The 243,793-nt window shown below is 36.6% G+C and overlaps 12 protein-coding genes and 1 pseudogene across 38 annotated transcripts; 8 read left to right on the top strand and 5 right to left on the bottom strand.

Annotated features, from left to right (window-relative positions):
- Positions 1-1,325: 1,325 nt before the first annotated feature.
- gmds (GDP-mannose 4,6-dehydratase) lies at positions 1,326-79,821 on the bottom strand. 2 transcript variants are annotated; one of them, XM_051875278.1, is made up of 12 exons: positions 79,557-79,821; positions 72,893-72,937; positions 72,419-72,506; positions 72,301-72,321; positions 69,618-69,727; positions 57,015-57,207; positions 56,518-56,622; positions 48,874-49,001; positions 15,495-15,613; positions 15,183-15,279; positions 1,935-2,003; positions 1,326-1,844 (listed from the first exon to the last, which is right to left on the bottom strand). In XM_051875278.1, exons 1-12 carry the CDS (start codon positions 79,650-79,652, stop codon positions 1,782-1,784), a joined length of 1,134 nt encoding a protein of 377 aa, XP_051731238.1. In that variant the 5' UTR covers positions 79,653-79,821; the 3' UTR covers positions 1,326-1,781. The 2 variants fall into 2 exon arrangements, with proteins under 2 accessions (XP_051731238.1, XP_051731239.1); XM_051875279.1 differs by lacking the exon at positions 72,301-72,321 and having other exon boundaries at positions 79,557-79,819.
- An 845-nt stretch (positions 79,822-80,666) lies between these two features.
- On the bottom strand, positions 80,667-105,045 carry mylk4b (myosin light chain kinase family, member 4b). 3 transcript variants are annotated; one of them, XM_051876314.1, is made up of 14 exons: positions 104,642-105,045; positions 87,009-87,096; positions 86,412-86,769; positions 85,331-85,566; positions 85,146-85,251; positions 84,663-84,756; positions 83,334-83,443; positions 83,070-83,211; positions 82,909-82,979; positions 82,675-82,803; positions 82,435-82,587; positions 82,249-82,327; positions 82,116-82,164; positions 80,667-81,622 (listed from the first exon to the last, which is right to left on the bottom strand). In XM_051876314.1, the coding sequence occupies exons 1-13, from the start codon at positions 104,786-104,788 to the stop codon at positions 82,120-82,122; spliced, it is 1,758 nt and encodes a 585-aa protein (XP_051732274.1). In that variant the 5' UTR covers positions 104,789-105,045; the 3' UTR covers positions 80,667-81,622; positions 82,116-82,119. The 3 variants fall into 3 exon arrangements, with proteins under 3 accessions (XP_051732274.1, XP_051732275.1, XP_051732273.1); XM_051876315.1 differs by lacking the exon at positions 104,642-105,045 and adding an exon at positions 91,069-91,221; XM_051876313.1 differs by lacking the exon at positions 104,642-105,045 and adding an exon at positions 89,292-89,930.
- Positions 105,046-118,448: 13,403 nt separating this feature from the next.
- Positions 118,449-123,122, top strand: LOC127502604 (leukocyte elastase inhibitor). The gene is given in 9 exon segments (XM_051875628.1): positions 118,449-118,626; positions 118,764-118,813; positions 119,216-119,394; positions 121,564-121,701; positions 121,851-121,968; positions 122,093-122,164; positions 122,167-122,234; positions 122,391-122,558; positions 122,651-123,122. Coding segments are annotated over 9 exon segments (1,209 nt in total). The 5' UTR covers positions 118,449-118,618; the 3' UTR covers positions 123,059-123,122.
- A 5,811-nt stretch (positions 123,123-128,933) lies between these two features.
- On the top strand, positions 128,934-133,794 carry LOC127502605 (leukocyte elastase inhibitor-like; annotated as a pseudogene).
- On the top strand, positions 128,934-146,536 carry LOC127502606 (leukocyte elastase inhibitor-like). 4 transcript variants are annotated; one of them, XM_051875630.1, is made up of 7 exons: positions 128,934-129,081; positions 140,947-141,128; positions 142,892-143,029; positions 143,645-143,762; positions 143,915-144,057; positions 145,764-145,928; positions 146,034-146,536. In XM_051875630.1, exons 2-7 carry the CDS (start codon positions 140,961-140,963, stop codon positions 146,445-146,447), a joined length of 1,146 nt encoding a protein of 381 aa, XP_051731590.1. In that variant the 5' UTR covers positions 128,934-129,081; positions 140,947-140,960; the 3' UTR covers positions 146,448-146,536. The 4 variants fall into 4 exon arrangements, with proteins under 4 accessions (XP_051731590.1, XP_051731592.1, XP_051731591.1 ...); XM_051875632.1 differs by lacking the exon at positions 128,934-129,081 and adding an exon at positions 136,843-136,956; XM_051875631.1 differs by lacking the exon at positions 128,934-129,081 and adding an exon at positions 140,637-140,862.
- Positions 146,537-149,768: 3,232 nt separating this feature from the next.
- LOC127502618 (uncharacterized) lies at positions 149,769-165,801 on the bottom strand. Its single transcript, XM_051875645.1, has 10 exons — positions 165,694-165,801; positions 154,622-154,855; positions 153,384-153,543; positions 153,204-153,293; positions 152,636-152,755; positions 152,416-152,511; positions 151,944-152,060; positions 151,706-151,801; positions 150,871-150,978; positions 149,769-150,690 (listed from the first exon to the last, which is right to left on the bottom strand). Exons 1-10 carry the CDS (start codon positions 165,799-165,801, stop codon positions 150,605-150,607), a joined length of 1,215 nt encoding a protein of 404 aa, XP_051731605.1. The 3' UTR covers positions 149,769-150,604.
- LOC127502926 (uncharacterized) lies at positions 156,450-160,910 on the bottom strand. 3 transcript variants are annotated; one of them, XM_051876391.1, is made up of 11 exons: positions 160,704-160,910; positions 160,061-160,339; positions 158,617-158,736; positions 158,344-158,439; positions 158,148-158,249; positions 157,893-157,988; positions 157,697-157,798; positions 157,442-157,537; positions 157,246-157,347; positions 157,012-157,092; positions 156,450-156,916 (listed from the first exon to the last, which is right to left on the bottom strand). In XM_051876391.1, the coding sequence occupies exons 1-11, from the start codon at positions 160,810-160,812 to the stop codon at positions 156,912-156,914; spliced, it is 1,188 nt and encodes a 395-aa protein (XP_051732351.1). In that variant the 5' UTR covers positions 160,813-160,910; the 3' UTR covers positions 156,450-156,911. The 3 variants fall into 3 exon arrangements, with proteins under 3 accessions (XP_051732351.1, XP_051732352.1, XP_051732353.1); XM_051876392.1 differs by lacking the exons at positions 157,893-157,988; positions 158,148-158,249; XM_051876393.1 differs by lacking the exons at positions 157,442-157,537; positions 157,697-157,798; positions 157,893-157,988; positions 158,148-158,249.
- Positions 165,802-168,412: 2,611 nt separating the features above from the next.
- LOC127502925 (uncharacterized) lies at positions 168,413-195,337 on the bottom strand. 9 transcript variants are annotated; one of them, XM_051876382.1, is made up of 18 exons: positions 194,968-195,337; positions 194,142-194,830; positions 193,934-194,029; positions 193,615-193,848; positions 193,303-193,462; positions 193,076-193,207; positions 192,805-192,900; positions 192,565-192,693; positions 192,367-192,468; positions 192,044-192,163; positions 191,795-191,890; positions 189,255-189,374; positions 173,945-174,040; positions 173,747-173,848; positions 170,347-170,442; positions 170,137-170,238; positions 169,901-169,981; positions 168,413-169,805 (listed from the first exon to the last, which is right to left on the bottom strand). In XM_051876382.1, exons 2-18 carry the CDS (start codon positions 194,715-194,717, stop codon positions 169,801-169,803), a joined length of 2,343 nt encoding a protein of 780 aa, XP_051732342.1. In that variant the 5' UTR covers positions 194,718-194,830; positions 194,968-195,337; the 3' UTR covers positions 168,413-169,800. The 9 variants fall into 9 exon arrangements, with proteins under 9 accessions (XP_051732342.1, XP_051732343.1, XP_051732347.1 ...); XM_051876383.1 differs by lacking the exon at positions 173,747-173,848 and having other exon boundaries at positions 194,968-195,333; XM_051876385.1 differs by lacking the exons at positions 168,413-169,805; positions 169,901-169,981; positions 170,137-170,238; ... (1 more) ...; positions 173,747-173,848; positions 173,945-174,040 and adding exons at positions 187,514-188,456; positions 188,551-188,640; positions 188,796-188,897; positions 189,010-189,105 and having other exon boundaries at positions 194,968-195,315.
- Positions 195,338-196,579: 1,242 nt separating this feature from the next.
- Positions 196,580-201,858, top strand: cdca4 (cell division cycle associated 4). 11 transcript variants are annotated; one of them, XM_051876395.1, is made up of 5 exons: positions 196,582-197,234; positions 197,344-197,453; positions 198,377-198,401; positions 198,885-198,971; positions 199,623-201,858. In XM_051876395.1, exon 5 carries the CDS (start codon positions 199,631-199,633, stop codon positions 200,495-200,497), a length of 867 nt encoding a protein of 288 aa, XP_051732355.1. In that variant the 5' UTR covers positions 196,582-197,234; positions 197,344-197,453; positions 198,377-198,401; positions 198,885-198,971; positions 199,623-199,630; the 3' UTR covers positions 200,498-201,858. The 11 variants fall into 11 exon arrangements, with proteins under 11 accessions (XP_051732363.1, XP_051732365.1, XP_051732364.1 ...); XM_051876397.1 differs by having other exon boundaries at positions 197,347-197,453; XM_051876399.1 differs by having other exon boundaries at positions 196,582-196,839; positions 197,089-197,234; positions 197,344-198,401.
- An 894-nt stretch (positions 201,859-202,752) lies between these two features.
- On the top strand, positions 202,753-215,399 carry si:dkey-177p2.6 (uncharacterized protein LOC568712 homolog). Its single transcript, XM_051876406.1, has 2 exons — positions 202,753-203,294; positions 211,291-215,399. Exons 1-2 carry the CDS (start codon positions 203,146-203,148, stop codon positions 211,994-211,996), a joined length of 855 nt encoding a protein of 284 aa, XP_051732366.1. The 5' UTR covers positions 202,753-203,145; the 3' UTR covers positions 211,997-215,399.
- Positions 215,400-218,811: 3,412 nt separating this feature from the next.
- On the top strand, positions 218,812-223,554 carry ahsa1a (AHA1, activator of heat shock protein ATPase homolog 1a). Its single transcript, XM_051874560.1, is given in 9 exon segments — positions 218,812-219,304; positions 220,435-220,625; positions 220,724-220,806; positions 220,874-220,991; positions 221,084-221,175; positions 221,442-221,567; positions 221,697-221,798; positions 221,917-221,968; positions 222,964-223,554. Coding segments are annotated over 9 exon segments (1,017 nt in total). The 5' UTR covers positions 218,812-219,224; the 3' UTR covers positions 223,137-223,554.
- Positions 223,555-223,864: 310 nt separating this feature from the next.
- Positions 223,865-235,904, top strand: sel1l (SEL1L adaptor subunit of ERAD E3 ubiquitin ligase). The gene is made up of 21 exons (XM_051874559.1): positions 223,865-224,465; positions 224,642-224,688; positions 224,917-225,088; positions 225,436-225,603; positions 225,914-226,019; positions 226,825-226,987; positions 227,205-227,258; positions 227,342-227,401; positions 227,735-227,816; positions 228,245-228,399; positions 228,894-228,950; positions 229,044-229,112; positions 229,243-229,320; positions 229,411-229,473; positions 229,557-229,644; positions 230,561-230,709; positions 230,795-230,960; positions 232,320-232,394; positions 232,842-233,014; positions 233,884-234,012; positions 234,104-235,904. The coding sequence occupies exons 1-21, from the start codon at positions 224,393-224,395 to the stop codon at positions 234,308-234,310; spliced, it is 2,334 nt and encodes a 777-aa protein (XP_051730519.1). The 5' UTR covers positions 223,865-224,392; the 3' UTR covers positions 234,311-235,904.
- A 2,230-nt stretch (positions 235,905-238,134) lies between these two features.
- si:dkey-177p2.18 (phospholipase B1, membrane-associated) lies at positions 238,135-242,243 on the top strand. Its single transcript, XM_051874561.1, has 7 exons — positions 238,135-238,739; positions 239,282-239,373; positions 239,624-239,705; positions 240,635-240,736; positions 240,887-240,982; positions 241,248-241,319; positions 241,452-242,243. Exons 1-7 carry the CDS (start codon positions 238,707-238,709, stop codon positions 241,587-241,589), a joined length of 615 nt encoding a protein of 204 aa, XP_051730521.1. The 5' UTR covers positions 238,135-238,706; the 3' UTR covers positions 241,590-242,243.
- Positions 242,244-243,793: the final 1,550 nt, after the last annotated feature.

The following is a 243,793-nucleotide window of genomic DNA, read 5'->3' on the forward strand; positions in this document are numbered from 1 at the left end:
AAGCGTAAAAAATAAATTCGCCGGGATATGTAACGTAGTTAGTGGCCTGTGCACCTGTATGTGGTAGAGCTCGCGACCCTAGCCAGTGGAAAGTGCTTTTTACGCTCGCGGACCTGCGAGGCACCGTCTGGTTCCAATCAGGCCGCTCACACTGGTGCGCTGTTGAAGGCGCTTAAATGGCACTCTACTGGCTCGAGATGCCGTCTCAAAAAACACAAATACACATACATCAACAGCCCCCACAGTCGCCTGTCTTGTGAGGGTCTCAAATACCCCACTTTCTTTAGACATCGGTGTCAAATGACCTTCATTTGGCACTTTGAATAGACTAGAATATCTGTGGCCTCTTGAGTCAGATTTTACCGGGTCTCTCTCTCCTCGCTTCGGGACACTTCAGCTGACAGAGGTCTCTTGAATCTGTTGTTACTTTGATGAGGACAGCCGTGTCACCATTACAAATAAACACGACGGAGGATTTTCGCACACAGTGAAATGTCTTCTCTGTCAGGGTTCAGTGGCCCAGCTGCGCCCGACGTCAGAGGTGATTAAACATGAGCTGCTTTACAAGGCCGAGTTACTGCTCCCTAAGCTGCGCGCGGTGGGCCGTGCTCGAGCATCTGGAATGAAGGCCTCGTGGACGCCCGTTTCCCTCTGAATACAAGAGAGCAGTTGTGTTCGGCGCGAGGGGCTCGATGACCGCCAGGCAACCCGCGAAAGCTGGCACAAGCAGCTTTCTGACGCATTTTACAGTATATTTAACTTCTGAGGTGAGAGAGAATGAAACTGAAAAGTTGACCGTTATTCTCAAAATGTTGTTTACTGACTGTAACCAAGTAATCTCGAGCTAAGACTGCAATATTAGTCTATAAGCCTAAGTGTTGTTCTGTTTAATAATGTAAATTATACAAAAAATGAATCAGTTATCGCGCTAAATAAATGTAGATTAAAATTACAAATCTACCGAACCTTTCAACATTTAAACCAGTTCTCAACCAGGAGGCCTCAGGGAATGACTGCAAAATACATAAATACATAAAATAAAACACCAAAAACCAAGATGAACATGTAAACCTACATATTTGTGTTAATTTGTACCCCATAACAACATTTTTATTGAAAAAAATTAGGTTAATCATTTTCATCTATTCATTTATAGTGTCTTTTGATAATATGAAGTTTGAAAACAAGCAGATCATACCAGTACCAGAGAAAATATCTTGAAAATCGTCAATAAGGGAACATTGGAGTCAAAAAGGTTAAGAACCACAAACAGACTCAAATGACACTTTGAGAATTTGATTGAATTAATACACATCACAACTGAATTTTAAAACCATATTTTGTATTTTTATTTTAAATAATCAAGAAACAATTATTAATGTTCCAACCAATTATTGATGTCATTATTTCAATTTAAGGAATCATGAATAAAACAGCAACAGACACCTTTAAAAAGCTCTACAAACCCTTTAATCCCTTATACATTTTTTCATGATTATGAATAAAAACTGCTTTATAAAAATGGATAAAAGTCATTTAGTCAGAAAACAACCCAAAAATCCATACACATGACCATACATATGACAATATTAAGAAATGGAAAAAGGCAACACCAGGGACCCTTCAAAACACAGTGAAAGTGAAATCAGAAAGGTGAAGCAGGAGAGAAAACGACAGACAGAGGAACAGAAATGCAGTTGAATGCTTCTTCCAGTGATCACACACACACAAACACAAGACAACCGCCTCTTTGGCATGCATGGAGATGAAGGCGTGTAGGATCAGGCATTCGGGTTGTTCCGCATGAGCTCGATGTCCGCGTCCACCATTTCTTTAACAAGCTCCTGTTCAAATACACATACACACACCGGTTATTTCTCAAACTCGAGAGCACTGGAAGTGAACCACATTGTTTTTTTTACAGGAACGCTCACCTCAAACGTCACACGTGGTTTCCAGCCCAGGATGTTAAAGGCTTTGGAGCTGTCTCCCTGCAAGTAGTCCTAGAAAAAGACCAAAAGAGAGTGAAATGAGGACAAAAAAACAAAGACTAAAAAAAAAAAAAAAAAAAGGCAAAGGCAAAGGGGTGGTTTAGTCCTCCTTTATTAACTGGACCTCCCAACCTGTATAAACCCCCCCCCCCCCCACCCCCCAACACACACACACACACACACACACACACACTCTTCTTCACTCTCACACACCCACATACACTCGCCAGCACCACACACACAGGTGTCAAGCTCCATGTCTCTGGGGGAAGGTGAGGGCCGAGGCAGGCCATCCATCCAGCACCCCCTCTTTTCCAGCCCTCTCCCAGTGCCAGAGCATGATGGATTATGTGACTCTTGTGGCCTAACCCCTTCTGTTCTCCTGCTGGGATGGCAAGACACACACAGACACACACACACAGACACACACACACACACACACACACACACACACACACACACACAGGGGTGCTCCTCAGGGTGGCAGTAAAGGGTTTAAGGGTGTCCTTGCTGCTGATCTGATTACACAAGAAGCCAGAACTCACTCACACACACACACATTCACAACGCCACTTTTGTGCTTTGACAAATGAGAGCTCTTGTTCCAAAGCCCATATTTTAATGTTGAACCCTGAGAAGTTACAGTCGCTAACTCATGGTTCCATTTTAGCTCCAATTAAATCATTTAAATGACATAACCATACTTTAAAGACTAATTAGCGAAATAGCATTCATTCATCAACATATGAAACAGCATGCAACCATCATAATCAAAGACATGTATTAATGCGGCATATTAATCATAATTAGTCTTCACTTTTCTGAAAGCTAAATTAACATCAGCTGCTTTTGTCGCCCATCCAAGTCTTCACATGCAAACTACTACAGTATACTGTGTCCTGACAATGTAAGTTTACAAAGAATGTGCAAGGAAGGAAAACAAGTACAGTATTAATTCAATGAAACCGAAGCGTTGCGTGTGCATGTGAATCATTCGTTGTGTGCAATAGCTGTTGCTATTAAATAGAAAGTCAGCAAGTCAAGACATATCAAAGGCACAGGACGTTTACAGGCAGATTTTAGTTTCAAACACTGGGCGTTTTTGCTTGTTTAAAGAAGTTCTATATGTGTCAGGGATTGAAACAGAAGCCGCACCTGCATATATGGCAAATAAAATGCAAATAAACAATAAATAATAGTGATAATCATCATCTGGGCGCATTTTTATTGTGTGTGACAACACTTAACGTAAAGGAATTCAGGTTAATGGAGAGACAGACCTTGACACACATCAAGAAACTTTTAGCTTGTGGCATGACTACACATGACATTTGAGACACATATTTGCATGCATATTTCATTGTCTTTCTGATGGAGTTTTAATGTTTTTGAGACATGCTTCATGACAAAACAGCATGCTCAAACAATTTGTTTCACACACAAATTTGAGCAACGGTCAATGAGACAAAGGTCAAATCCACAAAATCAGTATGACCAGTTTCGACAAAGCACTCAAAAAAAAAGTGTCAAACTTCTATTGATGAACAAATTTGTTCTGTTTGTAAACATCTTAACAGCTTTTATAATGTATTTAAAAAAAAAAAAAAAAATCTAGATTCCAATTTGTTATCATCTCTACAGATAAATGAAAACATCAGATGACATCCCATTTTCTAAATATATATATCATGGCATTAATGTTAAAATGTTAAAGTTTTAAAAGAAATAAATTACATTTACTACATATGTATATGTACAGTCAAACCAAAATTTATTCAGACACCTTGAACATTTCATTAATTAATACAGTTTATTCACTATAACTTAAAAAATGGTAATAAAATATGACAAGATCTCAGAGTTAAACTGTGTCAGAAAAAAATTAATCTTAATTATGTCAGATAACACTTAAGCAAAACATGGTCAGGCCAAAGTGTCTGAATAATTTTTGCTTCCAAATTTTTATCAATTTTACTGGTAGTCCACTGTATGAAGAATTTTTAGGTATAATATGTCACAGTTTACTTTATTTTGCTATCCTCACTTACGTAAATGAACTATAGTGTCCTGCACTCACTAGTAAAAATATATCAAAAATGTCTGAATTTTTGGTTTGACTGTATACTTTTATATAAACACACTCAATACTTTTATTCAGCAAGGATGCATTAATTTGATCAAAAGTAAAAGTAAAGACTTTTACATTGTTAAAACAAATTTCCATTTCAAATAAATGAAGTTCTTTTGGACTTTCTATTCTTCAAAGGATCCAATCAAAAAGTACATATATTTTAGTTTCCACAAAAGTATTAAGCAGCACAAATGTTTTCAAAATCGATAATAAAAATGTTTCTTAAGCACCATATCAGCATATTAGAATGATTTCTGAAGGATCATGTGACACTGAAGACTGGATTAATGATGCTGAAAATTCAGCTTTTCCATCACATGAATTACATTTTAAACTAGAAAACAATAATATTTCACAATATTACTGTTTTTACTGTATTTTTAACTAAATAAATAGTCTCGGTAAACATAAGAGACTTCTTTTAAAAACATTAATCTTACAGACTTCAATTTTTTGAAGGGTATTGTATATAAAACTGTGATATCAGAACGTGTAAAAGAGACAAAAGACAATGCAGAAAAATCTGAATTAACACAAGGGAGAACGTGTCTATCTCAGATTCTTGCTTCAAGAGTTTAATAAATATTTATATGATCATGTAAACCCTCTCCAGCAAAGAGACCCTAAGTGTCTGACACTTTAAATGAATGCGTATGTGAGAGACACGAGCAAGATGAATCCAACTGCACCCGCAAAAGTACACGGTGAAACAAAACAAGAAATCCACGGCTGTTCGACAGACTTTGCTCTGTGCTGTGCAGTTTTGTGTGAGCGAGTTGTGTTATTTGATGCAGGATGTTTAGGAGGGATCAAAGACTCCAATGATTTCCCTTTTCAAACAACAGCCAATCACAGAGCAGAAAAACTACAGAGTCAAACTAAATGATTAAGTGCAAAAGTACATCTGAATCTAAATAACTTCAGTGTCAATGTGTAAACAATGACAAGATCGCAGCATGAAAGCATCTGTAAGAGTTACACATACTCAATGGTGTGTTTGTTACTGATGATCTGTATGTGCTTACATGTGGTATTGGCAGTGTGTTTGTGTGTTTACAAGCCTCACAGAGCTGTATCTTCTCGAGCAGAGTCTACATGTTTTCGTAGAGTGACCGCAGCGGAGCTGAGCATTCAAGAGTCCTGCCTGCCAGCATGTACATGATTCACCTCATTCAAATGACCCAGATATTTTTCGTTTTTCATCTCACCTGTTATTATGCTTTTCATATGGGTGGGGAGAGAAAGCGAAGAGCTACGACAACTGAAAGGCACGACACACATATTTACCTCAGTTAAAGGTACAGTTCACCCGAAAATTAAAGTCCAGTCATCATCTGACTTTTCCTCTTTTGCAGAACACAAAAGATATCTGGACTGTTTTTGTCCATACAATGAAAGTCAATGGGGTCCAAAACAACATTGGACTGGTATTGACTTAAAGGATTAGTTCATTTCAGAATTAAAATGTCCTGATAATTTACTCACCCCCATGTTATCCAAGATGTTCATGTCTTTCTTTCTTCACTCGAAAAGAAACTAAGGTTTTTGAGGAAAACATTCCAGGATTTTTCTTCATATAGTGGACTACCAACAGGTTGAAGGTCCAAATTTTAGTTTAAATGCAGCTTCAAAGGGCTCTACATAATCCCAGATCATGTATAAGGGTCTTATCTAGCGAAACGATGTGTCATTTTCTAAAAAAAAAAACAAAAAAAACTTTTTAACCACAAATGCTCTTCTTGCACTAGCTCTGCGATGCGCCACGCATTATGTAATCATGTTGGAAAGGCGGAAGTACTGAGCAAGTGTTTACAAAGCAAACGTGCAAAGACTGTCAAAGTGTCAAACGGCCTTTACAAAAAAAAAGGTAAAACAACGATGTCTGACAATTTTGAAGTTGGAGGAGAAAATGAGAAAGAGTTATTCGCCCTACTGCGATACTTCTGCCTACGTCACGCGTGACCTGTCCAACATGATTACGTAATGCGTAGCGCATCGCAGAGCAGTGCAAGACGAGCATTTGTGGTTAAAAAGTATATACATTTTTTTTTTTCTTTTTGTCAGAATTTTTATTGAACTATCACTTTAACACTACTAGAATTATTATCACGAGCTCCTTCACATTTCTAACTCATGTGTATAATAAAAAAACGTTCTTGTCTGGAGTGATCGAGAGTGAGAGAAGAGGAGGAAAAAAAGGACAGAGACAGGAATGACATGGAGAGAAAGGAAAATGATGATAAATTGAAAGCTCGGGGAGACGAGCTGTGTGAAAGTTAAAGAGCGAGAGAGGAGAAAGCATGAGGGAGAGGGAGTGAGGAATGCGAGGTGTCAGGAGTTCAGCAGTCTGACAGTGTGAGTAAGAGTGCCGAGAGCCAGAGTTAATTACTCAATCAAGATAACGAGCCTGGGACATGCCATTTACAGAGGGCAGCCTACAATTAACCTCCCCTCTCCCACTACACACGGCCGTGAAAGTGCGAACACGCGCACACACACACGAGGTAATTATGACACATGGCACAAACAAACCTAACACTGGTACACAAGTTAACACATTTTCACAGTTAAAAACACCTGCCAGGGAAAGAAAAGATAATTTTTTTTTGATCTACTACAGTGCATGACCATTTTATTTAATGCTAAAACTATATTGATATAGTGTAATGCAAATTTTACTATCATTTACGTAACTTTTACTGATTTAGAACTACACTGAAAAATAATTGGTGTAGGATTTACTTTGAAACAATTTTCATTCAGAAATTGCTAATAAATTTCACTACTAATTACAAAGAAACAGCAAGTAACACTGAATTAAAACATTATAAAACAATATAAAACATATCACGATCAAGTCTACAGCACTTGTGGTATAATGTTGATTATCACAAAAATTAATTATGACTTGGGCTCCCATAAAAAAAATAAAAAAATAAAAACAGTGGGTTACAGTTAGGCTAAGGCCAATCTACAAATGCTAACCTGTTTCAATAGTATAACCGCAAGACATACACAATAAGTGTGTTAACATGATTTTAGTGTAAAAAAAAAAAAAAAAAATCACAACCTTTTCGGCGTAGTTATTGACAATGACTTCGTTATCATGACAACATAACTCTTAAAACCCTGTAATGACTGTGAAAATGATTTAAACAGATTTACAGTTCAAATACACATTTTAATGAAAGAATTTGTGCTTTTATAAAATTATAAGCATGAAATTTCTGCTTTTAAATCCTCCAAAACTAGGCCTTATTTACTTTCAATGCATACGTCTCACGTAACCTTCTTAACTTTTGCTTCTCTTTAAAGAAAATGCGGGGACAAGTCGAAATTAGTGGTACCGAACCCTGAATAATTCTTTAATGTTGCACATTTTAGTTCAGTAATAGACATCTAGTGATGTAATATCTTCACTTTCTCTCTCAAAAGGGTGTGTCTTACACCTCTAAACATTTAAGTTACATATAAAAAAAATTCACCTGTTTATTGGGAAGCTTTACACTTGGCTGGGTTTTTAAGTGTTATATTCTCAACCCTCTTTCTTTTTTAAAAGCTCTTTCTCTCTCTTTCCCCTCCGTGGGGCCCAGGGTGGTTCCGCTCAGTCAAAGTCCTTCAGGAAATACCAGAGAGTAGGCCAGGGGAGAACGTACACCCCTCTCTCCCTCTTTATTTTTTTAGTTCTGTTCTCTCTCCCTCTCTTTTTCTCTCTCCCCAATGATCAACAAGAACAGAGTGTGAGACAGAGTAGCACGGTAAAAGAAAACGTCCCGGGGCACGAGGTAAAAGGACCCCACGCTTTAAAAAGTGCCATGTAATGTTATGAAAGAGAGTTAAGCTCTACCGTAAAGTGTGATGTAAATAAAAGTGGATGTATATACGGTCATCATGAGGAAAGGCTGTACGGTAAGAGCGCGGCTTTATTGCAGGTTTGAGTTCCACCTGGCAACCGGCCAGACTCTTTACAACATCATTCACACTCAACTTTAACAACTCTGACCTATTACACTGCATATCACCGTAAAACTGTCACACAGAGCCAGCCTCTCAACCACAGCAACTATAATACCCAGAAAACCCTAAAGACTGCACTACCCATAAAGCATCACGACAGACATCAGAGGCTAAAACTCCACTAAAGGTGGGGGACCTGCCTTCAACGCACACATAAATCGCACAACGCACACAAAAGCATGCAGATCGGTTGGCCGCTGATCTTAAAAGCCTGAAATAAAATGGATCTTGCATTCAAATTAAAAGCAAAGCTGCAGGTAAGTGATGATGCAGCTGTGTTTTGCATGCTGGTACTATGACGCTCAGCATGGGTCAGATAAGACCGACTCCTGCATTCACAGAGTGAGGGCCTCCATGTGTGTGTGTGTGCTGCTCACTACAGGATTCTTTTTATCTCGCTCCTGACCTCTGCCACAGAGCAGATAACATCACCCCATCCTGATCCTTGGAGTGAAAGGTCAAAGCCATCTTTCATTCCAACAGTAACCAAAAAATCAGCATGCGCGTACACGTTACGCAAACAAAGCGCACAGATACACTATATATAGACATCATAATAATGCACATGTGCCAATTATACTACCAACATATGATGTAATAAATATCATGCGGTTCAATTGAATGATATAGCAACATCACAGTCATAGGTTTGATTCGCAGAGAACACAAATACCCTAATATACCCAAGTTTATTATATCAAAGTATGTTCTATGATAGTATTAATAATAATATTATAGCAAATAAGTGAAAAATAATAACCAAAATAATCATAATAAAATTAATAAACATTTGCTATGATTTTGCTATTATTAAAAGCATAGTTCTCCCAAAAATTAAAATTCTGTCATCATTTACTCACCCTTAAATAGTTCCAAACCTGTATGAGTTTCTTTGTTCTGCTGAACACAAAGGAAGATATATGGAAGAATGTCAGTAACCAAACTGAACTCGGCCCCCATTGACTACCATAATAGGAAAAATAAATACTATGGTAGTCAATGGGGGGCGAGATCTGATTGGTTACTGACATTCTTTCAAATATCTTCCTTTGTGTTCAGCAGAAGAAAGAAATTCATACAGGTTTGGAACAACTTGAGGGTGAGTGAATGATGACAGAATTTTCATTTTTGGGTGAACTATCCCTTTAACATCATATTTTTACTGGAATATTTTGTATAAACCAGCAAAGCCTATAGTCACAGAGTAAAAACACTACTCAAAAAAATATTTAGCCTGTTTTTTTAAGATTTACGCATTTAAATTCATAGTAAAATTCCTTCAAATTGTATTGAATAATCCTTATATATTCAAATTATCAATTAAGAATTTTAAATGAGTAAAAAAAAATCTAGAGCTTAATAAAGCATTTTTGTATAAAACTTAATGGAACAAGGGAATGGACTATTTAATTTTTGTGATTCGTTTTCAAAAATGTAAAAAAAAAAAAAATAATATAAATGAAAATATGTAAATTTATGAATACGAATCATATGAACTAAATGGTCCATTCCCTTATTCCATTAAGATTTATACAAAATGTTTTAAGCTCTATTTTTTTTGTTACTCACTTAAAATTCTTAATTCATAATATGAATAATATGTAAGGATTATTCAATTCAATTTGATGGAATTTTACTATACAATAGAAATTTGTAAATCTTAAAAAAAGGCTTTATTTTTTTGGAGTAGCATCTTTACTCGTGAATAGAGACTTTCCTGGTCATTTTTTTTTTTAATGGCATGATATTCCAGTAAAATTATACAAAATATTCCAGTAAAAATATGATGATAATAATAGTACAATTATAGCAAATGTTTATTAATTTTATTATGGTTATTTTTTCTTATTTTCTGTAATATTATTATTATTATTATTAATACTATCATAGAACATACTTTGATATAATAAACTCCAAAGTGACTTACAATGCATTCAGGGTATATCAGTATGAGTGTTCCCTGCAAAAAAAAGTTTAATTAATATCATGTATTATATTAAAAATCAAGACAGGATGTATTTACCTTTCTAAAAATACACACTAGGCCCTAAAAGAACAACCATCTCAAATCCAAGTCTCTAAAGAGAGACGTGTGCACTATGTCTTTGAGTTGCCAGAGGAAACATGTTGATATATGTACCAAATATGTACTACTCTCTGATAATCCACATAATTCCATCATTATGTTGGGGCAATTCCTCAGGGTCGCCAAGTCTGTAAGTTGATTTGATGAAATACACACATGGTGAACTGCAGCCTGTGCAACTTGTATGTTTTGTCTATCATCAGCATGCATGCTCACACTTACACTTATTTACTGTACATTACATTTATATTCTTGGCAGACGCATCCTAAAAGCATTCATATGCATTCATACACACTTCAATACTTATTTTCAATAATCCCTGCAGTATATGCTGCCCCATAACCCCATGTTTCCTGAGACATTCTCAAATCTTCAAACCAATTCAAAACCAATTTTCAGCTGAAATTACATCATATAACAAAACGGTTCACGCACACACAAAAAGAAATCTTAATTCTGTCATTCTGAGATGTGCACACAAGTTCAGCAGGGCAAGATATTCATAAATGAGTCAGCGAGTTACTAAACCGAGCAACTCGCTGTCTGTGGAGTTTGTTGCATAAATCAAAGCTTTTTTGCTTTCATTATGCCCTCTCTCGTGCTCCTTTCTCTCTTTCAAAATGAAAAATGAAAAGAAAAAAACCATGAGGGTTTCCTGGGGACTGTCTGGAAAATAAAAAGTGAAAAAAAAAAAAAAAAAAAAGCCTTTGGCTAACTTTGGTCCTCCTTCCCCAAAGTGCCTCATAAAAATTGTTTAAATCAGCATCCGAAAGAATGAAATGGATGTGCAAAATCATATTCACTGAAAAGCAGAGCAGGGACCGCAGGGTTCACGCAGCGGTCTTCAGCGGCTGTCTGGGGGACGCATTCATCAGTTCGAGCTTTCACCATTAAACCCCCTCAATCAGCTAAAAGACAGACCGGTCGTTTTGATGTGTTCGTTATTGCACCCAATCCGCCGCGTCCTTGTGTATGTGCAAGAGGGAGAATAAAAGAGAGCGAGAGAGAGAAATAAAAGAATGGCCACTATTTACTTTACACCGCTCTCCTGCTGGAAATCGTAAAAAAGTTACCGAAATTCGCTCTAATATTTCAAGCTTCATTTAAATCGTGGTATTTCAGGCCTTAAAAGCAAGTTAGCATATTATTTCAACGCGCGCACACACAGTTTCTTTGTCTGTGAGTGAGTAGATGGCGTGTGATGGACAGACAAGGCCAAGAGCATTACCTGCTTTTCTCATTGTGAAGCTAAAACCTCTTTAAGGAATGTGAGCGAGTGTGTGTCGACTGAAAGAACACATCCAGTGAAAGCGAGATACAGGTTGCATTTGCAGCAAAGCCACGGATGAAATCCTGCCTTACGCACACGCTTCCATACAGATACGCTCGTTATGAGATCTGTAAAGGTTATGCAAATAAAGATGGCCGATTTGGGTTCCAGCATTCGCTCACAATTTACGCACACCCAACCACAAGTTACGTCTGACATGATAGCCATCACTCAGAGGCTTCACATGTTGATCTTGGGAATGATAATAATGCATAAAGCTATTCATCTAACAGCAGTTTTGGGTGTGACAGTTATTCTTAGCTCTAACGTGGGATCTTTCAGCCAGAAGATTTTTATCTGTCAGTAATTATGCTTTCATAAATCATGCAGGTGTAGTACAAATGAAAACAGATTAGGATGGCTCAAAAACAGCAGTCTGAGTGATGACTGACGAGGGTCTCTTTGGATAAACACGTCGTAGTGTATCAACCCACTGCTTTCCTATTAATAGGTGTGTGTATTTCAATTTTCAGCTACTCCCTTTAGGCGAAGCAAGTGTGGATCAAGTAACAATTACGTGTTTGAAATTAAAGTAAGATCCTTTTTCTATTCTGTTTCTGTCAGAATAAGTGATTTGATTAATTATAGGCTTCATTCAACATGTACACATGTAGCCTGTGGACAACATATTTGTGTATGTACTGCAAATACACACACGCGCCATCATTTATCCTTGTAAGTGACCTGCGTCCCGCACTGACACACATTCCCAGTTCGCCTCTGTGTTGATAGATGACCTGTTCAGCTTGTGTCTTTAAAGGGTTAGTTCACCCAAAAATGAAAATTCTGTCATTTATTACTCACCCAATCAGTAACCAATCTTGTTAGTTCACACATTAAATAGATATAAAACCATTCCAGCACTAGAAGAGGCAAAAGAGGATTTAATTCGGTATCGCACGCCACGCTGTGATCGGTGCACACAGACGCACATACTTACAAGTCACCTAGTGGTGAACCACTGAAATTTCGAAACACTTATGACGTAACGAAGCCTTGTTTACTGAAATCACGTGACTTTGGCAGTTTGATACGTGCTCTGAACCACTGATTCGAAACAAAAGATTCGTAAAGCTTCGAAGCTTCATGAAGCAGTGTTTTCAAATCGCCCATCACTTGATATTGTTGAATAAAGTCGTTATTTTGTTTTTTGGCGCACAAAAATTATTCTTGTGGCTTCATAACTTTAAGGTTGAACCACTGCAGTCACATGAACTGTTTTAAATATGTCTTCAGTAGTTTTCTGGGCATCTGAAAGTGTTAATTATCTTGCTGGCAATGGAGGCTTCACTGAGCCATCGGATTTTATGAAAAATATCTTAATTTGTGCTCCGAAGATGAACGAAGGGTGTAGAACGACATGAGGGTGAGTAATTAATGACAGAATTTTCATTTTTGGGTGAACTAACCCTTTAAGTATCTTGTACTGATATTATATAACACTGCCTGATGATGTATTTTGAGGTCATCAATAACCTGATACCACAAATATTTCATTGCTTTGTACTTGAATAACAGATTTGCACCAGTTCCTCTTAATCCTCTGATTTCACTCATCTTCAGACTGCATACACTCACACATGTTTTGGCCTCACCTTCACATGATTCTTTCTTCTCATTGAAAGAGCTCTTTGGAAACACCCTGCTGACCCATACAAAGCAAGCTTGTGTCTAAGAGAAAACCTCTGATCTGTCAACAATCATTTAGTGTGTATGTTTTCTTTAAAGATTTAGTGCCCTTTCTCATTCCTAAATGACCACCCACCACACACACATATACACAAACGGACATCTACATGTCATATGCATGTCAGAGTAAGAATGGACATTTTGATCATTTTGTCTACTTCAATAAAATTTGGGGTCAGTAACATTTTTTATGTTTTTGAAAGAAGTCTCTTGTGGTTATCAATGTTACATTTATTTGATCAAAAACAGTTAAAATAGTAATATAGTGAAATATTATTACAATTTAAAATAACTCTTTTCTATTTTAATACATTTTAAAATGTAATTTATTGCTGTGGTGGCAAAGTTGAATTTTCAGCAGTCACTACTCCACTACTCCTCTTCAGTGTCACATGATCCTTCAGAAATCATTCTAATGTGCTGATTTGATGCTCAAGAAACATTCCTTATTATTATGAATGTTGAAAACAGTTGTACTGCTTAATATTTTGGGGGAAACTGAATTTTTTAAGATTGAATGTATCCTTGCTTATAAGGGTACTGTATTTATCAAAATGGCCAATACATTGTGTCTCGCTGCTTATTCAGGGATCTGTATGTTAAGTGACACATTTTTAAGATGTTGTATGAAGTTAAAAACAAGTTCTTCCACAAAGCCTTAAGACCTCTTCCATTGAGTTGTGCAACATCCAGCTGTTTTTAAAATAAAGAACGCGTCCTGTGTGAACACCCTCAAATCCTCTCCAGAGATTTGAGAACTGCTGATTTAACTGAGTACAAGTCACCATGAACAATACTGACATAAACTGTTGTCTGTTGATGCCACACAATAAACAAAAATGGTCCTTTTTGACACGTTATTGTGTAGTTCCTATATTTCAATAAGTATAAAATGTTTTGAAGTTGAAATAGTTTCACAATTATTTTCATGATCAATCATTACTGTTACTTCCAGGTACTCATGTCCATGTCTATGTCAGAGTACAGCCTCCCTTGTTGTCAGAGTGTCAGTGTGTTATATTGGAAACATATATTCTCACTACACATCTAGGAGAAGTCAACACCTGTTGTATATTATAAAATATCAAAGACATTATAAATCTCTTCTAAAGGCACCTTGGATGTCCTTAAGGCTGGAATACACTACAAGACTTTTTAAAACTACACGGCAGATTTTAAAACACTAGGCATCATACACTAAAGGACTGAGGTTCACAAACTTTAAAGGGATAGTTCATAGGGATATTCTTTCAGATGAATACAATTGGACATATATTTAAAAATAGCCTGGCTCTTCCAAGCTGTAAAATGACAGTGAATGGGGGGCCTGATTTTGAAGCCAAAAAAAAGCCGATACGTACAGCCGTCTGCCGGAAGCTAGTTGTTATAGTTAATAATGTTTTAAATGTGTTTTTTTTTTTTTTTTACAAAAACACATCTCTTCGCTTCAGAAGGCCTTTATTACTACCCCTACCCCCAAATGCGTGGAGTACTTTTACAATGGATGGATGCATTTTTTTGGTTTCAAAATTGGGTCTTTTTAAAGCCAGGATATTTTTAAATATATCTCCGATTGTGTTTGTCTTAAAAAAGATAGTCATATATACATAGAATGGCTTGAGGGTTAGTAAATCATGGGATAATTTTCATTTTTGGGTGAACTAACCCTTTAAGATGATTCCAAACACAAATTCATGCAGGCTCTGACTGAATGGAATCATAGTGTGAAGCTAAAAAAGTGGAGTCTGTGCCCATCATCCACATCACATATGTGATTTTCTGTAAAATATGTCAACTCAAATCTGCAGACTGGCTCTGACTTTCGGCAACTAGATTGTGCAATCAGATTCTAAGTCGGGCTCTAAATCTTGGCAAGAGTCATGTAGTGTATTCCAGCCTTTGTCTACGTGTGAAGAAACAGTCTTGAAGCAACTCACCACTTCAGTTGGCCGGTAGTACTTCGAGTCAACCTTCACATGAATGACTCCTGTCTCCTGACAGCGCCCCACTTCCTTCTCATCCTTCCCCTCCCACCTGAGTGCAAGAACAATAGCTTTGAACACATTCCTTCATCTTATTTGTTTCCCAATTCAGCTGTTAACATATGTGTTACATATTTACAATATTTATGGTGTGTTTGCATGTTGTTTTGTGGTCTTGTACAGCCTGTCTGCGAATCAACACCAGATGTGCCAGATTAACCAGATGGGCTTAATCTGAGATAGATGAGTGTGTATGCGTGCTCTCACACAATAGTTTTGCCCACGTGTTTAAAGGCCCTCTCCACAAACTCCCGCACGCTGTGCACTTCCCCTGTCGCTATGACAAAATCGATAGGCTCCTCCTGCTGCAGCATCAGCCACATCGCCTAGAAGACAAACAGACACACAGAGATCAATATCATTATTATGAAGCATTTTCCATTTGAGATGATGAATATGATGTCACTATGCTGACTTTGTAAACATGGTAATTTTGGTGGGTAAATAAATTCACAAATTTAAATGGAAGAAATTTAAACCTTCCTTTACTTGTTTATTTCTTTATGATTTAATGAAAATTTTTTGAAAAGTTTCAATACTTCAAAAAACAATGCAGAAAGACTATGGAAACTTGTTTCTGCCATGAAATAAAAAATAAAAAAGGTAATTGCAACTTTTTATCTCACAATTCTGACTTTTTTTCTTGCAATTGCGAGTTTATCTCACAATTCTATATAAAGTCAGATATAAAGTCAGAATTGCGTGATATAAAGTCAGAACTGCGAGTTATAAAGTCAGAACTGTGTGATATAGTCAGAATTACGAGTTATCAAGTCAGAACTGCTTGATATAGTCAGAATTGCGAGTTACAAAGTCAGAATTGTGTGATATAAAGTCAGAACTGCGAGTTATAAAGTCAGAACTGCGTGATATAGTCAGAATTGCATGATATAAAGTCAGAACTGTGTGATATAGTCAGAATTGCGAATTATCAAGTCAGAATTGTGTGATATAAAGTCAGAACTGCAAGTTATAAATTCAGAACTGCGTGATATAGTCAGAATTGCGTGATATAAAGTCAGAATTGCGAGTTAGAAAGTCAGAATTGTGTGATATAAGGTCAGAACTGCGAGTTATAAATTCAGAACTGCGTTATATAATCAGAATTGCAAGTTATTAAAACAGAACTGCGTGATATAAAGTCAGAATTGTGTGATATAAAGTCAGAATTGCGATTTATAGTCAGAACTGTGTGATATAGTCAGAATTGCGAGTTATAAAGTCAGAATTGCATGATATAGTCTGAATTGCGAGTTTGAAAGTCAGAATTGTGTGATATAAAGTCAGAACTGCATTATATAATCAGAATTGCAAGTTATTAAGACAGAACTGTGATATAAAGTCAGAACTGCAAGTTATAAAGTCAGAACTGCGTGATATAAAGTCAGAATTGCGAGTTATAAAGTCAGAACTGCGAGTTATAAAGTCAGAACTGCGTGATATAAAGTCAGAATTGCGAGTTATAAAGTCAGAACTGCGTGATATAGTCAGAACTGCGAGTTATAAAGTCAGAATTGCGAGTTACAAAGTCAGAACTGCGCGATATAAAGTCAGAACTGCGTTATATAATCAGAATTGCAAGTTATTAAGACAGAACTGCGTGATATAAAGTCAGAATTACGAGTTATAAACAATTGCAAGAAAAAAAGTCAGAATTGCGACTTTATATCTCGCAATTCTGACTTTATAACTCGCAAATTCTGATTTTATATCATGCAATTCTGAGGAAAAAATGCCACAATTGTGAGATAAAAAGTCGCAATTATCTTTATTTTTTAATTTAGTGGCAGAAACAAGCTTCCATCGAAAAGACAGAGGTTATGGTCCTCTGTTAAAATATTTACTGTTTTAATGCATCTTTGTTAAACTAAATCTATTCCATTTTAAATCTTGCTTCTTTTTTTCTATGTCAAAAAATGTGCCTTACGAAGTTGGTATGTTCCCTGTCTGGCGCTGTAAACGTGCAAAACGTGTAATAATAATAATAAAAAAAAAACATTATGTCAGTGAAAAGTGATTGAAGAGATCATATCAAGATGCAAATTATATAATGACCTCATAGGACTAACAGTATCAAAACAGCTTTATTTTCTCAGGTTCATATTTGGGCTCAAGTATCAAGACTCCCCCACATACACACGACACACACTCAACGCAGACACATCTGCTCCCAGTAGGATGCGCTTTTATGTGGTTACGATCTTACACACACCCAACCACACAAACACACACGGCCATCCCCGTCCTGACGTCAACACTAGGCCTCATGGGATGTCAATTGTGGGAATAAAGCAAAGAGTTCCCAAGTCCATACAACCACTACACAACAACACAAATGCACAGACTAAATCTAAATGGTGATCTAGATGAAAGAGGCAGTGCTTTTGGAGAAATAAATGGTGAGATACTTAAAACAAGAACGCTTGCCAAGAGGTCAATGGGTGATACTCTTCTGTCTTCTTTCTCTGGCTTTAGCTCCCTCTCTCATTTTCTGACTGCAGGGCTTCAGCGTTCAGCCAGTTGGCCAGAAAATCGCCCCATTCCCTTGACAGGACTGCGCTCTTTTCTTCCCTTCAGCTTGATGGAGGGATAAAGACCCCATCAGCACGTTTTATACGCTGCAGTGGGAGCACAGCACTTGGCCGCCCAACTCATTCATATTTCACTCCTGCTGCACTCACTTAAAAAAAAACAAACTCTCAAACGAGATAACAGACAGACAGACAGACAGACAGACAGACAGAGAAAACCATAAAAAGAGACGCACTGAGAACTCACACAGAATTGTGACTAATGACTGATACAGCTTTGGATTTTAGAACAGCACAGAGTCTAAGCAATCAAACTGCATTTTGAATATCTGTAGGTTAATTAAAAATGAGTGTTCTACATCACACACCACTAAACACCCACTGTGTTCAGAGCTGCTGTTTGATTTTGTCTAGTCTATAATGTAGAAATTCCCTAAACACAAACATGCAGAGGATCCAAATTTGCCACAATTGAGAACATTTACCAGCCATAATTGTTTTGTTTTTTTACCAACTAATAAAGTGTTTTTTTTTAATTTTTTTATTATTTTATTAAGAGCAGTACATAAAGACTCATCACACACCTGAATAGTGTCAGGCAAGTGCATTGGACACATTTCAAAATGCTTAATGTTGCAGAAGTTTTGCTGTTTTAAAAATATTGTAGTCTGTGCAAGTTATTGAAGTGCTCAGTATTTTTTTTATTACAGTACCAAAAATACAGAAAAAGCAGTAATACTGTAAAATATTATTACAATTTTAAATAATGGTTTTCTATTTTAATATACTTTAAAATTTAATTTATTTCTGTGATGTAAAGCTGAATTGATACTTTTTTCAGGATCCATTGATGAATAAAAAGTTAAAAAGAACAGCATTTATTCAATAGAAATCGTTTCTAACAATATAAGTCTTTACAATCACTTTTTATCAATTTAACACATCCTTGCTGAATAAAAATATTAATTTCTTTAAAAAGAAAAAGAAAGAAGAAGAAGAAAAAAAAAAAAGACTGACCCCAAACTTTTGAGCGGTAATGTATATTGTTAAAAATATATCTATTTTAAATAAATGCTGTTCTTTTTTTTATTTTTTTTTTTAACTTTTTATTCATCAAAGAATCCTGAAAAAAGTATGACAAGTTAAAAATATTAAGATAAAAAAATATTAAGCAGCACAACTGTTTCCAACACAGATAATAAATCAGCATATTAGTATGATTTCTGAAGGATCATTGACTGGAGTAATGGCTGATTAAAATTCAGCTTTGCATCACAGAAATAAATTATATTTTAAAGTATATTAAAACAGAAATTCATCATCTTAAATTGTAATAATATTTCACAATATTACTGTTTTTTCTGTATTTTTGTTTAAATAAATGCAGGCTTGATGAGCATCTTCTTCTTTCAAAAACATTAAAAATGTGTCCAAACTTTTGACCGGTACTGTATGTATGTATGCATGTGTGTGTGTGTATATATATATATTTTTTTTTACATAACTTGTGGCAAACATGTCAAGTCACTATGTCACTCACAGCTCTCAGTGTCTGCCACAAAAACATGAAGACAACACATCGTAATGTTGTTCCTCATATTTTTGTTAAGGAATATTCTGCATGTCACACAGAGTTCTGGAGAAGATAAACGTCTGACAGTACATTTTCCCCTGAGGTGAAATTTGTTAGTTGCGACAGATGTTTTCTTTAGAAGACGCATGTCACTGACATCAAGCAGGGGTCAGATTTCTTAAAGCTTGACAAAAACCATATTATGTTGCAATTCCTAATAAAATTACCAGACAATCGGCAAGTAATTTTATTTACGCAAAGGTTTTACTGACAGCTGGGGCTAATTCTGGAGTATAAACACACATACACATAAAATATGTAATAAATTACCATGATGACACAACTGAGGCTAGTGTAAGGAATGTAAAAAATTGAAAAAGGTCAACATAATGCTTTCCATCTTCACCAATACAGCTTCTAAATGATGAAACCTACAGGTAACAGAGGTGAACGTGTGTGTGCGTGTGTGTGAGAGAAAACAAGAGAGACAAACATAGCATGAAACAGAGAGGTCAAGCGAAGGGAGGAAATGGCCTGCAACATTCTCTGATCTTATTTTAGTCATAACAAACAGCATTCTCCGCTTTTTCACTCTTTTTTCCCCCTCTATTTCTCACAAACATACACTCTGATGGCAAAGTGAAGCACTGTAACAGATTCATTGTTGCAATCTTCTCCACCGTGTTAGCTTTTTTAAAAGCCATTATTATCTGGCAACTTTTTGGATTTGTCAGCAAAGACTTTTGGGAAATGTGAGGTAGTTTAGCACTACTGTAAATGTATCCAACAGGAAAAATATTCTGAACTGAAACCCGGCTCGTGCTGTATCTGTCTTAACATCCTTTGCTTTCTGTCCTTTTCTCTCCATTCCTCCCTCACGCCTCTCTCCAAGGATCATTAGCGCTGTGAGAGACAGCTGAGAGGCCTGCAGCACAACTCCCTTCCCCTTCCTTCCTGTTCACACACACTCTCTCCTGGCGTTTTGGGAGGAGTTTGGACACTCTGAGGCTCTCTGGGTATTTCAGCAGCAAATGTGCAAACTTTGTGTATATGAAAGAAAAAGATGCTTTCATTATTTGTCTACACAGTTAAGCACCTCATTATATACTGTACTTTTGTCTCACAATATCATATTCCTAGGTCTCTAAAGTCTTCAAATAATTGTTTTGGTTGGTTCCTAGATTCTCTGTCGCGGCCCACTCCTCATAGCTTGCTGCCCCATATTAGATTCTCTCCAACTACTGATGCTTTAAATCCCATTTTAAAGGCACAGTTTACCCACTAATTAAAATAGTTAATATTTACTCATTCTATTAATGAAACAAACTGATTTGGTTGATCTGCTTGATCTTAAGGTATTTGGTGAATATAAATTGCTTTATAAATAAATGTGACTTGATCTGGCTAGAAAAATTAATTTAAAAAAATTCAACAAACGTATAAATAAAACAGAGAAAATGATGCAAAAAATAATAAGTCTGCCTAAAAGTCGTGTCACACCAAAATATTCTGTCATTATTTACTTCCCTCAAGTCGTTCTGAACCTGTATGACTTTTTTTTCTTATGTGGAAGACAATAAAAGACACTTTGAAGAATGTTTAAACAGTTTCTGCCCGTATGCTAAAAGTCAATGGGGTCCAAAACAAAATTGGCTTTTATTGTACAGAGACTTTTTCTTTTTCTTTTCAAAATATCTTTTTTGTGTGTTCCACACAAGAAGGTCATACTGGTTCGAACAGCTTTGCTCAATCCAACTCCATGCAGGTTTTAAGTCACTTGTGTGTCACTCTGATCCAGGACCTGTGCGTAGATCGGTAAACGTACACATGCATCTGTTTAACTGATTACTTTAAAGGGTCACAGAGGTAGAGCAGAATGTGAGGTTCAAGGGCAGTTTCCTTCTCCAATGGATCAGGCCGACTCGGAGCTTTCCAAAAATGACATGTACGGCAGTTTGTTTTGAATCTGTGTCAGTGTTCCTCCTGCCATCCGTCCATGCAAGCAAACATAAACTTGGAAGAGAGGGAGGTGAGTTTAAAATAAGGTGAAAGAAAACAAAGGATTAACTGTGATGACATCCTCTTCTCAGTTTCAATGCCTCTTTTGTTTTTATGCATCTGGGCGTGTGTGACTATATTCCCCCGCAGGCAATTTAGAATGAAGTATCTTGAAATATTCAAATCATCTTAAACTCTGGAATGGCAAATTATGAGAGATTATGCAATCCATGTTCATGTGCCAGTATGTGCACTGTAAATGATTTCTGTTGTTTTCACAGCATTATTACGGTATTCTTAACAGTTTCCAACTGTATAAGCTGTGTACGGTAGGTTACAGAGCCTACTGTAAATCTAAATACAGTACTCAAAGAGCGCGGAAAACAACCACGCAACGGCTCTGTGACAGACTCATCATGCCGATGAAAGCCCAGAGTATGGTAGGTTAACTTTTCATTTTTTTCACTTCATATGTTTTATTCTGATGTTATTTGTAAGATATAAAGCTACGTTATAGTTAATAAGTTTCCATAAAAATATCTGAGCAAGCATTCATTTTCTGGCCTTTTCCTCCCGCAGCGTTGGGAAGACGAAAGTCCTAGGAGTACGTTAAATTGGTAGGTATACTTTAAAACACATGTAGTCGCCTTATTTGTTTTGTACAAATGTTATTTGCAAGTTATAAATACGTTTGGGTTAATAAATATCTGTAAGAACACCAGAGTGGGTGCTTATTTCCCAGTTAAAGGTTCCCAGTTAAAGGTGCAATATGTATTATGTTCTGTCCGCTAGCGGTCGCTAGAGGCCTATTCAAAACAAAGGTGTAGCTTGATGACGGCAAGTTTGAGCGCGGAATCTTGGGACATGTGGTCTTCACCTCAACGTCCGGTGGAAAAGAATTGGGATAGGACTCGGGAAGAAATCATGTTCATGGATGGGATTATTAACGTTACTGTAGTATGAAACAGAGCAGGACCGAGTGTTGTGGGAGCTGAACGAGGCCGCTGGAGCGATTGCGCAACACACGCCTCACGAGCAGCGGAACTTTTATTATGCCACAGTCGCCGGCGCCGCTTCCGCTTTTCCGGTCATGAGTATAAGGTAACACAGCTCTGTTTATCATATTAGATACATTTGAGTGTGTTGAAAATGGTATAACGTTACTCTGTGCGTTCGCTCGGTGGCTGCTTTAAGACACTTGTTGCACACTGCAGTAAACTAGATCGATTTAAGAATATCATATTAAATGCTGGATGACTTGTGTTGAAAAATGGCATGCAATTAGTTTTAAAACGTACTGTATGATGGAGAAAATTCTGTATTACTGTTACTAAAAATAAAGCTGCTTCTGATTATGCTATGTTAGCTACTTAACAAAATAGTGTTTTTCTCTGAGGCATGGTAAAGAATGGTACTCGCAAAAAAAAAAAAAAAATCAAGAAAATTAGATTTAAACAATAAGACTAAACGTGTTGAGCTATATAACAATAATTAGTTTTCTGTCTATACATATATCAAAACAGTTGTTCCCGTGCCTATTAAACCATGTAAATATTAAAGCATCTTTGGTGTTTCCATGGTTTCTACAAAATAAAACCAGAAACCGAGGGTAACGTGGGTATGACGCAATTGACAGGCGACGGGTTAAAATTGCAATTTTCTCACGATTTACAAATAGTTGCAAACATTTGGGATATTGTAAGTACTCAAGTGAACAAAATATATAACACTGGCCTAGTGGTTTTTGGATATTTTACTGCAAAAATATTACATATTGCACCTTTAAGCCGTGCTAACTAGCATTTTCCTCCTGGAAGGGCGCTGGCAGACCAGCTGAACAATCGCGAGACTGGCGGGAAGAGTCGCCGCAATAAAGAAGACTTTTTTCTTTACAGCATGTGGTTGTAAACGTTTTAAGATGATATGTATTCGCTGGTTATTGTTGTATACTGCTACTAATTAAGTACTGTAGCTCTTCAAACTTTTATTTTTATATTTCCAACATTTATTTTTTTTAGTGGCACAATGTGTTACTGTGATTTTACTGGTATGGCTATAATTGTATTTTGTTCATTGATGAAATATGGTTAATATGCTGGTAAATCCGTATATTCTATTTAAGTTCAGCTATGAAATGTAAAAGATGAAACCTGTTGATGTGAAGCAATAACTTGTGTTATTGAATATATAACAGTAAAATTAAAAATAATAGTATAATGCTGTACTTTATTTTACAGTATGCTTACTGTAGTTATTTTTATGGTGAAATTACTGTGGTAATAAACATTTTACAGTGTGTCCAATCACGTGTGACTATATTCTCCTGCAGGAAATTTAGAATAAAGTATCTTGAAATATTCAAATCATCTTAAACTCTGGAATGGTAAATTATGACTTATGCAATCGATGGTCATGAGGCTGTATGTGTCCAATCATTAGAACTAAGACTTTAGATCAAATAATTAAGATCATGAGAAACAAATGTAGTCCAAAACTGCATAGAAGCATGTCCAAACTTTTGACTGGTATATAAAATTTACACATCCTCTTAATTCAAAATTGTACAGAAAAAATTAAACGTAAAAGGTAAAAGTTAAAAAGAAGTTATACAAAAAAAGGCAAATAAAAGTAGTGAAATACACAATACAAAGTTAAGTAAAAGGTAAAGAAAAAAGTGAAATACAAAGTACAAAGTTTAATAAAGTATAAACCGAAGTAAAATAAATAAATAAAATTGAGTATATAAAATGTAAACATTTTATTAACTTAACTAATAATTATTTATTTATAGGACGAAAATTAAAACCACCTTTTTAAAACACAAATTCCTTCCATTCACGATATAACCTTTTGGCTGTTTACATTTGTTTTTAGTTTGTTACTCTGCAATAAACAAACCTGCAGTTCTCTCTGCCACACTGAATCCGATTCAACCAAACACGATCGCAACACAAAAAAAAGTTTAAAATAAAGGGAAAAAAAGAAAAGAAAAAGTGCCCACACACTCCAGCTCGCTTTATGGCATGTAAAGAATTCCTCACTTAAGAACTGTATAAGTCTTTCAGGTAGATCTTGCACATAATAATACAACTATTCATAACTATCCACTGGGAAGGACACACACATACATACATACCCTGGAACTGACTCTATAGCTCCAAGAGTCATTGGTTTAAAAGGGTGCCTGTTTTTAAAAGCCTATTTTTATTTTTGGAGCTGCTGAAAGTTTAAATACTCCCCTCTACCCACCACAACACACACAGACACAGTCTTTTTTTGTATGGAGCACAGAAGTACTCTGTTTAAGGCAGGTGGTTTGAATTAGGCAGAGACAGGCTGTCATACGGTGACACTTGCTCACACACACATACACTGAACGAGAAAGAGAGAGAGTGTGAAAGAGCAGACAAAGAGAGAAAGTTAGCACTGACCACTAAATGACTGAGTGAGAGAGACGATGAGAGTTTTTGACTGCGGCTCACCTGGTTACTTCATTAACGTTATTTTAAATGGACTTTTCCACACAGCTCACATTACTCGTGCTGGCCAATACAAAACGCACAACATTATACACGTCAAAAACATGGCAAAGTTCCAGTCAGATCACCTGAGCTGATGCATTAGTGGATCTGTTCAATGATCCATGCACCTCCTTCAACCCAATTTTTATTAATTTGATTAATGCAAAATTGGAATATCAATGAAACAATTGAAGAATAAAGCAGTGTTTCCATCCCGTTTGTTCAAAAGAACAAAACTGCCATTTCTAGAAAAAAAAAAAAAAAGCTGTCGCCATTGGGAAAGCTACATGAAGTTTGAAGCATGACATATTTGATGTATATGTACACTGATAAAAATTTTTTTATGGTGAAGTAAATACTACAGAAAAAAAAAACAAATGTAATTTCTACATGAAAAAGTTAGTTCAGGCAAGAATGGAAGAAAAACTAAGTAAATTCTATAGTAGTACTCAATTCAAGCTTGTAGAAATTAAAGTGTAAATAATTAAATTAAGACTACTCAACTTTTCTGATACTGGTGTTCCCATCATGCACTGGGCCTTGAATTATTAGAGGTTTTTCTAATAATTTATAGAGGTTTTTTGATTTTTCGCTGTTTTCCAGCTGTATTTACACTGTTTTATCATTACTTTTGTGGTTAGGTTTAGTAACTTGCCATTTTGTGACATTTGGAGTTCATTTTCTACGCAAAATGGCAAAATGGCACACTCATACTCAAAAACGATCCATCGAATGTTACGGTCATTGTGTATTGTGTACCAAGTATTGAGGTCTCTGTGTTCAGATGCCGTGTTACTTCTATTATGTAGATATGGTGTCTACACAATATCTATTGTATTATTTACTTAGATGTTTCTAAGTAAAGCATACACTTTAAAAGCGTGGTTTAATTCAGTGTGATATTGAGTAAAATGTATTGCAAAGGAAACTTCAAACTAAGTAGAAATTACTCAAACTTTCAGCCTATTGGCCAAGTTAAAATGACTTATTTTCTTTGTTAATTTTACTTAACTTAGTTAAGTAGAGTTTACTTAATTCCATATGTGAAATTTATTTAAAAAGTATGCGTGTGAAAACTTGCAAAAGAAAAATGAATACATTTTACTTGTTTTTTTTTTTGTAGTGTAGGAATTTATTAAGCAAATGTTTTCCATTGTAATTTATAAGTATGTCTTACTGAATTAAAATAAATAAATAATCTTTTTTTTTTTTTTATTATTTTGGTATTGAGGTTTCCATTCAGGATGTTTTATGCAATACACCAAAATTTGGATGATAATTAGCATTTATTATTTTTTTAAATTAAACATTTTAATTTTATTTTATATTTGACATCCTTTCAAATACCTGCTTACTTTTTAATTCATTTAAATGAATTTAATTATTATATTTAGCATTTTTATTTTGTTTTATTTTTACATTTTTATTTTATATTAAAAATTATTTTTATAAATTATACTTTGTATTTGACATTCTTTCAAATACCTGCTTATGTGGTAGCATTTTTTATTCCATTTTTTTTACATTATTTTTATTTTATATTAATCAATATTTTTCTAAATTATATTTCATATTTAAGAACTTTCCAAATACCTGCTAAAGCACATCCTGAGATGCACTTTGGGAATGAATCACTGTCCTACAAATTTGAGTGATAACCTTTTTCACTACCACCGAGGCTAAAGAACCAGACTGTAGATCGACATATCGATCATGAAAATGACTGACCAGTAGAGACAGGAAGAAACTATAATTTAATCTGATGGAAGATAAAAAACGGTTACAGATGCAGTTTATTGACTGGAACTCATATGCATTCAGACAGTGAAACATGCGTTTGTGTGTGTGTGTGTTTGTGTGAGAGAGAAAGAGAAAGAAAGAGCAGTCAAGATGGTTATCAGGGCCGTTTAGCCCCTCGTTGAGAGCAGATTGGTTACAAATTGGAAAATGAGGAACAGGTGTGTGAGCGGGGACACACACTCCAATACACATCCATTAGCAGTGCACACAACTTCTGTGACCGCAGAAATTCTGCAAGCGGGAAAACAGAAGAGTTCAACATTGCCTTCTATAAATGTTCCCAATAAACACAGATACGACGGCACGCACACACTCACTCACACACGTCCTCTCTCTGTTCTGCTGTCTGTTTCACAGGTGGCTTCATTTTGTGTGGTCATATAAAAGTGAAAGGTCAAGCTGTAACACTGTCGGGAATTTTCTCACACATTAAGACCCTTTTAATTGTATTTGTGTGTGTGTGAGACAGATTGAATGAACATTTATGTGACCGAGACTTCTGCCCAATGAACAATGTGTGTGAGAATGTGTGTGAGACAGAGCGATGACAGTTGTATTTGTGGAGGCATGCTGTGCTGGCGAATCTTACTGCTGATGCTTTCCCCAGGTGAGTTTTTACTGCCTGGAGTACAATGAACAAAGAGAGGTGTGTGTATGTGAATCTGTCGTTTTCCTGCTTGTCTTAGTGCTGTCACAAAGACAGACAGACAGATATATGTGCATTCACTTGGTCAGAGGTGCAGAAATATCAGTCCTGTAGCATAAATGTTTCGGCAAATGCAGAATAAAAAAGTGGCGAGCAAAAGAACTGATTTGAGATTGATATGAACCATGAAAATACAACAAAACAGAAAGAACAAAAAATATAAAGTCAGAATTAGGGATAGGTCAGGATGGTCAATTAAGTCAATTAATGAGGAAGACTAGATTTCTTTAACTTTTTTTTTTTTCATTTTATTATTTTTTATGCTTTAAATGGGAATTTAGAGACACGTCTTATCAGAGAAAATTTTAGTGTGCTGAAACAATGTTGCACTTTAGTGTGAGCAATATAAGAAAACTCTTTTGCTCCGCTAAATTCAAATCATCCATTGAAATACAAATTTACCATACCAACATCAAATTTCAAGACAATTACTGTCAGAGTTATTTTATTTTGCACATATCTAGTCAGAATGCTCTATAACTTTTTATTTGATGCCTATATGTATGATGTATTACAAAAGGTACTTTTGTAATCCATTATGTTTTCCTAAAAAATGATTTAACCACAATTTTGATAGTACTACTTACTCATTCATACACCTTACATAGACTAAACAGTATAGTGCATTATAACATGACTAAACATCAAACGTGACTAAAACATCAAAAAGGTGCAAAAGGTAATTCTCTACAAAAACAAAAACATTTTTTGTTATACTGGTTCAAAGTCTCCTCATTTCCTGATAGCGATCACTATATTAAACGGTCTAAATGTATTTTTATAAATATGTATAGTCTGTGGAAGGCATAAGACCATACAATGTTCATCCAATCATTAGATTTGGTCTGAATGAAATAATACGATGTCCTACCTGGCTGTCAACGCATGTTTTTACATATCCTCGTGCACCCTGTTCGAGCCGACATTATATGTCATCAGCGAGTTTCATGCTATGCAGAGTTTATGTAGACAGATGTCAGTCACAGAGCACCACAAACAAACAGCAGCCACCTTTTACAGTTCCTACCGAATCAAAACAACAAGCTTATGCTGCGTTCATGTCATAACTACCGTAATTCAGAGATGGCAACCCGTGACGTTCTAACCAGCGCTGTTCACGCCCTCAGATTCGAAATTAGGCGTTTCCATGTCAACAGTATCAACACCGAAATGAATCTGCAGCAGTCAGACACAAGCTCTCTAAGTTGTTTACATTCATTATTATTGTAAGGTTATGTGCTTTGAGACATGAGGTAGTTTAATGGCGTCTCTTGTGACGTTTTGCCGATACCAGCTGTGTGTGTGTGTGTGTGCCTTCATGTGTTTTGGAGGGGGCGTGGCTTTGGAGACGCTCTGAAGTGAGGGTGGGATGTTATGATTTGAAAGTTAGCTCGCTATTGCTAGCCTCTCCGAAAATGTCCTATTGCACCTTTAAATTAATTAAAAGTATAACCAGGAAGTACTATAATATATTTTAACACTGGGTACAATTATTTATAACCACAGATATTACAAATGCATCATAACGCATGAGAATATTATCATGATACACTATCCCCCGGTTTCACAGACAAGGCTTAAGCTTAGTCCTAGACTAAACCGCATGTTTGAGCTGTTTTAACTGAAAGCAACTTGCACTAACTTATCTTAAAATATTTCAGCGCCATTGTTTTGTCTCAAGATGCACATCAGCAATGGGTTTTTTTTTAAGGCTTGTTTTATAAAGGCTACTTAAATGTCCTAATTGAACTAAGGCCTAATCCTGGCTTAATCTTAGCCCTGTCTATGAAACCAGGCCTTTACTTCACAGAATGAGTTGCCAGATTTTGATATGCTAAAATGATTAAGCTGATTGGAAGATATAGAAGATAAATTAAAATTTATCACAGACACAACTTTCACTGAAGGAAAAAAAGCAAACAACAATATAATAAGGAAAAATTGTAATGCATCTTCTATGTGCAAATTTTGCTACATTTTGGATAAATCCACCTCCTATCTAGTGCTATCAGTCAAGCTAGACCCAGCCCAACCAATATGATGACATTATGAATCCTGAAGATGAAATTTAATACTAAATATTAACCTTGATAACTGTGCAGGTGCTTAGTTTGTATAATGAATCATTGAATTCGCAAGCTGGCACATGTCTATATCAGGTTAAACGAATACACAGCAGTGAGTGTGTGGCTATTAAACTCTGTAATCTTTCTAAAAGGTGCAATAAACCTGTTCATCTAAACATTCATGCACAGAATATATAATCATCTCACTTTACCAACAATCAGGCTTAAACAAACATCGGCACACATCCACAAGACCAAACCTCTAATCTACAGATTAGCAGTGATATTCACAACACAAAGGAAGCCCTCTAAAGGAAGTGGGAGAAGGAAAGAATGAAAGGTGTTGGTTTCAGGTGTTTTACAGCAGCTCTATGCAGGTAGAGAGGGAGCCAGTTCCTGCCGAATGTTTGAAACAGACTCATAAAAGAGGCCAAACAACGTCACTAACCAATAAACTGCCAAATTCTTCACCTACGGTTTTGTCTGAAGAATAAGGAAGATAGGACAAAAGCCTCGTCAGTGTTTTGCGCTTGGCCCGAGGTGCTGGCAGCGGTGGAGGCATGTACAGAATGTGCTGTTTTGATAACTGTTAAAGATCAGCACTGGCCTGAACCTCGGATACCTGTTTGTTTAATTCGGCTTTAATATCTGCAGCGGTTCTTTAATAGATCTGATTTCATTCGAGGAGGTTGGGTGGAGTTAAGACACCTGATCTGGGATGGTTTAACCTCTTGTAAGTCTATTTCAAATACACAGCTTAAAACCTAATTAAAACCTTATTAGCCTGGAAAAAAAATGGGACAAGTAAAATAAAGTGTGCACACACACACATACACGTATGGCGCTTCTCTGGACTCCAGCAGACTCCAATGAAATCGGAGAACTAAAAAGAAACAAAACAAACCATAAGAAGGAGCTCTTCTCTGGAGGTGTTTTCGTAAAATATGCTGACAATTCCCAGGGTCACCCAGACCACCTCTGAGATGGTCACAAGTGTATTAAAATGCATTTAAGAGTGAAAGTGAGACATCAGGGAAATTTGTAGTGTGTTTATGTGAACGCAGCAGCTTTTAGTGTATGTGTGTTTGTGGATTACAAGAAACATATTTTACTCGAATTCATAATTTTGTCAGATTACGCATTTTTAAAAAGCATTTTCAAAAATTGCATGACAGACATTGATGAAACGGGTGTGTGGGTTTGATGGCATCTAACCATTTAAACAAAATGGACATCAAAGAGAATCAGCTGATACCACAGATAATGATCAGTGTCAAACATGCTGTTTCACAAAAACACCTTAAGGTTATTACTCAATTTGTGTGTGATGAGAATAAACTGAAAAAAATATATATTTGTATATTTTATAACGCGCTGATGACGCTGATTTGTTTTTATATTATATTATGGCCAAAAACAGAAATTTTGCCATTCACATTGTGAAATAAAACCAGGCATCAAAAAGCTTATAATGTGAAGTAGAAAAGATGGAAAATATGGACCTGTTTGTGTTTGGAAAGACAGTATTATCCGTTTCCAGTATCAATACAGTAATTACAAATAGAAATAATAATAGTACTAATGGTTAATTATTGTATTGATATTGTATACAGATACATTGTGCTTCCTTAATGAATACCCATTTGTGTGAATCTGAATGTATGTGAACTATGAGGTTGTGTGTCAGGAATGCTGGGTAAAATTTGAGACTCCACTTTTATATCGCTGTTGGTCATGGAAAGCTGGGATTCAGTTATTCTATATTCCCTGTGTGTGAGTATGTGGATGTGTATCTCAGAAGCTCATGTACGCCTAATAAAACTCAATATTCGTTTTTCTTTTTCCGATAGCAATGTAAAAAAATGATTTTATCTTCGCTTTCATTGAAAACATTTCTAAAGTCAACAGGTAATACCACAAGACACATGTTTATTTAAAAAGGCTGCCAAAAAAGAACAAATTGATTTTGCAAGAAACTTCTAGTTTGATTCATAATGATTTAAAAGTAGTTGTTTTAACGAAAAAAAACCAAAAAAAAAAAAAAAAAACCTCCTAAATTCCTAAAGCGAGGAAGTTTGGTCACAGCACTGAAAGTATGTTGCCGAAATATTCTGAGATTGCGGAGCTGTTTAAACTCACATTCCTGCCTTGGCAAACCTCCATCCCAACAATCTGAACACACAGAGAGGAAATGCCATGTCTACCAACACATACACAAACACACACAAATCCACCACTCTCTATTCACCTAGTGAGATGTAAACAAACACATTCAATGAAACATCCAAACTCATGAACGACCAGCGACATACATGTCTGCACAAACACACAGTCTTCAGTTATATAGTTTAGTCTTCAGAAATATATGAAGTTATAATGAAATACATTTTTTTCATATTGGATTTGAAGGCCCTGAAATCAGAATCATATGTTGCAATTTCAGCGAGACAGACCATGATATGTTCAACCTGTAGGGAGGTGTGTGTGAGTCAGGAGTCAGACAGTGTGTGTGTGTGGAGGGTAGGAGGAAAAATGCCAGACTATACACATAGTAGCTATAGATCACAAGTGTGATGGTGTGTGTGATTCTTCAACACCTGTACTGCATAAATTCTGAGCTACGGCAGCAGTACAAAACAATTCTAATAACAGAGAGCGAGAGTCAGCTACTGTAAAGATTATAACAAGATCCAGCTGTGTGTGCGTGTTTGTGTGTGTGTGTGTAGCATGTTCAGGCTTCCTGCACACCCCACATGGTTTGTGTGATCAGGTTTTGATTGTGTTTGGCTGTGTGAGCCTGAAATGAGGCAAATGACTTTTTGATTAAACATTGCAAAGAAAAAAGTCGTTATGGAGAAACTTATGATGATAATAATAACAAACATGAAGTTGAGACGCAATAAATCCACAAAACACATGGATTTTGTGCAATAAAAAAAGCCCAAATCGTATATTTGCAAACAATGATGACAATTATATATGTAAACTTTCTGAAAAAAAGATCACAAGACAAAACGGGTATGTAGGTGAGAGTGGGGTAAGATATGTCAAGGGCTATCACCCTCTTAATATAATAAACTGCATTTTGTGTCATGTGACCACAAAAGTGGCAATCATATACAGCTGTCTGTGACGGAAAACTGCTTTTTGCAAAGTAAATATTCTACATGACAAGTAAAAATTATTAATTACCGCAAATGTATTCAGGTCTAAAAATGTATATAACACATGTTGGGGAATGTAAAAAATCATGTAAATGTTTTCACTTAAGATTAGCAATGAAAAACAACCTTTTATTTCCAAAATGGTAGCTGTGGGGTAAAGTGTGTCAGATGCCAGTGGCTCAAGAAATGATTATATTGAGCTTTGACTCCAAATGCTGGAAATACTATTAAAAATACTATTATTAATCACAAATGATTTTACAAAGTATTAAAAATCGCAATATTCTCAATATTAAGTTCTTTACCTGGTTGTTTTATGAAAATATGAATAATATAAACATGCTTTCATATTTACACCATGACATGACTGCTTACCCCTAACAAGGGTAGGTTGTGTGACTGAAATTATATTTCTATGGCCCTATGTTATAAGCTTTCTTCAAATTTCAGTTGAGAGCGGATATCCTGAACTATAATTAGGTATGCAAGTTTTGCCTCTTCTTTCTTCTTGCCTAGAGGACAACTTAAGTAAAAGTAAAACTGAAGTAAAACGTGGCACAGCTTACCCCACTCCCCTATAGCTCATACACGCACACACACACACACACACACACACACACACACACACACACACAGAGAGAGAGAGAGAGAGAGAGAGAGAGGAGAGAGATATCTAGATAATACATTCACACAAACACTCACACTCTTGTTCTAAATTACCTCTCCTCCTCCTAAAAGCCAGCACTTCCTGTAGAGACAGGAAGCACTCACTCAGTTAAGCAGCCAGTCTCTACTGATTTCCTGAGATTTAAACAGAGGAACCATTCAGGCCCTTTACGCAAATGTTAGCATTCTCTCACTCCCTCTATCACACACACGCACATACACATTCACACAATAATGAAGTGTATTGGCGTGACAACACTCCTGTCAAACTTTATCTTTATCAAGAAAGGGACATATTAGCTAACGTCCCAACAAACCCACAGAAAAACAGCATGCTATTTCCTTCACATCATATCTGATAATGTCCAGACTATGTACGTGTATAAGAGAGTATTCATACTGCATGAACCTATTCTTTGGCAGCTCAAATATAATTTGATACGATGTTAAATCAGTACAGCAGAGATAATGAGAGAGAAATAGAGTGTGGTTGACTGTAAACCTATACAAAACACTATGAAAATGTTTAATTGTACAATAAAATAGGGGTTCTTAAACCTGCTCTGCGTGTGAATTTACAAGTAATCGAAGATCCCGCCACCCACCGAAGCGCACACACACGCCCCCACACCCACCGGTCAGGTTTAATGGGCAGAGCAGTGTTTGACCTTTCACCCCTAAACCCTAAAGCAGAAACTTTGACCATTAAACAGTCCCTCCAAGCCTATTATCCAATCAAACGCATCAGCGCGCACATCTGGATACTGCATGAGTGTGTGTGTGAGTGTGTAACGTAAGAGTGCAGAGATGATTAATGCTGGGGGTGCATGGCAGACTGCAGTGTCATTAAGATGTTTAAACGTGACATGAAAAAGTGCTCTAGTTTCACTGGCTCAACTAGACCAGTTTAGCAAACTACCGTTTAGCAAGGCCAGTGTGTGTGTGTGGATGAACTGTTTTTCATTCGAAATCTGTGTGTGAATGCACATGTGCACTGGTGAATGAAAAAAAATAAATAAATAAAAAACGAGTATGAATGTATAAAATTATACAAAGAGAAGACACAAAAAGCAAAGACATACAGACAGACAGAACAAAAGACAGACCGATAGAAAGACTGATAGAACGACAGATAGCGATAGACCAACCAATAGACCGACAAAACGACAGACAGACAGATAGATAGAACAAGAACAATAGATACAACAACAAACAGATAGATAGAACGATAGATAGGACAGACAGACAGACAGACAGACAGATAGATAGATAGACAGATAGATAGATAGATAGATAGATAGATAGAGAACAAGAACAATAGATAGAACAAGAAACAGACAGACAGACAGACAGATAGATAGTAGGGCTGCGACGGTGAGAAAATTTTCCCCACCGCTTAATCGACATGTGACAACACTGGTAATACCGGTGTCACCGGGGGCGGGGCGCGGGAGGCAGGGCCTCCACCTCTTTTTTTAAAATTATATTTATTTATTTATTTATTTTTACATTATTTTTGAATGCCGGTGTGGCTGTGTGGCCATCTGCATTTTACTTTCACTTTCAAATTAGTGCCAATTCCTTGAATGGAATGGTGGGTTATTATTCTTACTGAAAAACACAACAACAAAACAGTACAAAATGGACATTTTGGCATAATTTGTGTGTGTTATGATTTGTTCAAGCGCGGAAGAGAACTCAATTCTGGCATGCATTTTGTGTGTGTGTGTGTCACATAGGCAGGACATTCACAGACAGCGCAGTCTCTTTTGTCTTGTCGCTCTTGAATGGTTTAAAAACATTCGCATGAATAAGAGCTTGATCATTAACGATAATTTTTCTTAACACAGAAAAATGGATACTGCATTAATTGCGTTAAATATTTTTAACGCATTAAACTGAAAAAATTTGCCTCTGAGGGCAAGTGATGAAACCGGTGTTGTGACTGAACACCGGTAACACTGACTACCATATCAAGCCAGATAGATAGACAGACAGACAGACAGAACAAGAGATAGAACAAGAAACAGATAGATAGATAGATAGATAGATAGATAGATAGATAGATAGATAGATAGATAGATAGATAGATAGATAGATAGATAGATAGATAGATAGATAGATAGATAGACAGACAGAACAAGAACAATATATACAACAACAGACAGATAGAACAATAGATAGAACAACAAAGATAGATAGATAGATAGATAGATAGACAGACAGAACAAGAATAGATAGAACAAGAAACAGACAGAAAGATAGACAGATAGATAGACAGACAGGCAGATAGAACAAGAACAATATATACAACAACAACAGACAGATAGAACAATAGAACAACAAAGATAGATAGATAGATAGATAGATAGATAGATAGATAGATAGATAGACAGAACAAGAACAATAGATAGAACAAGAAAAAGACAGAAAGATAGACAGACAGACAGAACAAGAACAATAGATAGAACAAGAAACATAGACAGATAAATAGACAGATAAATAGATAGATAGAAAGAACAAGAACAATAGATAGAACAAGAAACAGACAGACAGACAGAACAAGAACAATATATATGACAGATAGATAGAATAATAGATAGAACAATATACAGACAAAGATAGATAGATAGATAGATAGATAGAACAATAGATAGAACAACAGACAGACAAAGATAGAAAGATAGATAGAGAAACAGATAGATAAACAGACAGATGTGCAGAAGTGTGTGTGTATGCATGACTGAACGTGGAGGTTCAGGACTGCGTGGAGCTCAGAGTGGGTCCTGTTTCTCTGGGTAGAGCCGTATTTGTTATTTCTATTATTTAAGACAAATGTAAAAGGCAAGAGACAAACAGTAGTGCACCTGTGAAATGTGGCCCCAGGGAAACACATGGCTCTTCAACTATTTCCTGGCCCTAAGGGAGGGGCAAAGCAGAACCAGATGAGGAGGTGACTGGATCAGCCAGGTCAAATCGGGTTGGATAAAGACGTATGTGTGTGAATGAGTGTTTGTATGTATGGACATATAGGAAAGGCTATTGTGTTCACTTCCCAAGCAACTCCACTCCACAAAGACTATTGAACCCAGACATGCAACAAACTGCTAACAATCTATAAGCACACGCAAAGGTGATGAAAGATGACGGGGACCTGAAAGCATAATTTAAAACATGTCAGTTAAGTGTGTGAGATGCTCCATTAGATGCAGCGGGTGAAAAGGTAAGAAAACTCATTAAGTCACTTATCACCTCCTTACATACACACACGGGCCGTCAAAGGATGGCCAGTTACATTAGCCTGTAGTCACCGAGGGATGCTTTTGAATTCTCGAGGCGGGCACACTGACAGACATATAGCAGGGCATGATATTACCCACATGTCTAAACACATTTGCGCACACAAACACGTTTACACACACACGTTTACACACATCACACAGAGGCTCCAGAAATCTCCCTCCTCCTACATGACACTATAGTTTGATGGCCGCCCGTGTCCGTCACACCATCAGATTTTTGGATAAATAGCTAACGTGGTCACGTATTGCTATGGAAACTCTATTCTTCGCTAAAGCCAGTGCCTGTCATCACAAAGATTACCACAGCTGACTGATGACCCAACAGCAGACTGTGTAAATGTGGACAGCACACACACACACACTCTCAAAGGAGAAAGTTGAGCTCTCCTGTTTCAGTGAGTGTGGGTTGATCGGCAGAAGCTACTACAGGATTTATTACATTCAACATTTGTTCACCAGATTATAGAAATCACACACACGCATACAGACACACAGCTATTGGTAATACACACACAAAAATTGTGGTTTTAGTATTTCTTTTGTTACTGTACAAGAGCCTCAAAAGTTGGGTAAAGAAAAAAATAGTAATATAATATAATATAATATAAATAAAATGAAAATTCTGTCATTTATTACTCACCCTCATGTCGTTCCACTCCTGTAAGACTTTCGTTCATCTTCAGAACACAAATTAAGATATTTCTGATAAAAGCTGATTGCTCAGTGAGGCCTCCATTGCCAGCAAGATAATTAACACTTTCAGATGCCCAGAAAGACATATTTAAAACAGTTCATGTGACTGCAGTGGTTCAACCTTAATATTATAAAGTGACGAGAATACTTTTTGTGTGCCAAAAAACAAAATAACGACTTTATTCAACAATATCTAGTGATGGGCGATTTCAAAACACTGCTTCATGAATCTTTGAAGCTTTACGAATCTTTTGTTTCGAATCAGTGGTTTGGATTGCGTATCAAACTGCCAAAGTCATGTGAACTATTGAAATTTCGAAACACTTGTGATGTAACAAAGCCTCGTTTACTGAAATCATGTGACTTTGGCAGTTTGATACGCGCTCCGAACCACTGATTCGAAACAAAAGATTCGTAAAGCTTCGAAGCTTCATGAAGCAGTGTTTTGAAATCGCCCATCACTAGATATTGTTGAATAAAGTCGTTATTTTGTTTATTTGGCGCACAAAAAGTATTCTCGTCGCTTTATAATATTAAGGTTGAACCAGTGTAGTCACATGAACTGTTTTAAATATGTCTTTAGTAACTTTCTGGGCATTTGAAAGTGTTAATTATCTTGCTGGCAATGGAGGCCTCACTGAGCCATCGGATTTTATCAAAAATATCTTATCTAATCTGTGTTCTGAAGATGAACGAAGGTCTTATGGGTGTGGAATGACATGAAGGTGAGTAATTAATTACATAATTTTCATTTTTGGGTGAACTAACCATTTAATGAATAGAAATTTCAAAAGAACAGCATTTATTTGAATAAGAAATCTTTTGTAACATTATAAAAGTCTGCCCCTTTTGTTCAACTTAATTAAATGAAAAAAAAAAAAAAGAAAGAAAAAAATCTTTAAAAAAAATATTTTTAAGGTTAGTGCATATTATTTACTATTTCTAAAAAAATTAGTATAAATAAATTCTCACCCTACTTTCAAAAAGTAGGATGCAGTATACAGTACTTTTAGGCAGTAAGCAGTACACTTATCTTCTCAACAGTTAGACAGGTCAAGAGCACAGGACACACACACACACTATGTTCCTTTAGTGTTTCCAGAATAATGTGTTACAGTGGTACTCTGTTCTCTGCATACACATGCCATTTGGCAAACAGTCTCTTTCTCTTGACCACAGACTCACACACACAGAATCTCTCTTCTGTGTCACTTGTTCCTCCAGTCTTTTTAAAGCAAAACTCAGTGAGAGTAACTTTGTGTGTATGTGTGTCCATGTGACATATGCTGCCCTAACAACTGTTATTTTTTCTGGCAAACCCCAACATTACAAAAGAAAAGTGCCTGTGTGCAGTTATATTTTTCCATCTAATAATGTACAGCATTAATGGTCTTTCCTGCTTATTAATAATTCATGACAGATATATAAAAAAAAATTGTGTGCAAGAGTGACTCTGGATAAATAAATGATGAAACAGGTGTGACAGATACAGAAACATCTGTCAGCTTTACAGGACAAAACCGAAGACAGAAGCAAAAAAAAAGAGAGAGTCAGAGAGAGAGAGTGAGACAGAAAGCAAATATGAATTATTTATGAGTGGAATAACGTGACAGATGTGGGATATTTTCATTTCCAGTAAGTAAATGCAACTCACAAACACACACATTTACACACCAAAACCTTGCATCACTTCAAACGGTGTGGTCTGGACTTCCTCTCATGCTCTAATGGACAAACAAGGCCTGTCTTCAGTCTTGAGTCTCGCACACAAACACACACACCTTCACTGCTGCGAGACTCAAATCTATTTACTTTTACACCGTTTCAATTCACTTTTTTGTTGCTTTAAAGTCCAATTCCCTTGACAATGATATAGCAACACAGTATAAACATGGCTGTCATTGACACTAACTAAAAATCTAAGAATTAAAGGGATAGTTCACCCCCCCCCAAAAAAAGAAAATTATCCCGGAATTTACTCACCCTCAAGCCATCCTAGGTGTATTTGACTTTCTTCTTTCAGCCAAACACAATCGGAGTTATATTAAAAAGTATCCTGGCTCTTCCAAGCTTTACAATGGGAGTGAATGGGTTTCTGAAGCCCCAAAAAGCACATCCATCCATCATAAACGTAATCCAGGGGGTTAAAGGATTAGTTCACTTTAAAATGAAAATTAACCCAGGATTTACTCACCCTCAAGCCATCCTAGGTTTATATGACTTTCTTCTTTCTGATGAACACAATCGGAGTTATATTAATAAATATCCTGACGTGTCCAAGCTTTATAATGGCAGTATACAGGGGCAACGAGTATGAAGCTCAAGAAAGTGCATCCATCCATCATAAACATACTCCACATGGCTCCGGGGGGTTAATAAAGGCCTTCTAAAGTGAAGCGATGCGTTTGTGGAAGAAAAATATCCATATTTAACTAGTAATAAAGTAAAGTATCTAGCTTCCCCCAGACGGAGGTTTTCTTCATAAGTTGAATACGGAAGGAATACGGAATGGGAAGAAATATGGAAGGAAGAAAGTCATGTACACCTAGGATGGCTTGAGGGTGAGTAAATCTTGGGGTAATTTTCGTTTTAAAATGAACTAATCCTTTAATAAAGGCCTTCTGAAGCGAAGTGATGTGTTTTTAGAAAAATATCCATATTTATAACTGTATAAACTATAATAACTTGCTTCCAGTAACGGCCTTAGGCATCGATTTGCGGCGGAAGTGTAACCTCTGACCCGACGCATGACGATTTGCAGCGGAAGAGCAGGATAGAGCAAAACAAAACACTGGTCACAAATTAGAAGTCTAAAACTAGAATTTTTAAAGAGAAATGTTGGAGGAGCTTGAGTTTGTTGCCCAGTTTGTTGTTTGTTTGAACTGTGAGAGGCGTCTACTCTCACCTAAGCTTACACTACGCCTACGTTCTCGACTCTCGAGGTTAATGTGTGGATGGCTGTTACCGGAAGCTAGTGATTACAGTTTATTAAAGTTATAATTACGGATATTTTTCTTACAAAAATGCATCACTTCGCTTCAGAAGGCCTTTATTAACTCCCTGGAGTCGTATGGATTACTTTTATGATGGATGGATGGATGCACTTTTCTGGGCTTCAAAAAAATGGCACCATTCACTCCATTATAAAGCCTGGAAGAGCCAGGATATTTTTAAATATAACTCTGATTGTGTTTAGCTGAAAGAAGACAGTCATATACACCTAGGATGGCTTGAGGGTGAGAAAATTATGGGATAATTTTCATTTTGAGGTGAACTATCCCTTTAATAGATAAGAATCTTACCTATTTTTGTACAGGCTTAAAGGGATAGTCCACCCAAAAATAAAAATTCTGTCATCATTTACTTAACCGTATGTCATTAGCACCTGTATGACTTTCTTTCAACAGTGTTTATTTCATCGTTTATATTCATACATTCCAAGTCAATGGGGTCAAAGACAAAAACAACACTGGACCCTACTGACTTTCGCATTATATGGTCAAAAACAGTAACATTCTTCAAAATATCTTCTTTTGTGTTCCATGGAAGAAAGACATTTGACATGGGGGTGACAGAGTTTTCATTCTATTATTAAAATATAAAAAAGTCTTTATGGTAAAATCTGTAACTTTGTTTAAAAGAAAACAAAAGAAAACACAGAAACTTTGACACAGGTTTTTAGTGAGGATTAACGTTGTGGTAACATCGTGTCACGGTTAGACCCGGCTGTGTGGAAAACTGGTGTGCTAACATGGAGGAAAGTGGGAAAATGTGGGCTGTTGCAAACCATGGTACACAGTCATGAATGGCACAACACACACACACACCCCTCGTTACTTTCTGTGGTGAGTCAACAGAGGGTTAGATTTACTTATTTGGTCTCGATGTTGCAAAAGACAAAAACCCGGGTGCTTAATATAGAAGCTGTCAGGGGAAATATGCGACTCCACTGAATGATGGAGTGTGAATAAATATGCATGTGTGTGTGTGTGTATGTGTGTGAGTGTCTCCACTGTAATGACAGACTTTGGCTGCTGAGTACGCAAGAGAAAAATGAAATGGACAGAAAATGGAGCGACATTGGAGGTCTGTAACTCAGTGAGAAAAGACAAGGTGAGAGGTGATGGAGAGGTCAGCCAGGTCTGGGATCGAGAGCATATGGGTGTGACTCCGCACTAAGAGAAAACAGACGTTAGCTGAGGGAGCCTGATATTACAGCGGCATTATAGACGGTGGTGAGTCTTCATATCTATTCCAGAGAATGAACAGACCACAGACCATTAGACTGGATATGTCCCTGGAGCCATTAATTCAAAAAGAAACGTGTGCGTGTGTGCAAGAGAAGAAAGAGACACACAAGTTCTGCTCCAAAACCTAGCGAGCTGTCTCTCTGCCTACTGCCTACGTAGGCAGCATTCTAACTGTAATGGAACCTCAGAAGTGACCGATTTGGAACGCTCTACATAGGCAGCAGCGCAGTACAAAAATAGAACTCCTCATAGGAAACTAGACTTATAATTAACAGAGTTTGATGTTAGCATACTGCTAAGCTAATGGTGAAATAAGCATAATACATAGCATATAAAAATGTTGGTTAAATAATCCATTTTAAACTTCACTTCAATAGTGTTGTATTGTACATACACTACTGTTCAAAAGTTTGGGGTCAGTAAGTTTTTTTTTTTTTTAAAGAAATTAATAGTTATATTCAGCAAGGATGCATTAAATTGATCAAAAGTGACAGTAAAGACACAAAAGATTTTTATTTCAAATAAATGTTGTTCTTTTGTACTTTTTCAACATTGATTCTTGAGCACCAAATCTGCATATTAGAATGATTTCTGAGGGATCATGTGACACTGAAGACTGGAGCAATGGCTGCTTTGCCATCGCAGGAATAAATAATTTTTTTTAAAAACATTAAAATAGAAAATTTTAATGTATAATAAATATATTAAGGTATTTATTAATGTAAAAAAGTTTTTACTGTATTGATATGAATGGAGACTTGGAAAAAAAAAAAAAGAAAAAAAAAAAATCTCTTACCAACCCCAAACTTTTGAACAATAGTGATTATTTAAATATTTAATTACACACTTTTTTAATAATAATATTAATAATAATTATTAAATAGAATGAATTATATTTAATAACATATTTAATATAAATTTGAATTACATTTAAATATATTTGTAATTGGCATTTCTCTCCCCTCTGTGGCATCTTGGATTTCATTTTTAACTGACCCTGTAGTAATGCATTCTGAGATTACCTCAGAAAAAAAATTATATTATATTATATTATATATACACACACACATTTTTCTCCCCTGGGAAAAAAGAAGTACTGATGAAGTCTAATACAGATAAAAATGGGAGTAAAAAAAAAAAAAAAAAAAAAAAAAAAAAAAAAAAAATTAATAATATAGTACTCAACATTTGAAGTTAATCAAGTTGTCCTAAGAACTAAGTTGTCCTAAGAAGAAGGTTTTAGGACAACTTTGATGAAAGGTTTTGATCCACTTCAAATGTTGACTACTGTATATCACAGTTTTACTGCACTATACACTATATATATTACACTATACTACAAACATTTTTGGTGACCTCATATTGATATAATATCAGTTCTAGTCGATCCACAGCCTTAAATGTGATACCACCATAGAATGTTACCAATATGAAGTATCTTGGAGGAATCATGATTAAGGTGCTGATCTTTTAGAACAGCCTTTAGGAACATGCCTAAGATGCATTAATATGCTGCTTCCATGGGCAGCTCACTAGATTTTGGAACAAAGCCACAAAAAAAGGAAGAAGATAAAAACACCCTTATAGACTGAATGCATACAAGCAACAGAAAGCCAAAGAGAGAAGAGCTTCTTAACTCACTGAGGCTGTATTGGCATGTTCATTTTCTGTGCTGCACTGCCAAAGCACAGGCATGATAACAGAACAATGTGATTAAATTCATCTCTTTCATCCACTTTCTAAGCCTCTCCTCCACTCAATAATTCTTTTCCTCCCTTTCTTATCTCCCCTCTCCCTCTCCCTCTCTCCCTCATATCTTCAGCTCGGTGAGAGGCTGAAAGTTGAGGATTCTGGTTACAGAGGGCATGTGAAGAGAGGGGAGAAAAAAGGGAGAGAACGAAACGAGAGCATCTGCTTTCATCCTCAGCACAGTGGGGAAGAGCTCAGTCATGTCAATCACACAGACAGCCAGCTGCCACACACACACAGATGCACAAACACATACACACACACACACACACACACACGTCTCACAGTGGAATAAACCCCCATTCTTCATATGCGAGCAGAAGCATACAAACCGAGGAATCTAATAGTCGCTCACAAACACCTCCTCTCAGCACAGAGAGCTTTACACAAGCTCAGGAATGCCCTGTGTTAAATGCTCTGCTAAATCAACCTTAAAATCAGCCCTTTCCCTAGATCACCTTACATATTGTGGGTGTGTGTACGTGTGTGTATCTGTACGTTAGCGGGTTTTAAAGCTTGTAGTCCAAGTTCTCCCACATGAAATGGGGGAATGCGCGCGCGCACACACACACACACACACACACACACACACACACACACACACACACACACACACACACACATTAAGGTGGTCTCAGCTTGCAGCTGTGTTTATTTATTCTGCTGGATGCTGGCCACTGGAGTTTAAGGCCCCCACCTCCTACCCCCACCCCAAAATAAAAAAAACACTCTCACACAAAACCACCCACTTCATACCAAAATACCCCTCAGAGCATCAAAATCCTACCAACCCCTACAGCCACCCGCCGCCTGTCACAAAACATACCCAACTCACATAGACCAGTGTTTGTTATGGGATTTTCATTTTACTACTATTAATAATTAAACAACACATATCGGACATTATTTTATATATATTATATATATATATATATATATATATATACGTATGTTCAGTACGTACCTCGGTATTGAAGTCACGGTTCGGTACAGGTTCGGTACAGCGGAGGGAGAAAACTAAACATAAAATTGCTTCTTTTTTTTTTTTATAAAACTGTGATTATTGAACAAATTGTGTCTCTCTCTTTAAATAAATAAAATTATAATTAACATTTTCTTAAGGATAAAAAAAATCTATCTCAGCTAATGCTGTAATCTATATACAGATTATATTACACTGTAAATTGCACATAAGACATAAGATTAACTTCTGAATCTAATTATAAAATTATTTTCAATAATTTTTCTACTTCAATTCATTTTTGAAATATAATAATTTACACCGTTACTGTCATAACTTGGTTTAACGACAAATTCATTTAAACATATATTAAATAATTAAGACATTACTAACAGGTGAAGTAAATATAATGAATATATAAGATAATACATTGCATATATTTAGTGAAATGCTCCCCTCTTAGGTTCATTTCTCTAGTGAACTAACATGCCGTGGACACTAAATGACTTGCCTGAGGTAAATGTAATGCTACGTGAGATATTATTCTTAAGCTATTAATGATTTTCTGCGGTTGAAACACTGGTTGAGAGATTACATGTAGACATATATATGTATAGATTGTCTGTTCTTCTTTCATGCTTTATTCCTGTTGAGGTGGTTAGCAAACAGCAGTACATTAGTGTGAATAGTAGTAGTGTGAATCACCTGTGACTGACTGTATTTGTCGTCTGACTGTATGCATCGAACCGTGACGTCCGTACCGTGATTGTTCGGGATGGAAACGTACCGGATACATGTACTATTACACCCCTATATATATATATATATATATATATATATATATATATAAAACACACACACACACACACACACACACACACATACACACATATATCTGCGTGTGTGTGATGCAGAGCTGTTACATTTTTAGGGTTCTCTAGACAGTTCAAAGGAACAGCGTTTACTTGAAATTTAATGCATTCTTTCTGAACAAAATATATATTAATTCAACTTCTTGTAAAAAAACAAAAAACAAAAACGTATTGATCCCAATCTTTTAAACCATAGTGTATATATGTATATTATACTGATTGATTATAAATATGATAATAATTTAAAAAAGTATTAATTATAATAAATACTTTTTCAACATTTTGTCAACATATTACAAAATTTGCATTACAGAATATCCCATTGGCAGAAAAGTTCCAGCTGGTTTCCCAGTCTCCTCTGAAAACAATCTCATCATCTTGCTGGAAAATCCAGTGCAGTGTTCTTACAAAGCATTACGACCATGAAAGAGGAGTCTCCCTGAGTGACGGTTCATTGCAGGTACAGTTGGTCGCTGAGGTAATGAGTGATTTGATTGGCCGCTGGGTTCTCATAAAGACCAGCGTGATTCATCTCCAAGCTCTCTTTAGTACGCGATTGGTCGGCGGTGTGGATAGATGCGAGAGGTGAGAACGAGGACAAAATCATTTTGTTGCTGGAGAAACAAAGTGGTCTGAGGTGAAATCATCTTAAAAATAACAAAAACATCAGCAACCTCTAAGACCCCGTCGAGAGTTTTATGCTATCAGCTCAGCCTGTGTGTTTTCACAGGAATCTTTGAACTTCACTTCATTTGCGCCCTGATTTTATGTATGTTTTTAGTGGAGGCCTGAAAGTCTGAATTCCATAAAACTATAAAGCTTCAAGTTTCAAACAGCTTATTAAGTCATACAAACAGCGAACCAATTAAAACTGTGCGCGGTTCAAGAGTTTACACAAACATACAGTGTTGATCTCCCACTGCCTTGACTACATAGTCATATCTGTACGATTATACTTAAAAACACACTCTTGGGCGCAGACGTGAATAGAAAAGGTTTTGATCTCACATACAGTACAGTTAAAAAGTTTTGGGTCATTATGATTTATTAATGTTTTTAAAGGAAATCTATTATTGCTACCAAGGCTAATTGAATTGATGCAGTAAACAGTAATGGTGACTGATGTTGCTTAACATGTTCAAAGACACGTCTCCACGTCTCCACTAAAGGTTTTGCACAGACTCGAATAGCATGTGGAGGAATTGTGGAGATGAGGCCTTCAAGAGGTGGAGGACAGGGATCTACAGTCTGAACAAAAGATGATTGACATACTGTCTGTTTGGAAAAATGTAAACCTATGGATCTGACAAAGGATTTTTATATTTTTGCCTGGAGGTAAAATACATGGAGTAGAATACATGGACTGTTTCTGTAGCAAACCGCACTGATCTACTCCATCTACACACACACAACTCTCACAAACATACACACGCTCACAGCTTTGGTCCGATTTCCCGAAATCTGCCCAGTTCTGAGCCACATAAACCTGGCTGCATGATTCAGCCGCCTGGAATACCAGCGTTCCCACAGGAAACCTGGAGCAGCTCACACATGCATGCGCGTACACACACAAACCTAAAGCTCCCACTCTGGCAAAAACCTAAAGGAACTAAAGGTCTCTCTAATCCAGGATAAACACGACAGCATGGCTGTGCACTCAGAGGGTAATTACAAGCAAATTGAAAAGAAAGTGCAAGGTCAAAATACATATTACATATGGCAGACCAAACTGAATGTATACTTCCAAATCTGAATATATAGTTGTATATGAGAATATATGAATATGATATGAATATAACTTTAACTCTGCTTTTTTCTAATATATATTTATATTTTATATAATAGGCTATATACAGTATACAAACAATACAATATGTGACCCTGGACCACAAAATCAGTCATAAGCCGCACGGGTATATTTGTAGCAATAGCCAGCAATACATTGTATGGGTCAAAATTATCGATTTTTCTTTTATGCCAAAAACCATTAGGATATTAAGTAAAGATCATGTTCCATGAAGATATTTTGTAAATTTCCTACTGTAAATATATCAAAAATGTATTTTTGTGAGTGGATATGCATTGCTAAGGACTTCATTTGGACAACTTTAAAGGCGTTTTTGATATTTAGATTTTTTAAATAGTTGTAATATTGCCATATATTGTCAAATATTATCATATTCTACAAACCATACATCAATGGAAAGGTTATTTATTCAGCTTTCAGATGATAAATCTCAGTTTCAAAAAATTTACCCTTATAACTGGTTTTGTGGTCCAGGGTCACACACACACACACACACACACACACACACACACACACACACACACGTATACATACATATATATATATATATATATATATATATATATATATATATATATATATATTAAACATACATACATACACACTTACACTACCATTCAGAAGTTGGTAACAACTTTTAATGCTATTCTCATGTTCACCAAAGCTGCGTTTATTTGATCAAAACTACAGTAGAAGTCAAATATTATTATATTGTGAAATATGATTAAAAATAAGATTTTTCTATGTACTATATTTTAAAATGTAATTTATTCCTTTTAAAAAGGAATATAATTTATTTCATTTATAGTATATTAAGCGGTTAACTTCGTCAAAAACAATGACAAATGCTTAAGATCACAATCTACAGCCAATGGAGTTGCTTTGGGATCCTTGGTGGACTCGATTCAATGGGCAGACCGAATTTGGATGACAACGGCATAAACAGACAGCAGAAGAGGAAGTGCAGTTGCAAATTACTTCTCCACAAGAGAGAAATAATCATTTGTCAATAGGTTGCTTGTGATTTCATGCACTGTTGGTCTCATTCTGGATTCCAGTTTATCAAGAACTTTGGGATCTTTATCAAAAAAGCTGGCTGATACATGTTGACATACTTATGAAGAAATAACATGTGACCAGTGGATTCCTTTCTTTAGAAAAACAGCAACAGAAGACAACTGAATTGATTTACTTTGTATCCATCATTACTACAAATAGTAATGCTTGTGAAAACAGTAATAACTAAGAATGCAGACAGCTATTAAACAGGAATGCACATTGCATCAACAGTAACAACAGACTAAATGATGAGAACGAGAAATTATGTAATCCAGCAGCCGTAATGCAATGCATTCTCACACACAACCCTTGTCCAAACTTTTGATAGGGCAAGTCATCAAAACAAAACACTACCTGAATTTGAATCATCAACGTGTTGCACTAATGCAACTAAGACAAAAGCATGTGCACCCGTTTTCATATGATATAGAGAATGAGAGCCTGTCTTTCAACATATATTCATGATTTATCAGATTCATTAATTAATAATAAATATATGTAAATGTATATAATTATTAAAATAAATACATATAGATAACTTTTTTTAATGATGCCCTCATCTCAAACTCATGCTAAATTAGTATGTTGATTATCAGATTAAATTAAAATTAGTCTAAATGAGATGTCCAAATACATGAGAGTCCAAAATATATGACTGAAATCTCAATGGAGCACTCACTCAAACTCATACAGACAATGTGGCAACACTTTGGTATGTAACATAGCATGGATGAACTTGATGTCTATTGGACACGTAGACACATGAATGCTATTTGTAGTCATTCAGACCTACATACAATCACACATAAACATGTAAATGTCCTTAAAACAACTGAAGACTGAATTTGTGTTGAGTGTGTGTGAGTACCTCCACATAATCTTTGGCATGGCCCCAGTCTCGCTTAGAGTCCAAATTGCCCAGGCTGAAGCACTGCAACTGCCCGAGATGGATCTTCGCCACAGAGCGACTGATCTTCCTAGTTACAAAATTCGACCCTGAAAAAACATGTACACACACACAGATTAAAAAAATAAATAAAAATAGTATGAAGCATTTATTCTGCCTTGTCAGGCTTTGTCCCTCAGTTTTGTCTTTTTTTCATTCTTTAATCTTTTCTTGTACCTGTCCATTACACCCCCCCCCCATACATAATGTCAGTGCAAATTTGTTTCAACATCCATTTGTTTCGGCCAAAACGAACCGTCAATGTGTCCCTCTCATACGCACAGGCCGAACAACGCACTAACATTCACACACTGGGATAAAATCAGACTCTTGTCTAGTCAGTGGACCACCCTGGAGAATCTGTAAGCCAGTCCAAAGTCCTACTGAGCTGCCAAACACACACACATACACACACACATGCTTCATCTGTGGGAAACCTTGGACGGTCTTATGTCCTGCTGAGTTGTGCTATAGCTTGAATCAGACAGAGGTGGGAGTTCTAGACGAAAACCTCCACCGCCTATAATACCAGGCCCAGGTCAGAGCAGGAACACACTTACTTTAAGTGTATAAGTGAACGACGACTATTACGCTCTTGACTTGGGCTGAAGCCTACATGTGTGTGCGTTTTTGGCCATAAAAGTTTTCTGGAGAGAATCAGCAATGCCGGGAAGATCATGGCCTATAACTGCAAAACAAAAGTCATCTACAAAGTTGGGCGGTCTAAAACATACCCACGCAAAACATTGTTAAATTGAATTACAGATATTCTCAAATATCTAGATCACAAATATCTTTATCTTTTTTTTTGCTAAGTTAATTGGATTTAAGAGTAAGGATTTTTTTTTTTCTGCATGCCCGGTCAGGCTAGATTTCTACTTGCTTTGACATCGTATTCCACTGACCAAAACATTTATGAAATTAAATTTATAATTTTATGTTTACACTTTGTAAATGTATCATTTTAAATATGTAACCGTTTCAGCTAATGTTCAATATTTACTTCCTGTAAGGTTTAATATTTAGTTCCTGTAGCTAAAAAAGTAAGTAGTCATACGTCATGGGTTCGATTCCCAGGAAATGAACTGATAAAACGTATACTTGAATAAATGCAGTGTAAGTTGCCTTGAATAAAAGAGTTTCCCAAATGTGTGAATGTAAATTTATTTGAAAATTATTTAGAAGCATTTATAAGCATTCCTGTGGCTCATACAGAAGAGCATAGTGCTAGCAGCGCCAAGATGATGGGTTTGATTCCCAGGAAATGCATGAACTGATAAAACGCCTTATATGCAGTATAAGCTATTTTGCATAAAAGCTCTGCCAAATGCATAAAAAAATAAATTTATTTGAAAATTACTTTAAGTGATGTATACTACATTGCTGTAGCTCAAACATTAGATCATTGTGCTAGCAACGCCAGGGTCATGGGTTCGATTCCCAGGGAATGCATGAAAATGTAAATCTTGTCAATTGGGATAAAAGCATCTGCCAAATGCAGTGTAAATGTTAAAAATTTATTTATTATTAAACATTTTTTCACACATAAATCGCATCTTTATCAAACGTTAAGTTTTCTTTATTAATAAATAACAATGTATAGTTATTTTAATAAGCAGAATTCACAACCAAATGTCATAGAAAACCATGTTTACATTTGCAAGGCATTAAAATGCTTATAGTGATAGAAAAATATAACAAAATATAGAGCTGACCCGAAACTTTCTCACAGTGGCCCTGAGCCAGCGGGTCATCTTTATTGCTAAGCTCTGATCCGCAACGTAACCTGAACCGAAAATTTAAAAAAAAAATCATAAGTGAGCGGTCTCTTTCCACTTGCAGGATGTCCGTCATGGGCCCCCCGTGCGCAGGCTTGCTGCTATCACAAAGGGCTCTTTCTAATCCGTGCTAAACGCAGCTCATGACCAGGTGCGTAAGCTTGGCACGAGAAGAACGGTTTAAAATACCACACTGTAAACAGCCGGGTCAATCCGTCGTCACAGACACGGGACGGGGGGGTGGTGGTTTGGGACTCAAGGATCTGATTTCTGTTCACTCATTTTTTTAAAAAAAGGGGAGGGAAAAGCAAATCGAAGCCGATTGACCAAACCCTGGTCCGCAATAATGGGTCGGGTATGCGTCTGTGTGCAAGTGTGTTTAAAAGTCCAAGACAGGCCATTTCCGCGCACCGGCTCCTGTTTCCAATCGGAGTGTAATTAGGCCGTCTCTTAGCACACGGTGGGAAGCTGTGACGAGGAGCAGAGTCGCAGGGAGTCGACCGCAGCTCGCTCTCATCAAGTCTAAAACAACCCAGTTTAGGGCTGGTTTAGGCCGTGATTATGCGGACAAGAGCACGGCAAAGCCTTAAAACAGACGGCAGACCTGCAGGTGTGCGTGTTGGCAGTGGGAATGTGCCCGGGCTCTGTCAATGCACATTTTAAGAGTAATGAGTGAGGGTAACGTCGAGTATCTAGACAAAATTTCTAATGGATGGAAAGACGCCCTGCCAAACCAGGTGGAAATAAAGTGCAGTCAAGATGTCTGGTCTATCAGTCACTGACACTCAGATATTTCCAGCATGTGAAAAAAAACGACTGTCAGTACAAGGCCCTGTTCCTGTTTCTTGACACATGTCTGAACACACATTCATGCAGATGCAGACACACTACCATCGGATTGCCACGTTCATTTAAACGAATGACAAAAACACACACCAGCACCCTGATCTCTTTCAGAACCGGCAAAGTTGCGGTGTCAAACCAGAAAAACAGTAAAAAAGACTCAAAAGTACAGATGGCCTGCTGACCTGGGAGTCGGTGTGAGAATGAATGGTCACTTGCCCTATTGGGTCAGTACTATGTTTTACTTTTTTTTAGTAATCATGTACATGCATCATTATGCTTATGAACAGGGATGCATGATATATTGGCCACAATATCAGTATCGGCCGATATATGTTCATTTTTAATATTATAGTTATCGGTCCAATAAGAACATTTGGCCGATTTATTAAAGCCGATAAATAATGGATTATTTCCCTCAGCTGAGATACTTCAGATGCGCACTGTTCACCACGATGGTTTTGAAGTGCTTGAAATATAATTGGAATCACTTCAAAAAGGAAAGCACAAGTCTGTCATATAGGCTACATAAAATTATAATGAGAACATTATTATTGTGTGCTTGGGACATGGCTTTTAATGGGGAGACTTTTGTTTTTGCAATCAGATCTTCAAATTTGGATTTAGATTTATCGGCCAATATATTGGTTATCGGCTTTCAAATGTAAAGAGTTAACGGTTATTGGTATCGGCCAAAATTTTCATATCGGTGCGTCCCTACTAGGGAAATTTGTTTTCTGTGACATTTGGTTGTGAAAAAGTAACTAAGGACTGTATAATTTGCAGTTATTATTGCAAATTTGATGAATTTGATGAGAAAAAATTGACATGTGAAAAATGTATAATGAAAATATTTTTAATAATTTTTAAATAAATATGAAATTTATAAATGTAAAATTTTAAAATTTTATCCATAATACAATATATAATATTTTTTTATATAATAAATTGTATCATAAATATAATTTTATATTTTTTAATATAACAATAAATCAATGAACCTCACACACATGAAAAATCATAGGTAGTTACATAACACAAAAGCTTTTATAAAGACAAAAAGAAAAAATCTCAAAGAAATATTCAATCAGTCAATCAATCCTAATATAGGTCATGTGACCAAGACTGAAAATATATTTTTGACCGTGTTTCTCAAGTAGTGTGCATAGTTTTGTTTTTGTTTTTTTTAAATGATATTTTTATGATAGAAAATAATGTATAATATAATATAAATAATTGTGTTGGGGCCAGTGAAAACACTGGCAGCACAAGCAGAGAATCTGAACCAATCTGAACAGTAAGAAAAAATCTTTACTGTTGAGACCAAAGTAACAAACTATGCCAGCTTTGGAGTGTATGTAGGAAAGATAGAGAGTGAGAAACAGAAAGAGAGAAACAAGGTGAGGAGTGACGTTTAATTTGAGACATTAAAGAAGCATCTCATTCACTTCCATTCTTTGTTGCCATGACAGCACAACAACACAAACACAGGTGTGTGAGGTGGGTAGACGAGAAGTGAAAGAGCAAAACATCTCACAGCTCATCCAGCAGTGTGTACGTGTGCATGTTTGTGTCTGCGATAGGTGAGAGGTCCATCGACACCTTCATACAGGTGCAGCCCTTCTCACCTGGAGAGGTTTAACTTCTTAAAACGCTCGTCTTTCAACAGGAAAGTGGGAATGCGAGCAAACAAAAAGACGAGAGATGAGTGTGTAATGGAGGAGCCCTTAGATGTTGTCTGATTGACTGGCATGACCATTTCTCTCTTCTAGAACCACACACTATTAGACGTACGAATAGTGTCAAAGTGCTTTCACATGCACACACACCCCAGACGTCTCTGTGGCGGATTTGTAACAGATTATTTTACTCTTCTCATCTTTCGTAAACTCTTTCGGAGCTGGTTTGTTTATTGGTGTAAGTGGACACCGGCTGAAATTCCGAAGTGAATTCCAAACCAGATTAACTCATCATTGCCGGCCCGCCCGCCCAATGACGGGAGGCTACCACGGTGATCGGACAGGAAATGAAGTTGGCTTTTTTTTTTTTCACACTATCCCATCCATCTCTCCCCCTGTCTAGCTATCTCTAACCCTCCTCCAGCCCTGTACTCCCTTTTTCCTCATCTTCCTTCAACACACACACACACACACACACACACACACAATTACACGTCTAGTTGGCTATGTTTGTGTCACCGGCTCAAAAATTCTTGCCACTAACGCTAGTGGATGACATCACTGCTCTTCCTGCGCTCTGAGGTTGTGGGTGGGGGCACAGAACAACACTCTTGTTGTTGAGAAGATGTCATGGCTGCACCCTTTACCAAATGTTGTGTCATGATACTCCCCCGTAAACCAATTACAATGAAGCTGGCCACACACAAAACACTCTCCCTGGACTCTTGCATCACTTCCTTCAATGTAGTCTGTATGTCTTGATTTGCTGGCTAGATAGATAGGATTCTGTTTGAATTAGAAATGAAATTAAACACTTTTTATTCATGTGATACAACAAAACTGTAGCTCTGATTACAATCACTGAAGATATCGACACCTCAAACGCTTATAATGGAAGCAATCTAGTTGTTGCGTCACGCCACACACTTGCAATGTAAACAGTTCAGTCGCGCTGTGACTGTCATCACAACACTGACAGTGCATTCACAGGATAATCACACTCCAGAGGGAAATTTGTAGTACTAAATATTAGTACTACATATATTAGTTACTAAGCAAACTTGGAAAGCTTGACACCTAAATAGACAATTTAACACAAAATGGACTGAAGAATTCGCCTTATTGTAATTCATTTTTTGGTTCTAAAAATAAAAAGTGAATTTGTTTTTTTGAATATCAAATATATATTTGCATGTGCAGTGAGCATACACTGCTATTCAAAACTTTGGGGTCAGTAAGATTTTTTTTTTTTAAATAAATACTTTTATAAAGACATTTATATTCCTACAAAATACTTCTATTTCAAATAAATGTTGCTCTGCATTATATAAATCTATTCAAAGAATCCTAAAAAAAACGATATAATGTTTCCACAGTTGTTTTCTTTCATGCAAATAAATGTTAATTGTAAGTTTTGCTATTCAGTTTATATTTTAACCAAAAATAAGATATGTTTCTTGAGCATCAAATCAGCATATCAGAATGATTTCTGAAGGATCATGTGACACTGAAGACTTGAGAAATGATGCTGAAAATTCAGCTTTACCATCACAGGAATAAATTACATTTTAAAAAATATTAAAATAAAAAAACTTATTTTAAATTGTAATAGTATTCACAAAATTTCAGTTTTTACTGTAATGCAGCCTTGGTGAGCATAAGAGACTTCTTTCAAAAACAAACAAACTATAAAAATCTTATTGACAGCAAACTTTTGAACTGTAGGGTAGTTGAGAAGTTAAAGGGAAAGTTCAACTCAAAATGAAAATTCTTCATAATCGTCACCTTGGAATTATAAGGACATTTTTGTCAAAATTGAGTTATTCACATATTCTTATTCTGTGACAACTTATTTACATTATGTAATTTTTTGCACATGTTGGGACTTTTTTTTTTTTAGAAAACAAAAAAGGGTCTATCCATAAAGGAGTATGGAATGCAAAAACTTTGATGCTCAATATCTCAAAACTGCTCAAAATGCAGATAGAACCTTATAATTCCAAGGTGGCGAAATATCTTCTTTTGTGTACATTAGATGTGAGGGTGAGTAAATGACAAAACTTTCATTTTTTGGGTGAACTTTTAACATGCTGGAAGCATTTATGAATTTGTAGATGCATTTGTGTGCAAGAATTACATTTTAAACTCTAAAAGGAGGTTGAGTTGTTAAGACTGACCAACACTGACCAACAACAATCTGACATTAAAGCTGCAAGCAGTGATTAAAGGGCCCTCGCACCCGGGGCCACCGCCACCCGGCGGCCTTAGGAAAACAGTGAACAGTGGGCGACATGCATGTAAGCGAGTAAATACAGGAGAAATATGGCAAAGTCATTTTGACGTACCACACTTCCTGCTGCCAACAGGTGGTGCTTTGCCTATAACTGAATATTGCCATGTAGATGTCTTCAGGACAGGACTCTAATAAAACATGTGAAGTCTGGGGCAGATCGGACATTGTATGCCCGAGTTATAACAACTTCCTGTTTCATGGTGAAACATCAAAATTTGTCAGGCCACCACAGACACGCCCTTCAGCGAAAACTCTAGATCTTCACAATTTAACGTTGCAAAGGCCTTTAGATTAGACTGACCAAATATGATGTTTATCTGATAAAATCTTTAGGAGGAGTTTGTTAAAGTACAACATCTGGAAATGGCAAAAACTGAAAGAATTTTGCAGAAAAATTCAAAATATCTCACTTCCTTATGGGTTTTCAGATTTTGCACCCAGGGATTTTTTTTTGTAGGTATTAGACTATTAAATGTGTTTACCAAATTTCATACCTGTACGTGAAACGTAGAGCGAAGGCGCTTAATTGAAATTTTGTAGGTGGCGCTATTGAGCCATTTTGCCATGCCTAATTCTGAAACCCATATCAGATGTACAGTAAATTTTCACCACTTCTGATGCGTGTGCAAAGTTTCATGAGTTTTCGAGCATGTTTAGGCCCACAAAAATGTGATTCATTTCGGAGAAGAATAATAATTGACTGAGCAATTACAATAGGGTCCTCACACCACCGGTGCTTAGGCCCTAAATATATTCTGATGAAAGAGGTGATAAAAATAGGCCTAACACATAGCAGTGGCTGTTGGTTACTGCACATTTTTCAAAACCAAATGAAAATGAAACCGCATCAGGCCTACTTTTAACAGAAAGTTGCCCAGAAAGCAAAGTACTTTTAGTATCTCTGCACTAGAACAACCAAACATTCAATTTTTTAAAGCAGATCTTGTGAGTGGTGTGTGTCTTAAACTCTGACCTCTTCTAGGACTCTCATGATTGAACAAGATCCCATTCACAGCAAAGAGGTTATAGGCTTCCCTGAAGTTGATCACTATCCAGTATGCATAGAGCTTAGCAGCACCTGTGAAAAAAAATGAGAAATAAAAACAAGGGAGAGACAGAGAGTTACTGCAATAACACTTTCAAAGAAATGTCTTCAATAACTCAGACACATGATGATTTTCAAAATTTTAAAATATAAATACATACTACAGTTGAAAAGTTTGGGGTCGGTAAGATTTTTTTTTTAATGTTTTTGAAATATGTTTCATATGCTCAACAAGGAAGCATTTTATTTCATGGAAAAAGACAGTAAAAAGTGTAATATTGCGAAATATTACAATTTCAAATAACTGTTTTCTATTTGAATATATTTTAAAATGTAATTTATTCATGTGATGGCAAAGAAAACAAAAAAAACTGACCCCAAACTTTCGAACATATATTATATACACTGCATGTGTGTGTGCTGACCATAAGGGGATCGTGGGTAAAATGGTGTGGTCTCTTTTTGGGGAATTTCCTGTACTTTCCCGTAGAGCTCACTGGTGGAGGCCTGGTAGAAGCGGACTGTGTCAGTTAAACCGCAGGTCTTCACTGCATCCAGCAGCCGTAGAGTACCCACCCCATCAACGTCTGCGGTGTACTCAGCCAGGTCAAAGGAGATCTGGCGAACACAAAGCGTTTATGCATAAGATCTAAATGCAAAAGTATACAAGTAAATGGATAAATTCAGTGCTGACATAACCCAATAACATAAGCCAAAAAGTTGCCAGAGTCAACATAAACATAATTTAAGGAAATATGAAAACAAGTAACCGTCTGGTAATTAAACTGCACAAAATTCTTGTCCTCTATGCTTGATATCAAGTGTCTTTGTTTGCACAGAGTTGCATGGTCTGCTGTTAGTGGAAAACACACATAGCATCAAAGGGTTTGTCTTCTAGCTTGAGTAAAATGGGTCAAACAACTAAATGTTGTATATGAATAACTGCATTCGGTGCATACAACTTGCAAGCCATCAAAAGAAGAACAACACGATAATATCTGATAATATTGCATTTTTTCTGTTACATTTTGTCGCTTTATCTACAGGAAAACTCTAAGATTTGACTCAAAAGAACAATTCGTTCACAAATCGGTCATGGTTACTTCTCTCATGAAAGCAGGAAAGAGAACAAGCAGATGCCAAGATTATCTATAAAAAATTATTTTAATTTAGGCCTGTTTCTCACACAGCTCCATAAGATTATTATAGTGCACCATACCAGTTTTGTACTTTTGCATTTTTACAGTTGGAAGCCCTAGTAATTGTATTTGCATGGAAGAAAATGAATTACGTTCCACAAAGAAAGTAAGTCATGGGAAATGGAACAAGGGTAAGATTTAGTAAATAAATGTACATTTTTGTGTGAACTACTCCTTTAATAGTGCAAATAGTTTGGGGTGCTACATCATGCGACAGAATTATTACATGATGTGCTTTTGAGAGAGAAGGTCTCTGCTCTAATTTAACGAGTTCAGACATACTCGATTCCCAAACACGAGCGAGCCGGGGAATCCCTGACTGAAACTGAGATGTTAAAGATAGGGTGAAAAAGACAGACAGGGACTGAGCAAGAGAAAGAGAGGGAGAGACTAACTAATCTAACCTGTTCCTCAAATTTGACACTCACTTCTCAGAATTGCACCGACACGAATTTCCATTGAGACAAACCCTCTGCAACAGGCATGATCTGAATTAGTCCCGAAATACCCAAGTGTGCATCTGCAACCACACCTCAGCGTGAAAACAAAAAGTGACTGACAGCTGATTATCGTGAGACTGAAACGATGTTTAAGTGTCTTCGCAACGCAAATTCGCATCAGTTTCAAAATAATCCTTATAATGCGGCAATGGATTGACTTTAGATGTGTTGCTTGGCGGTCGTCCAATAGCTATCATTACCGTTGCTGAGATAATTAGCTTTAAGTTTTTTGGACTGTGCAAACATGCTCTTAAATGTGAGCCAAAACATTCAATCATACCAGTTTGAACTAAGAGAGACATGTTTTTGTCAGGTACAAGTAGATTTATGTCTTCAGATTGTGCAGAGAGCTTTCACGGCATCTTGCCACCCCGCAAGCAATTTTCATTTCTTGGGCATTGTTTTCTCCAAACAAACAGCCAAGACACGGATTTCAAATGTCACAAATATGCCAAAATAGCGCTATTAGAGGAACACCGATACCGTAATTTGCTCGTTCCAGCTGTTTCTAGTAGCAGTAGCCATTGCGTTGATGCAAGAGAGCGTGCTGTGAACTCCAAATTGCTCCCTGTATGCATTTGTAGGCTAAGAAAAGACATGGAAATTACAGGGATTTTGTTGTTTATGTAAGTGCGGCCGCATTTTACGCGTTATCCGAAGTGAGCAGGAGACTTGTAGAAAATTGTGCTGCGAAAGCAATTTCTTCGTGTTTCCACAGCAACTTGGAACTGTCAGGGGGGGCAGAATTAATGTCTGAAATGGGGAAAGTCCCCGTGCCCCAGGCGACTCGTGCACAAGCGAACACCCTTTCTCTTTTGGCTCTACCTTTTCGTTTCTCTTAATAGAGCCTTACCCCCCCCATCGATACTACTCCTACACTCCTCAAGGCTTCGGCACGTCAGGATTGGAATTCATCAGCTAATTAAATCTATGCTTGAGATGACACCAACTTCCCTCGCTCTTCTGCCTGCTCAACCAGACACGCTCACCTCATCATTCACTCGTTCCCTCAAACATAAACACACATGTAAACATGGCAACAGCCTGGATCATTATGGGCTGCGGTTGGGGTTGCCCCAGGCGCAAGTTGTCTGTAGCAATCGCAGAGCTAATACAAGCTTGAGAGCCGAGGGAGGGAGGGGAGAAACCATGACTGCGAATAATTAGGGAATCATTTAGCCTGTTACAGATGTCCTTAAACTGTCTCCATCCTTGTAAAAACAAAGCTCTATTTTTACCACATCTTGTTTCCAGAAGACAGTGTTTCTCAACCATTTTTTGTCTCGTATAGCCCTGCAGCTCCATCAGTAGGGCTCAAGTACCCCTTTCATTGACACCAAACTTGAGAGATTTTTGTAATTTGATTAATTTTGTAATTTGATTTAACAACTTTAAAAAAAAAAAAAAATAATAAAAATAAACAAAATTAAATAATTACTTTAAAACTAGAAATGCCTCAATTTTATTTTCTAATTTATTTAAAGAACATTAAACTTTATTTTAATGTATTTTTTTAAATAAAACAAATTAAAATTAAAACAAAACCAGGAAAAAAAATAAATGAATAAGAAACTTATTTAAAAAATAAATTTATTTATTTAACAATAAGAAAATAAGATAAAATAAATAAAATAAAAATAAATAAGAACATTAATTTATTTATTCATTAAAAAAAAAAAAAAAAAAAAAAAAAAAAAAAAAAAAACACCAAGTGCCTGACCTTGCTGCTAGTGTCTTATTGAACATTTAATTTCAAAAGCATGGCAAAACAAAACCAAATACAAAACAAAACAACCAAACCAAACCAAACCAAACCAAAAATAATTTATTCTGAGAAGGGCTTCCATCAGATGTTGAAGCAAGTCTGTGGAATTTGTCCCATTCAGACAGAAGAGCATCAGTGAGGTCAGACACTGACATTGGGTGATGGGGTCTGGCTCACAGTCGGCATTCAAATTCACCCCAAAGGTGTTCAGGTCTGGGTTTTGTGCAAACACTTCTGAAGTGACGAGTATAGTGCACTCCACATAATCCGACCACACGTTTTTCATCATGCTATTTAATTTGCTTTGAGAACAGCACAGACACACAAGGTTCTGTTCAGCTCCTGACAGTTGACAGTTAACCTTGCGCTGACAGCAACCAACAACTACCACATGTGAGTGGTCTCTGATTGAACCAACTCTATGACACACACACAGTACATGTGTCATCGCAGTTGACAGGTGCTGTCATTTAGGAGCTCAAAAGAATGAGGTGAGCAATTGTGTGTGCTTATATGTACGTCAAGCAGCCTGTACTAAACAATGTTGAAACTGACAATGCACAAACTGATATGCCAAAATCTGCATCGCTGAGCATCCACCTCAGTTTTGTTGCGTTAAAAGCACTGAGCAGCGCTGAATGCGCTTCAGATTAACACAAAAACACCACAATATCAAATATGAGTGCTTGACCTGCAAATTTTGAGAGATGATGATGAATGCTTCCAAGCTATAAATAGCTGTAATTATATACTCTGGTGTCTAGTAGGTTATTCTGTAGACCAAATCCATTCCCACTGAATTTTTTTTGGTGTTGTCATCATATACCATCCACTAACCTGTCTGAAATAATCCAACTCAATCTCAGACTGACTGTCACTTGTCCAATCGGTCACCCTTCTTACCCGCTTGTTTTATGACTTGCAAATGCAAACATTTTGTTCTCTGCGTTTTACTTAAGATTGCCACTCCAAATTCTGATTTAAATATGCCACAGATGTAATGTTGTCTAGCTGGCTAACATGACACAATACAATACAACAAAATAAAGTAAACTAAAATATATATAAAAATATATAAATAATATTTTATAAGAATAAAAATATACTGAAAATTTAAAGGATTAGTTCAACTAAAATGAAAATTCGGTCATCATTTACTCACTCTCATGTTGTTCCAAACCGCTAAGACTTCTTTGGAACACAAATGATATTTGAGAAAAGGATATTTTTAATGAAATCTGAGACATTTTTGTCCCTAAATGACAGTTTACACAACTACCATTTTGTTGCTTCAAAAGGTTCATACAGATATTGTAAAACTAATCCATGTGAATTGAGTGGTTTAGTTCGAATTTTCTAAGGACACACGATTACTTTATATGAGGAACAGATTTAATTTAAGCTTTTATTCACATAAACATTCATCAATGCACACATCAGTTATGGTAAATTTAAGCTCAAGCATGCTTGCTTGACATGCGAGAACCAATGAGGTTCATTCTCGTGCGTTACGTAGCAACCAATGAGATTTGTTCTCTCATGTCAAGCAAGTACGGCTGAGCTTCTGTTTATGTTCACTGAACAATGTTTGTGAATAAAAGCCTGAATTTAATCTGTTTATCATATAAAGCAATCATGTTGCTTCATAAAATTTGAACTAAACTGCTCAATTTATCTCTTTATGAACTTTTTGAAGCAACAAAGTGGTAGTTACGTAGCTGTCAATGGAGGGACAGAAATTCAGAATTCAGTAAAATATCTTCATTTGTGCTCTGAAGATGAACGAAAGTCTTACGGTTTGGAACAACATGAGGGTGTGTAAATGATGACAGAATTAAATTTTTGGTTGAACTATCCCTTTAAATTCAAATTCATCAGACATACATAATATATGTTTCTAAAAGTAAAATTAATAACTTTTATGTGTTGAGGCCGGTAAAAATATTGTCAGGGCAGTACAAATTTAAGCTGAGGAAAAAAAAAAAAACTAGTCCTTATTGTTGAGCCCTGCTTGTATATCTCGAACTTACAGAGTACAGATCTAAAGGTCATGCAGACAAGTGGCACCAGATAGAGCACAATAATTTTGGGACTTTTTGAGATTTTTCCACCAATCTGCATGAAATAAAAGATGTAAAATACAAACGTTGAGACTTAATAACACTTCTCTGTATAACGTGATAACTGGTGGCTTATGTTTTTGAATTTAAGATCTTCTCTTGCATCCTACTTTACATTCATCATAATCTTCAATGTCATTAATCATTTTTAGAGTTTACTTTGGAATCACACACTATGATACTAATCTGCAGCTAAATATTTCCTGATCCTAGTCTTCCAGTCACTTGAGCCAACATCTCTGGTAATGCTATGATCCAAACTATTATTCTTTATTTTTATTCTTTCATCCCTTACTTCTGTTCAACATCTTTACCTGATGTAATGGCAATGATAATAATAAATAATAATATACATAATCAACACAAGTATGTAATAAATGCTTCTCTTGACAAATGTTAACTCCTTTAGGGCAAGGCATGAAACAGGAATGTGTCCGTTTACACCGCACAAAGGATGAATTGTTCATTGCAATACCTGCTTTTATTCTGTAAACGGCTATTTTCCACCTCTCAATCAAGCGTCGAGTACTTGTGCCAGTGAATTCCCAAAGACTGGCATATTTTTCAGACGTACCGTGAAGTGTCAATCAGACCCCTTCCAAAATTTTTAATGAGCCGATGTTGATAAGTCAAGCCATCTTAACCCATTTTCTCGGACTGAATATTGCCAAAAAGACAATGCGTACAATATGACGGATCTTATTTCTTCTGCCTAATGTGAAACAGTCAAAGCTTATGTGAGACTAGAGATGTCAAAACTGTTTTTGTTTTTTGACAAGTATAATAATGTTTTTATCTCTGGATAAATGGTGTCACTGCTTGATGTTCTTTATGTATGCCAAAAATGAGACATTTGTTGGGTCATCTCTTTTCAAAATTGAGTGATTCATACCCAAATAAGAGCTTCAACACAATTGTGTTACGTTTGTTGCCATTCACAAACTATGTGAAGTGTCATGCTATAACTGGCCAACGCAATATGCACAGTTATTAATATAATATCATATAATCCCCCGATTTCACAGACAAGGCTTAAGCTAGTCCTAGACTAAAATGCATGTTTGAGCTGTTTTAACTGAAAGCAACTTGTACTGACATATCTTAAAATATGTCAGTGCCATTGTTTTGTCTCAAGATGCACGCCAGTAATGTTTTTTTCTAGTAAACGTTTATAAAAGCTACTTAATACAATACTAGAAGTTTTTTTCTAGTAAATGTTTATAAAAGCTACTTAATACAATACTAGAAGCTAAAGTTTGTAGGCAAACTTTGATGTTGGCTTGGAAAAGCCTTGATGGGCATATATAAAAATATACATAATGATTATAATGATTAGTCTACTGAGTAGCATATACAGAAAAAAAAAAAAAGACATATCATGTGTCTTTTCTGACACTCCCAGCGTCTGAATAAGCATGTTATACAAAATGTCTACCACACAAACGTGTATAAAATGCACGTGTATTCCAACACTTAAAAGAGTGACAGAAATGACATGCAAAGATTTTTATCTCATAATTAATCACTAGTTTCATAGGTGCTGTCATTTAGATAAATCAAAATCATGTTTTTAACATGATGTAACACCACTGAATAAAGGCCTGATTGTTGGCGGTGACGTCAGTCTTTGCAGGTGAAAAGAGTGGAATGATTTACAACAAGCAATTAACTGTGTGTGTCTGTGTGAAAGCGAGAGCGCTTGCGTCCTCTAGATACCCAATTAGGAAACAAGGAAACTTAGGTGTTACACAAAGTCTCCTACATTGCAACCGTGACCTTATTAAATGCTGTCGTCATTAGCGGAAATGATTCTTGAGCTACAGTTCTCCAAAGTTGAATTATCTTTCAGCGTGTCACTCAAACCAGCATTCTCTTCGTCGTTTGCCGTGTCACATCTGTCTGCAAACATGTATACAGTGCCAAAGTCTTCCCTAGACAACATTTACATTACACGTCAGACACATTCACGAGCAAACACAAAACATGATACACACTGCAACGTTCCAGTCCAACACCTGTATATTAGCTACAGCTCTGCACTAATCCAAACACAAACACAAAGCTTATGCCAATCACACCCTACCTAACACTGTGAGCAAACAGATTCTGCTGGTGCTATAAGAGAGATCTGTGCAGACACAAAAACACATTCGCAACAAGACTTTCGGAGTCGAAGAAAAACATACAAATCGCTTGGAGTTGACGGAGGGGTCAACTCAGAACAATACTAGCCCAAATACCACAGATGTTATTTTGTGTTCTCAGTTTCTTAATTAAATCTGAACTACTTTAACATTAAAGAAAAAAGTCAAAATGTGATTCGGAAAGAATTAAATTAAGCATCAAGTTCCTCTAATCAAATAGGGTACATTAATTTATGATTTTTTTCCCCCCTCAAATACACATTCTGCAGCCGTTTGTGTGTGTCTTTTACTTGCCTCACAATCTCAGCCCAAAAAAAAGTGCCACTTCAACTCAGTATCATGTGATCTAAGTTTGATGTGGTCGAACGTGACTAATTGTAGTGCGCTATCCCACAAGGCAGCTCCATTTGTGGTTATTTGATAATAACCGCAAGGTTTGAACTTGTACAAACATCAAAATGTAAAGCACACTGTGCTCTTTTTGTAGTAAAGCCATGGCTGCATGCTGACGTTGAGTCGACATTATGGTTTACAGCTCTTCTGACTTTAACATCCTGACATGACAGTCAGAACAGTTTGTTCACATGTAAATAAAAGCCTTTCTCTCTCCATTGTGTTTGCACACACAGACCTCCTGAAGCTGGTATATCCCACCTGAATAATTCAGCGTTATTTTATTGTTATCATGTCATATTTCACATTGTTAAGTATTCTAACAGGTGCTGCTCTGTAGGTTTTCCATTTTAATATTATAAATTAATTATTAGATTTGATAGATTTTATATTATAATTGGATATTATTCAAACACATAACAAAACAATGTTATTTTATACACATAATTTAAACAGAATTATTAGTACTACGTTTAAAAGGACATACTGTTCAGAAGTTTGGAGGCAGTAAGATATTTTATGCTTCTGAAATAAGTCACTTGTGCTTACCAAGGCTGCATTTATTTGATCAAAAATACAATAACAAAAAGTAATATTATTACAATTTCTATTTTAACATATGTTAAAATGTAATTGATTCATGTGACGGTAAAGCTGAATTTTCAGCAGCCGTTACGCCAGTCTTCAGTGTCACATGATCCTTCAGAAATCATTTTAATGTGCCGATTTTGTACTCATGAAAAATTTATTATATTATTTATCAATGTTGCAAACAGTTGTGCTGCTTAATATTTTTCTGGATTTTTTTTTTTTTTTTTTTTTGATGAATAGAAAGTTTAAAAGAACAGCATTTATTTAAAATAGATTATATAAAATAGAATTATAATTGTTTTTTGTTGTTGTTGTGGTCACTTTTGATTAATTTAATGTGTCCTTGCTGAATGAAAGTTTTAATTTAATTTTCTGTTTATTTGTCCCTTGAATATAGCAAGTAAATTAAATACGATTCATAGTAGTAATAATAACAATAATATTGAAAATATCACAATAACTTTTACTTAACACATAATGATACATAATTATACACTGCGTATGTTTGTACTGTATACTGATTGTATATAAAAATACTTTGATTAAATTTAACAGATTTTTTTTATTTAATTATTGCAATAATTTCTCTTTAAAACCATTTTTTTTCCTACATAAATTATTAGAACATCAAATTAAAAAGCAATTAACTGAACAAAAGCAGCAATAGTTTGTCAAACTCTGCTATATATATATATATATATACAAAAAAAAAAAATCAACAATCATTTCCACATTAATCAGTCATACTAACAGAGAGCAAACATTTTGCTGTGCAACATTAGACCTAAATACCCCACAACCATTTTACTTCAATCACAGCTCATTACAGTCTTTATGCTTCTGTCATATACCCATCATATTTATTTGACTAACTCAAACAGGACTATAAATGCTCACAGACAAAGAGAGAATGTAGAAAGAGTAAAAAAACATCACTTTCATCCTGAAACATTCCTGTAAGAATAAACGAATAACCTACAAAAACCGCCAAGTGGTACTCTCAAATAAAATAGCACTTTGCTGACCCCTGTGTGTAATAACTGGAAACCGAGCAAGTGTGTGTATGTGTTTTCTCTGCCACTCTTTTTGCCATATCCAAACAAAGTGCGGTGAGTAAAAAATGTAAACTACAATCAGAGAGTAGCAATGATCTACCACTTCATTACAGTGGGCACTGATTGAAACGCCTATATTTAATGAACATTCCCAGCTAACACACACATTTATAAGTTAACAAGCCTAAACTGATGGTATAATTAAATCAAGCTTGTTTATTTTTCCACATAGCAATCCTGATTGCGGTTGTCGCAGTATGACAGCAATCTTTAAATATGAACTATTCTCTCTCAGTCTTATGTCTGTGCTTAAAGTACTTTTTATTCTCTTTGTTGTAGAGCCACAGCTGTACTAAAGCTCCATTGTGACATTGAGCATCCTGCTGTTATCTGTCATCACAGCAGATGATCCTCCTGATGGGACACCCAGAACACCTCCCAATTATTAGAATGGATGCCTGTCTGTTGGCCAATGTTTCTCACTGAGTTTCCATCTGAATTATTTAGTTCCATATTATGGCAGCTGCTGTATTTAACTGTACGTGTTCAGTATGAGCCTGCAGGTGCTGTCTGGATCTTTCCATCCTTACAAACCAACCGTTAAGGTTCATGAATCATTTTAGACAAACAGTGGCTCTAAAAAGTATTTGAACAGTTAAGCCATACTTAAAAATGCATGAATGTCTTTGAATTATAGAACAAAATATCAAACCAAGTAGCATTTATTAAAAAAAAATATATAGCAAACGCACTTTTCAAGCAAAACATCATACAAACGTTACTTTGCTAATACACCTGTGTGAATTTAAGGGGAACTGACTTCATTAATCCACCAAAAATGACTTGGGATTACTTCTAAGAAAGACATCATTTGTTCACCGATGTGGGTTGGTTTTATATTTTGTACCAAATACAGTGACATTCAGACATTTTCAAGTGATTTGAGTGTCCAAAAGTATCCAAATACTTTTGAGACCACTATTTATCAAACACAAGGGTTAAATAATGTGAAAGCCTTAGCAGGAAAAAAAATTTGCTTTAGGGGCGCACGCAGAACATGTTTTGCAGGACGCAGGGAAGTGGAGTGTTTTTTAAAACTTGAACTTACTGAACTTGAGCAACGCAATTTTAGAATGCTGTGTCAGGCGCAAGACGCTGCAAAAAAAAAGTGCAACAGTCAAACATGTCCGTCTAGCGCATGTTTACATATAAATATAATGGAAAAGCAGCGCGGTGGAATGAAAAAACGCATTCTGTGAAGTACGTTTATGATTGAGCTTGACAATATGAAATCAAAATTGATCCTATTTGCTTTCTTAATAATTGTCATGGTCTTATTATGGATGATTTCATCATACATGTTATTCTATAAAAGTTACCATCATCTCTCATCAACATACACTGTCCGGCCAAAAAAAAAGTCGCTGTTTGGATTTTAATAGGCAAATACTTAAGAGTCTATGGATGGATCATTATTACAGTAATTATTATGTTTCTAGCATGTTGTATGTTTGGCAACGGTTCTTTTATCCCTAAAAGATGGAGTGTGTAGATTTTCATTTCTTAAACAACCATGTAATAAAATGTACCATGGCCATATTCCAGGATGACGATGTCAAGATTCATCAGGCTCAAATTGTGAAAGAATTGTTGGGAGGGAGCATGAAGAATCATTTTCACACATGAATTGGCACTGACCTTAACCTCAGTGTAAGTTTTTGGGATGTGCTAGAGGAGACTTTACAGAGTGCTCACCTCTTGCATTGTCAGTACAAGATCTTGACCAAAAAATGATGCACCACTCGATGGAAATAAATGTTGTGATGTTATTTCCATCAAGAGGTGCATCAATTTTTGGTCAAGATCTTGTATGGACAATGCAAGAGGTGAGCACACTGTAAAGTCTCCTCCAGCACATCCCAAAGACTTTCAATAAAATTAAGGTCTGGACTGGAGAGGAGCCAAGTCATGTGTGAAAATGATTCTTCATGCTCTCTGAACCATTCTTTCACAATTTAAACCCTGGTGAATCTTGACATCGTCATCCTGGAATATGGCCATGATGTGTCTTCCCACATGGTTGTTTAAGAAATGAAAAGCTACACACTCCATCTTTAAGGGTTAAAAGAACCGTTGTCAAACATATAACATGCTAGAAACAAAATAATCACTGTAATAATGATCCATTAATAGATTCTTAAGTATATGCCTATTAAAATCCAAACAGCGACTTTTTTTTTTTTGGCTGGGCTGTGTATAATAACTTTCTCTGTCTCCAAAATTACTTTGTTTTGCTGACTTAACAAATGCAGTATAAGTGGGATAAAATAATATTAACCAATAATACCATCGCCTGTCCGTAACATCCCAATCAAATCCTGACTGAAGTCCTAACATTATTTCCAAGAATATTCTGTTCCACCTGGAAATACACCACATTATGGAAGGTAAATGCTTGCAAAAGAAGTTTTATGTCTTTCAAGGAAGAGGTTATCCAATTAAATCCACATGAAATATTAAATATTGACAATTTGTTTTGGGATGAACAAATCTTTTAATTCCTGGTCAGTATGATTATTGCAAAGAACCTCTTTTTTTTTTTTTTATAGCATTTCAGAAATGTTCTTTGTCTGGTTGAAACTTAATAATAAGCTACAGCAAAAACATGACACAGTTATTTCCCTCTAATACCAGTTGAACACATTTAATAGTTTTTTCCTGTGACTGAACATCAGAGCATCATGAATATCTGAAGGAAACAATATCAATATTAATGTCTCATTCATATCCCTCCGCATTGTCTTGTCTCATTCTGCTTTTGATCTTCTTATTCCGTCATCTTCCTCTCTCCCCTCCTCTCCTTCACTTTAACTGCCGGTTGTGCTTATTTCCCATAAATTACCCTGTGGAGCACCCACACAGAAGTTCACACACACACCATCTGATGGCCAACTCTCTGACTAACATCCCCCTGACCTCATCCCAGATGACTAGACATTAGGGGTGTGGGTTAAAGAACAGAGAGTGAAAGAAAGTCTTCTGTATTTAGTTAAGACTTTTTTCCTTTCCAAAGTATAACTTGGATGGGGTCATTTGTTCACCTCACAGACACTGAGAAAGAAACCAAAGTCATTATGAAACAGTTTGCATGTGTGTGTGTGTGTGTGTGTGTGTGTGTCTGTTCAGAAGGAGAGTTTGAGAGTCGACAGACAAAGAGGATCTGTGTGGTTGAGAAATACAGAGAAAATGAGAGTGTTTTACCTTGACGTGACTCTGTGCTCCCAGGTTGTATATTTCTGTGGGTTTGACTTCATTGATAATTTTCACCAAGCACGTGCTATCAGTCAAGTCCCCATAGTGCAACTTCATGTCTATGATGGACAGAATAAAATACTTTTTATTTTCACATAAACTAATCTGATATAGCTTTACTGCCTACTGGAAAGCAAGAGAGTTATCCTCCACATCTGCTCAAGTTTAAAGATTGTCACCTTAGCGAAAACTAGCAGACCCAATACAAAGAGATCAGCACCATGTCTAAAATGTTCATAAAATCATTTGCTGAATTTTTTTTTTATATATATATATAGCTGCCCATCACCGGACCTACTGGAGAGAAACAAACAGTCTGTCTCTGGAATTTTGTGCAAAACTTTGAATTTCATTTTATTTAAAAGGCACAATATTTAAGATTTTTGGATTAAAATATCCACCAACCACTAGAACAATGTTATATATTTTGTTGACTTGTGTACTTACATTATCCCAAATGTTTCCAACAATGTTTAAAATCTAAAGAAATCAGCTATTTTAACCAGTGTAATGGTTAAAATAGTGTCATTGTGTCGCCTATCAATGACGTCATATCCGCGTTTACTCTTGATTTCCGTAGAAACCATGGAAACACCAAAGAAGCTTTAATGTATTATGCGTTTTATTAGACAGGTGAGCAACTGTTTGGATACATTTATCGACAGAAAACTAATCATTGTTACACAGCTCAACACGGTTAGTCTTATTGTTTGAATCTCTTGTTTTCTTGATTTACCGTGAGTATAACATGTTTGTACATGCCTCAGAGACAATGCTATTTTGTCAAGTGGCTAACATAGCCACAGTAACAGTAATACAGCATTCTATCCGTCATATACTATATCTTAAAATGAATTGCATGTCATTTAGCAACAAGTCATCCAGCTTTTATTAATATGATATTCTAATATCGATCTAGCTTACTGCAGTGTGTTGCAAGTGTCGCACACCAGCCACCGAGCGAACGCACAGAGTAACATAACTTTCAACACACCCAAACGTAGTTTTAGTATGATTGTTTTGACCAAGTAAAACAGCGCTGTGTTACCCCACAATTTTAATTTGTCAGATGAAGTGACCTGTATGAGTAGTAATTCAGCACTCGCGGCTATTTCATTACAATGAAATAAAATAATGTTAATTTAAGTGATCATATGTAACTGTAACAAAGTTCAGGGAAGGAGGAGGCAGACATTAACCGTAACTTTAATCGTACCTTTAAACAAAACGAAAGGAGCGGCAGCGTCCGACTGCGGTATATAAGCATAATAATAACAGCTATGTAAAATGTCCCAGGCCTCGCCCTGGGACAACTTTAACACATTAGCTTATCCACGAACACGATTTCTGCCAGAGTCACGTCAGATTGCTTTCCATCGGCTGGCTGTGTGGAGGTGAAGAAGACAACTCCCGTGATTCCACGCTCATTCACGGTGTCATCAAGCTACACCTTTGTTTTGAATAAGCGACCTCTAGTGGTGAAAATTACATATTGTGCCTTTAATTCAGCTTTCTTTTTACCTTTCAAAACCAGATACAGACTAAAGATCTATTTAGATGGCAATTGTTTTCCTAGTCAGTGACGTTATTATCATTTGAACATCATACATGTCATCATAGAGTCATTTGGTACTTCAATTCCCACCCAAATCGTCTTCTACTGTATGAATTTATATAGATTATTTGGGCCCAAAATCATTTTGCCATAGGCTGTTATTTGATACTTTTTTTAAATGAGCATTTTGGGCTTTGCCACAAAAGAAACTTGTTTAAGAAAACTAACTACGGCCATGCAGACAAATGCAAGCATGAATTGTCTAAATTATCTTTATTGTATGTAATACAGCAGTCTAAAGCTGTAAATGTTTTGTGGCGTTTTGTGGCTGTAAGTAGGTACTGCATTTTGTCTTCAAAAGGACACTAGTATTATCTGGAATTTTTCATAAACCGCCATAATTTTGGGGAGTGAATTGTGTCTTTGAAAACTGTTGACACTCCCACTCTTGTTTGTGCAGAACAGGATTAAGAATTTAAAAGAAGAGTGACAACCATATTTAGCTGCATTTTGCAAGTGTCATTGCTTATATGAATAAAAATTAAAAACTTCTTTGTCTCCCTGTGATTAATTGCACTCCAAATGCATGGTTTTTATCATGGAGGAGCTGCGCCAATATTTTTCTCAGACGTCACCCAAAAGAAATAATTACCATCCAAACAGAGCTTAAGAACCTAACACTTTACAATAAGGTTCATTAGTTAACATTAGTTAACTACATTAGTTAACATGAACTAATAATGAACTGCACTTATACAGCATTTATTAATCTTTGTTAATGTTAATTTCAACATTTACTAATACATTATTAAAATCTTGTTAACATTAGTTAATGCACTGTGAACTAACATGAACAAACAATGAACTGCTGTATTTTTTATTAACTATAATTAACGAAGATTAGTAAATACAGTAACATTTATAATAAATTATTGCTCATGGTTACTCCATGTTAGTTAATACATAGTTAATACTAATGTTTAACCAATGAACCTTATTATAAAAGTGTTACCAAACTTTTAGACTGAAATAATGAAGGAAAAAATAAAAATTATAAATACTGAATTAACAACTTACAACACTTAGGGGATCCAATACCTAGTGATATTTTACAAAGGTTAGAAGACATTTATTCATTTCAAAACTAAATAAACATGATTTTTATTATAGCCAGGTGCGTGGATGTGAAACTCACTTCCTTCTGTGTGCGTTTGAGGGTTATGATAGAGGTGTTCGATCCGGCCCGTGTTAAAAGAACTGGACCTGCGGAGGATACCATGAACCTGTCCAAAACACCAAAAAGTTCAAGTCTTAATCTCATCTGTACATGATTTTGAACAGACTGTATAGACACTACTGTTCAAAAGTTTGAGGTCATTAAAAAAAAAAAAAAAATCAAAAGTGATATTACAAAATATTTCTATTTCAAATAAATGCTGTTCTTTTGAGATTTCTATTAAGAAGTATCAAAGTATTCAGAAAAATTAAGAACTTCTTGTTATTTTTCTTAAATAAAAGACTTCTTTAAAAAAAAAAAAAAAAAAAACTTTTAAAAATATGACTTTTATTTTTGATTGTTAACAGACAGTGAGACAGATTTGCATCAGATGTGGGAATGATTTCTGATGAGTTTGTAGGATGTCTTTCAGGGTTATATTGGCTTACCCACCTCATAACCTTTAGCCAGCAGAAACTCAGCCAGGTAGGATCCATCCTGAAACCACATAGAGGGAGAATTATTTTGGGTTTTGAGAAACACACACACATTTACGGCAAGCATTACCCAAGAGAGTTTGCAACACAATGACCATTTCTTTCTAAATTTCATGAGCCAGACCACAGTGAATACACGCCTACATTATACAAATACGCATTTTCGCACACGTACATGCTCGTGTCGAGACTCACCCATATGTCGTTCCAAAGCTGTATGACTTTCTATCTTCTGTAAAAACACAACTGTTCTTGCCTCACTGGACCCCATTTTATGGACAAAAAGTCATTTTTCAAAATATCTTCTTTTGTGTTCCAAAGAAGAAAGAAAGATTATACAGGTTTAACATGGGGGTGAGTAAATGATGACAGAACTGTCATTATTGGGTGAACTATCCCTTTAACGGCAAAGAACTCCTCACCAAATCAGGCTCCATACATAGTCTGCAAAGAATGCAAGAAAAACAGTTGGCAAGGAGTGCCTACGAGCTACATCACACATACCGTAAGCCGGTATAATACAAGTTTACTGAATCATCTAGGTGCATCACACACACAGACAAAAGTGTATTAATCAAGCAAACAAGGCCATCATGTCAGTCAGTACAAGTCTGACAGCTCAGTTTAAGCCGCTGAATCCACCTGACTGTCAAAAAGTACAGCCATACCCTAAAGACACGTTTTAACCTAAAACATAAACAACTTTTGAGGTCTGCCCGAGTCTCTTTCATTCTTATTCTTGTCTCCTTCTCGTTCTCCCTTTTTCCCCCTCTCATACTTCCCGACCGCACATTCTAGAACTTTGGAACATTCCGCCCCGGCCATGGCATTCCGCCCCCTACTTCCTGCTGGGGTGATATAGGCAGAGTCCCAAAGACCTTTGGGAAAAAATGAGAAGCTCTAACAGCCATGTGTGTCCCTGTATATATGTGTCCACAGAGGAAAAGATGTGCTTAAAGATACATTTCCGTTTCCTTTTCACACCGTTCACTGGGCATTTACATACATAACGTTCAGTGTCCGACCACCTGAGGCCGTCTGTGCATATGTGTGTGTGACACAAGCAGTGCCAACTGCAGCGCGGACTCATAACCCTGATAAAAAGCAGCTTATCGTCACACTGAGACTGTTGGGAAACATTGCCTGTTTCCCGCAGATTACGTTCATAGACAGGAAACCTAGACGGACACGACATTCCAACCAGTCTGTGCGTACGCAAACACTGGTCTACCTTGTATCCCACCATCTCAGTCAGTCACTTTATGTCTGAATTATAAACTTAAATCTCTTTTTAATACTTAATCATCTCTTGTTTTGATTCAAACCACATGTAGAAAGAAATGCTGGCTAATTTGGAAAAACTTTCCATTGCAATCACCCTTTTACACAACATAAAGATAAATCTATAGACCTCTGCATGAGACACCGGCTAATTGTTAATGGCAAACTGTGGATGCATTTATGCTGAGAAAACTGGAATGGCAAAGGAAAGAATGAAAGCTAATCAAATAAGCCCACTTAACTTGCCCAAACAAACCAGTCTGTGTGTCAGTCTCTCTGTCTGTGACGTAACATCTCTGATTGTGTACGTAATGCGTGTTGATTTGCCAGCCTGTGTGAAAATAGGTCCCGTACATTTGACCGTGACCACAGTAAAAATTCTCTCTCTTTACCGCATCAAAGCACAATTCCAAACAAATGGCTCCGTGTTCCCTTATGAACCACAAGTGGGCGCAACAATTTTACCATAATTAAGTGCGCACATCAAAAAGACACAGAATTAAAAGTTTCACTATTCATTTCGGTTATGGCAAATGCGTTTTTCATAGGCGGTAAAGAAGTGCGCCCAGTAAGGGTTGTCTGGTGACAGAGCTACACTAAATCATTATTGAAAATGAAAACTGCTGTTCCCATGAATATGTATTTAACTGTCAGATGTCTTAACTTATCCACTCCGTCCTGTTGACGCGCTAAACAGACATTCGAGTCAATTTATTATTTCCATCTGTCTAAAATAAAATTATTTTACTTTTTTTTTGTCATTAACTTTGTTCGTTTTATATATATATATAAATCAATTGTGAACGTTAATTCAAAAGCCAACCCTAAAGTTTAATAAACTAAAAATAAAAAAAATAATAATAATAACTATCATCATCACCTACATAGGCACATACTATTATAAAATAAATAGTCGATGCTCTACCGTTGCTTAAGTCATCGAGCTTTAAGCTGATTGGTCCGCTTTCTAGTTTAGAATATACAACGTGTAAACTGGCAAAAACATCTGCAAACATGTTATGTTAAATTAATAATAAAAAAACAATATATACTAACTGGGCCAGCTTTATAATGTACTATGATATGCAGAAAAACAGAATCAGAAATATGTGAGAACTAAACACTAACAATAATATTCATCAATACTTTTTCTGCATCGGTCAGAATACATCAGCAAGCAAAGAACATGCAAATACGCTTTAGTCTGAACGATTTTTGTCATTCGACAGCCCTCTGCTGTTCATCAAGCAAACTGCATTCTATCTGACTAACTTAGTTTTCATAAATTATGCTTGCAGCGCTCTGCCCAAGTTCAAGCTTTTACTATGATGAGACGAACCAGGAACTTCCTGCTTCAGTCTGCTAATGTTAAATGTTAAACACCACGTACTGCAAACATTCAAGTTATGCGAGATTTTTCAGACCACACGCACACAAACGAACTCTGAACGTTAAAAGCTGGTTTTTCCTGTTAATCATAAGCTAAATTACAATTGACATAATGTATAGCAAGCAGATGGCATTTAATGTTACACAAATAAACCACGTCAGCGTTCTGAGGGCAGCATCTCAATATATGATTTAAATGAATGTATTTTTATTAAAAAAAGAAAAGTGTAACAAAGTCAAACGCATGTATATATATATATATATATATATATATATAGGCTACACAATGAGTAGTTGAAAAATGTCTGAGTTTAATGTGAGACCAAATATTCACTATAGGGTTCAAATCTGAACTCTAACCAGGGGCCCGTTCTTTGTACGTGGATTACTCAGTTATCTGGATTTTACTGTTGAGAATTTGACATGAGCCAGGATTGTTAGGTTTTTTGAAGCTCATCCCGGAACTGCCACCATAGCAACAGGTCCGTAAACTCAAACCTGCTTGGGAGCAGCTGGTTTCATGTAAACAGGATTAGATTGTATCTTTTTAATTGGAGGTGATTCTTAAAGTCTGTCCCAGCCACAGCTACTTTCTTACAAGAGTACCCTATTGAACCAACAAAAAGTTCTTGACCCATATGGAACGTTAATGCTGTCACGTAACAAATCTGCTTCACAAGTAAAATTAAATGAATTGCTAATTACAACATTGAAATAAACACATACTAGAAATCGTGAAATAATGGAAATAATTGGGAATCATGTACCAAAAACAGTACACATTTTTTTTTTTTTTTATTAGAACTTTTATGTCATATTAGTGTTATGTGCTGTATATTTCTCTTCAGGAAATATACTTCTAAATATCCCAAATATTTAAAAATATACTATTTTCATCTGAAATGATTAAGCACTTTTGTCTACTTCCTATTGTAAACCGTTTGAACTGTCTTTAACCAGCAATCTGGATAACAAAAGCTTGCTACCTGCTTATCTTTAGTGAACCTTTATGGATCAAATATGTTACGCAGTTCTCTTGTTACATAGTTCACTGCGATTCATAATGAAAAGGGCTTGGGTGGGGACAGAAAAGCAACCGCCAACAATTAAAGGCCTCACATAAGACTCTCCTTTTTGTACACGAAAGCTTACTGTATGCAAATTGTCAAAACATACAAACGTCACCAGCATTACAGACATAACAGGGCACATTTTATAGACTGTGCATTCTCTTCAGGCAATACAACCTAGTTGTGTCCCAAATGACGTACTATAACACTATGTACTCTACTAACTAGTGTATGAATTGTATAATGTTTCCAACATTCCAAACTTTTTTTTTCTTTTTTTGGTTAAATAAGTGCATCTTCCATGTGTTTGAAGTGCACTAGGCTTGCTAGGTGTTACCGGTGTTCATCACTTGCCCACCGCGGCACAGAGGCAAATTTTTTCAGTTTAACGTGGTAAAAATATTTAATGCAATTAACTGGCATTCATAAGCGATTTAAAAAAAGAGGCTGAGGTCCTGCCCCCCGGTGTCACCGGTATTACCGGTGTTGTCACATGTCGATTAACCGTAATTCTCACTGTCACATCCCTAAAGTGTACTTTTTCTTTTTGGAATTTTCAGTGGGAACACACTACTCACACTTTTTACAAAAAAATTAAAAAAAATTGGGATGTACCTACTGTAATAATAAATGAATACAAAAAGAAACAACAACTGGGAGAGTACACATAGTACATATTATATTTCTATTGTTTGGGAGTGGCAAGTACATTTAGGTAACAGTGAAAAGGGCAGTGCTCTCACACATGTATAGTTATAGTTTTTAGTGAAAGTGATGATCATCTCCGTAGTAATGATACATAACATCAAATATTAATCATTAGTTACACAATAAGAATGTTGTGCAAGAGGTTGGCAGTATAGTGCAAGCTTAGTTGTCAGTTATTGTCTTCAAGCAATAAGTCAGGAAATGACCAAGCATGATCATGAAACTTCTCTATTTTTCAGAAACAAACAACAACAAAAAAATCAATTAATTGTGATTAATCGCATCTAACATAAAAGTTTGTGCTTACGTGTGTGTGTACAATATATATATTATTAATATTTATACTATGGGGTTGTTGAATGCTTGAATCTGATTGGTTGACGATCGTTCGGTTCTAAGGTGTGCAATTATTTTCAAGGAAACGCACGGCTAAAGTAGTTCCAGACAGGTCTTGACCGCATTAGTTCCATATCACTTCGCCAAATGATTTCAGTTATTTCAAAAGATCCTTACAGCCTACAACAGCAAAAGAACCAAAACCCACAACGACACAGACCAAACAAATAAATATATTAAACAATCTTTGGTCAGGTGGAAGACTGGAACTGGCCACTTGGTGGCGCTATAACAAGAAAAAAACATGAAAATGGCTATAACTACTTAACATTTAGTCCAATTGACTTGAAAATTGGCATGCAGTGTCTTTGTCCAAGGTGCCATGATTGTCTATGAGGACCCTGGTGTGTCGCAAAAAACATGGCTGCCATCATCCAATAAAGTTTGAGCACCTATTAGACAAGGTTAACGGATGCCGATCGGAAAACTTGCTGGGCCTGTTTGACTCACGGCCCTACAGGCCTGTGAGAAATTGGAAAGAAGTCATCCACCGGGCCTTCATGTTTTTCACGTAGGTAAAGGATTGTATATCTTTGCCTCAAGGACTGCCGCTGTCCATCGAATCGTTCGTTAAATTTTGGAGATTATTTTAACTAGTCCTAGGTTTTTGGCTCAACCTCAATAACTGTTAAAAAGCTTTATAAACCATATATGTCCTATTATAAATTGCCTATATTGGCTGTAAATGGTCTATTCCATATATAATCGAGGTGATTACAGGCTTGCTAATTAAAACATAATACCTTTTTCAAATGTGCTTAAAGGCCTTAAAGCGCTTGAACCCCGACAATTGCTTGCAGCTATACTTCATATGCTTAATCTCTCTTTTTTCACTCTCTCTCTTGTTAATAACTGCATTAATAACTGCAATTACTAGCTCTAAAATGACATTTTGGAATTAGCAACGGAGACGTGGGATGAGATGCGTAAGAAATTAGTCTTACAAGTGCATTTTAAGGACAAAAACCAGACAAATGTCCTGAAATACACCATCTAAACAATGTTTTTAGGTGTGGTAACCATAGTATAAGAGGAATAATTGATTCCGGGCCGTTGAATTATTGAGAAATAACGTACACCTGAGGTGTAACGGCATTACCACCTTGGGTGTACATTATTTTTCTAATAATTCAATGGCCCATCGTCAATTATTCCTTACATATATTATATATGTGTCTGTGTATGTGTATTATGTACATATAGGCTACACACTTATATATATACATACACACACACGCGCATATATTTTATGTTAGATGCGAATAATCGCGATTAATCGATTTGACAGCACTAAAATATTATTAATAATAATAATACAAATGACAGAAATATCCAGGAAGCTACAGCCTGGAGGTTAGCCAATATTAAAGTATTATAGTTCTACAAAGACAACTATATAGCAATTATGATATTTTAGCGAAAACTATGGTTAGCATGGTTACCGAAAAACGCAAAGTAAGGGGATCTAGCCTTACAGTCAGTATGTTTAAATATGTTTAGGATAAAACTGTCTCATAAAAGTCTGTCATTGTTTACTCGCCCTAATGTTAGGCAGGATGCTAGAGACTGACAGCGTCACTGACTGGTCACTATTTTATTCTCTCTTCTTTTTAATCTGATGAAACGGTGACTGAAGATGTTTTCACAAAACAATGAAAGTCATACGCGTTTGGAACAGCATAAGAGTGAGTAAATATGACAGATTTTCATTTTTCGGTGAACTATCTGTATATACCATCGCGTCACATATGCAATAGATACGATACTTCACGTTACCTGACCGGTTATGCCTGTAATGATGGCCACTTTCCTCTTCGTCTTGCTGCCTCCGTTCACATCACCACTGGCGGACGCTGCTGTGCATTGAGCCATTGTCTGGAGCTTTTGTCGGTTCGGACTGAATCTATGAGGTTTGGTTCCACTTTGTGCGATCGTTGATTACGTACGGATGCAAACACATCCGAAACTCCAGCGGGTTGAGCGACACATCAGAAACCTGCACTCAGCAGCCAATCACAGACCAGAGCGCCAGTGACGTACGCACCACAGAATAAAGAGGAGAGAAATACTGTAGGCTTAGTGTGTACATGTATCACAGCGCCCACTAAAGGACTCGATGTACAGGAGGAATTAAACAACTTTTTACTTCCTCTCGTAATAATAATAATTATAATAATAATAATAACAATACGATAACAAATATTAATAAGCAAAATAATATATAAATACATTTTTTCCTAGGCCTCAATAGCTGCTGAAAAAATCGCCTAAGCAGCTTTGCTGTTCTGTTGGCTGGTTTACAGCACTAAAGTAAAAGAGGGATTAGGTTCACATCGTTCCTTATTGACTGCGTCATAGCCGTAGATCTAGGTTTTAAATTTTATATATTTCATGTATAAATATGATGCTAACAAATTCAGGTTAAATGGGAAACACAGCACAATGCATGTACATATAAAAGAAGAGGAGGAAGGAATGAACGAAACAATCACATTTTTATATATATATATATTTTTTTAATTTAGCTAATATTTAAAGTTCTAAGGCACATACACCACATAAGGTACTTACAACAATATACAATAACTAATATATGAAAGTATTGAAATGTTTTTATTTTTCCTGCTAGTTTGAGCTATTATATTTCAGCCTTTCCCAATCCAGTCCCTCACATATACAGAAAGTGAAATCTAACACATAAGAATAAATAAATCTTTTCTTGTTTATGATTAAAAATGTGACCTTTTCAAATACATCAAAAAGTGATACACATTTTTTAGCTTTCACTCAGTGTTATCTAAAACACTACTTTGTTAGCCATCAGTTGATGTACAGTAAAGTTTACTATACCGTGAAAGCTGTTCAAGTAAACATCAGACAGGGTGATCAAAGCAAAACATTATCTTTATATATAGAACCACACAAAACATACAATACATCTGTAGGTAGTGTTCTGTTTTTTTTTTCATTTGCCTTCATGGAAGGTGAGATGTTTTCTACAAAGAGAGGGAGTGAACAAGACATTATTTTGCCTAAAACAGACAGTCTAGTGTCCCAGTCTCAAATTTCAAGCTTAAAAACGTCACCAAAAGACAAAAAAATCTGAACAATTATTTTTGTACAACATTTGCCCTAGAGGAAACCCTCTAAATGACATTATATAATAAAATGTGGTAAGTGAGAGGTGTATTTGGGGCATGGCTATTTGTATCAGATAACAGTAGGTACATGCACACAGACAAACTCCAAACTCTGTCACTTAGACCTCCTAAAAGGCAGAAAAGCAGAAAAGACATAACATTCAAAAACCATAGATCATTTGCAGGATTTTGACATTAAGTGTTCTAGACTTTCAAGTGTAAAATACAGTACAGTAGTCCCAGTGTGAATTTCAGTCAAAACCAAATTCTAATGCCTTCACAAATATCATGTGAATGATATGTTACCATAAACCAGTGACGTACAGAATATTACCATGATAAGACTCAATACATTTGTGCGTATAGAGTATGAATGATGATTTCTCTTTTGCACTCTTAGCCATAAACATACTTCCTCCAATCCTGGCCTTTTATAAAGTGCACATGCCAGACAAAATCACTGTAGTATTAACTGTCTGTAGTATCTTTTTTTTTTTTATAAGACAACAGCCAAAAGACAGTTAAAAGGAGGAGGAGCAGTATTTTTAATGTGTTGTATGATGTTTTAGCTTGAGGTAAACAGGTAACAGACATTGTACAGTACGGTATGTGACTGTAATATTAAACAGATGTGTAGTTGTTCAGGTACAACAGTATTGGTCCAGTTTGTCACCACGGCACCAGGAGAGCCAATGATCACTTCTGCAGAAAACATTAAAAGTAATGTTATCCACAAGTGAAGTTAATCATTTGAGACAGTCAATGACATACAAAGTGCAGTCAATTGAGTTTTATCATTTATTGTTATTGGGTAATTGTTAAAGACACAATGAAAAGGAAGTAGCAACAGATCTTTTTTTCCTAACCCTATGCATGGATTTTCTATGTGGTTTGGCCGATCATCCACACGCAAATGCAGTATCTGGTCACTGAAACCGAACATTATTGAAAACTCCTGCCAGGGTGAAGATTTTTAGAAACTCAGGTTACAGTCTTGTTGTGTAGATGGTGAAACCAGAGATTTTGGCTTGTGACGTCGGAACTGGAACCAGTAATAATCTTTTTTCCAGGCTTCTGATTGGCCAACATGGCTTTACGGTTAGGGCTATATCACCACCTGTTGGTTTGGCATGCTCTTGACATTGTGTTTTTGCGTTGTGGACTAGGCCTGTGAGCGTCTGTGTGCATCTCTTACCGGTTTAGCCCTCTGGAGGAGGGGCATGTGAAGAGTGACACTTGTTTTTCTGTGAGGGAAACACACTCATTAATTACCTTCATTTACATTAATTCACTAATGCACTAATTTAGCCACAAACGCTGTTATTAACCTTATGGTGAAGACGGAAGTGAAGCGCTCGGTCTGAAAGCCATGGGTGTTTCAGGGACTGGGATGCACTCATTCTCCAACTGTGCAAAAAAAGAAATGTGCATCAAAACACAAACATACTGATAACTTTTTAGAATTAAAAAAAGCTATTTTTTGTCAGATTTAGCCCATTTCTGGGGACACAAACCTTTTGCTCTTCACAAGCAGGCGTGTGATGAAGTCTTTGGCCTCCTCAGAGATGTCGGCAAACTCTGCCTCTTCAAAACTCCACTGACATGCCAGGATGTTATTTAGTGTCTCATTATCATCCTCACCCAGGAACGGAGACAAGCCACTGAGCCTAGAAACACAAACATAAGTACGTTGTTTTCACAAAACTCCCTCTTTTTGTATAATTATGATTGTTCATTGATGTTTGCAGACTCACAGCATATAAGTGATGACACCTAAACTCCACATATCGGTTGGGAATGAGACAAATTCATAGTTGATGACCTCAGGAGCCAGGAACTCAGGCGTACCAAAGTTCACCCTCAACTTTTCCCTGGGTTTATATCTGAAAGGAAGATGAAGAACAAATCAATGTGAGAAAAACAGTAGATTCATGAAGATGGGCAGAAAGAAAGTAACTGTAAACACAGACACAGATACAAATACTAACCTCCTTGCAAGCCCAAAGTCGATTATCTTGACCTTGTTTGTTTCTCGACTGACACAGAGAATGTTTTCAGGCTATTGACACAGTAAAAATGTATTCAGACTTCTTGTTCTTCTTATGCAGCTGTTTCAATTACATATTATTTAAAATAATGTGTTTGGTACCTTTAGGTCAAGGTGTAATATATACATCTTGTGCATATACTGAAGCCCTTCACTGATCTGCCTGATGAACAGCACCGTGTCCAACTCGGTCAGCTTATAGTTCTCATCTATGATCCGGTCAAACAGCTCTCCACCATCAACACTAGGGGGCGCACAATACATGTTAGCAGCACATTCTGAAGTGATTTCTAAATATGCTAGGAGAAAGAAAGCATGAATGAGATTTAGTGAGAGAGGCTGTCTGTGTCTGTGTTTGTAACTTACTACTCCATCACTAGAATGATTTCATGTCGAGATTCAAAGGCGGCGTAGAGCTGGATCAGATTGGCATGATTCAACTGGTTCATCACTTCAATCTCACACTTTACTACCTCCTGACAACACAAGTGTGTGTAAAATAATTACTATACAATTATAATGGTAGCAGCGGTTCTCACTGTTTGTGGACCAGTGTTGTTAACTAAATCTAAAACTATTAAAATAATTTCTGTTAATTGAAATACAGCTGAAATAACAAAATAAAAATATTTATATTTATTACTAAATACTCATAAATGTCAATAAATACTATGATAGTACATAAATTACTGACTCTGCACTACAATGACACAGTTGTGGGTCACCAAGTGGTCCATAAGTTGATTGGCTGATAAAAACTAAAACTTAAAAGGATTAGTTCACTTCAGAATTAAAATTTCCTGATAATTTACTCACCCCCATGTCATCCAAGATGTTTATGTCTTTCTTTCCTCAGTCGAAAAGAAATTATGGCTTATGAGGAAAACATTCCAGGATTTTTCTCCATATAGTGGACTTCAGTGGGGTACATCGGGTTGAAGGTCCAAATTGCAGTTTAAATGCATCTTCAAAGGGCTCTACACGATCCCAGATGAGGAATAAGGGTCTTATCTAGCGAAATGATTGGTCATTTTCTAAAAAATTAAAAATGTATATACTTTTTAACCACAAATGCTCATCTTGCACTGCTCTGCAATGCGCCACGCATTACCTAATCACGTTGTAAAGGTCACACGTGACGTAGGCAGAAGTACTGCAGTAGAGGGAACAACTACATCTCATTTTCTCCTCCAACTTCAAAATTGTTCAACATCGTTGTTTTACCTTTTTGTAAAGGCTGTTTGTAAACTTCCGTCTACATCACGCGTGACCTTTCCAACATGATTATGTAATGCGTTGCGCATCGCAGAGCAGTGCAAGACGAGCATTTGTGCATTTAAAAAGTATATAATATAAAATAAATTGACTGATCGTTTCGCTAGATAAGACCCTTATTCCTCGGCTGGGATCGTGTAGAGACCTTTAAAGCTATTTTTATACTGCAATTTGGATCTTCAACCCGTTGGTAGCATTGAAGTCCACTATATGGAGAAAAATCCTGGAATGTTTTCTTTAAAAACCTTAATTTCTTTTTGACTAAAGAAAGACAGATATAAACATCTTGGATTACATGGGGGTGAGTAAATTATCAGGAAATTTTAATTCGGAAGTGAACTAATCCTTTAACTGAAAATTTCGAGAACCACTTCCTTGAAGTCACAGTACTGATATCTTAAAATGGACACAGGCATTTACCTTCTCTTTCTGACTCCTGGCTTTGATGATCTTGGCTGCTAATATGAGGCCAGAAGTTTTCTCTACACATTTGTGCACCATGCCAAAGCGTCCTCTATTACAATCAAGACAATAATAACAATTAAAAAAAAAAAAAACACCGATTTAATTCACAAACCCAATCCATTTAATATGTGTAAATTCCCACATTCTTTGTAAGACCGCAGAGGAAATTCACTTTAATCTCTTGTCTCTAGCTATTCACTTTCACTAAGATCTAAAAATATGTTGCACGTCTCACTCTCTTAACGTTTTTCCTTCCCACACACACACACATCTGTCTGTCACTTTCATGCCCTTGTGTATCGTGTGTCCTGTAAGCTCTTAAAATTCTTAGGAATCTTATGCCATGGGTTTAATATCACAGGCATCCTGCTTTAAAAATTCCTAACAATGCTAACAAACCTAACATAATATGATGTAATATTAATATCTGTAACTCACCCTCCGAGAACTTCCTCTTTATTGATAGTGTAGTAGCTGGTAATCTGGTGGGTTTTGGGTGTCACTAGACGGTGCTCAAATGGTGCAGGTGGGGGAGGGGAAGAATCTGTGGAAAAGTTTAGAATATGTAACTACAAAAGGGAAATCTATTTACATTATTCTCAGACCTACACCAAATTTCTTACCAATGACATATTCGTCAATTACTGACTCTGCATCTTTCCTCTCATCTTCTGTCCCCTCATCTGGTCTCTCTGGTCCCACCTCTGCAGCTTCAAGTCCTGCCTCCTCTTCCTCCTTTAATTCCTTATCCTCTTCCTCTGACGCCTCCTCCACTCGGCTTTTTTTAAGGTCATCTGTCAGCGTCTCGTCAGCAACATGCCTCTTAGTGCTGAAAGTTATTTCCGGATTCTCCTCAGAGCTATATGAATAATATATATATATATATAAATTAAAAGAGAGAGGTGTCAAATATATAATACATCTTTTTTTAGTTTGTATTGAAGTTTTAAAATTTTAAATGGAATATGTATATTTTGACATATTTGTATTTTTTATTTATTGACACTATGCTTTAAAAGTTTGGGGTCAATAAGATTTTTGAAATAAATTTTTTTTTTAATCAGCAAGGACATGTTAAATTGATCAAACATGATAGTAAAGACATTTATAAAGTTACAAAAGATTTTTATTTCAAATAAATGCTGTTTTTTTTTTAAACTTTATGCTCATCAAAGAATCCTGAAAAATATTTAGCAGTTTTCAAAATTGATAATAATAAGAAATGTTTCTTGAGCAGCAAATCAGCCTATTAGAATGATTTCTGAAGGATCATGTGACACTGAAGACTGGAGTAATGATGCTGAAAATTCAGCTTGCCATCAAATGAATACATTTTACAATATATTAAAGTAGCAAACTGTAAAAATTGTAATAACATTTCACAATATTTCTGTTTTACTGTAAATTTTTTGATCAAATAAATGCAGCCTTGCCAAGCATAAGAGACTTTTTTCAAAAACATGAACAAATTTTAACGACCCCAAACTTCTGAATGGTTGTTTATCTATTTACATTCAATCAACATAATTTTATTTAAGCAAATTATTTGTTTTGTAATATTCAAATATTACAATATATTATAATATTATAATTTTGCAGGGTTTAATACTTCTGCTCTTTATCTAAAAGTCATTTGCTGAACAAAATATAAAAAACTTATATATATATATATATATATATATATATATATATATATGGATGAACCTGTCTGGTGTGACTGTAATGCTTTCATCAGTCTGGCCAGATGAATTTGGAGCAGCTAGCTGGCTCTCCTCTGATAACCAAATCGCCTCCTCTTTCTTTGAACTCTCCTCTTCCTCCTTTTTATCCTCTTCTTTTATCTGCAGTAATTCAGCATCAATTTCCTGCTCTCTGGCCTCGTCTTCCACTGCAGCCTGTTGTTTGTCATCCTTTCTTTCCTTATAGCTCTCTTCTTTTTGCTCCTCTTCAATAAGATCCAGATGCGCAGCTGTGCCGGCTGCTGTCTCTGTTGTGCATTGAGAAAGCTGACTGTTCTGTTGATTGAGCTTTTGCACTTCTTCAAAACTAGCCTGGACTAAGTCTGGAAAGGGGGGGAGAAGTAGTACATACAAAGATGAAAATAATGGAAGAAAATAGTGACCCAAAATAGCACAGAATCTTAAACATTTCTTCATTTTTATGTCAAACGCTTCTTTGTTTCAAATAAAAAAAAAAAAATTCTAAAACTTTAAGTTTACTTCCAGATTTAAATTTGATTTTAAATCCTAGATTGTCAATATGATTTCTGGCTTTTGAATCCCACTGTGTGTTTTTTCTCACCTGATGCATCAAGTGGTTTCTTTTTCTTCAGGGTTTTTAACCCCTTTGAGTACACTTTAGATTTCTCCTTCCCATCCTTTTCTCTAAACTAGAGAGAGAAAGAAACAACAGGAGAGAAAGAGTATTTACATAAGTTTAAGTCTATGGTCACAAGTGAGGTGTCATAGATATTCTGAAAAATCACCTGTGCTATTTTGAACCACAATGTTAAATTGATAATAATACAGAGTCCAACCATTGTAAATAGCATTTAAACACCCCTTTAAATAAAAGCACCTGCTTTCAAGCTATTCAGTGACGTATTTTCATTCAAATGCTCTGAGCTGCTAACGTGCAATGAACCCGATATTTCTGATCACACACAATCATCTGCTGTGAGTGTCCTTGAGCTGAAACTGAGAATCACTCATCATGTCATCAGTCAATCTGTTTTAAAAATGGCTCAAGCCAATGACAAGGACAATGAACCTGGTAACTCATGTTCTAGAAAATCCCCTGTTGGAAATGCAGTTAGACACAAAACAAACTCATTTGGAAAATACAGAAAAAAGAACATTTAATGTATATATGCATCCAACCTTTTTTAACATTTATTTCACATAAAAGATGACAAACTTCACACAACATAAAAAGTAAATGTGTAAAATTCTTAAGGTAAACATACAGTGAAAAAAGGCATACAAATATTTCTTATGTTGTAGTTGTCCACTTTAGTCCACTTTTTAATCCACTCATATGGGCAGCTGCTTCGCAAACTTTACTAACCAATTCGTGTTTGTATATTGAAAAATTGTATTTTTGTTAGTTTGGCTTATTCAATTTTACTTTTCGATATAGTTAAACTTTATTGGCAGGAAAATTAAAGGCCTTTCACACATCGTCATTCTAAACACCGCTTTTAACCCCAGGTAAGGGAACACTTGTAATTTAGAAGCGGTGTTAGCATCGCTTTTTACCCGGGTTTACTCCGGGGCAGAGTTAGCACCGCTTTTTATCCGGGTTTACTCCGGAGCAGGGTTAGCGCCGCTTTTTATCCGGGTTTACTCCGGAGCAGGGTTAGCACCGCTTTTGCGAATAAGAACGTTAACCCAGCGTTTAGGAAAGTACTATGTGAAACGTCAGTTTATTAATACCCATGAGTAATTGTTAACCCCGGGTAAATTATGAGCAGTGTGAAACGTGATGCAAGATAACCCAGGATTCAGTTTACCTGGGGTTTAGAATGACCCAGGGTTAACTATTTCAAATGTGAAAAGCCTTAGTAGAATAGTATTGCCAAAGCATTTTAAGGTTAATCTGTTAACTGTCACCCCCACTTTTTTTTTATAGACATGAAAATTCACTATCCAAACTTAAATGGTTGTAATTCAAGAACACTTTGGAATATAGACATAAGGCTGGTCTTGTTTTAAAGATGAAATTTTGCAGATTATTGTAGAAGTGAAATAACTTATGTAAGTGAAACAGACAAAAAGTTTTACTCTAAAACTGCAAGGAAATCAAAGCCAAAAATCTGAACAAGTTGTGTTCCAAATTTCAGGTTGATATCTCAAAAAATGAGCTTTCAGTAAGATTTTGTTTGGGCGCAGTACCACACTTTTTCACTAGATGACAGCCAAGCTCCATTACTGACCATATAAGGGCACCTCCATTTCCATATATGGTTTGAGTGATCTGAACCATATATTTCCATTATTTTCATACAATTTATGAAGTAGACATCCTACATAGAAGTAGTATGGGAAGTTTGGCAGAATTTGATATGAATTCAGCCTCTAATAAGCATAAAAACAACATGTATGTGGGTTATAGATCACCGCCACAATCATAAATGTTTTTTTTTTTTGTTTTTTTTAATTAAAAACATTTTCAGACCTTTTTCTCAAAAAATTGAACGGATGTTATCTTTTGAACTCTTGGCATGAAAACAAACATGTTTCAACCAATCTTTAATGATTTTTAATGTTCATTGCTATTTCAAAATAAAGGTCTGAACATGCCTTATGAGTATGAAAATATGCTTGTTGCAAATTGATAAATTACTGCTCCTCTGTAATTTATTTTGAAAAAGATTAGTTTAGGTTTAGTATAGGATATTACTGTTTTAAATATGTAATGGCTGTGGGCCCACCTGTGGGCCAGTGACAGTTAACAGGTTAAGTGTGTATAAAATATTAATTCTTTTACTAGTTTATGAGTGCTTTCATCTGTACTTCAGGAATCTAAATAAGTGCTTTTAAACATTTTAAACACTAAATTGGTGCATAAAACATTTAAACTCACCCTGCTGCTGGATTTTGAGTGTGTGTTTTTCAAGAGGTCGGCCAATCTCGAGTGTTTCAACACTTCAGCAATGAAACTGATAACCTGTTGAATGCCGCTGACTAGTCGCTCTAAAGAATCAAGTCGCTGATCCTGTTGTTCTTCCTTCTCTCGAACAGTTTCTATGACAACACGCACGTCACACAACATCTGCTCAACACTTCGTCCACCTGTAGCTGTTCCTTGATCTTGACCGATGGCATCCAGTCTTCTTAGAGACGCTTCCTGCAAGGCGAGGACTTTGTCCATCTTACCACTCAGATCATTGACTTGTCCTTCAATATGTACAAGAGCAGAAGATGAGGAGGGTTTTGATGAAGGCTGATCAGAAAGTGGTGAAGATAGACGTTTGTTTGAGGTAGAAAGCGAAGCTTTTCTCGCTGTGGCTCTTCCGCATCGTTTCTGAGCATGAAGTGGTTTGGGGTCATAAACCCGAGCAAGAGACTTCACAAGATTAGAGCTCATAATGAAACACGTTAACACAACGGGTTAAAACAAACAGAAGTACTTGTTTTCACGTCTACTTGACAATGCTTTTGAAACCTACAGATCATTAGCTCCCCTTCTCATTCTCTCTTGTTATCCATCTGTCTGGTGTCTCTAGCTTCAAAACCAATGCTTTTTATAGAAGCCATCATGCTTCTTCCTATTGGTCGGTGTGCAAGTGGTCAGTGTAATGTCACTGTTATCATCTAGAGGAGGGGCTTCTGTGTATGATTAGAGTGTGAATCCTAGAGCCAGGTGTGAAGACACTGAAACCAGAGTGGGTGCGAGAATAGAGCTTGATGGACTCAAAGAGTGACGTATCAACACCACTGACAGAACTTTTAAATGTAGTGACTGTTAAACCAGTAGATTTCCCCTGATTGACTGACAATCAACACCTCAGATAAAGGGTCTGTGTCCGTATGTTATGTCCGTAACCCAATGTCCGGAACACAACGAGCCAAGAGAAAGTGTTTGATTGAACAAGAGCAGGTGCGCACGCCCGAGTCTACTGAAGAACTGAGACAGAATAGCTGTTGAGACACTGCAATGGCTCAGAGGTCTATTTTCAATGTGGTTCCACTATCTCATTGTTCTGAGAAGCTCTATAAGAATATTGAATTTGAACGGAGAAAAATGCTAATAACATCACGGATAAGAATGTGCATATTACCTTACAGCCAGTCTTTTAAAAGGAAAGAAAATTTGTTCACAGAAATTCACAGAAATGTTTGCCACAATGTTTGTTCTTAGTCAAACTGGAAATATCAGGGAATGATTTGTGAAAAACTGTGATTTAATTTCCAGTAAAAAGTTATAATTTACTATAATCATGACATCAATTTCTAGTGAATATTCATGTTATTATGTATTACTTACTCTAGATCTATTTTCAAGTTATGTTCAGCTCAAAATATTGAATAGACAAGCAATTACTCCATGTAAGTGTAATATTTATCAAGTTTTTAGCCTTCATTTAAAAATCATCAACAACTGGGAAAGTTGTGTAAAAGTTATGGAAATTTCTACAATGAATATAAATATTTCTATAGTTACGTTCAGCTCAAAATACTTCATTGGCTATAAATTATTCTTCACATTTTAAAATCCCATAGATCCATGGAAAAGCTGTGGAAGTTCATGGAAAAAATACAGTCTGAGGAGTGAGTTGAAACTGTACGATCTTCATGTGGTAATAAAGCTTAAAAGGTTAGTTCACCCAAAAATTAAAATTCTGTCATTAATTACTCACCCTCATGTCGTTCCACACCTGTAAGACCTTTGTTCATCTTCGGAACACAAATTAAGATATATTTGATAAAATCCAATGGCTCAGTGAGGCCTCCATTGACAGCAATTTAATTTAGACTTTCAAACACCCAGAAAGGTACTAAAAACTTCGGAGCATTGCCAAAGTCATGTGAACTATTGAAATTTCAAAACACTTGTGATGTAACAAAGCCTCATTTACTGAAATCATGTGACTTTGGCAGTTTGAGATCATTTGATACGTGCTCTGAACCACTGATTTAAAGCAAAAGATCCATAAAGCTTTGAAGCTTCATGAAGCAGTGTTTTGAAATCACTAGATATTGTTGAATAAAGTCATTATTTTGTTTTTTTGGTGCACACAAAGTATTCTCGTTGCTTCATAACATTAAGGTTGAACCACTGTAGTGGTTGTAATGAACTGTTTTAAATACGTCTTTAGTACCTTTCTGGGCATTTGAAAGTGTTAATTAACTTGCCGTCAATGGAGGCCTCACTGAGCCATCAGATTTTATCAAAAATATCTTAATTTGTGTTCCGAAGATGAACGAAGGTCTTACAGGTGTGGAACGACATGAGGGTGAGTAATTAATGACTGCATTTACACTGCAAGTCTTAATGCACAGATCCAATCTTTTGACCGTATCTGATTTTTTGGCCAGTGTGTTTACATTCACTTTAGACGTGACTGGTATCCGATATCTGTGTTTACATTACTTCCTGCCCCAAAATGATTGTCATTGATATTTTTACATGCACATTGTAGACCCTTGGGTTTTGAATGGCCATGCTATTATAATTATTTATATATTTCATGTCGGGTGGCCATGATTACCTGCCAGAAGGGATAAGTTAACAGCTGTCAGTGTCATGGATGTTTTGCAGCGCAAAATCTGACTGAACGGATATAGACTGGAAAATAAAGGTAATTTGCATTTGTTATTTTATCTACAGTCGTTAGATCTATAATGCTGAAGTAAAATAAAATAACAGGTAAGATTACATATATTTGAATGAATTCGAATATGAATGATAATGAGAAGGCGATTGAGGGAGAGAGCGGTCCACGAGAGAGAGAGAGTAGCCTACCCAGTTAAGCTTTTGGTTTATTAAAAAAAAAAAAAAAAAAAAAAAACAGGGGTGGGCTCTTTTGATTTAACCGGGCAGAGGTTGAAATTCAGCTGCTGAATGTGTGTGTGTGTGTCCGCAGCGCGCGCGCAGTTTCTTTCTAGGAAAAGATATAGGCCTAGACATAGCCTATAAAGTTCCCACCTCAATAATAAAGCTGCAAATTTTTAGTGCAAGTGCATACAGGAACGTCTGCTTCATAATACAACATAAAAGCTACCTTTTAGAGAGCAAATGCGTCGCCCTCACCGTGTGGTGGATTGGATTTCCAAGGGGAATCGGATATGCGTGTTTAGACGTAGGTCGCATGTCCAGAGATCGGATATGTATCTGATTTAAAAGTGGCTCAGATCCGAAAAAAATCGGATCTCGTGCAGATTTTTGTGTTTACACGTGTGCAACTAATTCCGATCTGTGTCAGATGTGAGCAAAAAATCTGATTTTTTGTGCCAGTGTAAACGCAGCCAATGACAGAATTTTCATTTTTGGGTGAACTAACCCTTTAACTTGTATTTAAACAGGAGTTTTCCTTTAAAATCATTCCACCACCCCTCCAGCTCACATAACATATGCAAGACCTTTTCCGCAATCTTCCTAATCTTTCATCCTTTCAGCAGTGAACTAGCCTATAGTTGCTAACCTTTTCACAACACCTTCCTGTATGCAATATAAAAGAATCTGACGTCTAACATCCATTCTTTTAGGAATACGAATTTAATAAAGAATCAGCTAAATTCCAAGACTCACACAAGTAAAGAGAATGACAGTAAGCAGAGGCAATCCTCAAACACACACAAACAGGTGCTACAGTATACTTTTACCATACACAGATAGATATAGTCCCGCTAAACAGCCTTTTCACACGCTACACTGAAACCCGATAGCTTGTATATATTATCAAAACAGCTAAGCGGGGGGACCAATAACATATAATACAATAATCTTATTTTAGACTGGATCGTTATGCATCATACTGTATGTGATAGGCCACCTCATTAAAAGTGAGCACTTGATTGCTTGGAGCAGTAATGGTTTGTTTTCTGATTGGCTGATGTATTAATAGCCGCTGAACATTCAGTAATCTCAGGAGGATTGGTGGCACCTTTGGAATGGGAACTTGATAATGTGAAGTGAGCTCCACCATTCTGACAACAAGAGCTTATAAAAAGAGACTAAGTGCTCACATTCCTTTGTGTGTTGGGGTGTGTTTGTGTTCCAGACTGTGTGTATTTGTGATTTGATTACAAAACCATCTAGCCTCATATGGAAACGAAATGATGAATGTTTATATCGGAATAAATCACATTTTGCAGTAGAGATGCATAAAACACATGGGTTCATTTGGTGAGGACAGAGAGACTGTCACTCACTCATGACCTTTAACCACTGGCACTCTAAAGGAACGAAAGCTTTTCCACAAATATCAAAGTCAAAGGTTTGGAATAATTATGATATTTTAATGTTTTTGAAAGAAGTATATGTTCACTAAGGCTGCATTTCTTTGATTATAAATACAGTAAAAACAGTAGGCTAATATTGTGAAATGCTATTACAATTTAAAATAACTGTTTTTCATTTTTATATATTTAAAGGCTTAGTTCACCCAAAAATGAAAATGATGTCATTAATTACTCACCCTCATATCGTTCCACACCTGTAAGACCTTCGTTCATCTTCGGAACACAAATGAAGATCTTTTGATGAAATCCGATGGCTCAATGAGATCTGCATTGCCAGCAATAGCACTCCCTTTTTCAATGCCCAGAAAGCTACTAAAAACGTATTTAAAACAGTTGATGTGACTACAGTGGTTTAACCTTAATATTATGAAGCGATGAGAATACTTTTTGTGTGCCAAAATAACAAAATAGCGATTTTATTCAACAATATCTAGTGATGAGCGATTTCAAAACGATGCTTCACGAAGCTTTGAAGTTTTACGAATCTTTTGTTTCGAATCTGTGATTCAGAGCAGCAAAATCACATGATTTCAGTAAACTAGGCTTTGTTACATCATAAGTGCTTTGAAACTTCAATAGTTCATGTGACTCTGGCAGTTTGATATGCACTCCGAACCACTGATTTGAAAAAAATGATTCATAAAGCTTTGAAGCTTCAGTGTTTTGAAATCAGCCATCACTAGATATTGTTGAATAAAGTCACTAAGTTTTTTTTTTTTTTTTGGCGCACAAAAAGTATTCTCATCGCTTTATAATATTAAGGTTAAACCACTGTAGTCACATGAATTGTTTTAAATATGTCTTTAGTAGCTTTCTGCGCATTGAAAAAGGGAGTGTTATTGCTGGTGAGCCATCGGATTTTATCAAAAATATCTTAATTTGTGTTCCGAAGATGAACGAAGGTCTTACAGGTGTGGAACGACATGAGGGTGAGTAATAAATGACATCATTTTCATTTTTGGGTGAACTAACCCTTTAAAATGTAATTTATTCCTGTGATGGCAAAGCTGGATTTTTGGCAGCCATTACTCCAGTCTTCAGTGTCACATGATCCTTCAGAAATCATTCTAAAATGCTGATTTGGTGCTCAGTGGTTCTTATTATCAATGTTCTTGCTGCAATTTTTTGTTTAAACCGTGATGTTCAACATTGATAATAATTAGAAATGTTTCTTGAGCATCAAATCAATATATCAGAATGATTTCTGAAGGATCATGTGACACTGAAGACTGGAGTAATGATGCTGAAAATTCAGCTTTCCCATCACAGGAATATATAACATTTTTAAAATGTATTAAAATAATAAAAAAAAAAAAAAAAAAATTTGATCAAATAAATGCAGCCTTGGTGAGATTATAAGAGACTTCTTTCAAACATAATAAAAAATCTTAATTATTCCAAACTTTTTTGACCAATTGTAGCACTTATGTTTCCTTCATGTCTTGGAAAGAGGCTGATAAACAAACATAGAAAGTTAACAAGATGGAATAGAATGTAATGGCATTGCATGTTACATAATGGGGGAATATGATATGACGGCCATGAAGAGATGATCACAAGATGGGCATAGAGTCGGGGATTATATTGCGTGTAGAATATGTGTAGAATGACAAACAGAGGACACACACAGAGACATAATTTGTACTTCAGCAGCTGCAGACTGATTGTATAAACTCTCTGACAGTCACAGCAGTTGTCACATAACTTCAGTGCTATACAAAAAAAATGGTGTAAAGACATCAGAAAAACACATCAGATCTTATCACATATACAGAAATAAACGGTTATTTTTTAAATTATAATCCAACTCAAGTGTATGTTAAAAACAAAACAAAATACTACAAACTCCTTCAGATTTAATGCTAAGATTATTAGCAAAAAGCACATTTTTGATAGTAAACTGTAAAATAAATAAATAAACATTTGATTCAATGACATTTCTTATTGATTTTAAATGTATAAATGTCAAAATTCTTGACAGTTGATCTGATCCACCACAAGGTGGCAGAGTATATATAACATACTGTACACCAGAAATCTACTTTGTTGGAACCTAATAGAAACATTAAGGATGCATATGAAATGTCAATTCACGGTTTTAAAAAATGTAACTTAATATCAGCGCAGTGTTTTTCTGTCCTTGTGAGACAAGCCTGCACTAGAAGAAACAGTCTGAAGTTGATGACAGCCCATAAAGTCAGACTGCTGCTGAATACCTCTTTAACTACCTGAAGAGACTGAGTGTCAATCACCTCTTTAATGCCTCAAAACTAATCCCCTTATAAATGTGTTAGATGTGTCATGTTGGCACAAGCATGTGGAAATGTGTGCACCGGCCAGAGAATGTGCCTTTGCGAGTGTGTGAGAGAACAAATGTACAGGTGCACCAGTAACTGTACACCAACACTGCACTCCTTAACTGTAATCAGAGAAGTTTAAAACAGATTTGTGTGCGCATGTAGTATCCACAAGTGTGAGTTACTGTGTCTCATTGTCAATGTATGCAGCATATATAGAAAGAGCATGCGCAGGAGGCTATTTCAGGGTGGGAGGTAACAAAATGCCCCCCATCCCCTGATGGATTCCATCCTCTCTCTCCTCCCTCCCTTTCCCTTCAAACTTGCCATCCAGGGAAGGTCACTGAGTAGTTCCCCCCCTCCTCCTGTTCTCTCAGTATATGTGGTTGGCACTGCCTGAGTGTGCGCACGTTGACGTGAGGGAGTCCCAGGGAAACACTGATGAACTCACTTCAGGTGCGACAACAGCTGGTCCACATGCGTTAAAGGGATAGTTCAACCAAAAATGAAAATTTTGTCATCATTTACTCACCCTCCAGTTGTTCCAAACCTGTATGAATTTCTTTCTCCTGCTGAACTCAAAAGAAGATATTTTGAAGAATGCCAATAATCAAAGAGTTGATGGGCCCTATTGACTTCCATAGTACTTTTCCCCCCATATGGAAGTCAATGGGGTCCATCAACTGTTTGGTTAGCCATATTCTTCAAAATATCTTCTTTTGAGTTCAGCAGAAGAAAGAAATTCATACAGGTTTGGAACAACTTGAGGGTGAGTAAATGATGACAGAATTTTCATTTTTGGAGGATCTATGTCTTTAACAGAGAATTCAACAGCCCCTCCTGACACCATTTCATGACTAATTTTCATAATTTCTGCCACAAAATAGGATTATAATATTGAGAATGCACTGCATCTAAATATCTAAATATCCTTACATATAGGCCTACTTTAGGCCTACATATAGACCTTATTTTTAGACAAATCTGCTTAAAGCTGCAGTCCGTAACTTTTGTTGGTTAAAAATGATCCAAAATCAATTTTTGAGCAAGTACATAACCAGCCAGTGTTCAAAACTATCTCCTTACCTTAGCCCGATTCACAACGGTGAGCTTGTAATAATGTGTTCTAATTTGAGTGGCAGTGGTAGGTTTCCGCAGAAATATGAGTTTGCCGGCGTTCGTCTTTGCGTCATTACGTCACGTCTGTTTACATAAAGAAGGAGTCCTGGCTAGTAGGCTATATCGAATGTGAGGATGCTGCAGGTGGCAGATCATTTATAGCTTTTTCTCACAGCAGCTGCAATAATTAAACTTATCATTTTGATGGTGGATTGTAATACAGAAAGGTCCAAATGATAATCATCAGTGACAACTAGAGATTTACCCGTAGTCAAAAGCAAAAGACTTCAGACTGCAGAGTGGCTACAGAAATTGAAATCTACAGGTAATGCTAAAACACACTAAATACACATAATCACGCAATGTTGATGTTGTTAAAATTAACAATATGAGAGCAAAGTATAACAATAATAATAATTTGCAGAGTTTGACATGATCCGAGCGATTGTTAGATTGAATCACCATTGGCAGCGCGATTTATTGTAATGCATTTTTTCCTGTTTGTTCAGAACAAAAGCGGCAGACATGTTACTTACTTGTTTAGATGACATTTTCCAGTGAAAATTCTTATTTTGGTCATACTTCCAAGTCGTAGAATCTGTGATTACTAAGTACAGAATCCACACCGATGCGGTGAGACCTCAAAACATTAGATTCATCCGTGCTGAGGAGTCGTGCCGAAGCACAACCCATGTAAAGATGATAATTCTGCAAACAACTGCAATTGCAGGTTTCAAACAGAGATGGCAACAAAGAGGCAAAACTTACGGACTTCAGCTTTAAATATTAAAGTTTTATTATGTTTTTAGTGATCATATATTCACTTATTTGTCAATTGGCAATAGTTATACCGAGGTTTAAGGCACGTTCACACCAGGGGCGTTTGAGACAGTGCCTCCTCAAAAAAACTGGATGAGAAAATAATCGATATTATAAAAATAAAACAACGCAAATGTTACAAAATTTGACATTTAAAAAGTGTAAAAGTCACTTGTTTTTCTAAAGAAACACTGTCAAACAGCGACACCTGCAGGTAAAGTTACAGCAGGGAGTCCGCATCTCTCTGCCCCCCTTTAGCTCATAGAAACAAAGCAGAGACCCCTAAGCGTGCGGTGGGTTTAGTGGGGGGTAATTGAGAATGAATGGGGGAAAATCACGTGAGAGGAGGCAGTGCCTCCATCGCGCTATGAATGGATTTAATCGGTCATGATTGGACATGATTGGTTCGTGCAATAAATCCCGCCTCTTGTTTTCGTGTGCGTTCTCGTCGAATCGGCCTGAATGAAGACAGTGATGGCTTTAATGGGAATACTAATTAAAAAGTAAGTAAACAACTGTCACTTAGATATCACAACTTTATTTCATGTCAAAATCAAACTCGAAATGGCCTGAAAACATCAAGACTGTGGGGGTTTTTAGTGAGCAATCAGCATGGTGAAATTAAAGGTACATCTGTGAGTGAGTGACCAGTGTGTACAAGCTTGATGACTGCTGAAAATAAACTGACTATTAAAAAGAAAAGCTGAATATTAGTTTAATAATATATTGTTTAAATTGTTACTGCCTTTAGTTATTATTTTGGAGTAAATGTAAAAATGCATAAGAACACTAACTTGATGAAATTTATACTTGGTTTTAATAAATAGAACATTACATTTAAATTTTCATTTAAATTTTTATGCTATTAATGCAATAACATTTTAAAAGTGCTAATAAACTTAATTCATAGACTTCAAGACCATACTGCACAGTGCTACAAATTTAATTTAACAACAAATCTTATTTTATATTAGTCAAGGGTTCAAGGGTTCAACAGTGATAATCTTGATTCTTTTCTGTCTCAATAGAATGTAACACAACATTTACAGAATGTTTTAAATGTGTACAGAACTACAGTGGGTACGGAAAGTATTCAGACCCCCTTAAATTTTTCACTCTTTGTTATATTGCAGCCATTTGCTAAAATCATTTAAGTTCATTTTTTTTCCTCATTAATGTACACACAGCACCCCATACTGACAGAAAAACACAGAATTGTTGACATTTTTGCAGATTTTTAAAAAAAGAAAAACTGAAATATCACATGGTCCTAAGTATTCAGACCCTTTGCTCAGTATTTAGTAGAAGCACCCTTTTGATCTAATACAGCCATGAGTCTTTTTGGGAAAGATGCAACAAGTTTTTCACACCTGGATTTGGGGATCCTCTGCCATTCCTCCTTGCAGATCCTCTCCAGTTCTGTCAGGTTGGATGGTAAACGTTGGTGGACAGCCATTTTCAGGTCTCTCCAGAGATGCTCAATTGGGTTTAAGTCAGGGCTCTGGCTGGGCCATTCAAGAACAGTCACGGAGTTGTTGTGAAGCCACTCCTTTGTTATTTTAGCTGTGTGCTTAGGGTCATTGTCTTGTTGGAAGGTAAACCTTCAGCCCAGTCTGAGGTCCTGAGCACTCTGGAGAAGGTTTTCGTCCAGGATATCCCTGTACTTGGCCGCATTCATCTTTCCCTCGATTGCAACCAGTCGTCCTGTCCCTGCAGCTGAAAAACACCCCCACAGCATGATGCTGCCACCACCATGCTTCACTGTTGGGACTGTATTGGACAGGTGATGAGCAGTGCCTGGTTTTCTCCACACATACCGCTTAGAATTAAGGCCAAAAAGTTCTATCTTGGTCTCATCAGACCAGAGAATCTTATTTCTCACCATCTTGGAGTCCTTCAGGTGTTTTTTCATGCGTCTTGCACTGAGGAGAGGCTTCCGTCGGGCCACTCTGCCATAAAGCCCCGACTGGTGGAGGGCTGCAGTGATGGTTGACTTTCTACAACTTTCTCCCATCTGCCGACTGCATCTCTGGAGCTCAGCCACAGTGATCTTTGGGTTCTTCTTTACCTCTCTCACCAAGGCTCTTCTCCCCCGATAGCTCAGTTTGGCCGGACGGCCAGCTCTAGGAAGGGTTCTGGTCGTCCCAAACGTCTTCCATTTAAGGATTATGGAGGCCACTGTGCTCTTAGGAACCTTAAGTGCAGCAGAAATTTTTTTGTAACCTTGGCCAGATCTGTGCCTTGCCACAATTCTGTCTCTGAGCTCTTCAGGCAGTTCCTTTAACCTCATGATTCTCATTTGCTCTGACATGCACTGTGAGCTGTAAGGTCTTATATAGACAGGTGTGTGGCTTTCCTAATCAAGTCCAATCAGTATAATCAAACACTCAAATGGACTCAAATGAAGGTGTAGAACCATCTCAAGGATGATCAGAAGAAATGGACAGCACCTGAGTTAAATATATGAGTGTCACAGCAAAGAGTCTGAATACTTAGGACCATGTGATATTTCAGTTTTTCTTTTTTAATCTGCAAAAATGTCAACAATTCTGTGTTTTTCTGTCAATATGGGGTGCTGTGTGTACATTAATGAGGAAAAAAAATGAACTTAAATGATTTTAGCAAATGGCTGCAGTGAAAAATGTAAGGGGGTCTGAATACTTTCCGTACCCACTGTATATGTAGGTTTGAAGGATTAAGCAAAAACTGAGAGGCAGCCTGAAACCTGATTTAGTAGGCCTAACATAAAAAATAAAATCTAAAACTGATGTTCAAGAAAGTACATGTTTTTGCCAGAGTACATGAATGCTCTTTGATCAGGGTGTCAAATGAATACAGTTCATGCTAATGTGCTGAATCACAGAGAGCAAAACAAAGAAAGATTAAAAAACTTTAGGTATTTATTTATAGGTCTTTAAAAATATTTTGGCCTAAATTTAAGATTTATGTATTTGAATTGCATATAATTGCATTTAAAAATTTTTGGATTACACAGTTTAAACATAAACTAATAAACATAACGTGATGCATATTTGTCAGTCATACATAAATAAAACAGGTAAAATATCTGCTTTCAAAAGATCATACAATAAAATTGTCTAATCCAAATAGACGTAAATTTTATATGCAATTCAAATACACAAACCTTAAATTTAGGTCTAAATATTTTTTGAAAGCAAGATGCCAGACACATCTCGCAATATGTCCACATGGTGCTACCTGACACTCAACTAACAAGTTTGCAGTCTTTCATAATGCAGAGCTGTCAATATGAAACTCCCTCCCTCCTCAGACACCTCTAAATCAGACTCGAAGACAAGAAGACTTGAGTTAAGCCAGAATTTTCACATTAGCACACGCTGATCTAAAGCAAGGGACAGGTTGTTTCAGGAGTATCATTCATTCATTCATTCATTTATTTATTTATTTATGCCTTTTCCTAACACGTCAATGCCTAGTTTTACTTTATTTATTTTTTACTTTTTTGTGGCAAATCTTTGATTCTTAAAATGCACTTGTGTGAGTGAACTCATTTGAAAGGCCAGATCAGTGTGGTAAAGATTAAAAAAAAAAAAAAAAAAAATCCCAATTCTGACTTATTTTCTCAGAATTGTGAGATTTAAACTCGCAATTGCGTGTTATTAAGCCAGAAATGTGAGATATAAACTCGCAATTCTGACTAAATTACAAAAACGCGAATTTGTGAAAACTGTGATGCCATGCACATGCGTATTACATGTTCAGTCTATAGGGGCGTATAGTGTTTCTTTACAAAGTGAAATCAAAAGTGACAGCCAACTACTGGCCTGGCATGCATGATACAGCATTTTTAGTCGTTTTCACAGATCCATGTGAACGGGGATCATTTTGGCAACTTTAAGTGAAATCGAAGAACGAACTGATGTGACGTCATTCCGAACAAAATCAGGCCATTTTGGGAGTTCGAAACAGCTTTCCAGAAAAGTATGCTACGACTGGTAAACACCTTCGTACTACCATTGGTCTGTGGCAATTACGTAATAGATAGGTGTGCATGGACGCTCCCCGCCTTCTTTCATGTGGAAATCTTTTTCGGTTAATTTCTACTGTTCAGTCTGTTGAGGTCAGACGTCCGCGAGTGAAAACATGAACACACTGGAGCTGCTTTATAATAGAAAATGAAGTTGTACTTCTGATGAAACAAGACACTGTTTTTCATGTTTAATATGGTAAGCTGCTTGATTTTAAGTAATCTATTGTATAAAGTGCTATATAAATAAATGTGGATATGTTTACTTACAAGCTAACTAAAGTGCCGAATTGCAGAGCCCGTGCAAACATCCATGTTGCTATTATCAGATGCTTTTCTTATGCTTTATTAAAAAAATGCTTGCTGTTTTCTCAATTTTGTTGTGTGTTTATTTTGTTATTGAGTGGAAAGCGCGCAGCACATATTTACATATTCATCTGAATGCCGCTCTCAGCAAAGTGAGCGCTATTTTGAACTTTTTACCTCTAAGCGAAGAATGAAAAAGAACTTCAATGTGAGGCCTTTAAACATCCCCACCGCCATTCTGAAGTGTGTTCAACTTCGCCAAGTGGGAATTTTATTAGGACAGACCCCTCGACCCCTCAATTTTGACTGAGGGAGCGAGTCTACTCATATGTACACTTCAGGCAGATCTTTAGACCACAATGCAACACAATTGTGACGTCACAACAGCAACTCGCAGTGCTCACACTTACAGTTTTTTTCAACTGCTTACACACAAAATCCATACTTGTCACACAATTTCTGAAACCTGACACTCAAACACCAGAACCACACACCAAATCTGCAAAACCATACACTAATTCTCAGCCTTCTACTCATAAAACACTTTTTGCAAAACACAACACAAAATTCTCTATGTAACACACAAAAATCTAACAGGAAGTATCTTGATTTCCTTTTTCAAATGCAACCATTGTTTCTGTCCAACTACACATGGTTGATGTATTTCTTTTCTTTTGTACTGTGTAATACTGTATTCACAACCACAAATGATTACAGTTAAAAAATAAATAGTTTGGTTTCAATCTTGCTTTCGTGTTTACTATTAATTTTTAAACATCTCTCTGCCAATTACTTTCAATCTTGTACAGAAATGTACATATGAGCTCATGAAAGAAGAGCTTGAATAATCGTGTATATATGATATATCCAAAAATAGGATATTATGGCAAAGGTGTTTGCAACGTAAGACAAATGTTTGCTTTCGAGATGTGTTTGTGATATTTTGAATGCAGTGCTTCATTTTGCAAGAGATTTTTGAGAGGCTTTTTGCATTTTGTGTGTGCAATTCTTGGATTTGTGTGTAAAGTTTTGAAAAGAGGCAGAGTTTTGAATATGTGTGTAAGCAGTTGAAAAAAAACTGTAATTTACCCACAAGTGATCAAGGGCTTAGTTTGTTCCATTTAAACTCATTGGAAGGGTTCCGGCAGTCGTGGACACTCGTGCAACATAAGCAATAACGTACATCCGAGTGAACGAGGCGAAGGGAAGTTAGCGAGGGAAGGGCATAAAAAAGTGGACTTAAACACAGCCCTAGAAAGTTGCAGGTAGATGAGTTTAATCACAGCTGGAAGTAAACTCTGCAGGAAAGTGGATCTCGAGGGCCAGAGTTGAGAACCACTGAGATAGATTTTCAAAGAGCATGATGGGTAGAAATGTGAATATTTTCACTCCCATTTTTTTTTCACAAAATGTAAAAAGCAATCAACTAGCATGACTACAATAATAAGTCACAGTTATAATTACCTCATGCACTAAGCAACACTAATGTTTGTGGTTTAGACACACGTTGTTCCAAATGCCACGTGGGTAGGAGGGCAGATAATTGAAATTACAACGGTGTCAAAAACAAACACGAGAAAAGGAAGACAGTGTATAACAGTTCAACTTTACTCCTTATACATGTACTCTCTTCTTCGATTTACTTTTAACTAGATATTGCAGTTTGGTCATTTCATTGTTTCAAAATATTGCTATCATAATTGTGATTACTCAGTTGTTTATTAAATGATTTATTAAGTGCAGCTATACTGTAAAACACAGGTCAAGTGTAGTAATATATCTATTGGTGATTCTTAAGTTCAGACCATGTGCTAGTTGTGTTATGTCACATCACTTGTTGTCAGTTAGTCTAGCTTATTCACTTATGTCATAGCTGTTAAAAAATAAAGATTTATATATAACAGTAAGTGAATATTCTGCACTTGGATGTATCACTATTTAAATTTTTAAATCACCTGTGCATTCTAATCAGTATTAGCAAAACTATATTTTCTCTGTTATACTCAATTAATTAGACCTACATTCATAATAATGTTCATTCATACCGCAACACTACACAACAGAACAACATTCCACAACACTACTGCATTATATAATGCTTAACAGACCATTAGTTGGAAAATTAATTAAAATTTTGTTCTAAATTTTATGTTTTATTTTCTTTACAGACGTCATAATACAGTCAGGAACCACTTAGGCCAATATATATATATCAAATATATTTATATTTATATTTATAGATATATACAGTAAAAGCAGAAAAAACAGTGCTTTATATAGGCTACTGGAACATTGCTTAACAATGCAAATCACATTTTCATTTAAATACAATTAAATAGAATTTAATAGAAATAGAGAGTGAATTAGCACAAAACATAATTTTTTAATTTCAGTTTTGGATATATTCATGAGTTTTACCTGAATGTCAATAGATGAACTTTCTGGTGAAGTGTCTCTTTTCCTCTTGTATGTAAATAAATTCCAAAATCGTCTCCATAGGATGGATGCAACCAAACACACACTTCCTACAATCCAGAGGTCCTTATCCCGCAAGAAGTTCTCCATGGCAACTACATTCACACCAAGCAAGCCTCTAAACAACAGTTGCTTTTTCTTTTTTAAACTCCTTAACTTTGTTTTAGCAGCCTGTTTAACTCTCTCTCTTTTTCTTTCAACGCCGGTCCGGTTGTTGACATCAGCTGTACAAGCGAGCTACAGATTACGAAAGGTGGGCAGTCACTGCAAATGAGAGACATGGGTAAACGGGACAGAACGCTCCCCCTCTTCCGTATAAGGGGCAAAACATCCGTCAGTCAGCGAGACGAGAGGTGGACAGGTGGAACTCTGGCTCCACGGCAATGGAGGGCAGTTAGCAGAACTCGGTGTATCCTTTAACGTTAGACACAGCACTTAAAGTGCTCACTCATACACACTCACAATGGGGTGAATGACACGTGGCCTGTATAATCTGACACATCACATATACAGCCCTAGCCAGCAGCATACTCAGCCTATCTCAGGTCCACTGATACTTCAGAACATTTTAAAGAGAAACGACAACTCGTCATGGATTCTCAGCATGTGTGACTACTATAATCAGACTAGAGATATGTGCACGTGCACGCTGACATTCAAACACACACTCACAGCTATTCAAAAGACCAAGGCTGTGCACTCACACTCACAAAGTGATAAGAGACATGTTGGGGGGTAAACCGTAACAGTAGCAATCTGATTTAAATAGACTGCTGTTCTTGGATTACTCCTATCGGACTTTGCAACCTATAGGTTATCTGACGCACAGTCACACTCACAATACACAGAAATACACACACACACGCACACACACACATTCCAATTCCAAATAACTGCACACAATGAAAAGAAACGCTATTAACACTGTACATCCCAAAGCAAAATACCCTAACCAAACATTTTGTAAAAAATTGTTATGATGAATCTTCATTTGTCCTGTGAGAAGCGAGTTTCCCTCAAATGCTCACATTCAGTGAAACTGTGTGAAAACTGATGTCAAACACACACGCACAAACACACTATGTAAAATAACAAATAAATAGACTATGACTTAATATGTTTAAAGGGTTATTCCAACTCTAAAGACCAAATGCTAAGCATTTTAGTCTCAAACATGATCATTCATACTTTATAAGAAATGTCTGAAGTGTAGTCACAAGACGTACTGTTACCGATTTCATAGACAAGGCTTAAGCCTAATCCCAGACTAAAATGCTTGTTTGAGCCGTTTTAACTGAAAGCAACTTGCACTGTTTTGTCTCAAGATGCACACCAGTAATGTTTTAAGGCACATTTATATAAGCTATTTAAATGCCCTAATTGAACTAAGGCCTAATCCTGGCTTAAAGGGTTAGTTCACCCAAAAATGAAAATTCTGTCATTGATTACTCATCCTCATGTCGTTCCACACCCGTAAAAACCTTCGTTCATCTTCGAAACACAAATTAAGATATTTTTGATGAAATCCAAGAGGTATATGACTCATTTTTAGACAGCAATTTAACCACCCCTAAAAGGTACTAAAGACATAGTTAAAACCGTCGACGTGACTGCAGTGGTTCAACCTTAACTTTATGAAGCGACAAGAATACTTTTTGTGCACAAAAACAAAACAAAAATAACAACTTTATTCAACAATATCTTCTCTTCTGTAATACGCTGTTTATGTTCAGCGCTTCCAGGTTCTACATCCGAATGCCGACTCATTATTGGCTGGCTCCTGCGTCAGCATCACACACATGCGTCGTACTGCTCACATGAACAGCCTATGCCAATACTGAGCCGGCATTCTGACGTAGAACCTGGAAGCGCTGAACATGAACAGCTTATTAGAATGACACAGAAGAGAAGATATTGTTGAATAAAGTCATTATTTTTGTTTTGTTTTTGTGCACAAAAAGTATTCTCATTGCTTCATAAAATTAAGGTTGAACCACTGCAGTCACATCGACGGTTTTAACAATGTCTTTAGTACCTTTCTGGACCTTGAAAGTGGTGGTTAAATAGCTGTCTATGGACCAGTCATATACCTCTCAGATTTAATCAAAAATATCTTAATTTGTGTTTCGAAGATGAATGAAGGTCTTATGGGTGTGGAACGACATAAGAGTGAGTAATTAATGACAGAATTTTCATTTTGGGGTGTACTAACCCTTTATTCTAAGCCCTGTCTGTGAAACCAGGCCTTAGATTTCTAAAACCTAGCCTGGTGCATCAGCAAGCAATATTTCATGAACTGTCGCCCCCTCCTGGATGGTCAGTAAACATTCACAGTGCCAACAGCACGTTTATGGTATACATGACCTTGGTACTTTTTTGAAAGTTGATTGGGTGTGCAGGCATGTGTATGTTGGACTGTGTGTTAAAGTGTGCATGTGCAATCTCTATAAAAATAACCATGGCATAGCTTGTAAGTTAAGAAAGCACAAAAAGTTTCAAAGGGAAGTTGAACTTCAAAGAATTTTCTAGTTATTTTCAAATTAACTGTGGCATGCTGTCAAATACCCCAGATAGTATGTCCTCAGAAACATTTTCTTTTTTTTTTTTAGTGATAATAGGTGTGGTCCATGGTAATACAGCCCCCTCTATGGGCAAATTTAATACAGTGCAACACAACTAGCTGAAATAATACACAAAAAATTTATCTATTTTACCCTGGCTTATACACTACCAGTTATAAAATGTTGATGTTAGAAGGATTTTATTATGTTTAAAGAAATCACTTATGCTTACCAAAGCTCAATTTGATAAAAACAGTAATATTGTGAAATATTATTACAATTTAAAATAACTGTACATTTGAGTACATTTTAAAATGTAATTTATTTCTGTGATGGCAAAGCTGAATTTTTAGCAGTCATTACTGCAGTCTTCAGTATCACATCCTTTAGAAATCATTATAATATGCTAATTTGGTGCTCAAGTAACATTTCTTATTATTATCAATGTTAAAAACAGTTGTGGTGCTTAATACATTTGTGGAACCAGTAAAACATTTTTTTTCAGGATTCTTTTATAAATATAAAGTTCAAAAGAACAGCATTTATTTGAAATAGAAATCTTTTGTAACATTATAAATGGCACTTTTGATCCATTTAATACATCCTTGCTGAATAAAAGTATTAATTTATTTAAAAAAGAAAGAAATTAATCTTTCTGACCCCAAACTTTTAAACGGTAGTGTATACACACCTATGACGTGCATATAACATATCTGTTGGAGTTACCTGCTCTAGAGTCTTTAGCTGGACATGTTTGAGCTCCCAGTAGCAGCGCATTCTTTCTACTCGTTCAAGGTGCCCAAAAAATGCAAGTCGACCCACATCAAGCTCCTTGACGCGTGATTCCTCCCCCTCCATGGCTCTGTTGTTAAGAAATGCAGTGCATGGGCAGCGGCTGTTTTATTGGACCTGACACACCCCCTCTTCCTATCTGCAGCAAACTTGGTATTGTCTTCCGATCTGAAAATAGAAGAAAAAAAAAAACAAAAAAAACAAAAATAAAATCTTTTTTTGGAATAAAAAATTAACAAATCAATGCAAGTATAGGCAAAAGAGCTAAGAATACAGACAAAACTACACTGAAGTCACATCAATAGGCCTTTAAGCAGGGCTGCCAACTTGGAGTGAGAATTATTCCTGCAGGGTGGGGTGGGGGGTACATGTTCATTTTAGTACATTTAATTTTTTTCTAACTAATGTTGCAAACAGGGAACCCTTTTAACTGGTACATTATTATTGAAGTTTAAAATTAACAACTGATTTGTAGCCTATATAAGGCCGTTTTTAACATTATAATAACTTTTTAATCTTGATATAAGAGTACAAATAGGTTATAATTAATAGCCTATGTAACAGTGCATTTTTTATTGTTTTGTTTGTTTTTTTGCAAAATGCTACTAGGCTAGAGTACATTTTCTAATAGAGTTTATGGACACTGAATGGCTTTTCTGAGGTAAGTTTAATGTTGACATTGCTTACAAGCTGTTTCATTAACGTCGTCACTGATTGTTGAGCATGATAAATTTCAGTAACATAAACTGTATCATTCAGCATGTTTATTTCGTGCTATAAATAGTAGTAAAGAGAAAGAGATTTTAGTTTCAATGGCGATTATTAGTTAACTGAGGCGGCAGAGATCACGCCACATTAAAGAGCGCCAAATCGCTATTTATCATTTGAATTTCGTAATAAAACTTACACGAATTGAAAACTGAGACTTTGTTTCATATCCAAAGCACCTCTGTCTTGGCTGTCAGCACGTTGTCTGTGTCCGCAAAGTTTTTCACTGCGTGAGAAAATGGGCATGTGGCGTGAGGAAGTGTTAGCTGCACGAGTCTCACGCTGAATAGACCAGCTAACCCTGATAGACAGTCATTTTTGAGTGTGATATTGCTTTCATAAAACATTTCAATTAACAAGTTAATAATGTGTAGCTTTTTTAGACACAATATTACTTTGTCTATTTTGCTCCGCCAACGAAAATCTAAACAAGCCACAGCCGAATTAAAAGAGCAACACACGGTAGTGATGTTCGTGAATGATTCACTGTGTTTGAAAGAATCGTATCGGTGAATGATTCAATGACTCACTCAGTCATAAAGACAGTTGATGAATTCAGAACCGTATACTAGTATACTACTCATACTGTATTTGCCATATAATGATATGGTAAAAATAGTAAGGCTGCATCCAAAACTTCATACTTCCTTACTGGGCAAAAAACAGTAGGCTATGTGAAAAAGAAGTATGTCTGTATTTACATTAGCATACTCATTACTGTGATTCGACGCAATTTGAGAAAAAAAAAATCACTCTCAGGAGCTTGATTTCATTGTTTTATTTCTAGTAGTCTGCCCTAGTCTATCCATTTTATTTTATTTTTTTTACATAAGTGCAGGCGTGGCCATTTGTAAATTCGATGTGTCTGGCTTCTTTGCTTCTACTTATTTTTAGCAGTACAAAATAGCTGTTTATGCTGCTTGATATTGCAAACTGGTATTTCTTACAATATTTTTTAAATGTATTGTCATAATTATAAACACACTCCTTTGTAGTGCAAATAGTTTTACTGTTTAATGCACTTATTCTTCTAGTTATTTACCTATAGGCTAATGGCTAATGAATCGTAAGACTCGCACATTCACAGAAAATAGCTTACTTCCACATTGCAAAAATAAGGTGGATATAAGTCTGTAATAGTCCAATAGTCTAAGCGTCTTTCTTTAGATATAAAGGTAGAAAGTGTGTTTTTACCCACAATGTGTCACATTATGTATGTATGAGTTCATATGTGTTTCGGGTCACTGAGCAGGTGCAGGTCAATGCTGACGTCCGGGATGGGTAATGGTTGGGGTGAGCAGCTATAAGCAGCTTTATGGGGGTCAGATGGTCATTTTTTGCTTTTAACTTTAAGCACTTGTCCCAGGTGGTGATCCCTTATTTTGAAAGACTATTGTCCATACTGCTTTTGAACAATGCATAGAGTAAATAATGATTATGTCTTGTTTAAAGGTAAGTACTTCTACAATGTGACAGAAAAAAGTATGGGGACTCCAAAAGACTCTCTTCACATAACTCAGTTTATACACTATATCTGTCACCAATGATCCAGGCTGCATTTAGACATCAGCTCTAGCTCAACGTACTCTGATAGGAACTAAGCGTGTTGTTCTGTTTCCAAGGGATCAGTTGAGATGCCATTCTGTGCATAGCATGTTGATCCATCTGCATGCCCTGGGGTAACAGAAAGTCACAAAGTGGAGTGATTCCCCTAGGGCTGGGAGACCCCAACAACAAGAACAACGCTCTATTTTCAAACCAGACACAAGCCTCAATCAGCTCTGGCGCCTGTGGTCAAGCATTATTCCCTAGAATGACGTAAGAATGTTGGTTCTGACTGTGTACTCTCTATTAGTTTGGGATTCCTTATATCACACTGTATTTTCACTTTAGGTCTCTTTCCATAATACTTTGACATATAGAGGCAAACAAATCCTATAAAAAACTCTTATGATTTGGATTTGTTCTAAAAACTAAGTATTGCTGACATAACCTAGACATTTTGAAAAGTTTTCTTTTCCTTTTTTTTTTTTCCAGTTACCGTCATAGTGGACAGTGTTATTGGCATTTTGTCCAGTACGGTGCAATGAGTGCGTGACTATGTACTGTGGTCTTATCCTTGCTTTCATATTCTCTGGTGCAGTGTTACAGAGTCTCAATTAAAGGGCTTGGAACGGCTTATGCTACAGTGATGAAAGGCAAACTCTTTGACTCTCTGTCAGCACAGATACTCTCCGCAAAAACAACAACAAAAAAAAAAATGTTTGTGCCATTTATATTATATATTATATATATATATATATATATATATATACAAATGATAAATACTGCCACAAACTTTTTTTTTCCTTTTTTTGAGGGGGAGTGAACTATCCCTTTAAATAGTGCTGTGCTATTTTATGGAATAGTACTGAAAAAACTATTGTATATAATACTCTCTGAAAGATGTCACTGAAACAACTGTCCTGAGATATCATGCCAATCACAGCCCTGTCTTCTGTAAACGGTAAAAAAGTGATCAGATTTATTGTTTAGCCAATCAGGCTTTTGAGATGCCTTCTGCTTGGCAGTCCATATATATATGAAGCCAGAAGCTGAGAGTGTGATAGGTTCTTAAACTTTTTTGGTCACGTCCCCTTTAAACCTTTAAAAAAATTTAACCCCCCACACACCTCTGACTACCAAATAATTTAACTAACTTTGTATCTCATTGAATCATTGAAAAATATAACAGCATATAGAGTAACAATGCATATCTCCGAAAAGTCTTTAGTTTTGTCATATTTATAAAAGATAGATACGCTAATCCGAGTCTTTCCGAAAAAAGGCGAGCTCCTGGAGGCGTGCCTGCCGTCAGTGCTGTGGGCGGAGCTAAAGAGTCACTAGCGCGTGCAGCTTTTGTGTAGAGATCGTCTAGCTGCGACATCATTATAAATAAAAAGGGAACAAAACGTTTGTGTTCTTTACATTATATGCACTTGCGTGCCGATTGCCAACAAAACACAGACATCTGATGCAGCTTTTCTCACCACCCGCGATCTGCAAATCCAGTGTTTACAAAGTATTCATCACCAAAATCCTGGGAACAAACAAACATACACGCACAACTCCGTTGCTGCCCCGGAAAAACAAACTTCATCCACTGTTCCCTTAATGCTGGGTTCTTTAGGGAAGCTGAAAAGGGTAATCTTTCCCTCACAACCAAAAACACACTCCTTCAGTGATAGGAGCTGCGTCTCATTTTAGAGGCTGCGTCCTCTGGAGGTCGCATTTGAAGGCTGCATATGTCATCAAGGATGTCATATTTAAGAAAGTAACCGTAATAAAATTGACTGATATTTATTGTGAAGTGTAAAATACTGTAATTTCTTTCTTATGTTGCAGTCTAATGGTTATTTTTCTTAAATGAGACCGATTATGTATGCAGCCTTCAAAGGGTGTAGTCCCTGAATTGGGACACAGCCATTGTTGAAAAATCTCTTGACTTCCGTATCCCTAACAAAACGCGTTGATGGGCGTGCGCTTGCTCTAGCTCTGGGTGATGTGTGTGTGCACGCTTATCAGGGAGAAGGAATTCTGCTCTCTTTTGACGTCATACAGGACACACTCGAAAAAAACTCTCTGAACCCTGTACCGAAACTGGAAGTAGTGTATTTGGCACAGAAATACTCCGTCATACGTCCAACTCGTGTTTTGAAACTTTGGCCATGTTTAGCATGAGAATGCAACTCTTTAACAGTGTAAATAAGTCAGAATGCATGAAATAGCATTAGACCCCCCCTTTAAATAAACAAAAAATGTAAATATTTCAGTGAGGCTTTGGATGAACAATATATAATCATTGGCTGCAGTGAGCTCTTTTGACAGCGCCTAACGAGTTCCTTTTCTTGGGAGGTTTTGCCCACGCTGCGGGCCCCCAATCTGCCCGGGCCCATATGCATATGCATACCCTGCATACGTTATGCCACTGTGCCCCACATTTTGAGAATCACTTCTGTATTTGCATGGGTTTGCATTGGTTTGAAAATTTTAATGATTTCTCATCTGTCAGCAGCAGCTTACACAGTGAAACGTAAAGAGGAAGACAGGGGAAAATAAAGAAACCCAAAAAAGAAGTGAGTCAAGAGTAAACATTGCTTTGTTTCTGTTTTACAGGTAAAAATATTTTTCACTCACATAATGTCAAACCGGTTGTAGATGAGGGGGCGTTGGGCGTTGTCTAGTGGAAGTTCTAGAACAGGTAACTTAACTTAAACTGAAAAATGAAAATGAACTCTGTTAGGCCTATCAATTACTCACTGTCATGTTGTTCCAAATGTAAAAAGACTTTCCTTCATCTTTGTAACACAAATGAAGATATTTTTAATGAAACTGGAATTTCTGATGGTTCAAAATGTTCATAAAGAAATCGCAAAATAAATCCATACGAATCGAGCAGTTTAATCCAAGTCTTCTGAAGAGACCTGATCACTTTATACGATGAACAAATTTAATTAAAGGGTTAGTTCGCCCCAAAAATTCTGTTATTTATTACTCACCCTCGTGTCGTTCCACATCCGTAAGACCTTCGTTCATCTTCGGAACATAAAGTAAGATCTTTTTGATGAAGTCTGAGAGGTTTCTGTCCCTCCATAGAGATCCGACGCAACTACCACTTTCAAGGTCCAGAAAGGTAGGAATGACATCATTAAAGTACTAATTTGTGTTCTGAAGATGAACGAAGGTCTTACGGATGTGGAACGGCACGAGGGTGAGTAATAAATGACTGGGTGAACTAACCCTTTAAGGCTTTTATTCACATATAAACATTGATCAGCAAACATACATAGAGCACTCAAATGACGCACTATAGAAAAAATCTCATACTCTGTGTCTGAAATCACAGCCTACTGTCTGACAGTCTGAGTAGTTACGTTTGAACTTGAACTTACTTGGCAACCATTAAAAAGTATGTTCTATAGTTTGATTTGGAACAACATGAGGGTGATTTTCATTTTTGGGTGAACTATGCCTTTAAGAGAATGTTAAGTTCATTTTTTTAATCAAATTACCTCTATAGGAAATTCACAGATAGTTTTTTTTTCTTAATCAGATACTAACTGAAATGGCTATGGTTGCTAAACAGATTAGATATGATTCTAGAGTTAGGATGTTCCTTTGATATGGCCCAGTAAGAATATATCATTACATGACCCCCCCAAGAACTCAGTGAGATTTTGGCAGGGTGTTTCTTGGAACGTTGCTTCTTTGACGTCACTTCTTCTTAATTATTTTTGACTGACAGATTTTACTTGAAAACATATGTTAGGTGAAACATTTGAGTTTTGAACCCTGTACTAATTGCTTTAAAGTTTTGCTTCCATCCACCAAGATCAACAGATGCAACTACACCACAAATAAAGGATATTTCATATTGGGTTAAATCTATGTCGGTCAGGAACCTGTAAAACTTTCAGAAGACAAGTCAGAAGGAATGTCATGATGACTGTAAAACTTGTGGAGCCATTTTGTACTCATACACAGACGCACCAGGGAATGTTTAATCTCAGATCTTGTATCGACACCATCACTTTTGCAGCTGCCTCATGGTAATAACAGTGCAGTGTAAAATTACACATACTTCAATGCACTTTCATCTTACACCAATAGATTCAACACAAATATTTATTGAAACAAATGCATCTTGATAGAGTTCATTATATGTATGTATGCATGTAAAGGCTTGTTAATACAACATTACAGAAGCTGTTAATTTAATAAAAGCATATTTCATTGCAGTACATCTTACTATTTTAGCATAATTAGACATATACAAAAAGTCATTTGGTTTTCTCTTACGTTCAATTAGGCAGGTCGACAAGTCGCTCCCAAGTTGCAAGTCGGCTTTTCCTTTCCTCTTCCTTTTGTTGTAAAACACAGTCTACAAAGTCTATATCAAGGATGTTTAAGCATAAATCTGTGAACAGCCTCAGACATGGTGACTTGCTCACTTAGTCTACTCTGTATAAGTGGCACACACTCAAATACGCAAGGAGAGAGAGAGTCTGTGGGATGTGGAATCGGGTCAGCAAAGTCAGAGACAAGTCAAAGTGTAAATGTGAGGTGGGGGTGGAGGGGTGTCGGGGTGGGGGAAAGGGGTTAAACATGTTATTGTAGAGGGTGTGGAATTTCAGTGCCATGTGTTCCCCTGTCCTGTGTATGTGTGTGTGTGTGTTTGTTTGTGTGTGGGCATGCGGTGGATAAGGGTGATTTCATGACTGTAAAAGCCAACAAACTGAACCACAAAATCTAAAAAGATATTCAGATACTTATTTAAAAAAAACACACACACATTGATTCATAAAAAATGCCCTATAAATACTTGAACTTTGATTAATCAAATAGCATGAGGATGGTTGGGGAGGAATTTACTGACCAGAATTGTATTTGTATTTGTAAGTATGAACTGAAATGTTTAATAGCAATCATATTTTCCTATACTACATTTGGAGATAATTCAGTCTAAAGCACCTGCTCCCTGGCTTTGTGAAGTCTAATAAACCTTTGTCTTGCCACTCATATTATTTATAGCCTTCAGCTGTGATTGAATCGTCAGTGAGAAACCACCTCAGGACCAAGACTTAAGTGTGCACTATTTTTGCAACAATGCTGTTCTAAATAATGCTGTTTGAGGTTTAGCACCAGAGGTCAAATTTAGGCAATATGGCAAATAATTTTGAAAATGGCAAATCTAGTGTAATGAAAAGGGACAGACCACCAGACAGAAGAACCATGTCAAATTCTGTTCTCCTTGGCTTATTTAAGACAGGTGATGAACCCTTCTCACTTGGTATTTCTAGTTAAAGCTATAAAGATTCCTTTATTGTGTTGGAATATAGGTTAGCTATGCTATGAGCTGGCACTTGTGCTGTTGTATATGATGGATTGTGTTCTCATTGAAAATAGCAGGATCAAAGCTAAACTGCAGCTGCTCGTGTCCTTTCATAAACCTGTATGAGCATGTAATGCATTTAAAAGCGTTCTAAAGTTTCATGGTCACATACTTTTTTAAACATAACAGAAAATGTAAAATGTTTAATTTATATATTATTTTATTATTTCTGATTTAATAATAATTATAATTTATAATAAATTATAATTTGCAACATCTTCTCTGTAGTTGTTTTGGGAATGAGGTCAAGGAAAGTGCATGTGTCTAGGTGTATCTCTGTCTGTCTCTGTGTTGGTGGGGTAAGTGTTTCAGTACATTTGGAGATGTTTGGTACACTTAGGAAGCTGATGTGTGTGCCTGCCTGTCTGTCATCACTGAGAAATGTTACATACAGTATTTTCATAGCCAACCATTCCTCTCTCACTTCCAGGGAGCCAAATTATTCCCTTTAGTCCCTCCTGACTAATTCTCTCTCCTTTGACATGCATACTTACACATTTAGTTAGCTATCTAAATGAGGACATACCGTAGATTACTATTGTTTTAACTAATTATTACACAATCATTTTCCAAAATCTTATCATATTCCAAAACATTTTTAGAAACGGTTTGCATTTTGTATCATCAGACAAAACATTATTTGCTTATTTGTGATTTTTTTCTGATTGGAGATGTCCCCAAAGGGAGGCTGTCAGATTTAGCTAACTTCTGGGGACACACTGGCTAATTAACACCAAACACACACACACACACATCGCCCTTATCCAATGCGCGCACGCACACGTACGCACACACACACACACACACACACACACACACACACACACACACACACACACACACACACACACTCTGGAGGAAGTATGCATGCAGAGTGAGGTGTGGAAACAGCAAACCATGGTGCTGACAGGATGAGTTTTATTTAAATCTCATTCTGACGTGTAAGTGCTGCTGTCTGTGTGTAATTCAAGAGCAGCAATGGTGTGTGTTTGTGTGTGTGTGTGTGTGTGTGTGTGTGTGTGTGAGAGAGAGAGAGAGAGAGAGAGAGAGAGAGAGTGTGTGAGTGATTGTCTGCCTGCGTGTACAAAACATATCTACAGCACATAAAACTTGATATTCCACATGTTATGGACATCCTGAATTAGTGATTTTGCAATAAAATTTGGTAAAACAAGTGAATAGCGACAGTAAAATTAAAAGGAAAAAATTGTGTGCATTATTTTTCAAAAATATAGTAGATAATAGATGCATTATTCTGCATGCTACAAAAAGTTAATAATTATGCCATCTAGTGGCTAACAAATGTCATTGGGCAGGGGCCCATATATATTGACTCCTCATCTACTAAATAAAAATATTAGCATAGCCTATAACCCTGTTCAGATTTCCCAAAATGGTGCATTGGAGAGCCGCTTCATGGTTCACGCCAAATACTGTTCTTGTGTTTGCTATAATTTAATACAAGCATGCTCGTTCAAATAAGCAGAATGAAGAATGAGATCTGAGAGCTGACAGAGGTTTAATTTTTGGTTGGACTAGCCCTTGTAATTTATTTTCCCACACTATCCCTTCCAGTTCTGCAATTTATGTGCTGCTGTTGAGTCTTCAAGAGCTCTGTGCACCTTATTTACTATTATGCATGTTAATATTAAAATGTGTATTTAAATTACAGTACAATACTCCGTCTACTTAGCTCTTAAAAAAAATTATTGTTCGCAATCAAAGGGTTTTCAGCTGTTTTGTTTAGATGTAGACTGTATAATTGCTGAATAATGTAAGATGATTATTTTATAGAAATTAACAGTTTTATTCATCAAGGCGGCATTAAATTGATCAAACGTGAAAAACATTTATAAAGCAACAAAATATTTATATTTCAAATATAAATCTATTCTTTTGAACTTTTTATATTTTTCAATAAATCCTCAAAAAAAAAAAAAAAAAAAAAACATTCAGCAACACAACTGTTTTCAACATTGTTTCAACATTCTTCAACATCTAAATCAGCATATTGGAATGATTTCTGAAGGATCTTGTGATAGGACTACTAAAGCTTGTTATACTAAAATCATAATATTACTGTTTTTGAAAATAAATGTTGAAAATAATGTTGAGCTGAGATGATGCTTCTTTCAAAAATGTGACCTTACGGGGACATTTTTTGGTCCCCATTGAGGAAAACAGCTTATAAATCATAGATTAATGTTTTTTTAATGTAAAAATACCCAATGTTTTCTGTTATGGGTAGGTTTAGGGATAGGGTAAGGGTTGGGATAGAATACAGTATAAAAATAATTATTGGAAATATATGGAAAGTCCCATAAAACATGGAAACCCAACTTGGGTGTGTGTGTGGGGCCAACCTTAAGTTAATTATAGGCTATAACTACATTGATAGTGAGGCGGCCAACTTTCATTCACAATTCCTTATGTTATGCCAAATGATAGGTGTTATCTCGGGTATTCTGAATAAATCAGTAGTCTATGCTCAATAGATCAATAAAAAACAAAGAAGCATTTTGATACTTTTACAGAAAAACACGACTGAAGAAGCATTTCTGATGAACACAGCCCTATTGTGAAAGGCCTTTGACGGTTTTATTGCGCAGAACCTCTGATCCAACAGTGTGACTCACCCTTTATGCACAAAGTCCAACTGATTAGTCCAGAGCTGTCACATTCATTGAATGCATCTGTGTTGTGTTGCTGACAAAACATAAAGTCTATTTCCTATTGTCCACTCTCTCTCTCTCTCTCTCTCGCTCGCTTTCCCTCTCTCTCCAAAGAAAGCACATTCAAACATTCCAACAACTGTTTTACTCACTTTTGAACTTGGCTGGACATTATGCAGTAAAATATGGGAAGCATATGAAAAGGTAATAAAAGGGCGGGGGGATTGTGAGACTGACTCACCTGTTAGCCTACATGTGTAACTTCTGCAGTTTACTTGCCTAGCTTGTTCTGTTTATTATGGGCGTTTGCTAGTCATTTATATTGCATGACTCTGGGGCAGGTTTCGCTCTCGCACAGACGTACGTTTGGGACAAGCATCTTTCATAAAATGTAAGTAATAGGCTACTTAATCTATACACATGTATGTCTACGAAACTTAACGTTTTGTTCCCCATAGAAATAAACGATAATGTAGGCTACGTCTTTGCGACTTCCGCGTTTCTCATTTTCTGTCATGTAAGCTAATGAAAGCTCTGCGCGTGAATAAAATATATACAATAGACACCTACTATTACAACTAATAAAACAAAAGGGAAATTCGATTATTAAAACGGACAACAGTCTAAAGTTATTTTTGCTTATTTAGCTATGCGGGGCATTCATAAATCATAATGACTTAAAATCTCTAAAGATCTGCTCAGTATCACGCTTAGTTTTGTCAGAAGCGCTATATAGTATGTAACGATGGTTGCATAAATTGGCGCTATCATAATGTTTGGACTCTTTTTGCAGTGTCATCAGTCATGGAGGGTCTCGCTCGTGCTAACAGTCTCTTCGCTCTGGATCTCTATCGGGCTCTGAGCGCGAGCAACTCTGAGGGAAACATGTTCTTTTCCCCGCTGAGCATCAGCGCAGCGCTCAGTATGGTCTACTTGGGAGCCCGAGGAGACACATCTGAAGAAATGGCAAAGGTGTGATGCATGGGCGTCAGGAGAACAAGCAAGGGCTGTGAGGGTTTATAATGATTTTTTGTAATTGTGAATCTACAAGCATGAAAACTAAAACCAACCCAAAAGAAGGAAGAGAAAAGAACCCTATATGATGGGTAATGGGCGAGGCCCAGATGTCAAAAGAGTAAACACTTGCGCATAGTTTGAGCTTACAGAGATGCATTGATCATATTCAAAGAATGGCACACAGTTATGCAATGGTTACCCAATGAGTTTATTTAAAGGAACACTCCACTTTTTTTGAAAATAGGCTCATTTTCCAACTCCCCTAGAGTTAAACAGTTGTTTTACCGTTTTCGAATCCATTCAGTCGATCTCCGGGTCTGGCGGTACCACTTTTAGCATAGCTTAGCATAGTTCATTGAATCTGATTAGACCGTTAGCATTTCACTCAAAAATGACCAAAGAGTTTCGATATTTTTCCTATTTAAAACTTGACTCTTCTGTAGTTACATCGTGTACTAAGACCGACGGAAAATGAAAAGTTGCGATTTTCTAGGCCGATATGACTAGGAACTATACTCTCATTCCGGCGTAATAATCAAGGAACTTTGCTGCCGTACCATGGGTGCAGCAGGCGTGCAATGATATTACGCAGCGCCTGTGACCCCCTGCTTGCACAGGGAGCGTGCCTTGCAACCATGGAGACATTTGTGAGAGGCGTTGCGTAATATGATTGTGCCTGCTGCACCCATGGTACGGCAGCAAAGTTTCTTGATTATTACGCCGGAATGAGAGTAGCCATATCGGCCTAGAAAATCTCAACTTTTCATTTTTCGTCGGTCTTAGTACACGATGTAACTACAGAAGAGTCAAGTTTTAAATAGGAAAAATATCGAAACTCTTTGGTCATTTTTGAGCGAGATGCTAACGGTCTGATCAGATTCAATGAACTATGCTAAGCTATGCTAAAAGTGGTAGACTCCAGACCCTGGAGATCGGCTGAATGGATTCGAAAACGGTAAAACTCAACTGTTTAACTCTAGGGGAGTTGGAAAATGAGCCTATTTTCAAAAAAAGTGGAGTGTTCCTTTAAGCTAGATTTTGTTGGGGTGTGGGGGGATGCGCTGAAAATTCTTTAATTTTTTTTAATGAATTGAGAATGCTTTCATTAATAAATTAGTTTTCATTTTAGGTTTGAGAAAACATGGCAGTTTGACATTTTTCCTTTTGTGTTGAGTTTCTTTGATTTATCATTATTCTTCCTGTCACCGCACTTCATTATTCATTTGTATGTGGCCATTTCAATACTATTTCCAAAGCAAAGAGTGCTCTCTTTCAGAATAACCTATTGTCATTCAATTTAAATGAGTTCAGTTAGTAGCTACTGGCTCTACTAACTTCATGGTAGCGGTATTTGGTAGATACTAGCCACTGCAGTTACATATTAACTGCATATAGAAATGACAATGTTCTTTGCATGAACACAGCAGTGTCTATATGCTGACTGAATAACATCGTCAATAAGTTGTTTTTTGTCTTTTAGAAAGTCGTTAAATACGTTTAGACTGCAATTCAGTTTAATACTGAATGCCAAGCATTAACTTTTATTGATTAACTAGACACAGCAAAATATTTCATTAGCCAAAGAGTGCATGCAGACTGTGATACAAGCAGCAAGCGAGACTGACTCAACAGAGAGAGGAAGGGAGAGGTGAAGTATGTAAACAAATTATCACAGCTGTTCTCTCACTCTCCGCCAGTGGCTCTTTTAGAAGCAGCTTAAAATTCAAGAAAATACCTCAAAATCCAAAAGAAAAAAACTAAAATGGACCTAGAAGAAAATATTCCAGATTGTAGCCACAAAAGCCAACTTGTGCCTACCCTGAGCATGTTGCATCTATTTGTTTTAATTACAGACTCATTTAGATAATGCTTGGCTTGACAACGAACTTCAGACTCCAATGACAATTAGATAAAATCCTTGATTTAGTTTACTCCTTGCAATACATGTACTCAGAACAGTCTCTTCAGTGCACACTAGCTTAGTCTTCCCGCAGGCATGTTTTTGATTTTTTTTCTTTTGAATAAAAGAGAAATCTATGATAATATGCCAGTATTGTAAAATATTTCCAAAGCCTCTCCTGTGTTAATATGCTGAAATAGGAGAACTTCTGTTGCTCTGTGCAGGTTTTGTCCTTCAGTTCTGTCTCTGATGTTCACTCTCATTTTGAGAGCCTCACCTCATCAATCAACAGTCCATCAGCCTCCTACATCCTCAGACTGGCCAACCGCCTCTACGGAGAGAAAACCTTCAGCTTCTTACCCGTGAGTCCATTCTGTCTTTAATAATGAGACATTGAGGCTAAATCCAAGAGATATATTCAAATATATTCTCTCCATTGTTTAACTTTCTAATCTTGAGGTCTTTCTTTTTTTCCTCTTTTTTGCTGAATGTGTTGTCATGTGTCCTGCAGGAGTATTTGGACTCCACCCTGAAGCTGTACCACGCCGACCTCCAGGCTGTGGACTTCATTGGAGCATCTGATAAGTCAAGACAGCTCATTAACAAATGGGTGGAAGAGCAGACTGAGAGTGAGAAAATCAGTTCCATATACAATTCTATTTCGGATAAAAGAATCAGTTTGGACCTGTTGCAAAAGAACCTTTTTTAAAAGCCACAGATGTGAAGTCAGAAACACAAACTTGTGTTTTTCAGATAAAATCAAAGATCTTCTCAAGCCAGGAATGGTGACTGGAATGACCCGACTAGCTCTGGTTAATGCCATCTATTTAAAGGGAACTGGCTGCAGAGATTTAATGCTCAAGACACTAAAGAAATGCCATTTAAAATAAACCAGGTGCTATTCTTATTTCACCCAGAAACATTTCTGTGCTGAATCAAAATCAAAATCTGTACGTCCTTACGCTTTATGTACTACATCATACCTACTTGACAGAGAGTCATATTATTCCTGTTCACTCTCTCATTTGTACCTGTATCTGTCTTCCATCAGAATGAGAGCCGACCAGTGCAAATGATGTACCAGAAGAAAAAGTTCCCCTTCAACTATGTCTATGAGCACCGCTTGCAAGTGCTGGAGTTGCCATACGTAAAGGAGGAGCTCAGCATGTTGATCCTTCTTCCTGAGGAAACTCAGGATGGCTCTGACCCTCTTCTGAAGGTGGGCAAAAACTTTTGTACTGATCTTCTTGATTATATTTGGTATCTTGTATGTTTAGAGACTCACATTATTTGTATATGTGTGTTTGACAGCTGGAGAGTGAGTTGACCCTTGACAAGCTTCATGAATGGACCAACAGAAACAATATGGACACCCAGACAGAGATCATAGTCCATTTTCCAAAGTTCAAACTAGAGTTTGAGAGCTCCTTAGCAGAAACATTGATGGGAATGGGGATGACCTCTGTGTTCCAGGAGGGAAAGGCTGATCTAACAGGCATGAGCAGTCAGGGTGGCCTCTTCATTTCAGCGGTGGCCCACAAGGCGTTTGTTGATGTAAATGAAGAAGGCACAGAGGCGGCAGCAGCTACAGCGGTGATTGTGGCCTTCTGTATGTTACGAGAAGAGCACTTCATGGCAGATCACCCCTTCTTATTCTACATCAGGCACAACCCCACCAACAGCATCCTCTTCTTTGGCAGATTCAGAGGCCCATCTTAAATTTGTGATGTTTGTCTATCTAACACCAAAATATAAACAATAAATACCATTATTAAATAATTGACATTTTGTGTTTTCTGTTTGTAAGGGGAAACACCACAACACAAAGATAATGTCTTTACTAAAATGATGGATTTACTTAAAATACACACATTTAAAAAATAAACACTGTTTTTATGGAAAATTATGGCACACAATGCAGTATGTTTTTGATAACGCTTTTAAGACTATCAATATTTTTTCTTCAAATTTGCTAGCTGAGACAAAAGGTACATCAAAATTCAGCAAAATGCAGTCATGAGGGATGCTGATGTTTCTGTTTGCTAAAGAATGGATAATGCACACTAAATCAACACTATCTCTAATACCACTTCGGAGTGGTATTTCAGGTTAAGCATATCCCATCATTCATTGTGTTCAGGAGCTCATGTGCCTAGAAATAATGAGATGTCAAGGAAACTTTGCAGTGCAAGTTAAATTAATTAGATATTACATATAATTTGGTAGTAAAACAAAAAGAGTTGCATACTGAAATGGTGCAGAGATGAGGGCTTATAGTGTATTTTGCAAAACGTTTGCGACTGCTTTTTATCACTTAATTAGAAGCAAATTTTGTTATCTGTTACATAAGGACTACTGAACAGACATTTACTAATGTATTTTAAAGTGTAAAGTACTGACATTCAAAATGTGTAAAAACCTTTTACAGTAAGTATGTCCCATCTGGAAAATCAAAAGTTCTACACACTCTTGCTGTCTACAAGGCCCACTTGAACACTTGGGCCAAATGCAGGAACTACGTCATGTCAATCTACAAGTAGTCAAGTGCAAAGACTGTGGGGCAGGCCCTGGCTGCGTCTGAAATCGTACACTCTCAAAGTACTTATTTTAAATAAGTAATTACTTCACACATGCTAAAAAAGTATGATCTATACTACAGTATGAATATGTGTAGTATGAATGTAATCCGGACGTACTATATTCGCCATGTTGTCATTATCATGTGACCAACCTGCGTCAATTGCATCGCTTCACTGCCATTCACAAATCCTCTCCTGAGGCCTCATGAGATAGTAAAGTGTCTACCATGTGCACGCTTCAGAATCTCGCCAGAAGTAGTAGGTCATCCGGGTACTTTTTGCCTACTCATTTATGAGTGAATTCAGACATACTTCTTTTGGGCAAATTCCAAACGGAAGGGAGCATCCCTATGCCCTACCGCCTTCGAAGGGCAGAGCCCTTGAAGTGGGGACTTTAGAGGGAGCAGTGCACTTGCGTGCCATTATGTAGCCGTTTTGAATGCACTTGGTGAAGGAAGCAACGTAATTTCTTCATTATCTTCGCCTGGGATGTTCACATGACAACGCAGCTTGGTGTCCATCAGCTGATTAGCTGTTCTTACGACAGAAATTTCTTATTATTGCTATTAACATAGCTGTCGCAAATAAAGATACATTTATATATATTTTAAAATATGTTATATGTGTGTGTGAGTGTATTTCTCTGTTCTCAACTTGCCGTCTCATCTTTGGACAATGCATTACTCAACACATTTCAAACTATGAAACTTATTTAAACATAACATGTGTGATGGAATTGTTTAATTAATCATAACTAATATTTCTTTTTCCTTGCAGGAATAACATTTATATGCTTTTGAAATCTAAAAGTCTCAAACTTTGGGCCTAAGTCAGTGTGTGTCTGAATCATGTCCAAATATAAGAAAAGGAGAAATGAATCTTACGGACAGCTAGGCAACTATCGAAATATAATAGCCCCATGATATTGAGTAACAAACAAACTAATAAACATGATTTGGGCAGATTTTGCTTTGCCTAGTAACAGAAGGGTTTGATATATGAAGAACCAATCATATTGTAGAATGCTTTGCCATGCTCCTATCCTATATAAACTGTTGTATTCTTTTTGCTGGGGGGATTCTCTGAGATTGATACGAGGTCCTCTGGCAGTGATAAAAGCATATTCTAAGACATAGTCTGGAGTCTTTCTGGTTATTGCTGCGCAGCAAGTTAGGGAACACTAGAGACCTTATTCCCAAGTGATAGTGTTCAAAAGGGTCAAGACGTTGACCGACTCAGCTGATGTCGATTAGGAGACGCGCTAGAGTATAAATTATTTAAGCGTTGATTAGGAGACGTTTAGGGGCATCAACTAGGAGATGACCCAGGTAAACTTAAGTCAGGTGCGTAGGGGAAAATCTACCACACATGACAAAAATGTGTGAAATATATCACGAAAAAAACAAAATTGATATTTAGCTTGAATTGCTATGTTAGTTAACTCAAACTCTCCCGCCATCTAGCTTTAAAATGAATAAATCACGAGTATTAGCTGGGTAACATGAATATAAATAATAAAATTACTTCCTAGAAGTGACCATCACATGTACCCTTCGTTAAAGGCCTTGTGGAAGGGCATTCGTGAAGGGATTCAGTTGTTCACTTTCATTTGGAACAGCCCTACAAATGGCGTCCCCTTCTCGAAGTGCCCTTCAAGGGTGCAAAAATGCCATTTGGAATTTGCCCTTTGTCACATACTCTTTTTCACCATAGTAGGGAAGTATATGATTTCAGATGCAGCCCCTGTATCTCTGTAGAACACCTGTGGGCGTTTTTCAACCACTTTACCTGATTTGCTCTAACCCTAGGTATGGAATCCCAAGCCTGCCAAAATTAAAAATAAATAAATACATAAATAAATATACAAAGAAATCTAAAACAGCAAAAATAAATAAATAAATAAATAAATATACACAGAAAATCAAATAAATAAATAAATAAATAAATAATTATTTATACATTTATTTCTGTAACGAAGCGAGACTCAGGCTGAGATCCATTTGCAAGCTTTATTAAATAAGAGCGTGGTCGTACAGGCAGGGTCAGACAGGAGCAAACAGGAACAGCAAGGGACAGGCAGAATCGTGGTCAGGATACAGGCAGTAGATCAGGGCAGGCAGAAAACGTTCACAGTCCAGATAACAATAAACAGTCCAAAGGCAGGCAGCAGGGAATCATAAACAGGTAACCAGACAGGATCGATGACAGGAAGACAAATAAACACAGGAAACCGCTCAGAATTGAACACAGGGTGAATCAAGACTTCACAATGAGGTGGTGTGTGTGAGTCTTTTATAGTGCAGGTGATTGACAGGGAGGATTATGGGAAGTGTAGTCCAGAAACTGACAGGAACTGACGGTGATCATGACAATTTCCTTATGTATGTATATATTTATTTTTTTCCATATTTATTTTTTTTATTTATTTATACATTTATTCATTTCGATTTTTATTTATTTCCACATTATTTATTTATTTTTTCCATATTTGTTCATTTCCACATTTGTTTATTTCTACATTTCTTTATTTCTACATTTCTTTATTTTTACATTTATGTATTTCTACATTTCTTTGTCCATAGGGTAATGAGGAGGGTGTGGTTTACCTCAGACATAGCAATCGAGCTCAGAGTAGGGTGAGAGCGAAGCGTTGAGGCCACAGTGACACCTTGTGGTGTGGCCGAAATACAAGAAGTGTAGCCTACTGAAGAGCCTGCGATACATGAACAGCAACATCTTCAACAGATCTGAAAACAGGGACTCTGAAGTGGAAGCGCTTGTTATTTTCCATTAACAATAATTTGAATGAATTTGATTGTGATTCAAACACCGGTCAGAACATGAAAAGGAACCAGCGCACATATAAGCTACAGTGAAGTCGATGCAAGCATATTGATCAATGCATTTGAAACAAGACCACAAATTCACTTCACATTCATATTTCCTACTTTTACATGCACCACATGTGATAGACGCTTAAAATACCACACATATTTGAAAGATCCAAAATAGAATGAGGCGTCGGTTACAGTAGAAAATTTTGTCACGTCGTTTCACTTCCCGTGTGGACAGTCACAAGTCAGAAGATGTTGCTGTTCATGTTTGCCAGCCCCAGGAAATTTTACAAATCCAGATCAGACAATGTTCTATGGCCATGTCGGAATAAAGAGTAGCCTATCCATGTCACACAGTACAGTTAGGGTGATATTGTACGACTTAACCCGTGATATAAGATTTTGGCCATATTGCCCATCCAAGACATTCATTCCAGTATCGCAGGCTCTTCAGTAGGCTACACTTCTTGTATTTCGGCCAAACCACAAGGTGTCACTGTGGCCTCAACGCTTCGCTCTCGCCTACTCTGAGCGAGAGCGAAACTACGCCCTCCTCATCAGGGACTTGCACAGACATTGTGGGGGGCAGGGGCTCAAGTGAAAAAAAGGGCACTTCTCATAATTATTTATTTTAAAAAAATAATAAACCCTTAAATATATTAAGACAACTCTGACTTCCTCACCAATTTATTTTAATTCCCTTACACTCATGCAATTGTTTTATACTCCACAGATTTCTACAAAATAATCAGTTCACACAGAGACCAGGGGATCTTTAGCATTCACTAGGTTTATCACAAGAGAAGGCAACAGCAACTATTTTCAAGTAGCTATATATTTAGAATAAATGACTGCACCAAGGAGAGGGACAGAGTTTCACTAATAATTTGTTTATTTTGCACAAATCAATAAATCGTTTTAATTCTTTTGGTGTTATTGGAATACTTCTTTCATGTAGTGGACAATTTTAAGATTGTGGTCCATTTTTGCTTCCATGTCTTTTACTCTAATGGAAAGAAAAGTTAACCCTAACCCTACACATTTATATGGTGTTTGTTTTAAGCCTACTACCCTCCTTCTGTTTGCATCTGTAGATTTCTTCTAAATTAACCAAAACAAGCTAATCTGCATATTTAAACACATCAAGAGTTTTTTTCCCCTGAAATGTTATAAATACATGTTTGTGAACATATATAGGCTACCTGAAAGAAACGCACGGGATGGATCCATCTAGGGCTTTTTTCTTTTTCGCTTCTCATCGTAGCTGTCACAAGTTTTCAGCCAGCAGCAAACACGAGGTGGGGCGGGGCGCGCGTGCGTGCGGGAATGAATGGTGTGTCGCGGAGGGAGGGCTGCTGAACTCACAAAGCCGACTTGATATATAGTTTTTTTTTTTTTTTTATTCAGTAAATATATTTGTTTAACAGGGAAGCTGTGCGTAAACAGGAATATATATTCATTTATTAAAAAAAAAAAAAAAAAAACACCCCAGAAAAAAGGGCACATTCTCTCCAGGAAGAAAAAGGGCAGGTGCTCAAGCCCCTTTTATGTCTATGTGTGCACGTGCCTGCTCCTCATTACCTTACGGACAAAGAAATGTAGAAATACATAAATGTAAAAATAAAGAAATGTAGAAATAAAGAAATGTAGAAATGAACAAATATGGAAATAAATACATCAATAAATAAATAAATGTGGAAATAAATAAAAATCTAAATGAATAAATGTATAAATAAATAAAAGAAAAAATAAATGTGGAAAAAAATAAATATATACATAAATAAGGAAATAAGTGTATAAATAATAATTTATTTATTTATTGCTTTTCTGTGTATATTTATTTATATATTTATTTATTTATTTTTGCTTTTGCTTTTTTTTGCTTTTTTTTAAATTTCTTTGTATATTTATGTATTTATTTATTTTTAATTTTGGCAGGCTTGGGATTCCATACTAGGGGCTAGGTTAAGGGATGTGCCTTCATGATTTTAGCCAGTAAGTTAAAGCGGTTAAAAACTGCGCAGTGATTGGGAAACGCCCTTCATGTCCTGCAGAAACATCTGAAACATCCTACTTACATACACACAGAGGGCGGGGCCTCCTACACACTCAACCAACCCGACATACAGCAACAACACTAAATCAATGCAGTGCAATATTAAACACATTCTCACCGAACATTTTAGAGGTTAACCACATCTTTTAGAACATCCAGTTAATATTTTTAACACGTAGCCTACTACAATACTTTACAAACGTATACAGTAGGGAGCTTTAGAATCAAACAAGAGGACAACTAAGTTACGGCGAAACGACATCTTTTACAAATGTAAAATAATGCATTTATAAGCGAGATAAAAGATGGTTGCGCAAACTATGGTACTTACAAATGATGTTTTGGCTTGTACTTCAGCAGTGTCATCAGTCATGGAGGGTCTCGCTCGTGCTAACAGTCTCTTCGCTCTGGATCTCTATCGGGCTCTGAGTGCGAGCAGCTCTGAGGGAAACATGTTCTTTTCCCCGCTGAGCATCAGCGCAGCGCTCAGTATGGTCTACTTGGGAGCCCGAGGAGACACAGCTGAAGAAATGGCAAAGGTACGAAGAACTGACACGTTACCATTAGTGCTATTAAGTTCAGTCACATTTCGATTTTAAAAACATTATAACTGACGAACTTCAGAAGTCATTCAGATTTTCCGACTGCACTAATTACTGTAGTGCATTACGTAAAGAGAGAACATCTGTTTCTGTGAATCATACCACTGCTGTTGTCTAAATTTTTCTTTTGTATTTTTGTCATTTCCTTGGTGATTCTCATTATTGTAAAGCATTAACGCAGTGCTTTTTTTTTTAATTTTTTTATACAGCTAAATTATAGACATTGCAAGAAATCTAAACACATTTTTCTCCTAAACTGGATCTCTGGATCTTTTTATTTATTTATTTTTTACTTTATTGGTGCACAGTTTGTAAAGTTGTTGAGATCTCATCTAAACTTTAAGAGGAGACAAATGTGAGAGTTTCAGAGTCTTTAGCTAAGGAGAAAAATCTGAGCACAGTGTGCAGGTACTGTGGTCTCTTCTAAAACTTCAGAGAAGACAAGTGATAGACCAATGGAGTCTTTAGTTTAGGAGAAAAATCTGAGAACACTGTGTGATGTTGCTGAAACTTCAGAGAAGACAAGGGTGAGAGCTCTCGAGTCTCTAGCTGAGGAGAAAAGTCTGAGAACAGTGTGTGATGTTACTGAGATCTCTTCTAAAACTTTAAAAGAAATCATTGTGAGAGTGTTAGGGTTTTTGTCTTAGGAGACAAATGTGAGAAGCAGGATTCAAGCAACATTTGAGATGGTAGTTTTTTTTTTTCTCTCCCCTTTGGGTAGCTTCTATCTCATTCATCCACACCATTTCAATCAAGCACAGTATGCATTCTCATATTTGAAGTTTAGTGTAGACAGAGTTTTGTTGCACAATGATTTAAGAGGAAATCATTACCTATATTTACATGAATGCAAAATGGGTAGTACAAGACAAACTTTACAATGTTAAATGAAGAAAAAAAGGTTATGCAACAACCACGAAGCACTGGTACACTAGTATTACATTTGTTAAAAAGAAAGTATTTATCTTAGCCTAAATATCTTACACTTGTCAAATCCTTTGTTTGGAATATGCGCTGCATATACACTGCTGGGCATTGAAGATAAATTTAAACGAGTAACCCTTCATATTCATATTCCGAAATGTATTATGTTATTTAAATAATAGTTTCAGTATTTACAGTATTAGTAAAAATTAAAAATTTAACATGTTTCTCCTAAAATAAAATTGAAGACATCTGGGGCTGGTTGCAAAACTTCTTAGAGTAGTCTTAAAAGTTAGTCATCTAATTTTTTTTTCTTAAAGCCTGGTAATAACTTTTTTATGTCAGTTGCATGAAAAGGTATATCTGTTTAATTTGAATCAGGAAAGTAAGACTGACTGCCCTTGGTTAACTGACACTTAGTCAAACTAGTTCTTAAGTTAATATGCAACTGTGATGGAATTTTTTAACCAATTAATTATGAACTAACAATTCTTTTATCCTACAGGCCTAACGAGCTAACTTTGAAACAGAGAAATAGTCACTAGGACTGTGTGTTGTAACAGTGGAAACATTTTGCTGTGCTGGCTATATAGACAGCATCCTTCTAGAGATAAAAAAGTCTATAAAAATTGTTTTGACCTATTGAGTAATCAGTGAACTATTAACTATTATATATATATATATATATATATTTATATATATATATATTTTTTTTTTTTATATACAATAAAGAGATTTCTTGTTTCTCATTTTGGACTCCTTTCTCTCAGAACTATCTCAGTTGTGTCTACTTTTATTTCTCCTAAGGCATTTTAAGGAGAAACATCTGAGACAGTGTTGATATGTAAGAGATATGTGAGAATCACAACTAAGTCTCACAAGCTTAGAAAGTGCAACCTCTAAGCAATAAAATGGAGTCTTGAAAGAGACTGCAGCAAGACAATAAAGAGATGTTCTAAGTTTCTTCCATCACTGTCTCAGTTTTGACTCTTTTTCTCTCAGATATTTTTCATGTCTCATTTCTGTCTACTCTTATTTCTCCTAAGGAATTTTAGGAGAAACATCTGAAACTCTATTGTTACTAAAATTAGTGATATATGTGAATCACAACTAAGTCTCATGAGCTTAAAGGGTTAGTTCACCCAAAAATCATTAATTACTCACCCTCATGCCGTTCTACACCCGTAAGACCTTCGTTCATCTTCAGAACACAAATTAAGATATTTTTGATAAAATCCGATGGCACAGTGAGGCCTCCATTGCCAGCAAGATAATTAACACTTTCTACTGATTCGAAACAAAAGATTTGTAAAGCTTTGAAGCAGTGTTTTGAAATCGGCCATCACTAGATATTGTTGAAAAGTCGTTATTTAGTTTTTTTGGCACACAAAAAGTATTCTCGTCGCTTCATAACATTAAGGTTAAACCACTGTAGTCACATGATCTGTTTTAAATATGTTTTTAGTGCCTTTCTGGGCATTGAAAGTGTTAATTATCTTGCTGGCAATGGAGGCCTCACTGAGCCATCGGATTTCATCAAAAATATCTTAATAACTTAATTTGTGTTCCGAAAATGAACGAAGGTCTTACAGGTGTGGAACGACATGAGGATGAGTAATTAATGACAGAATTTTCATTTGTGGGTGAACTAACCCTTTAAGAAAAGCGACCACTGAGCAATAAATATTTCCTATGGGTATACACTCATATTATTGTCATACATCATAATGCCAAAACATATTAATGGTTGTAATAATAGGCTTCATTTTCTTTATGCAAAATAATTTTTTATTTTTTTTTATTTTGGGTTGAAGTGTAACGTACATGTTCTTGAGGGGTTTTGTGAGATTCACTCATCTGTCTTGCTCTATGCAGGTTTTGTCCTTCAGTTCTGTCTCTGATGTTCACTCTCATTTTGAGAGCCTCACCTCATCAATCAACAGTCCATCAGCCTCCTACATCCTCAGACTGGCCAACCGCCTCTACGGAGAGAAAACCTTCAGCTTCTTACCTGTGAGTCTATTCTGCCTTTAATAATGAGACATTTTGATGTTCCCTTTGTGCTTTGAGACACTGCCTTTATTTTGTCTTGCAGGAGTATTTGGACTCCACACTGAAGCTGTACCACGCTGACCTTCAGGCTGTGGACTTCATTGGAGCATCTGAGGACTCACGACAGCTCATTAACAAATGGGTGGAGGAGCAGACTGAAAGTGAGAAGAACAGGTTCCATATAATTCTACTTAAGATAAAAAGAATTACATTTTAAAAATCAGTTTACACTTGTTGCTAGTATACATGCTTTATCTTTAAAAGAATAAAAGACAAAGATGTGAAATCAAAAGCATAAACTTGTGTTTTCAGACAAAATCCAAAATCTTCTCAAGCCAGGAGCGGTGACTGTAATGACCCGTCTACTTCTGGTTAATGCTATCTACTTCAAAGGGAATTGGCTGGACACATTTAAAGCAAGAGACACTAAAGAAATGCCTTTTAAAGTAAACCAGGTACAATTCACTTTTTGTTTCAAGGATGGAGGAACAACATAAGCAAACTGGAGATCACTTTTTAAAATCTTTTACAATTGATTGTACTTACCTACTCATGTACTCAGATGAAATAATAACTTAATTTTGTACATGCTGTGTATTTCTTCATTTGATAACATTTGTCTTCAATCAGAATGAGAGCCGGCCTGTGGAAATGATGTATCAGAAGGAAAAGTTCCCCTTCAGATGCATCCCAGAGTATAAACTGCAGGTGCTGGAGTTACCATATGAAGAGGAGGAGCTCAGCATGTTGATCCTTCTTCCAAACGAAACTCAGGATGGCTCTGATCCTCTTCTGAAGGTCAGCAAAAGTGCCATGATCAGAAAAAGATGGATAGTGTGGATCCTAGATAGACTAGTTTGTTGCTGTGTGTGTTAATTTTCAGTATCTGTGTGTATTTGACAGCTGGAGAGTGAATTGACCCTTGACAAGCTGCTTGATTGGACCAATACAGATGAAATGACCACATGGATGGATATCAGAGTCCATTTGCCAAAGTTCAAGCTAGAAGTTGAGAGCTCCCTATCAAAAATACTGCAAGAGATGGGTATGAGCTCTGTGTTCCAGGAAACAAAGGCTGATCTGACTGGCATGAGCAGTCAGGGCAGGCCTCTTCATTTCAGCTGTGGTTCACAAGGCCTTTGTTGAAGTGAATGAGGAAGGCACTGAGGCTGCAGCAGCCACTAAAATCGGTTTGTGTGGACGTGCCCGTCAGCGAGAACCCCAGAGATTCATAGCCGATCACCCCTTCATGTTTTTTATCAGGCACAACCCCACTAACAGCATCCTTTTCCTTGGTAGATTCAGAGGCCCATCCTAGAAATGTAGTGTATTTTTTTCTCCGTTACACCCAAATAAAGAAATGTGTTTTCTCTAAATGTTTTATCAAATAAATTATGCCTTCCTGTCATCACAGTCTATTATTCATTTGTATGTGGCCATTTCAATACTATTTCCAAAGGAAAGAGTGCTCTCTCTCAGAATAACCTATTGTCATTCAGTTTAAATGAGTTCAGTTAGTACCTACTGGCGCTACTACTGTATAAGCTACTAACGTCATGGTAGATACTAGTCACTGCAGTTACATATTAACTGCAAATAGAAATGACAATGTTCTTTGCATGAACTCAGCAGTGTCTACCCAGCTAACAGGGAACGTTCCCATAACTTTCACTAACGATATGTAAAAGTTATGTAAATGTTAGAAAATAATGTTCCTGAAATAATGTTTCTGGACCAGTCTTATAATGTTTTCATAGTTAAAATACATTCTCGTAACGTTGAGAGGAAACATTCTTAGAACAACATTGTTGGAACGTCTTTATGTTGTTATATGTACTTAACTGATGTTTTCATAATGTTGAGAATATGTTCTCATAACAACGTTCTTGTAATGTCTTTATGATGTTATTTTTACTTGACTGATGTTCTTGTAATGTAGAGAGAAAACGTGAGAACAACGTTCATGGAACGTCCTTACAATGTAATTTTTACTTGATGAACACTCGTAACACTGAGAGAAAACGTTCTTAGAACAACATTCTCGGAACGTCTTTATGATGTTATTAATATTTGCTAAATGTATTTTGGAATGGTTTAGTTGGAAGTTCATCTAACATTTTTTTTAAATGTTTGATAATTAAAGAGAATTGAAGAGAACATGAAGTCACAAGAGACATGCATAAGGAACAAATAATGAATGCAAGTTGTATATAAAATATACAGGCAAGCAGGATTAATACACTGACTTCATCTCAGCTAAAAATATGTTTTTAGAATGTTTTGCTAACATTCCCATTAAGTTATGAAAACATTATTTCTGAAACATTTTTTAAACATTCAAAATATCATTCAACATAGTTTTTTGTTTTAAGAATGTTTTGTCCTAACATTTACATAACTTTTTTTAAAGAACGTTATTGAAAGTTATGGGAACGTTCCTTGTTAGCTGGGATTGAACCTAATGCATTACACTAATCAATCAGGACTTTGAACCTCTCCTTCTATAACAGCATTTCTTCTGATTCTCAACTAAATTCTCTCATTGTCTTTCTATTACTCACAACTCTGCGCATGCGCTCCATTCCATACCATTTTTACACCAAATATCCAGCGTCTGCAGACAACGTTACACTCTAAGGTCTCTCTTCAGCCTGAAGCATCACTGTAAAATGACAATGTTTGAAACTCCATATGAAACACTTAATATACGCAGAACACAATTTTGTTGTGTTTTGTTTTTCTAATGTGTTGTTTTCCACGTGTCTTGTTATATTTGACTTGTGTGCTTGTATGTTTGAGTTTGTGGTTTTGTTTTTTTTCCCCCTTGTTTAACTTGGTTTGGTTGTGTTTTTGGTTTCGAAACCGAAGCTTTGCTCTTTATGATTCCATGTTTTGGACTGTGTACTTCCCAGAGACTCTAACACAGTTTACTGTACTACTACAGTAAAATATGAATCTTAAAGTAAAGTCATATCTGTTATTTTTGTATTCAAATATTTATGCATAGAAATAATGAGATGTCAAGGAAAACTTTGCAGTGTAAGATACATTAATTAGATATTACATAAATTTTGGGGGGGCAGCCAAGATGGCGTCATATGAAGACGGTTGTGCTGAAGCTCTTGAAAATTTTGCACAAATCCTGTTTTTTCTTTTAAAACAGTTAATGTTCGGAACTAATTTGAAAGAGTTCTCTGTTCAATGAGTTAAATGGCCTTTTTTTTTTTTTTAGCATTTTTTCCCCTTTGTGTTAAATTCTGCAGACGTACATTATACACCACATGCTTTTGCTACAATTTGCTGTGCTGATTGATGAATATGGAAGAAGAAACTCTTCTTGCTATGCGCAGCTACGCAAAGAGAATGCTGGATGTTGAAATGGAAGCAGCTGCTGGACAGTCTGGTTTAGTACCTTTACTTGATACATCTGTATCTGATACGCCTGAACTGAATCCTGCCAAAAAAAGCAAACTGAGTTCAGATAGTTCTGCTGTGAGTGTTAATGAGATTTATACAGAGAATGGAGGCCATGCACGAGGAAACTATTAAACAGATTTCATGGTGAACAGGTGAAATTAAGAAATGGAAAGAAAAATTGGAGAAAGAAAAAAATGTAATTTCGTGACTGAACATCTGAAGCATATAGAACACTTAGGGCCAGATTTACTAGCTTGCGCCAGCGCAAACCCTCTTTTGCCATTAAAAACTACTGTTGGGATTTACTAAAGACATGCAGTGCAAAATTAGAGCTGAAAAGGGGTGGACTGAGTTGTTTTTGCGGCTTACCTTATTGCATAGGCATTTGTAGGAGTTTCCCTTTCAGACACAAAATTTATGGGAGGAAAGTATTTAAATGAATCACACAATGTGATTTACTAATGTTTGTGCTTGTCAATTTACTGGTATTTGCATTATTTAACGCCCCCAAAAAGCATGTCTTAACCCATCTTGCGACATGGCTGCTAGGAGGAGACACCGCAGAGAACAGAGAGCGCGTGGTAGAAGGGAAAAAATATTTTCCACTCATATTCATTTCTTTGGAATGTCAGAGGAAGATGCTATCTGTATATTACATGTAACAAGTTGCGCCTGTGTCGACCCGCACTTGATGCGCATCAGCTTTGCTGTAGCATCTGGACTGAATCAACGATTATCGATTCAGCTTTAGATTTTAGGTAAAGCTTTTAGCCTCTTGAACTGTGTAGTTAAATCACAGCCAGCTCCGGCCAGTCTGACTTTAATGGGACAGTTGCAGTGACGTAACTTTGTTTTAGTCTGTTTTCAGTTGATGAATGAACTGAACATGTAGCGCGCCTCCCATCCAATAAATCGCAATAATCTTTGTGCTTTGTTACTTTTGATATGAAGCAAAGTCTCAGATTTCAAATGACGTCCATCTTATTATGAGATTCAAAAAATAAGTACCGTTTTGGCGCTGTTTAATGTTACGTGACAGCTCGCTTTAGCGCCTCAGTTAACGAGAAGCGGCAGCATGGAGCGCGTGTGAACATCCTCTCCTCCGCTTTAATACCAGTTACAGCGCGAAATAAACATGACTAAACATCTGAAGGTATGTTAAAATATACAGTACAACTTACCGAAATCCGTATCATGCCTCGTGTAATAGCTCAATCAGTGTTTCAACCTCGGAAAGACGTCAATAAAACAGCTTGTAAACAATGTCACGTAACGTCACATTTATCTCAGAAAATCATATTCAGTGACCATAAACTCATTAGTCAGCTAGAAAAATGAACTCTAGAAAGAAGCATTCTGATAAATATAGCTATGCACCGTTACATATTCATTATAATGTTCTTCAATATTTAATGTATGTTTGAATAAATCAGTTATGACAGCCACGATTTAAATGTTTATATTTAAAATTGGAGTAGAAATATGATTATGTAATTCTAAACTTTATTTAGGCCTATTATTAAAAAAAAAAACATAATTGAGTGTAATTTAATTGTTTGTGTATAAATAAGTTAATTTTAACCTTCAATATTATAGTAAAGTAGTACCAACTGACTCCCATGTGTAGTTTACAGCATAGTTGAGACATTTTTTTCCTCTAGAAAATTTGCCATACACTGTAACTGATATACTACATCCAAAATAATCGATATTGAATCGTAATCGTAATCGAATCGCAAGCATGTGAATAGAAATTAATCTAACATTTCCAGAACATTCGTTTTTGGTTTGTATAACGTTATTCTAACATTAATCTAACGTTCCCAGAACATTATTCTAACGTTAATCTAACGTTAATCTAACATTCCCAGAACGTTAGTTTTTGATTTGTTTAACGTTGTTCTAACATTAATCTAACGTTCCCAGAACGTTATTCTAATGTTAATCTAATGTTCCCAGAATGTTAGTTTTTGGTTTGTATGTTATTCTAAAGTTAATCTAACGTTCTCATAACGTTATTCTAACATTCCCAGAACATTAGTTTTTGGTTTGTATAGCGTTATTCTAACATTAATCTAACGTTCCCAGAATGTTACTCTAACGTTAATCTAACATTCCCAAAACGTTAGTCTTTGGTTTGTATAATGTTATTTTAACGTTCCCCTAATGTTATTTTAACATTCCCTTAACGTTATTATTACATCCCCTTAACGTTATTCTAACGTTATTTTAACATTCCCCTAATGTTATTTTAACGTTCCCTTAACGTTATTCTAACGTTCCCCTAACGTTATTCTAACATTATTCTAACGTTCCCCTAACGTTATTTTAACGTTCCTCTAATGTTATTTTAACGTTCCCTTAACGTTATACTAACGTTCCCCTAATGTTATTCTAACATTATTCTAACATTATTCTAACGTTCCCCTAATGTTATTTTAACGTTCCCTTAACGTTATTCTAATGTTCCCCTGTTATTCTAACATTATTCTAACATTATTCTAACGTTATTTTAACATTATTTTAACGTTATTCTAATGTTATTTTAACATAATTTTAACATTATTCTAACATTATTCTAACATTATTTTAACGTCATTTTAACGCTCCCCTAATGTTATTTTAACATTATTCTAACATTATTTTAACGTTATTCTAACATTATTCTAAAGTTATTTTAACATCCCCTTAACATTATTATAACGTTCCCCTTTCGTTATTCTAACATTATTCTAACGTTATTGTAACGTTCCCCTAATGTTATTCTAACGTTCCCCTAATATTATTCTAACATTATTCTAACATTATTTTAATGTTATTTTAACGTTATTCTAACATTATACTAACGTTATTCTAACATTATTCTAACGTTATTTTAACGTTATTCTAACATTGTTCTAACGTTATTTTAACATTCCCCTAATGTTATTTTAACGTTCCCTTAACGTTATTCTAATGTTCCCCTATTGTTATTCTAACATTATTATAACGTTATTTTAACGTCATTTTAACGTTATTCTAACATTATTCTAACATTCTTTTAACGTCATTTTAACATTCCCCTAATGTTATTTTACCATTATTCTAACGTTATTTTAACATCCCCTTAACGTTATTATAATGTTCCCCTAACGTTATTCTAACATTATTCTAACGTTATTTTAACGTTCCCCTAATGTTATTCTAACATTATTCTAACATTATTTTAACGTTATTTTAACATTATTCTAACATTATTCTAACATTATTCTAACATTATTTAGAATCTCATATTTAGAATCTAACGTTCCCAGAACATCAGTTTTTGGTTTGTATAACGTTATTCTAACATTAATCTAACATTCCCAGAACGTTATTCTAACGTTAATCTAACGTTCCCAGAACGTTATTCTAACGTTCATCTAACGTTCCCAGAACGTTAGTTTTTGATTTGTTTAACGTTGTTCTAACATTAATCTAACGTTCCCAGAACGTTATTCTAACGTTAGTCTAACGTTCCCAGAATGTTAGTTTTTGGTTTGTATAACGTTATTCTAAAGTTAATCTAAGGTTCTCATAACGGTATTCTAACGTTAATCTAACGTTCCCAGAATGTTAGTTTTTGGTTTGTATAACGTTAACGTTAATCTAACGTTCCCAGAATGTTAGTTTTTGGGTTCTCAAAACATTATTCTAATGTTCCCAAAACATTAGTTTTTGGTTTGTATAACGTTATTCTAAAGTTAATCTGACGTTCTCATAACGTTATTCTAACGTTCCCAGAACGTTAGTTTTTGGTTTGCATAACGTTATTCTAAAGTTAATCTGATATCCTCATAATGTTGTTCTAACATTAATCTAACGTTCCCAGAACGTTAGTTTTTGGTTTGTATAACGTTATTCTAACATTAATCTAACGTTGTTGTTTTAAAGTTATATTATGACAATAGTGTTGTTAATGTTTTACATGCACTTAAAAAAAGAAGCAAAGACAAGTATGGGGGCTCACCCACTGATTGGAAACACACTTTTTGTTTTGCAGAGATACCCTACTTAAATACACACAGGGCGGGGTTGCCAGATTGAGTGGGTTCCCGCCCAATTGGGCGGTTTTGAATTTGATTGTGCGGGTAAAAGTTGGTTTGGGTGGTTTGGGGTCAGTTTGGCAGTTTTCAAACATCTAAATTGCAAAGGCTAATTGGTTAACAAACAAAACCCATTTGTGCATGTACTGCAGTGCATACGATCAGTCATCATGATTCATGACGTTACTAAACACACACACCCACTGCAGACTCGGCTGGTGCTGATGTCGACATTGCCCGCTGCACTTTTAGCCAATAACGAGGGATCAGCGAACAGATGTGATAATTTATGAGTGACGAGTTTTAGTGCGATACAGGATAAGATTTTGAACATATAGCTGTATATTTAAGTGATCACAATGCCAGAGTGGCCTAAATATAAGTACACTGCAAAGAGTTGGAGAGTGACTAACTCTTAAAACGTGTGGAGGAATCAGAGCACAGTTGAATAATTTAATCAAAATCAAAACTGAATATGGGACTATACGATCCTGTCCTGCATCAGGACCTCTTTTAGGGTGTATTCACACCCGTCTTGTTTGGTTTGATTGAATCGAACTCAAGTTCATTTCCCCCCTTGGCGCGGATCTTTTGGGCAGGTGTGAATACAGCAATCGGGTGCGGACCTAACAACCGTACCGAGACCCAAATTCTATCACATTATTTACATATTAAAGTTTTGGGCGGTTTTTTGTTGGAGTGGGCGGGTTTTGTTGAACTTTTGGGCTGAAAATCTTCCACCCAATCTGGCAACACTGGGTGGGGTCTCCACACTCAAACCGACTTACAGTCAGCAACAACACCAAATCAGTGCAGTACAATATTAAACACATTCTTACTTAACATTTTAGAGGTTAACCACATCGTTTATAATATCTAGTTAATGTTTTTAACACGTACGTAGGCCTTGCCTACTTTACAACGCAGTGGAGCTTTCGAACCGAATAAGAGGACAGCTGAATTACGGCGAATTACAAATTACATCGTTTACAAATGTAAAATAACAGATTAATAAGTGAGTTGAAAGATCGTTGCACAAACTATGGTACTTCAAGCTGATATTTTGGCTTGTATTTCAGCAGTGTCATCAGTCATGGAGGGTCTCGCTCGTGCTAACAGTCTCTTCGCTCTGGATCTCTATCGGGCTCTGAGCGCGAGCAGCTCTGAGGGAAACATGTTCTTTTCCCCGCTGAGTATCAGCGCAGCGCTCAGTATGGTCTACTTGGGAGCCCGAGGAGACACAGCTGAAGAAATGGCAAAGGTATGAACATAGACATATAAAATATTTTATTTTATTTGTCTATGGGTATGAAGAACTGACACGTTACCATTGGTGCTATTAATTTTAGTCTCATTTTGATTTTAAATACATTAGCCTAACTGACGAACTTCAGAAGTCATTCAGATTTTCTGACTGCACAGGATTATATTACAGTGCATTACGAAAAGAGAGAACACCTGTTTCTGTAAATCATAGAGTAGCGGCTCCTGGCCATAAATTTAGGTAGGGCAGATTCTGGGTCTCGCTAGTTTATGATGACCATTTTGTAAGCTTTATAATAATAATAATAATACCTTTTATTTATAGGTGCCTTTCAAGGCACTCAAGACACTGCACAGCATAAAAGTAAATCAGTAAAATACAAAGCTATGCAAAAACACAGACATACAGATCAAACACACAATCAAACAATCAAGTCACTGAAAGCTATTCTAAACAGATAAGTTTTAATCTGAGCTTTAAAAGAGGGAAATAGAATCCAACTGGCGAATGTGCAATGGCAAAGAATTCCCGAATTTTGGCGCTGCACAGCTGAAAGCCACCAATTGAACTCAACTTGAAGTTTAGAAGAGTCAATAATTCTGCAGAAGATGATCTCAAAGAATGTGAAGGAGTATACAAATGAAGAAGATCTGAGACATAAAGAGGAGCCAAATTATGAAGAGCTTTATAGGTGAACACTAGCCTAAAATGTTGTAATGGATACAATAACAATGTGATCAGAGGTATGTGAATGGGTAAAAATCCTAGCAGCTGATTTCTGAATTAACTGTAATTGATGGCTAAATAAAAGAGAATTACAAGAATCAGTCCGTGATGTAATTAAAGTATGAATAAAGAGTGATGGACGGAATCTAGCAATGTTACGTAAATTAAAAAATGCAGTACGTGAAGTATTATTAATATGGGAACCAAAAGAAAGCAAACTATCAAATATAACACCAAGACTTTTGACCTGAGTGGAAATATTAACTGGACAGTTATCAATAAGGAGGGTGAAGGATTGAGTTTTAGATAAAACAGACCTAGAACCAAGGTTATGTTAGTAACCCGAACGTTTCTCATTATTATGAGATAAAAAAAAAAAATCAGTATTACAAGAAAGTTTTTATTATTACAAGATACTAAGTCATTATTACGAGAAAGTTTCTCATTGTTATGAGATGTTAAGTCATTATTATGAGAAAGTTTCTCATTATTACGAGATTTTTCTCCCGAATATTCTAGCATATTAACTCATTATAATGAGATAGTTTCTCATTATTATGACAAATCATAATTACGAGAACGTTTCTCATTATTATGACTTAAAGAATCATATTTTTACTCAACTGTGGCAGAAACCGGCTTCCATATTAAATACCCTAACACCAAAAGTAAAAATAAATATTGTTCATAAAGGAAATAACCTTTTTCTTCTTTTGCATGTTTTGTCATTTCCATGGTGATTCTCATTATTGTAAAGCATTAATGCAATGCTTTTTATAGATGAAATTATATATAATTTATAACATTATGTATAAATGCAATTCAAAATAATATTTCCTTGTTTTTTCACATCATAGTAATTATAATTATTATAATACACTTATACTATTGTCATACATCACAATGCCAAAACATATTAATGGTTGTAAAAATAGGCTTAATTTTCTTTATGCAAAATACATTTGTTTTTATTTTTATTGTCAGGTGGAGTGGAATATGTACATGTTCTTGAGGGGTTTTATTTCTCTGTGCAGGTTTTGTCCTTCAGTTCTGTCTCTGATGTTCACTCTCATTTTGAGAGCCTCACCTCATCAATCAACGGACCATCAGCCTCCTACATCCTCAGACTGGCTAACCGCCTCTACGGAGAGAAAACCTTCAGCTTCTTACCTGTGAGTCCATTCTGCCTTTAATAATGAGACACTTTTGGCTCGTTCCACCGAGCAGTATGGTACAGTAAAGTACGGTACACAATTACTGTATTTCTGTTTCAATTGTCAGGAATTGTGAATGGTACCAAAATACCAAACTGTAACGTACAACTTTTTGGGACCCTTCCTTTGGGGTACCTAGCACAGTACCTAAAGGGTGGAGCTAGGCTGTTGATTGGTTGACAGAGAATCGTTACTTGCGTGTGCTACAAGGGGAATGACAAAACAAGAGGCGCCATTTTTTAAATGCGTTGCTTAATCTTTTTAGACCGGCTTAATTTGCTGTATAACACTTTACAATGTCTGTGTTTTTTTTTTTTTTTTGTTATTGGGTAAATTTGTCTTTTTGTTTTTATTCTGTTATCTGTTTTATTTTTCTATTTAACTGTTGTACAGCACTTCAGTTGACTTCTTCGCATGAGAATGACGTCAGTCGTTACTTTCCGGCATACACCACACCTATCAAGTAAGGGTACTGCTGGCGGTGGAAACACAAGCCGGATCAGGCTTTACCATCCTGAATCGTACTGTACTGTACCGCATGCTTTGAGACACTGCCTATATTTTGCGCTGCAGGAGTATTTGGACTCCACCCTGAAGCTGTACCACGCTGACCTTCAGGCTGTGGACTTCATTGGAGCATCTGAGGACTCACGACAGCTCATTAACAAATGGGTGGAGGAGCAGACTGAGAGTGAGAAGAACAGTTCCATATAATTCCACTTCAGATTAAAACAATTACATTTTAAAAATCAGTTTACACTTGTTGCTAGTATACATGCTTTATCTTTAAAAGAATAAAAAGACAAAGATGTGAAATCAAAAACATAAACTTGTGTTTTTTAGATAAAATCCAAAATCTTCTCAAGCCAGGAACGGTGACTGGAATGACCCGTCTAGTTCTGGTTAATGCCATCTACTTCAAAGGGAACTGGCTGCACATATTTGAAGCAAGACGCACTGAAGAAATGCCATTTAAAATAAACCAGGTACAATCCACGGTAACACTTTAATATAGGGAAAATGTATTCACTATTAACTATGACTTTTCCCTTGATAAACTCCTAATTTACTGCTTATTAATAGTTAGTAAGTTAGTTGTTAAGTTTAGGTATTGGGTGGGATTAAGAATGTAGAATAAGGTCATGCAGAATAAGGCATTAATATGTGCTTAATATTTACTAATAAACAGCCAATATTCTAGTAATATGCATGCTAATAAGCAACTAGTTAAAAGACCCTAAAATAAAGTGTTACCCAATCCACTTATTGTTTCGAGGGTGGAGGAACAGCATAAGCAAACTGGAAATCACTTTTTAAAATCTTTTACAATTGATTGTGCTTACCCACACATGCACTAACATGAAATAAAAATTTCCTTAATCTTTTGGCATATAAGAGGACTTTGTATCATTAATACATTCTGCAAGTTCCATAACTTAAAACGTCCTCGTCATTAATAAAAAAGCATTTGTATAATCAAGCTGTAAAAAAGCTTGGTTTGGAGTCACAATCATTTACATACAACTCCCTCTGGAGCAAGACAACAACGCCTACTTTTACATCAGCCGATAAGCAGCGAATGGATCTAAAGTAGTTGTTTACGGTAAGATTGTGATAACAAGATTGCGATGCCACGCAGATGTTGTGTTGTTCCTGGCTGTGGGAAAACATTTTTGCGTAAGCTGCCGAAGGATACCGATGTCAGAGAAAAATGGATTCAGTTTATTTTTAATGAACGTCCAAGTCACGTCAGTGCCGACTTGCATGTTTGTACTGTACATTTTACCAGCGACTGTTTTGAGAACAATTCGCAATTCGATACTGGCTTTGCCTAAAAACTTTTGCTCAAAGATCAGGCTGTACCAACAGTTCTGGAACCAGCAAGGACCTTACTTACAACTGTAAGTAATGTATTTCATTTTTAAACCGTAATGACAGTTAAATTCATAATGGATAATCGTAGTATTTTTACTTCAAAGAAAGCTCTCTTTATAATGGCTGAAGCTGTCAATCACGCAGCGCAAGTTTACTTGCCAAAACTCCCATTATAGTGATGCTCTTACACTACATAATGAATCTCTTACTGTATTTACATAATTTTTGCATTGTTAGTTCACACTATCAACAGACTGTCTGTCATCTGCTCAATGCTCATCACTGCAACCTTCCATGTGATGGGAATAGATCTAAATCAGTGGTTCTCAAACCTGTCCTTCACATTTTGTATCTATCACACATGATTCAACTCATAAGCTTATTAGTAGAGACTGCAAGACCTGAAATGGGTGTGTCAGATATAGGGAGACATACAAAATGTTCAGGGCTGGTGGTACTCCTGGACAGGTTTGAGAACCACAGATCTAAATATAATGCAATAATAGTAAATTAGCTGTAATAGTAAAAATGTAGTAAAAGTATTCGAGAGGTTTCCACATATAATATTTATTTCATATGCAAAAGATGTCAGCCAATCAAAGCAGTGGGTGTTTACACTGAAGTTTCACAGCAGACACTCCCCTTCAAACATAGTGTTCAAATCAGAGGACTAAAATTTATTTTTAAATTAAGGCAATGTTTTGATGTGGCCATCACATCAACATTATAAGTGCACCTCATTATAATATTATAATAAATTAAAAAATCCAGTTCATGCTGTGTATTTCTTCATTTGATAAAATTTGCCTTCAATCAGAATGAGAGCCGGCCTGTGGAAATGATGTACCAGAAGAAAAAGTTCCTCTTCAGATGCATCCCAGAGTATAAACTGCAGGTGCTGGAGTTACCATATAAACAGGAGCTCAGCATGTTGATCCTTCTTCCAAATGAAACTCAGGATGGCTCTGATCCTCTTCTGAAGGTCAGCAAAAGTGCCATGATAAGAAAAAGATGGATAGTGTGGATCCTAGATAGACTAGTTTGGTGTTGTGTATGTTTATTTTCAGTATCTGTGTGTATTTGACAGCTGGAGAGTGAATTGACCCTTGACAAGCTGCTTGACTGGACCAATACAGATGAAATGACCACATGGATGGATATCAGAGTCCATTTGCCAAAGTTCAAGCTGGAGGTTGAGAGCTCCCTATCAAAAATACTGCAAGAGATGGGTATGAGCTCTGTGTTCCAGGAAACAAAGGCTGATCTGGCTGGCATGAGCAGTCAGGACGGCCTCTTCATTTCAGCTGTGGTTCACAAGGCCTTTGTTGAAGTGAATGAGGAAGGCACTGAGGCTGCAGCTGCCACTGGATTCATTTTGGGTTCCTGTGCCTCTAAACAAGATCCCCAGAATTTCACAGCTGATCACCCCTTCATTTTCTTTATCAGGCACAACCCCACTAACAGCATCCTCTTCCTTGGCAGATTCAGAGGCCCATTCTAGAAACGTGGTGTTTTTCTTTTTTCTTTTACACCCTAATGAAGAAATGCGTTTCACTGAATGTTTTATTAAAATAAGTAAATTATACCAAATGCAATTGTTTTTGTCTTCACAAATGACATTATTCCAGATCAATAATCTGTCTGTAAATGTTTGTATCTCAGGCGATACGTTGCCCTTTTATGGGTATAAAAATAGGCTTTATTCTTTGTTAGTAGGTTTTCCACCTGGGGCTTTGGGCCCTCTTCCTCCTCCTGAGACCTAAGTATGTCCCGTAAAGAGCAGATTCAGGGCTTTTCAGAGATACCAATGAAGTTTGGAAGTTTCAGCATGACAACTCCCTCCCCTTGGTCTTTAAATATTACTGAATGATCAAATTTAGCACTCTTATGGAAATATATTTTGTAATCATTTAAATCTGACTAATTTTCAAATAGTCATAAATCAACATCTCAGGAAATTGTTATGAGGTTTCAAATTAGAATATGACTTTCTGATACCGAGCAGGACATCGATTTCATATGTCCATGTAGTGGACACCAGGACTTAAAGCATGTAAATCAGGCATTTTGGGAGACACAACAAGTGAAAGAATAGGGAAAGAAATTATGAAATATTAGATATTCTTACGAAAATGTTGCCAACTACTCCCATTATTACACTTCTTTTTTCATTACATGTTGCTCTAAGAACACATTAATATGCAAATTAGATACTATATATCGATGCATTGTATAGAATGGGAAAACCCTGGCCATTTTACACACATATCACATAAAATAAAACAGTATATCAAATCATTCTGTTATATCGTTCATAACATAGTTAAGAATCATCTTTATACAATGTTTGGTTAAAGAAAATCCTGAAACCGAAAAATTGATTGGTCCACTTCAGTGGACATCGCGTAACATACACTATATTGCCAAAAGTATTGGGACACCCCTCCAAATCATTGAATTCAGGTGTTCCAATCACTTCCATGGCCACAGGTACCTAGGCATGCAGACTGCTTCAACAAACATTTGTGAAAGAATGGGTCGCTCTCAGGAGCTCAGTGAATTCAAGCGTGGTACTGTGATAGGTTGCCACCTGTGCAATAAGTCGATAGCTACAGACCTCCAAACTTCGTGTGGCCTTCAGATTAGCTCAAGAACAGTGCATAGAGAGCTTCATGGAATGGGTTTCCATGGCCGAGCAGCTGCAGCCAAGCCTTACATCACCAGGTGCAATGCAAAGCTTCGGATGCAGTGGTGTAAAGCACGCCGCCACTGGACTCTAGAGCAGTGGAGACGTGTTCTCTGGAGTGACGCTTCTCTGTCTGGCAATCCAATGGACGAGTCTGGGTTTGGCGGTTGCCAGGAGAACGGTACTTGCCTGACTGCATTGTGCCAAGTGTAAAGTTTGATGGAGGGGGGATTATGGTGTGGGGTTGTTTTTACAGGGGTTGGGCTTGGCCCTTAAGTTCCAGTGAAAGGAACTCTTAATGCTTCAGCATACCAAGACATTGTGGAAAATTTCATGCTCCCAACTTTGTGGGAACAGTTTGGAGATGGTCCCTTCCTGTTCCAACATGACTGTGCACCAGTGCACAAAGCAAGATCCATAAAGACATGGATGAGCGAGTTTGGTGTGGAGGAACTTGACTGGCCTGCACAGAGTCCTGACCTCAACCCAATAGAACACCTTTGGGATGAATTAGAGCAGAGACTGTGAGCCAGGCCTTCTCGTCCAACATCAGTGCCTGACCTCACAAATGCGCTTCTAGAAGAATGGTCAAAAATTCCCATAAACACACTCCTAAACCTTGTGGAAAGCCTTCCCAGAAGAGTTGAAGCTGTTATAGCTACAAATTGTGGGCCAACTCCATATTAAACCCTACAGATTAAAAATGGGATGTCATTAAAGTTCATGTGCACGTAAAGGCAGGCGTCCCGAAACTAAAAAATATCTTTTTTCAAAAATGTTTTTTTTTTTTACCCAAGTCTCTGAGATCCTGACACCTTGCACTTCTGAAGACTCCAGGTATAGGTCGCAGTTCTAAAAAAAAATGGTGGTGCTGGAGACTAAAGGGTTCCTGATGGTTTTGACACTTAATTCTTCACCTTAATTCTTTTGCAGTTAACATGTGTCTTTTCTTCTCCGCCTGTTTTTGTCTGACCCTGCTGACCCAATGAGCATTTCACTGTCCAATGGTCATGCCTTTACTGCAATTTCTAGTATTGCATTAGTATTGCATCCTTCTAATGTGCATTTAATAGTTTTTGACTTTTCAGTCTGAATTAAATCTCTTTTTTGGCTCATTTTATCTGTAAAAGAAAACATACCTAATAATTATGCACACCTGAATATAAGGCATTTTTTATTTCCAGCTTTCATGAACAATTATGTATCACTTATAAATGATTAAATACAAAATTAATAGTAGTTATTAAGATTAATGTGGTTTGGAATTGGTAAGATGTTCCTGGGAAAAAAATATGATCAGAAAATCAACTTGCCTAATAATTCAGCTTGCACTGTATTTTCTATATGGTGAATGGCACATAATGCACTATATAGGGGATAGGGAATGATTCAGACAGTGTAAATATGCTTTCCATTGGGGTGAAAGAAGTCTGGTTACAACTTAGTGTCACGTGAACCTCCACAGCATGCACACAGTCTGCTCTGGTTCAGAGACATGATAGCACAGAGCTGACCACAGAATGGAAAGCACAGAATTGTGGGATATCAGAGGCAGCAAAGGATACATCTATGCTGCCTTTAAAATATGACAAAATGAAGGTATCTCAGGAGACAGGAAGTGAAGCTAGATTACATTAGATTCAGACATGCCTTGATGCCGTCCTACCTTGGAAGCTCCGAAGCCTCCGAAGGCAGCATTTTTAAGTTTCCGGATGTAGACAGAGTGTGCACGGATCTGCACTTCGGATTCTAACCAGAAAAAGTAGACCATCCGGGTATCTTTGGAATACTCATTTCAACATACTACAATTTGGGATGCACTAATTCAAAATTTGAATACTTTGGACGGATATTATGCAAATTGGGATGCAGAGTTTGTATTTATTTGTTTAAGACATAAACATTCCAATTCTTTACAAAAACATTCCAAAAGAAATTACAAGAAATAAAAGAAATATCAATTCTAAGTCAACCCAAGAAACCAAATCCTACCTGTGAGCAGTCATACAAAAATGAAAAGAACATAAACACACATACATATTAGCATATATTGTAAATAAATAAATAATAAAAAAAACATATATATTAGCATATGTTAACACATTAATTTTTGTGTATTATGGTGGTGGAAATATGCCTTCTTATGCAATCTTTAGGTAAATGTAACATTTAAAATAGGTCTGGTTACACTTTATTTTAAGGTGTCCTTGTTACAGTGTAATTATACATTTAAATACTGAGTAATATTACTTAACTACATGTTAGAATTAGGGTTTGGTTTAGGGTTAGTTGCATGCAATAACACATATTTTATAGTTATTACTATTGTGAGTGCAACAAGCTGACTCACTAGCTTAGGACTTCAAAGTTCTTTTGTACTCAACACAAAATGTCAGTGAATAAAAGTCTTGAATCCAAAGTTCTTCATTTGACTGTTTAATCATTTGACTCTATTAATTAATAATCTCAAAACATAAAAAAAAATAATAATAAAAACTTAGGATCTTTACTTTTCTTACAAATTAACTGTGCAGTTCCGTGTAGGTCAAAAGACTGTGTTGCTCCAAAGTCCAGTGGCTTCTGACTGTTTCGCAGGGTTCTATTTCTTTCATTCTAAATCTAACAGCCAATCAAATTACATTATACTAGATCACTGGCTAACTGTTTACATTCCAATTTCTACGTTTCATTTGCAACACAGGTTTTTCTCAGATTTTACCAAATAAACTCAAAATATTATTACTTCCATAGAAATGGCTTCAACAACTATAGTAATGTAACAAGGACACTGAAAAATAAAATTTAGACTGTTAGGATCAGGCCATCCTAGTGGGTCCCAGTGGGCATTAATAATCTGTGCATAAGACTCTACACCTGTTAACATCAACCTAATTTTTCATAAACATCTCTATATTTTACACCCTTGCACAGTAAAAATGTTATTAACTGCTCCTGGATGCTGTGTATCATCATTAAGGTACAGCCTCCATCTCTGAGACAGTGCCAGTCCATTTAGACTGCTCAGGGAAGTTCACAGTCACTTTGGTGCCATCTATAGCTGTTAAGACATTGGGAAGAAAGACATTGTTACTGCTATACTTTGACATTTCTGTATGTGGTCATTATCTATTGTCTATATTCCAAGAAAGCGTTGTTGACTCTTATGAAACAGAAAATGTTAGCTGTGATTTAAATACTGTAGTTCTTCAACACAATCTAACTGGCTAATAACACTTGCCTACAACAACTCCAATGCTGTGCATGGTGACACTTCCCCAGCCATGTGCTGGAGTGCTGATGGTGGGTTTAACACGGACCCTCGCTCCAGGGCTTAAACTGAGGCATTCTGAATTATAAAGAAATATTTGCAATAATGTTAAAGACATGGAGGAATGGATCAGGATTATTATAATGAACTAAAACTTAGATTATAAAAAATGATAAATATATTTTTTTAAAAACTGAAAAAGATAAGACATTTAAAAACATTAAAACATTTCTCATTTTCATTTAGTTTAACTAAAATAACTAAAACTGAATTTAAAAACCCAAGTTGGGTTGAAAATGGACAAAATTAATAAAACTACCCAGCAGGTTGGGAGTTTTATTTAACTCAACTATTGTTTAAAATTTTACAGTATTGCTTTCTGAAAATGAAGCCAAAATATGTTGGAAATTAACATTTATTAATATGTTTAATAAATTAACATTTATTAATAAGTTTAATGAATAATAATTAAACAATAAACATTTATTAAATTGTTCATTTAAAAATGTTTACCTTTTGGTTATTATTGTTGCTTCTAGTAATTATGTGTCTGATTTTTAATTTCCAAGCTATTTTGGGTTCATTTTAAGCCAGCCATATAGTCATTTTTAAACAATAGTTGGGTTAAATAAAACTGCCCAGCACATTGGCCAAACATTTAACCCATCTGCTGGGTTAAAACAACCCAGTCGCTGGGTTTGTCCATTTTCAACCCAACTTGGGTTGTTTTTAACCCAGCATTTTTTAGATTGTAGCAGTGGTTACATGTTTTTTTTCAATAACATACTAATATCCAGTAGATTACCTGAAACATCACCGCTCATGAGCTCCATCTCTGAAAGTACACCAGTCCAATCCATCTGCTCAGGGAAATACACAGTCAAAGACTCTCCTTGAATTTCTGCAGAAAATAGAAGAAGATATAAATAACCCTAAAATGATTTGATGTATATGTGATGCATAAATTGTGTAATTTCAGACTAAAGTATCTCACAGTATATTAGAATTCAGTAAAATCATTGACGGATATTGAGTGTATTCACTTGTAATGACACCGATGCTGTTGTGAGTGACTGATCCCCATCCATGTTTTGGTTCTTTCACTGAAGATCTCACTCTGACTCTGTTTCCTATCTTGAAGCAGTCATGAGTCGGGGACCCTAAGAAGTAGCGTTACTAGTTAGGAATAAAGTTTACACTATTATATTTACACAAGGCAAACCTACAAGTAAAACATTGAATTGTGAAAAAAAAAATGCTTATAAAACTAAGTAGAAAAAAAAAAAATAGAAAAATACATATATAAATATACTACACATGTGGTGCCATACAAATTAATGTTAGCAGTCTCTTGAAAATATTGTCATTCATCGATATTGTCCAAAAATACACTTTTTAACCACTATTAAATAGACCATGTACATAAAGTAAACTGAATGGAATGGCACACATTGAGCACTGATGAATTACTGAAATAGTATACAACAAAATAACAGCTATATGAGTCAATAATACCTAAATCTGCACTGACTACAAGGTCCATTTCAGAAACTTCACCAATCCAACCTTCCTGCTCAGGGAAATCTACTGTTACAGTCTCACCCTGCACATCTAGAGAGAGAAAATGTTTTAATACATGCCTAATATAAGTGTGATTATAAATTATACTAATCTGAAAGTTCTTAACAATAACTGTATCATCTGTCAGATCAGTGACAGCAGATGATGCCCTTACTTATAACTCTGCCAATGCTTTTACGCTTGACTGAACCCCATAGATATTTTGGAGTTTCAACAGATGGCTTCACACAGACCTTGTCTCCTATTTTAATATTGCAGGTGAGAGTTGAAAATCCTGAAATAAAATGAGCAGAACATAATTTCATAGGCTATCATTTACTTACACAGCAATCTCAAACTTTTAATGCCTCTATAGAGCTGGGTTAAAACAGTATAGCATCCTCGAGTATGTAAATGACACATTTCTGTAGCAAAGACTTTCCATTCAAAAATACTTCTAATCTAATCAGATGTTTGCTGGATAGCTACTACTTAGATGACAAAAACTCTAGTCCTGTTCTGTATATTTAACACATTTATCATCATCAGTTACTGGCTCGAAAAGTTAAAAGTTGACAACCAAACTCTCATCACTGTTAATATCTAAAAGAAGAATATGTAAATGAGTGTGCTGCGCATATTCATTTGTGATGCCTTGCACAATAATGTACCATTTGTGTCCATGAGAATAATACAGATCTTGCCTTTTACCACATCCACACTCTTATGCGTGACACCTTTACCTGACACATGGGTTTTAACAGAAGACTTCACTTTGACACTGTCTCCATCCTTAATGCAAACTGGATTGTTCTTTGTTGCCAGATCTGAAACTGGTACAACATATTATACGCCTTTTTATTACATTATAGGTACAATATATAATAAATATGACCAGTGAAAGAAAGCCTTAGTGATTTTACCTTTTTTTAATGTTTCATTTATTTCCTGGTTGAAAACAGTCTCCAGTTGCTCTTTAAGTTCACAGACAAGTTTGTTTACATCCGTATAAGAGCAGCAAGGCTTAAAAGAGTGACTGGGAAAGCCATTAGACCCAGAAGAAGAGGACACAGACTCATAATTCTGCAGAAAAATGCATTAAATAGTTTAATTAATAAAAATTTAGTTTAGTTTTTCTAATGTGTCATAGACTGGAAAACTTAAAAGTAGTGCAACATGTAGAAAAGATCTATATCTAGCAACATTCACATATCACAATCAATTACTGAGATGCTAGATATTGCCAGTTTTGTTTGTGTGAAACATAAGAACATGAGTCTGTGGTGTGATACAAGACATGAAAAGACATGAAAGTAGCACCGGTTTTAGTTATACAGCATTGCTATAGATAACGGAGAATATTGGGAACTATCTGACCGATGAATACTGAAAATGACCAATCAAAATGAAGCATGCCAGAGAGCTGTGTAATAGAGTGCAAGTCACTTTTTCAGCAGCCTTGGTTTCCCATATGAAATTTTATGAAGTCTTTGTTAAAGAGTTATAAGCCATGAACCAAACCAAGCAGCTATGAGGAAAATCACAAAATTACCTACTTTGATCCGAAACAAAAAAATATTTGATAATTGGACAAACAGTCAAAGATTCAAAACTGTGTCAACGGCTTTAATGAGAGAAAGATTTACAGTACCTCGAAGCATTGCGAATCACATAATTAAAAAATACAAAACGATGGAGAAATATAAAAACATTGATTAAAATATGTTGACTGTGTATAGCTATAGAAACAAGTTTAAAATATATGCAAATATTTAAATAGTTTGAGAATGAAGGTGCTTCATGGGAGTGGGCGGGTGCTAAAGGGTTCTCTTGGCATTATTTATTTGTTTCGATTCTCTGATTGGTGGAGATTTCTCTGCAGAATCATGAGTAATGTAGTTTTGCGCAAGGAAAACCACTGTTGAACATGAATATTTAAAAAATAAGTTGAAATAATGCTGACTGGCGGCTTCAACAGAAGCATATACCATCAATTAAAAACCTAGAAGCTCACAGTATCTCTGTCTTTAAAGTTATCATTAAAAAAAAAAAATCCCCATATGTATGAATGGGATTTTTATTTCCAGAACCTGGCTGAACTCTATAATGTATGATAACTCAGACTCTTAATATATAATCACATTGCGTATGGTGGTTGTACCTGAAGAAATTGGATGTTGTCATCTGTCTGTAGAAGTGTATCTAGGACTCCTTCCCTCTTCTTCAGCTCAGTGATTTCCTCCTCCAGCTTATCTTGTAGTTTTGCACCTTGGTCCAGATCAGCCTTTTCTTGAGCTTTTATCTTTTCAATTACTTCATTACTTTTTTTCTCAATAAGTTTGACTAATTCAGTGAAGACTCTCTTACTGTTCTTCACAGCGTCCTTTGCAGAATCCTGATGAGACAAAAACAAAAACAAAACCAAAATGTTATCTTTTCAGTGTTATTTAAAATTACAAGATCCATCACCCCAGTGATTAACCCTTGTGTCAGCTGATAAATGTGGAGTCATTTGGTTTAAAAGTGAAGATTATTTGTTTTACCCTAGAACTTATTGAATGGGATGTGATGTCCATTTTCATCTTCTGCAGCTCTTTTTCTTTTGCCTGGATTGTCTGCTTGACTTTTGTCCGAGTGTCTGTGAGTTTCATCTAAGGGCAAATCAATCTGTTTAATCTCACTGAAAACATTTATGAAAGCATTTTATAATTAGGTTAATTTACGAGTCACTGAAGAAAAGATTATAGACATCTTCACCTGTTTCTCATTGCGCTCTATTGTAGACGGCACTGTGTCATGACCCTTATGGTCATCCATTAAGCAGTGCATGCAGACACAAATCTGGTCTGTTCTACAGTAAACCTCAAGGAGCTTGTCATGTTTGGAGCATATTGGCATGACGGTAGCTTTCACCAGCTTGTGTTTCTTCAGGGCTGGAACATTATAGTGTGGATTCAAGTGTGTTTCACAGTAAGAGGCTCGACACTCCAGACAAGACTTGACCGCTTTGAACACTTCTCCAGAGCAGAAATCACACGCAATCTCTCCAGGTCCAGCAAGACTTTGAGCTTCTGACACTTGTAGCTTTGTGCTCCTCAGTTTCTCCATTATTTCAGCAAGTATTGTATTTCTGTTGAGCGGAGGCTTTGAATTGAAGGTCTGTCTGCACTGCGGACATTTATAGGTCGCTTTCTGATCTTTTGTATTCCAGCATTCATTGATACAGCTCATACAGTAACTGTGTCCACAAGGAATTGTCACGGGATCGTTCAGCAAGTCCAAACATATCGAGCAGCTGTACTGATCGTGATCTCCGAGTATAGCCTCTGCCATGTCTTTATCAAAAGCTACTTGTGTCAGAAAGAACCGTGAACTGAAGTGAAAGTAAAAGTTTGAGAATGAAAGTGAAAGCATGGAATGATTCGTCATAGCAGTCTTCACACCATAGGCTATATTAAAATTGTAAGAGCTTATTTATGTAAGATGGTAAGCGTAAAAAAATATATAATTTTTTTTTCTTTTTCTCATCAGAGAAAGATACCAGCGTGCTTCAGGTCAAAGTGGTAGATCTTTGAATTTTTAACTTAAGTGGTTTTCAGTATCACCATTAGATGGAGACACCGATTAATATCTGCTCTTTATAGCCTAACTGTGAACAACTCCTCTTAAAATAGGTAGGCTACTTACAAACTCCAAAGGATTTAATCTAATTTAATCACATTTCCTCTTTTTCAAACAAACAAGAATTTTTTTAGCGTTTATGCAATGCAATAAAGAGCGAAAATGCTTAACAGCGTAAATTCTCGAGTCACGCAACCACAGAGCATGATGGGAAATGTAGTTTTGTCGCACAAGACAAAATGCACACCAGTTAAACTGTTGGTCAAGACGACTAATTTATAAGTAATAACAATTCGCTTCCGTTGTTTATTTGGCACATCCTCATCTGGGTCACACATATAGTATGAAAAAAAATTTTTGAGCACAGGTTGAATATATTAGCACAGTTTATTAAGTTCACTCAAAAGACAAAAATAGGCTACTAATGTAGCAGGACTATTTCCATTTGTTTATGGTATTTTGACAGGGAATTTTTATTATTAAAAAATATATTATCAATTATATTTTATTTTAATATTATTAAATGTATAATTAATTATTTGTTGAAACTGAATGAAAACTAAATGAACAAAATTCTGTATGTGCACATTCCCTGAGCTGAAACAAATTTCAATTCATAATTTACAATCAATGTTATATAGCCTACCTCTTAAGAAAGAAATGTAAAATATATTCTTCTGACAGATGTGAACAAAAATGAATTATCTGAAAGAGACACATGACTACAAACTTACAAAAAAAAACAAAAAAAACACAAGTTTCTTGTGACCAGATCGCAAAAGCAAAAGCAGGGAAGTCCACAGTCACATCATCATGAGGATCCTGAAACGTCAGCCTGTATAGATAACAGAAAGGCTTAAGATTTTGGTTGCAGGTTGGTCGCAAACTAAAACTAATTCAGAAAAAAAAATATGTCTTAAGGTAACTGACCTGAATCATCTGTCAATTCCATTTCAGAGAAAATCCCTGTCCAGCCTTTGTGTTCCGGGAAATCCACAATCACATTGATATCTGGCCAGATCAGAGGACAAACCTACTTACAATACATTTTTTTCTAAGAGCAACTCCATGTATACTAAATGTAAATGTGAATGTTAAAAATATGAAAGTAGTTTATATCTCCTTAAGTGTGTTCTGTCTATGAGAATAATACACAGATCTTGCCTTTTACCACACCCACACTCTTGTGCGTGGCACTGCCCCAACCATGTTTTGGGCTAGTTATGGAAGGTTTCACTCTGACTCTGTCTCCAACCTGGATGTCAACTGAAATGTTTTTGTTGACAAATCTGATATAAGTAAAATATTACAGAAAGCATTTTCACTTACAAATACAATCAGATGCATATAGGAAGATTACCTGTACAAGTGCCGGTCACAAGCTCCATTTCTGAAATTATACCTTTCCAGTTTTTTTGCTCAGGGAAATCAATAGTCAAAGACTCACCCTGAACTTCTGCAGAATTTAAAAAGAAATTATCAAAATCATCATAAATTCCTCAAACATATGTACTTTATTCTCACTCTTTGAGATATGTTAAAATGTTAAAAATATGAAAGTAGTTTATATCTCCTTAAGTTTGTTCTGTCTATGAGAATAATACACAGATCTTGCCTTTTACCACACCCACACTCTTGTGTGTGGCACTGCCCCACTTATGTTTTGGGGTAGTTATGGAAGGTTTCACTCTGACTCTGTCTCCAACCTGGATGTCAACTGAAATGTTTTTGTTGACAAATCTGATATAAGTAAAATATTACAGAAAGCATGTTCACTTACAAGTACAGTCAGATGCATATAGGAAGATTACCTGTACAAGTGCCGGTCACAAGCTCCATTTCTGAAATTATACCTTTCCAGTTTTTATGCTCAGGGAAATCAATAGTCAAAGACTCACCCTGAACTTCTGCAGAATTTAAAAAGAAATTATCAAAATCATCATAAATTCCTCAAATATATGTACTTTATTCTCACTCTTTGAGATATGTTAAAATGTTAAAAATATGAAAGTATTTTATATCTCCTTAAGTTTGTTCTGTCTATGAGAATAATACACAGATCTTGCCTTTTACCACACCCACACTCTTGTTTGTGGCACTGCCCCAATTATGTTTTGGGGTAATTATGGAAGGTTTCACTCTGACTCTGTCTCCAACCTGGATGTCAACTGAAATGTTTTTGTTGACAAATCTGATATAAGTAAAATATTACAGAAAGCATGTTCACTTAGAAATACAATCAGATACATATATGAAGATTACCTGTACAAGTGTCGGTCACAAGCTCCATTTCTGAAATTATACCATTCCAGTTTTTATGCTCAGGGAAATCAATAGTCAAAGAGTCACCCTGAACTTCTGCAGAATTTAAAAAGAAAAGATAAAAATCATCATAAATTCCTCCAATATATGTACTTTATTCTCACTCTGTAATACACAGTGAGTCTACTTTTTTATTTATTTATTTATTTTAGTAAAAATCACAATGTCTTATGCATGCCTAATATTAGTGATTAAGACAGTCAGTACTCCTACTTTTAACAACACCAATGCTTTTGTGAGTGACTGCTCCCCATTTGTGTGTTGGAGTAACAACAGATGGCTTCACGCGGACTTTGTCTCCAATCTTAATACTGGACTCCAGACCTGAAGATCCTGAAATGCAAATAGTGTTAAAAAGGTCTGAGAGGAGATTTAATAGCTACGACTTAAATGTCGTAGACACACTATGATACTGTGTATTATTACCAAACTCATCATCATTGGTTACTAGCTCCATTTCAGATAAAAATTTCTTTCCAATTTGCATATTCAGGGAATCAGATTATCACATTTAATGTCTACTCTAAACAGAGAACAAGTTCATATTGTAAAGCATACACTTGAATGAGGATTATTTAACAATAGGTTATTTATCTGAGGGGAAAAAACAGATCTTGCCTTTTATCCCATAAACATTAAATATATATACACGGTGACTTTTTATATTTCTAATATTCCTATTAGATCGATAGATCGATCTATCTGTCTGTCTATCTATCTATCTATCTATCACGCTAGCAACATGTTAACGTTGTGCTAATTCATGCTAGCAATGTGTTAAAACATGTTAATTCATGCTAAAGATGGGAGGGAGCCCCAGGATAATAAATCCTCTCGTTTTTCATTTTCCATCCGTTCAAAATGTCAAATAAATGTCAAATAAACTTCGAGAGCACTCCACAAGTTATGTTTGTACCATCTTGATACTCAATATTGATCGGGTGAATGCACGTTTTACACAGTTCAGTGTTCATTGTTCCATTCTAAACTAATGTGCTGCTACATTGTAGCACACAAACACAAATACAGACAGTAGCTCACACATCAAGTGCAGATCGCAGCCACACAGAAAGTTTCAGGAGCGGTTATGTTTATTTTCACCCACACGAACACAAATACAGACAGTAGCTCACACATCAAGTGCAGATCGCAGCCACACAGAAAGTTTCAGGAGCGGTTATGTTTATTTCACCCTCTGGATACTCAGTATTGCTATAGGGTGATTGCATGTTTTACACAGTTTATTGTACAGGTAAGTTAATCGCCATTCTTATGCGCTACTACATTGTAATGCACACACATACAGACAGCGCACAAGCCCCAAAGCGGGATCATTTTCACTTGCATCCTCATGAAAGTTTGTCAATATTGTATGTGTTTAAAGGCTTGCCAATTTGAACATTCAAGCGATTTTAGACCATCTGATGTGTATCATTATATTGAACTAATGCGGCGATACATTATGGCACACAAACACACATAAAGACAGTAGCTCGCACACCACATGAAGATTGCGCTCACAGAGAAACATTCAAGAGAGCAGAAACTCATTGTCAGCACTTTCGGGCTTTCTCAAGCCAACTTCAAAGGTTGTTTACAATTTTAGCTCAGTTGTGTTGTAAAGTGCAAATATACATATAAATCCATTTGTCCAAACCTTGTTCATTTAACTTCCTTAGTTCAAGCTCCAGCTCTAATTTCTTTTGACTCAAAGAGGTGAAGTTGTTCTGCAGTTGGTCTTTTTCAAACATTAGATCAGTGTAATTGTCCTGTAAGCTGTTGATAGTCTGATTGAATTCTTCAGCTGTGTTCTTGTAACTCTTTAACAGGTCTCTCTCTGCTGTGATGGTGCTGTGCTGCAGTATGATGAAGACCAGCAGAAGAACACAAATGAGCCCGAGACACGCTGTCGTCAACACCAAACATCTACTTCCTCCTGACAAACAGGACGAAAACACAATTATCAGTGAATATCCTTAATATTATTAGAAATTAAGTTTCAAATCAATATTTTTAGGTAATCTACCCTGGTCATTAGATAATGCTGTAGATAGTTTTACAGTAGCCTATATCCTTTTGTAAGACAAACATTGCTATACAGTAAAATATCCAAATAAGAATATGGTGTAAAAGTTTAAAAAAAGAAAAAAAAAAAGAAGGACACCTGTTAATAAATTAAATATAAAACAATAACATATTGTTCTTAGAAAATATATTTGAAATTGTACGTAACAGTTCCTCAAACAATTTCCTCAAACTTTAGTGACACCATTTTTTGCTTAAAGTAATTTTCTGCTTACTGCGCTTTTCATCTTTTCCTTCATCCTTGCTTTTATTCTGTGTTTGAGGTCCAAATGTGTCCTTAATATCTCTGAGTTCAACATTTTGATAAATGTCTTCCAAATCCATTATTAGCTGTGTCTGACAGTACGTCCAGTGCTTGAAGTAGAAAAAATAAGTGCCGGTGTCCCCGCTTGGTGGGTGGTGGGGAGTGGTGGTGGGTGGGGTGTAGATGTTTGTGTGTGTGTGAAAAAAAAACTGAAACTGAATATTGATTTAATTTCAAATCATTTTAACTACCTTGATCATATTCACTGATATTAATTTAGAATATAGACAAACCTTATATTACTGTAATTGTCTAGACTGGCAATATGTTTACTCTGCCCTATATTAAACCATTCCTTTTTTTTTCTATATTTAAAAAAAAAAAAAAAAAAAACTGAACATGAATCTATCAATTTGCCATTTCTATAATTCAAAAACCACAAATGTCTTTACTCTAAAGCTATAAATCTCACAATCAGCTGCTGCGTCATTATTTAGTAGAACGAAATAACTACATGATGTTTCTTGGTCTCATTCACTCTGATAAGCAGTTTAAATCAGTGCATTGAGTGCTGTAAATATTTTCATGATTTGTTATCACAACTTTTCACAATTTTTTTGTCAAACAAGCTTAGGTTCACAAATGTTGTTCAGATAACATAATATTTTGAGTTTCTGCTGAATAAACTAATCTCTTTCTTTGTATCAACTCAATTTTTTAGTTTAAATGAACTCAAATTTTAAGGCAGCCAGGTTAAACCAACAAATCATTTTTACAGTGTGATTGTGTCTTTAATAATTTCTGTGCATGAAGTTAATCTAATACCACATCCACAATAATAAGTTTTAATTTAAAAATCACAATTTCAAGTGAAAATAACGTTTTCTAAAGTGTCTTCACATTCCATTTTCCCTGGAGGAAAAACAATGATGAGAGGTAAATGCAGCAAAGTGGATAGGACTGTACAGTGGATAGGAAACTGTCTCATATCATTTCTGCATCACATTATGTAAACAGCATTTATGACAAAGAACTGCAGATGCAGATATCATGACAATCTACTGATAAACACACACCCCATCCTCTGCTTCTGATGCTGGCGCTGCGCCCCTGCAGACTGAGGAACACGCTGGCCCACTTCAAGCACTGAGTAGGCTACATCTTCACAGATGATAGTGTTAAAACTTCACCGGAAGTGGTTACATTTCACACTGGCTTTCGACAAGAATAAAGACATTCAGTGCAACTTAAAACTGTCTGCAGACCCATATGACTATTTTTGTGTATTGTACATTGTTACGGAATTTTATAATTAATCATAACTAACATTTCTTTTCCTTGCAGGATCAACATTTATTTGTTTTGAAAAATAAGTGTCACCAACACTTTGGCCAAAGACATGTCCGAATAAAAAAAGGGGAAATGAAACTACAGTTGTCTAAATTTATAAACGCATGACTAGAGTAAAAAAGTGAATTAATCAAAAAATCCAGATTTGCTTTTACTTAGTAATGTTGTGGAGAAACATTATCTCTTCCTTACAAATGAAGCTCAAGAGGCAGAATTCCAGAACTCAAAATAAGACTTTATTGTACAATGCAACAAAGCCAGGATGCCTGCAGGACATCTCAGTTTGTCTCTGGCCAGGGCGCCATTCTTATAGCCTTTTTCTTGTCTGTTCTTATCAGGGTTCTGATGCATAGAGAATTCTCTACCACGACATTCAACCACATTTAACAACATTCAGCTTCAAAAGCCAATAAGAGGAATCTGTGACCACTCAAATGGACTCAAACACCCTTAAACAGGCCAAACTGGACCTTTGTTTGGATGATGCAGGAAATAGCAGCAAGTGCCCTGGGTGCTTCTCAATATCTCTCCTTGTTTCCTCGATCCTCCATCCTATGACCCGGACACCGATCGAGCTCAGCCATCTTGTAGGACATCTCAATTCTATAATTGCACCGCGAGGAAGTGAGGAGTGAGGAAGCTTACAGAGGAGTCATGAGCGAGGATACACAGGTGTATCCTTTGCGGAAGTCTTTCTAGTCGAGAAACCTGACACACGTATACATTCTCCTCCCACGTCACATCTGTCAACAATAATTTAAATGTATTATTTTGTACAATTTTTAAATAAACTTTACATCTCACATATTTCAATGGGACATCTTGCATTATTATTTATTATGATTTTTTTTTTTTAAATAACCAAACTTTAACAACATAAGGGCAAGATCCCTCGAGCGCAGCTGATGATGCCTGACGTGACGCTCGACTGATCAAGAACATACCAATATACAAATAACATTTCCTTCGATTCCTCCTTCCTCGTTTTCTTTCTTTGCATCCTCCCCTCACATCCTACGAAGCTGTGATGCGAGGAAAGGAAAAGAGGAAACACACACAAGAAATGAGAAGCACCCCCTGAATCTAATGTTTCTGTTCCTCTCTGATCACTTCAGTCTGCTAAACCTGCTCTCTGCTGCGCCCTGCTGGACTAACGCAAATCTCTCCATATGTAGTGCAATAAAGCAGACACACAATGAAATATGAAATTAAAAAAGAATGCTGTGAAAATAATGTCAATTGGCCACTCTGGGTGGAGTCTGAAGGCATCAGTTTAACGCAATCCTCATCTCCACCTGCATTATTTGGCTCATCTTCATACCAAAACCTGAATAATAGTGTAAGCTTATTACAGAAGCTATAGTGAAAGTGCAAAAAAGTAATGACTTTGGCTGTGGTGTTTGAGGAAGCCTCATGTTTAAAATACATCAACAGTGGTTTTCTGTGAGTGTTTTATCACTTACTCTTGTTTCAGTGTTGAATTATCTACCCATTTCATGATCCCCTTGTTCTTAATGTCAGGCAAACCAATCCACACTCTCCTTAAAGAATAAAGATATGAACCTCTGTGTGTGAATAAAAACAGGAATAAGGGAGATTCCTCTCATTCATTAACAGACACTCACACAAAGTCACCTGATTCACTTCAGTGTTGATAATGGTAATACTCTTTTAGTTTAACTTAATGTACTAAAATAACTAAAACTGAAATAAAAATGAATTATAAAAATCTATAGACATATCAAAACATATATTTAATAATATATTTACATTGAAAATGTGAGAAAAACTAATTCAAATTATTAATAAAAATTATAATAGTGTCTCAATTATATTAAAATAACAGGGAAATCCACAGTCAAAAAACTCTCCCTGAATTTCTGCAGAAAATTGATATCAATAAAATGATTTGATGTGTATGTGATGCATAAATGATTGTGTAATTTCAGACTAAGATATCTCACAGTATGTTAGCATTTAGTAAAGTCACATGCGTGTATTCACTTGTAATGATGCTGTTGTGAGTGACTGATCCCCATACATGTTTTGGTTCTTTCACTGAAGATCTCACTCTGACTCTGTTAAGAAATCTGTAAAGAAACCCTAAGAAGTAGCGTTACTAGTTAGGAATAAAGTTTACACTATTAAATTTACACAAGGCAAACCTACAAGTAAAACATTGAATTGTGAAAAAAAAAAAAATGCTTATAAAACTAAGTTGTGTAATAGAAAAAAAATTAGAAAAATACATATATAAATATACTACACATGTGGTGCCATACAAATTAATTAGATCAGCCAAAAATATCAGGACACTGATTTTCATAATAAAACAATGGGCTATGTTGCACAGATTTGTAATATTTTGACGATATTGTCATTGTGTAAAAAATACACTTTTTAAACACTATTACATCAATGCTTGGACCATGTACGTACAGTAGAGTAACTCGAATGGAGTGGTATACATTGAGTGCTGATGAATTATTGAAATTGTACATAAACAAATAACTTATCAGTGCAAACTTTATACAGGCATAGCATCCTCGAGTATGGCAATTTTGTGGCAAAGAGTTTCAATGCAAAAATACTAATCCAGTTCAGATCTAAACAGATGTTTGCTGGATAGCTACTACTTCAATGACAAAAACTCTAATCCTGCTCTGTATATTTACCATATTCATCATCATCAGTTACTGGCTCTATTTCAGAGAGAATCCCTTTCCAGCATGCGGATCCAGGAAAGTCGACAACCTAACGCTCATCTCTGTGAGCAACTACGTTACTAATGTGTTATCATTAAAGGAACACTCCACTTTTTTTTGAAAATAGGCTCATTTTCCAACTCCCCTAGAGTTAAACAGTTGAGTTTTACCGTTTTCAAATCCATTCAGCCGATCTCCGGGTCTGGCGGTACCACTTTTAGCATATAGCATAGTTCATTGAATCTGATTAGACCGTTAGCATCTCGCTCAAAAATGACCAAAGAGTTTCGATATTTGATATTACGCAGCGCCTGTGACCCGGAGATCGGCTGAATGGATTCGAAAACGGTAAAACTCAACTGTTTAACTCTAGGGGAGTTGGAAAATGAGCCTGTTTTAAAAAAAAAGTGGAGTGTTCCTTTAAAAATCAAATCCCCCTATGGCTGAATGGGATTTTTATTTCCAGAACCCAGCTGAACTCTATAATGTATGATAACTCACACTCTTAATATATAATCACATTGCGTATGGTGGCTGAAGAAAGTGGATGTTGTCATCTGTCTGTAGAAGTGTATCTAGGACTCCTTCCCTCTTCTTCTCAGTGATTTCCTCCTCCAGCTTATCTTGTAGTTTTGCACCTTGGTCCAGATCAGCCTTTTCTTGAGGCTTTTTTTTTAATTACTTCATTACTTCTTTTCTCAATAAAATTGGCCAATTCAATGAAGACTCTCTTACTGTTCTTCACAGCATCCTTTGCAGAATCCTGATGAGAACCAAAATAAAACCAAAATGTTATCTCTTTAATGTTGTTTACAATTACAAGATACATTACCCCAGTGATTAACCCTTGTGTCAGCTGATAAATGTGGAGTCATTCCGTTTAAAAGTGAAGGTTATTTGTTTTACCCTAGAACTTATTGAATGGGATGTGATGTCCATTTTCATCTTCTTCAGCTCTTTTTCTTTTGCTGGGATTGTCTGCTTGACTTTTGTCCGAGTGTCTGTGAGTTTCATCTAAGGGCAAATCAGTCTGTTTAATCTCACTGAAAACATTTGTGAATAACATTTTATAATTAGGTTAAGTTAAGTCATTCATTTAAGTCATTGAAGAAAAAATGATGGACATCTTCACCTGTTTCTCATTGCGCAGACACAAATCTGGTCTGTTCTACAGTAAACCTCAAGGAGCTTTTTTTTTTTTTTTTTTTTTTAAGAACTTATTAACAATACAAAAAAACAGGCACCAACGACAAAGCTCCAAAAATAAATGGGAGAGGAAAAAAAGGACATTCACAAGACGCCAAATACAACCTCAAGGAGCTTGGAGCATACTGGCATGACGGTAGCTTTCACCAGCTTGTGTTTTCCTCATAAAAGAGACGAGCGTTCTTTAAGTCAAAGTGGTAGATCTTTGATTTTTTTTTTTTTTTTTAACTTATTTGGTTTTCAGTATCACTAGATGGAGACACTGATTAATATCTGCTGTTTATAACTGTGAACTTTAACAACAACTCTTAAAATGGGTAGGCTACTTACGAACTCCAAAGTATTTAATCTACATGTTACACATTTCTTGTCCTCTTTTCCAAACAAACAAGAAATCGTTTTAGCATTTATGAAAAACAATAAACAGCGAAAAAGCCTAAACGAAGAAAGTAAATGCGCGAGTGACGCACGCAAAGAGCAAGATGGGAAATATAGCTTTTTCTCCCAAGACAAAATGCACATCAATTAAACTGTTGGTCAACACAGTACCGTCGCAAGGGCTGTGCCAAGTGTGCGACCGCACAGGGCCTCGCGGCTCGCGCCAAAGTAAAGTGACAGCTGACTTGATGTAAAGCCAATAGTTAAAGATGTTTTTGTCCCTCGAAATACTATAATACTATAAAAGCCATAGCTAAAAGTGAGACTATGTGTATCGTGACTGTATTATTCTGCTTGTTAAAAAGTGCATTATGCAGTAACTAACTTACAATGGCTCTGAGCGTGTGCGTGTGACCGTGATTCACGCGCATACATGTCAGTCAGCACGGCGGAGGGATCCGTTCGCTCAACCCAGAATTCCCTGAACAAAGTTAGCAACGAAGAAGGAGACCTAGGCCTAATTGAAAGGGGGTGGAGAAACTGAGTTAGCAAAGATTCATTTTTTGATGTAAGCACAACGAAGTTCTTGTTCGTAGCCTACTTTGTTTTGGGGTAAAAAGAACTTTGAAATACCTTCGCAGCGTCATACTGTTAATGAACATCCCGACGCATCCATGCTGCTGAGAGCACCGTTTAGATTAATTCCTCTCAACAACAAAAACACAAAACAAATATGAAAAAAATATGTATATATAGGCTATATTAAGAAAGCGTCTGATCTGATCATAGCGATGTGGATATGTTTGCACCAGCTTTGTGATTCAGCACTCTCCAAGTCATGTCACGATTATTTATAGCCTAGGCTACCACTTTATACAATATAGCCTATTGTTTTAAAGCCACAAATATCATAACTATCTATAGGTCTAGTGACTGAGACATGTAGCCTATTCAGGAAATTTATTAAAACAGAAAAGGCCGCTCAAACATGGTAGTCGGTTCGTTTGTTACTCACTTCATTCCGAACCCGATGTCATGCTGTTCACTTTTCATAATCAACATAGCTGAAATTAAAAATATGAAAAATATATAGAATATTATAATATAATATTTATTATATATCAGGGGCGATTCTAGGGTCAGAGCTTTAGGGGTGCTGAGCACCCAATGAGCCCCACTGCCACCACCCACCCTCTTTTCACACAAAAACAAAAAATATGTTACAAAAAGTAAATGTAATATAGGCTACTTAATGCCAATAAGTTAGTATAGGAGTATGAGTAGTTACTGTTTTGCTTGCTACTATTCACTATATGTCAATTTATTGTTGTTGTTTCCTCACCTGGTTCTTCCTGCATGCTCTCCCTTTCCCTTTCTCCTTCTCCATCTCCCTCTCTTTCCCTTGGCACTGACAATCATTCACAAATATATTGTAGGCAGGAGAGTTGAGGTCAGTTTGTCATGTCACAAAAATGTTATGGAGACCATTTACAGATTCTAAGGATATGATCAAAAGGCACACAGAGGCGTGTCATTTTAAATGTCTTTATTATTATTATTATTATTATTATTATTATTATTGGGCTTAGAAACTTTTTTAAATGACAAATTCCTTTCACAAGAGAAGCTGTATTCTCCATTGTGGGTTTGAAATAAAAAAAATAAAAATAAAAGCAGGGGACCATTGCCTAGATAAGTAATTTGATACAACAACAGCTGGTTTGCATTATCTGTTACTTTAGTTTGCTTAACACTTTTCAGAAGAACAAAAAAAAAAAAAAAAAAAAAAACAAGACAGAGGTCATTATGGACTGTCCCTAGTCTCTCACCTAAATCTGTCTTTTTTCTTTTAAGGAACTGTCCTATGTCCATTGCTCACTGGCAGGCCACACACACACACACACACACACACACACACACACACACACACAGACAGAGAGAGAGAGAGAGAGAGAGAGAGTAATGCTATGAGTTCTGGAGTTAAGCCTGGTTCAGGTTAAATCATCTGTGTGTGAGGAATGAATAAATACAGCAAAAGAAAAACATTAAACTTTCTTTTATTGTCTAGTTTGATAGTCAGCCACAACTGAAAAATAACAGATATAAATCTAGGAATGAATAACAATTCATTTAAAAAGCCACAGTGAGTGTTTTCACACATACTGGTGGTATACAGTGATATGTCGTTTGTTTTCACTCTGGTCCAAACGCCAGGGCTTCATGTTTCCATGACGACTGACCAGAAAAGACGCACGTGACGTCATGTTTACATGACTCCCGATTGTTAAAATGAGTATCAGATTAACGATAAACTTTAACAACAGAGACACACGTACGCACTATACAGGTACGCAGTTCATTTGTCGCGCTGCTGTTTTTGTTTCACGCTCTAGCAGTTAATAAACAGAACTGCATGCGTCTTGCGGAAGAACATTGGAACCGGCGCTACTTCTCTCCGTTTATGACTATGGACGAGTCACCCAGGTCCTGTGCTACTCCACAGCGGCGGCGACCCGCTGGACTAAAATAGTCCGAAAATAAACACTTATTATAGATGTACCATGGTGATTCAGGATACTGACTCCAGTACTCACCGATATGGTTTCGGAATCGGAACAACTCTAGGTAAAAGGAAAGAAGTGAGAGACACAGCTTTGGAGCAACTTAGTTGATTCACAACACTACATAACGGGTTCTCACTCTGCGTGTGTTTCGCGCTGGATGACGGTCGTGCTGAGCGGTGCAGGTACAGAGGAGAAGTAGAAGAAGAGAAGAGACAAAAAAGACAAAAATAGTAATATAGCAAAACTATTTGCATTTGATTATGGTATTTTGACAGGGAATTTTTATTATTAAAAATTATGTTATCAATTATATTTTATTTTATTATTATTAAATGTATAATTAATTAATAATTTGCTAAAACTGAATGAAAACTGAATAAACAAAATTCTGAGTGCACATTCCCTGAGCTGGAACATAAATTTCAATTGATAATTTACAATCAATGTCTGTCTTATATAACTCTTAAGAAAGAAATGTAAAATATACTCTTCTTTCTAAATACAGCATCCATGTAGCTAATATAGTCTATTATATATAGTCTATTATAAAATATGCAATCATGAGTCAAAGTAAAGAACAGTAAAAAAAAAAAAAAAAAAAAAAAAAAAGGAACAGGAACAGGATTGGTTTCGAAACTGAATTTAAAACATCACAATGAACAAGATTATTTCTGCAAGTCTAATCGAATAACTCTCATGTGTTCAGGACTGTAAGACAGATGAAAAATGAATTATCTGAAAGAGACACATGACTACAAACTTACAAAAAAAAAAAAAAGACAGGCAAGTTTCTGTGACCAAAACTCAGTCACAAAAGCAAAAGCAGGGAAGTCCACAGTCACATCATCATGAGGATCCTGAAACGTCAGCCTGTATAGATAACAGAAAGGCTTAAGATTTTGGTTGCAGGTTGGTCGCAAACAAAAACTAGTTCAGAAAAAAAAAAATGTCTCAAGGTAACTGACCTGAATCAGCTATCAATTCCATTTCAGAGAAAATCCCTTTCCAGCCTTTGTGTTCCGGGAAATCCACAATCACATTGATATCTGGCCAGATCAGAGGACAAACCTACTTACAATACATTTTTTCCAAGAGCAACTCCATGTATACTAAATGTGAATGTACTGTGAATGTTAAAAATATGAAAGTAGTTTATATCTCCTTAAGTTTGTTCTGTCTATGAGAATAATACACATCTTGCCTTTTACCACACCCACACTCTTGTTTGTGGCACTGCCCCACTTATATTTTGGGGTAGTTATGGAAGGTTTCACTCTGACTCTGTCTCCAACCTGGATGTCAGCTGAAATGTTTTTTGTAGAAAACATTACAGAAAACATTTTCACTTACTAGTACATTCAGATGCAAAAAAAAAAAAAAAAAAAAAAAAAAAATTGCATAGGAAGATTACCTGTACAAGCGCCGGTCACAAGCTTCATTTCTGAAATTATACCTCTCCAGTTTTTATGCTCAGGGAAATTTACAATCAAAGACTCACCCTGAACTTCTGCAAATTTAAAAAGAAATCAAAATCATCATAGATTCCTCAAATATATGTACTTTATTCTCTGTGAGATATGTTAAAATATGTTAAAAATATGAAAGTAGTTTATATCTCCTTGTAATTGAACGCAACACATTTAATTACACGTGTTTTCCTCCCATAAAGAAAAAGACAGTGACATTAAAAGACCAAACTTAGTAAACACTATACTAATAAAGCATAATATACACGAAAAATTGGTTTGTGCCGAATTTGATCTTTTAATATCACTTATAGGCTACATTAAGCGACGTTAAACGTTTTCTTTATAACAGTTTTCTGAAGAAAACGCTCGTGAATTTAAACACGTTGCGTTCACATTATGGGCTCAACTGCTTTTCTGTACACAGTATTGCATAGTATACTTTATTAGTAGGCCCTATGATGTTTACTGAGTTTGGTCTGTTAATATAACAGTCTTTCTTAGTACATTAAGCCATATTAAGCGTTTTCTTATAACGGTTTTTTATGGGAGGAAAAGGCTTAACGTGTTATTAAACGCGTTGAGATCATTCAGGACTCATCTGATTTTTTTGTTGGCTTTCATAGTATAATTTATTAGTATGATGTTTAGAGAGTTTGGTCTGTTAATATTACTGTCTTAGTACATTAAGCCACGTTAAGCGTTTTAGAATGTCCCTTGGCGACGCTTGGCGGTTTTATTTAGTCTCTCCCGATAGAGCCCCTTTCATTTCGCTTCCTCATTATCCATTTCTTTCCAAGAAACTGCGGCGTATCGCAAAAATGCAAACAAATATCACGCTATTTCTCTCGGTCTCACTGTCAAAGTAACAATGGCAACGGATAGCTTATCCTGCTAATATGGCGACGCCTTCCCGAAATGCAACGCGAGTGAAAACGCTGTGACGCAAAATTGGGCACTATTTGAGGAGACAGCCATTTGTAGTGGTGTCCGAAACCATAGTGGACGATGTTGAGTGCACATCAATCCCACAATGCACTGTAATAACGAGTGTACAACCGATGCACGCTCAACGGCTAGAGAATACCCATAATGCACTGTGAGAGTCGCGCTGAATGAATTCCCGCGTCTCGCCAGGCGATGGTGCCCGCAGCTGAATCAATCATCCATTAATTTTCCAAACCGCGCTGGTCCAGCATTATCATACAGGTATAAATTCCTTTTTAATTAATCATTAATATCGTTTAAAAGGTTTGAACATGCTAGTTCAACATAAATATTCATTACTACTGGAGCTGCCAGTTTGCTACATTTCAAAAGATTATTAAACAGTAGCACAAACTATGCGAAATCGGCAGCCCTTCCGGTGCACTCAGTGTCCGAATTCACTCACTCGTTTCATTCACTCCTTCAAGTGGACTATATTAGTGGACTAATGTAGGGAATAGTGAATGAGGGTATAGGGGGCGATTTCGAACACATTAACTGTCTGGTAAGTAATGGGCTATATGCTGGGAGCGTTCATTAGAACTTCCGCATTAATATAAGCCAGCTCGAAAACTTCCAGCGAGATGTCATTTGCTGGTGTGTTGAGCATCAGTAGTGTAATGCTGCGTTCCAGGCAGGTTTTTGAGCCCGTAAGTCACGACTTCAAACCACGACTCACGACTTTGTAGCGTTCCAGGCAAGTCGAGCCAAACTGCCTGAGTATAAACAAACCAGCATGGCGGACCGTACGGGGCTTATGCTTATTTACAATCATTTATTTACAAGCACCAAAGGTGCTTGCTCCTTGCTTATTTGAGGGAAACGGAGGAGGAAAACGGCGCATAAGGCAAGATAAGCTGTTATACCTTTTATTTTACGTTATTTTACCGTGCACTTGCGTAAACACCGCATCCCTAGGGGCTGCCATTGTTGTTTCGCGGGCTATGTGACGTCAGAGCGCGGAACAGGGAGTACATCGATCTAGTACGAGTTCACGGGTTTGACTGCCGTTCCAGCGCATTTTCACGGGTAGAAGTTTGGAAAAACACGGGTTACGGGTTGCCTGGAACGCGGCATAATACTTAGTTTATAATCAGAATATAATCACTTAAATAGTCAGGCATAGCATTAATTTAGTTATTCAAACGTAAGACGGCATAAAAAATAAATAAATAAAGACGTACCTCATTGTTCCTCCTCGGCTAAATTCAATTAGACCATCAGTTTTCACTCTTTTATGTGAAAAAAAGCTTTATTGTGCACTTTAGTTAGATTAAGTGTGCTGAAATCATTGATCTTGCGCTGCACTGACTGACAGCTGCTGTAATTACAATGCAGCACAAGATCAATGATTTCAGCACACTTGTAAAAACACACATTTTATTCAATTAATCTAACTAAAGTGCACAATAAATATTTAATTTTTGAAGCTTTTTTTTTCACATAAAAGTGTGAAAACTGATGGTCGAATTGAATTTAGCCGAACAATGAGGTACGTCTTTATTTATTTATTTTTTATGCCGTCTTATGTTTGAATAACTAAATTAATGCTATGCCTGACTATTTAAGTGACTATATTCTGGTTATAAACTACGTGTTACACTACTGATGCTCAACACACCAGCAAATGACATCTCACCGGAAGTTTTCGAGCTGGCTTATATTAATGTGGAAGTTCTAAAGAACGCTCTGTGCATATAGCCCTTTGAGATGTTTTGATGTTAACAGTCTTCATTTAATGACATCTGAGCTGCTGAAAGCAGTGGATTAGTTTTATTTTTTAATGGAATGCGCCACAGATCTCATACACACATACGATTTCTGTAACGTTGTCTGCTATTTACGTTTACAGATATAACTGACTGTATTTATGTGAACTGTGTGTGTTTTTGACGAACTTTGTGTGTATTTGACAGTTTAAACAAAACAAAAAATGTGAAAGAGCAGTTACTCATGAGACTTGACGTCTGACAGCCAGCTGTCTGTGTGCATGTGCTTCAGATAAGTGCGCTCAGAAAACGATCCATTACAAGTTTAAACTGATATAGCTTTAAAACGCCTGGAAATAATAAACTTTAATGATGAAAGAAGAACTATGCTATCTGTGAGAGTGATCGCGATATAGATGATAATCAAAACCAAGCAGATGTCTTGTTAATATTTGGCAGCCTGTTCTTGACTGTAGTCAAAAATGGGTATTTACAACATTGATTTATAAATGATTTGTGAGGTATTTTAAGCTGAAACTTCACATACACATTCTGGGGAGACCCAAGACTTAAATTACATCTTGTAAAAATGGGCATAATAAGTGCCCTTTAAGTTGTTCTGTCTATGAGATTAATACACAGATCTTGCCTTTTACCACACCCACACTCTTGTGCGTGGCACTGCCCCACTTATGTTTTGGGGTAGTTATGGAAGGTTTCACTCTGACTCTGTCTCCAACCTGGATGTCAACTGAAATGTTTTTTTGTTGACAAATCTGATATAAGTATAATATTACAGAAAGCATGTTCACTTACAAGTACAATCAGGTGCATATAGGAAGATTACCTGTACAAGTGTCAGTCACAAGCTCCATTTCTGAAATTATACCATTCCAGTTTTTATGCCCAGGGAAATCTACAATCAAAGACTCACCCTGAACTTCTGCAGAATTTAAAAAGAAATTATCAGAATCATCATAAATTCCTCAAATATGTACTTTATTCTCACTCTGTGATACACAGTGAGTCTACTTTTTTTCATTTATTTTAGTAAAAATTACAATGTCTTATGCATGCCTAATATTAGTGATTAAATCAAGACAGTCAGTACTCCTACTTTTAACAACACCAATGCTTTTGTGAGTAACTGCTCCCCATTTGTGTGTTGGAGTAACAACAGACGGCTTCACACGGACTTTGTCTCCAATCTTAATACTGGACTCCAGACCTGAAGATCCTGAAATGCAAATAGTGTTAAAAAGGTCTGAGAGGAGATTTAATAGCTGCAACTTAAATGTCATGGACACACTATGATACTGTGTATTATTACTAAACTCATCATCATTGGTTACTAGCTCCATTTCAGATAAAAATTTCTTTCCAATTTGCATATTCAGGGAATCAGATTATCACATTTAATGTCTACTCTAAACAGAGAATAAGCTCATATTGTAAAGCATACACTTGATTTAGGATTATTTAACAGTAGATTATTTATTTGAGGGGAAAAAACAGATCTTGCCTTTTATCACACAAATATTATATACACGGTAACTTTTTTTTAATCGGGTATGCTGTCATGTCAAAACTGTGCCCGGTGCATACGTTGGATTTGTTATATGCCTAAGCTAAATGCTTGCATTCACTCTACACACAGAGTGTTAGATACTCAATCTCTTGACACATAGCAACAAAGTAATTAGTATTTCTAATTAGAGGTCGACCGATATATCGGTAAATTCGATATATACTCCGACAAATCCGATATATACTCTGACAAATATTGGCAATATTAAGAGGATTTGGCTTTTCCAATTAATGTAAGCCTGTTACATTCTTCTAGTCTATTATTATTACTATTAGGTAAGCTAAAATCGGCTACCACCTGACAAAACCAATGCATTCTGGTTAGAAAATTTGTCCGACTTTGAATGGCGCTGTAGCCGCCTTACGATAACATGTGCCTTCAATGTACCCGCGAAAGCAAAACTAGACCATCCGCCTAGGTCAGCCGCTGCAGTTGCTCAATATCAGCTGCGAAAGCCTTGATGACGACACACCTTATTCTCATTGGTCAGATTCTGTGATGACAAGGACGATGTGTGTTGCGTGTTTTTTCTTAGACAAGTTCCTGTATTTAAAGCTGCAGTCTGTAAGTTTTGCCTCTTCGTCGCCATCTCTGTTTGAAACCTGCAATTGCAGTTGTTTGCAGAATTATCATCTTTACGTGGGTTGTGCCTCGGCACGGCTCCTCAGCGCGGATGAATCTAATGTTTGCTGTCAATCACCACATCTGTGTGGATATTGTATGTCCAAAATAAGAATTTTCACCGGAAAACATCATCTGTACAAATAAGTAACATGTCTGCCACTTTTGTTCTGACCAACTGAGGAAAAAAAAGTATTACAATAAATCGCACTACCAATGCTGATTAAATCTAATGATCGCTTAGCTCGGATCACGTCAAACCATGCAAATTACTATTATTGTTATAAGACAAATGTAACTTTGCTTAACATTTATCTTAAAAAACACTAGTACTTTGATACCACAGCAAAAACTTCTAACTAATAAAGTTCAAACATCATTAAAGACAAGTGAACAGACAGTAAAAATAAGAATACACAAATTAAAACATAGATAAATAATATAGAACAGTTACAAATAAAGTTAGGTCTAACAGTAGTATTCATTACAGAAATGTAATAATATAAATATAATTGTAATTACACTGCATGCATAGTGTTCACTATGAATTAAATATAGATTAATAATTGCTAAAGTTGTTTTGTTGTTTGACAATTAATGACAGACATGTCTTTTTCATCACAGACTTCTAAAATACTTTAAAGATGGTCTTGATAAATGCCAGGTCTATTGCCAAGAAGACATTTTTAATTAATGATTTTATTTCTTCTCGTGAGTTGGACTTTGTTTTTGTGACTGAGACATAGGTAAATGTTGATGAAATAGATCCTCTTTCTGATACAGCCCCTGATAATTATAATTTTCTGAATACTCCCAGGGTAACTGGTAGGGGTGGAGGGGTCGCTACAATTTTTATAAATTGTTTTAAATGCCGTCTGTTGTCGGCTGCTGTCACTAAATGCATGGAACCAATGTATGGAACCAATATGATGAAACATACAATTTCTTTCTCAAGTTATCTCAACTGTTTAGGTTCACTTAAGACTTTACAACCGACTGTATACAAGAATACTTGTCGAGACGGGGATTTTAAGATCATTTTGTGTGTATTTGTCCATTCAAGCTCAACAAGTCGTGAAATAGAGCTCGATTATGTGTTCACGTGCCACCTGAAAGGCGCCTCTGTGAGCGTGCATGCTTTGAGTGTGTACGCACAGAAAACAATGTGCTATTGTGAAATTTGCCTCTTCTTGCATTTGAATTGTTTAAAAACACTTGAGTGTTTTAAATTGGTAAGACTTACAAACATGTGCAAATAATAAACTTTCACTACATAATGTCTAAATGCAGTTAATCTGTGAATCACATGAGTTCTGAACCCTGGGGCCTGGTTCGTATACGGATCACGGATCAACCACCATCTGTTACACCCCTAGTATAAATCAATTTGTACAAACCTTGTTCATATAACTTCTGTAGTTCAGTCTCCAGCTCCAGTTTCTTCTGACTTAAAGAGGTAAAGTTGTTCTGCAGTTGGTCTTTTTTAGTCTTTAGATCAGTGTAACTGTCCTGTAAACTGTTGATAGTCTGATTGAACTCTTCAACTGTGTTCATGGGAAAAAATCCATGTTAATACATAAAAATATAAAAAGCAGAAACACAGACATATTGCTCTTAGAAATTATTTTTGAAATTGTATGTAACAGTTCTCATTTCCTCAAACATTAGTGGCACCATTTTTTGCTTAAAGTAATTTTCTGTCCTGTGAGCAAATTAGTTTAGAAACGCAACAGTTATAGCATAGATTTTTCTACTTTAAGTAACTGCAACACACAGCTTTACAATTAATAGAGAGACGGTATGACTAGTTCACACACTTAATCGCTGTCTCATTAATGCATTCAAAGAAATGTACTGTGCTAATTAATCTGTATCTGATTTACAATGTGCAGAAATCTGTAAGAAATGTTACAACCCATAGATAAAAGCGGCATGACATTTGCTGCAGCTCTGCACAAGGCGACCTGAGTTCAAGTCCCAGTTCAAGGTTCAGGCTCTCAAGCCAACATCCAAGTTTGTTTACAAATTTAGCTCAGTTGTGTTGTAAAGTGCAAATATACATATAAATCCATTTGTCCAAACCTTGTTCATATAATTTGCTTAGTTCAGGCTCCAGCTCTACCTTCTTTTGACTCAAAGAGGTGAAGTTGTTCTGCAGTTGGTCTTTTTCAAACATTAGATCAGTGTAATTGTCCTGTAAGCTGTTGATAGTCTGATTGAATTCTTCAGCTGTGTTCTTGTAACTCTTTAACAGGTCTCTCTCTGCTGTGATGGTGCTGTGCTGCAGTATGATGAAGACCAGCAGAAGAACACAAATGAGCCCGAGACATGCTGTTGTCAACACCAAATATCTACTTCCTCCTGACAAACAGGACGAAAACACAAATATCAGTGAATATCCTTAATATTAGAAATTAAGTTTCAAATCAACCTTTTTTTTGGTAATCTACCTTTGTCTTTAGATAATGCTGTAGTTTTACAGTATATACTTTTTAAGACAAACATTGCTATAAGGTAAAATATCCAAATAAGAACATGGTGTAAAAGTAAAAACAAGAAAGAAGGAAATCTGTTAATAAATTAAATATAAAAACACTGACATATTGTTCTTAGAAAATATATTTGAAATTGTATGTAACAGTTCTCATTTCCTCAAAAATTAGTGACACCATTAACACCATCATACATGACACCATTTTTTGCTTAAAGTAATTTTCTGCTTACTGCGCTTTTCACCTTTTCCTTCATCCTGGCTTTTAGTCTGTGTTCGAGGTCCAGATGTGTCCTTAATATCTCTGAGATAAACATATTGATAATTGTCTTCCAAATCCATTATTAGCTGTGTCTGACAGTACGTCCAGTACTTGAAGTAGAAAAAATAAAGTGCCGGTACTCCCGCTTGGTGGGTGGTGGTGAGTGGTGGTGGGTGGGGTGTAGATTTATTTTTTTCTATAAAAAACTGAACATGAATCTATCAATTTGCCACTTTTATAATTCAAAACAAATGTCTTTACTCTAAAGCTATAATTGTCACTATCAGCTGCTGGGTCATTATTTAGTAGAATGAAATAACTACATGATGTTTATCGGTCTCTCATTCACTCTGATAAGCAGTTTAAATCAGTGCATGTAAAAATGCTGTTAATATTTTTATGATTTGTTATCACAACTTTTCACAAATCTTTTGTCAAATCAGGTTCACAAATGTTGTTCAGATAACATAATATTTTGAGTTTCTGTTGAATAAACTAATCTCTTTCTTTGTATCAACTCAAATTTTTAGTTTAAATGAACTCAAAATTTTAGGGCAACCAGGTTAGGCTACTTTAAGTTAAACCAACAAATGATTTTTACAGTGTGATTGTGTCTTTAATAATATCTGTGCATGATGTTAATCTAATGCCACATCCACAATAATACGTTTTAATTTAAAAATTACAATTTCCAGTGAAAATAAAATTTTCTAAAGTGTCTTCACGTTCCATTTTCCCTGGAGGAAAACAATGATGAGGGGTAAATGCAGTAAAGACTTTACAGTGGATATGAAACTGTATCACATCACTCCTGCATCACATTATGTAAATGCATTTATGACAAAGAACTGCAGATGCAGATATAATGACAATCTACCAATAAACACACACCTCGTCCTCTTCTTCTGACGCTGCGCCCCTGCAGACTGAGGAACACGCTGGCCCACTTCAAGCACTGAGTAGGCTACATCTTCAGAATGAGTAGTATTTTACAATAGTGTTAAACCTTCACCGGAAGTGGTTACATTTCACACTGGCTTTCGACAAGAATAAAGACATTCAATCCAACTTAAAACTGTCTGCAGACCCATATTACTATTTTTGTGTATTGTACATTGTGAAGGAATTTCATTTATTTATTTTGAAAACTAAAGGGCTTTTCACACTGCACTTAACCCTGGGTTATCGTCATTCTAAACACCGCTTTTAACCGCGTTTCACACTTGAAAATTAGATACGGGGTTAGCACCGCTTTTTACCCAGCGCTTTTGCGCTGTTAACTCCGCAATGCGGTGCCAAACTTGTACAGTGTGAAACGATGCAGTGTTAGAATGTTACAACTAGATGCTTAGCAACCGACAACCAATTGTGTGCCTTATATTCACGCACTTTGGGCAGTCACAGAAACACCACATGATGTATTAACAGTCGTTTCTGCATATGATAGGAAAAATGTCAAATGGTGATGGAAAACACGACAATTGGAGTGAAGAAGAGACAGTCATTCTTACCTTTATACACTGCTCAAAAAAATTAAAGGAACACTTTTTAATCAGAGAATAGCATCAGGTCAGTTAAACTCCTGGGATATTGATCTGGTCAGTTAAGTATCAGAGGGGGTTGTTAATCAGTTTCAGCTGCTTTGGTGTTAATGAAATTAACAACAGGTGCACTAGATGGGCAACAATGAGTTGACTCCCAAAACAGGAATGGTTTTACAGGTGGAGGCCACTGACATTTTTTTCCCTACTCATCTTTTCTGACTGTTTTTCACTAGTTTTGCATTTGGCTAGGGTCATTGTCACTACTGGTAGCATGAGGCGATACCTGGACCCTACAGAGGTAGCACAGGCAGTCCAACTCCTCCAGGATGGCACATCAATACGTCCCATTGCCAGAAGGTTTGCTGTGTCTCCCAGCACAGTCTCAAGAGCATGGAGGAGATTCCAGGAGACAGGCAGTTACTCTAGGAGAGCTGGACAGGGCCGTAAAAGGTCCTTAACCCATCAGCAGGACTGGTATCTGCTCCTTTGTGCAACAGGATGAGCACTGCCAGAGCCCTACAAAATGACCTCCAGCAGGCCACTGGTGTGAATGTCTCTGACCAAACAATCAGAAACAGACTTGCACATGTGACAGACATGAAAAGATCTGGAGAAGCCGTGGAGAACATTATGCTGCCTGTAACATCATTCAGCATGACCGGTTTGGTGGTGGGTCAGTGATGGTCTGGTGAGGCATATCCATGGATGGACGCACAGACCTCTACAGGCTAGACAATGGCACCCTGACTGCCATTAGGTATCGGGATGAAATCCTTGGACCCATTGTCAGGCCCTATGCTGGTGCAGTGGGTCCTGGGTTCCTCCTGGTGCACGACAATGCCTGGCCTCATATGGCGAGAGTATGCAGGCAGTTCCTGGAGGATGAAGGAATTGATACCATTGAATGGCCCCCATCCTCGCCTGACCTAAATCCAATAGAACACCTCTGGGACATTATGTTTCGGTCCATCCGACGCCGCCAGTTGCACCTCAGACTGTCCAGGAGCTCAGTGATGCCCTGGTCCAGATCTGGGAGGAAATACTTCAGGACACCATCCGTCGACTCATTAGGAGCATGCCCCAACATTGTCAGGCATGCATACAAGCACGTGGGGGCCATACAAACTACTGATTTTGAGTTGCTGCAATGGAATTTCAGCAAAATGGACTAGCCTGCTGCATCATTTTTTCACTTTGATTTTCGGGGTATCTTTGAATTCAGTCCTCTGTAGGTTGATAATTTTCATTTCCATCAAACAATGTGGCATCCTTTCATTCCTAACACATTGCCCAGTCCATATCAGTATAGATATCCAGTATGATATTTTCCCCCATTGAGATCTGATGTGTTTTCAAAGTGTTCCTTTAATTTTTTTGAGTAGTGTAGTTAGAATAGTTCACTCAGGATTAACCCCGGGTATAGTATGAGTGTGAAACATGAATAAAGATAACCTAGGATTTTGCTTACCGGGATTTAGAATGACCTAGGGTTAACTATTTCAAGTGTGAAATGCCTTTAAGTGTCCCCAACACTTTGGCCAAAGTCATGTCCAAATAAAAAAAAGGGGAAATGAAACATTTGTACTTTCTTTGTCAACAGGATTCTCTCTGCAATTATCTGAGGTCCTCTGGCCATGATTAAAGTATATTCAAGGGCATATCTGGAACCTTATATTACTGTAATTGTATAGACTGGCAATATGTTTAATCTGCCCTATATTAAACCATTTTTTTTTCTTCTATATTAAAAAAAATAAAAATAAATAAACCTGAATCTATTAATTTGCCACTTCTATAATTAAAAAACCACAAATGCCTTTACTCTAAAGTTATAATTGTCACAGTCAGCTGCTGGGTCATTATTTAGCTCTCATTCACTCTGATAAAAGCAGTTTAAATCAGTGCATTGAGTGCTGTAAATATTTTCATGATTTGTTATCACAACTTTTCACAAATCTTTTGTCAAATCAGGTTCACAAATGTTGTTCAGATAACATAATATTTTGAGTTTCTGTTGAATAAACTAATCTCTTTCTTTGTATCAACTCAATTTTTTTGTTTAAATGAACTAAAATTTTTAAGGCAACCAGGTTAGGCTACTTTAAGTTAAACCAACAAATGATTTTTACAGTCTGATTGTGTATTTAATAATATCTGTGCATGATGTTAATCTAATGCCACATCCACAATAAGTTTTAATTTAAAAATTACAATTTCAAATGAAAATAACATTTTCTAAAGTGTCTTCACGTTCCGTTTTTGCTGGAGGAAAACAATGATGAGGGGTAAATGCAGCAAAGACTTTACAGTGGATAGGAAACTGTCTTGTATCACTCCTGCATCACATTATGTAAACAGCATTTATGACAAAGAACTGCAGATGCAGATATCATGACAATCTACCGATAAACGCACACCTCGTCCTCTTCTTCTGACGCTGCGCCCCTGCAGACTGAGGAACACGCTGGCCCACTTCAAGCACTGAGTAGGCTACATCTTCAGAATGAGTAGTATTTTACAATAGTGTTAAACCTTCACCGGAAGTGGTTACATTTCACACTGGCTTTCGACAAGAATAAAGACGTTCAGTCCAACTTAAAACTGTCTGCAGACCCTTAATTCTATTTTTGTGTATTGTACATTGTAAAGGAAATTTTTAATGAATCATAACTAACATTTCTTTTCCTTGCAGGATTAACATTTTGTTTTGAAAATTAAAGGGATTTTCACACTGCGCTTAACCCTGGGTTATCGTCGTTCTAAACACCGCTTTTAACCCTGGGTAAAGGAGCGTTTCACACTTGTAATTTAGATGTGGGGTTAGCACTTCTTTTTATCCGGGGTTATGAAACCCTGCTCTGGAGCAGGGTTATCACCACTTTTGCACTGTTAAAGGATTAGATCACTTTCAAATGAAAATTAGGTGTATATGACTTTCTTGTTGCTGATGAACAAAAACGAAGAAATAATAATAAATATCCTGACGCATCCGAGCTTTATAATAGCAGTGTTAGGGTTCAATGAGTATGAGCTAAAGAAAAAGCTTCAATCCACATCCATCCATCATAAATATGTGCTCCACACGGCTCCGGGGGGTTAATAAAGGCCTTCTGAAGCGAAGAAATGCGTTTGTGTAAAAGCAATATCCATATTTAAACAAGTTATGAAGTCAAGTTTAGAGCTTCTGCCAGACCACCTTCCGTATTCAACGTATGCAGAAAGTGTAAAACTCTTTAGTTCACAAAGTTCACAAAGCTTACGCTACGTCACGCGCCTTCCCTATTAAACTTACGGAAAAAGTGTAATTGACGCGACGCCAGTATACACTTTCTTTGTAACCTGTATACGGAAGGCGGTCTGGCGGTAGCTCGAAATTTGACTTCATAACTTGTTAAATATGGATTTTTTTTTTTACACAAACGCATCGTTTCGCTTCAGAAGGCCTTTATTAACCCTTCGGAGCCGTGTGGAGCACATGTTTATGATGGATGGATGTGGATGGAAGCACTTTCTTCAGCTCATACTCATTGAACCCTGTCACTGCCATTATAAAGCTCGGATGCATTAGGATATTTATTAATATTTCTGAAATTATGTTCATCAGAAAGAAGAAAGTCATATATACCTAGGATGGCTTGCGGGTGTGTAAAGCTTGGGCTAATTTTCATTTCAAAGTGAACTAATCCTTTAACTCCGCATTGCAGTGCCAAACTTGAATGCAGTGTTAGAATGTTACCACTAGATGCTTAGCAACTGACAACCAATCGCGTGCCTTATATTCACACGCTTTGGGCAGCCACAAAAACACCGCGCGACAGTCGTTTCTGTGTATGATAGGAAAAATGTCAAACAGCGATAGAAAACGCGACAACTGGAGTGAAGAAGAGACCACTATTCTTAACTTTATAGTTAAAATAGTTCACTCAGAAAAAAAACTTGATATTACAGTCAGCAATGTGTAATATGACAACGCGCAATGCTAGAGCCATGTAAACAGGTTACGTGCTGCGTTTGTCCAGTCAGTGACACTGACACTGCAAATATGCAGATAAGGACTTTATCCCAGGGTTTAGGAATGTGCAATGTGAAACGGTAGCTTATGAATACCCAGGATTAACTGTTAACCCCGGGCATAGTATGAGTGTGAAATGTGAATAAAGATAACCCAGGATTTCGTTTACCGGGGGTTTAGAATGACCCAAGGTTAACTATTTCAAGTGTGAAATGACCTTAAGTGTCACCAACACTTTGGCCAAAGTCATGTCCGAATTAAAAAAGGGGAAATGAAACTACAGTTGTCAAAATTTATAAGTAAAAAAGTGAAGTAATCAAGAAATCCAGATTTGCTTTTACAGAAGAGTTTTCTGAATTATACATATAAAGAACCAATCATATTGTAGAAAAATGATGCATGTCACCTTTGCCATGCTCTTATATTCTATTGTACTTTTTTTGTCAAGGGGATTCTCTCTGAAATCGGTCCTGTGGCCGTGATTAAAGAATATTCAAAGAAATGTCTGGAGTCTGTCTAATTATTGCTACGAAGCAAATTAATGGAACACTAGAGATCTTATTCCCGAGTGATTGTGTTAAAAGGGATGAGACATTGTTCGACTCAGAGTGAGACTCTTAGGTGGGGTTTTGATGCATAGAGGATTTTCTACCACAACATTCAGCTTCAAAAGCCAACAAGAGGAATCTGTGACCACTCAAATGGACTCAAACACCCTTAAACAGGCCAAACTGGACCTTTGTTTTGATGATGCAGGAAATAGCAGCAAGTGCCCTGAATCTAATGTTTCTGTTCCTCTCTGATCACTTCAGTCTGCTAAACCTGCTCTCTGCTGCGCCCTGCTGGACTAACGCAAATCTCTCCATATGTAGTGCAAATAAAGCAGACACACAATGAAATATGAAATTAAAAATAATGCTGTGAAAATAATGCCAACTGGCCATTTATTAAAACAGAAAGCAATTCAAAAGTAGTTTCACAGACACTCAATACATTGTGATTTTTCACTTCAGACTAACAAATGAGATGCATGATAACAGCTAGAAGGTAGTGTTGGCATAGATCTGCTTGTAATGAAGCAAGGTGTGCCACATTAGCCACTGTCCCTGATTACCCAGTTCACACCGCTGATGTTATAAGTTTATTTTAGCAATACATTTTGTTTTACAGTTAAATATTTTTCCATTATATGAATTCCATTTATGGTTTTCTATGTTACATAAAAGCATGAAATGAAATTGGCCCTTATGGTCATCCATTAAGCAGTGCATGCAGACACAAATCTGGTCTGTTCAACAGAAAACCTCAAGGAGCTTGTCATGTTTGGAGCATATTGGCATGATGGTAGTGAAGGGGGTGGATTCTTCTTCATCTGAAGAAGAATTTGCATATGTGAATCAGAAACATTTCTATTCAATAAATGTGCAGATAATATGTGATGCACAAATGCGCCTAACAAATATTGTGGCAAGGTGGCCTGGGTCAACCCATGATTCATACATCCTTACAAACAGCATGGTTGGGATGAGGCTTCAGGCAGGGTGCGCGATGGGTGGCTTCTTGGTAAGTGATGCATTTAAAGTTATGGTTCTATCTAACTGTATTTTATTATTTTTATTAATTTTTTTTGCATTTAATTATTCAACTGCCCATCAGGAGACCGCGGTTATCCACTAAAGACGTGTCTGTTAACCCCCCTCACCAACCCACAAACTGACCGAGAGCGCAGATACAATGATGCCCATATTCTCGCACTCGGTCAGTTGTAGAGCGGGCGATTGGGCAGCTGAAATGTTGGTGGCACTGCTTTGACAGGACCGTCGAGATGCCGTTATACCGCCCTGACAAGGTGTGCCGCATCGTGCTGGCCTGTGGTGTGCTGCACAATGTCGCACACAGGCACGGCATACCACTTGGTGAGGTGGCGGCACCGCCAGATGACCCCGACCCAGGACCAATGTATGTGCAGCCCAACCAACAAGCCATTCAGGCCCGTCAACATGTGATTGCGACAATATAAATGGTCATCAGAGACAAAGTTCAGTTTTTGACCAATATCTTTAATGAGTGACTTATGTCTGTGAGTGTGTCAGTGATATTTTTCAGGTGACTGTTAATTTCTCCGATGGCCATAACGATTTGCTGTTGTGACTCCAGAACAGCATGCATCAAGACGCGGCCAGACAGATGCTGCTCAGGAGGGGCGGATTCCGAGCGCGTGCCAGTGGACGTTCCTGCTGTTGCACCATATGAGTCCAAATAAACACAGGCACATGTTAACTGTGATTTGAGTCTGTTCCTTATTAATGGGTACACGCTTTTGCCATAAATGCAATGGATACGTAAAATCTCTGGTGTACTTTTGGTCAGCTACATTGCATGCATTTGAAAATTAAATAGGTAAGCTATGTGTACCAAAGTTAAGCAAACAAATGAAAAATTAGTTACCTTTGTGGCAGTCCTGTAGTAAATCCGAGTCTCCCACAGCAACAGATACTATTCCAGAGAGTAAAGTGTCACCCATAATAGAGGCAACTCTCTGCACAAAGGGTGTAAATTCATCGACCCCTGTACCACTGCCTGTTCTGCCCACACTTTGTCGGTGCACAGCAGTAACTTCCACCTTTATATCAGACCATTTCTTTTTAAGGTCATTTACAGTGCGATTTTCAGATCCCACTGCATTGATGACGTCAGCCAAACTCTCCTCCTTCGTATGCAGAGATTCATACATCTAATTTTTTTTTGTGCGTACGCACATTTACAGCTTTGTCCGTACGAAATGTTCTAGAATGAATTCAATGAAAGTCTTTGTACATGAGGCCCCTTGTCTTTTGGGTCTTTAACTGTAAAATTCCCCTACAGTAGCTTTCACCAGCGTGTGTTTCTTCAGAGCTGAAACGTTATAGTGTGGATATAAGTGTGTTTCACAGTAAGAGGCTCGACACTCCAGACAAGACTTGACAGCTTTGAACACTTCTCCAGTGCAGAAATCACACGCAATCTCTCCAGGTCCAGCAAGACTTTGAGCTTCTGACACTTGTAGCTTTGTGCTCCTCAGTTTCTCCATTATTTCAGCAAGTACTGCATTTCTGTTGAGTGGAGGCTTTGGTTTGAAGGTATGTCTGCACTGTGGACATTTATAGGTCTCTTTCTGATCTTTTGTATTCCAGCATTCATTGATACAGCCACAAGGAACTGTCACGGGATCGTTCAGCAAGTCCAAACATATCGAGCAGCTGTACTGGTCGTGATCTCCGAGTATAGCCTCTGCCATGTCTTTATCAAAAGCTACTTGTGTCAGAAAGAACCGTGAACTGAAGTGAAAGTAAAAGTTTGAGAATGAAAGTGAAAGCATGGAATGATTTGTTATAGTAGCCTCAAATACAGTAGCTAATACAATTGTAAGAGCTTATTTATGTAAGCTGGGAAGCATAAAAAAATACAATAATTTTCTATTTTCTTCATAAAAGAGACCAGCGTGCTTCAAGTTAAGGAGGCAGATCTTTGAATTTGAACTGGTATTCGGCATCAACACTAGATGGAAACACCTATTAATGTCTGCTGTTTAAAACTGTGAACTTTAACAGTTCCTCTTAAAATTAGTTCTTACTCCAAAGTATTTAATCTTTATGTTAAACATTTCTTGTCCTCTTTTCCAAAGAAACAAGAAATCATTTTAGCGTTTATGCAACACAATAAAGAGCAAAAATGCGAGAGCATGATAGGAAATGTAGTTTTGTCGCGCAAAACAAAATGCACACGAACTAAACTGTTGGTCAACACAACTAAGTTATGACTAATAACAATTAGCTTCTGCCATGATTGTTTATTTGGCACAATCTCAAACTAGGGGAAAAAAACAGGAGCACAGATACAGTATGTATGAAACCACAAGTTGAATATAAGAGCACAGTTTATTAAGTTCACTCAAAAGACAAAAATACTAATATAGCAGCACTATTTGCATTTGTGTATGGTATTTTGACAGGAATTTTATTATTATTAAATGTATAATTAATTAATAATTTGTTAAAATTATTCTTAAATTAAAACTGAATGAACAAATTTCTGTGTGCATATTCCCTGAGCTGAAACATAAATTTCAGTTGATAATTTACAATCAATGTCTGCCTTATACACCTCTTAAAGGGATAAGAGGGACCCAAAAATGAAAATTCTGTCATCATTTACTCACCCTCAAGTTGTTCCAAACCTGTATGAATTTCTTTGTTCTGCTGAACACAAAGGAAGATATCTGAAAGAATATCAGTAACCAAGCAGATCTCGCCCCCCATTTACTACCATAGTAGGAAAAATAAATACTATGGTAGTCAGTGGAGGGTGAGATCTGTTTGGTTATATCTTCTTTTGTATTCAGCAGGAAAGAAAACAAAGAAATTCATACAGGTTTGGAACTACTTGAGAGTGAGTAAATGATGACAGAATTTTCATTTTTGGGTGAACTATCCCTTTGAGAAAGACATAAAATATATTCTTTCTACAGCAGCCATAGGCTACATTAAAATATGCAATCATATGAGTCAAAGTGAAGAACAGAAAAAAATGGGAACAAGATTGGTTTCGATACTGAATTTGAAACACCTGAATGAACAGGAATATTTATGCAAGTCTAATCAAATAACTCTCATGAGTTCAAAATGGCTGTAAGACAGATGTGAACAAAAAAGAATTTGTCTGAAAGAGACACATGACTACAAACTTAGAAAGAAAAAAAAAAAAAAGACAGGGCAAGTTTGATCAAAACTTCACAAAATCAAAAGGTGAGCAGGGAAGTCCGCAGTCACATCATCATGATAAAGATCCTGAAGCGTCAGCCTCTAGATATAATCACAACAGAAAGGCTTAAGATTTTGGTTGCAGGTTGTTCGCAAACAGAACTAGTTCAGAAAAAAAATTCTTAAGGTAACTGACCTGAATTATCTATCAGTTCCATCTCAGAAAGAATCCCTTTCCACCCTTTGTGATTGGGGAAATCCACTATCACATCTTCAAATTTGATATCTAGCCAGATCAGAGAACAAACCTACTTAAAATACATTTTTCCAAGAGCAAATCCATGTATACTAAATGTAAACATGTGGATATGTTAAAAATATGGAAGTAGTTTATATCTCCTTAAGTTTGTTCTGTCTATGGGAATAATACACAGATCTTGCCTTTTACAACACCCATGCTCTCGTGTGTGACACTGCCCCAATTATGTTTTGGGGTAGTTATGGAAGGTTTCACTCTGACTCTGTCTCCAACCTTGATGTTGACTGTAATGTTTTTTGTTGACAAATCTATATAAGTAAAATATTATAGAAAGCATTTTCACTTACAAATATAATCAGATGCAAAAAAAAAAAAAAAAATGCATAAGAAGATTACCTGTACCAGTGTCGGTCACAAGCTCCATTTCTGAAACTATACCGGTCCAGTTTTTATGCTCAGGGAAATCAATAATCAAAGACTCACCCTGGATTTCTGCAGAATTTAAAAAGAAATGAACAAAATCATCATAAATTCCTCAAAAATGATAAAATCCTTCATCATTTCATTTATTTTAGTAAAAATCACAATGTCTTATGCATGCCTAATATTAGTGATTAAATCAAGACAGACAGTACTCCTACTTTTAACAACACCAATGCTTTTGTGAGTGACTGCTCCCCATTTGTGTGTTGGAGTAACAACAGACGGCTTCACACGGACTTTGTCTCCAATCTTAATACTGGACTCCAGACCTGAAGATCCTGAAATGCAAAAAGTGTTGCAAAGATCTGAGAGGAGATTTAATAGCTGCAACTTAAATGTCGTGGACACATTGCAATGAATACACACTGTGTATTATTACCAAATTCATCATTGGTTACTATCTCTATTTCAGATAAAAATTCTTTTCAATTTGCATGTTCAGGGAAGTCAACCAATTAGACTGTTATCACATTTGATGTCTAAACAGAGAAGAAGTTAATATTGTAAAGCATACACTTGAGTGAGGATTGCTTAATAATAGATTTATTTGAGGGGGAAAAATCAGATTTAGTCTTTTATCACCAACATTTTTATGTGTGACACAGTGGTGGGTGGTATAATCAAAATCTTATATCACAATACGAGTAACTGTATTTCATGATAACAATATTGTCACCAGCAGTTGCAAGGAACACACGACGAAGATGAAGATTAGATATGACATCTTTAATAATCCACTCAGAATCCACTTAGAAGCTAAACTAAATACTAAATACAAAGCAAATGAGGGAAATAATGACAAACACCTGTGATGATTAATGAATCTCCATAGTAACTAATAAATGGCAGGAAACTAAACAAAGGAACACCTGACTGAAAATAAACTAAAAGTCTATGAAAATGAAACTAAGATCAAAATAACTGAATGTTCATGACATTACACCCCCTCCCAGAAGGTGCAACCTCGTGCCATAAAAACAAACAGATGAGGGAGGGAGTGAGTGTGGGGACTTTGGAGGAGGTGAGGGTGTGGCAATGAGCACTCAAGGTGAAGCCTGAGTGCCCGAGGACGTAGGCGGAGCCTGTGCGCTCAAGGACCAAGGTGGATCCAGAGGGAGGGCGGAGCCCGCTGGAGCCATAAGGATGGAGAGGCGCAACAGGAGGCTTGTAAGTCCGCGGCGCAGGCAGGGTGACGGCTGACTGGGGTGGAGCCAGAGGGATGAGGGAGTCTGGTGAAGCCGCAAGACTGAGGGTCTATGGTGGAGCCAAGGGTGGGAGGAGCCAAGGGAGCACCGACAGGTTGATGGGTCGAGGGGGAGCGAAGGGGTCAGAGGCTGTAGGCGGAGATGAGGGATTCTCTTGCTTAGGTTGTGTACTCTCCTGCTGCGCCTGAGGCCTGACCACATCACAAGGCATTACAGGGGAAGGCAAAGGGCTGCAAGCTGGGATGAACCAGTGGTGATGAAGGCACAGATGATGATAACACAGATGATGTCCCAATCTATTAAACAGCCCTCAGTCTTGAGCTCCATCAAGACTCCCACTGGTACAATGGTTGCTGGCTTACACCCCTGGTCAGACTCACTTTGGGGCATCGGCTCCGGGGCGATGGTTGGTGCTGTTGTCACAGGTGGCTCACTCGCGGCGGGTGGATGCTGTCGGTGGGCTAAGCTCTGGGTCTGGCTGCGAGACGTCTGCGAGGTGAATGGGGATCCATCTATCCACAGTGCGAAAGTGATGCAAGTCTCCAGGGTCTAGCAGGGATCACTGCGGGGCATGACGAAGCGGAGACTTTGTCCAGACCGCACCGAAATCCCTCCATTAAGCAGACATCATCGACATAAAACATTACCTTGTGACTACACATAGGTGTATTACACAGGCAGTTTGATGGCAGGTGTTCAAAAACTCCTCCACATACTCCTCAATAGCTCTGCCGTTTGGGAAAAATTAATACAATCCCTCTGTTCAAAAGTTGTTCGTTTCCCATCCATGGGGAAACATTAATGGAGGTGATCTCCATTTTCTTGTTAGGTCTGGTCATCTGTCACCAGCAGTTGCAAGGAACACACGATGAAGATGAAGATCAGATATAATGATATAAGCAAGATATAAACAAGCAAAACCAACTGCTATGTGTAATGTGACCAGACAAATGAACACTGAAAAGACTGCAATTAAATACAGACCCTGTATCCCAACGTGCATACTATTCGCCCTATCTGCCCTAAATAGTATTGAATATTACTAATGTCACATACTATTTAGGATGGATAGTATGCACATTGAGACGCAAGCAGGGACTATGCAGCACAGCAACATCACATCAACGTACCCGCAATAGAGTCCAATAGGCCAAAATCTCTACCGGTTGACAAATTTCTACCAGTTAATCATGTCTACCACTATATCGCCCATCCCTGTGACATAAGCACCTCAGTTATGTTTTGGGGTGGTAATAGAAGCTTTCACTTTAACTTTGTCTCCTACCTTAATGCCAACTAGCACATGTATGTGCCCAAGACCTCTTATAAAGAGCATGTCTTATTAAGAGCATTATTGTTGGCAAATTTGAGAGAAGTAAAATATTACAGTAGGCATACAGTGAACAACACACTTAAGCTGCAGCAAATAAATAAATAAATAAATAAGGTTTGCAGTTATTTGAATGATAATGTCTTTAAATACAGTCAATTACCTGAACTAGCGCTGGCCACAGTCTCCATTTCTGAAACTATACCAGTCCAGTTTTTTTGTTCAGGGAAATCTACAGTCAAAGATTCACCCTGAATTTCTGCAAATGTAAAACAAATCATTAAAAAAAAGTATGCTGCTTTTTCTCAGTTTTTCAGTGAGCCTATACAATAATTTATTTCCCCATTTATCATTTTCAGACATTTGCATGACTAATATAAGTGATGAAATTAATGTCAGTCAGTGCTCTTACTTTTAACAACACCAATGCTTTTGTGAGTGACTGCTCCCCATTTGTGTGTTGGAGTAACAACAGATGGCTTCACACGGACTTTGTCTCCAATCTTAATAATGGAGTCTAGACTTGAAGCTCCTGAAATGTCATATGGAGGTCTGAGATGAGTGTTTGATGGAAAACTCATAGATTATTCTCTCATAGATCAAATGTGGTTGTTTTAAACACTTTGTGCCTCATCCTTCAGATGAACAACTGTTTTGTAGAAGTAGAATCTCTAGATATTTACTAGTAGGACTCATATTTCTGCTGGAGCTGCAATTTTTCAAACATTTATTTACCCATCTCATCATCATTAGTTACTCGCTCCATTTCAGAGAGCATTCCTTTCCAGTTTGCATGTCCAGGGAAGTCAACAACCAGACTGTCATCACCTTTAATGTCTAAACAGAACAAGTTCATATTGTAACACTTGTACTTGAGTGAGGATTTTTTGATAAAAATTTTGATTTGTGCAAGGAAAAATGTATAGCTCTTGCCTTTTACCACACCCACACTCTTATGTGTGACATTTCTACCCCAGTTATGTTTTGGGGTAGTTATGGAGGGTTTTACTCTGACTCTGTCTCCAACCTTGATGTCGACTGAAGCGTTCTTTGTTAATAAATCTGAAACAAGCAAAATATTACAAACTGCTCATATGCAATATGAAATATTCAGTTTGACAGTTTTATGTTCATGCTTCTGCATGCTTTTGTGTGATGAAAACAGTTGATTACCTGAACCAGCACTGGTCACACGCTCCATTTCTGAAACTACACCAGTCCAGTTTTTTTGTTCGGGGAAATCTACAGTCAAAAGCTCACCCTGAATTTCTGCAGAAGTAAAAACAAAAAATTAATAATATAAACTATGTTCCATTTTCTCAATCTGTAATAGGCATTCAGTGAGACTGCAATTTATATTTTCGGTATTTCACTTATTGTGCAAACGGCAGGAATTTTCATGCCTAATATAAATGATCAGATCAATATCAATCAGTACTCTCACTTTTGACAACACCAATACTAATGTGAGTAACTGATCCCCATTTTTGTGTTGGAATAACAACAGACGGCTTCACGCGGACTCTGTCTCCAACTGCAATATCAGATGGAGGCCTCTTTGTTGACAAATCTGAAACTGAAAGAAAAAGATTACAGGAAACCATTTCATCACTCATAAATACAATTAGATGTAAGAAGTCATGAAATTAATTTATTAATGAATGCATTTACCTTTATTAATTGTTTTGTTTATTTCCTGCATACAAGTAGTCTCCAGTCTCCCAGTAAGTTCACATACAAGTTTGTTTATGTCGTCAAATGAGCAGCTCGGCTGAAATGAGAGACTGGGGAACTCATCAGATTCAGATGAAGAGGACATAGACTCATAATTCTGTGGGGGGATAATAATTCACAAATTAATTAATATAACTTTCAAAACAACTGGCAAAAGTCACTTTTATAAATGTCAAATATCTGAACAGTCCTTTATGTCTTATAATGCTGGCTCTTAATATATAATCACTTTGCATATCTTGGTTGTACCTGAAGAAATTGGATGTTGTCATCTGTCTGTAGAAGTGTATCTAGGACTCCTTCCCTCTTCTTCAGCTCAGTGATTTCCTCCTCCAGCTTATCTTGTAGTTTTGCACCTTGGTCCAGATCAGCCTTTTCTTGAGCTTTTATCTTTTCAATTACTTCATTACTTTTTTTCTCAATAAGTTTGACTAATTCAGTGAAGACTCTCTTACTGTTCTTCACAGCATCCTTTGCAGAATCCTGATGAGACCCAAAACAAAACCAAAATATTTTCTTAAATATTCTGTTTAAAAGTGAAAATTATTTGTTTTACCCCAGAACTTACTGAATGGGATGTGATGTCCATTTTCATTTTTTGCAGCTCTTTTTCTTTTGCCTGGATTGTCTGCTTGACTTTTGTATGAGTGTCTGTGAGTTTCATCTAAGGGCAAATCAATCACAGTCTGTTTAATCTCACTGAAAACATTTGTGAAAGCATTTTGTTGAAAGGTTAAGTTACAAGTTATTGAAGAAAAGATTATGGACATCTTCACCTGTTTCTCATTGCGCTCTGTTGTAGACGGCACTGTGTCATGACCCTTATGGTCATCCATTAAGCAGTGCATGCAGACACAAATCTGGTCTGTTCTACAGTAAACCTCAAGGAGCTTGTCATGTTTGGAGCATATTGGCATGACGGTAGCTTTCACCAGCTTGTGTTTCTTCAGGGCTGGAACGTTATAGTGTGGATATAAGTGTGTTTCACAGTAAGAGGCTCGACACTCCAGACAAGACTTGACCGCTTTGAACACTTCTCCAGAGCAGAAATCACACGCAATCTCTCCAGGTCCAGCAAGACTTTGAGCTTCTGACACTTGTAGCTTTGTGCTCCTCAGTTTCTCCATTATTTCAGCAAGTATTGTATTTCTGTTGAGTGGAGGCTTTGGTTTGAAGGTATGTCTGCACTGTGGACATTTATAGGTCGCTTTCTGATCTGTTGTATTCCAGCATTCATTGATACAGCTCATACAGTAACTGTGTCCACAAGGAATTGTCACGGGATCGTTCAGCAAGTCCAAACATATCGAGCAGCTGTACTGGTCGTGATCTCCGAGTATAGCCTCTGCCATTTTGCTTACAACACGTTCTAAGACACTGCAAAAGATTTATCTTGATGTTGTTGATTAACAGATGGTGTTTATCAAAGACCTACTCGAATTAGAAAAGTAGCGTCTTGTAAAATCTAAAGAGAGAGAGTGAAAGTGAAAGTAAAAGAATTGGTGTAACACGTAGCTACCGTGATAAAACTATTTCCTGAAATACACAAACACCACAAACAGCCTAAAAGTTTACAAAATTGAAAAATATTTGTATATTTACCTGATGACAATCCGTTGTGTGTTTCATAGTAAAGTGGCAGGACACGTTCAAAGAATTCTGACCTTTGGTCTATTTTACAGCTTGAAATGTTTGTTCAAAGTGCACGTTTGTCATAATTTCACTGCGTATTAAAATATAGTTATTTAGAAATAGTCTTACGCGCAGACATAAAAAGGCAAAAAAAAAAAAAAACCTCAGTTAAAAAGCGTAGTAAGATTCGAGGCTACTGTGTAAACGTAAGGCTACGAGTGCGCGCGCGCGCGTGTGCGTGTGCGCGCGTGTTTTATTTTTATTTTTTAAATACAACCACTAGATGGAGACACTGAATAGAGAAGAATCTTCAGTTTCAATCTTTTGTCACAATAAACTTCTTCTTTTAAAGGATATAAGAGATTTTTAACACAGTCAAATAATCAGATACATTAAACGAATGTAAATCCTTTGACACCATCATTCAGTCTTATCAACATTGATCTGGAGACAAATTCTCTCCAAGATTCAAAGTTTTCAAGGTAGCAAGTGAAGAACTTAAATGTCACCTGATTTAAGTGGACTAAACTATTGTCAGCAAAATGGAGTCACGCAGTTAAGACAGTCACCGTTTAGAGTCACTACGGAAGAACACAGATTCGCCACAAACTGACAAAAAAGGGTCCGTCCTTTTGATAGCATTGGAAATTGGAGTACTGCAGAGACCAACCTCACAGTATTAAAGCAATGAAAGTCATGGCTCACTTTTCCAGAATATGGAAAACCATGAATCATGTTATTGTTTTTACTGCCAGACCACTGAAGGCAGACAGCTTAGTACTTTCCAGTGTCCCTGCCAAATTAACTAAATTATAATAGGCCTAATTTTGTATTTTTAAGTCATAGTTGGGGTATTATTTTCCATTAGCATTCAGTCACAGGATGCAGAACCTAATTCACAGAATTTCTAGTTAACTTTACCCTTACTGTAGCAGAACTGTAAAAATGGATGGACAAGATATTGAAAATGTGGTCAAAAATACATTTTAAACTTAACATTATTGTTATAATGAATCTGCTTTGATTTTATTTAATTAAATCGTTCCATTTGACAAAGGGGAGTGACATAAAAAATACCTCCAAAATTTCCAGCGGTTTCCCAACACATAGGAATAAAATATTTTGTTTTTCCTCAGAATATTTTTTTTTAGGTTTGATGGTTTGTATCTCTTCCAATGCCCAGTTTATCAAATGTCTGTATTCTCCAGTATACAGAAACCATTTAAATTACATTGATTCAATTTGAGTAGGCTATAGGAATTAATTACATAAAAGGAATACAGCTTCACAAATGTTAAAAAGCAACCCTGAAAACCATGTGTAATGTGCAAATGTATAATAAAGTTATTTTCTGATACTGCCTTCACTTTACTTTAACTTAAAAAAAAATAAAAAATAATAATAATAATAATAATTAAGTGAATCTTTCAAAATTAAGGTTAACTGATTTTCTGAATGTTATCTTTGGGCTGTGGGAATGGCTGAGAAATGGGACCAATAAATAACAGTGTGTGCTTTGTGAAATCATACATTCGTGCATGTCCATTTGATTTTTAAGATTCCTCAAAAACAAGATGTGCATTGTTGAAGTTGGGGCCCATGGGTAGAATCACAGACGCTTTTGTTCGGGGCTCCCCGTTCCTGCGATGGCCTGCTGTCGATCAAGATGCAAGCGTCCGCCCCCATCGGCCCTTTCACTGCTGCAGCTGGCTGCCTCTTGCTGCTTGCCGTATGCTCACTGCAATCTGTGCTGGAGAGGCCGAAGGAGCAGCAGCTCCAGTATTAAACCAGGCCTACGAAACGCTTATGACGCTCGCCACCAAAAAACACAAATATCACGAGGTAAGTCTTAACGTACTGTGATGTGCGATTTAAATAAAATCTATATTATTTAGTCGCAACGCTTTAGAAGATCTCGATCCGCGATGGTTAAATGCGCGGTCGATTTCGAAAAGCGGCATGTTTGCGGAAGTGACCGTGCGGTCCATGTTTAGCCGCCCCTATTATTTGCCTTTACATGTCATGTGTGTTTCCGAAGTATATATTTCACTCTCATGTGCATTTTGTCGACACGGTAAACGTGTGGAAAAGTTGAAGATGCTGTTTGGGTTGGCCGTAAACGAGGCGAAGTTGACTAGCCAGCGGACCCGTTTGAAAAATCAAAATGGCTTCCATCTTTGTCGTCTCAGCAGAGAGGTTTATACCTTTGTTTCCCCGTCTCGCATGTCAGGGAGTCTGTGAGTAACCTCATTTTTATATTTATCTAGTGGATTATTGTTTATCGAACATTCGTATTAAGAGTTTGGGTGTTTATTTCACTGGTTATTTATTTTGTTACTTACCCAGTAGCGCACTTTTGACCACGTCAGTGCGGTGGGGGAGGGGAAGTGAGTCTGTCTGGGTGGAGCCTGTATGATACGTTCACTGTGGATGAATTACCCATTGCCCCCTTCGCTGTAAGTCTTATGTAGTTTAGACTCCAGCTACTGGAAGGATTGTATATTGATTTTTAAAATATATATATTTCTTTTGTTTAATTTTGTGTCAAAACTTGCCATGTAGAATACCTTAACTCTCATACTTAAGGGCACATGGAGATCTCCTGAAAATCTTACTAGATATAGAGTGCCGCAGGGATAACACATTTTTGTAGGCCAGCCCAGAAGTTAGCATCACCCTGGTTCCCTTGAAAAAGAAAAGTAAGATTTTTCCATTGACATTTGGATAATTGCAGAAAATAAGCTCAGAACAAATGTTAATGATTCTCACCTGTTTTGTTCATCATAATCATCACAAATGAAAACAACTTTTATGAATTTTGATGCCTGAATGCAATTGACAGAAGTAAAAAGCTAAAGTTAGACTATTACAAACTTATACCATGCATGCTTGACTTCAATGTCAACATCACTGAGTTTCTGACAAATCTTTTATTCTTTAAAATCTACAATTTGGAAAGTTTGAGTTAAAATAGTTTGCAAGAGCATGAGTCTAAATACAATGAGGCTGTAAAAGCAGTAGATGAGTTTTCCTGTTCGATGTGATGATGTTTAATATCCTCTGTAGACCCATTTAGCCACAAAGCATAACATTCATGAGTGGAGTATTACTGATGTATTTTAATGTCATAGAATAATACATGAATGAAAATATCTTGAGCTTTTGTTAACCAGACTTTATTTTTTAGGCATTTATCCAAAAACCTATTGACTTCGGGATGATGGAACTAGAAGTTTAAAAAAATTGTTTCTGGGTTTTAGGACTCATTCCTGCAGCACTCTATTATAAACAGAATACAGTGCTGGTGTACGAAATGTTGGTTGTAGTTTTAGTTGCAGCGGATGTGTGTCAGCTTGCACTCTGGTCTTTTTTTCAACAGTGCTGGGATGTCACCCATGCTTCAGGTAGGAAAACCACCATGCCATTAATATATCTGGTTAACAATGTGGTTATGGGTTTAAAGTTCTTGTGTGTGATCTTGGTAACTGTCAAGCAAATCATCTCCATTATGTTAAGTCATCCCTCTTAACATGAAATGACTTTGCAATATATGTGGTGGTTTTTTTTGTGTGCTTGCACTCAATGGATTTGTTGGTTTGCTTGTTTTGCATAAGAGTTTGATGTGTAAAATGTAACTCATTACCATTGTTTAGCTTTCGTCTTATGTCTTCCCCACCTCTCACCTACCCACCAGTATTTGACAAAAGTAGATCAGAGGTCCCTGTGCCCCCTCCCTACTCCTCCCTATATACATACACACACAGTCACATACATGCTCACAAACACTCAGTCGGTCAAGATCTGGTGTGATGACAGATAATGTGCTTTGTCATGCTGGTTGGTGTCATGTGTTTTTCCTATACTGGATGCATGTTTGTTACTTTTAGGCTCCTGTAACCCTGGTTGGCTGGCCACGGAGACAGGGAGTCCTCGTCTCAGTACTGTGGCTCTCCACATTAGACTTTCTGTTTGGGGTATCTACTTTCACCTCCATTTTTATTCATATTCAAAGGCTTGAAGCAAAATTCCAACATTTTATTAGCTAATTCAGTAATTTGATGTAGATTAGTGTAGATTACTTAAAAAATTAGATTCCCATCATGGGCAAAGATCTACACTAAAAAAAACAAACATTTTTTTTACTTTAGGTGGCTGTGGATTAACCATGAATGTAAGGTGTGATCTGTGGCCTCAAAAATATTCTGAAGTGTAGGAGTTTGTTGCTATTGAATAAATTTTCAGTTAGACTAAATCATTTTTTTTTATCCATAGATTTGTTAGGCTCTAATTACCAAGGTCAAATTTAGAATAGAATTCATTATTCTAATATGCAAGTATTTAGTCATACATTAGTTAATTATCCATTATTTTATATATACACACACTCTATTTAAGTGTCCTAAGAGAATAATTTCACTGTGTATTTGTTTTGTATGTTTTTGTTAGGCTTCATGCACTGCATTTTCATAGAATAATGCTTTTTGAATTTATCTTTTGTCATTGACATTTCTATTGGTTTTATATTATAGTTCTGATATTACCAGAATTGACTTTGATTCACTTAACAGGAATGGATGAATGTGAACTGACCATTGCTATCCTATTTTTTTTTTTTTTGTCTGTAGGCTAAAACATGTTCTCCAAGGGCACTAAGCGTAAATTTTCCGATGGTGGTGAAGAGATATCCGACGAAGGCCTGGTAGGTGCCAGGGTGGCATCCTCATACAGCTTGCAACGGCAGTCGCTGCTGGACATGTCCCTCATTAAGCTGCAGTTATGCCACATGCTGGTGGAGCCCAACCTCTGCCGCTCGGTTCTCATTGCCAACACGGTCAGGCAGATTCAGGAGGAGATGACCCACGATGGCAGCTGGCATATGGTCACCGAAGCATTCTGTGGTGCAGGCCAGAGCCCCTCTGAGCGTTTGGTGGCCACTGAGGTCCTTTGCAGGTCACGGGAGCAGGATGCAGAACCTAAGCTCTTTTCCGTCATCAGCTACGAAGGTTGCCGTGAAGAGGAGGTGGTAGCTGATGAGACACTGTGCTCCGTTTCAGTTAGCGATACTGTTTCTAATGTGTGCCTGGCAGGCCGTATAGGCCAGTGCTGGGAGAAGAATGAGCTCAGTGGCGTAGAGAGGGACGAAGAGGCCCTTGAAGACTCTAGACTTGGTTCAGGAGAAGATGAGGAGATAGACACAGAGGATGAGGCTTCCACTGAGGGTCCAAAGACCATTGGACAAGTTTTTGGGACATTTGAAATAAAAAACGGTTCACCGGGTCCAGACTCTGCTCTTGAGGAGCTATTTTCAGATGTGGACACCTCCTACTATGATCTGGACACCATGCTGACCGGTATGCAGAGTGCACCCAAGATGGGGCCTTATGACCTCCTTGATAGCTTGGGACCTTCACACGGTTCCCCTTCCATAGTGTCCACACCAAACTGTCGTTCTGATCTCAATGAACTGGATCACATCATGGAAATCATTGTGGGTTCTTAGGTTAGACCTTATTCAGAGACTTACACGCTTGTCTTAATGTTAATGGCTTTTCTGTTCCTTATGGAAAGCAAGTAAAGTCTGGAGTCCTTTCAGGGAAAAGAGTTGATGTCTTGTGAAGGATGGCCTTGATTTTATGAGCTGACCATAGTCATTATTTGCATACCCTTTGTATGTTTTAATAATTTTTTTCTGTATTTGTCTGTCCAGACATGGTGTTTTTTTGTTTTAATTTAATTTATTTGTTATACTCATGACACTACAGAGAGCAGAACAAGATGTATACAAGTTGTAAAGCTTGGGATATTTTCATAAGGAGACAAAAGATTGTCTAAAATGTGTACATAAATATATATTTTCTACAATAGATTTTTCTTGTAATATGTTACTGTACATTATGTACATGTTCTACAAATTGATTTTAAACGAAGAGATTAGATTCTTATGTGCAACAACTCAACTTTTCTGTTTATCAAAATCCATAAACTGAAGGAATTTAATTCAATACTACAGTATGCAAAATGCACCAAATATACATACAGTGATGCATGTTTTACATTTATGTGCTCATTTGCACAAAGTATTTTTTTTTCCTCTCAAGGTTTGATTGCAGTTGGCTGTCAATCAGCTCAGCCGTAGGTTTTGTTTGTTAGACGTCAAAGTTCTTATATTTTGCCTAATCAACAAATGAATTATAATGGGGCCAACCCATTCTGTATTGTGACTTAATTTATTTAATTTATTTACTGCAAACGGTGAGTGTTGGCTGTGGTCAAACTCAGGGCGGCATTTTAACTCTAGGGGACTGATTGACCAAAGCCTTTTGCTCATAGAAAATCGGTCACAGAATTAGTGCTTTGTAAGTTGATTTGCACCAATCATTGGTTTAAGTATTGATTTTAAGCAAGTTAACTGTTTTAATATGGGTGAATGGCTTAAGTATATCTGTCTATTAGTCCTCTAGACCCCTCAAAATGAGAAGGCATTTGTCCAGTTCTATGCATTAAGTGTCATAACACACTTTCTATGTATGAAGTGTTTAAAATGCATTTAGTACAGTATTCTTTTTTATACTTCAGAATCAGTCAACAAGAGATGGTTTTATTTTACCCAACATTTCCCCCAGTTGTTAAATATATTTTGTTTGGTTTTGTCTGAAAGTAAAGTTTTGCATAAACTATGTTTGTGCAAATTATAGGTTATTACACTTTGATAATTGTTTTCTTCAACATTGTGTCTCACTTCAATTCTAAGAGGATGTTTTTTATTGTATGATCTTAAACTAGTATAGAGTATAAACATTTTATATGAGCATTGTAGCTTTTTTAACGTTTTTTAATAAAAGGTACAACTTATGAAAACAATTCTGTGTGGTTTTTCTCCTGTAATCAAGTATTAAGCTGTCATCATAGTCATCAACGTCTGTAGATGAGCACTGAGAACATTTGTTGGGTGAGAAGTGTGACATTTGAAGTGGCAAGATTACCCAGTAACTGAGTTGGGTATAAAGTGAAGATATGGTTTTGATGTTGATTTATTTTTCTAAACTGGTTTAAAGATATGCTAAAATGTTTTCATGTAGCGAAGAATTGACTACTATTAATTCTTAGTAATGCCAAGAAAACACAAAACGTATATATTAATATGCGCAAAACTTCAGTTTTTACAAGAGAGTAAACGTGCAGTAAAACATACATTCCTAAAATCGACGTCACGGTTCTGTGCGGAGTGAACGCTCATGCAAGTGACGTCAGCAGATTTGACTCCGTGAACGTCAATGTTTAAATCCCTCCGCTGCTCGCGGATATTATTAGGTTGTATGTCAGAAAATATTGTATTATCCAGCCCACATAGCTCTGAGGTCTTATTACCTAATGTATCAGATTCAACAAAAAAAAAAAATCAGATTTACAAAGCGTCATTTAGAGAAATTCTACTATAAATAAAATATAGCTGTTATCATCTATGGTATTCAGATAGTTTCCTTAAAATAGATATTGGTTGCTTGGCAAAAAAAAGCAAAAAGCTTTAATAAAAAGCCACAAACGTGTCATTTACAATGCAACTGTACCGTAGCCAGTGCTCCAAACGGTCACGTTTTCGGTCTGTGGGCATGTTAGAGCGACGAATGTGATAGACTAGAGAGGTGGGGGCAGAACAGGCGTTCAACCAATCAGAGGCAGTTACTAGGCGGGTCTGAGGTCGCGTTCGACCAATCACAGCCATCCCACCTGACGACCGTCAATCAGCTGAGTTCTTTTCCCGTTGATTCTACAGTGTAGCGAGAATTCTGCTCTCGTACCCGTGTGAGACGCGATCGGTCGCGTAGTTTCGCGAAAAAATAATGTTCAGACTTTGGACCAGAAGCTCAACTCGGAGTCTAGCGACCGATTTAAACAAACGTACGTCTTATTTTAATCAGCAAAGAGAATGTAGCTGTCGTTCGAGTAACTCGTGTAAATTTATTTTGTAGTTCCATATAGACAGAGACCGTACTTTTCTAAGTACGGACTAGCTAACTGGCTAATTCGCTGCGCATCAATGTGAGCTTAGCCGCGGAGGCTAGCAGTGCGCGCTCACGTCTTGGCGAGAGTACTTGTTTGTAATAAACGCTAAACAACGAAGCAACTGGTTGAGCCAAACATAATGGTATGGGTCAAAGGGATATCATTGCGTTCGAGGCGTCCATGAAAAGGAAAAACGGAATTCCCACTGTATCTATGTGTCGACTGGAAGTGGAGTCCGCTGCTGTGAAGAAGGAAGTTGAGCCCGGCGGAGATGGTGCCCTTTCCTCGTCAAGGTAAAGACTTTTAGTCATAAACCGTTTTCTAAATGACATTTGAGGCTGGTCAGCGACCTTTTAGGTATCATCTTGTTTTTGGAAATTATTTTATATATTAACTGCTCAGCACTGTCCCGCTTTACGTAACAACTCGAGTTTATGTTGATGATATTTGAGCTTTGAGTAGCTGCTAACGTTACTCCGTTACACACTAGTTTCTTTACAACCGGAGTCATAGCAAAATTGTTTTATATATAATGATTTTTTGTGTTCTAAATCACTGTGAGCCTTTAAACTGAAACTTTGGTACCTCGCACTTTCTCTTGTAAGTCGTACGTGGTCTCGGTTGCGTAACGGGGTCGATTTTGCCACACTGATGTTTGCACCCGGCTAACGTTCACTCGAAATGAGACTGGACAATTTCTTACAAACTTATTGTTAAATAATAAAATAGCTTTACGAAATTTTTAGATACCTGTTCGCAAGCATCTATAACTGAAGCAAAAGCGAAAGTTAGGAATACATGAATGCAAATCAGCAGTTTTCTGTTTTACCAGAAAAGTTTAATAATTCGACTGAATGATGTGTAATTTTACATGAATTTTAAGTATGAATTGTGTGTTTTATACTGTCATCATAAGAGGAGGGATAAAGTACAGTTTTAGGTTCCGCTATCCTTCGAAATGAGGATGCCATAGTTTTCAGTAAAAGCAACTAGTAAATGAAGTATCAGAAATTATTAAAGCTTTGTTTATGTTGCATTAGTTGACATGTGCACCACTGTTGCTTTTTTTTTTTTTTTTTTTTTTTTTTTGGATGATTGACATTAACCAGAATACAAATCTGTATTCTGTGAATGCATTAATGTTTTTAAAGAAATGTACAGGTTTGTAACTTATATGTATTTAACTTTAGACACATGCTGTTTACTGCAGAAACATATAGTAAGTCAACTGTGCACAAACTTGGTCCTTCTGGTCTCTCGGGGTTGTTCAAGCAGTCAGTTAACTACTTGCAAAGAGTTGTCATTGTTTTTTCTGTAGTGTTTTTTTTTTTTTTTTTCTTGCTAAAGTGAATGACTGATTATAAGGTCCTGATGTTTTCATGTTAAGCATTTAATCAAATGTAAAGCAGGGTTGTCAGCAATCTAATTTCTTGACCATTGCACAACAGTCGTATTACTTGCTTATTGCTTAGGCAATTATTCAGATTCATTTATTAAAATCCATCTGAATATCTTATTAGAATGAAGTTTCACCACTAACTCAAAGATTTACACCATTGATAGGACAAGCGGGCTGTACATGAGCGTGCGTTCACGTCTGTCGGTGTGACTAACACTCTGAGTCACTTTGTCAGTCTGTTGGAGCCGCCCAGTTACAAAGCTGCCCAAACTAAGACATCCGGCCTGTCTACCCAATGGTTCATTATTCAGGACTTAGTCGGCTTGTCAATGGCATTTGCCACCTACTCCCTCCCGCCTACTCAGTCAATCCCCGATGCACTTACTCACACTCCTCAATTCAGTCCGTATTTCTCCTCTTTCTCTCTCAGACTAACCTTTTTCGACTCTCCTGCTTACTCTGGCTTACGTGTACACTCCTTTTTTTTTTTTTAAGACTCTTTCCTGCTCTCCTCTTTATCGTGACTACGTCCTTTGGGGAAGTAGGAGGGCTAAGGGAGGGAAACCGAAAGAAAAAAGAAAAAAAAGATTGAAAAATGACTCAACCACGTCAGTTTGATTTGCTCTTGTACAGAAAGTATCATAATGCAGACCAGTGTATGAGTTGAAGAAACTCTTTATCTTGGGCTCAGAGTGTGGCTTAAGATCATTTCAGTGCTGTGTCTGTCACTTTATGGTCTTCTGTTCATTTTATTTATTTTAGGTACTAACCACACAGTGATGGAAATGAAGTCCATATCTCTCTACCTTTGGTGAAACTGGTGTATATGTGTGGCACAAGGCTGGTATTCAGTTATGCTTTGGTATGCTGCTATAAGTGAAAGCAGCAGTATAATAAAGTACAGTACACCTCTCAGATGTACAGCTTCTTATGTGTGTTTCCCAATCAGTATAAATACTAACTTGACGGTCTTTAAAACACTGAATGTCATGTTTTTTTTATTCGCCATTATACAAGTATAGCAATTAGCAAAGCGTCATTGAGACTACGCTTCATACATAAACATTTAATCAATAAATTAATGACAACATAAATGTTGTTATTGTTATTAATAAAGTCCAAGACAAATGTCCTAAGGGACAAATAAAGTAATCTTGAATCTTGAAAGTTTTATTTAGCAATAATAATTAATTAATAATAAAGGTTATTATATTATAGTGTTATTTATTATTAACAAATAATGATTGTGTAGTTATTAATGTGTCAAACTGCAGAAACATTACAATTATTAAAAATTAGTTCAGCACATTGGTTATTGGGCACACAAAAATATAAAAATTGCTTATAAAAAAAAAAAATTCAGTATTGGTTGGTTTCTATTTCATTGCATTGTATAGTCATGGTGGGACTTCCATGGTGGGCCTCACTTCTGATTTACCACTAGGTAAAAAGAAAAAAGGCTGAAGTACCATCATGTATGTGTGCCAGACCTGAACTGATGCAACCCAGCATACTCTACTGCAATGCTGCCTCTTCTATGCATCCTATTGTATTCACCCACTTTGATGGTTGTCTACGTAGTTGTGCTTATTGTCTTTGAGCTGCAGACTCTGTGTGCCACTCAAGCGCCAGTCTCTCATCCACCGCTGTTGCCATGGCAAGCAGACCACAGAGGCCAGTCTAACCAGAGGGGCCCAATTTAAATCATGTCTTGTTGCTTTAAAGCTGTGAGACTTTATAGAGACCAGGTCAAATTCCAAGTTGTTCACTTCAGCTTACCTTCTTTAAAGAAGCTTTATAAAAGCAAATTTTAATGTGCAAGGATCAGTCATTATAACCTTTTTCTCAAGCTTTAACACTTGATTGATGTCATGAGCATAAGCCATATGTAATATAAGTTCTTCACCTTCATATTCTAATGGATTATATTGTTTTTTGCTTAGTGGTGGTTTGCTCGCTCGCATTTCGTTTATAGCTTTCTGTTGCTGACAGAGACCCTCAGCGTATGCGTGCTCCTGTCAGAATTCAGCTGTGAAATCTGCGGGAATACAAAATGTCCCTTTTGAATCCTTGTGACTGCTTTGTGGGAAAGGCACCTATAGGGCTGAGCAGGAATTTAGCCCAGAGTGCTCTGCTAGCGTGGATGGTTATATAACTGCTAGCCCCAGCGTGACACACTTGAGCGCTGCAGTCCATGCATGCACACACACATGTTCAGGCTGTTTCCGGGCATTGAAAGTGTTTAATCAAACTTGTTTTGACACCAATGGTGTAAGTTGTTCTTTTAATTAAATATGTTCTTCCTTGCCTTTACCTTCATGCTTTATTTAAGGTTCACGACTGGTTGCGGTATCTATTACCTAAACTAAGACTTCAGACTACACGTTTTTCCACATGGTGGGATGGAGACTATGCAATATAATGCATTGCATCCATTTCACTTCTGAACACAAGAGGCTCTTCTTGGTTCTTGCAGCTTCCTGTGTACCCTGCAGTAGAGAAGAGCAGTCAGTGACCAGACCTGCGGGGGATGTCTGTCTTCGTTCAGAGTGATGGATGTTGAGAGGAGGAGGAGGGTTGGGGGGGTGCGCCTACACCACAGAGCGCGCAGAGGTGGATAGACAGTCTCTCACATTTACAACCCTTTCCACTCCAACTCTAGCTCTCGAGATCCGAGACGGCAATTTGACAGAGCAGTTATGGTTGGTATTCAAATTGTGTGCCCACAAGCCACATTTCGCTCTTGTTTGTGCATAAATGTTTGGCCCAAACAAAAATTGTGGTTTGAAATAGTAGCTTTGAGTGTGGAATTGCATATTTTAAACGACCTGAAAAATTGCTACTTCTATGATTTAGATTTGACAGGTAAGGGTCATGGCAGTCTCCATGTGCTTAAAAATAAAGGCACAAAAGCACAAAATGGCTCTTCTATGGCATTGCTGTGAAAGGTCCCAAAAAGGTTTTTTTTTAAGAATGTATTACTTGAAGGAGGTCTTTGCTTGTAAGTATCGCTCACAGGATAGAAGGCTTTGGAGAGCTGCAGAAGTAAGCATTGCGCTCCTGTGCTGCGTATCCTCCTCCGCTGTGTGAAGGGATCGCTAATGAAGCATGAGCTTATTCTCAAGTGTGCTGCAGTCGCAGACAGGAGGAGTTTCAGCTAATGCATCCACCTCTCGGGAAGCCCCACTCTGGGATGAGAAGGAGGAGCTGTGTCAGGTTAAAGCTTTGTTATCAGTCGTGTATCAGATAACAGTCAAATTTCAAGGCGAAAGTGTTCGTCAAGAACAGAGTTCAGCAATAGTCTGTGTGCACAGACGACGGTCATGGTGCTGTTAAATTCACAGTTGGTTTATTCCATGCAAAGTTAATAACTGGAGCAAACATGCAACGGTCTCTGCAGGAAACAGCAAGACATGGAGGCATTCTTGTAAAGGTCCTAGATCACATGCAGTTTACAAAAATCACAACTTTCAGAGTTTTTTTTTTTTTTTTATCTACTGAAAGTTTTTATTGGGGCTGCCCCTGACTAAAGGTTTTTCTAGTCGTTCATTTAAGCCAAGATTAAACTAAAATCTTATTTCACGGTATGAGAATTTTATTTCACAAGGACGATCTGTTTAAATATAGATATTTATATTTTTTATTTTATTTTCTTATTAAAAACAAGAACAAAAAAATCTAATTACAAACATTAGGACAAATACAGTAGAGCAAATATACAGATTAACTAAAGTAGGTTTAACATTTAAGTAGGCCTAATATTTAGTAAGAAATGCTACAAAAATTGAGTAATCAAGTGTATAACTAAAACACCATATGAGTCAAATGTGAACTGATTCTTATTAAAGATACAGAAGTGATTCAGTCAAGAGCAGTGAGTGATTTTTCTCTTTTGTTGTTTGATTGACATTAATGAGACAGACAGCAGTTTATTATGCTGCTGTCCCTTTAAGATCTAATTCACCCAACTGTTAACGTTAATGTAATAACCGACTATGTTTACATGAATATTCCACACGACAGGCATTTTGACACTATCGTGCGTCTATCTGACCATTCAAGTGCAATAAGACACGAAAGAGAACTGAATTTGCGATCACATGCTGTCTGAGAGGCAGCTTTCTGTGCACGTGCTTCAGCTGTGTGTCAGTCAGCCCGAGCACCAACCGCATTGAGTTCTTTTTCACTTATTGCGCTAAAATCGAACACGTCCCTCTCCTTCTTTTCTCATTCATGCATATTTATCACTCTTACTTGTATATAACTTTAATATATAATTGATTTTCGATTTCGATTTATGGCTTCCAACGATTATGAAATCAAGATAATCGAGGTAAAATGATTATTGTGTAAAACTATTATTTTTGATTATTCGTTGTAGGCTATTACTTATCTGAATACCACTGTTAGCTAGGGCTGGGTATCGTTCAAAAATTTTCGATACCGATACCTTGACTTTGATACGGATTCCTGAATGATACCTTTTCGATACCAGTTTTATAAAATCTGTTTTAACAAGATTACATTACCTCAAAAAATCTTTGGTTTTATATTTTAAGTTTGACTTTTTTTCTTACAGACTCAAAGACCACTGCACAAAAGAATAAAAAAGGCTGCTTAAAAATTAACATTTATTTAAAGTTCTTATTTGACTAAATTACATTTCATTAACAGCCTTTAAACACAGGCATTACTCCCTTCAAACTTATATTTTGCCACTGTTTCCTTACATCATTGTTGGATATATAATTATATATAATACATAATTATATCATTTCTGTTAGTTAAGCTTGTGTATATTTTTAATTAAAGCTGTTAAGTTATAAAGCAGTATCTCATGTAGGGTTTTCCTTTGTGTTTTATATAATGATTCAAGTAATACTAGGAGGTGCTCTAGGCACATGCTTTCCTTGATTGGTTTTCTCTAATGAGAAATAGAGAAAACCAATGTTTCCAATGCGTGTTTACATAGACTTGAGGAACGAATGCTGATGTAACACTGCTGTGTGTTGTACCTGCCCATAACTAGTCTAAAAAACATTGCGCATCCCGCTGTTTGTGCAGGCAGTGCGGCACTTCTGTTTTGCTGTTCACAGTATCTGGAGTGACTGTAATGAACCGGCTGCTCGCATAAACAGCCGGTACTCTCACCCGTCCTTTTCGGAGATAAACTGAAAGTGAAACCGTCGATTCACTTCGCACATAGGGTCTCTATCGCGCATAGTTTTATATATTTAGATATAAATAACAATGTAGTGCAACATTATTACATTGCTCAACGAGACAGCGACAGCATTTCTCCGCCAACTCTCCCCTGCTTCGTTTGGAGGTATCGGAATTTGGTACCTAAAATGTACTGTTAGCACGTCTTCCTGAAAAACTTTATTTAAATTGTATTCTCGTTCTGTTGTATTTGTCCATTTTTTGTAATTAGTTTCTTTGTTCTCATTGCATTGCTGACTGTTTACTTGTCTTATGTAATTATTTTGAGGACATTTTTCTTACATTGATTAAACTAGTATTAGTTTTTGCTGAAGAATCGATAATTGTGAAATTTCACTGATATTTAAATTACTCATATCGTGAAATAAGACTTTGATCATATCGCCCACCAATAGTCGTGCTAAAAAATGTGATTTCAATATTGACCAAAAATAATGGTTATGATTTTTGCCATAATTGAGCAGCCCTAATATGTAGTATTGTTAACATCGTTCTACATTACAGAGAAATACTAAACCATAATATTAACATTGTCTTGCCGCAGCGTACTGACAAATGTAATGATTAAGAATGTTTTGGGGGGGAAAATGGAAAGGAGGAAAGAAAAAGTTTTAATTTATTAATAAACTATTGTTTTCTAAATCAATGTCAAGTTAACGACGCTGACTCATCATCTCCACTTTATAGTGGATGCGTCTATATAGAGAAATGAATGTTACGTTAAACGTCATGCAGTAAGCGTTGTGAAGTAAAATTGCTAAAGTTTAGCTACTACTCAGATGTTTCGAATGATAAGCCGTGTTTGTTATCGATGAATGAAAGACGAATGTTTGGATTTCCTGGCCAACATAATTACCACATGGACCAGCCGTGTTAACGATCTGTCCGTTGGACTGCGTGACTTCGCCAATTCCTGTAGGGGTTTTTGTTTTATCTGACTTACCGACTAATTAAAATTTGGTCAACTAAGCCTCTTCTCGTTGACTAACCATTTAGTCGAGTATTAGGGGACAGCCTTAGTTTTTATAAAGACATTTTGTTGGCTGAACAACTGGCATGTTGTTAAACAACAGTACAATCCATTGAACACAATGTACTTCTATTCCTCACAGCCTCAATTTCATTCCTTCCAAAAATTAAATATGCCGCTACCCCGACTAAGGTCTATTCAATGTGTAAGGAAAATATTTTCTATGTTATGTTATAATTATTACTTCTTTTTACTTGGTTACACCACATAAAATCACTATATTGAAATATCAAAAAATGGTATAAACAATGAAATCAACAAGTATTCTTTTTTAAGAACTTGGCCCATTTGCTTTGAAAAAGATTTTTTTTCCTTCTATTTATTGTGGACACTTTTATGTGTCATTGACCCACCTATGGGTTTGATTGTGAATTTGTTCTGTGACCAGTTCAGTGGACTATAGAGAGGCTTGTGCACACTTGCAAAGGACTATAGAGAGGCTTGTCTCACTTGCAAAGAAACATTAGTGTTAGCACATAACATCCCTCTGTGTTCTTGCAAACTGTATTTATTTTATGAAGCTTAAAGTATTTGTTGTGCGCCCTTATGCATTGTTTGACTTCACTGCAAGGTAGGTTAGCTTAAAAAATATTCCTGTCCTGTTTTTCCTAACTTTCTTTTCTGTTCTCGACTGTAGGTACATGTTGGGCAGGGGGGTGAAACGTAAGCTGAGCACGTGTGAGGACCCTGTCCAGGACTTGCCGTATCCTCAGCAGAGGCAGCTGGTTCTGGACTTGTGTCTGGACAAGCTACAAAGCTGCCAGCGGCGAGCTGAACCCAGCCTGCACCGCTCGGTCCTGCTGGCGAACACCCTCCGCCAGATTCAGCAGGAGATGAGACAGGAGGGGGAAACCTGTTTGCCATCAGCCCCACTCGGCCCCTCACTCCCTCATGCCCCGACCCCACGCCACTTCCCTGACCTGCCACCCGTGCCCTTAGACTGTCCTCAACCCCTAACCGGAGCACTGTCCCCTTCATTTTCCCTCACAACGACTGAGGATGAGGAGGTCCAGTTGGGCGGTGCCGAAAATCAGACTCTTTTGCCATCCTTCGCTGGTGAGAACGACACAAGGTCGTCGGATTCTCTCTTCGGCTCATTTGAGATTACAAATTCCACCAGCTACTTGACAGACTTGGCACTAGATGACATATTTGAGGACATCGACACGTCAATGTACGACTCCTCAGACATTTCTGTTTTGCCGTTTCCTGTGCAGAGAAGCGGTGGGGTGGATGATGGCCTCAAGAGCCTTTCCAGCTGCACCTCCAACAGCAGCCTGCAGCTATGTCTCTCAGACCTCAATGACCTGGACCACATCATGGAGATCCTGGTGCGCTCCTGAACCACAGCTCGCACCACAGTGTCCTCATTCAGCCATCCCGATGTTTTCTATGGAAAATGAATACAATGTGTTTTCTTTTTTTAAACAAACAAACAAATATTTTATCTATTTTTATACAAAGGACTGCTATATAAAATATATATATATATATATAATAAAAGGAAACTGCCTGACACATTCTCACTGTAGGATAAATGCACATTTTTAAGACTTTTCAGATGGCCGAGCGTATGCTGCCATCCTTCATATTTAAGCAAGCTAAGATATGAATATGCAGGGACTTCGGAAACAAATATAAAGTATTACCATTGACACTTATTTATATTGAATAGTGACTTTAAGAGGAGGGGATGGAAGAAAAGTGGATCATAATGGACGCTCCGTAGCTTTGATGAGCTAAACAACTTTTTTTTTTTTTTTTTGGTGATCTCCACTGTATTCTGAAGCATTACATTTACTGTCAGTAATTACAATTATCAGATCATGTCACGCACATGCAGCACTCACACTACCTCTCAAGATACCAAGAGCTCTTTCTCTATACAAAGACTGTCATTGTTACAACTGTATTTGAATGGTTTCTCTCCAATAACTTTAAAAAAAAAAACTGCTGATTGTTTTATATATGGCTCTGTGTTCACAGGAAAGCCTCTCCTCAAATGGTAGGATTTTGTCCAAAGCTATAGCTGTAGAAGAAACGCTTTTGTCTCAATCTTTCTATTCAAAACTTTTTTCGAAACCTTTCAGACTCTTCGTTTCAGAACGAGCTGTTGCTTGTGTAAAAAGTGATATATATTTTCGAATCACTTGGAATTTAATGCTATTTCTACTTTTCAAGTACATGATTGTCAGACACACAGCCACCGTCGAATCCCTCGTATGAACATAGTGCCTACAATGGAGAATGAAGACTGCCGACGATGAACTGCACACTGTGGACCCGCACATAGACTTGCCTGAGTTTCCTGCTATGAACTTCCCCTATGAACTTCCCAACATGGGCTGCTTTTTTGAGCATTTAGCAAGATCCTCTGTCCTCTAAAGAAGCCATTACCCAAATGTGGGTCCACATCTCCTCTATACTGTCCTTCATTGTGATCTACACTGCGAAAAGCTGATTGTGGATGTCTGTGGATGCCTCTTGTGCTGTGGTCTCGAAGACCGTTTCTGAATGTCCAAGCTTGCGAGAAACAGAGATTAATCCAAACTAGTGTCTCACCTGCTTACTTTATTCCTCCCATCACAAGTTTTAGGCCACTTTGAGCCAACTCAACCACAACTTTAAGTTACTAGTTACTGCTACAACACAAGATGGTTGACCAGAGCAAAGGCACTTCATTTTTGTGCTGCATTAACATCCATTGAACATCAAGTTGCTGCAGTCGAATGCTAAGAGCCACAAGCTGCGGTGTGCATTAAGACAGGGCAGAGACAAGGGGGAGGGGAAGAACTAGAGAGCGAGATTAAGGGGGGGGAGGGGGGAGTTAAAGCAAACAGCTCCTGTCACGTGGAGAGCTGTGCTAGTGGTAAATGCTACATTGAGAGTTTGACAACAGCTGGTATGTGTACACTCCCATTGGTGCGCTCACAACAAGCCCCGCCCCCAGAGAGGCCCCGAGGGGCTCCGTTCTCCTCCTGACCAATCGTTTTCATTCAAGGGAGGAGCTTTGTTTTTTATGTGGAATAGAATAACAAGTAGAAGCGGTTCAATTTGGTATGTTCGCTCTGGTTGGAATGTGTTTCCTTGCCTATGGAATGCTCTCTCTGATCATTACTGGCTTGTGAGACATTTTACAGTCTTAATTTGGGTTAAATTTAGGCATTCCAACTAAATTACAATGAGATAATCATATAATAATAATAATAAGAAGAAGAAGAAGAAGAAGAAGAACTACTCACAGAGTTCAAGGTTAGCAGCATAGAAGGGCTTCTTGGTAGAAACGGGCTTGCTCGTCCTCTTTTAAACTCAGGCTCGCAGACGCCCCACCCTGCCTTCCCCCTCACAAGACACATGCACCGCCGCAGAGAAAACCCAACACTCACAAAGTTTACACTCAGATTTTAGAGATCATGCTCGTGTTAGATGGTAACCATAAACCAGAGAGACTATATGGTGAGACCGTCAGCGTTACATCAGCAAGCTGTTTTTAATGCTGAGAGCTGTGGATCTAATGAGTGTGTAGCTTTTTAAGCTTTGTAAGCTTGATCATTTTGTTTCTTTCTCTTTTATTTGTGTTGTTTGTGTATATATATTTGTATTTATACATTTTCTTGTGTTTTTATTTTATTTTTTTTTTGTTTTTTTGTTGTTGACTGAAGATCATGAGATAATATATATTGTTTTTATTTAAGAGTGAAATATGATCAGTAGACTTCGGTCTTCAGGAGAGTTTATTTGTTTTTTGAAGTGTGATTTGTACTTCACCTCCTCTTCTTAGTAATAATTAACATGTACATAAGATGATGCAGAATTATGAAGAGATGTTTATCATTTACAAATATTTCAAGGTTTCGATCTGTGCTGACTCTGAACTGAACAATGATGGGATCTTCTTTACTGTGTGTTCAATTCCCTTTGGACCAGGCAGTTTAGGCAGCTTTTTAACTTTTTATGCTAAAGTGGTTAACTTAATCGAGGAGAGCTTTCAGTTGTTGGCCTCATTTAAATGTAATGTCTTCTGCTGCTTGAATTTCAGTCTCTTGAAGGACATTTGTTTTACAATAATCAGCCCCAGGAGCCTCTGGTTTTAAACTAACGTTCATTATGGTTTAGTCTCAGCATGTATTGCAGTAATACACAGAGCAGTGGTGAAAAGTGGTTCACACTGTGTTGTAAACTTGTGAACGGCTAACTCAAATAATGTACGGTATGTTTGATGTACCGGTTGCACAGAGAATACAAAAAGCAGCAAGACTTTAATGGTCCTCAAATTTGCTTGGTTGTGAGGCACAAAATGGCAAGCTTTAAACCACCTCATATTGTTAATTTGGCAATTTATTTTTTAAGCGAAACTTTTTTTTGTAAAAAAAAAAAAAAAAAAAAAAAATATCCTAATGAAATTGTAATATCAGAAACCTCAAAATGTCACTTTGTCCTAAGTGCAATATGAAAATATGAAAATAAAGCGCTGTTTTGCCTACTTGCAAATGGCACAATGTAGTGAGCCTATAATATAACTTTGAATGAATACATGGCTAGATTTTTTTTTTTTTTTTTTTTAAACAATGACTTTAATCCCTACAATTTATTCTTGCCCCAGTAACTGTCCTTTGATTTGTTGCTATCTGTTTTAACCACAGATTTTATGAGGTCTGTAAATAATAAAGCATTTTCTTTTGCAGTCATATTCTATGCAATACATTGTAGCAGGTCAGTATGTCGAATAAAAAATGGAAATGGAAACGTGTTGTGTGTTTACTCTGCATCCAAAACAAATCAAGCGCAAGTAGTAGTGAAGTAGTGATAAAAACAGACAGGTAATGTGGAGTAAACAAGACAGTTAAAAATCTAGAAAAGATGGGCATACATTGCCCCCTAAAGGCAAACTCTTATGAATGCATGTGAGCAGCTGACTTGTTGCCTCGCTGCCTTATTAGGCAATGACTTGTAAGGCAGCATTTGTGCATGAAGGCACCTCTCGAAACTGATTTCGGACAGACTTCGGAGGCAGCGTAACAGTTTAATGATCTACAGCAAAATAGCACGAGATTTGGTGAGAACAAAACAAATATTTAATTACTACTGTAATAATTTTTCGCTAGAAATGACATCAAAAGTGGAAAATGTTGGTCAAAAACTTACAACTGTCACAGAATGGAATGCACAGGATTGTGGGATATCAAAGGCCGCGAAGGATACATCTATCTACATCTGCCTTCAAAAATCGATGAGATGAAGGTATCTCAGGAAACAGGAAGTGAAGCTAACATTGGATTAGGGCGTGCCTTGATGCCTTCCTACCTTGAAATGTGTCCTCAGAAGGCAGCATTTTCCAGTTTTCAGACGCAGCCATTGACGATTTTTTTTTATTTATTTTTTTTTATACATGATATGCTAAACAGTATATTTCATATAGCCTAAGCCTACTACACAAACATAAATGATATATAAAAATCGTGACATAAAGGGTACCCCTTTAGTCTCATATGATAAGAAGCTGTGCATTAAAATTGGGATTTTACACCATGAAGCATCTCATATAGGCCTATAGAAATTGATTAAAAAATGATTGCTTTCCATGAATCTAGGCTAGTTGTTAAACATCTGAATTCAAACTTTAAGATGGCTTCCTGGAGGCTGTCTGCACTTGGCTTGAATTGCTTGCAACAAACAGATGCAATAATAATGCAGCAACATGTATGAAGAAATCTTCTGTCAGCCCCATAGAAGGTCTCAGCCATCTTTCTCGTATTTTATTTCTCTCTAAAACAGCTGGCTAATTAAAAGTGTAATATATGCATTTCAAATACCAGGTTCTTCTTCATAGACACACCACTGTCTGTTTTTGGAGGATACAGAGACGCACCCTGCTACAGTCCTATAGCTCCTGGGATATCAGTGCAGTTGTCTGTGCTTGATGGCAACTGCTAAGAAGGACAAAGTCAGCAAAGCAGGGGAAGGCAAATTAGACTGAAAAAGGAAAACACCAATGTGGCTCTCAGAGTCTTACTTGCTGTGGCATGGCGACAGGACCATGGTTCTCAGATAAATGTGATGTACATATGACCATATTCTTACTGGATTAGACTATTAAAATGTTGGCTCTCCAAAAAACAGCATTAAGAAATATAATTATTTTTGTCATTTGTAATAATTATATCAGTTTTAACAATTATAAACAACATGATTCATATTTACACATTGTGTCAAGACTACATTTTTTTCATTAATTTTACATTTACAACATAACAATGTTACATACAAAGCAGAACTACACACTTCCTGTTCAGCTAATCTGGTCAAGTGCACGAGATGCTTACCTGTCAGTTTCCTCTGAATAATTCATTTGATTTCATATGTTGGGTATTTACCTCCAGAAGGTTTGAAAGAAATTCTTGTTCTCAATACATTTCCTGCCTAGAAAATACATTTAAAATATATCAAATCCTTAAACAACATAAAATATTGTAATAATATCATATTACAAAATAATTAGGACTAAATAATAAAAGTCATATATCTCTAACCAAGTTGTGTTCCAAATTTAAAGTTGATATCACAAAAACTTAGCCTGCCAAAAGGTGCCAAAAGTACCGTTTAAATGGAAAGACAATGTCCAATTTCAAAACGGTAAACTTTTTTTCTGATATGATAAACTGATAGATTGTCAGTTCAGTTCATTTTGAAAGGCCATTTACTCCAAATGGTGATGATGAAATTGTGAGGAGGAACATGAGGAAAACCTCAAAACTAATTTAATTAAGAGCTCTGATTTAATGACAGTGGGAGTGAGTTATGACTGTTGAATGCCAATAATTGTATAATCATTGAATTTTCTTACTCAACAACATATCTTACTTAAAGGGATAGTTCACCCCAAAATGAAAATTCTGTCATCATTAACCCTCAGGTTGTTCCAAACCTGTATAAATTTCTTTGTTCTGTTGAACAGAAAGGAAGATATTTTGAAGAATGTGAGAAACTGAACAGTTCTGGGGCACCATTGACTTCCATAATATATTTTTTTTTTCCTACTATGGAAGTCAATGGTGCCCCAAAGCAGCCTGGTTACACACTTTCTTCAAAATATCTTTCTTTGTGTTTAGCAGAACAAAGAAATTTATACAGATTTGGAACAACTTGGGAGTGAGTAAATGATGACAGTATTTTCATTTTTGGGTGAACTATCCCTTTAAGGCCAGAAGACAGACTTATAATCAAAGATCAGTCAGTCTTTGAGTCCAGCTCCACCTGCTGGACACACTATGTACTGTCGATTCAAAAAGGGGAAAAAATAATTGCAAACAGACCCTACTCTTCCCACATATCTCCTTTTCACATTTGTTTTGGGAAAATCTAATAACATAAATAATTTAATAAATTGTTTACATTTAAAAAGAAAACAGAGTAATTTTGATGTTGGTTATTATAGGCCTATATGCATATAGAGTTTCAGTGTTTCAAAGGCACAGTGTTTTTTTCCTTCCCTTAAGAAAAATTTACCATAGTTTTTGCATAACAGGTTTAACTGTCATATTTGTATTAAAACCATAGTAACCATAGGTAAAACCATTGGTAGCTCTTCATTACAGTGGTTTTGTACCATGTTGCAAAAAAGCTATTTATGAAAAATAGCAGCCTATATATAGCATTTGGAAAATATAACACTGGCGCATTTATTAAACATCTGTTTCTTTCACTTTCCTAAATACTGTTTAGTATAGGCTACTATACATTTATGTATCTATATGTATAGGTTTTTGTATTTGAATTTCCAAAATAACATATTACTTATGTAAAATGATTTAGTAAAATTGTGTAAGAATGGTTAGAAATGTGGATTAATTAAGATATGAAAGCCAAAAAAAGTATTTGTAAAATTTCATGACATTTGGACAAACTAGCATTAGCTTAAAAAGTGTACTAAAGTGTTTAAACAAACTTTGTCATGACAGTAGCTACACTAGTGGCATTTTATTTCATTAATATTATATTATCTGTTTTTATACACTACAAATGGACATTTATAGGCTACAGGTATTTCTTTTTTAAAGGGGGTGTTTGAATTTCAGTCTAGTTGACAGATTATATTTGGGAGTTATTTGAGAAGGGTGAGATTTAAGGGAAGAGGGTTGTAATGAGGTAATGAGGATCAATTGCCAAGAAGGTCCGCAGGTTTCTAGCTTCTAGAGGAAACTTCTTCACCCAGTTCCGGTTCTGGTACTTTCTAAGGGGCTTAATAAAGGTTTGGGGGGACAGCTGACGACTAGTTAAGCGGACACCTAACCTCTCGACTACTCCTTACATACGTTTTTATCGTTTGCTCCTTAGGATTTCCTTCTCTTTAACAATTTTTTGTGTGCACTTTAAATAGGCCTACTCGTTCCGTAGTTCGCTGTTCCTGAATAATCTCATGAATATTTACGTAACTTCATCGACGCAGCAAATCAGCTGAGCTCCTGCTGCATACGTTTATGCACGAATTTACATCTGTCAATCTCTGAGCTACTAACTGCATCCGCAGTTTATCGGAACATCTCAGTTCTATCAAATCATCTAAATTCTGTCATGGCCAAATGGGGAGAGGGGGACCCGCGCTGGATTGTGGAAGAAAGAGCAGACGCGACAAATGTCAATAACTGGCACTGGTAGGCAGCACGTGCATGTTTTCCAGTTGGCACCAACACGGTGTAAGTTTTGTCGCTCTTTGTTATACAGTATGGATAAGGGCATGCCTGTATGACTGTTATGAAGTGTCTCTTAATAAATTAAATTCCATTTTCCATCATATGGAGGGTTATTTTTTATTAATCTAAATCTTAACTTAATATATGCATAAAGGTATGGAGGAAAGTATATAGGTTCTGTTAATAATTACAGATTTTGAGCATTTTGAACACTTTCTACGTTCACTAGTTCATTTTTTAAAAAATAGTCTTCTGATGTGACAAATGCTCAATTGTTCAATACTGTCTCTCAATGTGTGGACAGAAACTGTATATAAAAACAGACGATTTAGAAATGTTTAAATTCGAGTATTGCTTGCCACATCACGGGGAACGGCTGAAACGGTTTGATATTTCATATATACTGCCTACATCTGATTTCTAATAAATTCTCAGAGGCCTTAGGTTAGTTTTTCCAGTGTTTGCAGAAGCCTCTGGAATGTCCTGTAGTTGAATGTGAGGGGCTGGCACGAGCTATTTTTGGAAGGACATGAATGTGAGACAGAATTAGACTCATGGTGTTCTGATGGAAAGCAAACTGAGTAAGACTTTTGAACGGTCCTACTTGAAATGTATTAGGACGTTACTTTGTTTTTTGTGTGTGTGTGTATGGAAACAGTTGTGCTGCTTAATATTTTTTGGAACCTGTGATACTTTTTTCAGGATTCATTGATGAATAAAAATTAAAAAAAGAACAGCATAACCAGCATAATTCCAATTCAGTATCAATCTCTCATGGCCTCATGGTCAATAGCCAGATGTCCTTCTGCCTTCTCCTATGCTAGTTGTCTTTTTTCTTAAACTCTTCTCCTTCTTTACTGTAGTCTTTGTCAATCTTATCTCCGCTTGTGGTTTTAACACCTTCTCTTCACCCCCGTGTGGCCTCTCTTTAACCTTGTGGTTAGTTGCAAACATTAACTTTTCTACATCATAAACAAACGAAGAAACTGCAATTAATAGTTGCATAATTCTCTTTTGAAACATGAATCATATGCAACTTCTATAAAATAAACTATGTTTATGATTATTTGATTTTCTTAATCTTCTTACAGGACAGAGAGAGATGTCACAAGCTGGTCTCAAGATGTAATAAATAACCTCCTTCTTGGGATTCGTGTAGAGGGTGAAGAAGGCTCATGCGAAATCACAGATGTCAGCAATATAGACGGCGAGGCCTCCATCAACAATCGCAAAGGGAAACTCATCTTCTTCTATGAGTGGATTGTTAAAGCCTCATGGACAGGTGAGTGAAAGTTCTGTTTGCTTACACAGCATAATTATAATTGCATTGGTGAAACTTCAAGATCTAAAAATAAAAAAATATGTTTTTCTCCACTTTAGGAACAAATAAAATTGGAATCAAATATAAAGGCACTGTGGAAATACCAAATCTCTCTGATGAAAATGACATGGATGATTTAGATGTAAGTGAACCTCTCTCTCTCTTTCATGCATGTTGCATGAAAATCTAACTTATGTTTGTTTGTGCAGATCAGTGTTACACTATGTAAAGACCAGCCAAGCACACCGCTGACTGATCTCATGAGGAGGGAGGGGGTCAAGAAAATCAGAATGGCACTGGGCAACTATGTCAAACATCTCAAAACAGGCGAGGGATCTAAAACTTCTTTTATTAGTCATATCTGCGTTGTTTTTTTTATTTTGTATAGTTAATCACATTCTTGTGACTTGTTTTTACAGAGTTCTCTCAGGGTATGATTTTACCAACAGAAAATGCACTTAACAAACAGAATCAGGAGCCACAAGCCAAGGTCAAACTGGACAATACCCAAGTAAGTTATCATAAACATTTCTGGCATCAAATATATGCTAGATATATAGTCATCCATTCACTTTTCTTTTACAGTAGTCAACATTTGAAGTGGATCAAAAAAGTTAATCAAAGTTGTCATAACAATTTTGATGAAAGGTTTTGATCAAATGTTGACTACTATAGTTATTGTTTCAGTTATAAAATTTTGTATGCTTATTTCCTGAATCAAGTGATGTGCTCTGTATCCACATTGAATATATATATTTTGATCCCCCAAACCTACAGATTGGGTCCTCCACAACAAGTAACTCTTCCAACACTGGGATTAAAATTCCAACAGTGTCTTTCAGTATGAAAGACACCTTCCTTACCTCACCAGAAGAGTTGTACAGGGTTTTCCTAAACCAAGAGGTCAGAATCACTCCCCTATTGTCGATACAAATGCATTTAAAACAATAAATGTAGATGTATTCTGGTGGTCTTTTATGCATATATTATTTGATGTGGAATTCACTTGCTCCTTGTCTTTTCATGGTATAGATGGTACAGGCATTTACACACCTTGCTGCTTTTGTGGATGGATGCTCGGGGGGCAAATTCCGACTACTGGAAGGAAATGTTTATGGACAATTTGCAGAACTGGTAACCTTTCATCAATTTAAAATGTTAAATCAATTAATTTAGATAATCCGGTGAGAATTTCACTTTGGGAAGCATCATTTTCAAAACTGATTTTAAAATTTGTGCCCTTTCCCTTTAGATTCCAGACCAGAAAATTGTCATGAGATGAAGGTTTTCAAGTTGGCCTGCTGGTATTTATTTATTTGTTTATTTATGTATTATTTTATTATTATATTTTTGTTTATATTAATATAGTTTTATAATCTTTTTAATGAATCCACATACCACTTTTAATATTAGTAATAATAATAAATTAAATTTTTCTATATTATTTGTTTTGTATATCTTAAAGGGTTAGTTCACCCAAAAATGAAAATAATGTCATTTATTACTCACCCTCATGTCGTTCCACACCCGTAATACCTTCGTTCATCTTTGGAACACAAATTAAGATATTTTTGATGAAATCTGATGGCTCAGTGAGGCCTCTATTGCCAGCAATGCCACCAAACTTCTCAAGATTCAGAAAGGTACTCAAAACATATTTAAAACAGTTCATGTGAGTACAGTGGTTCTACCTTAATATTATAAAGCGATGAGAATACTTTTAATGCGCCAAAAAACAAAACAAAATAATGACTTTTCAACAATATCTAGTGATGTTTGATTTCAAAACACTGCTTCGGAACTTTACCAATCGAATCAGTGGTTCGGAGCGCCACAGTCACGTGATTTCAGCAGTTTAGCCATCACTAGATATTTTTGAAAAGTTGTTGTTTTGTGTTTTTTTGGCACACAGAAAGTATTCTCATTGCTTTATAATATTAAAGTAGAACCACTGTAGAAACATTAACTGTTTTAAATACGTCCTTAGTAGCTTTCTGGATCTTGAGAAGTTCGGTGGCATTGCTGGCAATATGGGCCTCACTGAGCCATCGGATGTCATCAAAAATATCTTAATTTGTGTTCCGAAGATGAACGAAGGTCTTACGGGTGTAGAACGACATGAGGGTGAATAATTAATGACATTATTTTCATTTTTGGGTGAACTAACCCTTTAAGGAATATCTATGAAGTCTGATGAATGTGTTGCTCATTGTGGATTGTTGGTAGCCAGTGCTTATCACTCTTGTTGAGTCTGTTTGCTTTAATCTGAGTTATGATTTATTTTTTAATTCTCTTTCAGGACATGCAGCAACTGTCATTTTAAACTTCATGAATCAAGGCAGTGAGACAGAGCTGATTCTGGAGGCCAGAGGAGTTCCCAGCAATGAGGAGGAAAGGATGAAAGAGGGCTGGCAGAGATACTACTTTGATGCTATTAAACAGACTTTTGGTTATGGAGCACGACTCTGCTAAGCCAAAGCTCATGTTGTATCATGCCAGAAACCCAGGACATAATACACATAGCTTAACATCTGTGAATATGAAACACTTGTGTATATCCTGCCTGCACCAGTTAGTTGGATGCCCACAAACACCTGTGCCTTCTCAATGAAAAAAAGTTGCCTAGATTCTTTTTGCATTTGGTATTGCATTGAATTAGAGCTTATGTCATGTTTGAATGTAATATGTATGTTTGAATGTTTTTGTCTGGGCATTCCAGATATGGATACTGAACAATTTAAAACAGTGTTTTATAAGTGAAATTACGTTTGCCTGTGATGAAGTGAAAGTCGAATTAATTGTATGATCATGATACCTCTTAAATATATTGTCAGATCTTGTGGAAACTGTGTTTTAATAAAACAGGAAATAAATAGAAAGACCCTTTAAACCTGCTTACCATTACTTAGACTATATAATTATAATATTTCTTGACTATTAAAAGCATTTATTTCTAATATTTATACTAATAATTATTATTTATATTTTATATCTCCCATATTGTTTACTTCACACACGGCTGAGAGAGAGTCAGCTGTTCACAGGCGTTCCCACATCCTGCAAACTGTCGTGTACACTTCTGCTCCATTCGCGTATCTCAGCAGCCGTAATACTCTTGTGTGTGCACAACTGATTGGTCAACTGACTCTTGAAGCGCAACGATTGGCTATCGCCTACGTTCCCGTACTCTGATTGGTGAAGCCGCAGCGGATTAGGAAATAGGGGGTCGGTTAGTGAACAGAAATATGCTGAAACACGAGAAACCCTAAAGACGCTTCAACTGTTACGTTCTTGTGTTGTTGAATTTCATAGACATTTTAGTTGCCTTGGAAACATTATTCCTGAAATCGTCCTGGAAATAATTAATGGTCTGCGACCGCCACAGCATTAGTCTCTTGAGAAGTGCTGTTTGTTTAGCTCTGCTAGCTGTGTTTGATAGGCGGTCACTGAGTTAGTTACATTGAGCTGCTAGCTGCAAATGCTTTGGTTACTGTGTTAATGTTAAATTTGTGCGAATGGATTGTTTTGTTATAATCCATTTTGGCTTTTGGGAGTTTCTGGTTGATTGGCTTGCTGGCCAAGTTCTATAGCTTGGTTGGTTATGCAGTCAGGTGCAGTTCACTGACAGATTTATATAGCTAGATGGCTAGTTAGGAGAATACATGTGCTGATTTAGTAATTTAAGTCAGATTTTTAGTCGTTCACTGCGTTTTGCACATTCTGGCAACATGAATCCCACTAAGAAGTCTTGTCTGGTCCTTATTGTGGCTTTAGCTGTGACTTTGGATGTGACAGCTGGTGGTGAGTCAAATAGACTCTTCTTAAAGCATTCAATGTTTAGTCTTGTATTAGAAAATATGTATATATTTAGATGTTAACTAAAGTGTAAAGCTTTTAACAGTTCAAATGTATTAACATAAGTGGCATGTAAAGTGTATATAAACCGTTATCTTGACTGTTTGGTACATTCATTGCAGAAGTACTTCCAGATGATGAGGGAGGTGCGAAGGTTGGTGCGCCTCAGGTAATACAGCATTAAATCATAATGACACATCATCAGAGCAATATAATGTCCACTCAGACAGCAGTGTTTTGTGTTAGTGACTCGTGGTATTGTATTTTAAATCCATGTCCTCAATGAAAAACCTAAATTGGTTTATTTCTTAAAACATCAGTCATTATATACATGTGTGTGTGTAAACAATGCTATTTTCCTAGTGATCATTGCATCAATGGTTTTTTTCAAAATCAGAGCACAGATGATAATGATGGCTCCAGAATTATGGCGGGACATGCATATGTTCCTAAAGATGCCCAGCCTGACAGAAGCACAACAGACACTGGTGTGGAAAACGAGATTGAGGGGATTGAAAAAGAAGACCTTCCAAATCAGCCCCCTCCACCAGAGGAACGTCATAAAGAAGGTGAGTCAGAGCCATTATGGGGTCTGCAGGTGCTTCCTGATTAAGATGTAGCATTTAGGTTTCAGTAGTTAGATTTGTCTGTACATTTAGCATCATTTTATCTCTACTTTGCAGCCTTTATTTTGCTCCCACCATCAAGGTTTTGATACTATTTGTGTCATACTGTATGTTGCTTAAGTTTAGGTTTTCACTGCACAAAATCCATCTTTTCTGTTCACCGCATACAGCTTGCAGTGTCTGTTGAGAAAAGAAACTTGCTCACCCATGCATTCACCTGTGTGTAGTTGGTTTCCTGTGAAAGTGTCTGGTTGTGTTGTTTTCTCATTGGCGTTTATCATGTGTCGTAGTTCCGGTGGTGATTGGAGGAACGGCCTCTGGAGAGCCCTGCGTCTTTCCTTTTCTTTTCCAAGGGAAAGAGTACTTTGAGTGCACTACTGAAGGCAGAGGAGATGGGAGGCTGTGGTGTGCCACGATGTACGACTACAGCACTGATAAGAAATGGGGCTTCTGTGAAAGTGAGTGAGCTATTATTGGTAGCATATTTTAGTGTGCTTTATATTGTAAAAATGAATCAAAATATTTTGTATTGTGACTCTACAGTCTGCATGATACAAATATGATACCACTTTAGTTGAAAGTGAGAAAGTTCTCCGCACATTAGTAGAATGATGTTTTGTCTTTTACTACTCTTGCTCTTTTGCATAATTAGCCTGGATGTTAGAAGATCAATGCTAAAAATACCGGCCTTTAAAAATCAGTCATGATTTTTAGCACTTGCAGTTGTTATACCAAATGCATGTGTGATGTGTACATTTGTCCTCGCAGCTGAGGAGCAGGCAGAGCAGAGGAGGTTGGTGGAAGAGGCTGAAGAACAGTACCAGGCCACGATTAGGATGATTAATGGCACCAACCGGAGGAGCCAGAAGAAAGAGTGAGTTCTGTGCCATGTATATTTTTTATTGCTTGCAGTGCTCCTGTTATTTTTACGTCTTCAAGCTACGCTTTCTGAAAAAATGCGCAAAAACTGTACTATAAGCTTGTAGCTTGTGCAAAGATACACCTTTGTAGCTTACCTGCCCCTGTTGTACCTTCATGCACAGTGTTTTCATTTTTTTTTCCTGACATTGTAGGATAGTTTTGGTTTCTCTGTTAGCGTCAAAAGTATCAAATGTATTTTAATTACATTACTGTTCAAACATTTAGGGTCAGTCCGATATTTATTTATTTATTTATTTATTTATTATTTAAAATGAAATTAATTCTTTTACTCAGGAAGGATGCATTAAATTTATCAAAAGTGACAGTAAAGACATTTATAATGTTATTAGTGGTTTTCTATTTTAAATAAAGTCTGTTCTTATGAGCTTTTTATTCATCAAAAAATGTATCATGATTTCCACAAAAATATTAAGCAATACATCTGTTTTCAACATTGATAATAACAACAACAAATGTTTCTTAAACCAAATCAGCATATTAAAATGATTTCTAAAGGATCATGTGACACTAGAGACTGGAGTAATGACTGCTGAAAATTCAGCTTTGCCATCAGAGAAATAAATAAAAATATATACATTTTTAAATTATAATAATATTTCGCAATATTACAGTTTGTACTGTATTTTTCATCAAGTAAATGTAGACTTCTTTCAAAAAAAAAACAAAAAAAAAAACATGCTGACCCCAGACTTTTGAATGCTGGTATATTTATAATTATATTAATTTCTGTATTACAGTTTGTATGACAGACTCCTGAAAGTGGCAGAGTTGGGTCATGCCAAGGCCATGGAGAAGGTGGCATATGCCATGCTGTTTGGAGACTACTTACCCCAGAACGTCCCTCAGGCGAAAGAGATCTTTGAGAAACTGGCACTGGAGGGCTCCCCTAAAGCCCAGACTGTAATAGCATCTGTTTATAATAGCATCTGTTTTGCTATCTGTTAATAGCAACTAAATGTCATCTTCTGTGTTAATACTGATGCTTTTTTTGTCCTGTGACTAATTTCAAGCCATTTGTTAAGGATAGCAGCTTTGCTGAGTTATTTATTGGTGCTATGCTATTGGATCAGGAAAAGTTTCTTTACATTGAGGTCATATCCAATTTGTGTTCACACAGGCACTCGGTTTCCTATATGCTGCAGGATTAGGAGTGAACTCTAGTCAAGCAAAGGTATCCCCTAATGACATTTATCAAGCAAAACATGCTTTAAATGTGAATGTTTAATGAAAATACTGTATTTCACATAATTGCAGGCATTGGTGTACTACACCTTTGGAGCTTTGGGTGGAAACCTAGTAGCACATATGATTCTGGTAAGAAGAATGTTTCTCTGTCCTATATTTTTAACAAGGGAGGATCTTGTTTCAGCCTGGAAACAAGACTTGATTACTTGCTTATCTTATGTGTCAAGTCTTATTTGACTTTACTTATATCAAGCTGAGTGTCTAGACAAGCCTTCGGAACTATTGAAATTCTGACCGACACGTTGGCTCAGTTACATGAATTAAAGTTGAAACCTCAGACCTTGTGGCACCATAATTTATCTATGCCTACTTTCTCAATACATTGGTACTTGTGGTGTAGGCTTGTGTTTGTCCTGCAGTTAATGGCTGTGCCTACTGATGAATGTCATGCTTTCTTTTCAGGGCTACAGATATTGGGGAGGTGTTGGGGTTCCTCAGAGCTGTGAATCTGCTCTCACTCACTATAGACTAGTGGCCAATCACGGTAAACTTTGTTACATTTCTGTGCTTCATCAGCTGCCATCCTCATACACTAAATGTATATATAAAATTTCAGCACAACATAATTTAAAAGATGTTATCTGGATCCCTGGTGGCCACTTGTAAAGATGATATCTTGTTACATACTATGATTTTGGTCTCTATGAATTTTTTGTTTAGTCGGTTTAAAAAAAAAAAGCTTAGTGACCTAATACATGGTGACTTCTCGCATAATACATATGAAAGGATTGTTTTCTGAGCATTGTGAACATAAACTATACAAATTCTGTAATATATAACACATTTTTTGGTTAATAACAGGGACCATTCCGTTGTCCTTACTTAATCCAGATATGAACTCAGTGATGAAGTCTTGTAATATCAAAGTAGCCTAAGACAGGATTTTTTTTTTTTTTTTTTTTTTTTGGTTAGTGGCCAGCGACGTGTCCCTGACAGGGGGCAGTGCAGTACAGCGGATCAGGCTCTTAGATGAAGTGGAAAATCCTGGTTCTAGCAGTGGAATGCTAGAAGAGGATTTAATCCAGTACTACCAGTTCTTGGCTGAGAAAGGAGATGTGCAGGCACAGGTATAGTAAAACCATGTTGTTTTATCTGTGGAATTATTTGAAACTGAGCGTCACTGCAGCTATTTTGTATATTTCATATTTTGGCGTTAAAGTAAGAATGAAATAAAAATTGACAATACTTTTATTTTTTGGAATATTGCAGTGTTTATTATAAATGTGTCATCTGTGCACATCATTATTTTTCATGTGCCCTTGTAATCTTTGATCAAAATAACTTCCTCTTCTCTGAGTGTCTGTTGGGATAACTTGTCACTCACATGACATCACATAATAGCAAACCACAACAATCTAATCATCTCCCAATGGACAAAATCAAGTCCCATCCTACTTTTTCTTTTTTCTTTTTTTTCTCATTCGAGAAGCCATTTCACTCAGCTATACATCACAATAGGGAAGAAATGACAACCACAACTTCTGTTTCATGTAAACTTTAATTGTATTTTCATCTACCTGTATTTTTGATGATTACGATCACATTTAAATTTTTTGTCTAGGTGGGTCTGGGCCAGTTACACTTACATGGAGGACGAGGTGTAGAACAGAATCATCAGGTAATTTCTGTTCAGGCATATTTTTGAGGCACTGCCATTTTAATAATTTTTCTTAAATTATATAAAATAATGGATTTTATACTTCCTTTTCAGCGAGCATATGAATACTTTAACCAGGCAGCAAATGCAGGGAACACACATGCAATGGCATTCCTTGGAAAGGTATCGACATAACGAGTCCTTTTTATATTTAGTTTTCTTGGACTGTAACAGAATGTCATTCTTGTCCAATGTGGCTTAATCTGTCAACCTCCATGTGTCCATCTTTTTTTCCCTTGTTCTGTTGTCTCAGATGTACTCTGAAGGCAGCGAGTACGTGCCTCAGAACAATGAGACGGCCCTGCATTATTTCAAAAAGGCTGCAGACTTGGTGAGAATTTTTTTTCCCCTGTTAAAATTAAGAAACTGTTTATTTTCAAATGTTCTCTTGTAATACTTAATTTTTGTTTTCATCTTTTAGGGTAATCCAGTTGGACAGAGTGGCCTCGGTATGGCTTATCTCTATGGAAGAGGCGTTCCTGTGGTGAGTTTCCTGGATGAGCTTAACTAAACACTGTATGATCATTAAATTACCTTTTCAGTTATTGTTTCTTCTTGTTCCTGCAGAACTATGACCTGGCACTGAAGTATTTTCAGAAAGCTGCAGAGCAAGGCTGGGTGGACGGACAGCTACAGCTGGGAACCATGTACTACAGTAAGTCGTGTGTGCTGGAGAGAGAGAGATTATGCGTAAAATATTCATCTTTTCCCTCCCTCACTTCTGTTTCTTTACCTTTCCTGCTGTTACTGCAAGAGGAAAAATAAGCAGTCATTTATTATAAATGGGAACAAATTTACTGAGCCAGTAAAGGCCATGAAATATGTGCCCACAGGGTTTCACTAATTTCAAACACCCAAACACATCATTCATGAGGTTGTTCACATTCTTTTCATCATGAATGTTGAATTTTATATGTAAATATTGTGACTGATTTAATAATGTCTTGATCTAACAAAATAAGTTTACCACTCATATTTTCATAGCAAATATAAAAAGTGTGCATATTCCTAACAGTTACACAGACAGCAGAATATTGAACAGGGAGGTCTCTTTATAAATGTCTTTTCTCAGAATTTTGGAATTTTTGATCAAATTTATTTGGTTTAATATTATTATCAGACATTCCAAAATTCTGAGAATACAACAACAACTATTATTTTTATTATTTATTTAATGGAAATTTGTAAAATTAAATTTTACAAATATGGACAAGTCATGGAAATTTATATTGTGAATGTACGTTTTCTAAGGTTTGCTCTGCTCTAAAATATTGCTTTAGGACCTGAACCTAAACATATTTGGATTTTTTTTTCCCTGTCTCTACCTATCTTTCTATCTTACTGTTCCACCACTTCAATTGAGATTATCTTATTTTTATCTTAAATCACAGCAGACTCTTTTGGTTTGGTTGCCTAGGTGATTGTTGCCATGACAAACTCCCACCTGCATTCTGCTTTGACATGATCTTGACAAACATTGAGGACTGAGAATTGTCTTAGTCATTTCAGCTGGTGGGTGTTTGAAGAGTATGAAAAGTGCATTTATGACTCTCCCATTCTTCATATTTTAGATGGCATCGGGGTAAAGCGTGATTATAAGCAGGCACTTAAATTCTTTAACCTGGCATCTCAAGCTGGTCACATCCTGGCCTTCTATAATCTAGCCCAGATGCATGCCACGGGGACTGGGGTCATGCGCTCCTGCCACACTGCAGTGGAGGTGAGGCGTTATTTCATGATGCATAGCCATGTTTCAAAAAGATTTTGTGATAGTTGAGATAATGTATGTGTATTTGTGAGAGCAGCTCTTCAAGAATGTGTGTGAACGCGGCCGCTGGTCTGAGAGACTTATGGCGGCATACGGAAGCTTTAAGGAGGGAGATATGGACTCTGCTCTAATACAGTATCTGCTGCTGGCCGAACAAGGTTATGAGGTTGCCCAGAGCAATGTGGCCTTCATCCTTGATCAAAGTGAGTCAGTGCTCAACCACCAGAGGGCACCATACCCCCAACACCTACATGCATGTTAAAGAGTTAGTTCACCCAAAAAAGGGATAGTTCACCCGAAAATTCTGTCATTAATTACTCACCCTCATGTCGTTCCAAACCCATAAGACTTTCGTTCATCTTTGGAATGCAAATGAAGCTCTTTTTGATGAAATCTGAGAGCTTTCTGTCCCTCCATAGACAGCCTATGCAATTGAAACTTTGACGCTTCATAAAGAGACTAACTAATAATGAGACTAAAACTAATCCATATGAATTGAGTGGTGAATTTGATGAATTTTAGTAAAAATTTTCTGAAGAGACTTAATCGCTTTATATGATGAACAGATTGAATTTAGGCTTATATTCACATTCATCAACATTCATCAACGCACACATCAGTTGTGGTAAACAGAAGCTCAAGCATGTTCACTTGATGTGCGAGAACCAATGAAGTTCATTCTCATGTTACATAGTACGTTTGAGCTTCAAGAGGTATTGCTCCAAAATCAGGTTTGGTTGAGCTTCTGTTTATGCTCGCTGATCGATGTTTATATGCGAGTAAAAGCCTAAATTAAATCTGTTCATCATAAAAAGTGATCAAGTCTTTACAGAAAATTTGGACTAAACCATTCAAATCATATGGATTAGTTTTACAATCTCTTTATGAACTTTTTGAAGTGTCAGAGTTTTAATTGTGTAGCTGTCTATGGAGGGACAGAAAGCTCTCAGATTTCATCAAAAAGATATGTTTGCATTCCGAAGATGAATAAAGTCTTACGGGTGTGGAACAACATGAGGGTGAGTAATTAATGACAGAATTTTTGGGTGAACTAACCCTTTAATTGTGGTTTTTAGTTAAAAGCTGGTCTGAGAAAGCAAACCTGGATCTTTCTGACCTTTTAAACCTGTCCTTATAGTTTCATGTCAGCCAGCATCTGCCTTGTAATCTGAATTTTGTTTTTAAACCATATCTTTATTGCAAGAATATGAAAGATAACAAGAAAATCTCCAAAAAAACACAATTTACATAAAATTCAACTGCCTTGTCATCCCCACTCGCCTCCCGCCTGTAATCAGTTTTGTAATTTTTTAATAAACAGGATGAATACCTGGAAACATCAAGAAATCTTAAAATTGTTATTTCTAGGCCTGTAAAAGTCATGGATAAGTCACTTTTATATTCTATTTTAAAATAAAAAATATCATTATTAGAAATCATGAATGACTGGAAAACAGTTACGGAAATTTGTATGTGGGAATGCACAAAGAAGGTGACAGAATCTTTCTTGAAGGTAAAGCAGTCTGCACAGAGCAATCTGACTCTGTGTCTGTGTCTTTCAGAGGGGTCACAGATCTTCAATGAGAATGAAACATACCCAAGGGCTTTGCTCCACTGGACCAGAGCAGCTGCTCAAGGTTAAACTGTTCTCTTCCACCCATACAGTCGCTCTAACAAAATGCCAAGTGCTTTGATGGCCTTACAACCATTATAGTGAGACAAATATAACTGCTTACTTCACGGCTCACTCAGATACTTGAATCTGAGTGGTCATTCGTAGCATTCTGTGGTCAGATATTTCTGTATAATTAATGCTAAACTGTATTTGACCTTTGTACCTAGCAACCAGTCTTCTAGACTGTGATAGTTTTGCATATCTCATATTACTCTGCACTCTTTTTAAATATAGTTGTTTCAGTGTTTCATGCAAAGTTATGTACTTACTTGCTACACATCCACATAACAAACTGGTTAATATATAGTCAGACAATCATTATCGCTAAATAAACCCCTTCAGGCTAATACAGGATTCCTCTGCTTCTGTTTTATAACTTCATTTTAGCTGTTTTATCTTTTGTTAACAGGATACACAGTGGCCAGAATCAAGCTGGGTGACTATCATTTCTATGGCTATGGCACTGATGTGGACTATGAGACTGCAGTCATTCATTATCGTTTGGCCTCTGAGCAACAGCATAGTGCACAGGCCATGTTCAATCTGGGATATATGCATGAGAAGGGCCTCGGTATCAAACAGGTGAAATCTCCATGTATATTTACATATAGCATGTGCACTACTGTGGAAAAGTTTGGGGTCGGTAATTTAAAAAAAAATATTTTTGAAAGAAGTCTCCTATGCTCACCAGGACTGCATTTTATTTGATTAAAAATCCTCTAAAATGGTAATGTTGTGAAATATTATTGCAATTTAAAATGATATTGTATTTTAACATATTTCACAATCACCTATTTAGCGTTCATATAAATACTGTATTCAGATTTATCAATCAGAATGAATTAATTTCGATTGAAATAAAAGTTGTGCATGTAAACAGCCATTGTAATTTATACCTTTGATTGCAAAGCTGAATTTTCAGCAGCCATTACTCCAGTCTTCAGTCACATGATCCTTTACATTTGATCCTGATACATTTTTCCAGTATTGTTTTTTTTAATGAATAGAAATGTAAAAGAAGAGCATTATTTGAAATAGAAATCTTTTGTAACATTATAAAAGTCTTTGCTGTCACTTTTTAATGCATCCTTGCTGAATAAAAGTATTCATTTCTTTCTAAAATAGGGTAACACTTTTGTATGGGGGAACAATTCTAACTTTTAAATAGTTGCTTATTAGCTTGCATATTGGCTGTTTATTAGTACTTATAAAGCACATATTAATGACTTATTCTGCATGATCATATTCTACATCCCTAAATCCTACCCTATACCTAAACTTAAATGCTACAACAACCTTACTAACTATTAATAAGCAGTAAATTAAGAGTTTGAGGCAAAAGTTGTAGTTAATAGTAAATATGTTCCCCATACCAAAAATAATGACTGACCCCAAAAACTGTAGTGCATATAATAAACAATGCACTAATGTTTTTGGTTGTTCCTCCACAGGACATTCATCTGGCTAAACGTTTCTATGACATGGCTGCAGAGGCCAGTCCTGATGCCCAAGTTCCTGTGTTTCTGGCCCTGTGCAAGCTGGGCCTCATTTATGCACTACAGTACCTGCAGGATCTCAATGTAAGTCGCCTCTGTCAGTGAGGATCCACCTTAAATCTGATATGTTTCAAGTAAAGGAATAACCAATAACATCCATCTTTTTTTTCTTCAGCTGAAGGAGCTTCTATCTCAGGTGGATCTTGACCAGTTACTGGGTCCAGAGTGGGATCTCTACCTCATGACTGTCATTGCGCTGCTCTTGGGCACAGTGATCGCATATCGGCAGAGACAGCACCAAGCTGTACCCAGAGCCCCTCCAGCGCCCCCTAGACCTCCAGCCCAGCCGGAGCAGCCTGCTGGAGAGCCTGAGGAACAGTGAGAGAACAGAGATCAGGGTGGAGGTGACCGAACGGGACTAGGGTTACGGGAGAATGAATTGGGGCCCACTAGCGTCTCTCTCCCCAGGACAGCCGCTGACACCTGCACCTTGCTGTGGTCTTTAATCTTGCAAACCCCAAAAGAGCTTTCAAGACTCTTGTTGCCCTGTCTAGCCCCTCTCTAGTCTTTTTTTTACTGTGGCTTGGGGAAGAACTAGATGAACTTCTATGATATCTTAAACGTGCGCCTCAGGGTTTTGCCAAGTGAAATAACATTTGTGCAAATCAACGCTCACTATGTGGGGGGAAAAAGATTACATTGCTGAATAAACTACGGTAGTTGTTTATGAATTTTGCTTGCCGCTGTGCTAAAAGTCAAGGATTGAACCTGTTTTGTGCAACCCATTCAGATTTTTTTTTTGTTAGTATTAAGTTTGGTACAAATTCGGACTCGGACACCAGTCCTCATTGTAATGCAGAGTGCGAGGTGGGCTGCACTCTGAATTCGATATGTAAAAAGTTCATACTTTAATCATACGTTAACTTAAGTGTTTTTTTTTGTTTTTGTTTTTTTTTTCACTTTTTTTTAAGTCCAGAAATTATTTATAATGTCAGTATTCAGACAAAAGTTGTTTTCACCAGCACATAGATGTAGATTTCACTTGATTAAAATGTGCAATTATAGAAGAATAAACTACATGGTAAGTAATCTTACCAAAGCTCCGAACTCTGTCAAAAGGCTTTTTATTGCCATAAATGCTCACCAAATGTTAAGTCACTGAGACTGCCCATGACCTCATTTTGTTGTTACAAAATTGTGTCTGTAGCATATTTATGGTAAAGATTCAGTGCAATTATGGCTGGTGTCCAGTATGTTTCAGATTGTTAAGCTTCATTCTTCAGCAGTCATTAATTCAACCTTTCCAAAAGTTTCCAAAATAGGATATAAATTCCACTGCATACATGAAAAACAACATTTTAATTGTTGAATGGGTTGCTGTTTGGCTATAATGCTCAGTTTTCTGTATTACAAGACACCTTTTTCCTTTTTTATTTTCAGATTAAGACATCGAATGCTCTCAAAGCTATTTTTGATGATTATCGCGTGAGGTCTGTTGCTCTGTAACATCAACTTCCTGAAGCGGATTCATTTGCTTCAGGATGTGCTGAATCTTAGTTCTAGTTTCTTTTTTCAGAGGAAAATATTTTTTCAGATCACTTAATTTGTGAGCATGTCTAGAATATTTGATCGTTTGGCGATGGAATGTGTCTGTCGTTTCAGGTAATATAGCAATACCACAACGTTTGGTGTTTAAAAAAAAAATCTGCAATGTAAGCATACATATGTGAATAGGATGTAAAGGACTGTTTTTCATGCAAAGATGCACCAGAACATTAGTCTGTTTTTGTGGAGTTCTCTCAATTCAGCAATGGTTTGAAACTATAAAAATCATATTCTTCGTATAACAGATTCTTCTATGTAAATCAAGCCGCTCATAATACTGAAATGAAAAGGGTAAAAAGTCTAAAAAGCAAATAATTACATTTTCAAATGGCAATGTTTCTAAATAACTAATAAAAATCGATGGGTTCACAGCTGAATGTCATTTCTTATCTTAATATAATTAGACCTACAAGTGCTATTCAGTCCAAACAAACATCCAGTGAGCAAACATCAACCGCCACCTTATTTATTTCTCTCTGAAAGGGTCCTGATCTGCATTGCGCTGTGGGTTTGTTTCTCCCAGGCCCCAGTGCTACACAGTTTCTAGTAAAGCTCTCTGAAGTTGTGAATGGTCACCAGTCCCCTGGCAGTTGCATGTGCATCTGGATCATGCTTTATGTCGGTGGGCCTGAACTTCGTCACTCAGCTGTTTTGGGTGGGGGAGATAAAGGGGCACTGATATAATGGCCCCGTTCTCTCTGCACGCACAACCATTGTGCTAACCAGCTTGGAAACGCTCCACCATGGAGTGGCTTTTCATTGCCGTGGCAACCTGCTTGCTAGCCCTCTACCCTGTCAAAGGTAAGTGCTAGAAGCATCCAGAGCTGGGAAGATAAGCTGGAGCGCAGGGCACATGATACATGTGTGAGATTGACCTGGGATGCCAGGACTCCAAATTGGTGGAGCGAGATGTTTATGCGAACCTGTGTTGAAGGGCTTTGTGCTGTACCAATGGAGGCCGGTCTGTATCATGTTTTAACTTTTGTGAAGGCTCGAGTACTCATGGATCAAAATATCTATCTCAAGGTGACGAGTGGAGGTTGGAGTATGAGGAAGGACTCAGTCACTACAGCGAGGAAGCGCTTAGAAAGGTGTGTTTGTGTATTTGTGATAGGAATTTTTTTTTGGTTTATCATCATTTCAGTCACATGAGACCATAAATACAACTGTCCAATTGGTTTATCTGTGATAAATCAAAATGTAAACATTTGAATGCTCCAGGTGGTTGATGGTCCGTGGCCTGAATGATGTTTTGGTTGTGATGTCAACCGCATGTTATTTTGTTACAGGAGTTTCCTGAGAAGACCAGGCCAATCAGTTTCAAACATCCACCGTTCACGTGTCCTGACATGAGCCCCTCCTCTACTGTGCCAACCTCAGGTAGGCTGGTCTAGGGTCGGTGTTTTAGACTATTTTTCCACATCGTGACGAATTTGCCAACATTGATGAATACAGACTACTGATCTAAAGCCAGTATGATCAAGCTTGATTATACAAGCTGCCAATGCTAGTTTGCTAATGCTAATTTTTTTAAGCCTTAACACTGATGTTTATCATTGATGAGAAATGTTGGGTCTTGTTGTACCACAGACAACTGCATTATATAATGTTTTGGTACCTGATCTTCTGATTTGCTGTATCTCTATTGTAGTTGAGCTGGTGAGAGCAGCAGATATTAAAGTGATCGCTGCTCTTGGGGATTCATTGACAGTGAGTGTGATTATTTACTCTTTCCTTTTTTGGTTTAGTTCTTTTTTGATGGACACTGTTCATTAGTTAGCTGACAACAGAATTAATTAAGCAAATTAAGCTATAATGATCTCTGATAGTAATTGTTTCACTTGTAGACAGCCATTGGTGCAAATGCAACCACAGTTCTCGGCATACCTATTGAATTTCGTCACGTGTCATGGAGGTAAATTACTAATACTAATATAACATGCACTTCTTTTTTTATTTCTCTGAGGCTACTACTTTTAGAAATAAAGTGACTTTATATCAAGTATGATGATATTTCTCATACTTTTGTGAAGTTCTGTTAATGTGGCCAAAATATTTCCTAAGAAATTTTGTAATTTTATTGTAATTATTCCATGTTTTAAAAGCATTGGCGGCTATGGATCCTTTCAAGATGTCATTACACTGGCAAGTACGTCCTTTTGTCTTAATATTCTGCATTAACAATCAGAAATCTTCATAGTCTGGTTGCAAATGCTCATGAAAGTATGAATTGGTGAATTGAACTGAATTGAATTGGTGACCTGTGCTTTTCTGTGCTTCTGATTTAGACATTATTCGACTCTTCAACCCCTATTTAGTGGGACCTGCCCCAACCAAGACGGTCCATGGGACCCCAGCTCCCCTCAGCGAGACTGGATTTAACCTGGCTGTAACCGGACACAACACCTTGTAAATGCTAGTACATCCCTAGTCATTCTTCATAAATGGTTGTTAAAGAACAAACACCTGAAACTGTATTTTGCGACCTTTTAGCTCATGTGGTATTGTATCAGTTGATGATATGAGTTTTGCTTTCTTCCTAGTAATCTTCCTGAACAAGTCAGACATTTGATTGATACATTGAAAACATATGAGGTAAATGCATTATGAATATGCTGTTTCCAAAGTTAAATGTGTTGCTTGTCCTCTGTATCTTTTGCTTATTACAAATACAGATGGCGAAATGTTGGCATTATTGTGATTCCATCTTTTGCTGCAGGATATTGACTTTGATGAAGACTGGAAACTGTTGACCATTCTAATTGGGATGAATGACATCTGTGATTACTGCAAAGACAAGGCATTGCTTACAAAGCTGTTTCTTTGGCAAACTACAGACAGAAGATTCTTCTACAGTATTGACAGATTTTGTTCATAATGTCAAAGCGGGAACTAGAGGAGGTTTAAAACAAATGTATTGATTGTAAACACAGACGCAGATTGTACACAGATGATCATCAACCTCTTGTTTAACATCTTGTAGTTTTTCCCTTGAAATGTGTTTGCTCTTTGAGAAACAGCAGTTCTAGGCTATAGTAAAAGTGACCTTTAAAGAGTCGATATTCTGTATTCAGACATGTTGTCCTTTAGGAGTGTCTTTGTGGAGCCTCTAAATTTATGTCCTCTATTTATGCACACAGTCCCTGTTTTCGGTGGAGAACTTTGTCCATTACATGACTGTGTCCTTGGAAATGCTGATGAATGAGGTAATAGCAGATTTTGGGATTGTCACAAAAAAAAGTTTTGAAATATGATTTTTTTTTTTTGTTTGTTTGTTTTTTCTTTTTAAAACCTCAGGATTAAATACCCTACTGTTTACCTTTTTTTGTAAGAAGTCTATAAAGATCACCAAGGCTAAACACAGTAAAAACAGTAATACTGTGGAAAAAATATTGTCATTTAAATTTTTTTTTATTTTAAAATATTTTAAAATGTGATTTATTCCTGTGATGGTAAAGCATAATTTTCAGCATCATTACTCCAGTCTTCAGTGTCACATGATCCTTCAGAAATCATTCTGATATGCTGATTTGGTGCTTAAGAATTTTTTTTTATGATCAATACTAGCTGTGCTGCTTAATATTTTTGTGGAAACTGATTTTTTTCAGTATTCTTTGATGAATGTAAATAAAAAAAAAAAAAGTGTTTATTTGAAATAGAAATCTTTTGTAATATTATATATGTCTTTACTGACACTTTTGATCAACTTAATGCATTAATACAATTTTCTATCAATTTACCTTTGCAGGTTCCTCGAATGATAGTGAACGTGGTCCAGATACTGCCGATGGAGACCCTGAGGGAAGTACAGAAGCCCACCCCAGGATGTCTGCTCCAGAGGTACAGGAAATTAAATCAAGCTTTTAAAAATGAGCTAAAAGTAAATGTGATGTCATGGATGCTAATTGTGCAGGAATGAAAATACACAATTCATATCGAGTAATTCTTTCAAAATCATAAATCACTTTGAATGTTTATGCAGTTGATATATGATGATGCGTCAGTCTTTTCAAGGTGGTTAACGTGTCATCTTTGTTCTTTCAGTGCTACAGGTTAATTTCTCTCCTATTCAATGCTCTCATCTCTCCAGGTCATTCTGCTCCTGTCTGGTAAAGCCAGCTGCTGGATCTGCTGATCTAAAGGAGCTGGTTGGAGTCAACTTAGAATTCCAGGTGGATTTGTTTTGTCAGTTGTCTATACAGATATATTACAAATCTGTAATTTGCAAATATGGTGCCAAACAAAATGTGGTTGCACTTTATTTTAAGGTGTCTTTGTTACAGTGTAACTATACATTTAAGTACTGAGTAATAATAATTAGCATGTGCTTACTATATAATTAGGGTTAGGATGAGGGTTTGCTTTAAGGTTAGTTGCATGTAATTATGCATTATTATGTTGGCTTGCGAATATAATATTAATATTATTATTATATTTCTCATGAGACTAAATTTTCCATGGGATTTTTTTATTTGTAAATCTTATGACAAAATGTTTAAATAAAATCTTGAAAGATTACCAGCATAAATTACAGTTATTATTTATTGGTAGGTTAACTAAGGTTATACTGGTAAGGCACTATAATTGACTATCAGATTCAGATTCAATGTAAAAAAATATATATAATAATAATAATGGTCACACTTTATATTAGGTGTTCTTATGTAATTATAGCAATTAACTAAAGCTGTAGTTACATGCAGGTATTTTTAAAAATATAAGTACAATATAACAACATGTGCACAATAATTACATGATTAATTTAAATGTTAGCACATAGTAGTTAAAGACACCTAATATAAAGTGGGGACAAAAAATAATCTATAGATTAATCGATCATCAAAATAATAATTTATAACAGCCCTAAATACAAGAATGTTTTTATTTATTTTTTTGTGGCGGGGCCAGCTTGAGAACATCGAACAGACATGTGCTTTGGCTCTTTTGACTCAGGCTGCCCATTTAGGCTTTCTCAAGCCAACATCAAAGTTTGTTTACAAACTTCAGTTTCTAGTTTACTGTTATTTTTACAGTAAGTACATGTGACATATGTAACAAGGACACTGTAAAATAGTGTTACCCAAAATATCTTTTGTCTCAGAAAGCATTGGAGCAGCTCTTGCACAGTGACCGCTTCTTTAAGAATGACTTTGCCGTAGTTTTGCAGCCCTTCTTGAAACACGCAGATCCTCCAAGACTCCCTGTAAGAAGTGACCTCTGATTGTTTTATTATTATTTACTGTAATTTATGCCACTTTACTGCTAGCTTTGCATTAGGTTTAAAATTGAAGGTTTCCATTAAAATGTGCATGTGCTGGTCAAGGTTTTTGTTTTCTTAATTTTCCCTGATTAGAATGGAAAGATTGACATGAGCTTCTTTACCCCGGACTGTTTCCACTTTACTATGAAAGGACACGAGGAGCTAGCCAAGGGACTGTGGAACAACATGGTAAGTTTTGGTTTCTTTTACCCAGAACACATTCACAAAACTCCATTTAATATTTTTTTTTTATTAAATTAAATTAAAGTACACTAAAGTAAGTTAAATTAAAGTAAAATAAAATAAATAAAACATTGAATAAAATATCATTTTGATGTGTACTGCAGCCCCTTTTTAGGTATATTACAATCACAACCTCTGATTATCTCTGTGTCACTGTCATATAGGCACAGTTTGTCATTCTGAAATCGTTTCTCTCATTTTTTGTGGCAAGTTTCAACCTGAGGGGGAGAAGTTTATGGTGGAGAGCTTTTCAAACCCTATTGAGCTTATTTGCCCCCCTGTGGTAAGAAATGATTATTAGTGTAATTTTCCTATGCCATTATGTCGCTATAATTGCATAATGTGTTGGATTAATTTGCTAATTCCATTAATACATTCTTTAATTTTCTTTCATGCTCAAACTGACAAATCCCAGAGTCATCCATACATTTACACCAGACCCACTGCTGCAAAGCCAGGCCCGTCAGCTGGCATCAGACTAACCGTTCTCCACCTCATGCTTGCCTTGGCTTTCCTTCCACTGTGGTTGGCTGTTAATCTGGCCTCCTTGTAGGACATCCATATGGAGTATCGTGGTACATCATGTCTGCCCACCTGATGTTCTCCTTGGGCTGGATATCAATGCTTCGACGGCCTCTGAACCATTGAGGATCTATTTTGAGACTTGAGCCACTGCAGGACGATCTATGATAAAACTGATAATGAGGGAGTGAAAGATAAAAAACAAGTTATCAAAAACAGAGAATTGGAGTTGGCAAAATACGATGACTTGGTTACAATCAATATATTTAATTGCTCTGTGGAGTTTCTGCAATGGAAATGGAAATGTTGAAACCTCAGAATAGAACAATATATGCTAATGTGATGACCTTTTCTGATATACCCAACTAAAATAGCACGAGCAGGTGCAAAGCCACATTTAGCTCTGCGTAATGCTGCTATAATTAATTTAGGTATGAAAGGTAACCGTGTAAGCTAATTCCGGGTGGTCTGAATAAAAACGGCCAGAGGTTACATTGTAAACTCATTAAGCCTGTGCGGATAAAGGATTTGAATGTTGAGTGAGAACAATTGTTTGCTTCTGAGAGCATGGTGAAAAGTAAACTGTTTGAGAGCTTCCTAATGCCTACAGTAATAAGATAATTGTTTTGGATGCTGCAACGTGAGAAGTGCTTTCGGTCTTCTCAAATAAAGCTTTCAGAAGGGATACTTACCTCCTTTTCCTTCCTTTTTTTTTTTCATTGAAAGTAATTTTTTTTTCTTTTTCTTTTTTTTTCGTACATGCTGAGGGTTCTGCAAGGGTCAATAAATTCTTCCATTACCAATTAAATAACCTTCCTTTTTAGTTGTTCTTAAAGGATTAGTTCACTTTAAATTGAAAATGAAACTTTTCTCTCCCCTCAAACCAAATGACTTTCTTCTTTCTGATGAACACAACCGGAGTTATATTAATAAATATACTGACGTGTCCAAGCTTTATAATGGCAGTGAACTCAGGACCAACGAGAATGAAGCTCAAGAAAGTGCATCCATCCATCATAAACATACTCCACACAGCTCTGGGGGGTTAATAAAGGCCTTCTGAAGCGAAGCGATGCGTTTGTGTAAGAAAAATATCAATATTTAACAAGTTATAAAGTAAAATAACTAGCTTCCACCAGACCGCCTTCCATATTCAACTTAAAAAATAGCTTTTTCCGTAATTTGAATACGGAAGGCATAGGAGGTAGCCTGAGTGTTTTGAACTGCGAGAGTTTTACACTTTCTTTGTAAGTTGAATACGGAAGGCGGTCTGGCGGAAGCTAGATATTTTACTTTATAACTTGTAAAATATGGATATTTTTCTTACACAAATGCATTGCTTCGCTTCAGAAGGCCTTTATTAACCCCCCGGAGCCGTGTGGACTACGTTTATGATGGATGGATGCACTTTCTTGAGCTTCATACTCACTGGTTCCATTCACTGCCATTATAAAGCTTGAGTGCGTCTGGATATTTATTAATATAACCCCAATTGTATTCATCAGAAAGAAGAAAGTCATATACACCTAGGACGGCTTGAGGGTGAGTAAAGCTTGAGGTAATTTTAGTTTTAAAGTGAACTAATCCTATAGAGGTTCTTAGCAGCTCCTAAAGTTTCTTGGAAAGGAGCTTCTAAATAAAAATAATAATAATTTACTTAAATTATAGCAATACACTTATATGGGTTGTAGCAAATTAACTCAAGGAAATATGAATAAATAATTATAACTTGTTATAATTATAAATATTTGGATCAGTTAATAAAATTAACTTGATGTAGCAGTATTTAATTAATTAGTAATAATTAACCTGTTTGTCTAGTAAAAACTTAGTATTAATTGTCTATCAACTCTCAGAAAGGTTATTTTCGAGGCCACAGAAAAAAAATTATGTTTCTCCTGGGTACAGGACATACAGTTTTAGAAGAAAGTTCAGTTGAAGAATGACGAACTTCAGCGATGTTGTGGTCCTCTCTTCTGGATTGGAAGTTACGACATAGCTGGTTGTAACTTTGAGGCCCCTCCAGCTGCACTACCAGGGCAAAGTGAGGTCCCTGCGGCCTCGCGATCTAACCGGATGTCTCCACTCTTTTCCACATGAACTGCAACCAGAAAAGAGAGGGTCACTGAGATAATGCCCTTTTAACTTCTGCAGAGGTCACACCTCTCGAGTTAGGCTTGACCAATGAAAAGGGTGTCATTTCAGGCAGGAAATGTTCCTTTGTTTGGAAGCTGA

The sequence above is a fragment of the Ctenopharyngodon idella genome, chromosome 20 (assembly GCF_019924925.1).
Source record: "Ctenopharyngodon idella isolate HZGC_01 chromosome 20, HZGC01, whole genome shotgun sequence".
Taxonomy (NCBI): Eukaryota; Metazoa; Chordata; class Actinopteri; order Cypriniformes; family Xenocyprididae; genus Ctenopharyngodon; species Ctenopharyngodon idella.

Excerpts from the sequence above, each read along its gene's own strand:
- gmds (XM_051875278.1), bottom strand. The coding sequence starts at position 79,652 with ATGGCTCAATGCACAGCAGCGTCCGCCAGTGGTGATGTGAACGGAGGC. Across the intron at positions 56,623-57,014 it reads TTACCCACGATCCCCTTATG|GTGCTGCTAAGCTCTATGCA; the intron begins GTCAGCACACAC and ends TTTTTTTCACAG. Across the intron at positions 2,004-15,182 it reads ACTACCGGCCAACTGAAGTG|GACTACTTGCAGGGAGACAG; the intron begins GTGAGTTGCTTC and ends GTCTTTTTCTAG.
- mylk4b (XM_051876313.1), bottom strand. The coding sequence starts at position 89,795 with ATGAGCTCTAATCTTGTGAAGTCTCTTGCTCGGGTTTATGACCCCAAA. Across the intron at positions 83,212-83,333 it reads ATCATTCTAGTGATGGAGTA|TGTTGATGGTGGAGAGCTGT; the intron begins GTAAGTTACAAA and ends TGCGCCCCCTAG. Across the intron at positions 82,328-82,434 it reads CTGCTTGTGAAGAGCAAAAG|TTGGAGAATGAGTGCATCCC; the intron begins GTTTGTGTCCCC and ends TTTTTTGCACAG.
- LOC127502606 (XM_051875630.1), top strand. The coding sequence starts at position 140,961 with ATGGAGGGTCTCGCTCGTGCTAACAGTCTCTTCGCTCTGGATCTCTAT. Across the intron at positions 141,129-142,891 it reads CAGCTGAAGAAATGGCAAAG|GTTTTGTCCTTCAGTTCTGT; the intron begins GTATGAACATAG and ends TTCTCTGTGCAG. Across the intron at positions 144,058-145,763 it reads TGCCATTTAAAATAAACCAG|AATGAGAGCCGGCCTGTGGA; the intron begins GTACAATCCACG and ends GCCTTCAATCAG.
- LOC127502926 (XM_051876391.1), bottom strand. The coding sequence starts at position 160,812 with ATGGATTTGGAAGACATTTATCAAAATGTTGAACTCAGAGATATTAAG. Across the intron at positions 158,440-158,616 it reads AAGCATTGGTGTTGTTAAAA|AAGTTCAGGGTGACTCTTTG; the intron begins GTAGGAGTACTG and ends TAAATTCTGCAG. Across the intron at positions 157,348-157,441 it reads TGTGACCGGCACTTGTACAG|TTGACATCCAGGTTGGAGAC; the intron begins GTAATCTTCCTA and ends AAAACATTTCAG.
- LOC127502618 (XM_051875645.1), bottom strand. The coding sequence starts at position 165,801 with ATGAAACTCACAGACACTCGGACAAAAGTCAAGCAGACAATCCCAGCA. Across the intron at positions 154,856-165,693 it reads CCCATTCAATAAGTTCTAGG|GATTCTGCAAAGGACGCTGT; the intron begins GTAAAACAAATA and ends TTGTCTCATCAG. Across the intron at positions 152,512-152,635 it reads AAGCATTGGCAGAGTTATAA|ATGTGCAGGGTGAGACTGTA; the intron begins GTAAGGGCATCA and ends TTCTCTCTCTAG.
- LOC127502925 (XM_051876382.1), bottom strand. The coding sequence starts at position 194,717 with ATGGCAGAGGCTATACTCGGAGATCACGACCAGTACAGCTGCTCGATA. Across the intron at positions 192,164-192,366 it reads AACTAATGATGATGAGATGG|GAGCTTCAAGTCTAGACTCC; the intron begins GTAAATAAATGT and ends ATGACATTTCAG. Across the intron at positions 174,041-189,254 it reads AAGCATTGGTGTTGTTAAAA|AAGTTCAGGGTGAGTCTTTG; the intron begins GTAGGAGTACTG and ends TAAATTCTGCAG.
- cdca4 (XM_051876403.1), top strand. The coding sequence starts at position 199,631 with ATGTTCTCCAAGGGCACTAAGCGTAAATTTTCCGATGGTGGTGAAGAG.
- si:dkey-177p2.6 (XM_051876406.1), top strand. The coding sequence starts at position 203,146 with ATGGGTCAAAGGGATATCATTGCGTTCGAGGCGTCCATGAAAAGGAAA. Across the intron at positions 203,295-211,290 it reads GGTGCCCTTTCCTCGTCAAG|GTACATGTTGGGCAGGGGGG; the intron begins GTAAAGACTTTT and ends TCTCGACTGTAG.
- sel1l (XM_051874559.1), top strand. The coding sequence starts at position 224,393 with ATGAATCCCACTAAGAAGTCTTGTCTGGTCCTTATTGTGGCTTTAGCT. Across the intron at positions 228,951-229,043 it reads GTGTAGAACAGAATCATCAG|CGAGCATATGAATACTTTAA; the intron begins GTAATTTCTGTT and ends CTTCCTTTTCAG. Across the intron at positions 230,961-232,319 it reads GGCCTTCATCCTTGATCAAA|AGGGGTCACAGATCTTCAAT; the intron begins GTGAGTCAGTGC and ends TGTGTCTTTCAG.
- si:dkey-177p2.18 (XM_051874561.1), top strand. The coding sequence starts at position 238,707 with ATGACTGTGTCCTTGGAAATGCTGATGAATGAG. Across the intron at positions 238,740-239,281 it reads TGGAAATGCTGATGAATGAG|GTTCCTCGAATGATAGTGAA; the intron begins GTAATAGCAGAT and ends TTACCTTTGCAG. Across the intron at positions 239,374-239,623 it reads CCAGGATGTCTGCTCCAGAG|GTCATTCTGCTCCTGTCTGG; the intron begins GTACAGGAAATT and ends TCATCTCTCCAG.